The sequence below is a fragment of the Myxine glutinosa genome, chromosome 5 (assembly GCF_964187855.1).
Source record: "Myxine glutinosa chromosome 5, kmMyxGlut1.1, whole genome shotgun sequence".
In the NCBI taxonomy this organism is placed as follows: Eukaryota; Metazoa; Chordata; class Myxini; order Myxiniformes; family Myxinidae; genus Myxine; species Myxine glutinosa.
In genome coordinates, this window is record NC_136265.1 from 70648864 (window position 1) to 70936521 (window position 287658).

The 287658-nt window shown below is 45.8% G+C and overlaps 3 protein-coding genes across 3 annotated transcripts; all 3 read left to right on the forward strand.

The window, feature by feature from the left end:
- Positions 1-19738: 19738 nt before the first annotated feature.
- Positions 19739-21284, forward strand: LOC144892126 (uncharacterized). The gene is made up of 2 exons (XM_078777343.1): positions 19739-20705; positions 21277-21284. Exons 1-2 carry the CDS (start codon positions 19739-19741, stop codon positions 21282-21284), a joined length of 975 nt encoding a protein of 324 aa, XP_078633469.1.
- Positions 21285-56265: 34981 nt separating this feature from the next.
- Positions 56266-61027, forward strand: LOC144892127 (uncharacterized). Its single transcript, XM_078777344.1, has 3 exons — positions 56266-56372; positions 56912-57913; positions 61015-61027. Exons 1-3 carry the CDS (start codon positions 56266-56268, stop codon positions 61025-61027), a joined length of 1122 nt encoding a protein of 373 aa, XP_078633470.1.
- A 28416-nt stretch (positions 61028-89443) lies between these two features.
- Positions 89444-198291, forward strand: LOC137428526 (uncharacterized). The gene is made up of 8 exons (XM_078777345.1): positions 89444-89635; positions 93007-93066; positions 95086-95229; positions 113799-115571; positions 171798-171917; positions 177143-177202; positions 179986-180129; positions 197003-198291. Exons 1-8 carry the CDS (start codon positions 89506-89508, stop codon positions 198289-198291), a joined length of 3720 nt encoding a protein of 1239 aa, XP_078633471.1. The 5' UTR covers positions 89444-89505.
- The last annotated feature ends 89367 nt before the right edge of the window (positions 198292-287658 follow it).

The window sequence follows — 287658 nt, forward strand, 5'->3', positions numbered from 1 at the left end:
TGCAAATTCTTTAAATTTCAGGTCAATCAGATGAAAATCTGCGTTTTTATGCAACCTTGACTTTTTAATCTTAAAATAAAAACAATCGGCTTCTAACTTTTAAGTGGTGAACCATTTCAGTGATCCAAATTGCAAATTCTTAAATTTCATGTGAATTGCATGAAAATTGTTTACTGCCGGACACAAACCACACACACACATCTCGTTTTATTCATTTCTATTCCTCACAATTCTAACACACACACACACACACACACACACACTTTGTATGGCAGGAATTTGGCCAAGATGGCATGAGAGGAAGTGTTGGCTGTGCCATGACATGGGGGACCAAACCCCGACATAGAGCCGGAGCAAAGGAAGCAAAGAAAGAGTGTGGCAAAAAGAAAGAATGACGGTGTTCTCCTGAAAGAGGGGCAAGACCAGTTCAGAGAGAAAGACCAGGAGAATCAGGCACAAACGAAGGGGAAAAGAATGGAAAAGGCAGATGTTGATGGGCAGAAAGATGAGGGAGAGCAGCAGAATGAGGGAGAGAAGGATGGTGAAGATGATGAAGAGCAGCTTCGACTAGAAGAAGAGTGAGCCAACAAAATAGAAGAGATGAAATTGATAAAACTCAGTGAAAGACCAAAACTTTATCGCATAGAAAACAATAAATGGACAAAAATCTTAGTGAGATGAAACCAGCCATTCAATAAGAAAAACAAGTTCAAAAAGTTTTAATTAAAACAAAAGCCGCGTCGATGTTACACAATGCCTAGATGCAGCTGTGCCTATAACGTCGATGTTATAGGCACAGGACATTCCTTTTGATTCGATTACTTGATGTTATTTTTGTGCAAAGTGAAAATATATCTCGGCAATTTCCCGTGTGTGGCGACGAATTTTAAATATATCTCGGTATTTTCCCGTCTGTTATTTCAGGCGGTGTATGACTGACCATGCCGCGATTTAAAAAATATATATCTCGGCAATTTCCCGTGTGTGGCGACGAATTTTTAATATATCTCGGCATTTTCCCGTCTGTTATTTCAGGCGGTGTATGACTGACCATGCCGCGATTTAAAATATATATATCTCGGCAATTTCCCGTATGTGGCGACACGTGAACGAAGCTATGCTCCTCTCTCCACATTATTGTGACGACGTATAAATTAAATATTTCATCGTGACGATTGTCATCAAATGGACGAATTTTTAATATATCTCGGCATTTTCCCGTATGTTATTTCGGGCGGTGTATGACTGACCATGCCGCGATTTAAACAAAATATATATATCTCGGCATTTTCCCGTCTCTTATTTCGGGCGGTGTATGACTGACCATGCCGCGATTTAAAAAAAAAATATCTCAATGGACTTGAAGTTACAGGCCTTTGAGAATTCATTTCGTTCTATAAAGGGCAACTTTCATCGGATTTTCTTCCCGTTTTTTTTCAACCGAGTCTAAAACTATGTTAGCGACTGTGAAAAATGAAATGATATATCGAATTTGATTTGAAATAAAACTGTGTGAGAGAGGAAGACACCATGGGCCTACAAAACAGGCCTCAAAGCTATGCGAGTTAATAAAATGGTGGATATTTGTTTATATGAAGCCTCTCCCACAATGGGTGGAGCTATGGTTCCCAGAATGGGTGGAGCTTTGAGGTTTTGTCTTCTCTGCAAGAACAAGAAGAAGAACAAGAAGAAGAACAACAACAACAACAACAGCAGAGGGCACTCGATGACCAGCGTCTTGCGACGCGGCTAATAATGATTTCAATATCATCCACCTTGAAGGAAATCGATGTCTGTTTCGAGCGGAACTCTTTATTCAAGAAAAAGTAACGGGAGAACAACACCAGAAGAAGAAAAAAACCAGGTCCTTCAAATAGAAACCAAATTCAACCTTGGAGACAGATTCGAGACACAAAGAGAGCAACTGTGGAAGGAAGTGGAACAAATACAACAGTTCAGGAAAGGAAAGACACCCAAGACTAACAAAGAGAGAATGCAAAGAATAAAAAAACAAACACAAAATCGAAGACAAAGACATCGAGTGCTTGGGTGCTGAAAACAAACTCAAAATAGAAATGATAACGAGGAAGATAAAAAAAAACTATGAAGAAGGAAACAACAGGAGAAAACAAAACCACGTGTTTGAAAGTAAACAAAAGAGATTTTACTATGAATTGGGGAAAAAACAGGAGAATATATCAACTCCCCCTGAAAAAGAAAAACTGCAAATATTTTTTAAAGATCAAAAAGAACATAACAAGGAAGCAGAATGGATCCCAAACTTGGAAAAGAAGAAGCAACATCTCGAGGAAATGCCCCCATTGATTTATTGATGAAGAGGAAATTGGAAAACAACTTCAAAAAATGCCAAACTTCAAATGCCCAGGTTTGGATGGAATTCCAAATTTCTGGCGAAAACAACCTGATGCTCTTCACAATCACAACAACAGGACATTTAATGAACTGATCCAAGAGGAAAAGGGAGTGGATGAGTGGCTCATAGCTGGGAACACCTTTCTCTTCCCAAAATGGGAGCGAACCCACCTTCCCCACAAATACCGTCCGATAACATTCCTCCCAGCCCAAAACAAACTGCTTACAGGGATCATCAGAAACGATGTACCATCATCTAACACAGCAAGGAGGTTTAGAGGCAGAACAAAAGAGATGTAAGAGAGGTTGTTGTGGATCAATTTACTGAACATGACTCTACTGGAAAATTGCAAAATGTGAAGAACTAAATTGTCCACCTCCTGCATCGACGATAAGAAAGGTTTTGACATTGTCCCACATTCGTCCGAGGTCGTGTGCACAACTTTCACATGGACAGTTCATTTTTGTTTAAACTTTTAACGATAATCGTTTTGAACTATGGAAACTCCTGCTGTTTGACACTGTTTATGAACCTGACAACTCAGATTATGATCACTGTCAACGTGTTTTGATTTCTGCGACACAAAAACGGGATCAACATTTTAAGGATATAACATTCCGTGGAAGATGGTTGAAAATGGTTTGAATTCATCGTGATTTTGGTTTTGTAAAAATCTGTTTTTCACATTTTGATAATTGTGTCCATAAACGTCTTGCTGCAGTTTTCTGCCTCATTTCCCTTTTTCTGTGACTATTCGACAAAGTTCCCATCCAACGGCATGCTGTGAGTGTCCCCATCCTGGGCTTCTCGATGTGCGTCAGTGTGAAAAAGGCCACTGAAAGTCAGGAAAAAAAAGAAAGGAAAGAGTCAGACAGAACATGCAGAAAAGAAAGAAAGTCGCAAAGGTGAAGAAGAAGCATCAGAGAAAATTTTCTACTAAAGAGAAAAAACAATTTCTTCATCCAGCCGAAAATTCACGGACCGGTGTTTGTCACATGACTTCTCCGACAGTTCTCACCCGAGATTGCATCCAAACTTGGGATGGGAGTGTGGGTGCTTCGCAAATTCTCTATGTAAATGTGTATCGTACAGCGCCGACTCCAGGTGGGAGAGGGTATTGCAAGTCTACACCCTTTACAGTTTACAGTGCAGTATTCCTGTTCCCACGTTTTCTCGTCCTTCTTCTCCACTCCAATGACCTTTCTTTGTCTATTTCCAGTCTGTCCAATTCTCTTTATTCCTCTCTGCTCTTTCCTCGCTCTCTTGTTGTTCGTGGATATCTCGGGTATTTTCCCTGAACAAGCAGCTTGCTATTGTAGCGGCTACCGCTGGGTATACACAATCGCCTTGCACCTACCGAGGACGCGGAGCGATCACCATGCCGGGCTCGCCTTTCCAGGGCTCGTCCAGGACGCCCGGGCATGCCCGCTCTCGACTTGCCAGGCCTCGTCCAGGACGCCCGGGCATGTCCAGACTCGCCTTTCCAGGGTTCGCCCAGGACGCCCGGGCACGCCCGGTCTCGCCTTTCCCGGGCAAACGCTCCGGGATAATGTGTATATATATTGCTGCCCGATAAACGGGCTTTTCAGAGTACCCGAGTTGATTTGACACAATAAAGAAACTCGGACGAATTCCAGCTTTTTGTCGCGTCCATTCTTCCGATTTACGTTGGAGCCCAGCTCCTACACTATCACTTCCCAATCCATCTATTCCGCATCAACCTCTTTCCTCGCTCTCCCAGTTGTTCGTGTATATATCGGGTATTTTCCCTGAACAAGCAGCTTGCTATCCCTTACCAAGCCATCCGTTCCGCACCAACCTCTTTCCTCGCTCTCCCAGTTGTTCGTGTATATATCGGGTATTTTCCCTGAACAAGCAGCTTGCTATCCCTTACCAAGCCATCCGTTCCGCATGAACCTCTTTCCAGACGGTGCCTGACGGAACAAGCCGATGTTTCGTGTTAAGTTTCCAAAATGATCTTCATTATGATTTCTAGTTCGGTAAAATAACCAAGGATCGCTTTTAAAAGTTCTAATAACAAACGGTCCTTGTTTGGTTCGATCCAGAATTTCAGATATTTTATCATTTTTGACGAAGTTTTAGATTTGTGCCGAATCTGCGGATTGGAATTGATGAATCAACTCTTTTCAGAGATCGATTGAGAACACGGACTTTGTGTCACACTGTACCTCATGTACTGTATAACACTGTACCACACGAAATGTGCGCGATGAAGGGAGATGTGTCCATGGTGGAGCAAAGAACGAATCCCCCGGGATGGAGGAGCGGCTCAGATGGAGGAAACAGGGTCAGTCCGGGACGTTCACCTGGGAATGAGGAGTCTGGACCCAGTACGTACTGTTCGTTCCCGTGCGGAGTCCGTGCTGTGTCCTATTTAAATAAATAATCATTGATATAGAAAATCACACCATGTACGGATCGGGTTCCTTCGTAAAATATAATGTCTATGTCCTGATCTGGTTCCCTCGGACAATATCGTGTCTATGACCTGATCTGGTCCCCTCGCACAATATCGTGTCTATCTCCTGATCTGGTCCCCTCGTACAATATCGTGTCTATCTCCTGATCGGGTCCCCTCGTACAATATCGTGTCTACCTCCTGATCGGGTCCCCTCGTACAATATCGTGTCTATCTCCTGATCTGGTTCCCTCGGACAATATCGTGTATATGACCTGATCTGGTCCCCTCGCACAATATCGTGTCCATCTCCTGATCGGGTCCCCTCGTACAATATCGTGTCTATGTCCTGATTGGGTTCCTCGTACGAGATCGTGTCGATGTCCTGATCCGGTTCCCTCGTACATAATCACCTCCCCACCTTATTATAGGTGAGCCTCCCCTCACTTCCAGGTTTCATCATTACCCATGTTTTACTTCACTAACATAATATAACATCCAATCTGTGAGGATCACTGACGATGTAAAACGCGCGAAAAGGAATATTTTGCAACACGTTGTTGTTGTTGTTGTTGTTGTTGTTGTTTGTGTTCTCCTTCCATGCACATTTATCAAAACTATTAACAAATATTACGACAGAAATTTTCCGTCTCTTTCGAGAACGTTTACCTTTGGTAGAATAAACAGTGTTTACCTTCAGTGGAAAAAAACAACGTTTACCTTTGGTAGAATAAACAGCGTTTACCTTCAGTGGAAAAAAACAACGTTTACCTTTGGTAGAATAAACAGCGTTTACCTTTGGTAGAATAAACAACGTTTACCTTTGGTAGAATATACAACGTTTACCTTTGGTAGAATATACAACGTTTACCTTTGGTAGAATAAACAATGTTTACCTTTGGTAGAATAAACAATGTTTACCTTCAGTGTCAAAAAACAATGTTTACCTTTGGCAGAATAAACAACGTTTACCTTTGGTAGAATAAACAACGTTTACCTATGGTAGAATAAACAACGTTTACCTTTGGTAGAATAAACAGTGTTTACCTTCAGTGGAAAAAAAACAACGTTTACCTTTGGTAGAATAAACAATGTTTACCTTTGGTAGAATAAACAATGTTTACCTTTGGTAGAATAAGCAACGTTTACCTTTGGTAGAATAAGCAACGTTTACCTTTGGTAGAATAAACAACGTTTACCTTTGGTAGAATAAACGTTTACCTTTGGTAGAATAAACAACGTTTACCTTTGGTAGAATAAACAACGTTTACCTTTGGTAGAATAAACAACGTTTTGCTCTTGAATCTCCACGTGAAGAAATCAATATCGCATCTTCTTCTTTTTCAAAATCGGTGTTTTTTATTAAATTAATTATTATCTTTCGAACGGAACCGTTTTTTTTTACCTGAACCTGCAACTCGGAACTTCTTGTCTGAAACGACGCACAGGATTTGATGAAAAATTACCACAACCTTCATCACCTGTGATCTACTAAAGTGTGTTTGGAGGGAGTGTGGTGGGAGTCCGGTGGGAGTCCGAAGGGAGTGTGGTGGGAGTCCGGAGGGAGTGTGGTGGGAGTCCTGGAGGGAGTGTGGTTGGAGTCCGGAGGGAGTGTGGTTGGAGTCCGGAGGGAGTGTGGTGGAAGTCCGGAGGGAGTGTGGTGGGAGTCCGGAGGGCGTGTGGTGGGAGTCCGGAGGGAGTGTGGTGGGAGTCCGGAGGGAGTGTGGTGGGAGTCCGGAGGGAGTGTGGTGGGAGTCCGGAGGGAGTGTGGTGGGAGTCCGTTGGGAGTCTGTTGGGAGTGTGTGAGGAGTCTGGAGGGGGAAGGCAATGCCGGGTACCTTTGTTAGTTTGTCAATATTGACCAAGAGAGATTGTTGGGTTTGTTTCCTTCATTTTATGAAAGTAAAAACTCTTTGTTGTTTTACTTTTCCAAGTCGTTTCAAAAATATATTTTTCACGGGATTGAAAAGTTCGCTTCTTCTGAATATCTCTTGTGATGACGATTTTCTTTAGAAATGCTCCTTAAACTTGAGTTTGAATGTGATGTTTTTATTTTCAGATTTTATTGTGAAGGTGAAGGTGGAGACCGAGTTCATTGATGAGTTCTCGTTTATCAAAGGTTTGACCCACAATGTTCCTGTTATATGATGTTAAACACCAACAATGTTCCTGTTACATATCGAGTTTGTGAGTCGAGTTGTGCTAACCAAGATGGCCACACGGCGGCGACACTTCACTTGGGTTACAATCATTCTATATTTTCTCAGTTAAGCGGTTTCAACACGGGAAATTGTGGTCACGTGGTCCGTCTGCACCATCTTGTTCCAATTTACCATGAACAACAATATTCACACCCTGCATTATTTGTATATCGGACAACGCTGTAGACTTCTTGAGAATTATATGGTTGTGTTGTGTCAAAATGATGGCATATTTAATGATAATAGAAAATAATGATTGCATATGCATATGTGTTACATATATGTTTTCCGCACATGTGAAGGATTACATACACACACATGTTTTCAGTGGCACAGTACTTGTGTTAAAATAAATTAAGAGTTGGAAAGAAATATCCCCTTCACTTGTGGCTCATATACATTTTGATGTGGCCTTCTTTTATTCCTTCTTTATTCTTTCACAATTTCTTCTTTCTCATTTTAAACCAAGAGAGGTGAGTTATCACCTGCATCCTGCTCAAATGAACAATTCCTGCCCTGACTAACTGCTTGGAGGGCAATGCAACCACCTTTTCCCTTCCTCTTCCGGCCCAATATCACCCTTGGCAAGCAGCCTCGGACCTGGCTTCATGCAGAGCACACAATCGATCAATCGATATTCCCAAGCTATTTCTCTTTTTTTTCACTCACAATTGTTTTTTTTTCTATTCTGTAGTCTTTTTGGTGTCATTCCATTTCTGTTTTACACTTCTTTCAAATTTCTGCATTCAGTCACTACCTGTGTATCTCTTCCACGAACACACTCTGCACACCTCACATCAGGCACACATCAGTGACGAGTTGGAAGAATGACAAGAAAGCATTAAGGAATATAATCTCCATCTTGTGTGGTATAAAAGGAACACATTGCGCTTCAAGCACAATGAGCGCAGGTTCCATACGCTGTGCTCGATGGAAACAAAATAGCGTCAAACTCCAGGTTTCCGCAACCTTCTTCTACAGGAACTCCACAAACATATCCGCCCCGTCAGCAAAATCAACTGAAACAAGTATTAAAACAAGGCGGCTTTTGTTTTGATGTTTAACCAATGACCACCATATAAATCTCCATATGATCATGGATAACATACACACCATCAATATTTAACCAAATCCTCTCATGGATAAATTGATGAAGTGGTTGCAGGAAGTTTAGGGAGTTGTTTCCCCGATTGACATCAAGGGGGATCTTTCTCCAACTCAAGGGGAACCTTTTAACTGCTTGCATTGGTGGTGCAATGTTGTACGGCAGTGAAACCTGGGCGGTCAAAATGGAGGATGAACGGAGGTGTGAACGAAATGAAATGAGAATGGTGAGATGGATATGTAACGTGACACTGAAGGACAAGAAACCAAATGTGGAAATCAGAAATCGGTTAGGTATTGTGAGCATTCGTGAGGTGATGCATCGGGGTAAGTTGAGGTGGTTCAGACACATGGAAAGGATGGGGGAGGGCAGCTGTGTGAAGAAGTGCATAAATATGAATGTGAATGGAAGGAGAACTGGAGCCGTCCGAGGAAAACATGGGATGAGTTCCTGAGAGATGATGGGGGTATTTGGGGTCTTTAAACACTGAGGTGGGAATGAAAATACCCTGCGTACAATCCCCGAGTCGAACTTTGTCTGTGTCCCAAATTCTGTGGTGTTGGCCAAGCGGTCTTTGCAAAAAAAACCGTGAACAAAAAGATACATAGATATCCGATGAATTCTATTGATTTGATTTTCACTCCTTTTTCATTTGTCAATGTTAATAAATTAAGATGCCTTTTTGAGACGTTTATTTTTGTGACAATTATTTCTTTGGATTTGACCATATTGTCTTTCAAAATCCTTCGTTTTTATTTATTTCATTGGATTCAATCATTTATCCTTTTTGTTCGTGTAATATAATGATGTCACTTTTTTTTTTCTTCTTTTTTTTGTATACAAGATCGAGGCTCGTGAAAGAGCGAACATTAATCACACAGAAAGACAAACCGACACATAAAACATATAACATCGGGAGCGGTAGACAAGATGGGGAGAGAGGGGGAAGGACACAAATACAACATTTGAGAGCAGGGACCGAGAGACATGGAGACATTGAGAGATCTGTGGGAGGGAGAGGGCTTTGGGGTGGAGGCATGGGAAGGGGGGGGGGGGGGTGGGAGAGGTATAAAACATATGGACACTGCCAGGACTTCCAGGAAAGAAGTTGGAATTTCAAACAAGGTGGATCTGGGGTGAATTAGTGGGGGTAGAAAAGATCAAGGTTTTGGATGGGGGAAGATAAGAGATGGTGGTGAACAGCTGTTTTAAAGACCTGGAGGGAGGAGTGGGATTGAAGGGAGTGAGGGAGTTTGTTCCAGAGGCGGGAGAAAAGTGAAATGAAAGAGTGAAGGTGAGCAGAGAGCCGAGATTTCGGCAGTTTAACCATCAGAGGGTTGCTGGCAGATCTTGTGCGACCTGTGGGAATATTTGGGGGACAGAGCACAGCGAGAGCTGGGGGAGCAAGGCCAGAGAGGAGTCGGTAGAAGACAGAAAGACCACCTACCTGCCTGCGGTGAGTGAGTGAAAGGCCCTCAGAGATAGCTTCATCGCGGGAGATTCCAATGATTCTGAAAGCTTTGGTTTCAACAGCGTGAAGACGAGCTAGGTGTGAGGCAGGAGCACCAGCCCAGAGGGGAGAGCCGTATTCCATTGAGCTGCGGATGAAAGCCTTGTATGTGGTGAGGAGCTCAGGTGTGCCGAGGAAGGACTTCGCACGACAGAGGATGCCCAGTCGGCGACTGGCTTTGGAGGCCAGCTTGGAAATGTGGTTTCCCCAAGAAAGATCATGGCAGATAGTGAGACCCAAAAGCTTGAGCGACAGAACTTCTTGGAGAGGATTGTTGAGAAAGTAGATGGGAGGGCTGTCCAGTCGATCTTTTCGGAGAGACATTGTAATAGTGTGAGATTTGTCAGGATTGAAAGACATGTTCCACTTGTTTGACCAGTCTGTGATTTTGTCCAGGTCTTCAGAGAGTGAGGAGGCTGCAGACTGCCGATCTGAGGGAAGACGAATGGAGCGGCAGAGAGTGGTCATCAGCAAAGAGATAGAGAGGATTTTCCAGAGAGTCGGAGAGATCATTGATAAAGACCAGAAAAAGCACAGGGCCCAGAACACTGCCTTGGGGAACTCCAGCCTGAACAGGAAGGGGAGATGAGAGAAATCCATTCAGGGCCACACGTTGACTACGACCAGAGAGGAAGTCCGCAAGCCATGCATGGAGATTTCCATGGATACCATATGAGGAGAGTTTGGTGAGCAGAGCTGGGTGCCAGACTGTATCGAAGGCATGTGATATGTCAAGGGAGACAGCTCTGATTTCCTGTTTGGCATTGAGGACCTCCATCCATTGTTGAGGCAGCAGAAGCAGCATGTCCAGAGTAGAGTGACCTGGTCTGAAACCAAATTGATGATCAGAGATCAAGCCATTGGAGAAGAGGAAAGATTTCATATCCGAAGCAATGATGGATTCCATGACTTTGCTGATAACTGGGAGCAGGCTGATTGGTATGTAGTTGCAAGGATCTGTTTTTGCACCTTCATTGTGTAAAGCGGTAATGTTTGCTGATTTCCAGGATGCTGGCAGATGACCTTGAGCAAAAGATAGCGTGAAAAGAGCAGAGAGAGGGTGAGATAGAGTGGCAGAGCAGGATTTTAGGACCCGTGGGCTGATGCCGTCTGGTCCAGTTGCAGAATCAGAGTCGAGGTTAGACAAAAACTCCTCCACCTTGTCAGGAGAGAAGGACACAGAGTCCAGGAGCAGTTGGGTTCGACTGGGAAAGGTGGGAACAGAGAGAGATGGGTTTGGGACACAAGATTTTGAGGCAAACACAGAGTTGAGGCATTCGGCTTTGTCACGTGCGATGTCAACTGTGTGGCCATTTGAGGTAAGGGAGGGGATGGAGGGGGAACAAACACCAGAAACGGATTTGACCAGACGCCACCAGGATTTGGAGGAAGGAGACAGGTTTGAGAGTTCATTCTTGAGTGTGGAGAGATAGTGCTTCCTGGCACTCCTGAGGGTAGACACACACTTGTTCCGAGTTTGGTGGAAGGAACTGAGATTGTCTTCAGTTGGATTAGCCTTCCAAGAGGCAAAGGCAAGTTGTTTCAGGGCAACTGCCTCACCACAAGATTCAGTGTACCATGGATGGGAGGAAGGGTAAGACAACTGAAGACGAGATGGGATAAATCTGTGCATGAGAGAGAGCAGTTTGCTTTGGAAGAATTCGCAGGAAGAATTGATGTCAGAGGCAGTGGAGATGGGAGACCAATCCAGACGATTGATGGCTGCTTGAAGACCGTCCCAGTCGGCCTGAGTGAAATGCCAGACTCATCGACGCTGAGGAGGCTCTCTGAGAATGGCCAGAGAGATGTCCACTTTGACAAGCACATGATCAGAAGAACCGATTGGAGCAGAAGAAGAGCAGCAGACATTAGCAGTGAAGTTTGTCGTAACCAAGTCTAGAAGAGAAGATACTCCATTGGCTGAGATCCGGGTCGGGAAATTGACAGATTGTGTCAATCCCAGTGAGTCACAGAAGTCCTTTGCTGAGGTGCCATGACTGGTGAGGAACCCACACCCAACCAGCTGGCATGATGACAGTTGAAGTCACCACATATGAATTGAGATGTCTTTTTGAGACGTTTATTTTTGTGACAATTATTTCTTGGGATTTGACCAAATTGTCTTTGAAAATCCTTCGTTTTTATTTATTTCATTGGATTCAATCATTTATCCTTTTTGTTTGTGTAATATAATGATGTCACATGGTTTACAGATGAAGCTCCTCTGGTCAAGATGGAAACCTTCCAGAGTAACTCTCTTCAGACCTCCCAGGATGCTTTGAGCAATGTGGATGTAAAGCAGGAATCATGTGATTCTCCTCCCACGCAGCTGAGCAAAGCTGAGCAGCTACTCAAAGGTAAGCCGAGTTACGGAGAGCTCGCATCACACTTTCTTTACTTATTTTGTTTATTTTCCTGAATAAATTACTTATTTACAATCCTTGTTGAATTGTGGATGCGTTCAAAGTGTTTCCCCACTTCATCTGTTTTTATGTCGAGACAGGGATATTGGTTCAATTTGAAATTCCCCAGAGACCTTTGTGCACTTTACACAAGAATCTAAAGTTTAAAAGTCTTTCCTTCTCCAATTCACTCGGCGGAAATAAATTGTAAATAACAAACCAATTGAGATTACTGGGACTTGACAAGTTTGAAAGACAAGTTTATCATAATTATCTAATCACGTGATACAACATCTGCATTCAAGACCTCCACGAGAATGGAGTAAGTGTGGACCTCTTCCTTTTTTTTTTTTTTTTTTTTTTTTTTTGTATACTGAATCGAGGCTCGTGAAAGAGCTAACATTTATTTCACAAACAAATCAACCAGACAAACAAAATATACAAAAGAGGGAGCGGAAGCCAAGATGGGGAGAGAAGGGGAAGCACACAACCACAACATTTGAGAGCAGGGAGAAGTGTGGGAGGGAGAGGGCTTGGGGGCAGGAGGCGTGGGAAGGGGAGGGGGGGGGGGGGGGCGAGAGGTATAAAACACATGGGGACCGAAATTAGCGGGGGTAGAAAAGATCAAGGTTTTGGATGGGGGAGGATAAGAGATGGTGGTGAACAGCTGTTTTAAAGACCTGGAGGGTAGAGTGGGATTGAAGAGAGTGAGGGAGTTTGTTCCAGAGGCGGGAGAAAAGAGGAATGAAGGAGTGAACGTGAGCAGAAAGTCTTGATTTTGGCAGTTTAACCATAAGAGGGTTGCAGGCAGATCTTGTGCGACCTGTAGGAATATTTGGGGAACAGAGCCCAGAGAGGGCTGGGGGGGCAAGGCCAGAGAGGAGTCGGTAGAAGACGGAAAGACCACCAACCTGCCTGCGGTGAGTGAGTGAAAGGCCCTTGGAGTTAGCTTCATCGCGAGAGATTCCAATGATTCTGAACGCTTTGGTTTCAACAGCGTGAAGACGGGCTAGGTGTGAGGCAGGAGCACCAGACCAGAGGGGAGAGCAGTATTCCATAGAGAATGGAATTTTGTTGTGGAATGGAATCAACTTTAACATCTGAGATCGTTTGTTGTGGCATTTTCAGTGAAAATCCACATAATTTCCTGGATTGTGTCTGTGATTTTTTTTTTTCTACAGTCTGGCTTCTGGAAAAGCTTGAACAAAGAATGGAATTCGAATAGGACACAACATAACAAACCAACAACAACAAGAGTAGAGGAGGACAATATCAGGATTGATGGACAAATTGAGAGAGAGACTTTGAAGATAAGGGAAGTGAGGAAGAATGAGGAATGGGAGAAAACACAAGGGGGGGACAAGACAGATACAGAAAGCAAACCCTCAGGGAGGAAAAAAAAGAAAGTTGCAAAGAGGAAAGTTCAACTTTGCACATCTGGATTTGGGGAGTTTCTCCCGTTCTTCAAGTTGAATGGGGAGCGTCAGTGAACAGCAATGTTCAAGTCTTTCCACAGATTCTCAATGGGATTGACATCTGGGCTTTGGCTGGGCCACTCAAGGACTTTCACGTTCTTGTTCTGAATCCATTCCAGTGTTGCTTTGTCTGAATGCTTGGGGTCATTGTCCTGTTGGAACGTAAATCTTCACCACACACTCAGGGCTTTTGCACTCTCAAGCAGGTTATCCTCAAGAATTTGGCTCCATTCATTGTTCCATCTGTCGTTGCAAGTCTCCCAGTGCCTGACTTTCGTGCTCGTTGGTTTTCCGATTGGTAAAGCAGGAGCTTCATTTTCGGAGAACTTAACAAGAATGCACAGTAGATGCAGCGATTCCATGTGTAGGTCCAACTTGCGTTTCTCTTTCGCGACACTGATGTCTTCTATTATAATGTCTAGCTGCACCGGTAAAGTTACTCTGTTACTGCTTCTTGATATGAGGTGTGTTTGGTGAAACACTCGCGTGTCTCTTCGCACTCATTATGCACAACATGGGGTTTTACACCTAACACTCACAGCTTGGTTTATAATGAAATATGCAATGCCAATACCACACATATCGCTTTACACTCTGGCTGTGCTTTACACAATGGCCACTCATGTTCATTGACTGATCTTCTTACACCAAGCTGGTGCGGAGGGATACTGCACATGCACAGTGAAAACGCATCTCTGTGACTCAGCTGGAAGTAATTCAGACACGATGTTTTTCTTACCAACGCGTTTTGTAAAAATGGAATATTATGAATCGAAAATCTAAAAAAGTAAATCATGTCTTTTGACAATTTTCTAATTACACGGGTTTAATCTCTGCTCCAGTCACTTTGGTAGGTTTTTCAATGAAGGCAAAATCTATAGGGAGCGCACAGCGATTGTGAATATGACAGGTCAAAAGCGTCTTTAGCTTAGCATCGCAGTGAACACCAAAATGGCGGCCGTAAGATTATCAGGATGAAATTGTGGGTGGGTGGAGTGAGGCCAGATCTCTAATCAAGGGTGGGAAAGATTGTTCCAGGAATGTGGACACACGAACAAGGGTATTGTTATATACGCTATAAAGTGAATAAAAAAAATTCGTGCTAAATTAATAAGGCAATGTAGGGATGACAAATTAGTCTAAAAAAGGTCCGAAACAAGATAGGGATGATGTTGGTTGAGAGAGTAGCGAAGAGAATTGCCATCACATGGAGCAGCGAAGAGTAGCTAAGAGTATTGATCTTGGAGACGACGGCAGGGATTTTCGAAGCTGCACACTTTCTCCACGTTTCCAAAGCTGTCATTGTTCACAATTGTATTTTGTCGAAACTGTATTTATCTTTCGGTGTGTGAACCTTTAGTGTGTCCCTAGGAAGTTTCTCGGTGTTGATCTTTCATAAATTAATCGTTTCTGTTTGCCGCGCGTGATGCGGCCTTGCAGCCTCAGGCTTCCACTGTCCCCCGTCGAAGTTTGTTTCTTCCTTTGCTGTTTTTGCTAGGTTTTTAGATTTCCCTTTCTCCCCCAAACTTCATCGTACATTGTACATCTACTCTTTGTCTCACGTTTTAACCCCCCCCCCCGGCCCCCCAAACAAACAAACAAAAAAACATTTATTTCCCATTCTCCACGTGTGAAGTTGTCCCATCCTGTGCTTCTGCCCAGGTACGCCGTCTCGCCCCGCCCCCATTATCTCCTTGCATTCCACCTTTTCCCCTGTTCACATGACTCGTGGTTGTCCCTCTCGGCTCCCTCTCCCCGTTGGTATCTTTGTGAATATAAGATTGTTCTTCACGGTTCTGTTTCAATATGTTTAAACTTTCCCCTGCAGTGTTTTATTCAGTGATTTATTACAACACGCTGTTGTTCTTCCTATTTAAAAGGCTTTTTTCAATTTCCTCTCCAATCATTCCATTTCAAAAAAATATTCAATCTCTTCTACGTCTCCCTCACTACATGCTCTAAATTCACATTCATTCCACCCCTCCTCCATCGTTCTTAAACGGATCGCTAACTTGAAAATCACAATAAACCCAAATTGTTATAAATGTTCGTCTTTCATTAATCATCCACTTTCTAAACTCCCCCCTTGCCCCTCCCCTCCTAAACTCCCCCGTTGTCCCTCCCATTCAAAACTCCCCCCCAACCCCTCCCCTTCAAATCTCCCCCCCCAACCATCCCTCCCAAATTCTCCCCCCTCCCACCTCCTCCTCAAAGCTGCCTTCTCCCCACTTCGTCTCCCTTCTATCTCATACATCCACCTCCCCCATTCCCCCAACCTTCTACTTTCCTCTGCCCCCCCTCAAGCAACCCCTCACTGTGCCTCATCCCATCACCATCAAACCTTTCGTCCTCCTCATCCTTCCCTCTCTTGTAACTCTTCTGTAATCTCTGACACACTATCAACAGCTCTCCCTACCACTTCCTCCTCTTCCACATCTTACCCTACCCCTCCCTCCCCCCCCCCCCCCCGTTCTGTATCCGATGCTCCTCCTTCCTCTTCATTAACGGTATGGGCCTCAAACATCCGGGGCCTTCGCTCAAACCTGACTGATCTCTCCATACAGGTAGCTTCTGACAAACCAGACGTGATCTGCTTAACAGAAACTTTCCTCCTTCATGATGTCTCTGATTCATTAGTATCTCTTCCAGGTTACTCCCTCCTCCGGTATGATAGATCTGAGCCTCGTCCTGGAGGTGGGGTTGCTATCTTTATAAAAAACTCTCTTCCTCACTCGCCCTGCACTGCCCTCTCTCCACCTCACCCCCAGGAATACCTTTGGCTACGGCTTCCCCTTCGCTCCCACCTTTTGTTCATATGCGTGTTGTACCGTCTACCAAACAGTGATGACTCAATCTGCATCGCGCTGTCTGATAATATGGACCAACTTCTATCTACCCATCCCAACTCTCTCTTCCTCATATGTGGTGATTTCAATTGTCACCATGCCAGTTGGCTGGGTGTGGGTACCTCTCTCACCAGCCATGGCTCCTCAGCAAAGGACTTCTGCGACTCACTGGGACTGACACAATCTGTCAATTTCCCGACCCGGATCTCAGTCAACGGAGCATCTTCTCTTCTGGACTTGGTTATGACTAACTTCCCTGAAAATGTCTGCTGCTCTTCTTCTGCTCCAATCGGCTCATCTGATCATGTGCTTGTTAAAGTGGACATCTCTCTGACCATTCTCAGAGAGCCTTCTCAGCGTCGACGAGTCTGGCATTTCACTCAGGCCAACTGGCACGGTCTTCAAGCAGCCATCACTCATCTGGACTGCTCTCCCATCTGACATCAACTCATCCTGGGAATTCTTCCAAAGTAAGTTGCTCTCTCTCATGCACAGATTTATCCCATCTCGTCTTCAGTTGTCATACCCTTCCTCCCGTCCATGGTACACAGAATCTTGTGGTGAGGCTATTGCCCAGAAACAACTTGCCTTCGTCTCCTGGAAAGCAAATCCAACGGAAGGAAATCTCATTTCCTTTCACAAAGCCCGAAACAAGTGTGTGTCCACCTTCAGGAGAACCAGGAAACAATATCTCTCCGTTCTCAAGACCGAACTCTCTTATCTGTCTCCCTCTTCCAAATCCTGGTGGCATCTGGTTAAATCTGTTTCTGGTGTTTGTTCCCCCTCCAACCTCTCCCTCACCTCAAACGGCTACACGGCTGACTCCGCACGTGAAAAAGCTGAATGCCTCAACTCTGTGTTTGCCTCTAAATCTTGTCTCAAACCCATCCCTCTCTGTACCCACCGTACCCAGTCGCACCCAGCTGCTCCTGGACTCTCTGTCCTTTCCTCCTGACAAGGTGGAAAAGTTTCTGTCAACCCTCGACTCTGATTCTGCAACTGGACCTGACGGCATCAGCCCACGGATCCTAAAATCCTGTTCTTCCGCTTTTTCACTCCCTGTTTCTGTTCTCTTCACCCTCTCTTTTGCTCAAGGTCATCTGCCATCTGCTTGGAAATCAGCCAACATCACCGCTTTGCACAAAAAAGGTGCAAAACAGATCCTAGCAACTACAGACCAATCAGCCTTCTCCCAATTATCAGCAAAGTCATGGAATCCATCATTGCTTCGGATATGAAATCTTTCCTCTTCTCCAATGGCTTGATCTCTGATCATCAATTTGGTTTCAAACCTGGTCACTCTACTCTGGACATGCTGCTTCTGCTTTCTCAACAATGGATGGAGGTCCTCAATGCCAAACAGGAAATTCGAGCTGTCTCCCTTGACATATCACGTGCCTTCGATACGGTCTGGCACCCCGCTCTGCTCACCAAACCCTCCTCCTTTGGTATCCATGGAAATCTCCACGCATGGCTGGCGGACTTTCTCCCTAGTCAACGTGTGGCCCTGAATGGGTTTCTCTCATCTCCTCTTCCTGTTCAGGCTGGAGTTCCCCAAGGCAGTATTCTGGTCCCTGTGCTCTTTCTGGTCTTCATCAATGATCTCTCTGACTCTCTTGAAAATCCTCTCTATCTCTTTGCTGATGACTCTACTCTCTGTCGCTCCATTACTCATCCCTCAGATCGGCAGTCTGCAGCCTCCTCACTCTCTGCAGACCTGGACAAAATCACAGACTGGGCAAACAAGTGGAACATGTCTTTCAATCCTGACAAATCTCACACTCTTCCGATGTCTCTCCGAAAAGACCAACTGGACAACCCTCCCATCCACTTTCTGAATAATCCTCACCAAGAAGTTCTGTCACTCAAGCTTTTGGGTCTCACTATCTGCCATGATCTTTCCTGGGAAAACCACATTTCAAATCTGGCCTCCAAAGCCAGTCGCCGACTGGGCATCCTCCGTCGTGTGAAGTCCTTCCTTGGCACACCTGAGCTCCTCACCACATACAAGGCTTTCATCCGCAGCTCAATGGAATACTGCTCTCCCCTCTGGGCTGGTGCTCCTGCCTCACAACGAGCTCGTCTTCACGCTGTTGAAACCAAAGCGTTCAGAATCATTGGAATCTCCCGCGATGAAGCTAACTCCAAGGGCCTTTCACTCACTCACCGCAGGCAGGTTGGTGGTATTTCCGTCTTCTACCGACTCCTCTCTGGCCTTGCCCCCCCCCCCAGCTCTCTCTGGGCTCTGTCCCCCAAATATTCCTACAGGTCGCACAAGATCTGCCTGCAACCCTCTTATGGTTAAACTGCCAAAATCAAGACTCTCTGCTCACCTTCACTCCTTCATTTCTCTTTTCGCCCGCCTCTGGAACAAACTCCCTCACTCTCTTCAATCCCACTCCTCCCTCCAGGTCTTTAAAACAGCTGTTCACCACCATCTCTTATCGTCCCCCATCCAAAACCTTGATCTTTTCTACCCCCGCTAATTTCACCCCAAATCCCCTTTTTTGAAATGCCAACTTCTGTCCTGGAAGTCCTCGGTGTCCTTGTGTTTTATACTTCTCCCACCCGCCCCCCCCCCCCTTCCCACGCCTCCTCCGCCCAAGCCCTCTCCCTCCCACACATCTCCAGATGTCCCTGCTCTCAAATGTTGTGTTTGTGTGCTTCCCCTTCTCTCCCCATCTTGTCTTCCGCTCCCTCTTTTTATATATTTTGTTTGTGTGTTTGATTTGTTTGTGAAATAAATGTTAGCTCTTTCACGAGCCTCGATTCTGTATACAAAAAAGAAAAGAAAAAAAAAGTGAGTGAGTGAGTCAGTCTGTAAACACTTCAGTCATTGTCGCTTGAACCAAACACACTATGTTGATGAAACTTGGCCACAAGCTTCATATTTGATGCCTAACGAGGGTATATTGACCACATCAAAATCTGGGCTCATTGAGGTGGTCTATGGGGGGTAGGTGGGTAGGGTTGACCCCCCACCCCCACCCCAACATAGGTTTTACTCTCTTCTCCTAAACTGCACACACAATTTCGATTAAACTTGCCCACAACCTTAATCGCCCGTGATGTACCAAAGTTTGTTCATGGCATTAAAAATATCAGGGTTGAGGGAGTCTGTGGGGGGTATAAGTGACTGTTGCTCCTGATCCAGGTGAGCTTCAGGAGTCGTTTCAGGTGAGCCTATTTTTCAATCCTTGATATGGAGCTTCTCCATTGAGCGAAGTACAGAAATATGTCAAATGTTTAATCTAATCTGAGTGAAATACTTGTCAATTCTGCAACATTTTAATGTTTTGGTGAATTTTGAATGCTTTTTTTATTTGTATTTCCAGTGAAACAAATGGAACTGGTTTCTTGTTCCGACTGTTCCCAGTTGTTCTGCTCAGAAGTTTTAAATCATCACATGACACACACTAATTCTCAAAACAACGATGCATTTCACAGTGTGTCTTCCATCCGCAGTTGTAAAAGCTGTACAGACTCTCTCAAGAATATCCAAGGAATTAAGAGACCATTGAAGTTTTCTGTTTGCAATAAGGATTTTGCTTCTTCATCGCACTTGCATCAACATAAAAAAATGCACACTGGAGGAAACCCATACAAGTGTTCTGTTTGCAATAAGGATTTTGCTTCTTTATGGTATTTGTCTAAACATCGAAAAATACACACAGGAGAGAAGCCCTACAAGTGTTCTGTTTGCAATAAGGGTTTTGCTTCTTCATCGTACTTGCATCAACATCAAAAAATGCACACTGGAGGAAACCCATACAAGTGTTCTGTTTGCAATAAGGATTTTGCTTCTTTATGGTATTTGTCTAAACATCGAAAAATACACACAGGAGAGAAGCCCTACAAGTGTTCTGTTTGCAATGAGGATTTTGCTTCTTCATCGTATTTGCATAAACATCGAAAAATACACACAGGAGAGAAGCCCTACAAGTGTTCAGTTTGCAATAAGGGTTTTGCTTCTTCATCGTACTTGCATCAACATCAAAAAATGCACACTGGAGAAAACCCATTCAAGTGTTCTGTTTGTGAGAAGGATTTTGCTTCTTCATCGTATTTGCATCAACATCAAATAATACATCGAGGAGAGAATACACACAAGTGTTCTGTTTGCAAGAAGGATTTTGCTTCTTCATCAAATTTGCACCGACATCAAAAAATACACACAGGAGCGAAGCCCTACAAGTGTTCTGTTTGCAATAAGGGTTTTGCTTCTTCATCGTATTTGCATCAACATCAAAAAATGCACACTGGAGAAAACCCATTCAAGTGTTCTGTTTGTGAGAAGCATTTTGCTTCTTCATCGTATTTGCATCAACATCAAAGAATACATCGAGGAGAGAATCCACACAAGTGTTCTGTTTGCAAGAAGGATTTTGCTTCTTCATCAAATTTGCACCAACATCAAAAAATACACACAGGAGCGAAGCCCTACAAGTGTTCTGTTTGCAATAAGGATTTTGCTTCTTCATCGTATTTGCATCAACATCGAAAAATACACACAGGAGATAAGCCCAACAAGTGTTCTGTTTGCAAGAAGGGTTTTGTTCATCTCTCAGCAATGAAAAGACATGAAAGAATTCACGCAAGAGAGAATATATCAACCGCACTGTGAGACTGTTTTTTTACACAATAGCACAAACCTGAAGACAAAACGCCTGGCCCCAAAACTATGACAAAACTGAAGATGAACAGAATTTACTCTCCATGGTGTGTGTGTGTGTGTGTGTGTGTGTGTGTGTGTGTGTGTGTGTGTGTGTGTGTGTGTGTGTGTGTGTGTGTGTGTTTATTGGTTTTTGTAGTGTTCTACTGGACCTTTCTGATGTAGAATGTGATGTACCAAAATGATTATTATGATCTCATGAATTGATTCGTCCCATTAACTGCAAATAATTCAGAGCAATTCCCATGTTTCTAAGTGCACTCCACGTTCAGGTAGTTAAAGCAGTTTAATAAGTCCTTCCATTCCACGGTATTCCACTTCGAAAATAAATCGCAAATACAATGATAACATTGGAAGAAAGTACGTATGAATTAATACTGGACCATCCCAATGTGGAATGTGATTTACCTAAATGATCATCATGATTTTGGGTTGATTCGGCGAATTAACTACAAATAACGGGGATTAATTCCCATGTTTCTAAACGTGTGCGATGTGAAGGTGTATAGAGCAGTTTAATCGGTCCTTCCAGGGCATGGCATTCTCGTTACAAAATAAATTCCAGAAAAAACAATAATAACAGTTGTATCATTTGGCAATAATAATAACTTTCTCTTATCTTCCATATCTTATATAAAACACCATCGCTTATCTTCCCCCATCCAAAACCTTGATCTTTTCTACCCCCATTAATTCACCCCAGATCAACTTTTCTGAAATTATTTTCTGAATTTCTTTTTTCCTGGAAGTCCTAGCTGTGTCCATGTGTTTTTTACCTCTCCCACCTCCCACCCCCCTTCTCACGCCTCCTCCCCCCAAGCCCTCTCACTCCCACATATCTCCCGATATCCCTGCTCTCAAATGTGCTTGTGCACTTCCCCCTCTCGCCTCATGTTGTCTCCCGCTCCCTTTGTTTTGTCTTGTGTGTCCGTTTGTTTTTTTGTCATTCATGTTAGCCCTTACACGAGCCTCGATCTTGCATACAAAAAAAAAAAAAAAAAATATATATATATAACCCCTACCCCCCTTGCACTCTCCGTCCTGACCAAAGTACATCTGGGCTTCGGACAAGCTAATGCTCAAGCAGTACAGTAGGCAGGTACGCAACAAGGCCGTGAGGACTGAACAATGAGAATTTGATCTCATGTGCCAATGGGCACACTTATGGATTTAAAAGAAGCAAGCTGATCCACAGAGGAGCCCATCCTCTATTGTGAAGTATATTCCACGCATCATGGGTTGGTGACACGGAGAAAAAGACGTTTTCATGAGAATCTAAAGAGTCAAGAAGTACACGACATGGCCAAAAGTATGCTGACACCCTTTCTAATGAGTGGATTCGGCTGTTTCCGCCACACCCATTGCTGACAGGTATATATAATCAAGTAAACAGGCACACAATCTCCATAGACAAACATTGTTCGTCGAATGGGCCGTACTGAAGAGCTCAGTGACTTTAAACGTCGCACCGTCATGAGATGCCACCTTTCCAACAAGTCAGTTCGTCAATTTCTGCCCTGCGAGAGCTGCCCCAGTCAACTGGAAGTGCTGTTATTGTGAAATGGAAACGTCTCAGAGCAGCAACAGCTCAGCTGTGAAGTGGTAGGCCACACAAGCTCACAGAATGGGAGCGTCGAGTGCTGAAGTGCGTAAAAATCATCTGGCCTCGGTTGCAACACTCACTAACGAGTTCCAACCTGCCTCTGGAAGCAACATCAGCACAACAACTGTTTGTTGGGAGCTTCATGAAGTGGGTTTCCACGGCCGAGCAGCCGCACACAAGCCTAAGATCACCATGCACAATGCCAAGCTTCGGCTCGAGTGGTGTAAAGCTCGCCGCCATTGGACTCTGCAGCAGTGGAAATGCATTCTCTGGAGTGATGAATCACGCTTCACCACCTGGCAGTCCGACGGATGAATCTGGGTTTGGCAGATGCCTGGAGAACGCTACCTGCCTGAATGCACAGTGCCAACTGTGAAGTTTGGTGGAGGAGGAATAATGGTCTGGAGCTCTTTTTCATGCTTCGGGCTAGGCCCCTTAGTTCCAGTGAAGGGAAATCTTAGCACTGCAGCATACACTGATATTGTAGATGATTGTGTGCTTCCAACTTTGTGGCAACAGTTTGGTGAAGGCCCTTTTCTGTTTCAGTATGACAATGGCCCAGTGCACAAAGCGAGGTCCATACAGAAATGGTTTGTCAAGATCGGTGTGGAAGAACTTGACTGGCCTGCACAGATACCTGACCTCAACCCCATCGAACATCTTTGCGATGAATTTGAACGCCGACTGTGAGCCAGGCCTAATCGCCCAACATTAGTGCCCGACCTCACTAATGCTCTTGTGGCTGAATGGAAGCAAGTTCCCGCAGCAATGTTCCAACATCGAGTGGAAAGCCTTCCCAGAAGAGTGGAGGCTGTCATGGCAGCAATGGGGGGACCAACTCCATATTAATGCCCATGATTTTGGAATGAGATGTTCGACGAGCACATACGTATGTGATGTTCGGGTGTCCACATACTTTTTGCCCTGTCGTGTTGCTTCAAAAGATGATAAAGTTTCACTTAAAAAGATTATTGCAGTCACAAAAACCCATAAATGCCAATTCAACATCAGAATAAAGTAAATAACTGATGAAATCAGACAACAAACAACTGAAGAGGGAGGAGTGGGATTGAAGGGAGTGAGGGAGTTTGTTCCAGAGGCGGGAGAAAAGTGGAATGAAAGAGTGAAGGTGAGCAGAGAGCCGAGATTTCGGCAGTTTAACCATCAGAGGGTTGCTGGCAGATCTTGTGCGACCTGTAGGAATATTTGGGGGACAGAGCACAGAGAGAGCTGGGGGAGCAAAGCCGGAGAGGAGTCGGTAGAAGACAGAAAGACCACCTACCTGCCTACGGTGAGTGAGTGAAAGGCCCTCAGAGATAGCTTCATCGCGGGAGATTCCAATGATTCTGAAAGCTTTGGTTTCAACAGCGTGAAGACGAGCTATGTGTGAGGCAGCAGCACCAGCCCAGAGGGGAGAGCAGTATTCCATTGAGCTGCGGATGAAAGCCTTGTATGTGGTGAGGAGCTCAGGTGTGCCAAGGAAGGACTTCACACGACGGAGGATGCCCAGTCGGTGACTGGCTTTGGAGGCCAGCTTGGAAATGTGGTTTTCCCAAGAAAGATCATCGCAGATAGTGAGACCCAAAAGCTTGAGCGACAGAACTTCTTGGAGAGGATTGTTGAGAAAGTAGATTGGAGGGTTGTCCATTCGATCTTTTCGGAGAGACATTGTAAGAGTGTGAGATTTGTCAGGATTGAAAGCCATGTTCCACTTGTTTGACCAGTCTGTGATTTTGTCCAGGTCTTCAGAGAGTGAGGAGGCTGCAGACTGCCGATCTGAGGGAAGACGAATGGTGCGGCAGAGAGTGGAGTCATCAGCAAAGAGATAGAGAGGATTTTCCAGAGAGTCGGAGAGATCATTTATAAAGACCAGAAAAAGCACAGGGCCCAGAACACTGCCTTGGGGAACTCCAGCCTGAACAGGAAGGGGAGATGACAGAAATCCATTCAGGGCCACACGTTGACTACGACCAGAGAGGAAGTCCGCAAGCCATACATGGAGATTTCCATGGATACCATAGGAGGAGAGTTTGGTGAGCAGAGCTGGGTGCCAGACCGTATCGAAGGCATGTGATATGTCAAGGGAGACAGCTCTGATTTCCTGTTTGGCATTGAGGACCTCCATCCATTGTTGAGGCAGCAGAAGCAGCATGTCCAGAGTAGAGTGACCTGGTCTGAAACCAAATTGATGATCAGAGATCAAGCCATTGGAGAAGAGGAAAGATTTCATATCCGAAGCAATGATGGATTCCATGACTTTGCTGATAATTGGGAGCAGGCTGATTGGTATGTATTTGCAAGGATCTGTTTTTGCACCTTTATTGTGTAAAGCGGTAATGTTTGCTGATTTCCAGGATGCTGGCAGATGACCTTGAGCAAAAGATAGTGTGAAAAGAGCAGAGAGAGGGTGAGATAGAGTGGCAGAGCAGGATTTTAGGACCCGTGGGCTGATGCCGTCTGGTCCAGTTGCAGAATCAGAGTCGAGGTTAAACAAAAACTCCTCCACCTTGTCAGGAGAGAAGGACACAGAGTCCAGGAGCAGTTGGGTTCGACTGGGAAAGGTGGGAACAGAGAGAGATGGGTTTGGGACACAAGATTTTGAGGCAAACACAGAGTTGAGGCATTCGGCTTTGTCACGTGCGATGTCAACTGTGTGGCCATTTGAGGTAAGGGAGGGGATGGAGGGGGAATAAACACCAGAAACGGATTTGACCAGACGCCAGCAGGATTTGGAGGAAGGAGACAGGTTTGAGAGTTCATTCTTGAGTGTGGAGAGATAGTGCTTCCTGGCACTCCTGAGGGTAGACACACACTTGTTCCGAGTTTGGTGGAAGGAACTGAGATTGTCTTCAGTTGGATTAGCCTTCCAAGAGGCAAAGGCAAGTTGTTTCAGGGCAACTGCCTCACCACAAGATTCAGTGTACCATGGATGGGAGGAAGGGTTAGACAACTGAAGACGAGATGGGATAAATCTGTGCATGAGAGAGAGCAGTTTGCTTTGGAAGAATTCCCAGGAAGAATTGATGTCAGAGGCAGTGGAGATGGGAGACCAATCCAGACGATTGATAGTTGCTTGAAGACCGTCCCAGTCGGCCTGAGTGAAATGCCAGACTCGTCGACGCTGAGGAGGCTCTCTGAGAATGGCCAGAGAGATGTCCACTTTGACAAGCACATGATCAGAAGAACCGATTGGAGCAGAAGAAGAGCAGCAGACATTAGCAGTGAAGTTTGTCCTAATCAAGTCTAGAAGAGAAGATACTCCATTGGCTGAGATCTGGGTCGGGAAATTGACAGATTGTGTCAATCCCAGTGAGTCACAGAAGTCCTTTGCTGAGGTGCCATGACTGGTGAGAGAGGAACCCACACCCAACCAGCTGGCATGATGACAGTTGAAGTCACCACATATGAATTGAGATGTCTTTTTGAGACGTTTATTTTTGTGACAATTATTTCTTGGGATTTGACCAAATTGTCTTTGAAAATCCTTCGTTTTTATTTATTTCATTGGATTCAATCATTTATCCTTTTTGTTTGTGTAATATAATGATGTCACATGGTTTACAGATGAAGCTCCTCTGGTCAAGATGGAAACCTTCCAGAGTAACTCTCTTCAGACCTCCCAGGATGCTTTGAGCAATGTGGATGTAAAGCAGGAATCATGTGAGTCTCCTCCCACGGAGCCGAGCAAAGCTGAGCAGCTACTCAAAGGTAAGCCGAGTTACGGAGAGCTCCCATCACACTTTCTTTACTTATTTTGTTTATTTTCCTGAATAAATTACTTATTTGCAATCCTTGTTGAATTGTGGATGCGTTCAAAGTGTTTCCCCACTTCATCTGTTTTTATGTCGAGACAGGGATATTGGTTCAATTTGAAATTCCCCAGAGACCTTTGTGCACTTTACACAAGAAGCTAAAGTTTAAAAGTCTTTCCTTCTCCAATTCACTCAGCGGAAATAAATTGTAAATAACAAACCAATTGAGATTACTGGGACTTGACAAGTTTGAAAGACAAGTTTATCATAATTATCTAATCATGTGATACAACATCTGCATTCAAGACCTCCACGAGAATGGAGTAAGTGTGGACCTTTTCCTTTAACATCTGAGATCGTTTTTGTTTTTGTTTTGTTTTTGTTTTGTTTTTTTTTGTTTTTGTATACAAGATCGAGGCTCATGAAAGAGCGAACATTAATCACACAGAAAGACAAACACACACATAAAACAAATAACATCGGGAGCAGTAGACAAGATGGGGAGAGAGGGGGAAGGACACAAACACAACATTTGAGAGCAGGGACCGAGAGACATGGAGACATCGAGAGATCTGTGGGAGGGAGAGGGCTTTGGGGGGGAGGCATGTGAAGGGCGGGGGGGGGGGGGGGAGAGGTATAAACATATGGACACTGCCAGGACTTCCAGGAAAGAAGTTGGAATTTCAAACAAGGTGGATCTGGGGTGAATTAGTGTGGGTAGAAAAGATCAAGGTTTTGGATGGGGGTAGATAAGAGATGGTGGTGAACAGCTGTTTTAAAGACCTGGCGGGAGGAGTGGGATTTTTTTTTTTTTTTTTTTTTTTTGTATACAAGATCGAGGCTCGTGAAAGAGCGAACATTAATCACACAGAAAGACAAACCGACACATAAAACATATAACATCGGGAGCGGTAGACAAGATGGGGAGAGAGGGGGAAGGACACAAACACAACATTTGAGAGCAGGGACCGAGAGACATGGAGACATCGAGAGATCTGAGAGAGGGCGAGGGCTTTGTGGGGGGGGGGCATGGGAAGGGGGCGGTGGGAGAGGTATAAAACATATGGACACTGCCAGGACTTCCAGGAAAGAAGTTGGAATGTCAAACAAGGTGGATCTGGGGTGAATTAGCGGGGGTAGAAAAGATCAAGGTTTTGGATGGGGGAAGATAAGAGATGGTGGTGAACAGCTGTTTTAAAGACCTGGAGGGAGGAGTGGGATTGAAGGGAGTGAGGGAGTTTGTTCCAGAGGCGGGAGAAAAGAGGAATGAAAGAGTGAAGGTGAGCCGAGAGCCGAGATTTCGGCAGTTTAACCATCAGAGGGTTGCTGGCAGATCTTGTCCGACCTGTAGGAATATTTGGGGGACAGAGCACAGAGAGAGCTGGGGGTGCAAGGCCCGAGAGGAGTCGGTAGAAGACAGAAAGACCACCTACCTGCCTGCGGTGAGTGAGTGAAAGGTCCTCAGAGATGGCTTCATCGCGGGAGATTCCAATAATTCTGAAAGCTTTGGTTTCAACAGCGTGAAGCCGAGCTAGGTGTGAGGCAGGAGCACCGGCCCATAGGGGAGAACAGTATTCCATTGAGCTGCGGATGAAAGCCTTGTATGTGGTGAGGAGCTCAGGTGTGCCGAGGAAGGACTTCGCACGACGGAGGATGCCCAGTCGGCGACTGGCTTTGGAGGCCAGCTTGGAAATGTGGTTTTCCCAAGAAAGATCATGGCAGATAGTGAGACCCAAAATCTTGAGCGACAGAACTTCTTGGAGAGGATTGTTGAGAAAGTAGATGGGAGGGTTGTCCAGTCGATCTTTTCGGAGAGACATAGTAAGAGTGTGAGATTTGTCAGGATTGAAAGACATGTTCCACTTGTTTGACCAGTCTGTGATTTTGTCCAGGTCTTCAGAGTGAGGAGGCAGCAGATTGCCGATCTGAGGGAAGAGGAATGGAGCGGCAGAGAGTGGAGTCATCAGCAAAGAGATAGAGAGGATTTTCGAGAGAGTCAGAGAGATCATTGATGAAGACCAGAAAAAGCACGGGGCCCAGAACACTGCCTTGGGGAACTCCAGCCTGAAACAGGAAGAGGAGATGAGAGAAACCCATTCAGGGCCACACGTTGACGACGACTAGAGAGGAAGTCCGCCAGCCATGCGTGGAGATTTCCATGGATACCAAAGGAGGAGAGTTTGGTGAGCAGAGCGGGGTGCCAGACCGTGTCGAAGGCACGTGATATGTCGAGGGAGACAGTTCTAATTTCCTGTTTGGCATTGAGGATTGAAGGGAGTGTGGGAGTTTGTTCCAGAGGCGGGAGAAAAGAGGAATGAAAGAGTGAAGGTGAGCAGAGAGCCGAGATTTCGGCAGTTTAACCATCAGAGGGTTGCTGGCAGATCTTGTGCGACCTGTAGGAATATTTGGGGGACAGAGCACAGAGAGAGCTGGGGGAGCAAGGCCGGAGAGGAGTCGGTAGAAGACAGAAAGACCACCTACCTGCCTGCGGTGAGTGAGTGAAAGGCCCTCAGAGATAGCTTCATCGCGGGAGATTCCAATGATTTTGAAAGCTTTGGATTCAACAGCGTGAAGCCGAGCCAGGTGTGAGGCAGGAGCACCAGCCCATAGGGGAGAACAGTATTCCATTGAGCTGCGGATGAAAGCCTTGTATGTGGTGAGGAGCTCAGGTGTGCCGAGGAAGGACTTCGCACGATGGAGGATGCCCAGTCGGCGACTGGCTTTGGAGGCCAGCTTGGAAATGTGGTTTTCCCAGGAAAGATCATGGCAGATAGTGAGACCCAAAAGCTTGAGCGACAGAACTTCTTGGAGAGGATTGTTGAGAAAGTAGATGGGAGGGTTGTCCAGTCGATCTTTTCGGAGAGACATAGTAAGAGAGTGAGATTTGTCAGGAATGAAAGACATGTTCCACTTGTTTGACCAGTCTGTGATTTTGTCCAGGTCTTCAGAGATCCCTGGTGTTGGGCTAGTGGCTAGGGTGCCGGCTTAGGATCCTAGGATCCTGGGTTCGAATCCCGGTCGATTGCTGAATTAACGCCAGGGGGGTTGACTCAGCCTGTCATCCTTCCGAGGTCGGCTAATTGAGTACCAGTTCACTGGTAATTCCCTGTTTGTCGTTAAAAGGCGGCAAAAAGGGTTGGCGTCAGGAAGGGCATCCGGCCGTAAAACATTGCTTCAAAAAGGGGACCGAAAAACAACAACAACCACGGTTCCCGAAAAAGGCCAACCCCCGCTTTGCGGGGAAAAATGGCCTCTAAAGGTGGTTTTTTCTTCAGAGAGTGAGGAGGCTGCAGACTGCCGATCTGAGGGAAGAGGAATGGAGCGGCAGAGAGTGGAGTCATCAGCAAAGAGATAGAGAGGATTTTCCAGAGAGTCGGAGAGATCATTGATAAAGACCAGAAAAAGCACAGGGCCCAGCACACTGCCTTGGGGAACTCATTCCAGATGAGTGATGGAACTTTTCTTGGGGAAAGCACAGGGCCCAGAACAAATTGTTGTGGCATTTTCAGTGAAAATCCACATAATTTCCTGGATTGTGTCTGTTATATTTTTTTTTCTACAGTCGAGGCTTCTGGAAAAGCTTGAACAAGGAATGGAATTCGAATAGGACACAACATAACAAACCAACAACAACAAGAGTAGAGGAGGACAATATCAGGATTGATGGACAAATTGACAAACAAACTGATGGCAGTGTACAGAAGAGCATGCGCAGCTGTGGGGACGAAGGACGGGAACAGTGGTGAGTTTGAGGTGAGGGTGGGAGTGCATCAGGGGTCGGTGCTGAGTCCACTACTATTTGTGGCTGTGGTGGAGGTGCTGGCTCAGACCGTGGGGGAGGGTTTACCGTGGGAGTTGTTGTGTGCAGATGATCTGGTGTTGGTTGCGGAGGGTATGGATGGACTGAAGGAGAAGATGAACGAGTGGAAGGAATGTATGGAGACAAAAGGTCTGAAGGTGAATATCGGAGGGACGGGGGTGATGGCAAGTGGTGGAGCATGTGGTGAGGTGGAGGGAACTGGGAGGTGGCCGTGTGCTGTGTGTGGGAGGGGTGTCGGAGTGAACTCCATTCAATGTACAGTGTGTGCTGAGTGGGTTCATCGAGGGTGTGGTGGTCTGAGAGGGTCATTGACCGGTGTGGCAGCTGCATTCGGGTGTGGGGTGTGCACAGAGGGAGCTGCAGATGGGGGAAATGTTGAGTTGGATCTTGGAGACGGCGTGAAGCTGGAAGGTGTGAAAACGTTTTGCTGCCTCGGAGACATGCTGGGTGGGGAGGGTGGATCAGACTCGGCGGCGGTTGCTTGGGTGGGGTGTGCATGGAGGAAGTTTCGGGGGCTGAGTGGCGTGCTGGTGGGGGGGGGGGGGTGTCGCTGGGGCTGGGGGGAGGGGTGTGTGCTGCGTATGTGGGAGGTGTTGTGGTTTGTGGGAGCGAGACATGGGTAATGAACGTAGAGCAGCAACGCAGGCTGGAAAGGGTGGAAATGCGAATGGTTCGATGGATGTGCGGAGTATCATTGAGAGAGAGGAAGACAAATGATGAATTGCGAAAGATGATGGGAATATTGCCTGTGATCGATGCTGTGAAGAGGAACAGGTTGAGATGGTTTGGTCATGTATTGAGGAAGGATGAAAGTGACTGGATGAGAAGAGTGATGGAAGTTAATGTAGAAGGAAGTAGAGGACGGGGAAGACCGAGAAAGACTTGGCTAAAGATGGTGGAAGAAGAAATGCGGGCAAGGGGGTTAACAAGGAGAGATGCAGAAAATAGGGCAAAATGGAGAAGATTGTCATGGGGACCGCAAGGCTAACCCCTGCTCTAGCAGGGAACATGGCCTTAAAATGCATGTTGTTGTTGTATGGACAAATTGAGAGAGAGACTTTGAAGATAAGGGAAGTGAGGAAGAATGAGGAATGGGAGAAAACACAAGGGGGGACAAGACAGATACAGAAAGCAAACCCTCAGGGAGGAAAAAAAAGAAAGTTGCAAAGAGGAAAGTTCAACTTTGCACATCTGGATTTGGGGAGTTTCTCCCGTTCTTCAAGTTGAATGGGGAGCGTCAGTGAACAGCAATGTTCAAGTCTTTCCACAGATTCTCAATGGGATTGACATCTGGGCTTTGGCTGGGCCACTCAAGGACTTTCATGTTCTTGTTCTGAATCCATTCCAGTGTTGCTTTTTCTGAATGCTTGGGGTCATTGTCCTGTTGGAACGTAAATCTTCACCACACACTCATGGCTTTTGCACTCTCAAGCAGGTTATCCTCAAGCATTTGGCTCCATTCATTGTTCCATCTGTCGTTGCAAGTCTCCCAGTGCCTGACTTTCGTGCTCGTTGGTTTTCCGATTGGTAAAGCAGGAGCTTCATTTTCGGAGAACTTAACAAGAATGTACAGTAGATGCAGCGATTCCATGTGTAGGTCCAACTTGCGTTTCTCTTTCGCGACACTGATGTCTTCTATTATAATGTCTAGCTGCACCGCTAAAGTTACTCTGTCACTGCTTCTTGATATGAGGTGTGTTTCGTGAAACACTCGCGTGTCTCTTCGCACTCGTGCACAACATGGGGTTTTACACCTTACACTCACAGCTTGGTTTATAATGAAATATGCAATGCCAATACCACACATATCGCTTTACACTCTGGCTGTGCTTTACACAATGGCCACTCATGTTCATTGACTGATCTTCTTACACCAAGCTGGTGCGGAAGGATACTGCACATGCACAGTGAAAACGCATCTCTGTGGCTCAGCTGGAAGTAATTCAGACACGATGTTTTTCTTCCCAACGCGTTTTGTAAAAATGGAATATTATGAATCTAAAATCTAAAAAAGGAAATCATGTCTTTTGACAATTTTCTAATTACACGGGTTTAATCTCTGCTCCAGTCACTTTGGTAGGTTTTTCAATGAAGGCAAAATCTATAGGGAGTGCACAGCGATTGTGATTATGACAGCTCAAAAGCGTCTTTAGCTTAGCATCGCAGTGAACACCAAAATGGTGGCCGTAAGATTATCAGGATGAAATTGTGGGTGGGTGGAGTGAGGCCAGATCTCCAATCAAGGGTGGGAAAGATTGTTCCAGGAATGTGGACACACGAACAAGGGTATTGTTATATCCGCTATAAAGTGAATTTAAAAAATTCGTGCTAAATTAATAAGGCAATGTAGGGATGACAAACTAGTCTAAAAAAGGTCCGAAACAAGATGGGGATGATGTTGGTTCAGAGAGTAGCTAAGAGAATTGCCATCACATGGAGTAGCGAAGAGTAGCTAAGAGTATTGATCTTGGAGACGACGGCAGGGATTTTCGTAGCTGCACACTTTCTCCACGTTTTCAAAGTTGTCATTATTCACAATTGTATTTTGTCGAAACTGTATTTATCTTTCGGTGTGTGAACCTTTAGTGTGTCCCTTGGAAGTTTCTCGGTGTTGATCTTTCATAAATTAATCGTTTCTGTTTGCCGCGCGTGATGCGGCCTTGCAGCCTCAGGCTTCCACTGTCCCCCGTCGAAGTTTGTTTCTTCCTTCGCTGTTTTTGCTAGGTTTTTACATTTCCCTTTCTCCCCCAAACTTCATCGTACATCTACTCTTTGTCTCACGTTTTCACCCCCCCCCCCCCCCCCCAAAAAAAAAAAAAAAAAAAAAACATTTATTTCCCAATCTCCACGTGTGAAGTTGTCCCATCCTGTGCTTCTACCCAGGTACGCCGTCTCGCCCTGCCCCCATATCTCCTTGCATTCCACCTTTTCCCCTGTTCACGTGACTCGTGGTTGTCCCTCTCGGCTCCCTCTCCCCGTTGGTATCTTTGTGAATATAAGATTGTTCTTCACGGTTCTGTTTAAATATGTTTAAACTTTCCCCTGCAGTGTTTTATTCAGTGATTTATTACAACACGCTGTTTTTCTTCCTATTTAAAAGGCTTTTTTCAATTTCCTCTCCAATCATTCCATTTCAAAAAAATATTCAATCTCTTCTACGTCTCCCTCACTACATGCTCTAAATTCACATTCATTCCACCCCTCCTCCATCGTTCTTAAACGGATCGCTAACTTGAAAATCACAATAAACCCAAATTGTTAAAAATGTTCGTCTTTCATTAATCATCCACTTTTTAAACTCCCTCCTTGACCCTCCCCTCCTAAACTCCCCCGTTGCCCCTCCCATTCAAAACTCCCCCCCAACCCCTCCCCTTCAAATCTCCCCCCCCAACCATCTCTCCCAAAATTCTCCCCCCTCCCACCTCCTCCTCAAAGCTGCCTCCTCCCCACTTCGTCTCCCTTCTATCTCATACATCCACCTCCCCCATTCCCCCAACCTTCTACTTTCCTCTGCCCCCCCTCAAGCAACCCCTCACTGTGCCTCATCCCATCACCATCAAACCTTTCGTCCTCCTCATCCTTCCCTCTCTTGTAACTCTTCTGTAATCTCTGACACACTATCAACAGCTCTCCCTACCACTTCCTCCTCTTCCACATCTTACCCTACCCCTCCCCCCCCCCCCCCTGTTCTGTATCCGATGCTCCCCCTTCCTCTTCATTAACGGTATGGGCCTCAAACATCCGGGGCCTTCGCTCAAACTTGACTGATCTCTCCATACAGGTTGCTTCTGACAAACCAGACATGATCTACTGAACAGAAACTTTCCTCCTTCATGATGTCTCTGATTCATTAGTATCTCTCCCAGGTTACTCCCTCCTCCGGTATGATAGATCTGAGCCTCGTCCTGGAAGTGGGGTTGCTATCTTTATAAAAAAAACTCTCTTCCTCACTTGCCCTGCACTGCCCTCTCTCCACCTCACCCCGAGGAATACCTTTGGCTACGGCTTCCCCTTCGCTCCCACCTTTTGTTCATATGTGTGTTGCACCGTCCACCAAACAGTGATGACTCGATCTACATCTCGCTGTCTGATAATATGGACCAACTTCTATCTACCCATCCCAACTCTCTCTACCCATCCCAACTCTCTCTTCCTCATATGTGGTGATTTCAATTGTCACCATGCCAGTTGGCTGGGTGTGGGTACCTCTCTCACCAGCCATGGCTCCTCAGCAAAGGACTTCTGCGACTCACTGGGACTGACACAATCTGTCAATTTCCCGACCCAGATCTCAGTCAACGGAGCATCTTCTCTTCTGGACTTGGTTATGACTAACTTCCCTGAAAATGTCTGCTGCTCTTCTTCTGCTCCAATTAGCTCATCTGATCATGTGCTTGTTAAAGTGGATATCTCTCTGACCATTCTCAGAGAGCCTCCTCAGCGTCGACGAGTCTGGCATTTCACTCAGGCCAACTGGCACGGTCTTCAAGCAGCCATCACTCATCTGGACTGCTCTCCCATCTGACATCAACTAATCCTGGGAATTCTTCCAAAGTACGTTGCTCTCTCTCATGCACAGATTTATCCCATCTCGTCTTCAGTTGTCATACCCTTCCTCCCGTCCATGGTACACGGAATCTTGTGGTGAGGCTATTGCCCAGAAACAACTTGCCTTCGTCTCCTGGAAAGCAAATCCAACGGAAGGAAATCTCATTTCCTTTCACAAAGCCCGAAACAAGTGTGTGTCCACCCTCAGGAGATCCAGGAAACAATATCTCTCCGTTCTCAAGACCGAACTCTCTTATCTGTCTCCGTCTTCCAAATCCTGGTGGCATCTGGTCAAATCTGTTTCTGGTGTTTGTTCCCCCTCCATCTGCCCCCTCACCTCAAATGGCTACACGGCTGACTCCGCACGTGAAAAAGCTGAATGCCTCAACTCTGTGTTTGCCTCTAAATCTTGTGTCTCAAACCCATCCCTCTCTGTACCCACCGTACCCAGTCGCACCCAGCTGCTCCTGGACTCTCTGTACTTTCCTCCTGACAAGGTGGAAAAGTTTCTGTCAACCCTCGACTCTGATTCTGCAACTGGACCTGACGGCATCAGCCCACGGGTCCTAAAATCCGGTTCTTCCGCTCTTTCACTCCCTCTCTCTGTTCTCTTCACCCTCTCTTTTGCTCAAGCTAATCTGCCATCTGCTTGGAAATCAGCCAACATCACCGCTTTGCACAAAAAAGGTGCTAAACAGATCCTAGCAACTACAGACCAATCGGCCTTCTCCCAATTATCAGCAAAGTCATGGAATCCATCATTGCTTTGGATATGAAATCTTTCCTCTTCTCCAATGGCTTGATCTCTGATCATCAATTTGGTTTCAGACCTGGTCACTCTACTCTGGACATGCTGCTTCTGCTTTCTCAACAATGGATGGAGGTCCTCAATGCCAAACAGGAAATTAGAGCTGTCTGTCTTGACATGTCACGTGCCTTCGATACGGTCTGGCACCCCGCTCTGCTCACCAAACTCTCCTTCTTTGGTATCCATGGAAATCTCCACGCATGGCTGGCGGACTTCCTCCCTAGTCATAGTCAACGTGTGGCCCTGAATGGGTTTCTCTCATCTCCTCTTCCTTTTCAGGCTGGAGTTCCCCAAGGCAGTATTCTGGTCCCTGTGCTTTTTCTGGTCTTCATCAATGATCTCTCTGACTCTCTTGAAAATCCTCTCTATCTCTTTGCTGATGACTCTACTCTCTGTCGCTCCATTCCTCATCCCTCAGATTGGCAGTCTGCAGCCTCCTCACTCTCTCACTCTCACAAAAATATCAGGGTTGAGGGAGTCTATGGGGGGTTTAAGTGACTGTTGCTCCTGATCCATGTGAGCTTCAGGAGTCGTGGTCCTATTTTCAGGTGAGCCTATTTTTCAATCCTTCATATGGAGCTTCTCCATTGAGCATAGTACAGAAATATGTCAAATGTTTAATCTAATCTGAGTGAAATACTTGTCAATTCTGCAACATTTTAATGTTTAGGTGAATTTTGAATGCTTTTTTTATTTGTATTTCCAGTGAAACAAATGGAACTGGTTTCTTGTTCCGACTGTTCCCAGTTGTTCTGCTCAGAAGTTTTAAATCATCACATGACACACACTGATTCTCAAAACAACGATGCATTTCACAGTGTGTCTTCCATCCGCAGTTGTAAAAGCTGTACAGACTCTCTCAAGAATATCCAAGGAATTAAGAGACCATTGAAGTTTTCTGTTTGCAATAAGGATTTTGCTTCTTCATCGCACTTGCATCAACATAAAAAAATGCACACTGGAGGAAACCCATACAAGTGTTCTGTTTGCAATAAGGATTTTGCTTCTTCATGGTATTTGTATAAACATCGAAAAATACACACAGGAGAGAAGCCCTACAAGTGTTCTGTTTGCAATAAGGATTTTGCTTCTTCATGGTATTTGCAAAAACATTGAAAAATACACACAGGAGAGGAGTCCTACAAGTGTTCTGTTTGCAATAACGATTTTGCTTCTTCATGGTATTTGTATAAACATCGAAAAATACACACAGGAGAGAAGCCCTACAAGTGTTCTGTTTGCAATGAGGATTTTGCTTCTTCATCGTATTTGCATAAACATCGAAAATTACACACAGGAGAGAAGCCCTACAAGTGTTCTTTTTGCAAGAAGGATTTTGATTCTTCATCGTATTTGCATAAACATCGAAAAATACACACGGGAGAGAAGCCCTACAAGTGTTCAGTTTGCAATAAGGATTTTGCTTCTTCATCGTATTTGCATCAACATCAAAGAATACATCGAGGAGAGAATCCACACAAGTGTTCTGTTTGCAAGAAGGATTTTGCTTCTTCATCAAATTTGCACCGACATCAAAAAATACACACAGGAGCGAAGCCCTACAAGTGTTCTGTTTGCAATAAGGATTTTGCTTCTTCATCGTATTTGCATCAACATCGAAAAATACACACAGGAGATAAGCCCAACAAGTGTTCTGTTTGCAAGAAGGCTTTTGTTCATCTCTCAGCAATGAAAAGACATGAAAGAATTCACGCAAGAGAGAATATATCAACCTCACTATGAGACTGTTTTTTTTACACAATAGCACAAACCTGAAGACAAAACGCCTGGCCCCAAAACTATGACAAAACTGAAGATGAACAGAATTTACTCTCCATGGAGTGTGTGTGTGTGTGTGTGTGTGTGTGTGTGTGTGTGTGTGTAGGTTTTCGTAGTGTTCTACTGGTCCTTTCTGATGTAGAATGTGATGTACCAAAATGATTATTGTGATCTCATGAGGTGATTCGTCCCATTAACTGCAAATAATTCAGAGCAATTCCCATGTTTCTAAGTGCACTCCACGTTCAGGTAGTTAAAGCAGTTTAATAAGTCCTTCCATTCCACGGCAATCCACTTCGAAAATAAATCGCAAATACAATGATAACATTGGAAGAAAGTACGTATGAATTAATACTGGACCATCCCAATGTGGAATGTGATTTACCAAAATGATCATCATGATTTTGGGTTGATTCGGCGAATTAACTACAAATAACGGGGATGAATTCCCATGTTTCTAAACGCGTGCGATATGAAGGTGTATAGAGCAGTTTAATCGGTCCTACCAGGGCATGGCATTCTTGTTACAAAATAAATTCCAGAAAAAACAATAATAACAGTTGTATCATTTGGCAATAATAATAACTTTCTCTTATCTTCCATATCTTATATAAAACACCATCGCTTATCTTCCCCCATCCGAAACCTTGATCTTTTCTACCCCCATTAATTCACCCCAGATCAACTTTTCTGAAATTATTTTCTGAATTTCTTTTTTCCTGGAAGTCCGAGCTGTGTCCATGTGTTTTTTTACCTCTTCTACCTCCCACCCCCCATCTCACGCCTCCTCCCCCCAAGCCTTCTCACTCCCACCTGTCTCCCGATATCCCTGCTCTCAAATGTGCTTGTGCACTTCCCCCTCTCGCCTCATGTTGTCTCCCGCTCCCTTTGTTTTGTCTTGTGTGTCCGTTTGGTTTTTTGTCATTAATGTTAGCCCTTACACGAGCCTCGATCTTGTATACCAAAAATATATATATATATATATATATATATATAACCCCTACCCCCTTGCACTCTCCGTCCTGACCAAAGTCCATCTGGGCTTTGGACAAGCTAATGCTCAAGCAGTACAGTAGGCAGGTACGCAACAAGGCCATGAGGACTGAACAATGAGAATTTGATCTAATGTGCCAATGGGCACACTTATGGATTTAAAAGAAGCAAGCTGATCCACAGAGGAGCCCATCCTCTATTGTGAAGTATATTCCATGCAACATGGGTTGGGGACAAGCAGAAAAAGACGTTTTCATGAGAATCTAAGGAGTCAAGAAGTATACGACACGGCCAAAAGTATGCTGACACCCTTTCTAATTAGTGGATTCGGCTGTTTCCGCCACACCCATTGCTGACAGGTATATATAATCAAGTAAACAGCCACGCAATCTCCATAGACAAACATTGTTCGTCGAATGGGCCGTACTGAAGAGCTCAGTGACTTTAAACGTCGCACCGTCATGGGATGCCACCTTTCCAACAAGTCAGTTCGTCCATTTCTGCCCTGCGAGAGCTGCCCCAGTCAACTATAAGTGCTGTTATTGTGAAATGGAAACGTCTCAGAGCAGCAACAGCTCAGCTGTGAAGTAGTAGGCCACACAAGCTCACAGAATGGGAGCGCCGAGTGCTGAAGCATGTAAAAATCGTCTGTCCTCGGTTTCAACACTCACTAACGAGTGCCAAACTGCCTCTGGAAGCAACATCAGCACAACAACTGTTTGTTGGGAGCTTCATGAAGTGGGTTTCCACGGCCGAGCAGCCGCACACAAGCCTAAGATCACCATGCACAATGCCAAGCTTCGGCTCGAGTGGTGTAAAGCTCACCGCCATTGGACTCTGGAGCAGTGGAAACGCATTCTCTGGAGTGATGAATCACGCTTCACCACCTGGCAGTCCGACGGATGAATCTGGGTTTGGCAGATGCCTGGAGAACGCTACCTGCCTGAATGCACAGTGCCATCTGTGAAGTTTGGTGGAGGAGGAATAATGGTCTGGGGCTGTTTTTCATGCTTCGGGCTAGGCCCCTTAGTTCCAGTGAAGGGAAATCTTAACACTGCAGCATACACTGATATTGTAGACGTTTGTGTGGTTCCAACTTTGTGGCAACAGTTTGGTGAAGGCCCTTTTCTGTTTCAGTATGACAATGGCCCAGTGGACAAAGCGAGGTCCATACAGAAATGGTTTGTCAAGATCGGTGTGGAAGAACTTGACTGGCCTGCACAGATACCTGACCTCAACCCCATCGAACATCTTTGCGATAAAATTGAACGCCGACTGTGAGCCAGGCCTAATCGCCCAACATTAGTGCCCGACCTCACTAATGCTCTTGTGGCTGAATGGAAGCAAGTCCCCGCAGCAATGTTCCAACATCGAGTGGAAAGCCTTCCCAGAAGAGTGGAGGCTGTCATGGCAGCAATGGGGGGACCAACTCCATATTAATGCCCATGATTTTGGAATGAGATGTTCGACGAGCACATACGTATGTGATGTTCGGGTGTCCACATACTTTTTGCCCTGTAGTGTTGCTTCAAAAGATGATAAAGTTTCACTTAAAAAGATTATTGCAGTCACAAAAACCCATAAATGCCAATTCAACATCAGAATAAAGTAAATAACTGATGAAATCAGACAAACAACTGAAGACCAAAGAAAAAGGACCCACAAACATAATTGTACTACAACACGCAACTTGGTGATCTGTATGTCTGTCTGACCGCTATACATTCGGCGGTTACTTTTACAATCCCAACCAAATGTGATCAGGGGACAAAGCGCCAGGCGATGGAGCACCTTCATTTTATCCCTTCCCCATGGGGATTTTCCACTTTGGGCGAAATCCATGTTGAGGTGATTAAATAGCTTACTGTGGTGTTTTCCCAAAGTTGCTTTTATGCACCCTTGACCTTTCACCTTTTGATAAAAAAAACTAAAAACAATCAGCTTTTAGCTTTTGATTGGAGAACCAGTTATGTGACCCAACACGCAAATGCTTTAAGTTTCAGGTCAATCGGATGAAAATTAGCATTTTTATGCAACCTTGACTTTTTGATAAATAAATTTAAAAAATCGGATTCTAGCATTTAATTGGTGAACTATGATGCAAAATGCGATTTCTTAAAATTTCATGTCAATTGCATGAAAATTGACAATTTTGTGTGATGCTGACCTTTGACCCTTTGACCAAACTATTAATTATCTTCTCCATATCCTCATATTAATAAAGCTTTGTTGAAAGTTTGATGACAAAACTCAAATGGCAAATTTAAATTTCAGGTAAATTGCATGAAAACTAGAACGCCACTCAGTAGAGCGCATACTCCCGCCGTGGGTCAAGTTGGAATAGTACGATTTCACCAAAGTTTGAGGGAGTAGTTCAGTGACAACACAAGACAAGACAACACAAGACAGACACTGCACAGAAATATATTTTTAGAAAATATAGAAGATAATGTTAAAAAAACAGGCAATTTCACTTACATTTTCGGATTCAGCGTTCAATTCTATATAAGTGAGTGTATTTTGAGGCATGCGTGACTTCAAATAAAATTGTAAGCCAGGCAAAACAATCGTTTCATTCCTTCGGGATACAACATATAAAACTGGCCCAAACGTCAAAACAAAACTCGCTCATTTTAAATCGTACAAGCTAATGCGACCAGTCATTCTTCTGGGAAGAATCCCGTGCACATGCTGGTCACACTTATAGCTCACCTAAGTCTTTATAAGTTCATCAAATACTGACACCGCGATTAACATTCGCTGAGTTTCTTGTCTTTTCTGAGGTTGACGTCTTTTCTGAGGTAAAATAAAAACTAAAACAAAAACAGTTTTAAAGCATTATACGTATCAAACGATACATTTCATGAAACGAGGAAACCTAATACACACTTTGGTGGTTTTAAAATGACAGAATATGTCTTTATTATAAAAAAGTTTTAAAGAACCTTGAAGACGACGCTGCGAACAAAATACACCACTCTAACGCATAACCACGACTTTAAACTACATTTACAACAAATATGAAAACTATTTTCATATAACAATGTTAAATATAGAATATATAGAAGATAATGTTAAAAAAAAATGAGCCCTATCTTCCAATGGTTAAAAAAATCCTTCAAAGAATTCCTGGATCGGGAATAATATCCTGAGCTTCACCAAAAACTAACCAATTCTTCCTTATCCCAAGGGAAATCATCCCACCAACTTTCATCCAAATCCGTTTCGAACTTTTCCAGATATATTGTTCACAAACACACGAACACACACACACGGACACGATCGAATGCATTACTCCCTGGTGGGAGTAATGACGATTTTAAGTAATGCTGACTTTTGACCCTTTTACTAAACTATTAATTTGTCTTCATGTTCCAATAATGAAATTTTGTTGAAAATTTGATGAAAATAGCTGAGATGGTAAAAAATATATATATACTGCCAGACACACACCACACACACGTCTTGTTTTGTTCATTTTTATTCCTGACAATTCTATCACGCACATTCTCTGTCACACACACACACACAGAGAGACACACACACACACACAGAGACACACACACACACACACACACACACACACACACACACACACACACACACTTTGTATGGCAGGAATTTGGCCAAGATGGCACGAGAGGAAGTGTTGGCTGTGCAAGGAGATAGGGGACCAAACCCTGACATAGAGCCTGAGCAAAGGCGGCAAAGAAAGAGTGTGGCAAAAAGAAAGAATGGCGGTATCCCCCTGAAAGAGGGGCAAGACCGGTTCAGAGACAAAGACCAGGAGAATCAGACACAGACAAAGGGGAGAAGAATGGAAATGGGCAGAAAGACGAGGGAGAGCAGCAGAATGAGGGAGAGGAGGATGGTGAAGATGAGGAAGAGCAGCATAGACTGGAAGAAGAGTGAACCAACAAAATAGGAGAGATGAAATTGATAAAACTCAGACAAAGACCAAAACTTTATCGCATAGAAAAAAATAAATGGTAATTTTAATGATTAATCATTTAAAGCTCTTCTGGCTGAATGACAAAAAATTGACAGAACAACTGAAACTAGTAAAACGGTTTTCCGAGGACATTCAAATGGAATTTGGACTAGACAAGTGTGCCAAGTGCACATTTGTACAAGGTAAACCAACAAAAACAGACAACATAAAAATTGACCTTGAAACAACAATACAGCAGTTAGAAAACAAAGCATCACATAAATACCTCGGAGTAGAAGAGGGCCACCACATATGCCACAAACAAATGTGTAAAACAATCGCCAAGGAATACCCACGTAGAACTAAGCTGATCCTGAAAACATACCTCTCCCCAAGAAACAAAATCAAGACCATAAACCAGCTCCAGTACCAGTGTTACAATATAGCTGCAGAACAATAGACCTGCCCCAATCAGAAATCAACAAGTTAGATATCAAACAAGAAAACTGCTTACCATCCACAAAATGTTTTACAAATACAAGTGCATCCCGAGAATGTACCTGCCGAGACGAGAGGAGGGAGCGGTCTGATGGAACTCAACCAGGTGCACAGAGCGGCGAGTGTAGGACCAGCTGAGTATGTGAAATGATCACCAGATTATTGGATGCAATTTGTAAACAAACATGAACACGTGACGTGAACCGTGATGGTCTCTACTTTCTAAGCTTGACATTCGCGGATCGCCATATGCAGATTCGCCATTGACTGGGAATGGAACCATTAAAACGGGACGTTTTTCTTGGAAGTCTTTCACGAACCTGCTGTCCATGTCTGACGTGCGACTGAAGGTGCTACAGGAAAGTGGAATTTATTGGTTTCATGCTTTAGCATTCACCCTTTCTGCATTGGCTGTTTGCTTACGGCCTCCCACCCATGCGTAGCACGGGTACCTCACTAGCAGGTCCATAACTTAAGAACAGGTGAAGTGATCTAATTCAAACTTTGTACAGGTATGTGTTGGATTCTGCAAAACCCTTTGGTATTACACATGACGTGGTATGTAAACCTGTTTCCGTTTCCGGGTGCGAGGAGTCAGTTGCTCCACGAGGCCCTGCAGCCGAATGCTTCCATGTTCGGTCACGGTGTTGTTTGAATAAACTCGGATGTTCATCTCTGCCTCCTTGAACTTATAACAGTATGTATAATGCTTTAAAGATTAACTGATTACATTTTGGGATCAAAAGGGCAAAGGTCAAAGTCTAATAGGTCTATAACTTGAGAATGGCTAAAGGGATCTAATTCAAACTTCATGCAGGTATGTATAATGATTTAAAGATTAACTGATTACATTTTGGGATCCCGAGGTCCAAGGTCACATGTCATGTCAGATAAAGATGTGATAACTTGAGAACAGCTGAATGGATTTCAATCAAACTCGGTACAAGTATTATAATGATGTTGAAGGAGCTGTGCTCCAACTCGAATCGAAAGAATGGACGCGACAAAAAGCTGGAATTCGTCCGAGTTTCTTTATTGCATCAAATCAACTCGGGTAAACTGAAAAGCCCGTTTATCGGGCAGCATTATATACAAGCACTCGAATATCTCATGCCGAAGCGTTTGCCCTTAAAAGGCGCGACTGGGCGTGTCCGGGAGACCTGGGCGAGTCTGGACATGCCCGGGAACGGCGAGACTGGGTGTCGCCGGACGGGCCGGGCGTGCCTGGACATGCCCGGGAACGGCGAGACTGGGTGTCGCCAGGACGGGCCGGGCGAGCCCGGGAAAGGCGAGTCCGGGCATGCCCGGGAAAGGCGAGACTGAGCATCTCCGAGCGGTCTGGGCGAGCCCGGCACAGCGATCGCTCCGTGGTTGCGTCCTCGGCAGGTGTAAGGCGATTGTGTATGTTCAGCGGCAACCGCTACAATGTGATAATTTGGGCGGAGGCATATCGGTCGACGTCATGACGTCGAAGAGTGTTGTTCTAGTTCTTTATTTCTCTCTTCCTTATTTATCTGCCAAAGGAGAAGTGAATTCTTGCAGATTTTTTTTTAATGTAAGGCTGACCTGGCTGCGTCTGGATGAGTTTGAGGGTGGTGGAGTTGCGGGTGAAACCCAAATCCTATCCAGGTTCCTCCAAATGACTTCATCTTTGCTTTTTACGTTATGTAAACAGCCGTAAAATGATGATGATGATGTTATGGAGTGGCCTGGCTGAAGCCTCCGGGTTGGAGGTGACGTCATGGTCTGAGCTGCGCAGCATCTATTGTCTGCACATGCATGGAGATCGGGAGGAGCGCTCGTCATGCTCCATACATCTCATCTATTTGGCCCGATTGTACGGTACTTGCTAGTTTCTGAGGTTTGCATTGGTGGGAACTAATATGTGCATGGCAGGCAGGTGTTTGTTTCTTGTGGGTTATGTGGCAACTGCTGAGTGAGACCGCGTGTGACATCATCCGTGGCTGATGTTCTGTTCTCCCTTCAGGTCAGGAAGTACCATTTTCATATATCTATACATATAACATAGCTACTTGAGGAGATGCTGGATTGTGTTTTTATAAAATGGTGAGTTGTGGCGATACCGGTGGCTAAAGGGGCCTTCGAGGTCTTGATGGGTATTTAGGGTCTTAAGGTTCTTCGGGGTATGTGAGGTGTTGAAGACTATTTAGGATCTTGAGGGTCGTTTGGGTCTCATAGGCCTTATCGGGTCTTTGAGATATGTAGGGTCTTAACGGTCTTGAGGGTCCAAATTATCTTTGGGATATTTGGGGTTTTAAAGGGTCTTGAGGCTGTTTAGGGTCTTAAGGGGTCTTTTCTGTCAAGCATGTAAAGAGTGTTCGTTCAAGCATCTAATCAACTCAATCATGTGAAAAGCATGAAAAACGGTCTTCGGCTTTTTTGGAGTCTTTAAAAGCTGAGGTGGTGGATGAAAATACCCTGAAGACAATCCCCAGGTCGGACTTTGTCTGTGTCCCAAATTCAGTGGTTGTTGGCCCAGCGGTCTTCGCAAAAAAAACCCACGAAGAAACAGATACACAGATATCCGATGAATTTTATTTATTCGATTTTCACTCCTTTTTCCTGTTTGTCAATGTTAAATTGAGATGTAAAAGCCGTGAGTGAAAAAATATAATATATTGTTGCGGATCTCAACGTCGGCCTTCACCTTACCAAGGGTGGATGAATCACCTTGTCTTTTATCTAGCCGACGTGATCCGGGGCTATGACGTTCCTTCCGGTCAGCGCTGAATAGGGTGGTAGGCCGAATTATTCCTATTACCTAATTACCAGCGCCTCCCAGGAAGCAAGGAAATAACCCCGCCTGAACCACGGTTTTAGGTGGACACGCCAAGCGATAGCGAGCCGTGGTCTGGGCCGTTAACAGGTACTAAACCCGATTTGAGCGGTGCTGAATCGTGCCACACTTACCCAATGGAAGAAATCACTCATACGGTCGGATTAAGAAGAAAGGGAGAACAGATTGGTTTATTACAATTTTGTACAATGTTGCGAAGAAGAAGAAACACAGTGCAGCCTTATTACAATCTTATACTTATCCCAAGACAAACGGGCCCGCACACACACACACTCACACAGAGATGTTGATGGTCCAGGGATGATGTCCACAGCTCGTTCTCCGGGTCCCCGACTCGCCGTGAAGAAGATGGAAACACTGCAGGCGTTCCCCGCGTGTCGTTGGCGCGGGTCGGACAATTATCGGGGGAAAGGTACGCTTGGCTGGCGGTTACTTCGCGGCTCAGCTGCGTATGTAATAAATGAACCGGTGCTATATTCGCTCCAACAGTTCAAATGGCGAAGCGCCTCTCCCAATCGTCCTCTTTGGTAAAGCGCATATCAGTCCTCTCGAGTCCTTTTGCAAAGCGCGTATATCCTCCAGCCCTCTTGATAAAGCGCAATAGTCCTGTTACAAAGCCCCTCGCTCATCAGTCCTCTCAATAATCCTTTTACAATGCCCGAATCGTGCCAGTCCTCTTAAAACGAGTGCAGTTGCGTCAGTCCTCATGCAATTCTTCTGCACGAGAGTCCTTTTCACCTCTTGATACCAGCGCTTTTGCGTAAGTCCTCCACACAACAATTCCAAGGCTTGGCTTCCCTCACGAGTCCTCAATAATCCTTTTACAAAGCCCCTCGCTTATCAGTCTGGTGGAAGGGCTTTGCGTGTGCGTTTATATAGCGCCGCCCAGCGAACCCTCTGGAATTTGCCAGATGCGCACTTACCACGCCCCTTAAGCCATGCCCACCGAGCCCTGGTTGGTTTGTTGGCTCTTACCGGCTCCGCCTTTGACGTCTGCTTGACGTGGCCAAACCCCCGACCTCGCGCTCCTCTCCCTTTTCCAGGCCTACCTCGTGGCATTTGGCTGGTTTGAGCATCCTAATCCGAGGGGCAATAGGGCGCAGACTGGATGGGGCGCAATGGGGAATGGGGCGCAGACTGGATGGTGCCCAACGAGGTCGATTGGAGGGTGGGCTGCAAAATGAACGGGACCTACTCTTATTTATTTCTTTACACAACGCAGGTATCACTATTGGGAATGTCCTTATCTCACATATACTATGACATAACTAATGTTCTCAGGTGGCCTACGTGTTGCTTGTGGACTAACTATGGGGGCAAAACCTTTAACCTTTATTAATCAATATGTACACTTTCTCAGAATCGCAACACTGCACCCCTCCTTCGCCAGGCTCATCCCCGAGCCGAACCCACACACCAGTGAGCCCGACCGGTTCTGATGCAAGTCACCCACCCGACCGGTCAGGACTACTTTTTAACTTAGTGTGACACTTAGGTGTGGTTACCCTCTACATTTAACCGAACACCCTGTGTGCGACAGTTTTAAACACTAGATATGTCCCACCTGCTGTGTTGTGTACTAACTAACAGACTCACGCCCACAATTAACCGAATTACGGAAAGAATCCTCAAACTATACATAAAGCCGGTGGGGAGCATGTTATTTACAAGACTACTACTTTTTTTACAACACTACAACCCAGGACCTGTTCTTTTGTGGGAGAGAATATAAATTTTGAGAAGAAGAAAACACAGAATTGAGAATGCACTGCACCAATACACCATACACCCAGATGCACAAAAATAATAATAAAAAAATTGCACAAAAAGGCACCAAAATGCACCATTACATTTCAAAATTATTAATGATGTCTTGTGCTTGGCTGGCTGCTGGGCTGCGACGTCTTCTTACTTCATCTTCGGTGTGCCATCATAAAAGCTTACAGTCTTCTTTTCCTGACACACCAAATGAAATTAATAAAAAGGCACAAACCGTGTCCGTTTTTATTTTGGCCAGTAGGGCCAACTTAGGTGGTCCATCTGCTTGGCTTGATGCCACTTAAAACAGTGGTCCGCAGGGCAAGATAACGTTTGCCGCGATTGTCTGCCCCAGCAAAGGTGCCAGGCCACAGAACGTGTGGTCCATATGGTGTACCGGTGCAGGCAGCAGGGTGCAGTGCAAAGGTGCAGCCGCACAGCTCGGGGCACCTGCACACTCCCCTCAATTATCCTTTTGTCCTTTGATAATTATCCTTTTGGAGAGAGAGAGACAGAGACAGATGTGTGTGTCACCCAAGTTTGAATGCCATGTGTCTGGAAAGAGCCCCTTCCCAAGTTGACTCCAGAAGTTATACTAACTACTACATTACCAGTTACATTATTTTAAAAGGTCCCTGAAAGTTACGATTATAAAGAGATTTACAACAAGTTCGCAAATTGTCTATGAGTAACTACTATGCAAATGAATATCAAGAGAATTAGTTTGAGAGTATATATGGCCGACCTCGACACACACACACACATCCCCATCCCCACCCCCCCCCCCCCCCCCCACACACACACACACATCTCGTTTTTGTCCTCCGTCGCACCGCGGAGCGAAAGGGGGACTATGGTTTTCCCGTCCGTCCGTGCGGGCGGGTGGGCGTGCGTGCATGTGTGCGTAAGCGAAGGACCGCATTCGAATTTGGTGTGTGGGTGCAACCCACGTCAAAATCCAAGATGGCCACCGCCATGTATGTCTGATGCCATGTATGTCTGAACCTTGTGAGCTGAATATCTTGAAAAATATGCGAAGTACCAACTTCTAATCTGTTGTGTGGGTGTATCTAGGCACAAGGAAGAACGCTATTGAAAATTGGGTCGCCACGCCAAAATCCAAGATGGCCACCACCATGTATGTCTGAACCTTGAGATGAATATCTTGAAAAATAAGCGAAGCACCAACTTCTAATTTGGTGTGTGGGTGTATATCAGGCATAAGGAAGAACGCTATTGAAAATTGGGTCGCCACGTCAAAATCCAAGATGGCCGCCACCATATATATGTCTGAACCTTGTGAGCGAAATATCTTGAAAAATAAGCGAAGTACCAACTTCTAATCTGGTGTGTGGGTGTATCTAGGCACAAGGAAGAACGCTATTGAAAATTGGGTGGCCACGTCAAAATCCAAGATGGCCGCCGCCATGTATGTCTGAACCTTGTGAGATGAATATCTTGAAAAATAAGCGAAGTACCAACTTATAATCTGGTGTGTGGGTGTATCTAGGCATAAGGAAGAACCCCATTGAAAATTGGGTCGCCACGTCAAAATCCAAGATGGCCACCGCCATGTATGTCTGAACCTTGTAACCGGAATATCTTGAAAAATAAGGGAAGTACCAACTTCTAATCTGGTGTGTGGGTGTATCTACGCATAAGGGAGAACGCTATTGAAAATTGGGTCGCCACGTCAAAATCCAAGATGGCCGCCTTGCGTCTTCCACTTTGTCAACTCGCATCACTTCACCGACGGGGGACCTAGGCGTAACGCTTGTTTCATTTCTGTTCCTCACAATTCTATCTCTCTCTTTTATTCACACACACACACACACACACACACACACACACACACACACACACACACACACACACACACACAATTAATTGTACAGTATCATTGCAAACCTCAAACATAGTTTCTCCACCTAAAGCAAGAACCTTAACCCGTAAGCAATTGACTAGTTTCCCGATTGCATGGATCAGCTGGGAACCGTTCTTCCTCGAGGTTTCGATCCTTTCAGCCCAGGACCTCTCCAAACGGCGGATCCACAGCCTCAATCATGGATCCACATCAATAGATGGTACATCAGTGGATCCACAACCTCAGTTGCATCCAGGCAGTCAGTCAACCCATCAATGCACCAACATATTGCATCGCACATTTGCTACAGGTCAATAGGTAAACTATATTTGAGGTTTTACATGTAATTAATTACACACACACACACACACACACACACACACACACACACACACACACACACACACACACACACACACACACACACACACACACACACACACACACACACACATCCCCACACTTTATAACAACCCAGCTTTCACATTATTATTATTTTTCTCCACTAAATTATCCCGAGATGATGCTCAAAAAATTTCATCCTGATCAGATTAAGTTTTGTACTTGTCGAATTATGACGTCATAATGGAGGCACATATGACATCATCATTCACAAGCCTTATTCTCCATGGATAGTTCTTTACAATGAGATATGTCTCAATCTTTTCTACGCAGCGCTTTTGGAGATATAGAGATGTAAATGTTTTCGGTTTTCCCAAGATGGCGGCCGTACCGCGTGACCTGTTACGTCCTAATTATCCTTAAAAGATTCTTCATGCCAAGCTGCACCTGTGGTGAAAATTTCCTGTAAATCCGTGCAATGACTGCAGAAAACGCGATTTTTATAGATCCCCAGCAGAAGTACCCGGCGTTTCCGGGCCGGGGAGGGGGAGGAGGGGGAAGAGGGGGGAGGGGGATAGGGTAGGGGAGGGTGTGGGAGGGATAGGGGAGGAGGGAGGGGGATAGGGGAGGGGAGGAGGGGAGATAGGGGAAGGAAGGAGGGGGATACGGGAGGGGAGGGGGGAGGATGGGGAAAAGGTGAGGGGGAGGGGTGAGGGAGGCAGCACAGCACTCCGTTGTGAAATCCCAAAAAACGAACCTTTTTGTTTCAAAAATGTTTTTTTTTGGCCTAAAACACTCAAGCACTCGCTGATAAACCTCTGAAAGTTTGACGAAGATCCGTTCAGCCATCTCTGAGAAAAATGGCGACACACAGACAGACAGACAGACATCTCTCTTTAATATAGTAGAGAAGATAAACCTGAAAATCGCAGAGACAGAATGATTGATGTGGCCTGGGAAGGCCAAGCGAGTGTTTCTTCTTCTTCACCCAATGACACCTTGCAGCGTCTCTGTGTGAAATGCGATCGTGTCAAAAATAGTCAGAATTTTGCCAAATCTATTTTAGTCGTGTGTTAATATACCTCAGTGATTGACAAATCTGAAATTAGAATTTTATTTGATGTTCAAATTACCACGTGAGATTGATTCATATGTTGCCTGCACGTCTGTACAGAGTGTTAATTAATTTTTTGCCCACTCTCGAAGACTTATTCTTCACGCAATAACAACTTCTAGCTTCCAGACTGAACATCCAATCACCTTGAAATTGTGCACACTTGTTACTCTTCATGACTTCGACTATAGTTTGAAGTTTCACGTCGATCAATGAAGCAGTTCAAGAGATATATATATTTTAAATATTTTCGTTCAATTAACGATATCTGCCAAACCATGTGACCAATCACAAATTCCAAATGGTCATTTTAGTAGACTGATATGCTGAACACATCTGTGAAGTTTCCCCTCGATTGGATGAAAAAATGAAGGAGGAGCTAGGTTATAAAGGTTTATGTGTAAAAACGTCATAACTCTGAAACCATGTGACGTCATGCTCGCTGACTTTTTTGTTCGTCATGGGTAAATGGGCATTGTGCCTGCAAAGTTTGGCCTCGATCTGTTCATGGCGGTTTGGACAAAATGGGATTTTAGTGGTTTTTCAGGCTTGTCACTCAAAACAATATGGCGGCCGAACCATGTAATTTTATTTCTGCATCAATTTATACCAAGAAGATGCTCAAGAAATTTCATCCTTATCGGATAAAGTTTTTCACTTGTCAAATTATGACGTCATCACGGCACCTATGACGTCATCATTCACATATGTTATTCCGCACAGAGAGTTCTTTGCAATGAGACCTGTCTCAATTATTTATGTGCAGCGGCTTTTGAGACATATAGGTCGCTCCTATGGTGAAAATTTCCCGTCAATCGGTCCAATTATTGCAGAGAAAATTAGTTTTAATTATCGTAATGAATTTAAAATGTTAAAATTAATTTAATTTAATTAAAGAAAGTTTTCGGAGGGGAAAAAATAGGGTGGAAGAATGATAATAAGAAAAAACTCAAGGAATAATAATAGGTTACTCTACATTTCATGCAGAGGAAACCTAATAAGAAAACCTTTGGCAGAAACAAAAGGTATTCCCATACAATGTCATTGCATGGGAAACCTAATTAACAATATTCACATCAACCAACGTTTCTTTCAAATAGGCGAACTGGAACAGTAACGTGGAATTTTAATTGAGTGTTTGTCCAAAGATGTGTTTTGATCAGTGTTTAAAAATGTTTCGGTTGGCTATTTGACGGGTGTGTAGAGGGAGTCATTTTGCCTCAAAACATTGCCTCAAAAAGAGAACCATGACAATTACAACTACATATGGGCAGGTTGCAGCCCGAAGTGGAGATCGGTTTCTGAGGTTTGGGACATGGAATGTAGGGACAATGACAGGGAGATCAGGAGAAGTGGTGGAAGTATTGGTCAGAAGAAGAGTGGACATATGTTGTGTGCAAGAGACGAGATGGAAGGGAAGTGGTGTGAGAATGGTGAAGGGTAGGCAGGAACAGAAATACAAGTTTGTGTGGCAAGGGTGCCCGGAGGGCGTGAATGGTGTTGGTGTCCTGTTTTCTGAGGAGTTTGTAGACAGTGTGGTGAGTGTGACTAGAGTGAGTGATAGGTTGATGATGGTGAAAATGATGATTGGAAAGCTCTTGGTGAACGTCATCTCGGGATATGCTCCGCAGGTTGGTCGAAGCGATGAAGAGAAGGACAAGTTCTGGTGTGCGATAGAGAAGCTGATGGAAAACGTGAAAGATGAGGAAGTTGTTGGGGTGGGAGGAGACCTGAATGGACATGTGGGAAGGAGTATGGATGGTTTTGAGGGAGTTCATGGGGGTTACGGATATGGTGTGAGAAATGGAGAAGGTGAAAGGATTTTGGAGTTTGCTGATGGAGCTGATTTGTTGATTTGTAATACTCAGTTCCAGAAAGAGGATAATAAGCTTGTTACATACACGTCAGGTGGGTCGACGACAACCGTTGACTACCTGATGGTGCGTAGGCGAGATAGGGGGCACCTCCGGGACACAAAGGTGATCCCGGGGGAGGAGGCTGTTTCACAGCACCACTTGGTTGTCTGCGACATAAGGGTGAAAGGTGCGAGGAGACCTCGGCGGGTGAAGTACCAACCGAGAATGAAGGTGTGGAGGTTGAAAGAGGTGACAGTACGGGAGGCATTAAAAGAGAGGCTGAGTCGGGGAGAGGATGATGTGGTTGAGCTTGAAAGTGGTTGGATGTCAATAAAAGCTAGTCTGTTGGGAGCCGTTGGTGAGGTATGCGGATGGACAAAAGGACCACCGAGGCACTCGGAAAAATGGTGGTGGGATGATGAAGTTGGAAAGAGGATTGACGAGAAGAGGAAGAAGTTCAAGGAGTGGCAGAAGGCGAAGGGTACGGGAGCAGAAACAGCAGAGCATGAAAGTTATAAGGCAGCCAGGAAGGCTGCAAAGAAAGAGGTAGCAAAGGCGCAGGAGGCATGGAGGAAAATGTTCGGAGAACGCTTGGATTCGGAAGAGGGTCAGAAAGCAGTATTCAGGATTGCAAAGCACATAGCGAAAGAGAGGTGTGATGTGATGGGGGTGAGTTGCTTGAAGGATGAAGTGGGACAAATCGTTGTCGACCCAGATGGAATTAAAGGAAGATGGAAATAAAGGAAGATGGAAAAGATATATGGAAATGCTGTTGAATACAGAGAATGAATGGGATGGCAACATAGAGAGTAACCCAGTTTTAGGACCGGCAGAGAAGATAACTGAGAAGGAAGTTGAGGAAGCGATAAAAGCAATGAAGAGTGGAAAAGCGGGAGGGCCGACGGGAGTTGTGGGACATATGTTGAAGGCAGCAGGAAGTTGGGGTGTGAAGAGAATGACAGAGATCTGTAATCTGGTGGTGAAAGAAGGCCGCATTCCAGTGGCTTGGGAACTGAGTACCCTCGTCCCTCAATACAAGGGGAAAGGTGACCCTCTGGAGTGTGGCTCGTACCGAGCGATAAAGTTATTGGAGCATGGAATGAAGGTATTGGAAAGGGTGTTGGAGAGGAGGATAAGGAAGAAAGTGAAGATCGACGAAATGCAGTTTGGATTTATGCCAGGAAGAGGAACGACAGACGCGCTTTTCATTGTGAGGCAGTTGCAGGAGAAGTACATGGAGAAGAGGAAGAAGTTGTTTTTTGGGTTTGTTGATCTGGAGAAAGCATTCGATAGGGTTCCACGCAAAGTATTGACATGGGCATTGAGGAAGTTAGGAGTGGAGGAATGGTTGATCAGAGTAGTGATGGCAATGTAAAAAAGAGTGCGCACAGCTGTAAGGACGAAGGACGTGAACAGTGGTGAGTTTGAGGTGAAGGTGGGAGTGCATCAGGGGTCGGTACTAAGTCCACTACTATTTGTAGCTGTGATGGAGGTGCTGGCTCAGAACGTAAAGGAGGGTTTACCGTGGGAGTTGTTGTATGCAGATGATCTGGTATTGATTGCGAAAAGTATGGATGGACTGAAGGAAAAGATGAACAAGTGGAAGGAATGTATGGAGACAAAAGGTCTGAAGGTGAATATCGGAAAGACGAAGGTGATGGCAAGTGGTAAAGCATGTGGTGAGGTGGAAAGAACTGGGAAGTCGCCGTGTGCTGTGTGCAGGAAGGGTGTCGGAGTGAACTCCATTCAATGTATAATGTGCGCTGAGTGGGTTCATCAAAAATGTAGTGGTTTGAGAGGGTCATTTACCAGTGTGGCAGCTACATTCAAATGTAAGGTGTGCACAGAGGGAGCTGCAGATGGAGGAAATGTTGAGTTGGATCTTGGAGACGGCGTGAAGCTGGAAGGTGTGAAAACATTTTGCTACCTTGGAGACATGCTGAATGGAGAAGGTGGATCACACTCGGCAACGGTTGCTCGAGTGAGATGTGCATGGAAGAAGTTTCGGGAACTGAGTGGCGTGCTGATGAAGAGGAGAGTGTCGCTGAAGCTGAAGGGAAAGGTGTATGCTGCATGTGTGAGAAGTGTTATGATTTATGGGAGCGAGACATGGGTAATGAACATAGAGCAGCAACGAAGGCTGGAAAGGGTGGAAATGCGAATGGTTCGATGGATGTGCGGAGTATCGTTGAGAGGAAGACAAATGATGAATTGCGAAAGATGATGGGAATATTGCCTGTGATTGATGCTGTGAAGAGGAACAGGTTGAGATGGTTTGGTCATGTGTTGAGGAAGGATGTAAGTGACTGGTTGAGAAGAGTAATGGAAATTAATGTAGAAGGAAGTAGAGGACGGGGAAGACCGAGAAAGACTTGGCTAAAGATGGTGGAAGAAGAAATGCGGGCAAGGGGGTTAACAAGGAGAGATGCAGAAAATAGGGCAAAATGGAGAAGATTGTCATGGGGACCGCAAGGCTAACCCCCGCTCGAGCAGGGAAAATGGCCTTTAAAATGCATGTTGTTGTAGAGGGAGTGAATTCCAGAGAGTTGGAGCAGCCACTTAAAATGCTCGGTCACCCTAATGATGAGTTGAGACTTTTAGGATACTGAGGAGGGATTGGGCTGTTGATCTCAAGGTGCATGCTGCTACAGAAGGGGTGATCATGTTTATTAGGTAGGCCGTGCTCATGTTGTTTCGTACTTGATAACTGAGTAGAGGATCTTTAAAACGATTCTATTTTCAATGGAAAGCTAGTGGAGATTTTTTCGTGTTTGTGAGATTTGTTGCCTTCTTGGAACTTTATCAGTTATTCTGGCAGAAGTGTTTTGCACACGTTGTAGATAATGAACATCAGAATGTGGCAAACCATAAAAGTGGCTGTTCCCGGCATCAAATCAGCTGGCAACAAACGAGGGTACCAAAGCAACTGTAGCTTGGTTCATAATCAAATGGAAGACCAAATACTGCACTGGAGTTATCAGATTTTTAGCGTTGTTCGTAAGATCGTTCTGAATCTTCCCAGTGCATCTAATTGCTGCAATGACGGAGCAGCAAACATTCTTATTTTGAAGAGAAAAGAGGAACCCTGCAGAAACCTGGAGGGTTGTGGGAGGGGAGAACAGTAAGAGCAGTGGGTGCAAGACCAGAAAATAGATTGTGGAAGACAGAGACCACTGACTTGTCTGTGATGGGAAAGTGATAGGCCCATAGCCTCAGCTTCATCGCGCTCATTCCAATAATATTGGAGGTCTTGGTTTCCACGTCGTCAAGCTGAACAAGGTGTAATGCAGGAGTCTTAGCCCAGATGGGGATAACAGCACTCCATCAAGCTGTGCATGGAGGCTTTGTAGGTGGATGGGAGGTCAGGTGTGCCGAGGCATGTATTTGCATGACGGACGATGACCAGTCAGTCAGTGGATTTTCAGGCCAAATTAGATGTGTGGTTGACGAAGAAAGATCATGGCTGATGGTTAAGCCCAAACGTTTGAGTGACTGAACATCTTCAAGAGGATTGCAGAGAGACGGAGACGGTGAGTGTGTGAGATTCTCAAAATTGAAAGACATACTCCATGAGTTTGAACAGCTTGTCATTTTATCAATGTCTGCAGAGAGGGAAGAGGCTGCAGCGTGCCTAAGTCTAAGTTGGAAGAATTTTTGGCACAAAGGTGTCTTTACAAATAGTCAGAGAGATCATTGATGAAGATTGGCAATTGGATGGGACCCATAACACCTTGCCTTGACAAAAACAGGAGATGAAAGGATCCCGCTGAGAACCACATGGATACGAGAACAGAGTTGAAGTCACCAAGACTGGTGTGGGGTGCAGATTTTAAGCCTGAGGTGGAGAGTTTGGAGTGCAAGACGCTCTTGCTGAGGCTCAATTGGTGAAAGTTTGATCTTGTTCCTTCTCTCATCTTGTTCTGCATCTTCTTCCCTTTCAATATACGACTGTCCTTCATCTGATCTGACTGAAACATTTTGCATCTGGAATCACTTCGTGAAGAGGATAAAGGGAGCCCTTACGATAAAGGGCGCCCTTACGCTTTATTGTTCACAGCATTAAAAATGTCAGGGTTGAGTGAGTTTGTGTTGGGTTTATGTGACTGTTGCTTCTGATCCAGCTGCGCTTCAGGACTTGTGGTCCTATTTTTCAATCCTTGATATGGAGCTTCTCCATTGACTGGAGTACTTAAATATATGTATTGTTTAATCTAACCTGAGTGAAATACTTGTAAATTCTGCAACATTTTAATGTTTTGGTGAATTTTGAATGCTTTTTTAATTTGTCTTTCCAGTGAAACAAATGGAACTGGTTTCTTGTTCCTGCTGTTCCCAGTTGTTCTGCTCAGAAGTTTTAAATCGTCACATGACACACACTGCTTCTCAAAAAAAAGATGTTTCGCAACGTGTCTTCCATCCACAGTTGTAAAAGCTGTGCAGACTCTCTCAAGAATATCCAAGGAATTAAGAGACTATACAAGTGTTCTGTTTGCAGTAAAGATTTTCTTTGTTCATCACATTTGCGGCAACATCAACGGATACACACGGGAGAGAAGCTGTTCAAGTGTTCTGTTTGTGACAAAGATTTTGCTTATTTCTCATGGTTAGATCAACATGAACAAATACACACAGGAGAGAAGCCATTCAAGTGTTCTGTTTGCAATAAGGATTTTGCTTCTTCATCGTATTTGCATCAACATCAAAGAATGCACACAGGAGAGAAGCCCTACAAGTGTTCTGTTTGCAATAAGGATTTTGCTTCTTCATCGTATTTGCATCAACATCAAAGAATACATCGAGGAGAGAAGCCACACAAGTGTTCTGTTTGCAAGAAGGATTTTGCTTCTTCATCGTATTTGCATCAACATCAAAGAATACATCGAGGAGAGAAGCCACACAAGTGTTCTGTTTGCAAGAAGGATTTTGCTTCTTCATCAAATTTTCACAAGCATCAAAAAATACACACAGGAGAGAAGCCCCACACGTGTTCTGTATGTCTTAAGGCATTTGTTAAAAGAGGAGCATTAATAATTCATCAAAGAATACACACAGGAGAGAAGCCCTACAAGTGTTCTGTATGTCTTAAGGCATTTGTTAAAAGAGGAGCATTAATAATTCATCAAAGAATACACACAGGAGAGAAGCCTTTCAAGTGTTCTGTTTGCAATAAGGATTTTGCTTATTCATCGTATTTGCGTCATCATCAAAAAATGCACACAGGAGCGAAGCCTTACAAGTGTTATGTTTGCAATAAGGCTTTTGTTCGTTCCTCAGCAAGGAAAAAACATGAAAGAATTCACGCAAGAGAGAATATATCAACCTCACTGCGAGACTGTTTTTTTACACTGAAGCGCAAATCTGAAGCGATAACGCCTGGCCCCCAAACTATGACAAAACTGAAGATGAACAGAATGTACTCTTCAAGGTGTGTGTGTGTGTGTGTGTGTGTGTGTGTGTGTGTATTGGTTTTTGTAGTGTTCTACTGGACCTTTCTGATGTAGAATGTGATGTACCAAAATGATCATTATGATCTCATGAGTTGATTCGTCCCATTAACTGCAAATAATTCAGAGCAATTCCCATGTTTCTAAGTGCACTCCACGTTCAGGTAGTTAAAGCAGTTTAATAAGTCCTTCCATTCCACGGTATTCCACTTCGAAAATAAATCGCAAATACAATGATAACATTGGAAGAAAGTACGTGTGAAGTAATACTGGACCATCCCAATGTGGAATGTGATTTACCAAAATGATCATCATGATTTTGGGTTGATTAGGCGAATTAACTACAAATAATGCAGATCAATTCCCAGGTTTCTTAACGCGTGCTATGTGAAGGTGTATAGAGCAGTTTACGTGTGTCGAGCAGTCCTTCCAGGGCATGGCATTCTTTTTGCAAAATAAATGCAAAAAACCCAATAATAACATTTCTATCATTTGGCACCAATAATAACTAACATATATCCCCCCTCCTCTACCACCCCCGCCCCTCCCGCCTCCTCCTCCTCTGCACGCTCCGTCCTGACCCAAGTACATCTGGGCTTCGTGAAAGAAAAGCTAATGCTCAAGCAGTACAGTCGGCAGGTATGCTACAAGGACGAGAAGACTGAACAATAAGAATTTGATCCAAAGTGCCAACGAGCAAACTAGTGGAGTTAAAGGAAGTAAGCTGATCCACAGAGGAGATCATCCTCTATTGTGAAGTATATTCCACGCATGATGGGTCGGGGATATGCAGAAAAAGACAAAGTTTCCATGAGAATCTAAAAAGTCCAGAAGTATTGTCCAAAACCGATAAAGTTTCACTTAAAAAGATTATTGCAGTCACAAAAACCCATAAATACCAATTCAACGTCAGAATAAAGTAAACAAGCGTTACGGCTCGGTCCCCCATCGGTGAAGTGATGCGAGTTGACAAAGTGGAAGACGCAAGGCGGCCATCTTGGATTTTGACGTGGCGACACAATTTTCAATAGCGTTCTCCCTTATGCGAAGATACACCCACACACCAGATTAGAAGTTGGTACTTTTATTTATTTTTATTTTTTTGTATACTGAATCGAGGCTCGTGAAAGAGCTAACATTTACTTCACAAACAAATCAACCAGACAAAGAAAGTATATAAAAAGAGGGAGTGGAAGACAAGGTGGGGAGAGAAGGGGAAGCACACAAACACAACATTTGAGAGCAGGGAGATGTGTGGAAGGGAGAGGGCTTGGGGGGAGGAGGCGTGGAAAGGGGGGTGGGGGGGAGGGAGAAGTATAAAACACAAGGACACCACGGACTTCCAGGACAAAAGTTGGTATTTCAAAAAAGTGGAATTGGGGTGAAATTAGCGGGGGTAGAAAAGATCAAGGTTTTGGATGGGGGAAGATAAGAGATGGTGGTGAACAGCTGTTTTAAAGACCTGGAGGGTGGAGTGGGATTGAAGAGAGTGAGGGAGTTTGTTCCAGAGGCGGGAGAAAAGAGGAATGAAGGAGTGAAGGTGAGCAGAGAGTCTTGATTTTGGCAGTTTAACCATAAGAGGGTTGCAGGCAGATCTTGTACGACCTGTAGGAATATTTGCGGGACAGAGCCCAGAGAGAGCTGGGGGGGGGGGCACGGCCAGAGAGGAGTCGGTAGAAGACGGAAAGACCACCAACCTGCCTGCGGTGAGTGAGTGAGAGGCCCTTGGAGTTAGATTCATCGCGGGAGATTCCAATGATTCTGAATGCTTTGGTTTCAACAGCGTGAAGACGAGCTAGGTGTGAGGCAGGAGCACCAGCCCAGAGGGGAGAGCAGTATTCCATTGAGCTGCAGATGAAAGCCTTGTATGTGGTGAGGAGCTCAGGTGTGCCAAGGAAGGACTTTGCACCACGGAGGAAGAACAGATTTATTATACACACACAAGCAATGGATGGAAGAAGCAGTAACACAGCGAATCGTTAACTTACACTATTCATTTTTACTTAACCCCAAGACAACGAGCAGGACAGGACGTTCACACTTACACAGGGGATATTGCAGGCAGGTAGGGCTTGAGGTGGATTGCTTGAGAAGGAGGCAAAGTCGGGAGGCAGCAGCTCTCAAATTCCTCGCGGTTTTGGTGGGAAAACCCTCCGTCGCGTATCCGCTGCGGTAGACGTCACGCGCGGGTTCGGCACACCTGCTCCTCTTCTTGTGGTGGAACCGTCTCCCTCCTTTCAGCGCGTCTCTCCAAAGCTGGTTTCCTTGCCGAGTACCTCTCCTCTTTGGCTTGGAGCGTTTCGCATCTCACCGCTCCTCTTGGTGCCGCCTCTTTGCTCCTCCCAGGTCATCTCCCAAGGCCTCTGGTAAAGCAGTCCCTTACAGTCGCTTTTATCACCTCGGGCGAAATCAAGCCGCCGGCTCCGAGGGCACGCCTACCAGGTCGCTCACCGCGGTGCTGATTGGCTGTTAGGGCTGGATCACTCCTCCCCCCTTATGACGAGGTGGAGACACACCTTTCTTCCCCAACCCTACCTCGTGGCCAATGGTGGTTGAAGAAAACCGCCCAAAATGCGGAAGGCAATTGGAAGGGAGGTTTTGGGGAAATTGGAAGGGCCTACGCTTATTTTGTTTGATACAATGCAAAGTCAATCTAGTGGGAAACACATATGTAGCCTACATGGAATAAGGAAATACACTATTTAAAAGATATATCGTGACCTGCGTGTAAGTTTCATGGAATTAACTAGGAGGCCGGCTACGACCATTATTTACATTAACAGGGTGTTACCATACTTTTGTAACGTTCACATTGTAACGTTTCCACATTCGTTACAATATGGTCAACCAAATTCCCACTCCGAGCGTTCAATATTTAAAAATCGTCATTCAAATGTTAATTACGAGCATAAGTCTTCAAGGAACATCCAAATTCATCCGCAGCTGTTTTCAGCTGTCGTCGGTATCTCTTCGGTCATTCATATTCATGAATGAGCAACCATATTTTAAATAAGTACATTGAATTTAAAAGGTTAGTAAATACTTGCTCATAGCAAAATCACAACCATTCCATGTGCTTTAGGTACAGGACGTAAGTCTTGAACAAATTATACATCTAACCCGATAGCTCTGAGTCTATCGAGCTTATTTGAAAATGGCGGCAGGGCGTGCTCGATACAGGCCCATTTCGAATGAAGACAGGGGGAGACTGATTGACGCATTCGAAAGCGAAAACATGGACTATATGCAGTTGGCAGACAACCTTGGCATCAACCGAGCAACGGCCAGGTCCATCATCGCGACGTACCTGAGAGAAGGCAGGCGGGAAAAGCTACCACGAGGCGGGCCAAGGAGGGACAAAGTTGATGATGAAATGAGGGATCGTTTGCTCCGCACTATCCAGTTCAACCCTCTTGTGACCCTTGCCCAAATGAAAGCTGATCTTGAAGCTTCCCTGCCAGGGAAGCCCGTAGTGAGCACGACCACCATAGCCAGAGCCCTGGATGGAATGCTCATTACGGTGAAACTTGCCGAAGATGTTCCAGACGCAAGAAATTCAGCCCGCGTCCTGGAGCTGAGAGAAGAATACGGTCGATGGTTCATGGAGCACGGCGTCGTTTCGCACTGCGTCTACATCGACGAGACAGGGTACAATGTTTGGACTCGGCGATCCTTTGGGCGGGCACTTCGAGGTGTACCTGTGAGACGAGTCGTGCACAGGCAACGTGGAAGAAACTGTAACATGACGTTCGCAATCTCCGCCGACGTTGGGCTTGTCCATCACACAATCGCTGTGCAAACTGTCATCAGAGAGTCCTTCGAGGGATTCCTGGCAGAGACGGCTCATCAGTGCCAATCCCTCTTCCCTGCTGGTGAGGACGTATACCTGATATTCGACAACGCTCATCCTCACGTCGGAGCCCGACTTCCCCATGACGTTGACCCCCGCATCCGTCTTAAATTCTTGCCTCCCTACTCCCCGTTCCTGAATCCCACGGAGATGACACACTCGGCATTCAAGGCAGCAATCAAACGAATGCTCGCCAGACCGGAATGGCAACAGAGAGTTGGGGACCGAGGGGAGGCACAAGAGGCTGGAGTCACCATGCAGCAGTGGCACTGTGACCTCCTGTGTCAGGTTGCAAGACTGAACATCGACGTGATCACGCAAGAGAAGTGTACTCAATGGCATCGCCATTCGCAGGTGTACATGCCAAGGTGCCTGGCTCGTCAGGAAATCGAAGGTTAAATCTTATCTGATGATGACGCTAGCCTACTGATTGTACAGAACTGTTTTCTTTTTTTCATTACAGTGTAACTCATGATCTACTATGTTTAAGGAAGTGTACATGTTTTTGTGTGTGACTGGTACAAAAATGAAGAAAAAGGTGTAACATAAATTTGTTTTGTTATCAACGGTTGTTGAACTTATACATGCATGGGTATTAATGTATACATGATGCATGGAATAAATCCCCACACTTCTTTGACACAATGTAATGTCTCCACTTCTCTCTTTTGTATCCTTGCGGAAGTGAGGGAGAAGTGCTGTTTGTGTGTTTGAAGCGGTGCAAGGGTTACCAAGCGGGGAAGTGAAGCGGCAAAGTACAAAATACACACACACACACGCACACACACACACACACACACACACACACACACACACACACACACACACACACACACACACACCGCAAACGTTACTCTAAAAGTTACAGTAAACTCCATGTCAATAAATGCATCAAAAGATTATCAGAACATCTTGTGCTAGGGAATGAATGTCTGCAATCCTTGAAATTGATTGCACTTAACATGAAATTGTTTGCTTAAACATGAAATCGTTTGCACGAAACGCAGGTGTCAGAGAATCCATGTGAAATTGAACGCTCAAATATTCAATTGATGCTTTAATGAAAGCAATTGCATATCTTGTGAAGATGGTTGAATGCATTCTCAAGTTGATTGCTCCTTAACGAATTTGGATGCTCCGATTGTGTAATTGAATGCACACAATGTTCCGTTATCGGTTTCTGCGTGAACTTGATAGCTCGTAAACGAAATTGAGTGAAAAGAGTATGAAAATCAGCGGGAAAACCTATAGTATGCTCAAGTTCTTGTTCTTGCTGGATAAGTTCAACATAAGTGGGATTAATCTGATTGTATGTTGTTATAAAGTGTGTGCCTGTTCTCATGTAAGCTAAATCAGTGATGTTTTCACCAGTGAATGGACAATCTTTTGAGATTTTTATTTTAATACCCATATAGAACTTGATTGAATTCAATTCGAGAAGAGTCTTTTCAACGAAGGCTTTCATTGATGGTTCAATAATCTCTACAGCTTCAAGTATTGACTTTGGACCAGGAGGATTAAAGTTAAAGATTCGAATCCTGATATGTCTTTTGAAAGCAGCATCAGTATTTTTTATAGTAAACAATTTTGACAAGTGTTTTAGTCTAGTAGGAAGACTAGGTCCCCCTGCACCCCCCGGAGATATACTTCTAATCAGTGTTTCTAGATTGGAAAAAATGTGTAGAAAATGACTAGCTATGGCCCCAAGCTGAAAAAATGTCCCACATACCATTTTTATGCAAATTACTGCTGCCATTATCAAAAAAAGACTAGGTCCCCCTGCACCCCCCGGAGATATACTTCTAATCAGTGTTTCTAGATTGGAAAAAATGTGTAGAAAATGACTAGCTATGGCCCCAAGCTGAAAAAATGTCCCACATACCATTTTTATGCAAATTACTGCTGCCATTATCAAAAAAACGATTTTTGACATATCTCAGCCAATATTGCAGATAATTGAAAAATGAAGGTGTCTAGACCCATGTTTTGAAGGGCATAGATCATGATAGAACTATTCATAACATGATTACATGTGTCTATGGTATACTAGTATGCTAATTAGTGCTTTATTTACAAAATAATCACAGTTTTACGAAATAATAGACTCATATTAAGGTCCGTCTACACAGACGTTAACACAAAGTTTTATTTTTCTAAATATTACAACTGTCAAAATAGTCCTAGCACTCAATGTGACCACTCTTCTCTTGCTTGTTTTAGATAAACATCATTAGCATTAGTGATTCTACACTGAGTCAGTCATCATCATTTTCATCGAAATCGTCAGAGTCAAACTCTTCTTCTCCTTCCTCTTCCTCCTCCTCTTCGTGCTCTCCTGTGTTCAGAAGATCCACCAGTGAGGTTGGTAGGATGGGACCACTGGACCACATTGGTTTCAACAGTCCTTCATCAGTCCTTATCCATCCTTGCTCCTCATAAGGTTTTGGCTTTTCGATGATAGGTTGATCGGCTCTTTTGTACAATGCTACGCGGTGGTTCACACGCTGGATGTGCGGCTTCAGGGCAGACTGGCATGGAGGAAGGCGAGCCAGATCAACCTTGGACTTGGATGTGAGGGTCTTGTCCTCTCCCACCATTTTTCGTAGCAGCTTGGCACGGACAATGTCCACTGATGACTCGCGACTCTGGCCGTACATCACACAGGTGAATTTTTCTAACTGCCTCTCCACCTCAGGGTTGGCATCCCAGTTGTCACCCAGTTCACCGAATGCCCTGTGAAACCTGGGATTCTTCTCCAGCTTTTTCAAGGGCCCGACTTTTCCCTTCCCTTTGAAGGCACTGGTGCAGTCTTCTCCGCTGAACACATAGTACCCCAGGAGAGTGGCACAGTAGTCCTCTCCCAGGGATTCTGCCAGCTCAGAGACGTTGACAAGTTGGCGATGCTTCCCTGACCCTGTATCCAGGTACACCGTCAGCTTGATGTTGTGGGCATGGTGGAGCAGGATCAGGAGGATGTCTGTGTCCGGTGTTCTGACTACAGCGTTCTTGTATCCGATGGTAGCAGCATGATGGAGGTACAGAACCACCCTGGTATCAGTCTCTTCCTGGTTGCTGTAGATCGTGGGGAGTTCACGTACCTCGACCTGAAACACAAAAAGGCACCGCATTTCAATCACCAGTCACTGCCAGTTTCAGTATATCTCCGGGGGGTGCAGGGGGACCTAGTCTTTTTTTGATAATGGCAGCAGTAATTTGCATAAAAATGGTATGTGGGACATTTTTTCAGCTTGGGGCCATAGCTAGTCATTTTCTACACATTTTTTCCAATCTAGAAACACTGATTAGAAGTATATCTCCGGGGGGTGCAGGGGGACCTAGTCTTTTTTTGATAATGGCAGCAGTAATTTGCATAAAAATGGTATGTGGGACATTTTTTCAGCTTGGGGCCATAGCTAGTCATTTTCTACACATTTTTTCCAATCTAGAAACACTGATTAGAAGTATATCTCCGGGGGGTGCAGGGGGACCTAGTCTTCCTACTAGACTATTTGTTTGTTTTAAGATGGGCTTTGAAACCCTTCTTTAGGATATCTCTATTACAGAGACTACAATGTTTTTTGTTCTTAGGAAGTGGTGATAATTGATTTAGAATGTTGTAAGTGTGTTTTGCGGTGAGAATATGTCATTTATAATATTTTACTTCCTTCTCGCAAGTATCACAATAAACCATATTTATAGCGTGAAAAAACGTGCTGTTTTATATATGAAACTATACTTAAAGTAAAACACTTATAAAAGAAAGTGCCTTTTTACAGGCTTTTTATATACTAGGGCATGCCCGTACTATATCTATATCTAAAATTATATCCCCCCCCCTCTATTTACATGAAATAGTTTGGTCCAAAGCGAACGGCTTGCGAGTACGGTGACAATCCCCCCCCCCCCTCTATTTACATGAAATGGTTTGGTCCAAAGCGAACGGCTTGCGGAGTTTGGTAAAGAAATAGCCATGGCGTGCACAAACGCGCAGGAAAGCGAAAGAATCGCAAATTAGTTTTAATTAGTTTTAAAACATAGTTTAACGCCAACATAGCGGCAACATAGTTTGCCAACGTGAAATAAATGAATACGCTCTCAAATGTGCCGTCCGAGGCAGAGTCTGTTCGCCACGTTCGGCACACGTGATAACTCGCTGCTCTCTGATTGGTTGAATCGTTTTTTGGACATAGCTCGGTAACTACTTGTCCGATTAATATGAAACCTTGAAAAGGCACATCCTCGGGTCCCCAGCAATATACCTGGCAAGTTTCAAGTATATCGGACCCGTGGTTGTCGAGAAACAGCGGTCACAGACAAACACACAGACATACACACATACACACACACACACACAGAGATTACTGGAATTATAGATAGACTAGGGCATGCCCGTACTATATATATATCTAAAATTATATCCCCCCCCCTATTTACATGAAATGGTTTGGTCCAAAGCGAACGGCTTGCGAGTGGTGACAATCCCCCCCCTCTATTTACATGCAATGGTTCGGTCCAAAGCGAACGGCTTCCGGAGTTTGGTAAAGAAATCGCCATCGCGTACACAAACGCGCAGGAAAGCGAATGAATCGCAAATTCGTTTTTATTAGTTGTAAAACATAATGCCCAATTATTCAATTAGCGCCAACGTATTTTGGCTTTTTGCAATTTAATCGCAAGGAAAAGTAGAAAGAGAAGAGGGAAAAAAAGAAAAGCCTTGCCTTGCTGCAAACAGCTGCTGCAAACAACAACAACATGGAAGGCTGCACTGTCCGGAAGTTGGCATATCGCAGTTACGATTATTTTAGTGTTAATGGCCAATTATTCAATTAGCGCCAACGTATTTTGGCTGTTTGCAATTTAATCGCAAGGAAAAGTAGAAAGAGAAGAGGGGAAAAAAGAAAAGCCTTGCATTAACGCATTAACGCTTGCATTGCATTAACGGTTCGGCACACGTGATAGCTCGCTGCTCTCTGATTGGTTGAAGCGTTTTTTGGACATAGCTCGGTAGGTACTTGTCCGATTAATTTCAAACCTTGAAAAGGCACATCCTCGGGTCCCCAGCAATATACCTGGCAAGTTTCAAGTATATCGGACCCGTGGTTGTCGAGAAACAGCGGTCACAGACAAACACACAGACAGACACACAGAGATTACTGGCATTATAGATAGATGAAACTGTGCTTAAAGTAAAACACTTTTTAATCACAAAATACAACACTAAAATCATCATCATCACTATCATCAAAGTTCAATGAGAACACAGTATCATCTGTGTACACTGAATTATCATCACTAAAATTACTATCACTATCACTCATTGATTCACTATCATCATCAATAAAGCTACTCTCATAACTATCATTTGAGCACAAACTATTTGTATCATAATTATCATTAGATCCTAGACTCTCAGTATCACATTGAGATCCTGGACTCTCAGAGTATTGACTGTTAATATCACTCATTTACATACCATTAAACTTCCATCAATACCTATATATTTTCTTTCATTAGAACTAATAATTCCAGTAATATCTGTATGTCTGTATGTCTGTGTGTCTGTGACCGCTGTTTCTCGACAACCACGGGTCCGATATACTTGAAACTTGCCAGGTATATTGCTGGGGACCCGAGGATGTGCCTTTTCAAGGTTTCATATTAATCGGACAAGTAGTTACCGAGCTATGTCCAAAAAACGATTCAACCAATCAGAGAGCAGCGAGTTATCACGTGTGCCGAACGTGGCGAACAGACTCTGCCTCGGACGGCACATTTGAGAGCGTATTCATTTATTTCACGTTGGCAAACTATGTTGCCGCTATGTTGGCGTTAAACTATGTTTTAAAACTAATTAAAACTAATTTGCGATTCTTTCGCTTTCCTGCGCGTTTGTGCACGCTATGGCGATTTCTTTACCAAACTCCGCAAGCCGTTCGCTTTGGACCAAACCATTTCATGTAAATAGAGGGGGGGGATTGTCACCGTACTCGCAAGCCGTTCGCTTTGGACCAAACCATTTCATGTAAATAGAGGGGGGGGATTGTCACCGTACTCGCAAGCCGTTCGCTTTGGACCAAACCATTTCATGTAAATAGAGGGGGGGGGGGTTGTCACCGTACTCGCAAGCCGTTCGCTTTGGCTTTGCGAATGGACCAAACCATTTCATGTAAATAGAGGGGGGGGATATAATTTTAGATATATATATAGTACGGGCACGCCCTAGTTAGAACTAATAACCACAATATTTTTTACATTAAATGTTATTTTTAAATAATCTCTAATAATCAGGGTACGGAATGATAGTTCACCACTAATATTCATATTATTAATTTCACCCACATCTTTGGGTCTATTAAAGAATATACAAATGCTTCCTCTAGAATCGTTGATGGTCTTATCATTCATTTTCAAAGCTTCTTTATCAATTATCTTTTCACGCTTTGAGTAAATTGCCAGTAGTAGTGGAGAAACTTTTGTCAAATTTACTTTAATAGAGTTATTAATTAACATAGCTTGTCCCGTAAATTTAATAAAAGGACACATGTTATTCTCCATTATGGGTTTAATCCAAAAATTTCCATATTTATCTTTGTTCAATTTAACATCTTTGACATATTTTTCTATATCTTCCACTGAAGTAGAGATTGATTGAAATTTGTCTTTTGTGTTTTGAAACATTGTATTTATTAGCTCATAAACTTGCGTTTAGTTTAAGTAAAAATTTACTATATAAATATGACAGAAGGATATTTAGAATTTCCAGACTCTCCATATGATAAATTAGAGAATTGTCCGGCTTGTGATAGAGTGGGGCTTAATGATGAGGATTCATACAAACAATGTTTATTCTGTGATTATCTTCTAATTAATGATAATAAAAAATATATATATGTATATAACTCTTTTAAATGAGAACCAAAAATGAATTACTTTACAAGATTAATGAGAAATGAATGTTAAGTATTATGATGATAATACACCATTTCTTACAAGGGAAGAGACTATTTGTATTGAGGAAATGTATAAGGGTTTAATGATATTTATTATTCAAAATAATTTTAATGGAAATGTTAATACAAGATACTATATAAATAAAATAATGAATTATTTTGAAATTAAACCTGAACTCAGGATAAAATATAGAGTTTCTAAAATAGCTCAAAAAAAGTTAGATGACTTGTTTTCCAAATATATAAATGAATAATTTTTTACCCGTTTGGGAAAATAAGATAAAATTGAATAACCATAAAAATATTCCAAATTCATTGAGATGTCTAATAGTTGGTTCAAGCGGATGTGGAAAAACCTGTTTGCTTTTAAAGATGCTCCTTCGTCCTAATTTTTTAGATTATGATAATTTAATAATTTTTACAAAGTCAAGTTTTCAACCCGAGTATCAACTACTCTCACAAGGTTTTAATGCGGGTCTTAAAAAGGAAGACATTATCGGTTTATTTAAACTTCAAAACAAACTAAATGATTTTAACATTGAGGATATAATACAACTATTTTGTGAAACACAGAAACCGAAACCAAAACCCATAACTTGTATTCTCAGTGATAAGACGGATGATACGTAGTGTGTTCAAAAAGTATCCGACCTTTATTTTTCGTGCGTAAAAAAAAAGAAGCTAGGGAGGCGTTGATTGGTGCACGTATGTAGGCGATCCTAATGCGCTCGCGTGAATTTTTTCCCACCTGCAGAAGCTGTCATTCGACGGCAGACCGCCGATGAGTGAGGACATGTAAGCGAGCACCGTCGGATTTTCGTTTTTGACAAAATGCCGGAAAAACTTGAACAACGCTACTGCATCAAATTTTGTGTTTTTTCGCCTCGGGGATGTTGGATGCTTCCATTGTGATGACTGCAACTTGGTTTCTGGGTCGTACCCATAAACCCAGGACTCATTGCCAGTGATCACTGTGTTGAGGAAGCTGGGATCGCTGTTCACAGTCTCCAGCATGTCCTGTGCGATCTCCAAGCGGAGTTGCTTCTGCTCAATCGTTAGCAGCTTTGGTACGAACTTCGCTGAGATTCTCCTGAAGCCCAAATCCTCCTTCATAATGGAATGAACAGTGTTGAATCTTGCGGATCGTTTCCACTTGGGAATCGCCAAGCTTTACACAAAATTTGATGCAGTAGCGTTGTTCAAGCTTTTCCGTCATTTTGTCAAAAACGAAAATCCGATGGCGCTCACTTACATGTCCTCACTCATCGGCGGTCTGCCGTCGAATGACAGCTTCTGCAGGTGGGAAAAGATTTACGCGTGCGCATTAGGATTGCCTACATACGTGCACCAATCAACGCCTCCCTAGCTTCTTTTTTTTTTACGCACGAAAAATAAAGGTCGGATACTTTTTGAACACAGTAGTATACCTTCACCTCAAGATTTAGATAAATCAAAAAAGAACCTCGTTATCTTTGATGATTGTGTTAATGAGAGAAACCAAACAGTAATGGATAGCTACTATACAAGAGGGAGACATTCTTCTTGTAATTGTATTTATCTTAGTCAATAATATTTTCAACTCCCTCGATGCTCAATAAGAAACAATGCCAATACTTTTATTTTATTTAAGTTAAATTCAATAGATGTAAATAATTTTTGGAGAGATAATTGCTCTACGTTATGTAGTAAAAAAGAATTTGAAAATTATATGAAACACACGATTGAAAAATATAAATATATTGTTGTGAAACAAGATGAGATACTAACTGATATTTTACACACATAAATGATAACTATTATTATTAATCTTGTGGGTAAATCTGCTTCAGGAAAGAACTTTCATAAATCTAAACTCTTGAATAGTAAAAATGAAAAGATTGTAAGTTTTTTTTTTTAAACACCCTATGATTCGTTTTGTGAGTACTACAACCAGAGCAAAGCGACCAGGAGAAGTAGAAGGGAAAGATTATTACTACATTCAATGGAGGAACATATGCGATTGAGGAACGAAGGTCAAATATTTGAGGAGGTCTCTCTCGGTTCTACAAAATATTCACATTGTAAGAGTGAGTTAAATAAAGTAAAATCTAATGGTCTTGGGATTTTAGAAACTAATCCTGAAGGAATGAGACAAATTATTAAACAATTGTGTGGTGATGGAGTTAAGATTTTATCATTCGGTTTTGATATCGATGAGGAGACAACGCAAACGTATGAAAAGCAGAGATACAAGTATTAGTGAAGAAGAAATAACAACTCGTATTAATACCAATAAAGAATTTGATGAAATATTTAAAGAAAAGGATTTATTTCAACACATTTACTATAATGATGAAAAAAAGGAAAATTTTCCCATTGACCTTTACAATTCATTAAATGATATTTTTCAATAAATAAATACAGAAAATGAATACCGAAGAAAGAGCAAGAAAGTTTAAAGAACATCAAGAGTTGGTTTCAAAAGTTGTAAAACAACAGGAAGAGATAAAGAAGAAACGGAGACAAAAACTAACTAGTGAAGAAGCCTTTGAAAGAAAAGAAGAGAAATTTTTTAAATCACTTTAAAAAACTCAACAAACAATTTCACCTCCAGTTCCCACGTTAGAATTTACTCCGAAAAAACTTCAAATGCTCAAAGATTTTCGTCAAATGACAGAGCAAGAACTTGGAGAATTAGAATATGATGATGAAGGATTATTTCGGAAACTTGAGGAGGTAAATCAACCCCCTAATTATGTTGTGGAAGCTCTTCAAAACAATGAATATTCGGCGGGTTCAAAAACCAGAGCAGGTCTCATTCCAACAGAAGAACCAGCACAGTTCCATCTTGTGAAAGAAAAGTTATTGATATTTAATGATAAATTGGTGTTCTTAAGTTCTGCTCAACCAAATGTTGAATTAACTCCAAGATTAATGTTTCTTCTAACAAACTCCGGATTCAGCGGTTCAAAATATTTTGAGGAACCACTTGATATGGAAAGAGAGGAAGATAGGGTATATATTGATTTTCTAAACTCACTTGATTATGGAGTTTCTGTTGCTGGTAAAAGTAAGAAGAATGAGAAGGAGAAACATATTATTGATGCTTTAAGTAAGCTTGGTTCGGGTGTTAGCTTTCTTCCAAATGACCCATCACAATTAGTTAATAGACTATTATTGTTGTTAGGTAGTAAGAAGGCTGGAAACAACAATTGTTTTAATGAAACATCCGCCATTTTAGACCAGTTGATGAATATGAAAATTTTTAATAAATATCAATACAAAGATATTTTATTAGATATTAAATAAGATGAGAAGCACAATTCTTAGTTTTAATTTCACAACGAGTGATTACACAGCTTCATTCCCTTACCCACTACAACTTGACCCCACAAAAGAATATGAGGCTTCTTTATTGTCGATGGAAACTTATAATACACTTTTTAATATCACAGAGAAAAACAACAAGTTTAGTTATAATCCAGGAAGTGGATATAAAACTATAACCGTTTCACCCGGAGCTTACGAGATTTCTCAAATATCTTCTGAAGTCTCTCGACTTATGAAAGAACAAGGTGATGAACCAAAAAATATTGTAATAGATATTCAAAAACACACTTCAAAATCAAATATTAAACTTAAAAATAATTATAAAGTTGATTTCACGATTGAAAAATCGTTTAGAGAGCTATTGGGTTTCTCTTCAAAAAAGATTGAAACTAACGGGACATTTTACAGTGATAATGTCATTCAAATATCCCCTGGTATAAATTCAGTATTAATTCATTGTGATTTGATTGATGGTGCTTATAACGATGGAATAAGAACAAATACAATATTTTCATTCAGCGCATACTCAACCCCGATTGGTTATAAATTTAATATGGAACCAAAAAATCTTGTCTATTTACCTGTGTCAGGAAAAACCATATACAGAGTAAATTTTAGGATAACCGACCAAGATAATCGTATGATATCCTTTAATGATGAAATTATATCCATCAGAATTCACCAACGTGAAGTTTTTCAATAAATAAATAATGGTTATTGTTAGAAAACACGAGCTGGGAAAATATATAATAATTACAGGGGATGGGATGTTCCTTTCACCATACTATAAGGGTGAAGGTATGTTTCTTGGTAGAGGATACTATAAACCAAAGAGACAACGAGGTGTAGGACATCAATTTAGAAATAAAGGAGATGGGATAATTGATACTCTAATGGGTATTGGTTCAACCATCCTTAAACATAAAGACCTAATTGGTTCAACTGCTTCTGCCGTGGGCTCAGTTGCGGGTGCTATAAAGAGTATAAAAGATGCTCAAAAGGAGTCTCATAAATTACAAGCAATCAAAGAAATTAAAAAAGGTAAAACTCAACTATCTTCACAAGAACGACAAAAAATAATTAAAATACTTGGGTCAGGGTTTCAACAATTTTAATGCTATATAAATACAAGTATGGAAGCGATTGATAGTATCTATGATTTGGATGATACGATTATCATTTCAAACTGCACTAAAAAGGAAGACTATTTTAAGGTAAATGCTATAACAGGAACAGACTGGAATTCAAACGGAACAAAAAGTTTTGAAATAAATAATCAACAAACTTACTTGAATATAGCTGATTGTTTCTTGCTGTGTAAATTTAAATTCACTAAGGCTGCGAATAATACTAATGCTACACTCGTAAATGATTTCTTCTGGAAAATGTTTGATAGTGTCCGCCTGTATATTGGAACACAAGAGGTTGAAGCGGTTGATTATGTCTCTGCTACATCTGAAATGATGAAATTTACACTATATTCGTTTCGTGATAGAATGGGTAAGGGAGCTGTTGAAGGTTTTATTCCTGATATGTCAACGGGAACAAATGCTGACCCTGGTTATAGTCAAAGGAAGTCAATGTATAATGATGATACAAAAGCAGAGAATAGTTTTACCGTAGCAGTACCTCTGAAAGGTATATTTGGATTTTGTGATTATGATAAAGTTTTGTATGGTCTTAAAATTAGATTTCAACTACAAAGGAATGATAATGTAAATAGGTTGCTTTTTGGGGCTGAAAATGCTTTTGGAGAAAATAATAAATTTGTTATTAATGATTTGTGTTGGTATATCAGTGAATATACTCCTAATCTTAAAGTGGAAGAGATGTTAAATAGAAGACTTAACTCAAAGAAACCACTAAATGTATCATACCTTAAAAGAAGATGTCAACACGTTAAACTGAAACACACTACCTACACTTGGAATTTGGGTGTTTTGGCCGGAAAACCACGATACCTATGGCTCATTTTTTTAAAACCAGATGGAGATGAAGGTACTGATAAGAATAATGCGCTGAGTGATAATGCTAAGGTGAAACAACTTCGGGTTTCTCTTGATGGTACATTTTACCCGCGAGATAGATTGGAAATTGATTGGGAAAAAAATGATTATGCAGAAGCCTACAAGTCTTACCAAAAGGTGTGTGAAAGCAACGGTAATAATGATCCTATTTTGGATATGGTTGCGTTTCAAAAACTTTATACAATCCACACAATTGACCTGAGTTCTCAAAAGGAAACTATAAAGTCTAATAGAGTGGATACTTCTCTATACATTGAAAGAGGGGAGAGTGAAGAAGTTGATGCTTATTGTTTGCTTTTGGAAGAAACTGAATTACAGATTAATACAGATAATGGTGTTATGATTAATATCACATAGGTTTTTTCTCATAAATAAATGAGTAGGAAAGAACCAGTATATGTTAATCAAATCAATCTTAATAAATTAACATCTTGTATTCAAAATCAAAAGCCTTGTATTATTAATGTTAATTCAATTCAAAGAAAAGGAGCAGTAAGAATTGATGTTTTACTCACAAGAGAGCAGGTGAAAACACTAAATGATGTTGGATCACTTAAAATAAAAATGACAAAACCTATGTTGAAGAAATATTCAATACAAGAGGGAGGATTTCTCCCGTTTCTAATTCCTTTATTTGCTGGTTTAAGTACGACGGGAGCATTGACTGGTGGTATTTCAGCAGCGGTAAAAACTGCTAACGAAAGGAAGGCACAACTAAAAGCTCAAAAAGAATTGGAAAGACATAACAAGGAGTTGGAGAAACAAATTAGTGGAAGTGGTGTAATTGTAGATTTTGCTCAAAAACTTGAAAGTCTACCTGATAAAGCTAGATTGTTGGTTGGAGATATGCCCTCCTCTATCGCTCAAGCAGGTGTTAAACTAACTAAACGGGGTAATGGATTGTATCTTTCTCATAAATAAATGGATAAATGGTTTAAACAATTTGGAAAGAATAGAACATCAAATATAGAACTAGCTAAGTATTGTAAAACACTAAAAATTGATAATGTGGTTATTTGTATGAGAGATGAATTAATACATATAAATAAGAAAACAAAGAATATTATTATGAATTTAGACACACAGAATGGTTCTCATTGGGTTTGTATTCATAATAGTCAGGATAAATATTATTTTGATAGTTATGGTATGCCACCACCTGTTGAAGTAATACAATTCTTACAGAATGGTGTTTATCAAACATTTCAAGTTCAAGAAATTAATTCTAAATGTTGTGGTCAATTATGTTTATATGTATTATTTCAACTCAACAATAATGAAAATTTTTATGATATCATTTTAAATCTAATATAAATGACTTATGTTGGAAAAGATGGTTCTATCTTTGGAGAATCCTCTCAGGATATTGATTTATCAAATTATTATACAAAGGCACAGGCTGAACGACAAAAATATCGTATAAGTAAAAATATTAATATGAAGAATACTTATAAATTAATCAATTATCCAAACCCTACAGATGCGAATGACTTAATTAGATTCAGTGATTTATCACAATATAATAAAGAAAACAGCACGTTTTGTTAAACAAGTAAAATTTACAACCACAACACCTGGTTATACTGACCATACACCTTTCCTCATTGAATTTAACTACCTACTTACAATTGAATTTTATAAAGAAGGACATATAGTTAATATGCGAATTAATAAATGGGGGTATGATATGCCTGATTTAGGGTATAATTGGTATTTTTAAATAAACTTAGAAGACCTACATGATTTGAATCAGTCTCGTAAAGAAGAATATTATCCGCTTGGCGAGGATAAGGATTTATGTGGAAGTACAATTAGTAAACAACAAATACATGATTTTAAGAAAAGAAAAATATATGATAGTACAGCGATGGTTAGCATGACAAAGAAGGAAGGTAATGAGATAAGGATAGAAAGCCGAGGAATACAAACCGATTTGGTAGTGGGAAGATGGGGTGGTATTACCTGTCATAATGTTAATCTCACATATATTTCTGAGACATAAATGGCAGGAAGAAGACTACAAGAGAATTATAATTTTTGTATTCAAGGATACCTACAAGAAAAGGGTGCTCGGTATTACATACCTTATGATTTGGAGCATATACATGGGAATTTTGTCATAAAAAACTGGTCTTATACTGATATTGCTAAACCCACAAATAGAGACTTGTTTAAAATATTAAATAAAAATTAACTTCTCAAAGTTATGAAATATAAAACTCTTTTAGAAATCATCAACAAATCTTATTGGTATCCTATTATGAGAAAAATAATTATAGATACAAGAATATCTCAAAATCCAGATGAGTATATGTATAATATTATTTGGGGCTCAAACTCAAGGATAGCAAGGGATGAGGAAGGAGTTGAAGAAGAGAAGGAGGAAAGAGAGAAAAAGGAGAAGGAGGAAAGGGAGAAAAAGGAGAAGAAGGAAAGGGAGAAAAAGGAGAAGGAGGAGAGGGAGAAAAAGGAGAAGGAGGAGAGGGAGAAAAGGGAGAAGGAAGAAAGAGAGAAAAGGGAGAAGGAGGAAAGAGAGAAAAGGGAGAAGGAGGAAAGAGAGAAAAAGGAGAAGGAGGAGAGGGAGAAAAAGGAGAAGGAGGAGAGGGAGAAAGAGGAGAGGGAGGAAAGGGAGCAAAGAGAGAGGGAGGAAAAATATAAAAAGATGGAAATCAGTGAGATTCGTAAAAGATTGAGTGTATTACAGCAAATAAATAAATCTCAACGCACCGAAGAGGAAAATAAAGAATTAACGACTCTTACTAAGATAATGATTTTTAAAATGGTTGAGATGTGTTCAGCGAGGAGATTTACATGAAGAAGACAAAGGTCATATAGTTGATGATGTTGGTGTTATTGACTTTAGTTAGTTTTTATTTGTAAATACATAGAGGAGAGAGTGAAGGCATTCCGAAGGATTCTTTATGTTTTAAAAATTAAGATAGAAATGTATATGTTGAAAACCAAAAAGGTTTTGATACTCTGTCGGAATTTTTCTGATAAATAAATATGAGTTATTGTCTCAAATGTAAAAAGAAAACCAAATCTAAAAATATCTCTTATGTTAAAGCTAAAAATAATAGAGTTTATCAAAAAGGAATATGTCAAGTGTGTGGCTCTAAAAAGTGCCAATTAATCTCTCCTAAAAGTGGAGGAGACATACAAAAGTTTCTGTCAGGAAGTAAATTTACAACAACTGGAATTCCTGGGGAACTACATCTACCTGGATATTCTTTCTGTGGTCCTGGAACAAACCTGGATAAAAGATTAGATGAGGCTGACAATCCTAAACCTTGGTCCAAGCCTATAAATAGGGTTGATGAAGTGTGTATGAAGCATGATATTGCTTATGGGAATACCACTACATTGGATGAAAAACATGAAGCAGACAGAGAAATGTTGTATAATTTGTCCTTGATACGAAATCCTACATTGAGAGAGAAAGTTGATAGGTTTATTGTGAAAAAAATTATGTGTTAAATTGAAACTTGGTCTTGGTTATTCCCCAAAAAACTATTAAACTCCAATGATGCTATCAAGACTGAGGAGCTTTTGGCTAATGAATTACATAAACCCATAATCACAAAGTTTGAAAGAAGAGGTTTCTCCTCTCCGGCCTTGCTCCCCCAGCTCTCTCTGTGCTCTGTCCCCCCAATATTCCTTCAGGTCGCACAAGATCTGCCTGCAACCCTCTTATGGTTAAACTGCCAAAGTCTAGGCTCTCTGCTCACCTTCACTCTTTCATTCCCCTTTTCTCCCGCCTCTGGAACAAACTCCCCCACTCCCTTCAATCCCACTCCTCCCTCCAGGTCTTTAAAACAGCTGTTCACCACCATCTCTTATCTTCCCCCATCGAAAACCTTGATCTTTTCTACCCCCGGTAATTCACCCCAGAGTCCTTGCAGTGTTCATATGTTTTATTCCTCTCCCACCTCCCCCCAAGTCCTCCCGATGTCCCTGCTCTCAAATGTTGTGTTTGTGTCCTTCCCCCTCTCTCCCCATCTTGTCTGCCGCTCCCCTTGTTTTTTGTGTTTTGTGTGTCGGTTTGTCTTTTTGTGTGATTAATGTTAGCTCTTTCACGAGCCTCGATCTTGTATACAAAAAAAAACAAAAAAAAAAAAAGGAAAGTTTATTCTAAATACACCGACCACATATGGTCCGCTGATTTAATCGAATTAAATAATGATAAGGGATACAGGTATGCTTTAACCATTATTGATTTGAGGAGTAGATTTGCCTGGGTTGTTCCTTTGAAAAACAAGAGAGGTAATACTTTAATGTTAGCCTTTAAGCTAATATTTGATAGGGATAAAAGGAAACCAAAGAAGTTATGGACTGATGAGGGAACAGAGTTCTATAACAAAATATTTATGAAATTTCTTAAGGGGGAGGGTATTAAATTATACAGCACCTTTATTGAAGGAAAAGCAGTTGTTATTGAGCGTTTTAATCGTACTTTGAAAGAGAAATTATATAAAAAATTCACACAACTCGGTTCTCAACAATGGGTATATTTAATTCAGGATATTGTAGATAATTACAATAATACAGTTCATTCATCCACAGAATCAAAACCGTCAGAATCATTTACAAAATTAGAATATGAAAAGGAGATTAATTTGAGAAAGCCCAAGTTCAAAGTTGGTGATATTGTAAGAATATACAGATGGAAAAGCCATTTTGAGAAAGGTTATACAAAGAGATGGACTAATGAATTATTTAAAATTGTTGATGTAATGGATACAGTCCCTTGGACTTACAAATTATATGATATTGAATGGGGAAGAAATCTTGGGTTCATTTTACTCACAAGAATTACAAAAAACACAAGTAAGCAGATAATACCCTTGAAAATAATAAATAAATAAATAAAATGTAATGGGGATACGTTCTTGAGATCTGTGAACCCCAAACACAGAATCCCTCAACTTTTCAGTTGGGGCTTAACCTTTATGTGTGTGTACAATGGGGATACGTTTTTGAGATCTGTGAACCCCAAACACAGAATCCCTCAACTTTTCAGTTGGGGCTCAACTTTTGTGTGTACAATGGGGATTCGTTCTTGAGATCTGTGAACCCCAAACACAGAATCCCTCAACTTTTCAGTTGGGGCTTAACTTTTGTGTGTACAATGGGGATACGTTCTTGAGATCTGTGAACCCCAAACACAGAATCCCTCAACTTTTCAGTTGGGGCTTAACTTTTGTGTGTGTGTATGTGTGAGTGAGTCATCATAATATACAAACCCTAACCCAACCCCATCCCTAACCCAACCCCATCCCTAACCCAAACCCATCCCTAACCCAACCCCTTCCCTAACCCAACCCCTTCCCTAACCCAACCCATCCCTAACCCAACCCCATCCCTAACCCATCCCCATCCCTAACCCAACCCCATCCCTAACCCAACCCCATCCCTAACCCAACCCCATCCCTAACCCAACCCCATCCATAACCCAAACCCATCCATAACCCAACCCCATCCCTAACCCAACCCATCCCTAACCCAACCCCATCCCTAACCCAACCCATCCCTAACCCTCACATTCAAAATCCCAACCCAACCCCATCCCTAACCCAACCCCAACCCTAACCTCACATTCAAAATCCCACCCTGTGGGCGGGGGCTTAGCAAATAGTGGGCGGGGTTTAGTAAAAAGTGGGCGTGGCTTAACAAAAAAGTGGGCGGGGCTTAACAAAAAGTGTGTGGCACTGGAGGCGCTCAAACAAGAACATTGAGGGAGGTTTATCATTTTATCTTAACTCAGTTAAAATATCTTAATAAAGAACCAAACTCAAACATCTTTTTTGTTAATGTATTAGATGGTGATGGTCGTGGTAAGATAATTAAATTATTTCCCACACATAAACAAATATTTGTAGGATCATTGTTTGAGTGGTCTACTCGGGATCATTGATATTAAGAGAGTGAGAGGGAGCAAATATTTGTAGAATCATTGTTTGAGTGGTCTAATGAACAACATTGAGAATAAGAGTATGTCAAAAGGCTAAAAGGTTCGTAAAGAACAGGGTGGGAGAAATAGAGGTGTTAAGGGGAAATGAGGGTGAGAGAAAAATTAACATGTAAGTCAATGGGAAAATGAGGGTGGTCCAGGAACAACATTATTACCCTACTGAGGGGTAAGGTCACAAGGGTACACATCAATCAAGGTAATGCAGAGCGAGGTGCGCACGCAGAGCGAAGTGAAAAAGCTCGTTCGTAACGTACGCCACCCCCCCCCCCCCCCCCTGTCACCTATTCTACCCTTGCCATTACCCCATATTTACAAACAATTTACAATTCGTCTCTAGCGTCACGTCTTCCCATATCTCCCCTAATACCAAATTCGTCACAATCCCTCTAACCAAATTTACCATCACCCAAATTCCTCATCAATTTCTCATAAGGAGGAAGAGATGGAATATCCAGCACAATGTCTCACCCACGTCATGATGCGTCTCACCTTTCCAAAACATATGCACAAAAATAAAATAACAAAACATGGCATGGTGTGGAGCACCGTCGTCATCTCAGGTGAGTGGATGTAGATGGTGCGAGGAGATTCTTAATCCTAACTACTTCCTAAATGACATTAACACACTTTACACTACCTGGGGTCTTTCCCTGCCAAACCATTGGCCGTCTTACTCTATGTGGTTCTACAAACCAATCTCCCATTGACCATCTGTGGCGCTCACCAATTTGGGGTCTCACTCCCCCGGTTCAACTCCCTGTGCCTTCGCACAATTTCGGGGCTGAGTCGTGTGGCTCTCCTAACAGGTCTACCTACCTGTGCGCCTCCGCCACTGAAGTTGCCACCCAAGCTTACCTGCTCCTCGCTAACCTACCTGGGGAATGCCCTCCCTGGTGCTTACCCCCTCGGTGCCCTCTCTGGCACTGGGCTACCCGGGTCCTTCCTTTGGATCCTCGGGCCCCATTGAACTCTAACTGGCTCCCAGAGCCTACCTGCGGCCTCACCTGGCCGACATCCTAACAGTGGCGGAGCGCTCAACCAACCATCCATGTAACAGGCCACACGCCCAACCATTTCCACGTCACTAATACACCCATCCAAACACCATTCTTCCACAAGCACCACAGATGCCAATATCCACCACAATTTACCTATACCCTCTACCTACTTTTAAACTACCCTCCACGGGTATTCGTGATGGGAGTCCATCCTCCCCATCCACTGCCTTCGCACCAACCACTCCACTCCACAGTTTCCACCATACTCACTCCACACCATCCATTCCATACTCCATGTATCCCAGACCATTCATTTCATCCAACCATTCTCACTTGGATTTGCACACCTGTGCTCACATACCTGGTGCTTCCTGCACCCTCCTTCCTCCCAGGCTTCTTTATTCCATACAATACCATGCACAATCACAATTATTCACTCATACACTGCTCCACACACTTCCTTGACACACACGGCACCATTCACGAGCATTGCCTCATTTGCTCAACACAAAGATTCTCACACACACGGCATCATCTAACTACCTGGTGCCCTTCCAAAACTCGCACTTCCCAGTCGCCCCTTATATTATTGCGCTCCCTCGTCATTATAATCCACTAATCTACCTACGTCCCCCTACTACAGGTATCATGTCGCTACTTAACCTTACCGTTACCTATGGTCATTTCTAAGTCCCTATACATTATCCAAACCCTCCCTCGGCGAGCTTACACTGCCAAAACCCCATAACTAGTGCTCATGTGCCCGGGGGATGTGAGGGATGGTGGATTTGCCATCCTCTACATCGGGCATCTCCCACAACAACTTTGCCATCAAATTCCAATTCTGCCCATCAAATCTGCCAATCAAATTTTGCTCATCAATTTTGCCAATCACCAATTCCCTATCCCTACCAAATATCCATTAACTTTAGCCTCGGTGCGTCTTGCATGTGGGTGGTTGGTCTACCGCGGTTGGGTCCGTCCGGCATTCGGTTCAGGGGAGGAGGTTTGTTCGGGCCGAGATTCCACGCACCATCTCGGTGCGGAGGCTTTCGGTCTCCGGCCCGATGGCTCAATCTCGCCCGGCCGGAACGCCGCAACCACAAGGGGGCGCCGCTCCGGTCCCTCCTACCTTCCCTCGAACCAGACCGGTCGCCTTGCCCGGCAAGGCCCGGACTCGACCGCGCGGGGCGGGGCCAGGCCCGGATCGTGCACGACGCTCCGAAGAGAAGCGACGTAGCACCGATCCCCGCCGGCTGCCGCAATACCCACAGCCCGGCACGGACCGAGAACTTGCGTCGGTTAAACGTCGGTCTAACCGCTATCCCGGTCCACGTCGATGCTTCACGTGCAGGCTCACATGCATATGCGACCCATTTCACACTCTCCAAACCCGGCGTTCCAACGCCGCGCGTACATTCCACACACTCCATCCATTCTACCACCGCACTCCCTGTTACACACCACACCTCTCGCGCACCCTCTTGTGCACACTCGCCATTCACACACCTCCTCGCGCACCGCCTTGCGCACTCTCCCTAGGTACGTACTCCGTACCACTCATGGGGGTGCACTCTTGCATCCATCCACTCACGTGCTCCAATGTGCCCTCCCGCGCCACCACCAACTCAGGTGTGCGTTCTCGCACACTCTCTCCGTCCATCCCAAGCGTGCATCCTCGCACCTGCTCCTCATCCATCTCACTCTCCGTATCACTCTCATCACCGCACGTACACTCCATATCGCTCTCACTCTCTGTGTCGCATTCACTCTCCGATGCACATTTTTTTCTTACACGCGCGCCATTTCCACTCACACAGCGCCCAACGGACCTCCCACAAACGCCCGCGGTACGCTGGGATCCCAAGCGCGCGAAAATTCTTTTCACGCCAAACATCTTCCTGCAAAACCTCTTAGCACCATATACCACCTTACTCAGCTTTGGGATCCTCCTCTCCACACGCACCTGCAAATCTTTATAAGGATTAGCAAGTACGGCATCAGGATGTGAATTCAGACTTTGTACAATATCCACCTCTCCCTTCAATTCCTCGGCTACCTCCATCGTCTTTTCAATTTCAATTCCAGCTACTCTTCCTTTTTTCATCTCGACGACCGCTGGCTTTATTAAAATTCCCTCTTCTACCTCAGCGGTCGCCGGCTTCCCCAACCCCCGGGTCGCGATCTCTACCCCGGTCCAGTTACCTGTGCCTTGCTCCGACTCGCTCAACCTGCGCGCCTCAAGTCGCGTTACCTCCTCGAGTCGCCTGAAACCCCCGCTAACCGAATGCGTATTGCCTTCCTCCTCCCATTCCTCTCCGGGATCCTGGGTTGCCTCCAAGCCCTCTTCTAGCTCCCCTGCCGGCATCCGATCACCTTGATCATCCATGGCACGATTTAATTTGGAATATTAATACTAAATTTTGGCCGCTCGTAATTTTGACCAATTTTTTTTTTTCAGATATAAAAATTTGGTTCGGGCCTCAAATCCCACTCCCAGACACCAATTGTTACGGAAACGGGGACAGTGCTCCCCTGACCAAAGGGGGGGTTAATCCCCCTTGTATTTTGCACTGGCCGTCTCCGATCCTGAAGCTACCCCGCTCCCCTGTGGGGTGGGATTGGCCGAGGTGATTGGTCAAGGGATTCCCGTACACCTCCGCCAATCCCTCCACAAGGCAGGTGGGTAACTCCGCTCGAATCCCGGACAAGATGGAGTTTGCCGAGCGGTTTAGCAATCCGAAATCCGAGCCGTTAACAACACTAACCCGATTCTGAGCAGTTCTGCCAAATCGTGCCACGTATATTCAATAGGGGACAGGACGAAAGCGATCGGACGAGAAAGAAGGAACCAAAGGTAAGAAGGAACAGGTATTTATTACTATTATTTACACAACCAAAGAAACCAAAGGAGGAGGAAAGAAACGAAAGTAATTTACAGAAGAAGGAATTGCAGGTAGGATTGGCTGGAGGGAGAAGAAGGTGGGACCACAGGGCTGGAGGGATGAGGTTCAATTCCGTACAGGACGGCAGGGCTGGAGGCGAGCGGCCGCCGACTCTCCGCACTCGGGTCCACACGGCAAGGTTTGCTCGAAGCAGCCCATCAGAGCTGCACGCGGCTGGGGGCTGTTTGAAGCAGCGTCTCTCCTCTCGCTCATACCTCTCTCTCAAGCGCCTTCCACCCCAGAACTCAACTCAGTCAATGCACCTCCCTCCACAGAACTCTCAGTGCATGCTCCCTCACTCATCTGCATAAGCAGTCGCTCAGTCACCCTTTTATGGCCCTCCCCGAGATCAAGCCACGGGCTACGAGGGCACGCCTACCGGGTCGCTCTCCGCGGTGCCGATTGGTGGGCACGGGCTCTTCCTGGCTCCGCCCACGATGACGAGGGGCGGGCAACGCCCTTCTTCTCCGAGCTGACCACATGCATAATGGAGGCGAATGCTGCTGGCAATGGAGGCAAACGCTGCTGGCAATGGAATTTTGGGGCTATTGAAAAGGGGATCTATCTTATTTGATTTGGTGCAACGTAAGATCGACTAGTGGGAACATAGCCTTAACTGAAACACAGACTTATGAAATAACTATTGAGAAGGTCCTAAGGTGGCCTACGTGGTGTTCATGGACAAACGAAGGTGCACTCATTTCAATTAACAGCCAATTAAAGGGGAATGTACACAGGGGTTATTTATAAGGAATTTTAATACTAAATTTCATGTGAAGGTTCTAAAAACTGCAACAGAACGTTTTCTTAATTTTTTTATGCAAACTTCCGCATCCGGACGATGGCAGCCTCCATTGAGTGATTTGGTTTCTGAAATATTTTTTCAAATGCTCGCATCTCATTGGTTCCGGTGTTTGGTGACGATTTTCGTTGAAGATAACCAGGCCGTGTGGGCCGAGGTTGGTCCTAAAGTATTTTAATTACAAATTAGAGGTGCATAAGATTGTGAATCAAACAAAGACGGGTGAAACAAACTCCTATTGAACGTTTTTCAATTTGTTATGCATACTTCTGCATCCGCAAGATGGCGGCCTCCATTGAGCCATTTGGTGCGTCACAGCTTCGGAATTCTCAAGCCAAGGGATCCAGCATAATCTGGTTTTCAACATAATACGTACGCGTTTATTCACAACACCGGCTTCGCCGGCTATAAGTTGGTACTTCGCTTATTTTTCAAGATATTTCGCTCACAAGGTTCAGACATATATATGGTGGCGGCCATCTTGGATTTTGACCTGGCGACCCAATTTTCAATAGCGTTCTTCCTTATGCAGAGATACACCCACATACCAAATTAGAAGTTGGTACTTCGCTTATTTTTCAAGATATTCATCTCACAAGGTTCAGACATACATGGCGGCGGCCATCTTGGATTTTGACGTGTCGACCCAATTTTAAACAGCGTTCTTGCTTGTGCCTAGATACACCGACACACCAGATTAGAAGTTGGTACTTCGCTTATTTTTCAAGATATTTGGCTCACAATGTTCAGACATATATATGGTGGCGGCCATCTTGGATTTTGACGTGGCGACCCAATTTTCAATAGCGTTCTTCCTTATGCCGAGATACACCCACACACCAAATTAGAAGTTGGTACTTCCCTTATTTTTCAAGATATTCATCTCACAATGTTCAGACATACATGGCGGCGGCCATCTTGGATTTTGGCGTGGCGACCCAATTTTCAATGGCGTTCTTCCTTGTGCCTCGACACACCCACACACCAGATTAGAAGTTGGGACTTCGCATATTTTTCAAGATATTCAGCTCACAAGGTTCAGACATACATGGCATCAGACATACATGGCGGCGATTTTGACGTCTTGGATTTTGACGTGGGTTGCACCCACACACCAAATTCGAATGCGGTCCTTTGCTTACGCACGCCCGCACGCACGCACGGACGGACGGACGGACACACGGACGGAGGGGAAAACCATAGTCCCCCTTTCGCTCCGCGGTGCGACGGGGGACAATAACTGATGAAATCAGACAACAAACAACTGAAGACCAAAGAAAAAGCACCCACAAACATAATTGTACGACAACACGCAACTTGGTGTGTCTGTGTGTCTGTCTGTCTGACCATGATACATTCGGCCGTTACTCTTCCTATCCCAACCAAACATGACAAGAGGACAAAGCGTCACGCGATTGAGCATCTTCATTTTCTTCCTTCCCCATGGGATTTTCCACTTTGGGCGAAATCTTTGTTGAGGTGAACAGATAGCTTGTTGTGGCATTTCCCCAAGGCCGCTTTTACGCACCCTTGGTGTGCACCTTTGACCTTTTAATGAAAAAAAACAAACCAATCAGCTTAGAGCTTTTGATTGCAGAACCAATTGTGTGACCCAATATGCAAATTCTTTAAATTTTCGGTCAATCAGATGAAAATCTGCGTTTTTATGCAACCTTGACTTTTTAATCTTAAAATAAAAACAATCGGCTTCTAACTTTTAAGTGGTGAACCATTTCAGTGATCCAAAATGCAAATTCTTAAATTGCAGGTGAGTTGCATGAAAATTGTTTACTGCCGGACACAAACCACACACACATCTCGTTTTATTCATTTCTATTCCTCACAATTCTAACACACACACACACACACACACACACACACACACACACACACACACACACACACACACACACACACACACACTTTGAATGATAGGAATTTAGCCAAGATGGCACGAGAGGAAGTTTTGGCTGTGCAGTGAGACGGGGACCAAAACCCGCCATAGAGCCGGAGGAAAGGCAGCAAAGAAAGAATTACGGCATCCCTTCCGAAAGAGGGGCAAGACCAGTTCAGAGAGAAAGACCAGGAGAATCAGGCACAAACCAAGGGGAAAAGAATGGAAAAGGCAGATGTTGATGGGCAGAAAGACAAGGGAGAGCAGCAGAATGAGGGAGAGAAGGATGGTGAAGATGATGAAGAGCAGCTTAGACTAGAAGAAGAGTGCGCCAACAAAATAAAAGAGATGAAATTGATAAAACTCAGAGAAAGACCAAAACTTTATCGCATAGAAAACAATAAATGGACAAAATCTTCGTGAGACGAAACCAACCATTCAAAAAGAAAAATGATTTCAATGTCATCCACCTTGAAGGAAATCGATGTCTGTTTCGAGCGGAACTCTTTATTCAAGAAAAAGTAACGGGAGAACAACCCCAGAAGAAGAAAAAAAAACCAGGCCCAACAAATAGAAACCAAATTCCACCTTGGAGACAGATGCGAGACACAAAGAGAGCAACTGTGGAAGGAAGTGGAACAAATACAACAGTTCAGGAAAGGAAAGACACCCAAGACTAACAAAGAGAGAATCCAAAGAATAAAAAACAAACACAAAATCGAAGACAAAGACATCGAGTGCTTGGGTGCTGAAAACACTCGAAATAGAAATGATAACGAGGAAGATTTAAAAAACTATGAAGAAGGAAACAACAGGAGAAAACAAAACCACGTGTTTGAAAGTAAACAAAAGAGATTTTACTATGAATTGGGGAAAAAACAGGAGAATATATCGACTCCCCCTGAAAAAGAAAAACTGTAAATATTTTTAATGGATTTTTTTAAGATCAAAAAGAAAATAACAAGGAAGTAGAATGGATCCCAAACTTGGAAAAGAAGAAGCAACATCTCGAGGAAATGCTCCCATTGATTTATTGAAGAAGAGAAAATTGGAAAACAACTTCAAAAAATACCAAACTTCAAGCCCCCAGGTTTGGATGGAATTCCAAATTTCTGGCGAAAACAACTTGATGCTCTTCACAATCACAACAACAGGACATTTAATGAACTGATCCAAGAGGAAAAGGGAGTGGATGAGTGGCTCATAGAAGGGAACACCTTTCTCTTCCCAAAATGGGAGCGAACCCACCTTCCCCACAAATACCGTCCGATAACATTCCTCCCAGCCCCAAACAAACTGCTTACAGGAATCATCAGAAACGATGTACCATCATCTAACAGCAAGGAGGTTTAGAGGCAGAACAAAAGGGATATAAGAGAGGTTGTTGTGGACCAATTGTCTACCGATTACTGAACAAGGCCAAACTGGAAAATTGCAAAATGTGAAGAATTAAATTGTCCACCTCCTGCATCGACGACAAGAAAGCTTTTGACATTGTCCCACATTCGTCCGAGGTCGTGTGCACAACTTTCACATGGACAGTTCATTTTTGTTTAAACTTTCAACTACAATCGTTTTGAACTGTGGAAACTCCTGCTGTGTGGCACTGTTTATGAAACTGACAGCTCAGATTATGATCACTGATGTGTTTTGATTTCTGCGACACAAAAACGGGATCAACATTTTAAGGATATAACATTCCGTGGAAGATGGTTGAAAATGGTTTGAATTCATCATGATTTTGGTTTTGTAAAAATCTGTTTTTCACATTTTGATAATTGTGTCCATAAACGTCTTGCTCCAGTTTTCTGCCTCATTTGCCTTTTTCTGTGACTATTCGATAAAGTTCCCATCTGCAGGCGTCCTGTGAGTGTCCCCGTCCTGGGCTTCTCGATGTGCGTCGGTGTGAAAAAAGCCACTGAAAGTCAGAAAAAAAGAAAGGAAAGAGTCAGACAGAACATGCAGAAAATAAAGAAATTCGGAAAGGTGAAGAAGAAGCATCAGAGAAAATTTTCTACAAAAGAGAAAAAACACAATTTCTTCATCCAGACGAAAATTCACGGACCGGTGTTTGTCACACGACTTCTCCGACAGTTCTCACCCGAGATTGCATCCAAACTTGGGAGGGGAGTGTGGGTGCTGTGCAAATACTCTATGCAAATGTGTATCGTACAGCGCCGACTGCAGGTGGGAGAGGGTATTACAGGTCTCCACCCTTTACAGTTTACAGGGCAGTATTCCTGTTCCCACGTTTCCTCGTCCTTCTCCACTCCAATGGCCTTTCTTTGTCTATTTCCGGTCTGTCCAATTCTCTTTATTCCTCTCTGCTCTTTCCTCGCTCTCCCAGTTGTTCGTGGATATATCGGGTATTTTCCCTGAACAAGCAGCTTGCTATCCCTTACCAAGCCATCCGTTCCGCATCAACCTCTTTCCTCGCTCTCCCAGTTGTTCGTGGATATCTCGGGTATTTTCCCTGAACAAGCAGCTTGCTATCCCTTACCAAGCCATCCGTTCCGCATCTCCCTCTTTCCAGACGGTGCCTGACGGAACAAGCCGATGTTTCGTGTTAAGTTTCCAAAATGATCTTCATTATGATTTCTAGTTCGGTAAAATAACCAAGGATCGCTTTTAAAAGTTCTAATAACAAACGGTCCTTGTTTGGTTCGATCCAGAATTTCATATATTTTATCATTTTTAACCGAGTTTTGGATTTGTGACGAATCTGCGGATTGGAATGGATTAATCAACTATTTTCAGAGATCGATTGAGAACACGGACTTTGTGTCACACTGTACCTCATGTACTGTATAACACTGTACCACACGTAATGTGCGCGATGAAGGGAGATGTGTCCATGATGGAGCACAGAACGAATCCCCCGGGATGGAGGAGCGGCTCAGATGGAGGAAACGGGGTCAGTCCGGGACGTTCTTCCGGGAATGAGGAGTGTGGACCCGGTACGTACTGTTCGTTCCCGTGCGAAGTCCGTGCTGTGTACGATTTAAATAAATAATTTATTTGGAGAATCACACCATGTACGGATCAGGTTCCCTCGTACAATATCGTGTCGATCTCCTCATTCGGTTCCCCCTTATGAGATCGTGTCGATGTTGTGATCGGGTCCCCTCGTACAATATCGTGTCTATGTTCTGATCGGGTCCCCTCGTACAATATTGTGTCTATGTCCTGATCTGGTTCCCTCGTACAAGATCGTGTTGATATACTGATCGGGTTCCCTCGGACAATATCGTGTCGATCTCCTGAGCCTGTGAATCGATCCCGTTCGTTGTCATCCGAGCTCGAACGGACATTTTGATTCCGGAGAGCAGATTCGCTAATGCCGTAATGGACGATTTTGAGAAGTTCGGGATCGTTTCCTCTTCTCTCGGAATCGACAAAACTGTATTATAATCACTTATGACAGGTGAGCCTCCCCTCACATCCAGGCTTCATCATTACCCATGTTGTACTTCACTAACACAACATAATATAACATCCAATCTGTGAGGATCACTGACAATGTAAAACGCGCGAAAAGGCATATTTTGTCACACGTTGTTGTTGTTGTTGTTGTTTGTGTTCTCCTTCCACACACATTTATTAAAACTATTAACAAATATTACTACAGAAAATATCCGTCTTTTTCGAGAACGTTTACCTTTGGTATAATAAACAACGTTTACCTTTGGTAGAATAAACAACGTTTACCTTTGGTGGAATAAACAACGTTTACCTTTGGTAGAATAAACAACGTTTACCTTTGGTGGAATAAACAACCTTTACCTTTGGTGGAATAAACAACGTTTACCTTTGGTAGAATAAACAACGTTTACCTTTGGTGGAATAAACAACGTTTACCTTTGGTGGAATAAACAACGTTTACCTTTGGTGGAATAAACAACGTTTGCCTTTGGTGGAATAAAAAACCTTTACCTTTGGTGGAATAAACAACGTTTACCTTTGGTGGAATAAACAACGTTTACCTTTGGTGGAATAAACAACCTTTACCTTTGGTGGAATAAACAACGTTTACCTTTGGTAGAATAAACAACGTTTACCTTTGGTAGAATAAACAACGTTTACCTTTGGTAGAATAAACAACGTTTACCTTTGGTAGAAAAAACAACCTTTGCCTTTGGTCGAATAAACAACGTTTACCTTTGGTAGAATAAACAACGTTTACCTTTGGTAGAATAAACAACGTTTACCTTTGGTAGAATAAACAACCTTTGCCTTTGGTAGAATAAACAACGTTTACCTTTGGTAGAATAAACAACGTTTACCTTTGGTGGAATAAACAACGTTTACCTTTGGTAGAATAAACAACGTTTACCTTTGGTAGAATAAACAACGTCTTGCTATCGAATCTCCACGTGTAGAAATCAATATCGCTTCTTCTTCTTTATCAAAATCGGTATTTTTTAAATTAAATTAATCATTATCTTTCAAACGGAACCTTTTTTTACCTGAACCTGCAACTCGGAACTTCTTGTCTGAAACGACACACAGGATTTGATGAAAAATGACAACAACCTTCATCACCTGTGATCTACTAAAGTGTGTTTGGAGGGAGTGTGGTGGGTGTCCGGAGGGAGTGTGGTGGGAGTCCGGAGGGAGTGTGGTGGGAGTCCGGAGGGAGTGTGGTGGGAGTCCGGAGGGAGTGTGGTGGGAGTCCGGAGGGAGTGTGGTGGGAGTCCGGAGGGAGTGTGGTGGGAGTCCGGAGGGAGTGTGGTGGGAGTCCGGAGGGAGTGTGGTGGGAGTCCGGAGGGAGTGTGGTGGGAGTCCGGAGGGAGTGTGGTGGGAGTCCGGAGGGAGTGTGGTGGGAGTCCGGAGGGAGTGTGGTGGGAGTCCGGAGGGAGTGTGGTGGGAGTCCGGAGGGAGTGTGGTGGGAGTCCGGAGGGAGTGTGGTGGGAGTCCGGAGGGAGTGTGGTGGGAGTCCGGAGGGAGTGTGGTGGGAGTCCGGAGGGAGTCCGTTGGGAGTCCGGAGGGAGTACGGTGGGAGACCGTTGGGAGTCCGGAGGGACTGTGGTGGGAGTCCGGAGGGACTGTGATGGGAGTCCGGAGGGACTGTGGTGGGAGTCCGGAGGGACTGTGATGGGAGTCCGGAGGGACTGTGGTGGGAGTCCGGAGGGACTGTGGTGGGAGTCCGGAGGGAGTGCGGTGGGAGTCCGTTGGGGGTGTGGTGGGAGTCCGGAGGGAGTGTGGTGGGAGTCCGGAGGGAGTGTGGTGGGAGTCCGGAGGGAGTGTGGTGGGAGTCCGGAGGGAGTGTGGTGGGAGTCCGGAGGGAGTGTGGTGGGAGTCCGGAGGGAGTGTGGTGGGAGTCCGGAGGGAGTCCGGAGGGAGTACGGTGGGAGTCCGGAGGGAGTGTGGTGGGAGTCCGGAGGGACTGTGATGGGAGTCCGGAGGGACTGTGGTGGGAGTCCGGTGGGGGTGCGGTGGGAGACCGTTGGGAGTCCGTTGGGGGTGTGGTGGGAGTCCGGAGGGACTGTGGTGGGAGTGTGGTGGGAGTCCGGAGGGTGTGTGGTGGGAGTCCGGAGGGTGTGTGGTGGGAGTCCGGAGGGAGTGTGGTGGGAGTCCGGAGGGAGTGTGGTGGGAGTCCGGTGGGAGTCCGGTGGGAGTCCGGAGGGAGTGTGGTGGGAGTCCGGAGGGAGTCCGGGGGGAGTCCGGAGGGAGTGTGGTGGGAGTCCGGAGGGAGTGTGGTGGGAGTCTGGAGGGAGTGTGGTGGGAGTCCGGAGGGAGTGTGGTGGGAGTCCGGAGGGAGTGTGGTGGGAGTCCGGAGGGAGTGTGGTGGGAGTCCGGAGGGAGTGTGGTGGGAGTCCGGAGGGAGTGTGGTGGGAGTCCGGAGGGAGTGTGGTGGGAGTCCGGAGGGAGTGTGGTGGGAGTCCGGAGGGAGTGTGGTGGGAGTCCGGAGGGAGTCCGGTGGGAGTCCGGTGGGAGTGTGGTGGGAGTCCGGTGGGAGTCCGGTGGGAGTCCGGTGGGAGTCCGGAGGGAGTCCGGAGGGAGTGTGGTGGGAGTCCGGAGGGAGTCCGGTGGGAGTCCGGAGAGAGTGTGGAGGGAGTCAGTTGGGAGTGTGGGAGGAGTCTTGAGGGGAAGGCAATGCCGGGTACCTTTGTTAGTTTGTCAATATTGACCAAGAGAGATTGTTTGGTTTGTTTCCTTCATTTTATGAAAGTAAAAACTCTTTGTTGTTTTACTTTTCCAAGTCGTTTCAAAAATATATTTTTCACGGGATTGAAAAGTTCGCTTTTTCTAAATATCTCTTGTGATGACGATTTTCTTTAGAAATGCTCCTTAAACTTGAGTTTGAATGTGATGTTTTTCTTTTCAGATTTTATTGTGAAGGTGAAGGTGGAGACCGAGTTCATTGATGAGTTCTCGTTTATCAAAGGTTTGACCCACAATGTTCCTGTTATATGATGTTAAACATCAACAATGTTCCTGTTACATAACGAGTTTATGTGAGTCGAGTTGTGCTCCCCAAGATGGCCACACGGCGGCTTCACTTCTCTTGGGATACAATCATTCTATATTTTCTCAGTTCAGCGGTTTCAACACGGGAAATTGTGGTCACGTGGTCCGTCTACACCATCTTGTTCCAATTTACCGTGAACAACAATATTAATCCCCTGCATTATTTGTACATCGGACAACGCTGTAGACTTCTTGAGAATTATGTGGTCGTATTCTGTCAAAATGACGGCATATTTAATGACAATAGAAAAGAATAATTGCATATGCATATGTGTTACATATGTTTTTCGCACATGTGAATGATTACATGCACACGCATGTTTTCAGCGGCACAGTACTTGTGTTAAAATAAATTAAGAGTTGGAAAGAAATATCCCCTTCACTTGTGGCTCATCGACATTTTGATGTGGCCTTCTTTTATTCCTTCTTTATTCTTTCGCAATGTCTTCTTTCTCATTTTAAACCAAGAGAGGTGAGTTATCACCAGCATCCTCCTCAAATGAACACCTCCTGCCCTGACTAAATGCTTGGAAGGCAATGCAACCACCTTTTCCCTTCCTCTTCCGGCCCAATATCACCCTTGGCAAGCAGCCTCGGACCTGGCTTCAGGCAGAGCACACAATCAATCAATCGATATTCCCAAGCCATTTCTCTCTTTTTTTTCACTCACAATTGTAATCTTTTCTATTCTGTAGTCTTTTTGGTGTGACTCCATTTCTGTTTTACACTTCTTTCAAATTTCTGCATTCAGTCACTACCTGTGTATCTCTTCCACGAACACACTCTGCACACCTCACATCAGGCACACATCAGTGACGAGTTGGAAGAATGACAAGAAAGCATTAAGGAATATAATCTCCATCTTGTGTGGTATAAAAGGAACACATTGCGCTTCAAGCACAATGGGCGCATGTTCCATACGCTGTGCTCGATGGAAACAAAATAGCATCAAAATCCAGGTTGTCGCAGCCTTCTTATTCAGGAACAACACATACATATCCGCCCCATCAGCAAAATCAACTGAAACAAGTATTAAAACAAGGCGGCTTTTGTTTTGATGTTTAACCAATGACCACCATATAAATCTCCATATTATCATGGATAACATATACACCATCCATCAATATTTACCCAAATCTTCTCATGGATAAATTGATGAGGTGGTTGGAGGAAGTTTAGGAAGTTTAGGGAGTTGTTTCCCTGATTGACATCAAGGAGGATCTTTCTCCAACTCAAGGGGAACATCTTAACTGCTTGCATTCGTGGTACAATGTTGTACGGCAGTGAAACCTGGGCGATCAAAAAGGAGGATGAACGGAGGTGGAACGAAATGAAATGAGAATAGTGAGATGGACATGTAATGTGACACTGAAGGATAAGAAACCAAATGTGGAATTAAGAATCGTTAGGTATCGTGAGCATTCGTGAGGTGATGCATCGGGGTAGGTTGAGGTGGTTCAGACACATCAAAAGGATGGGGGAGGGCAGCTGTGTGAAGAGGTGTGTAAATATGAATGTGAATGGAAGGAGAACTAGAGCCGTCCGAGGAAAACATGGGATGAGTTCCTGAGAGATGATAGGGGTATTTGGGGTCTTTAAAGGCCGAGGTGGGAATGAAAATACCCTGAGTACAATCCTCGAGTCGAATTTTGTCTGTGTCCCAAATTCTGTGGTGTTGGCCAAGCTGTCTTTGCAAAAAAACCGTGAACAAAAAGATACATAGATATCCGATGAATTTTATTTATTTGATTTTCACTCCTTTTTCATTTGTCAACGTTAAATTGAGATGTCTTTTTGAGACGTTTATTTTTGTGACAATTATTTCTTGGGATTTGACCAAATTGTCTTTCAAAATCCTTCGTTTTTATTTATTTCATTGGATTCAATCATTTATCCTTTTTGTTTGTGTAATATAATGATGTCACATGATTTACAGATGAAGCTCCTCTGGTCAAGATGGAAACCTTCCAGAGTAACTCTCTTCAGACCTCCCAGGATGCTTTGAGCAATGTGGATGTAAAGCAGGAATCATGTGATTCTCCTCCCGCGGAGCCGAGCAAAGCTGAGCAGCTACTCGAAGGTAAGCCGAGTTACGGAGAGCTCCCATCACACCGTGTGTACTTATTTTGTTTAATTTCCTGAATAAATTACTTATTTGCAATCCTGGTAGAATTGTAGATGCGTTCAAAGTGTTTCCCCACTTCATCTGTTTTTATGTCGAGACAGGGATATTGGTTCAATTTGAAATTCCCCAGAGACCTTTGTGCCCTTTACACAAGAATCTAAAGTTTAAAAGTCTTTCCTGCTCCAATTCACTCGGCGGAAACAAATTGTAAATAACAAACCAATTGAGATTACTGGGACTTGACAAGTTTGAAAGACAAGTTTATCATAATTATCTAATCATGTGATACAACATCTGCATTCAAGACCTCCACGAGAATGGAGTAAGTGTGGACCTTTTCCTTTAACATCTGAGATCGTTTGTTGTGGCATTTTCAGTGAAAATCCACATAATTTCCTGGATTTTGTCTGATTTTTTTTTTCTGCAGTCGAGGCTTCTGGAAAAGCTTGAACAAAGAATGGAATTGGAATAGGACACAACATAACAAAACTAACAACAAGAGTGGAGGAGGACAATATCAGGATTGATGGACAAATTGAGAGAGAGACTTTGAAGACAAGGGAAGTGAGGATGAATGAGGAATGGGAGAAAACACAAGGGGGGGACAAGACAGATCAAACAGAAAGCAAACCCTCAGGGAGGAAAAAAAAGAAAGTTGCAAAGAGGAAAGTTCAACTTTGCACATTTGGATTTGGGGAGTTTCTCCCGTTCTTCAAGTTGAATGGGGAGCGTCAGTGAACAGCAATGTTCAAGTCTTTCCACAGATTCTCAATGGGATTGACATCTGGGCTTTGGCTGGGCCACTCAAGGACTTTCACGTTCTTGTTCTGAATCCATTCCAGTGTTGCTTTGTCTGAATGCTTGGGGTCATTGTCCTGTTGGAACGTAAATCTTCACCACACACTCAGTAGTGGGGGGGCCAATGTAGCAGATTGAAATGCCCGGTGAAATTGCTTGTTAATTTTTGGACACTGGTTGGGCTGTCTTTAGGGATGATATAAGTTCTAGAAAAAATATGTCTCCAATTGTTTCAAGTTCTTTATGGCGGCCATTTTGGATTTTCAAAATGGCGGATGTCGAAAACGTAAAATTCCATTATCTTGGCTTCTAAATGACCTAGAGTTTCGATTCTGGTGTCCAGTTGTACATTTTTGGGGATAGAGAATTGAATGAAACCTTCTTTAATAACCTACAAGGGATAAAAATAGGTTTTTATGGCACAGCCGAACCAGTGTCCAAAATCTAACTTCATGCACATCTATCTTAATTGTTATTTGTTATTTGTATGTTCCAGATTCGTGACCCTGAGCTATGATGGAGCCAAAAAGCAAGAAAACCAAGAAAGAAACTGATTTCACACTTTGCATTCAGTGCCAGGATCCCCAAGGTGCACTAGTGACTGAGCCAGCACTGGGCTCATATGCAAAGTTTCTCCAGTTCATCCAGGAGAGGGCACGATATGGTGATGCCGACTTCAAACAGATCAGCGAACGATTAAGCTGTTTCACTGCCACTGACTTGAGGAACAATAAAGCAAAGTGGCACCGGGCATGTTATGGATCTACATGCAACACTGCTCACCTGGAGCGTGCTAGAGTTCGCCACCAGAAAGCCTGCGAACATGGCGACACCCAGCATCTTCATAAGAGGTGTGGACGTCCTTCTTCTGCACCTGCCGCTGCAAGTACCTCAGGTTCTACGCAAGACGAGACTCTTCGCTTCACACGTTCATCATCAACTCCATTCAACAGAGACCTTTGTTTCTTCTGTCAAGAGGTCACTAAGGAAAGTGTACATGTTGTATGCACGTTCAACGCAGGTAAACAGCTGAAGAAAGCTGTTGAAGAAGGCAGCAACCACAAGTGGAAAGTTCAGCTGAGTGCTGCCATCAGTGCACATGATGCTCATGCGATCGACGTCAAGTATCATCTCCCATGCTGGGTGCAGAATGTCCAACGTGCTCCCAAGAGTGGGACATCAAGTGATGACAAAGAACACATACTGCAAGAAACTAATGTTATCAAAATAGCCGCAGACATTGAGTTTGTCAGCCTTGTTCGCTCTCTACTCCAAGCTGGTGAAATTCTCAACATGTCTGACCTGAAGTCGGTTTACTCCAGGATTCTTGACAATAATGGTGTGCACAATGTCCCATCACCTACTACCCAAGGCATGAAGGAGAAAATCAACTCTCACATTGATGATGTTCACTTCATGAAACCAAAACGTCGAAACGAGTCAGACTGTGTATTCTCCACTGCCGTGCGTGATGCAGCTGTCGAAGATGCAATGACGAAGACAAATGAAAAAAACATCGAACAACTGTTTGAGAGTGCCTCTGTTCTCCGCAGTGCCATTGCTTGTCAGAACAAGCACCCATGGCAATTTGAAGGAGAAATGAACACTGATGATGCTGAAAAGCATGTACCCAAAGTACTCTATGCTTTCCTCCGCTGGCTACTGGAAGGACCAGCCACGAGCATTGAGCCAGAGACTATGCGCTCAGCCACTATTCATCGAGATGTTATAACCATCAGTCAGAACATCATGTACGGCTACAAGTCAAAACGCCAAGTCACGTACAAGCCCAAAGAGCCAGATGCACCATTCCGCCATCGCTTAGAATGGCCACAGCAGCTTGCCGTTGCCATTGTAGTCCATCAGTCCACCAGAAACAAGAAGCTTCTGGATTTCCTGCATGGGCATTCGTCGACTGAAGAATGTGATCAGAGAGTCCATGAATCCCATGACGCATGAGGGTGAAGACCTGACGACTATCATCACCAAGGTGGTGATGCCAGCTGAAGTACAGAAGGATGTCTGCAACCAAGATGAGATTGGTCAGAAAGCGTATAACACGTTTGTTGCAGAGCGCATCAACACAAATGAAATCAACCTTTGGGCCAGAATGGGAAAGGTCAAACTGAAGATGTGGAAGAGTGCCAGGAAAGCTGTGAAGCACAAACTGGCAGACAAGGTTGTAGAGCTGAAAGACGACAGGTCACTGTTTGCGCGCATGCTGATCGTGGCCCGCTCACGACCAGAGATCAACTTGAAGGATGCCATAGGTCAATATGAATTCACCGCGCTTCCACGAACCCTCTTTGCAATGGCTGGGACACTACTACCATGCACAGACAAAAGCAAGCTCATGGGCATCCTAGAAGATCTACCCAAGAAGTCAACTGGCACTGGTCAGCAGCCAGACGACGACAATCCTGAACATACTCCACCCCCTCCCAAGAAGGTGACTGTCATAGACGGCATGGCATTAGTGCAAGCAATGGGTAAGCCACAATGGGTCAAAACATGTGCCCAGTGGGCTGGCCATTTCAATGCAACACTGGACTGCAAGACCAACGGGTGTGATGAAGTCCACCTCGTGTTTGACCGATATGATCTGCCAAATTCACTGAAAGAGGCCACACGGGAGAGGCGCCAAGGTGGCAAGCCGCCCACTGCTTACCACGTTCAAGACAGCACCCCGATTGGGAAACTGACAGCAAAACAGTTCCTGTCGCACACCAACACCAAAGATGAGCTAACTGTCTATCTGGCAAAGAAAGCTCTGTGTCACTTTGAGGGGACTACCAAGGTCTTCATCGTCACTTCAAGGCAGGATGTCTTCTCCAACTGCATGGATGTACAGCATCTCCGTAGCTCCCAGGAGGAGGCTGATACGAGGATCTTTCTTCACAGTCTAGATGCCGTCCGAAGAGGTGCAACACAGCTGTACATTCAGTCACCTGATACTGATGTATTCATCCTAGCACTCCACCGGTACCATGAACTATGCAAAGACACATACTTCATCACGGGTGTGGGGAACAAGAAGAGGCAAATCTCACTGGAACCAATAGTACATGAACTTGGTGTCAGGAAGGCTGCAGCCCTACCAGGATTCCATGCATTCACGGGAGCAGACCAGACTGGTCGGTTTGCCGGCAAGGGAAAGCTCACATGTTGGCAAGCCCTCAATAGGTGCTCTGTTGAGGTGGTATCTGCGTTTCATGACCTTGGGGCCTCTGAGGAGCTGAGAGCTGACACAGAAAGTGACATTGAGGCATTTGTATGCCAGCTGTATGAGCCTCGTACTACAGTTGTGGATGTGGGCAAGTTGAGGTGGAGACTGTTTACCAAGAAACAGCTAGAGGCACAGAAGCTGCCACCAACACGGGGAGCTTTACATGAAGCCATTGCTCGTGCACATTTCCAGGCCATGGTGTGGCATCAGGCTGATGTACCGGACCCCCAGCTTCCACAACCAACAGAACATGGATGGAGAGCAGAAGGAGATCAGCTGGTGCCCATCACAACCAAGGACCCTCCAGCCCCAGCTGCCATCACACATCTAATCAAATGTAACTGCAAGAAGACCCAATGCATGTCTCACTGCTCATGCAGGTCTCAGCATCTCAACTGTTCTGAGATGTGTATGTGTGGGGCAGATGAAGAGGTGTGTGGTAACACGGGTCAGGAGCGCCCCATGGGAATCGATAACACTGATGATGAGGAGGATGGAGATCCTTCAATGTAACAATGAACACTGCCAACTAAAAATATTGCACAAAGACATTATAAGTGTACATTTGAACACTAAAGTCCAGCCTTTATGTGATTTAGAAGTGAAAATGATGGAAAAAAATATATATATGTGTTGGCATAAGTGCGTGAAAATCCAAGATGGCTGCCATAAGAACCCTTTTGATCATATGTAGGTGTATAAATGTGTGTTTATTGGATTAAGTATCCGCAAATATGTACATTTGGACACCAAAATTAACACTCTAGGTCATTTAGAAGCCAAAATAATGACAATTTCGGTTTTCAACAAACGCCATTTTGATAATCCAAAATGGCCGCTATAAAGAACTTGAAAAAAATGGAGACATATTTTTTCTACAACTTCTATCATCCCTAAAGACAACCCAACCAGTGTCCACAAATTAACATTTGAATTCAACGGGAAAACATTGGCCCCCCCACTACAGGGCTTTTGCACTCTGAAGCAGGTGCTCCTCAAGAATTTGGCTCCATTCATTGTTCCATCTGTCGTTACAAGTCTCCCAGTGCCTGATTTTGGTGCTCGTTGGTTTTCCGATTGGTAAAGCAGGAGCTTCATTTTCGGAGAACTTAACAAGAATGCACAGTAGATGCAGCGATTCCATGTGTATGTCCAACTTGTGTTTCTCTTTCACGACACTGATGTCTTCTACTAATGTCTAGCTGCACCGCTAAAGTTACTCTGTCACTGCTTCTTGATATGAGGTGTGTTTGGTGAAACACTCTCGTGTCTCTTCGCACTCATTATGCACGACGTGGAGTTTTACACCTAACACTCACAGCTTGGTTTATAATGAAATATGCAATGCCAATACCGCACATATCGCTTTACACTCTGGCTGTGCTTTACACAATGGCCGCTCATGTTCATTGACTGATCTTCTCACACCAAGCTGGTGCGGAGGGATACTGCACATGCACAGTGAAAACGCATCTCTGTGGCTCAGCTGGAAATAATTCATGCACGATGTTTTTCTTACCAACGCGTTTTGTAAAAATGGAATATTATGAATTGAAAATCTAAAAAAGTGAATCATGTCTTTGGACAATTTTCTAATTACACGGGTTTAATCTCTGCTCCAGTCACTTTGGTAGGTTTTTCAATGAAGGTAAAATCTATGGGGCGTGCACAGCGATTGTGAATATGACAGCTCAAAAGCGTCTTTAGCTTAGCATGGCAGTGAACACCAAAATGGCGGCCGTATGATTATCGGGATGAAATTGTGGGTGGGTAGAGTGAGGCCAGATCTCCAATCAAGGGTGGGAAGGATTATTACAGGAATGTGGACACACGAACAAGGGTATTGTTATATACGCTATAAAGTGAATTAAAAAATTCATGCTAAATTAATAAGGCAATGTAGGGATGACAAACTACAGTCCAAAAAAGGTCCTAAACAAGATAGGGATGATGTTGGTTTAGAAAGTAGCTAATAGTCAGGTTCACTATGTTTTTTCGTTCAAAATCATGGTAGATTAGCAAACCTAGACATTTTTGGAAACGTTATTACATGGAAAATCTGAAAATCAATGTTTACATTTGCCAATTCCGACCAATTCGATTCGACCAATTCGACCAATCGACCAATTCCATTCGACCAATTCGACCATTCGACCAATCGCTTTGATCGACCATTCGACCAATTCGATCGATTCGATTCGATTCATCAAATTCGATTCGATCGACCATTCGACCAATTCGATTTGCCAATCAATTTGACCGACCTTTGCTTGTGTGGAACGGACTGTGAAAACGATGCGGACTATATTGTCGGATACGACACACAGGACAGTGATGACGAACTCTAAATGGCATATTCTGTAATCGTGTATGTTTGATGCCATTGACTGCCTGTGTATATTTTGTCATTTACTGCCTGTGTAGATGTGAAGTTATACTGACTGCATGTGTATATATGATTTTGCTGCCTGCCTGTGTATGTTTGGTGATATGAATTATTGTGACACATTTTGATGTTATTAACTGCCTGTACAAAATGATAACATGTATTTGATTATGCAACTTATCGCGAATATAAAGACAGTATTTTTTTTTTTTTTTTTTTTTTTTGTATACAAGATCGAGGCTCGTGAAAGAGCGAACATTAATCACACAGAAAGACAAACAGACACATAAAACAAATAACATCGGGAGCGGTAGACAAGATGGGGAGAGAGGGGGAAGGACACAAACACAACATTTGAGAGCAGGGACCGAGAGACATGGAGACATCGAGAGATCTGTGGAAGGGAGAGGGCTTTGGGGGGGAGGCATGTGAAGGGGGAGAGGCATGTGAAGGGGGGGGGGGGGTGGGAGAGGTATAAACATATGGACACTGCCAGGATTTCCAGGAAATAAGTTGGAATTTCAAACAAGGTGGATCTGGGGTGAATTAGTGTGGGTAGAAAAGATCAAGGTTATGGATGGGGGAAGATAAGAGATGGTGGTGAACAGCTGTTTTAAAGACCTGGAGGGAGGAGAGGGATTGAAGGGAGTGTGGGAGTTTGTTCCACAGGCGGGAGAAAAGAGGAATGAAAGAGTGAAGGTGAGCAGAGAGCCGAGATTTCGGCAGTTTAACCATCAGAGGGTTGCTGGCAGATCTTGTGCGACCTGTAGGAATATTTGGGGGACAGAGCACAGAGAGAGCTGGGGGAGCAAGGCCGGAGAGGAGTCGGTAGAAGACAGAAAGACCACCTACCTGCCTGCGGTGAGTGAGTGAAAGGCCCTCAGAGATAGCTTCATCGCGGGAGATTCCAATGATTTTGAAAGCTTTGGATTCAACAGCGTGAAGCCGAGCCAGGTGTGAGGCAGGAGCACCAGCCCATAGGGGAGAACAGTATTCCATTGAGCTGCGGATGAAAGCCTTGTATGTGGTGAGGAGCTCAGGTGTGCCGAGGAAGGACTTCGCACGACGGAGGATGCCCAGTCGGCGACTGGCTTTGGAGGCCAGCTTGGAAATGTGGTTTTCCCAAGAAAGATCATGGCAGATAGTGAGACCCAAAAGCTTGAGTGACAGAACTTCTTGGAGAGGATTGTTGAGAAAGTAGATGGGAGGGTTGTCCAGTCGAGCTTTTCGGAGAGACATAGTAAGAGAGTGAGATTTGGCAGGATTGAAAGACATGTTCCACTTGTTTGACCAGTCTGTGATTTTGTCCAGGTCTTCAGAGAGTGAGGAGGCTGCAGACTGCCGATCTGAGGGAAGAGGAATGGAGCGGCAGAGAGTGGAGTCATCAGCAAAGAGATAGAGAGGATTTTCCAGAGAGTCAGAGAGATCATTGATAAAGACCAGAAAAAGCACAGGGCCCAGCACACTTCCTTGGGGAACTCCAGCCTGAACAGGAAGGGGAGATGAGAGAAATCCATTCAGGGCCACACGTTGACTACGACCAGAGAGGAAGTCTGCAAGCCATGCATGGAGATTTCCATGGCCCATAGGGGAGAACAGTATTCCATTGAGCTGCGGATGGAAGCGGGACCGAGACCGAGAAATCAGTTTTGCAATTCAAAACCTTTGATTCGTGTCTTACCATTCCCCATAGCACTAATTTGATACTTTCATTGGATTCCTTGTCCATGAAAATATAGGTTTAGTATATTTTTAAAAGTTTTTAGGGTAATTAGAGGCAGAAATAGAACAAAATATGTATTTTACAGTGGCCATTTTGAAAATCCAAAATGGCCGCCATACAGGTATCTCTCCAAATGTAAACATTGATTTTTAGTTTCCTTATGCTATAACCTTTCCAAAAATGTATAGGTTTGCTAATCTACCATGATTTTGAACGAAATATAATTTATTGACATAGTGAACCTGACTATAAGAGTATTGCCATCAAATAACAATCCCGACATATTAATTATATAGGTGAAGTTGCACCTATTGTGAAAATTTCCTGTCAATCGGACCAACGGTTGCAGTGAAAATCATATTTATTCTGTGCGGACAAACAAACAAACAAACAAACAAACAGACAAACGGACTCAAATGCAATACCCTCTCCTCAGGCGAGTGTAATTATTGCTTCAAGCTTCTCCCAACATTTCACTGGTTACCACAGTACTTGATTACTCCTGGAGTGCAGCCACATACTGAGACTGCACAAATTAGCAGCCGAGTTCAATGTTATAATTTCAGAACATGATTATCAACTTCTTACAAACTGCATGAACATCTCCAATAACAGCATTCTATAATTATCTCCATTTGTGATTGGTTACACGAAGTTGATAAAAAATAAAAGTAGGAGAGACAACTAAAGCTGCAAGAAGTCCCTGAAATTATACAGGAGCTTCTTATACTTATGCAGAAATATAATATAGGAGCTTCTTATACTTATGCAGAAATTAAATATAGGAGCTTCTAATACTTATGCAGAAATATAATATAGGAGCTTCTAATACTTATGCAGAAATGAAATATTGGAGCTACTCGTACTTTTAGCTAGGCCAAGCCCTCGGGCTTAGACAATAGTCTGGAGGCAGTGATGTCGGGATTGTTATGTGATGGCAATACTCTTAGCTACTCTCTAAACCTCCTCATCCTTGTCTTGTTTAGGACCTTTTTTTAGACTGCAGTTTGTCATCCCGACATTGCCTTTTTAATTTGGCATAAATTTTTTTATTCACTTGTTTGTCATTTTTTACAATGTGGAATAACACAATGGTATATGGCACTCAGAGGATACCCAATCTTTGAGCAAAAGTGCCAAGATATATCTTGGTCAGCAAAGTCAAACACTGCACATGTGCTCCGATATTGTCCTACGTAACCCTGACTGTATCTTGCAGCTCTGTCTTAATGCTCGTTTCTCAGAGTGATGTCTTCATGAAGCCTCATGCCACACAAGGACCTGCACTTATAAATGCCAAAATAACTGGTGTGGTTTCCCTCTAACCAATAGGGTGGGGATAGAGGGGAGGGGCGGAACCTCTTGAAGGAATCTATTTATACACGGCCGGACGTGAAAGACACTTGTGGTTTTTACTGTTTTGTTTCCTTGAAGTGTCAATAAAACTTATTATACACTCGAACTGCAAGTGTCCTCAATAAACTACTATAAGAGTACGAAGAGATATTCCAACTTTTGTTTTGTATCAGTGGGTGTGGCCTGCATTTTTTATCCACGTCATCCCGACGTTCGTAGGTGGAGTCGACAGTGCCAGCACAATCTCTGATAATAGTTTTGTAAAATTAACTTCAATGAAGAACTTTATCAAAACAAGATATAAGTATTTATCTGAAGTGTCCAAATCCTGGTTCTGAGAAATCAGAAGGCCTCGGTAATACTTGAGTAGATTCTCACCAGACAAAAATAGTCACTATAAATCATCAGAAAGACCTCGGACAAGCACACTGTACAAGTAACACGCTTTCTTATCTGCGCATGCGCATATCAAGGTCCAGGGTTGATCGAGTAGGCGTGGGGAAGGGCGAGGCCTTGCCAAACTACGATGGCCTCGGTTGAGCACGAGAGAACACCCTCAGAGTATCTGTAAATATTCAACTGGAGAAATAAACTGGAGAAACAAATTATAACAAAGGATTCTGCACCAAGGAAAACTCCAGTCATTGCCATTGAGAGAGGCCCGGCAGAGAAATACACCGTCTTTTAAAAAATAACAATTTCACTCTCCCCTCCCCCCCCCCTCCCCACCCCCTTCACCCCCACCCCCTACTTCCATGTTCCTTTCCCAATTCCCCAATCCCAGTACCTCTAGGTAATAGGGCATAGACATAACGAAACTAGGATCTTCATATTTAAACATTAATTAATTGACCACTCCAGGCGATGCAGAATGCCAAAACAAAGATGAAAGGATCACTAAATGTCAGTTCAAAACTTCTTAAACTAGGGGGCCTGTTGGTCCAAATGGACCAAATTTTAATTGGGGACTTTTGGGTGATTTGGGTCCTTGGGGACTTTTGGGTCATCTGGGTCATCTGGGTTAAAGAGTCTTCCAAGGTCTAAGGGGTCTCAGCAGTCTAAAGGGTTAAAAGGTACATTTGAACAGAACTTAATTCATTGACATCAAAAAGTATGACACACACACACACACACACACACACACACACACACACACACACACACACACACACACACACACACACACCTCCATTTATAGCAGATGTTATTTTCGATGGCATCAGTGATACTCCGCCGGAGCGAATCTGCCGCCGAGAAACCGTGACTTGAGGTGGTTATTGATAACGTGGTTTGCTTTTACCTTGACCCGTGACTGGAGGGTTTGTGATCACGTGTCCCGTGTGCGGTGTATGGCACTGGTACCTCACTATTATTTTATTTTTATAAATGTAACGATGAAAAACAAGGCATTTCCTGAGATATGATATTTCTGCTGAGATTATTTGATCCCACATAACATTATCACACATAACGCCGACACGGAGGCAAATGTGTCTGGGGGCTCCGCCCCATCAAGCTGATTGACAGTCATAGCCACGCCTACCCCAGTCCCATTCTTCCCCAGTTCCCACATGGGAATGTCGTTTTCCGGACTTTTCGTGGAATCCTTTCAAGCTACGAGAATTATAATACCAAAGGATGTTGCAGGAAGTAAAACCCTGTCGAATGGGAGCAGAATCGTTGCCATTGATAGAGGCAGCTCGGAAATATGCCGTCTGAAGAAGATTATTAGGTTTACTCTCCAAGAAATGGAGAGTAAACCTTTCCTCTTGGTAAGTGTGACGTAACGCGCGCGTCATAATTCTGCTTCCGGGTCCAAACACAAAACCACTGGAGCCAAACACCAGCTGGACTCGGTGAGAAAAGTGCTCGGTCATGCCGCAGTGTTGCGTTCCTGAGTGTGTAAATAGATCAGAAACCAACCAAGAACTGTCTTTCTATCGATTTCCTGCTCATGAAAAACAAAGGCTGAAGTGGCAACATACTACTACTACATACTACATACTACTACTACCACAACATACTACTACTACAACATACTACATACTACTACTACCACAACATACTACTACTACTACAAACTACATACTACTACGACAACATACTACATACTACTACTACAACAAACTACATACTACTACTACAACATACTACTACTACAACAAACTACATACTACAACATCCTACTACTACGACTACAACATACTACATACAACTACTGCAACATACCACATACTACTACAACATACGAATACTACTACAACATACTACAACATACTAATACTACTACAACATACTACTACTACTACTACTACATACTACAACATACTAATACTGCAACATACTACTACTACTACTACTACTCCAACATACTACTACTGCAACATACCACATTCTACAACATACTACATACAACTACTGCAACATACCACTACAACATACTACTACTACTACAACATACTAATACTACAACATACTACTACTACAACATACTACTACTGCAACATACCACATACTACTACAACATACTACTACAACATACTACGACTACTACTACAACATACTACAACATACTACTACTGCAACATACCACATACTACTACAACATACTACTACAACATACTACGACTACTACTACAACATACTACAACATACTACTACTACTACAACATACTAATACTACTACAACATACTACTGCAACATACCACATACTATTACAACATACTACTACTACTACAACATACTACAATATACTAATACTACAACATACTACAACTGCAACATACCACATACTACTACAACATACTACTACTACTACGACCACAACATACTACAACATACGAATACAACAACACACTAATACTACTACAACATACTACAACTACATCATACTAATACTACCACAACATACTAATACTACTACAACATACTATTACTACTACAACATACTATTACTACTACAACATACTATTACTACTACAACATACTATTACTACAACATACTACATACTACTACTACAACATACTACATACTACTACTACAACATACTACTACTACAACAAACTGCATACTACTACTACAACATACTACATACTACCACAACATACTAATACTACCACAACATACTTATACTACTACAACATACTACTACTACGACTACATACTACTACTACAACATACTACGACTACAACAACAGACTACTACTACATACTACTACCACTACTACTACTACTACTACTATGACATACTACTATGACAACTTGGCACTACAACTACTACTACTTCCACTACATACTAATACATACATAACCACTACATAACATAACTACATAACATAACCACTTAATAAACAACAACAACAACAACATGCATTTTCAGGCCATTTTCCCTGCTAGAGCGGGGGTTAGCCACTACTACCACTTAATAATACTATGTACTTCATACTGAATTACGTAATAATACTTAATAATAATACTACTACTACTACCACTTAATAATACCACAAAATACTACTACTACCTACATACATACTACCTACATACTACTTACGCGCATACTACCTACATACATAATACCTACATACTTACTACCTCCATACATAATATCTACATACTTACTACCTCCATACATAATATCTACATACCACTAATACCACTACATAATACTACTTACATACTTGCTACACAATACTTACTACCTACATACATACTACCTACATATACTACCTACATAAATACTACCGACATACATACTTCTTACATTCTTGCTACCTACATTCTTACTACCTACATACATACTACCTACATACATATTACCTACATACATAATACCGACATACATAATACCGACATACATACTACCTACATACTACTACTACCACTACATGCATACTACCTACATACATACTACCTCCATACTACTACTACCATGACATACATACTACTACGACATACACACTACCAACATACGTACTACCGACATACATACTACCAAGATACATATTAGCTGCATGCAACTACTACAACTACATACTTACTACTTACATACTTCCTATCTACATACTTACTATCTACATACTTACTATCTACATACTTACTATCTACATACTTACTACCTTCATACGACATACTGCCTTCATACTACACACTACTTTTACACTATTAAACATATTATACATATTAGAAAAGCAGTTGGCCATAGTGAAAAGTGTCACAGGCTCCATTTTCGTGTTTGGACCCGGAAACAGAATTATGACGCGGTGCGTTACGTCACGGCTTACCAAGAGGATTATTACTGCGAGAGTTTTTCTTATTATTATTCTTCCACCCTATTTTGCACCTCCGAAAACTTCATAATTAATGTTCTCAGCAACCTTTGGTCGGATTGACAGGAAATTTTCATCAAACGATCGTCTCGGCTCGTATAATTTTTTAATGCTAATTTTGACGTCATAGGTCACGTGGTATGGGTGCCATCTTGTAAAACACCTTCAAATTTGCCCCTCTGTATCTCCGAAACGGCTCAATGGAAAAATTTGAGGAATGGCTCATTCTAAAGAACTCTGCAATGGGAACATAAAAATATGTGTATCGAGTATATTAAAAATGCTAACATTAAGAGGTTAGAATTCGTGAAACAACAAATTTTTTTCTCCCCCCGAAAATGAGATTTTTTCCCCAGATGCGTAGTTAAAAAAAACTCAGAATGCAAAAAATTTCGAAGTCATGCATCACATGGTTCGGCCGCCATCTTGTTTTTCGTGAAAAACCACGAAACCCCCTTTTTCTCCAACGGCTGAACGGATCGAGCCCAAAGTTGACATGCATATTCACATACCCATGAAGAAGTAAAAAAGCCTCGGAGCACGATGTCATCTGACACGTGGTATCAGAGTTATGACGTTTTTAAGCACAAACTAGAAATGGTATCACTTCCAAAATTTGTGAAGATATCGAGTGGAAACTTTACACAAATGTTCCTCATGGGGGGATGTTTCAACGTTACTTGAGACGTTTTGATAAGTCACATGGTTTGGCCGCAATAAATAATGGAAGGAAATTTTAAAAAAGCTTCTAACTCTTGAACCACTGCATTGATCGACTTGAATTTTCAATGCAATGTAGCTCTCATCAAGCGGAACAAGTGTGCACAATCTCAAAATGATTGGATGTACGGTCTCGAAGCTATAAGTCTTTATTGTTGAAAGAAGAAGCGCAACATTTTGTCCTTCCAGGACGTGATCACGATCACACGACCTCTTGCGGTCATTTTAACCTCAAATAACATTATAATTGAAGATTTGTCAACAGCTGAGGTATATTAACAAACGAATAAAACAGATTTGGTCAAATTCTGACTTTTTTAAACTCGATCGCATTTGACACAGAGTTGTGAGATGCTCAAGAAGAAGAAACCTCGTTTGGCTTCTCAGATAAAATAAATAATTCTGGCTCTGCAATTTCACGTCTATTTTATTTTAAAAATCGCTTTTTCTGCAAGCATTGCATGGATTGACGTGAAATTCTCACCACAGGTGCGTCATAGGATGTGCTTTTGTGTGTGTGTGGGTGTGGGGGGGGTGGATATGTGTGTGGGGGGGGGGGGTGTTGGGGTGTGCGTGTGGAGGGGGGGGGCAGATGTGTGTGTGTGTGTGTGTGTGTGGAGGTGGGGGTGTGTGTGTGTGTGTCTGTGAATAAAAGAGAGATAGAATTGTGAGGAACAGAAATGAAAAAACGAGATGTGTATGGGGGGTGGGGGGGGGAGGGATGTGTGTGTGTGTTAGGGGTGGGGGGGATGTGTGTATGTTTGTGTGTGTTGGGGTGGGGGTGTGGGGGGATGTGTGCGTGTGTTTGTGTGAAGGGGGGATGTGTGCGTGTGGGGATGTGTGTGTGTGTGGGAGGATGTGTGTGTGGGTGTGGGGGGTGGATTTGTGTGTGTGGGGGGAGGGGTTGGGGTGTGCATGTGCAGGAGGGAGGGTTGGATGTGTGTGTGTGTGTGTGTGTGGAGGGGTGTGCATGTGGGTGGAGGGGTGTGGGGGTGTTTGTGTGTGTGTGTGTGTGTGTGGGTGTGTGTGTGTGTGTGTGTGTATCGGGGTTGTATTCAAGGGGGTTGTGTCAAAGCATGTCCAATGAAAGTGGGGTTGTATCAAAAGTGGGGTTTTATCAAAAGTGGGTGCGAGTAGACCGGTCATCACTGCCAGCAGTTTTAAAGTGGCAGTTCTAGTTATTATTATTATTATTATTATTATTATTATTATTATTATTATTATTATGAACAAGTAGATGAAGTCCCGGGTTTGAGCGATCTGGTTTTTTTTGCTTTTTTTTGCTTTTTCCATGGTCTGGAGAACTGAAAAGTGATCCCCACCTCGACAATCAGTTGAACAGACCAGGTAGGCTCTCATATGTAGTCCAAGCGAGTTTTTAAAGAAGTTACTCCAACTTTAGTTTTGCATGTAGCAGATGGGACCGTCATTTTTTTCCGCGCCATCCCCACATGGAGAATACTAGCGTACTCTCTGATAATAATAATTATGCTTAGTTTATATATGTCATGATAATAGCTTGATATCCTAAACAGTCGACAAACTTTACAAATAAAATCAATTGAAATTAACAAAATTCACATAAACCAACGTTTCTTTCAAACAGGCAAACCAGAACAGTAACATGGAATTTTAATCTTGTGTTTGCTACAAAGATGTGTTTTGATCAGTGTTTTTAAAATGTTTTGGGTGGCTGTTTGATGGATGTGTAGAGGGAGTGAATTCCATAGAGTTGGAGCAGCCACTTCAAATGCTCGGTCGCATTTGTCATGAGTGGAGACTTTTGGGATGCTGAGGAGAGGTTGGGCTGTTGATCGCAAGGTGCATGCTGGCACATAAGGGGTGATCGTGTTTATTAGGTAGGCCGTTTTCATGTTGTTTCGTTCTTGATAACTGAGTGGAAGGATCTTCAAAACGATTCTATTTTCAATGGAAAGCTAGTGGAGATTTTTTCTTGTTTGTGTGATTTGTTACCTTCTTGGAACTTTATCAGTTATTCTAGCAGAAGTGTTTTGTGCACGTTGTAAATAATGAACATCAGATTGTGGCAAACCATGAAGCTAGCTGTTTCCTGTATCTAATCAGCTGGCAACAAGCGAGGGTACCCAAAGCAACTGTAGCTTGGTTCATAATCAAATGGAAGATCAAATACTGCATTGGAGTTATCAGAGTTTTAGCATTGTTCGTAAGATAGTTCTGAATCTTCCCAGTGCATATAATTGCTGCAGTGACGGAGCAGCAAACATTCTTATTTTGAAGGGAAAAGAGGAACCCTGCAGAAACCTGGAGGGTTGGGGGAGGGGAGAACAGCAAGAGCAGTGGCGGCAAGACCAGAAAAGAGATGGGAGAAGAAAGAGACCACCGACTTGTCTCTGATGGGTAAGTGATAGGCCCATGGCCTCAGCTTCATCACGCTCATTCCAATAATGTGGAGGTCTTGGTTTCCACGTCGTCAAGCTGAACAAGGTGTAATGGAGGAGTCCTAGTCCAGATCGGGATAGCAGTATTTCATCAATCTGTGGAAGAAGACTTTGTAGGTGGATTGGAGGTCACATGTGCCTTGGCATGAATTTGCATGACGGAGGATGACCAGTCAGTGACTGGATTGTCAGGCCAACTTAGATGTGTGGTTGACTACAAAAGATCATCACTGATAGTTAAGCCCAAACGTTTGAGTGACTGAACTTCTTCAAGTGGATTGCAGAGAAAGTATATGGGAAGGTTTGGGAGAGAGATGGTGAGTGTGTGAGATTCTCAAAACTGAAAGACACTGCAACAGTTTGAACAGCTTGTGATTTTATCAATGTCTACAGAGAGGGAAGAGGCTGCAGCGTGCCAAAGTCGAGGATGGAAGAATTTTTGGCAAACAAAAAAGGTGCCTTTACAAAGAGTCAGAGAGGTCGTTGGTGAAGATTAGCAATTGGATGGGACCCAGAACATACTGCCTTGTGGTACTCCATCCTTTACAGAGACAGGAGATGAAAGGATCCCGCTGAGAGCCACACGGATAGGAGAACGGAGTCGAAGTCAGCAAGCCAAGTGTGGGGTTTAGCTTTGAAGCCACAGGTACAGAGTTTGGATTGCAAGACGCTCTTGCTGAGGTTCAATTGGTGAAAGTTTGATCTTGTACCTTCTCTCATCTTGTTCTGCAGCTTCTTCCCTTTAAACTGACTATCCCTCCTTCCTCTGATCGGACTGAAACATTTTGCATCTTGAATCACTTTGTGAAGAGTATAAAGGGAAAACTTAGAAAATATAAATAAGGACCACACATCAAACATTGCCATCCGATGCCGAGAATAATCAAAGTAAGGGAGCTTGTGTTTACTCAGTCATAGTCACAGTCATTGTCAGTAGCATTTGGGTACATTGAATATTTCACCATTTTTAGCTCACCTGGACTTTAGTCCGATGAGCTCATGCGATCGAGCAGGGTCTGTGTAGATAAGTCAGTGAGTGAGTGAGTGAATAAGTCTGCAAACACTTCAGTCATTGTCGCTTGAACCAAACACACTATGTTGATGAAACCTGGCCACAAGCTTCATATTTAATGCCTAACGAGGGTATATTGACCACATCAAAATCTGGGCTCATTAAGGTGGTCTATGGGGGGTAGGTGGGTAGGGTTTGACCCCCCCCCACCCCCCCCCCCCCCCCCCCAAGATAGGTTTTGCTCTCTTCTCCGAAACTGCACACATAATTTCGATTAAACTTGCCCACAACCTTCATTGTCTGTGATGTACCAAAGTTTCTTCACGGCATGAAAAATATCAGGGTTGAGGGAGTCTGTGGGGGGTTTAAGTGACTGTTGCTCCTGATCCAGGTGACCCAAGGTCCTATTTTTCAATCCTTGATATGGAGCTTTTCCATTGAGCGAAGTACAGAAATATGTCAAATGTTTAATCTAATCTGAGAGAAATACTTGTCAATTCTGCAACATTTTAATGTTTTGGTGAATTTTGAATGCTTTTTTGATTTGTCTTTCCAGTGAAACAAATGGAACTGGTTTCCTGTTCCGACTGTTCCCAGTTTTTCTGCTCAGAAGTTTTAAAACATCACACGACATACACTGCTTCTGAAAACAATGATGTGTTTCACAGCGAGTCATCCATCCGCAGTTGTAAAAGCTGTGCAGACTCTCCAAAGAATATCCAAGGAATTCAGAGACCGTTCAAGTGTTCTGTTTGCAATAAGGATTTTGCTTCTTCATGGTATTTGCATCAACATCGAAAAATACACACAGGAAAGAAGCCTTACAAGTGTTCTGTTTGCAAGAAGGATTTTGCTACTTCATCGTATTTGCATAAACATCAAATAATCCACACAGGAAAGAAGCCATTCAAGTGTTCTGTTTGCAATAAGGATTTTGCTTCTTCATCGTATTTGCATAAACATCGAAAAATACACATGGGAGAGAAGCCCCACAAGTGTTCTGTTTGCAAGAAGGATTTTGCTACTTCATCGTATTTGCATAAACATCAAATAATCCACACAGGAAAGAAGCCCCACAAGTGTTCTGTTTGCAATAAGGATTTTGCTTCTTCATCGTATTTGCATCAACATCAAAGAATACATCGAGGAGAGAATCCACACAAGTGTTCTGTTTGCAAGAAGGATTTTGCTTCTTCATCAAATTTGCACCAACATCAAAAAATACACACAGGAGCGAAGCCCTACAAGTGTTCTGTTTGCAATAAGGATTTTGCTTCTTCATCGTGTTTGCATAAACATCAAAAAATACACACAGGAGAGAAGCCTTTCAAGTGTTCTGTTTGCAATAAGGGTTTTACTTCTTCATGGTATTTGCATCAACATCGAAAAATACACACAGGAAAGAAGCCTTACAAGTGTTCTGTTTGCAATAAGGATTTTGCTTCTTCATCGTGTTTGCATAAACATCAAAAAATACACACAGGAGAGAAGCCCTACAAGTGTTCTGTTTGCAATAAGGGTTTTACTTCTTCATGGTATTTGCATCAACATCGAAAAATACACACAGGAAAGAAGCCTTACAAGTGTTCTGTTTGCAATAAGGATTTTGCTTCTTCATCGTATTTGCATAAACATCGAAAAATACACATGGGAGAGAAGCCCCACAAGTGTTCTGTTTGCAAGAAGGATTTTGCTACTTTATCGTATTTGCATAAACATCAAATAATCCACACAGGAAAGAAGCCCCACAAGTGTTCTGTTTGCAATAAAGATTTTGCTTCTTCATCGTATTTGCATCAACATCAAAGAATACATCGAGGAGAGAATCCACACAAGTGTTCTGTTTGCAAGAAGAATTTTGCTTCTTCATCAAATTTGCACCAACATCAAAAAATACACACAGGAGCGAAGCCCTACAAGTGTTCTGTTTGCAATAAGGATTTTGCTTCTTCATCGTATTTGCATAAACATCAAAAAATACACATGGGAGAGAAGCCCTACAAGTGTTCTGTTTGCAAGAAGGATTTTGCTACTTCATCGTATTTGCATAAACATCAAATAATCCACACAGGAAAGAAGCCTTACAAGTGTTCTGTTTGCAATAAGGTTTTTACTTCTTCATCATATTTGCATCAACATAAAAACATGCACACAGGAGAGAAGCCTTACAAGTGTTCTGTGTGTCTCAAGGCATTTGTTAAAAGAGCAACATTAATAATTCATCAAACAATACACACAGGAGAGAAGCCCTACATGTGTTCTGTTTGCAACAAGGCTTTTGCTATTCCCTCACCAATGAAAATACATGAAAGAATTCACGCAAGAGAGAATATATCAACCTCACTATGAGACTGTTTTTTACACGAAAGCGCAAACCTGAAGAGATAACTCCTGGCCCCAAAACTATGACAAAACTGAAGATGAACAAAATCTACTCTTCACGGAGTGTGTGTGTGTGTGTGTGTGTGTGTGTGTGTGTGTGTGTGTCTGTGTGTGTGTGTGTGTGTGTGTGTGTGTGTGTGTGTGTGTGTGTTGGTTTTTGTGACATTCTACTGGAGTTTTCTGATGTACCAAAATGATCATTATGATCTCATGAGTTACTCTAATTAACTGCAAATAATCCGGAGCAATCCTCGTATTTCGAAACGCGTGCTTTTTTCGGTGTACAGAGCAGTTTAATAGGACCTCCCAGGGCATGGCATTCTTATTACAAAACAAATTGCAAAAAAAACCAACAATAACAGTTGTGTCATTTGGCAATAATAATAACTGACATATAACTCCCTGCCCCCGCACTCTCCGTCCTGACCAAAGCACATCTGGTCCTCGTGAAAGACAAGCTCATGCTCAAGCAGTGCAGCAGGCAGGTATACTACAAGGACGAGAAGACTGAACAATGAGAATTTGATCCAATGTGCCAACGAGCAAACTCGTGGATTAAAAGGAAGCAAGCTGAGCCACAGAGAAGACCATCCTCTATTGTAAAGTATATTCCACGCATGATAGGTAGGAGATACGCAGAAAAAGTTTCCATGAGAAACTAAAAAGTCAAGAAGTATCTTCAAAAGCCGATAAAGTTTCACTTAAAACGATTATTGCAATCAGAAAAACCCATAAATGCCAATTCAACGTCCGAATAAAGTAAATAAGTGATGAAATCAGACGACAAACAAATGGAGACCAAAGAAAAAGGACACACAAACATAATTGTACAACAACACGCAACTTGGTGTCTGTATGTCTGTCTGTCTGACCGTTATACAGTCAGCCGTTACTTTTCCAATCCCAACCAAAGGTGATAAGACGACAAAGCATCACGCGATGGAGCATCTTCATTTTCTATGTTTCCCATGGGATTTTCCACTTTGGGCGAAATCTGTGTTAAGGTGAACAGATAGCTTGTTGTGGCATTTCCCCAAGGCCGCTTTTATGCACCCTTGGTGTGCACCTTTGACCTTTTAATGAAAAAAACAAACCAATCAGCTTATAGCTTTGGATTGCAGAACCAATTGTGTGACCCAATATGCAAATTCTTTAAATTTCAGGTCAATCAGATGAAAATCTGCGTTTTTATGCAACCTTGACTTTTTAATCTTAAAATAAAAACAATCGGCTTCTAACTTTTAAGCGGTGAACCATTTCAGTGATCCAAATTGCAAATTCTTAAATTTCATGTGAATTGCACGAAAATTGTTTACTGCCGGATACAAACCACACACACACATCTCGTTTTATTCATTTCTATTCCTCACAATTCTAACACACACACACACACACACACACACACACACACACACACACACACACACACACACACACACACACACACACTTTGATGTATGACAGGAATTTGGCCAAGATGGCACGAGAGGAAGTTTTGGCTGTGCAATGAGATGGGGGACCAAACCCCGATATAGAGCCGGAGCAAAGGCAGCAAAGAAAGAGTGTGTCAAAAAGAAAGAATGATGGTGGCCTCCTGAAAGAGGGGCAAGACCAGTTCAGAGAGAAAGACCAGGAGAATCAGGCACAAACCAAGGGGAAAAGAATGGAAAAGGCAGATGTTGATGGGCAGAAAAACAAGGGAGAGCAGCAGAATGAGGGAGAGGAGGATGGTGAAGATGATGAAGAGCAGCTTAGACTAGAAGAAGTGAGCCAACAAAATATAAGAGATGAAATTGATAAAACTCAGTGAAAGACCAAATCTTTATCACATAGAAAACAATAAATGGACAAATATCTTAGTGAGACGAACCAACCATTCAATTAGAAAAATGATTTCAATGTCATCCACCTTGAAGGAAATCGATGTCGTCTGTTTCGAGCGGAACTCTTCATTCAAGAAAAAGTAACGGGAGAACAACCCCAGAAGAAGAAAAAAACCAGGTCCCACAAATAGAAACCAAATTCCACCTTGGAGACAGATTAGAGACACAAAGAGAGCAACTGTGGAAGGAAGTGGAACAAATACAACAGTTCAGGAAAGGAAAGACATCCAAGACTAACAAAGAGAGAATCCAAAGAATAAAAAACAAACAAAATCGAAGACAGACATCGAGTGCTTGGGTGCTGAAAACAAACTCAAAATAGAAATGATAACGAGCAAGATAAAAAAAACTATGAAGGAAACAACAGGAGAAAACAAAACCATGTGTTTGAAAGTAAACAAAAGAGATTTAACCATGAATTGGGGAAAAAACAGGAGAATATATCAATTCCCCCTGAAAAAGAAAAACTAAATATTTTTTAAAGGATTTTTTAAGATCAAAAAGAACATAACAAGGAAGCAGAATGGATCCCAAACTTGGAAAAGAAGAATCAACATCTCGAGGAAATGCCTCCATTGATTTATTGATGAAGAGGAAATTGGAAAACAACTTTAAAAAATACCACACTTCAAACGCCCAGGTTTGCATGGAATTCCAAATTTCTGGCTAAAACAACTTGATGCTCTTCACAATCACAACAACAGGACATTTAATGAACTGATCCAAGAGGAAAAGGTAGTGGATGAGTGGCTCATAGAAGGGAACACCTTTCTCTTCCCAAAATGGGAGCGCACCCAACTTCCCCACAAATACCGTCCGATAACATTCCTCCCAGCCCCAAACAAACCGATGACAGGAATCATCAGAAACGATGTACCATCATCCAACACAGCAAGGAGGTTTAGAGGCAGAACAAAAGGGATGTAAGAGAGGTTGTTGTGGACCAATTGTCCACCGATTACTGAACAAGACCATACTGGAAAATTGCAAAATGTGAAGAACTAAATTGTCCACCTCCTGCATCGACGACAAGAAAGCTTTTGACATTGTCCCACATTTGTCCGAGGTCGTGTGCACAACTTTCACATGGACAGTTCATTTTTGTTTAAACTCTTTACTGGAATCGTTTTGAACTGTGGAAATGACTGCTGTGTGACACTGTTTATGAAACTTGACAACTCAGATTATGATCACTGATGTGTTTTGATTTCTGCGACACAAAAACGGGATCAACATTTTAAGGATATAACATTCCGTGGAAGATGGTTGAAAATGGTTTGAATTCATCGTGATTTTTGTTTTGTAAATCACACCATGTTTTTCACATTTTGATAATTGTGTCCATAAACGTCTTGCTGCAGTTTTCTGCCTCATTTGCCTTTTTCTATGACTATTCGACAAAGTTCCCATCCAACGGCGCCCTGTGAGTGTCCCCGTCCTGGGCTTCTCGATGTGCGTCAGTGTGAAAAAAGCCACTGAAAGTCAGAAAAAAAAGAAAGGAAAGGGTCAGACAGAACATGAGGGAAAATAAAGAAAGTCGGAAAGGTGAAGAAGAAGCATCAGAGAAAATTTTCGACAAAAGAGAAAAAACACAATTTCGACATCCTTACTAAAATTCACGGACCCGTGTTTGTCACACGACTTCTCCGACAGTTCTCACCCGAGATTGCATCCAAACTTGAGATGGGAGTGTGGGTGCGTCGCCAATTCTCTATGTAAATGTGTATCGTACAGCGCCGACTCCAGGTGGGAGAGGGTATTACAAGTCTACACCCTTTACAGTTTACAGTGCAGTATGCCTGTTCCCACATTTTCTCGTGCTTCTTCTCCACTCCAATGGCCTTTCTTTGTCCATGTCCAGTCTGTCCAATTCTCTTTATTCCTCTCTGCTCTTTCCTCGCTCTACCAGTTGTTCGTGGATATATCGGGTATTTTCCCTGAACAAGCAGCTTGCCAACACTTCCCAATCCATCTATTCCGCATCAACCTCTTTCCAAGACGTTTTCTAACGGAACAAACATGTTTCGTATTAAGTTTCCAAAATGATCTTTATTATGATTTATAGTTCTGTAAAATAACCAAGGATCGCTTTTAAAAGTTCTAATAACAAACGGTCCTTGTTTGGTTCGATCCAGAATTTCAGATAAATTTATCAATTTTAACCGAGTTTTGGATTTGTGACGAATCTGCGGATTGGAATTGATGAATCAACTATTTTCAGAGATCGATTGAGAACACGGACTTTGTGTCACACTGGACCTCATGTACTGTATAACACTGTACCACACGTAATGTGCGCGATGAAGGGTGATGTGTCCATCGTGGAGCACAGAACGAACCCCCCGGGATGGAGCCGGAGGAGCGGCTCAGATGGAGGAAACGGGGTCAGTCCGGGACGTTCTCCCGGGGATGAGGAGTGTGGACCCGGTACGTACTGTTCGTTCACGTGCGGAGTCCGTGCTGTGTACTATTTAAATAAATAATTTATATGGAGAATCACACCATGTACGGATCGGGTTCCCTCGTACAATATCGTGTCGATGTTCTGATCGGATCCCCTCGTACAATATCGTGTCGATGTCCTGATCGGGTCCCCTCGTACAATATCGTGTCGATGTTCTGATCTGGTCCCCTTGTACAATATCGTGTCTATCTCCTGATCTGGTTCCCTCGTACAATACCGTGTCTATGTTCTGATCTGGTCCCCTCGTACAATATCGTGTCTATCTCCTGATCGGGTCCCCTAGTACAATATTGTGTCTATGTCCTGATCTGGTTTTGATTCTGGATAGCAGATTCGCTAATGCCGTAATGGACGATTTTGAGGAGAAGGTCGGGATCGTTTCCTCTTCTTCTCTCGGAATCTACAAAACTGTCTTTGTTATAATCACTTATGACAGGTGAGCCTTCCCTCACTTCCAGGTTTCATTATTACCCATGTTGTACTTCACTAACACAATATAATATAACATCCAATCTGTGAGGATCACCGACGATGGAAAACGCGCGAAAAGAAATATTGTCACGTTGTTGTTGTTGTTTGTGTTCTCCTTCCATACACATTTATTAAAACTAGAAACAAATATTACTACAGAAAATTTCCGTCTTTTCCGAGAATGTTTACCTTTGGTAGAATAAACAACGTTTACCTTTGGTAGAATAAACAATGTTTACCTTTGGTAGAATAAACAACGCGGCGTTACGCGCGCTGCTTGCGAGCAAGGAGGAAGCGGACAAGCGGTAACTTATAAGCGTCTTTATTTCAGGAGCTCACTGCAACACTAGCGCGCTCCGGGCTGCGCGCCCCGTGTATATCTTCAGGCCACGCCTACCCCTCGGGCGTGGCCGCCGCCCACTTGGTGCGCGGAATGACGTCACCACGCCAGTGGGCTTTCGTGTCCGCCACACGTGCCCCCCCAGAATTCCCACGCACCTGGAGGGCCAGTTTGCGGGGCAGACGGATGACCCGGCCGAAGCGCCCCCTGGTGATCGGCGGCGTCCGGGGTGCAGGGATGCCAGGTGGGATGCCCCTGGCTGCCCCTGGGATGGGTGCAGGACCGGGGGGCAGCGTGGCTGGGCGGTGCCGGGGGTCCGCCCGCAGGGGGGCGGCCCTGACACGGGGGTCGGGCCACTGGCGGTGGATGGTGTAGAATAATAAATTTAACTTCTTATCTACTTCAGAAACTTCCAGAAACTTCGTTATAGCAAAATCAATGTTTTATTCACTTTTGAGAATTTGTTGTATACTAAGCCGAGATCTTTAATGAGTCTTTGTTCCAGTCTTTGTTGAAGCTTGTTTGTAGGTCTTGGTTGAAGCTCGGTCTGTAGGTCTTTTGAAGCTCGTTCAGTTGTTGACCAGTCTCCAGTTGTTCACTCCTCTTCATTCACTCTCCCCGTCCACTCTGCTCTCTGCTCGCAACTTTCTCCTGGTTTTAAAGCCCCAAACTCCTTTGATGTTGCGGAGCATGCAGGGTGTTTCTGGTTCCCTTATCCAAAACCTTATTTGGCTCTCTCTTGGCCAGCTAGTACTTATTTCTGTTCAAGAGGTCAAATGCTCTGACCTGCTGAGGAAGAATTTGCAGCCTGTGTGCAGTGAACTGAACATAGGCTATTTTTGATAGACAGGTGGCGGTCCAAGAGCGTTACACATTTTGTCTGAAATTAACTCTCCTGACCACCTGTTAACTCTAGTTCTATGCTCTTTTGCTCATTCGTAAAGTAAAACATAATTCCACTTTAAACAAGATTACATTGATATATATTCTAGCAATATTGTCAATATGAATATTTATTCCCTGACAATCCCCAGTTTTTCTTTTATGTTTATATTAACCATTAATCTAAACATTACCACATTAAATATTCAAACCACTAATCTGGTAATTCAATTTCCTAAGGCATACACCGTCATTCTGGAAGAATTTTGATCACAATACATTTCCTTGTTCATTGACTCTTTCTATGTTGATAATTCAATTCAACTCATTTGCATAAAGATCACAAAACATTTCACCTTCACCAAAACGCAATAATTTCAGTTCATCATTAAAATAATAAAGCATCTGCAACATTTGGCAAAATATTTGCCTTTAATCAAATATTGACTTTCTTTGTTTGAAAAAAAGGGGCGGATCACTTGTGTTTGGAATTTCAGCATAAAACTTTTTTTTTTCTCCTGTTGTCTTCATCACACCTTCACTATTTGCATAGGATTTTCCGCTGTTGTGATAGCTGGGCAGAGTCAAAGACTGACCCTGCTCTCCATGCAGCATCCTTGCCACTCTTGCTGTGAGCCCTAGTAGATTTGAACAAGGCCTCCATCCAGTTGTAGTCGACTTGCCTCCTCACTCATCGTGAGCATGGAGCAAGTATTGATGTGATGTTGATTTGTCAACAAGATGTGGAGCAGGGATGCCGGATGCATCTGCAATGATGATGTTGGGACCATGGTACTCAGTTGTCCATGGTCCATACCAGGAGCACACAGCAGAATCGTGCACAGCTGTTGTGAAGGAAAAGGCAGTCGTTCGCTTGCAGCTCCATGCTGGCTCCCGGAAGTTGGTGAAGTAATGACACACGTCACCGTATCCCGTAAACGTTGCAGGTAAAATATCGTCGTCCTGCAATTGCTGATGTGATGAATGTTCGAGGTATTTGAACAAAAGTAAGTGATCGCCCTTTTCCATATGTTGCAGTGTGACCCAGACAAATGGTCACATAATTTTCCCTTGGTGAAGGTAAACATCCATCTTCCAAAGGAGCATTTCTTCATCATTCTTTGAGAAAGAGGGTGTATGCCAAGATTAACTTCATTTTCACAAATTTTCCTTTTTCAAACTTCTTCCCAGATGTCGTTATCACTCCATTTGGGATGTGGTCTTGTCTTTCCTTTACTTAGCCACATTTATATCTGCTCTCCACACAGATTGAATCAGATGGGGTACATTGTAACATGAAATCACTATATTTTATAACAACTTCACACGAATAATATTCAAATCAGACATGTGTTTTTCACTACTAAACTTAGAATAGCATCCACAATTGCTTTCAGGTTCATATAATTCAAAAATTAAACTCATGCAGGTATTGTAACCCAACTTCAAAGAAAATAAATGCATTAATAATGAGTATATATGATTGAAATCACAAACAGGAATATCTAATTCCCAACAAATCTTGCAAACAAGCAAACTATGCATAATGTATTATTAGCATAGTCCTCCCCGCTTTTTGTTTTTCTTTAACAGCGTAACTTGTGGTGATATGAGTTCATCGATCTTGTAAAACGGACATAGTTCACAACAAGTTGTTATGCCCTTATTTTAACTCTACTGTATTCATTTTCAACATTACTTGATTCAATCGTTGAATCTCAGTATTCATGTCGCCATAGAAGTCTTCCTCTTTTGTGGTTCCACATTCATTTCCTCATTTGTTGCTTTGTTTATTTCCTCTTTTGTGGCTGCTTGCACTATCATAGTGTTGTTTGTTATCTTATTCAAACCCACCGTCACTAAGGTTTTCAAGCAAGCCACTACTAAAACTATTGCCAATATAACCACTAATCGAATAAACAAATATTGGAGTATCTCAGCTGCTACTCCTTGTATATGTTCATACCTATAACATAATTATATGTCAATGACATTCAACATTATATACCAAACTAACAAACTTCTTAAAATGAGACTAAAGAAAAATCCCTTAATATATAACATAAATCTGATTATTTGCCTTATCCTGATGCCCCTATCTCCCGGGGTCCATATTTGTTTCTATTGTTATCAACTTCCTATGATCTGTGAATTCGTTCCAAAATACCACAACCATAGGTTTTAACAAAGCTCTACCAAACTATTTCCAATGTGAACTCAAAATACTAGTAAAACAATCAATTTCAAAGAATTAACTTCAAAGGTTCAGCAAATTCATTCTACTAGGGCATGCCCGTACTATATATATATCTAAAATTATATCCCCCCCCCCCCCCTCTATTTACATGAAATGGTTTGGTCCATTCGCAAAGCCAAAGCGAACGGCTTGCGAGTACGGTGACAATCCCCCCCCTCTATTTACATGAAATGGTTTGGTCCAAAGCGAATGGCTTGCGAGTACGGTGACAATCCCCCCCCTCTATTTACATGAAATGGTTTGGTCCAAAGCGAACGGCTTGCGAGTACGGTGACAATCCCCCCCCCCCTCTATTTACATGAAATGGTTTGGTCCAAAGCGAACGGCTTCCGGAGTTTGGTAAAGAAATCGCCATAGCGTGCACAAACGCGCAGGAAAGCGAAAGAATCGCAAATTAGTTTTAATTAGTTTTAAAACATAGTTTAACGCCAACATAGTTTGCCAACGTGAAATAAATGAATACGCTCTCAAATGTGCCGTCCGAAGCAGAGTCTGTTCGGCACGTTCGGCACACGTGATAGCTCGCTGCTCTCTGATTGGTTGAATCGTTTTTTGGACATAGCTCGGTAACTACTTGTCCGATTAATATGAAACCTTGAAAAGGCACATCCTCGGGTCCCCAGCAATATACCTGGCAAGTTTAAAGTATATCGGACCCGTGGTTGTCGAGAAACAGCGGTCACAGACAAACAAACAAACATACACACAGAGATTAGTGGAATTATAGATAGATAACCAGATCTAATTTTCCCATCCAATAGTTTGCCTTGACACATGTCATATTATAACACTTTAATAAACCTTCAGAAATGTTTCCCATCGCAACAACTTCCCTTTTACAAAGAGGCATGTGTAAATTACGTATTGAACGACAATTTTCTCTCAATGTGTTTGGCCTAAATGGCCGCAAAAGTGGCTGCCAACATGCAGTACCTTTTTATCTACCAAGTAAGTGCTCGTCGACATAAGACGTCTACCAAATGTTGTTTGTAAAAACAAATCTGGGATTTCTAATTACATGGATACACACTCTCAGGACATTGCAGGCTGCTGTTATCAATCCATTACGATAAAATAATTTCTTTACCCACAATCAAATAAGTAACACAAATTGAGGATATTATCTCTATCACATTCATTTATAGATTCATTTGGTTCTAATTCACTCTTTTCCCACTGCTATAAGGAAGAACAGTAGCTCTTATAAGTCTTTGTAATATCTCATTAAATTTACCCAGCATTGAAGAATTTATTTACTATCCATTTCCCTTCTGTTTACCAGTAACTTTGTTTAAACTGCATAACTTAATTTGATAAATCCCATGTGTACAGCTACCACTTATTGAAACCCCTACTTTTGTAGAAAATATCCAAATACGTGGTTGTATACTCCCTTAAAAGTTGCTCCTCCATTTCTATGCAACTTAGTGAATACTACTGACACCAGTATGCCAATATAGGTGTGGCAGATTAACAAAATATGTTGCAGGTACACGTAACATCGTGTTCTGAGTGTAAAAAAACATAACAGCGCGTTCACGTCTGCCCCTTGGTTTTAAGATTCACAATGCATTTCGTTTTAAAACTCACAATAGTTCAATTCAACAAAATTGTCTTTACTATCTGCCCATATCATCTATGCCTAAGACACATCCATACATACAGCACAATTTATATGCTGATAAAGGTCAAGTTTATATATGTAAAAATCCATGAGCAGAGTACTCTGGAAAGTCAGTGTAAGACCACTTCCAACTTTGGCTAATTTTGTACTTATTTTGTTTATGAAGCTCCTATCCATAAATAGCTGTTATTCTCATATAAATTCTATCAAAAATGGAATCCCAAAATTACTCACAATTTTACTATTAATTAATGGCTGCTCATAACCTAGCACATCAAATCTGTATATTCCATCTCCCTTGACAAAAGAGATAATGTACATAATCAAATTATATTCCTATTTTATTGTACGAATTTTCTGGATATTCTTGTAAGATTGACACACAAAACAAAAAACATTGACACACAAACACACAAACCCAAGCATTATGTATATTTGTTTGCATTTGAACCATCATTAACAGATCAAGATGGGTGTCAATTTTCATTTCAATTTCGTAAAATTTATCCTTTAATTTTAGAAACGCTAATACACAAATAGACAAAAAGTTTATTTTTAGAAAACCCCTATAATGTCACATTGAAATTACCCTTTTTGGTCCTACAATAATTTATCCAAATTGTACAAATTTACAAATTTTACAAATTTTACAACACCTCTATTTACATGTCAGTCGACCACTGACCTATCAGCATGCAAAAAAATAGTCCAAAATGCCCACCTGCTGATCATGTGATGCTCGTCACTTGGTTTCCAAAAAATTTTGCAAAGCAATGTTCCACACTTTGGTAATTGTTTTGTTGTAAAAAATTGTTTCGCCCAAAATACTCCCTAAAACGACATTTATAATTGGCAAATATGAGGCTTCCAGAATGAACTCTAATTCTGGATCTTTTAATTCATGTTCCAAAAAAAAATCCAATTTTGGCATTTAATCAATTAATTATTAATTCGCTAATAAGCAAAAGTAAAATTCATTCTTGCTCCGAAAAAAAAATTTTTTTGAGACAAGAAGCAGGAACAATTATTCATGTTGGTCTGTTGGCATTTGGGATCTGCAGCAATGAAGGCCTAATCGTTATCTGAGGTACCGGTAAGCACTGGTACCCTTGATCTTGGTTCGTCCTATGAACTCGTCTTCCTATTTGAATATGGACAACATCGTTTCCAGTGTCCAATATTTCCACAATTAAAACATCGATTTCTGTCATTGGCTGATCTGTTCACCTATTTACTTGTATTTCTAGGCTGCATCTCTTGGTTTCTGGGTTGCCACTCCACTCTCTGGTTATCTCCTACTGCATTGTTGCGTTGTTGCCCAGAAAATCTATTACGTTGATTCGTAGTCATCAGTGCTTGAGTCTGTAGTTGCATCAATTTCTCGGCATTTACAGCACTATTCCTGGCTTGAATCCGCTGATGATGCAAGGCGTAATTCAATATTTCTTGCATTGGCTTGCCTTCCCAAGCAATACATTGCCTTTCCACTTCACTCTTCAATTTGGGCAATAGACCATTAATAAAAAGGGGTTTTAAGGCATTGTCAATTTGTGCCCGGTCTATGCCTGAATATAGTCGGAAAACATCTCGCAATCTGTCCAAATAATCGCTAGCATCTTCGCCTGTTTTCTGCTTGCATGTAACCACTTTGTTCCAATCCGTCACTGCCTCTATCAATTTATTGATCTGTGCCGTTCTAGCCTCCGTGGGCATGTCTACCTGTCCATCTTCCGTATTTACCCAGTTGGCCTCACGCATTAAGTTCCTCAAAGTGGTGGTATTAGGAATTAACCACTTTAAAAGTATTTCCATGTCTCTTGCAGTGGGCAACTGAGTTTCCACAATTAACCGCAGTTCCTCCGCAAATTGAAGTGGATCTGTTTTGATTGATGGCATACTACTCTGCAATGCCTTCAATTGATGTACCTGCCATGGTCTATACATCAGATCTGGTTGTTGCTGATTTGCCCCTGGAAATTGCCGCTGAGGAAAATTCATAACACCACATTGCTCAAACCCTCCTTGTGAGAGAGTCAACTTTTGATCATTCATTAGCCAATCACATTGATCGTTAGATTGATTGGCATTGATCACACGACCCTTACTCCTTGTATGGTGAAATGGAGAGCATGATAAAGGTATAGCACCTGGTTGCATCGTTTGCCCACTTTGAGTCGGTTCCTGTGCCCCAATTGCACCCTCTTGGGTAGTTACCTCAAATGGGTCACGTCTTTCACCTGTCCTCTGTTGACTGGAACCAATCGCTGCACTCTGTTCTGGTCTTTCGGCAGGTACAGGTACAGGCACTACCTGTGGCTGATATACAATATTTCTCTGATAAGGTGGAGGAGTTTCGTCTTCCAGTTCATTTATCTCGTATGATCTGGCTTCTGGATACAATTTGGGTTGGGATTGCTCTCCATTGCTGACTCGAAGAGGCATCTGATTTGCTACCTTACACAACCTATGCTGTATCTGTTTCACCTCTTTCTTCAAGCCCCCCATCTTTGATTTGGTCTCCCTGTCCCTAGATTCAGCGTCCCAGTAATAGAATGGTTGCCAATCCACTTTGAACTTCTGTCGCCCTCTTGCTTCCAATTCTTTTCTGAGTGTTGCCAATACGTTTCTATCAAAAGTGCCCTCCTGTGGGAATCCACTTTTTCGACCTTTCGTCCATTCATACCAGGATTCCACATCTTTAAGTGATTCTGCCCCATATTTCTGATACATGGAGCTGATACAAGCACCTCTTTGACTCAAGTCCAATTGACCTTGTTTAATCTTGCAGAATCCACTTCCCATTTTGCCTGTGTGTGAGTACCTCTTTATACTCACTCAATATATATCAAATAACTACAAGGACTACACATCGGACTACACCTGTATCCACTATCAACTGTGTGTACTGCAAAAATCGCAGAAGTTTGTTCCACCTTATACAAAGTAGCGTTGAATGCGTTGTTGTCTAGCTTATTCCGATAAGCTCTACTCTGTGGTCTTCCAGGAAGTATCTCTCCACCTGTCCACTTGATGACTTCAGGTGATTTCCAGAGAGTCCCCCTGCCCTGTGGCTTTTCCCACACCCCAATCTCACTGATCAGTGTTGCAGATGAGTCTGGATCAGTAAGTCCTGTTAAGGGGGGGTCAAACAAAAATAACCACATAATATAACAAATAACCACTAGACTCACCACCTCGCTCATCATCCCAGGTTGTCTGCACATTGATGTTTTGCAAATGTCTCAAAGCTTCTTTCTTGAGACCGCACTTTTTATTCATCCATCAATTGACTTGATTAAATTAAATTTAAATAAAATCAGATCAGATTAAATTAATCAGATCAGAATCAATCAGATCAATCGGATCAGAATCAGAATCAATTCAATTATGCAATTTCAATCAATTTATCAATATTCATCAATAAAATTCTAATAATAATATATAATAAAATAATATAAATGATAATATCAAAATTCACATTGATTAGTCTGTTACTGAATTGAAACCAATGTCTGATACTGAACTATGATATGGGATCAACATTACTCTATACCTAAACCTTTTCCCAATGTTGCCAAAACAGTTCCATCCACTGACGGGGAAATATGATCATCGGTCGTCACCGTTTGACCCATATCTGCCGTCAGTTGACAAATCACCGTTCTGCCTCTGGATCATATCTGACATTTTTTTTTTTTTTTTTTTTTTTTTAATCTTGTCTGGTCATTATATCACAAATTCAAATACATTACTGTCTTACATGGGAAAAATGAATTGATGGTGCACCTCATCAAATCATTCCCCATCAGAACATCATAAGGTTACATCATAAGGTTACATCATAAGGTTACATCATAAGGAACATCATAAGGTTACAATTTCTTGTGTTCTTAAGAGTATGCTTAAGAGCACAAAAAACAACATGTTTCACTTTGAATGACACTCAAAGTTCTTGACAATTAAAATGTTGTAAGAGTCCTGAAATGCCGTACCAAGGAATGGCAATTAATCCATAATATTGACCAATGCAATTCAATCACATTAAATTGCACACCTCCTACAAACTTTGTGACCTGTAATACAGCATTAATCCTGCAGGGCTGTAAAACTATCCTTAACAGCCCATGCACTCAATTTACATCAAAACCCAATGATGACATGCCTGATATGATGACATGATGACATGCTGACATGCCTGACAATCATAGCAATTTCCATGATTGTAAAACCATTTTCATTATTAAGCATTGTAATTATAAATTGTAAATGAAAATTTACCATAATTGTAAATTGGCAATTATAAATTATAATTATAAAAAATTGTAAATTGTAATTTGTAATGCATTACCATAATCAGAGTCATACCATAATCAGTCATTTCAACAAACTTTGAAAATGAACATGAGCACTGATCATCAATGATGAAGGGTGGGGAAGGGAGGAGGAGAAGTGGCAGAATGCCAAGGGAGGGATGAGGCTGGGGGGGTGGGGCGGGGCTCCCTTAGGGGTATTAATACTATGCGAAATACGACACTCATTGTATTTTTCTAAAAATAACTGTGTATGATTGGCTGCACTTATTCTCCCTTACAAGGCTGTGAAAGGTTATATGATGGATACTATTGTCCCTCTCGAACTTCTGTGCAAATCATACACTCATCTGTGTATTATTTTAACGATGTAAACTGTGTCGTACCATTTCACAAATTATTGTAGCAGTATTGGGGCCATGGTTGGAGGAGGGGGGGGAAGAGGGGTGCAAAACACATACATACCCACATACCCATACACACAAAAACACAGCAAGACCACATAATGAGGTGATATGCTAAATCAATATGGGATCCATATGGGATATGCAATCCCATCCAATCCCATACAATCAACGATCCTATACATGCCTCATACAATGTGTAATATAACCTGACTTGGTGGGGAAGATGATGGCAGGATGGGGTTTAGGATTAGGGTAGAGGGGACAGGAAATAGAAGGGGGGGGGGGAAAGGACGTGATGTTAGTTCACCACTTGAAAGGGTCACCAAATCCATTTACCTGTAAATTCACCCATATATATACAGATCTAAGTTTTGTTTCATCAAACAGGTACAATTTTGTGTTTGGGTCCAGTTAATTGCCTTGCCACCAGGCATAGTATCTTATTTCACTAAATTACATTTTAAAAAATCGTTTCTGATCCCATATATAAGAAGTGTGGGCTAGGGCCCAGGACACAACACCAAACGGTTGCCATGGGTGACCTGCCTGCACGCATTCCAGTGGCAGGATACAATTACCGGCATCAGTGTCTTACTTGGAGATGACACGGAAAACCTTTATGACAATGCTAAACTCACTTTTGTAGCACTGGGAATTCATGTTTGAAAATCGAATCCAGCCGATTTTCCCTTAACACTGTATACTGTATAAAATGCAGTTTTTTTTTTTTTTTTGTCTTTTTTTACAAAAATCGCTAATTATTAAAAAATCCTCAGATAATCGTTTTTTTAAAATCGCTTTTTCGCTTTAAAATCGCTTTAAAAAATCGCTTTAAAAAATTTTTTTTTTTTAAATCGCTGTTCAGCTTGTGCGAGAGCATATCCACACGTCCCTTGTGACCACATCAAAGAAGAGGCTCACCACAGGAAAAATATTATATAAGTCTCAACCGTAGGAACCCAACAAATTTGAATCATCATACAAAAGGAATGGGCAGATATGTGACACAGACCATTGAACTGGAATCACGTATGAAATCAAATGAATACACAAAAGCATATTCATACACAAAATATTTGCATGACTGGACGAATGCAGCACCGTTTTCGCTAACGTCCCGGGATTCGTTAGTGGCTCTTTGCACTCGTAGAATGTACCGAAAAAAATTCAAATTACAGGGAAAAAACAAAAAAAACAATTTATTATTATTATTTAAAAAAAATGTTTTTATCGTCATGACTTCTGAAATTTTTTTTTAAAAATCGTACAATAATTATACAGTATATACCATATCAGTGGTTCTTCATGAAAGCACAGCACCTTTTCTAAAGACAAAAGGCTTTAGTGGATATTTGTGACGGTCCATGGCACCATTCCTGAAAAATGCGTATACATCAGTAGTACACTTAGTTAAATTTTGGAAGAAAAAGAGAAAAAAAATTGTCATGATTTCTGAAACCTGTTAAAGGCCTCGTGATTTTTTTTTCCCTTCCACATATCAACAAACATACACAAAACTCAAACACTGAACTATTTGCGCAGATTAACATCAGACTACACAGATAACAAACAAAAGCTTACCTTGTTCTGTGGAGTTGACTCCCTTACGGACCACCAATTGTAGAATAATAAATTTAACTTCTTTTCTACTTCAGAAACTTCCAGAAACTTCGTTATAGCAAAATCAATGTTTTATTCACTTTTGAGAATTTGTTGTATACTAAGCCGAGATCTTTAATGAGGCTTTGTTCCAGGCTTTGTTGAAGCTTGTTTGTAGGTCTTGGTTGAAGCTCGGTCTGGAGGTCTTTTGAAGCTCGTTCAGTTGTTGACCAGTCTCCAGTTGTTCACTCCTCTTCATTCACTCTCCCCGTCCACTCTGCTCTCTGCTCGCAACTTTCTCCTGGTTTTAAAGCCCCAAACTCCTTTGATGTTGCGGAGCATGCAGGGTGTTTCTGGTTCCCTTATCCAAAACCTTATTTGGCTCTCTCTTGGCCAGCTAGTACTTATTTCTGTTCAAGAGGTCAAATGCTCTGACCTGCTGAGGAAGAATTTGCAGCCTGTGTGCAGTGAACTGAACATAGGCTATTTTTGATAGACAGGTGGCGGTCCAAGAGCGTTACACATTTTGTCTGAAATTAACTCTCCTGACCACCTGTTAACTCTAGTTCTATGCTCTTTTGCTCATTCGTAAAGTAAAACATAATTCCACTTTAAACAAGATTACATTGATATATATTCTAGCAATATTGTCAATATGAATATTTATTCCCTGACAATGGTCCACGTCGAGGTGGGCCGGCTTGAGGCGGTCTACAGAAACGCGGTCAGGAGTACCGCCGATGTCCAGGGTGAAGTGCTTCGCCCCGGTCTCCAGCACGCGGAAAGGCCCGTCGTACAGGGGCCGCAGTGGTGTCCGGTGGGCATCGTGGCGGACGAAGACGTACTCCGCCATGCGAAGCTCCGGGGCGACGTGCGTCGGTGGGTGCCCGTGGCATGCTGTTGGCACCGGGGCGAACCTCTGGGCGGTCTCTTGCAGAGCGGAGCGCTGCTGTGCCGCGGACCATGGTGACGTGGAGTCGGGGAGGAACTCGCCCGGCACCCGCAGCGGTTGCCCGAAGACCAACTCCGCCGCGGATGCGTGCAGGTCCTCCTTGGGCGCCGTCCGGAGGCCCAGCAGGACCCAGGGGAGCCTGTCGACCCAGCCGCCGTCGCGGAGGGTGGCCCGGAGCGCGGCCTTCAATGAGCGGTGAAATCGCTCACACAGGCCGTTAGCCTGGGGGTGATAGGCCGTGGTTCGGTGCAGCCGGACCCCGAGCCCCTGCGCGACCGCCCCCCAGAGCTCCGAGGTGAACTGGGGGCCGCGGTCGGACGAGATGTCTGAGGGGGCGCCGAACCGGGTGACCCAGGTGGCGATGAAAGCCTGCGCGATGTCCGCCGCCGTCGTCGACACCAAGGGCACGGCCTCCGGCCACCGGGTGGTGCGGTCCACCATGGTGAGGACGTGGGTGAAACCCCGCGAGGGGGGCAGAGGTCCCACCAGGTCCACGTGGACGTGGTCAAACCGGCGTTCCGGCACCGTGAACGGGGCCAACGGGGCCTGGGTGTGCCGGTGCACCTTGGCGCGCTGGCACGCGAGGCACGTCCTGGCCCAGCCGCGGACGGCCTTCCGGAGGCCATGCCAGACGAACTTGTCGGCGATCAACCTTTGGGAGGCCCTCGCGCCCGGGTGGGACAGGCCGTGGATGGCGTCAAACACCTGGCGCTGCCAGCCCGCGGGCACGATGGGGCGAGGCCGCCCGAGGGAGACGTCGCACAAGAGGGCCGTGCCCGCGCCTTCGAACGGCACCTCGGCGACGCGGAGGCCCGTGACGGCGGTCCGCAAGGCCTGGACGTCGGGGTCAGCGGCCTGGTCCGCTGCCATCCGGGCATAGTCGATGCCGAGGTGGACTGCATGGGCGACGGCCCGGGAAAGGCAATCCGCCACCGGGTTGTCCTTCCCCGCGACGTGCCGGATGTCCGTCGTGTACTCGGACACGGCCGAGAGGTGACGCTGCTGCCGGGCCGACCACGGCTCGGTGACCTTGCCCATCGCGAAGATCAGCGGCTTGTGGTCGACGAAGGCCGTGAACGCACGGCCCTCGAGCAGATGGCGGAAGTGCCTGACCGCCAAGTGAAGCCCGAGCAACTCGCGGTCGAAGGTACTGTAACGGCGTTCGGGCGGGCGAAGCTGCCGGCTAAAGAACGCCAGCGGTTGCCAAGCTCCACGCACCCATTGCTCGTGCACCGCGCCCACCGCGTAGTCCGAGGCGTCGGTGGTGAGGGCGATTGGTGCATCGGGCGCCGGGTGCGCGAGCATGGTGGCGTTAGCCAAGGCGAGCTTCGCGGCCGTGAACGCCGTGTCCATCTGCTCGGTCCAGGTAACGTCGCCTTTGCCCGGCTTACCTCGGAGAGCTTCTTGCAGGGGGCGCAGGAGCTGGGCGATACGGGGCAGGAACTGATGGTAAAAGTTCACCATGCCCAGGAACTCCTGCAGCCCTCTGATCGTGCGGGGGCGCGGAAACCCCTTCACCGCCTCCACCTTGGCCGGCAGGGGGACGGCTCCGTGCCTGGTGACACGGTGCCCCAGGAAATTGATTACGGCGACGCCGAACCGGCACTTTGCGGGGTTCACAATCAGGCCATGCTGGCCCAGGCGTTCGAAGAGCGTGCAGAGGTGGCGTAGGTGCTCTTCGCGGGACGCGCTGGCGACGAGGATATCGTCCAGGTAGACGTAGACAAAATCCAAGTCGCGCAGGACGCTGTCCATCAGTCGCTGGAACGCCTGAGCCGCGTTCTTCAGACCGAAGGGCATCCGCAGGAACTCAAAGAGTCCGAATGGCGTGATGACCGCCGTCTTCGGGACGTCCTCCGGCCTGATGGGGACCTGATGGTAGCCGCATATGAGGTCCACCTTTGAGAAGAAGGACATGCCCGCAAAACGGGCGGAAAAGTCCTGAATGTGGGGGACGGGGTAGCGGTCGGGAGTGGTGGCGTCATTGAGACGGCGATAGTCCCCGCACGGTCGCCATCTCTCGCCGGGCTTCGGCACGATGTGCAGCGGCGACGCCCAAGCACTCTCCGAGCGCCGAACGATGCCGAGTCGCTCCAGGGTAGCGAACGCCGCTTTTGCCACCGCCAGCTTCGTCGGCTCGAGGCGGCGTGCCCGGGCGTAGACCGGTGGCCCGACGGTGGGGATGTGATGGGCCACCCCGTGCTTGATGGCCCCCGCCGAGAAGGTGGGCCGCATGAGGGCCGGGAAGCCGGCGAGGAGGCGGGTGAATGCGTCCGCTGCCGGAAGCGTACAGATCAACGTGGCCGGAACCGAACCGTTCGGCAAGCCGCTTGGCGAGCAGCTCGTTGAGCTGCTCGACGAGCTGGGCAGCGCACAAGCGAGCGAGCTGAACGTCTCGGCCTGGACAAGACGTCTGCGCTTTACGTCGACCAGGAGCCCATTAGTGCACAGGAAGTCCGCGCCAAGCAGTGCCATGGGCACGTCGGCGGTGACGAACGTCGATCGGAAAACCTGCCCTCCGAACCGCAGAGAGAGGCAGCGTTTTCCGTACGTACGGATGGGCATCCCGTTCGCGGCAAGCAGCACGGGGCCCCCGCCCGCGGCGTGCTTGTCTGATGTACCGGCGGTAACGACACTCACCTGCGCTCCCGTGTCGCACAGGTAACGGCGCCCGGATAAGGTGTCCGTTATGAACAGCAGGCTGCTTGAACGGCCGGCGCTCAACGCCACTATTGAGCGCCGGCCTGGGCGGGGCTTTTTTTTTTTCTTTTTTTTTGTTTACAAGATCAAGGCTCGTGAAAGAGCGAACATTAATCACACAGAAAGACAAACAGACACATAAAACAAATAACATCGGGAGCGGTAGACAAGATGGGGAGAGAGGGGGAAGGACACAAACACAACATTTGAGAGCAGGGACCGAGAGACATGGAGACATCGAGAGATCTGTGGGAGGGAGAGGGCTTTGGGGGGGAGGCATGTGAAGGGGGGGGGTGGGGTGGGAGAGGTATAAACATATGGACACTGCCAGGATTTCCAGGAAAGAAGTTGGAATTTCAAACAAGGTGGATCTGGGGTGAATTAGTGGGGGTAGAAAAGATCAAGGTTATGCATGGGGGAAGATAAGAGATGGTGGTGAACAGCTGTTTTAAAGACCTGGAGGGAGGAGAGGGATTTAAGGGAGTGTGGGAGTTTGTTCCACAGGCGGGAGAAAAGAGGAATGAAAGAGTGAAGGTGAGCAGAGAGCCGAGATTTCGGCAGTTTAACCATCAGAGGGTTGCTGGCAGATCTTGTGCGACCTGTAGGAATATTTGGGGGACAGAGCACAGAGAGAGCTGGGGGAGCAAGGCCGGAGAGGAGTCGGTAGAAGACAGAAAGACCACCTACCTGCCTGCGGTGAGTGAGTGAAAGGCCCTCAGAGATAGCTTCATCGCGGGAGATTCCAATGATTTTGAAAGCTTTGGATTCAACAGCGTGAAGCCGAGCCAGGTGTGAGGCAGGAGCACCAGCCCATAGGGGAGAACAGTATTCCATTGAGCTGCGGATGAAAGCCTTGTATGTGGTGAGGAGCTCAGGTGTGCCGAGGAAGGACTTCGCACGACGGAGGATGCCCAGTCGGCGACTGGCTTTGGAGGCCAGCTTGGAAATGTGGTTTTCCCAAGAAAGATCATGGCAGATAGTGAGACCCAAAAGCTTGAGCGACAGAACTTCTTGGAGAGGATTGTTGAGAAAGTAGATGGGAGGGTTGTCCAGTCGATCTTTTCGGAGAGACATAGTAAGAGAGTGAGATTTGTCAGGATTGAAAGACATGTTCCACTTGTTTGACCAGTCTGTGATTTTGTCCAGGTCTTCAGAGAGTGAGGAGGCTGCAGACTGCCGATCTGAGGGAAGAGGAATGGAGCGGCAGAGAGTGGAGTCATCAGCAAAGAGATAGAGAGGATTTCCCGACCTGTTGAAGGAGCATGGCGGATGACACTGCCGAGCCTCGTGGCCGAACTTGGCGTGGAACCAGCACCAGGTGGTGGAGCTGGGGGAGCGTGGCTGGCTCCGCCAGGCCGGTGGAGTTGGCGGTTTTCCCCGCGGTGGCGGTTTTCGCCGCGGCGGTGGGCGGGGCGTGGCGGCGGTCACGAGGTGCGTATCAGCATGCTGCGTATGCTGTGTAAGCTGATGCTGTGGATCAGCATCATCAGCAGCATCAGCCTCGAGGTCCGTGACGGCCGCACCGACTCTCGCCCGCGTGTCCGAAGCCGCGAAGTACCTGTCCGCCTCGGCTGCCAATGCTCGGGGTTCCGTTAGCACGGTCCCGGCCAACGTGAGGCGAACCTGCGCTGGAAGTTGGCGACGGAAAAGCGCCCGGAATAGAGAACCGGGGGCTTCGTCGCCCAACAGTGACAGCATATGGTCCATGCGGACCGACGGGCGCGTGTCGCCGAGCTCGGGGAGATCCAGGAGGCGGTCGGCCCGTGCGTCGTCCGTGAGGCCGAACGTGGCTAGGAGTAGCCGCTTGAGTGCCTCGTACTTGTGGCCATCTGGTGGGTGGCGAAGGACGGACACACCTCGAGCGGCCGTGCCGGGCCCGAGGGAGGCGACGACGTGGCAGTAGCACGTGTCGTCGCCGGTGAGGCGCCGAAGCTGAAATTGGGCTTCGGCTTGGACGAACCAGACTTCGGCCTGGGCCTCCCAAAATTCGGGAACTTTGATGAAGTTGGCCATGGCAATGGCGTCGTGTGTGGAAGGATCGCTCCGGCAGATCCAACGTCGAGGGTCACCAGTAAAGCGCGGCGTTACGCGCGCTGCTTGCGAGCAAGGAGGAAGCGGACAAGCGGTAACTTATAAGCGTCTTTATTTCAGGAGCTCACTGTAACACTAGCGCGCTCCGGGCTGCGCGCCCCGTGTATATACTCAGGCCACGCCTACCCCTCGGGCGTGGCCGCCGCCCACTTGGTGCGCGGAATGATGTCACCACGCCAGTGGGCTTTCGTGTCCGCCACAATAACATCCAATCTGTGAGGATCACTGACGATGGAAAACGCGCGAAAAGAAATATTGTCACGTTGTTGTTGTTATTGTTTGTGTTCTCCTTCCATACACATTTATTAAAACTATAAACAAATATTACTACAGAAAATTTCCGTCTTTTCCGAGAATGTTTACCTTTGGTAGAATAAACAACGTTTACCTTTGGTAGAATAAACAACGTTTACCTTTGGTAGAATAAACAACGTTTACCTTTGGTAGAATAAACAATGTTTACCTTTGGTAGAATAAACAACGTTTACCGTTGGTAGAATAAACAACGTTTACCTTTGGTAGAATAAACAACGTTTACCTTTGGTAGAATAAACAACGTTTATCTTTGGTCGAATAAACAACGTTTACCTTTGGTAGAATAAACAACGTTTACCTTTGGTAGAATATACAACGTTTACCTTTGGTCGAATAAACAACCTTTACCTTTGGTAGAATAAACAACGTTTACCTTTGGTAGAATAAACAACGTTTACCTTTGGTCGAATAAACAACGTTTACCTTTGGTCGAATAAACAACGTTTACCTTTGGTCGAATAAACAACGTTTACCTTTGGTAGAATAAACAACGTTTACCTTTGGTCGAATAAACAACATTTACCTTTGGTAGGATAAACAACCTTTACCTTTGGTAGAATAAACAACGTTTACCTTTGGTAGAATAAACAACGTTTACCTTTGGTCGAATAAACAACATTTACCTTTGGTAGAATAAACAACGTTTACCTTTGGTCGAATACAACACAACACAACATGCATTTTAAAAGGCCATTTTCCCTGCTAGAGCGGGGGTTAGCCTTGCGGTCCCCATGACAATCTTCTCCATTTTGCCCTATTTTCTGCATCTCTCCTTGTTAACCCCCTTGCCCGCATTTCTTCTTCCACCATCTTTAGCCAAGTCTTTCTCGGTCTTCCCCGTCTTCTACTTCCTTCTACATTCATTTCCATCACTCTTCTCAACCAGTCACTTTCATCCTTGCTCAACACATGACCAAACCATCTCAACCTGTTCCTCTTCACAGCATCAATCACAGGCTCTATTCCCATCATCTTTCGCAATTCATCATTTGTCTTCCTCTCTCTCAACGATACTCCGCACATCCGTCGAACCATTCGCATTTCCACCCTTTCCAACCTTCGTTGCTGCTCTTCGTTCATTACCCATGTCTCGCTCCCATAAATCATAACACTTCTCACACATGCAGCATACACCTTTCCCTTCAGCTTCAACGACACTCCCCTCATCATCAGCACGCCACTCAATTCCCGAAACTTCTTCCATGCACATCTCACTCAAGCAACCGTTGCCGAGTCTGATCCACCTTCTCCATTCAGCATGTCTCCGAGGTAGCAAAATGTTTTCACACCTTCCAGCTTCACACCGTCTCCAAGATCCAACTCAACATTTCCTCCATCTGCAGCTCCCTCTGTGCACACCTTACATTTGAATGTAGCTGCCACACTGGTTAATGACCCTCTCAGACCACTACATTTTTGATGAACCCACTCAGCGCACATTGTACACTGAATGGAGTTCACTCCGACACCCTTCCTACACACAGCACAGGGCCACTTCCCAGTTCTTTCCACCTCACCACATGCTTTACCACTTGCCATCACCTTCGTCTTTCCGATATTCACCTTCAGACCTTTTGTCTCCATACATTCCTTCCACGTGTTCATCTTTTCCTTCAGTCCATCCATACTTTCCGCAATCAACACCAGATCATCTGCATACAACAACTCCCACGGTAAACCCTCCTTTACGTTCTGAGCCAGCACCTCCATCACAGCTACAAATAGTAGTGGACTTAGTACCGACCCCTGATGCACTCCCACCTTCACCTCAAACTCACCACTGTTCCCGTCCTTCGTCCTTACAGCTGTGCGCGCTCTTTTGTACATTGCCATCACTACTCTGATCAACCATTCCTCCACTCCTAACTTCCTCAATGCCCATGTCAATACTTTGCGTGGAACCCGATTGAATGCTTTCTCCAGATAAACAAACCCAAGAAACAACTTCTTCCTCTTCTCCATGTACTTCTCCTGCAACTGCCTCACAATGAAAAGCGCGTCTGTCGTTCCTCTTCCTGGCATAAATCCAAACTGCATTTCGTCGATCTTCACTTTCTTCCTTATCCTCCTCTCCAACACCCTTTCCAATACCTTCATTCCATGCTCCAATAACTTTATCGCTCGGTACGAGCCACACTCCAGAGGGTCACCTTTCCCCTTGTATAGAGGGACGAGGGTACTCAGTTCCCAATCCACTGGAATGCGGCCTTCTTTCACCACCAGATTACAGATCTCTGTCATTCTCCCCACACCCCAACTTCCTGCTGCCTTCAACATATCTCCCACAACTCCCGTCGGCCCTCCCGCTTTTCTACCCTTCATTGCTTTTATCGCTTCCTCAACTTCCTTCTCAGTTATCTTCTCTGCCGGTCCTAAAACTGGGTTACTCTCTATGTTGCCATCCCATTCATTCTCTGTATTCAACAGCATTTCCATATATCTTTTCCATCTTCCTTTAATTCCATCTGGGTTGACAACGATTTGTCCCACTTCGTCCTTCAAGCAGCTCACCCCCATCACATCACACCTCTCTTTCGCTATCTGCTTTGCAATCCTGAATACCGCTCTCTGACCCTCTTCCGAATCCAAGCGCTCTCCGAACATTTTCCTACATGCCTCCTGCGCCTTTGCTACCTCTTTCTTTGCAGCCTTCCTGGCTGCCTTATAACTTTCATGCTCTGCTGTTTCTGCTCCCGTACCCTTCGCCTTCTGCCACTCCTTGAACTTCTTCCTCTTCTCGTCAATCCTCTTTCCAACTTCATCATCCCACCACCATGTTTCCGAGTGCCTCGGTGGTCCTTTTGTCCATCCACATACCTCACCAACGGCTCCCAACAGACTAGCTTTCATTGACATCCAACCACTTTCAAGCTCAACCACATCATCCTCGACCCTACTCAGCCTCTCTTTTAATGCCTCCCTTACTGTCACCTCTTTCAACCTCCACACCTTCATTCTCGGTTGGTACTTCACCCGCCGAGCTCTCCTCGCACCTTTCACCCTTACGTCGCAGACAACCAAGTGGTGCTGTGAAACAGCCTCCTCCCCCGGGATCACCTTTGTGTCTCGGAGGTGCCCCCTATCTCGCCTACGCACCATCAGGTAGTCAACGGTTGTCGTCGACCCACCTGACGTGTATGTAACAAGCTTATTATCCTCTTTCTGGAACTGAGTATTACAAATCAACAAATCAGCTCCATCAGCAAACTCCAAAATCCTTTCACCTTCTCCATTTCTCACTCCATATCCGTAACCCCCATGAACTCCGTCAAAACCATCCATACTCCTTCCCACATGTCCATTTAGGTCTCCTCCTACCACAACAACTTCATCTTTCACGTTTTCCATCAGCTTCTCTATCGCACACCAGAACTTGTCCTTCTCTTCATCGCTCCGACCAACCTACGGAGCATATCCCGAGATGACGTTCACCAAGAGCTTTCCAATCATCATTTTCACCATCATCAACCTATCACTCACTCTAGTCACACTCACCACACTGTCTACAAACTCCTCAGAAAACAGGACACCAACACCATTCACGCCCTCCAGGCACCCTTGCCACACAAACTTGTATTTCTGTCCCTGCCTACCCTTCACCATTCTCACACCACTTCCCTTCCATCTCGTATCTTGCACACAACATATGTCCACTCTTCTTCTGACCAATACTTCCACCACTTCTCCTGATCTCCCTGTCATTGTCCCTACATTCCATGTCCCAAACCTCAGAAACCGATCTCCACTTCGGGCTGTACCCTGCCCACATGTAGTTGTAATTGTCATGGTTCTCTTTTTGAGGCAATGTTTTTTTTTATGGCCGGATGCCCTTCCTGACGCCAACCCTCTTAGTCGCCTCCTACGACACGCAGGGATACGGCGTACCTATTCTTATCCAGGGTACACACTGGGAAACGTTTAAAACATGGAAATCCTGGGGGGGGGGCGGGGGGTGGGGGATCACCGCTGCGGTTTAAACATATTGTTACGCAACTGTGATTAACACCACAGTTACGGATGGCCGATTTGCGAGACTTTAACTCCCGAGGCGAACACTCAATGGCGGACTCAAGTTCAACACAAACGCGCGGAATGGCGGGACACAGCGAAGGCTCCGCAACCTTACCTATTAAAATCAAACACCCAGGAAAACTGCGTTCAGATATATATACAGAAAATAATATAAGGATTTATTATCGAATAGTAATACAGTGAAAAAGCCGCGCCGGTAAATCTAATAACTCTAAATCGGGACGTCCCCACACGACTGACAGCAAACACGATACGAGGGAGATTATGAATACAAAAATAACACGTCACGTCGTTCAAATGTACGCGGATGCGGCTTATCTGTCTTTCGTCGTCTGGCGTGGCGGCCGTCCAACACCGCTCCTTTTGGCCCGATCGCACACCACCAGGTCCTTCGCTCCAAGCTCCACGAGGCCCCGCTCCAAGCACCACGCGTCCGACGCGTGGCCAGCAGCTTCACACGAGGACGATCTCCACAAGGCCCGTGCACCAATGGTTCAACGGAGGGCTCGACTTGCAACGAACTGCTGCGAACTGCCGCGTGCTCTGTGGGCTTGGTGTGCTCGGTGTGTGAACGAACTCTCCACCAACTGCCTTCGGGGAGCTTTTCCACCAACTGCCTTCGGGGAGCTTTTCCACCAACTGTGTCTCTGCGTCGACTGTGTGCTCCAACCAACTCCTACGAACTCTCTGGTGTCTGCCTGCGTCTGCCACGAACTCAACTCCTGAAATGGCGTCCGACCGTCGCATATATTGGTGGCCGATGACGTCACATGGGCGCACTCCTCAGCCAATCATAGCCTCCCAACTCGCCCAGGTCACGCCCTCTGCGGCATGCGACTCCTGACATCTCCCGTCCGCGACCCCCCCGCGGTCGTTTTGTAACACGTGCCAGCGAGGTTGGTAGGCCTTTGAGGTGCGAACGGCGGCGGCCAACCGTGGCGGTGTTTTTGGCCTGGTTTCCTGTCTATTTATTACGAAGTCAATGTCAGGGAAAGGGAATTATTTAATGTTGCGCTAAGGACCTAACTAATGTTTATGTGGTTTGCAGTGCCATAATGGACAAAGGTTTGACTACCAGGTGAGACTCACAGGGGCGTTACCTTTAATCCCTCACTATTTAACACTCGGACCTCCAGGTAGATCCACAATCATACATCTTACCCCGACAAACGCCTAAACATCAAGAACTTATTACATGTAGAGTCCCTGTCACGACAGCCAAATACCTACCTATTCAGATCTACCTAGCTCTAGATATTGCTCTACCAAATTCATAACACAGCCCCCCCCCCTGGAACCGTAGCTCCTGCAAGGTTCACCGCAGGCGCTACCATTCCAGCCTTAACACTTACTGTCACACACTTAATTAACCTATTAAATAAATCAGGAAGGGCTGTGGGAAGTGAGTCGGACTACCTACCTACACTTCCTTAACATGCTGAACCCCTTAACCATCATGCAAGTATGTACATTTTCTTCGTTGTTCCTGTGGAGGGAGGAAACAACAACACACAACACTAACTTAACCACAAAACTTAACCATCTTTCCAAACTCAAAACTCTAACCTTTGTACATACCCCGGTCTACAGACCGCGTCCCCCGGTGGATGCCACAAGACACAACCTTACCTGCGGGGCCATCCCCAATGCATCCCCCTAAATTTTCCACGGCCCTGTCCAGATGTTACAGGTGAGTGACACGGCTCGGTGCATTTCGCCCACATTCATGCAACACAGACCCCTTAACCACTCATTCTCATTCCATAGGTCATCAAGGCATTTCAAAAATCAACAAGGTTCTTCTTCAATACACCCCCCCTGCAGGACCATGGCATTGATGTCATTCACGTGTGTGTGCATTCCTCAACTAGGCAGCGGGGAGATACCGCACAAAAAGATGGTGGGGGCGCATCAGGCTGTGGTGCCCGCAGTCCCAAAAACAAGTCAACCGACTTACAAGTTCATTGCCCCCCCCCCCCTTTACCTCTTGGCCCCATGACAGCCCAACAGCCCCTTTCCGCCGTTACCTCGCCGGTGAGGGTCTCCACACACACCAGGCTCCTTTGCCTCCTGCTTTCGCGCAGCAACACGGGTCACCGGGGGACTTCCTCACCCCGCGGCGCCCAACCAGACCCTCCACCGACGAGCTCCAATTTCCAGTTACCACCGGCTGCCAGGGGTAATTGCCGCAGAGGGGGGCCCGCAGGCATCGCTCCTCAGAGCTTGCTCTGTACCTGCGGACACACACACCTTCCCCACCCACAAGACCCCAAAACACACTTCCTCCCCCGCTGCCATTCAATTCTCCACACAACTCAGCACAATTCAGTACAATTCATAGATGGTGTAAAAGGTGTTACAAGGCTTGCCATGGCCTGCCAATGTGAAATCCCATTCACAGTTCGAATCATTGAATCCTTACACATTTCCATTAGCACATTTCCAAAAAGCACAATTATCGCCCCTCATTATCTCCAATAATCGTCACTCACTCTCCAGGTTCCACTCTCACGACCACATCAAAACACCTAACCACAACACAAAAACATACGCCACCCACTAGACACTGTGGCTCCCATTCCATCCCCTCACCGGCCATGTCATCACTCGCTCTCACCTCCCAACTCCAAATTACATGTCCCCAATTTCCCAAAGCAAATCCTGAAGCCTGGGACAGTACTCCTTAAAACACTCACCTCAAGTGCAGGTAGTTGCAGGTTGGTCAGGTTCAAGAGTGTCATCCACCACTACAATTCCCAAAATTTCACATTGGGCCTACCAAATCCTTCCAAATTTCTCTTTTGTCCCCACTACACTGGCAGGTATGTGGATCCGCAACCAACGGTGATCATCACTACACAACTACCTATGGCCACGACAGCTCTGCACCTCTACCGTGCAAGGGTCACCGGGACAAGGTGAGCAGTCAAAACGCCAACATGGCCCATGAGTGTCCATAAGGGTGCGACCCACCATCCATCCTTCGGCCCCCCTGCGAGGAACACAGCTGCAGCAGCCCCAGCTGGCCAATGTGGTGAGCACTTGCTGCCACAACACACACACAACCTCGGCCCTGGGGGCACGGTCGCAGTGCGTGGCATCCCTACAGCCACGTCCCCTGCACCTCCCCATCATCCCCCAGTCCGACTACAGAACTGCAGCCCCCCAGTGCTCACCCACACTTGACCACACCAAGGTCCAGTCAACAGCCATGCTCCACCAGGAGACTCACCCAGAAGACATGGTCCACACACCTCGGACATGCACAGCACCACGTTGACCCTCAGGCTACACAACTGCATCCCCAGGATCCCGCGTCCCAAATATCAGCACAGTTGCCCCCGCAACCAGTTGAAAGCTGTGTCTTACTACCCTATTAATTTCATCACAGCCTCCAACACTTTGGTCTACACACCTGGATCAATAATGGCGTCACTGTACAGTGTCCACCATGGCATTTCAAAATCCACCCTTAAATTTCCATCTAACCCACAGATTACCCATGCCAACCATTTGTCACATTTTACTAACCTCACCAAAGAAAGATGCTTTGCCATACACATGCCAGCCGAGCATGGCCCATATGCTCGGCTCGTTCTAGTTTCCTGCACACTCTACCTCTATTGGCCCAGGCGGAGGTGGTGGTCCTCTGTCTGGCATCTGTGGACCTACTGGGGGCCCCCTCCTTTCTGGACTGCGAAGCCTGTCAGGAGGTGGGGGCCCATATGGTTGCCGACAATTCCTCTGACTGTGCCCTCTTCTCCCACATCTAAAACAAGTCCCCAAGAACGGACCCCTCTGGTAGCCAGGTGGAGCCCCCCTTTCTCCCGGCCCAGCCCGATAAAAATCAGGCCGTCCTGATGGCCAACCTGGACCACCCTGTCGTGACTCGCTCCCTGCAAATTGTCCCCCCATCAAATTTGTCAGCTGGCGGCTGATTCCCCTTAACATTCGCCCGATGTCATCCTCTGGCTTTTCCTGATCCCGCACCTCGGCCTGCCGTACCGTCACAGGTGCCCTCTCCGATGCGCGGTTCGACCTCCTCAAAAAGGTCAGTCTCGCCGCGCATTCCGCTGCCCGGTGCACCGTGGGTGGGTCCTGTAACTCCACCAACGTCCGGACCTCAGGATCAGGGAGAGCCGCCATAAATTTTTCTATCGCCAGCTTGTCCCACGCCTGTGCTGGTAGGTCCCTGTATGCTATCCTCACAGATTGGTATATATCCTGGGCCAGCTCCTGCAACGTCTCATTAGGCTTTTGCCTGCGATGCAGCAGCTGTGCCCTGACCAGGTCGCACCTTGCGCCTGTCCCGTACCTGTTATTCAAGGCCTCACAAATGGCCTTGCTGGTCAATATTCCCTCTGGGACTACGTTCAACACGTCGGCGGCTGACCCATGCAGTGTCGCCACCAGATTCCCCATGCGCTCCCGCTCTCCCCAACCATTGAGCTGAGACACGCACTCAAATTGTGTCAGGAAAGCCTCGAGGCTCCCTGATCCGTCAAAATGTACGAGGGGGATTGTTTTTCCAGAGACTCTATTCCCCGATTCCTCTCTGTCCAAATCCAGTCCGGGGCCAAAACACCCCCCCAACTGGGTATTCCGTTTCGGAGCCTCTGGTGTCCAAATGTGGCTCGTGGTGAGGGTCTCCTGGGTCACCTTAATCTGGTCCTGAAGATGTTTAACCGACCTACTCACCTCTTCCTTCAGGCTCTCTTGAACCCGACCAACCTCCTTCTTGATGGTATTGTCCCAGATCTCCAGTCGCTCCTGCATAAAATCACTCACCCTTTCATTATCCATTAGTGGCCCCCACAGGCCTTTCTCAATTAACCCTTGCTCCTGCTCTTTTATGCGGGTTTCCAACCCCCTCACCTCCTCGGCCAATTTGCCCCCCTGTCGGTTGAGCAGTCCCCATTCCTCACTCTGCTGTAGCATTCTGGCATCCACCCGGCCCCGATAGCCTTCCAGGTCCCCATTTGCTTTATCAATTCGAGCATTTGTGGCACCAATCTGACCCTCCAACTTTTCCCCCATTTGGACAGCCTGCGTCACGCCCTCCTCTATTTTTGACATTAATTCTTCCCGTTTCAATTCAATTTCCACCCCTATGGCTTTTTCCATCTCCCCCATTTGAGTTTCTACTTTACCCTCAAATTTCCCCAGTCTGTCCGTAATTTGGTTTTGCACTCTCCCTTCTATGCCATCAATTCGTTCCCCCAGCTGCTGTGCCATTTCCCCAATTTTTCCTTCCAATTGTTCATTCCTTTCCTTTATTTCATTCCTCCATTCCTTCCCCTGGGACTCCATTTTATTTTCCAACCCACTTTTCATTTGTCCCATTTGTTCCTCCAATCGATCACTCATTCCCTTCATTCCTTCCCTACATTCCTTCCCCTGGGACTCCATTTTATTTTCCATCCCACTTTTCATTTCTCCCATTAATTCCTTAAAAAATTTCATTAAAGCCTGGTCGTCTCTCGGGGCCGTCCCATTTGTTCCCGACTCCCCGGTAGGGGAGGGGGATAAGTTGGTGCTCGGGACGAGGGAGGTTCCAAGGCTCACCTCTGCATCAAATTCCCCTATTTCCGGCTCACTCCCGACGCTGACGGAGGCCTCGCTGCGTACTTCCATCTCGTCGACCTCCGACATCCGCTTTTCGGAAGGTCGTTCCCCGCGCGCGTATTTATCTATCTATAATTCCAGTAATCTCTGTTTGTACGTTTGTACGTTTGTACGTTTGTTTGTCTGTGACCGCTGTTTCTAGACAACCACGGGTCCGATATACTTTTAACTTGCCAGGTATATTGCTGGGGACCCGAGGATGTGCCTTTTCAAGGTTTCATATTAATCGGACAAGTACTTACCGAGCTATGTCCAAAAAACGATTCAACCAATCAGCGAGCAGCGAGTTATCGCGTGTGCCGAACGTGCCGAACACACGCTGCCTCGGACGGCACATTTGAGAGCGTATTCATTTATTTCACGTTTGCAAACTATGTTGGCGCTATGTTGGCGTTAAACTATGTTTTAAAACTAATAAAAACGAATTTGCGATTCATTTGCTTTCCTGCGCGTTTGTGCACGCGATGGCGATTTCTTTACCAAACTCCGGAAGCCGTTTGCTTTGGACCAAACCATTTCATGTAAATAGAGGGGGGGGATATAATTTTAGATATAGATATAGTACGGGCAATGCCCTAGTTTTAATAATTCCTGAAACAATTTAAATTTGACGGACGCGATATCGCGCTCCGTTTGCCCAATTGATTATCAAATTTCTCCGCCTCAACTATAAAAAAATTTGCGTTCGAACGTCGGGCGCAATGTACGCCCGACCGTGTCGATTTCTCCCCGCGGACAAAAAAATTTGTCCGACCGTGTCGATGTCTCGCCGCGGACAAAAAATTTGTCCGACGGGTTCAAATCCTACACTCCTGACACCACTTGTTACGCAACTGTGATTAACACCACAGTTACGGATGGCCGATTTGCGAGACTTTAACTCCCGAGGCGAACACTCAATGGCGGACTCAAGTTCAACACAAACGCGCGGAATGGCGGGACACAGCGAAGGCTCCGCAACCTTACCTATTAAAATCAAACACCCAGGAAAACTGCGTTCAGATATATATACAGAAAATAATATAAGGATTTATTATCGAATAGTAATACAGTGAAAAAGCCGCGCCGGTAAATCTAATAACTCTAAATCGGGACGTCCCCACACGACTGACAGCAAACACGATACGAGGGAGATTATGAATACAAAAATAACACGTCACGTCGTTCAAATGTACGCGGATGCGGCTTATCTGTCTTTCGTCGTCTGGCGTGGCGGCCGTCCAACACCGCTCCTTTTGGCCCGATCGCACACCACCAGGTCCTTCGCTCCAAGCTCCACGAGGCCCCGCTCCAAGCACCACGCGTCCGACGCGTGGCCAGCAGCTTCACACGAGGACGATCTCCACAAGGCCCGTGCACCAATGGTTCAACGGAGGGCTCGACTTGCAACGAACTGCTGCGAACTGCCGCGTGCTCTGTGGGCTTGGAGTGCTCGGTGTGTGAACGAACTCTCCACCAACTGCCTTCGGGGAGCTTTTCCACCAACTGCCTTCGGGGAGCTTTTCCACCAACTGTGTCTCTGCGTCGACTGTGTGCTCCAACCAACTCCTACGAACTCTCTGGTGTCTGCCTGCGTCTGCCACGAACTCAACTCCTGAAATGGCGTCCGACCGTCGCATATATTGGTGGCCGATGACGTCACATGGGCGCACTCCTCAGCCAATCATAGCCTCCCAACTCGCCCAGGTCACGCCCTCTGCGGCATGCGACTCCTGACATCTCCCGTCCGCGACCCCCCCACGGTCGTTTTGTAACACGTGCCAGCGAGGTTGGTAGGCCTTTGAGGTGCGAACGGCGGCGGCCAACCGTGGCGGTGTTTTTGGCCTGGTTTCCTGTCTATTTATTACGAAGTCAATGTCAGGGAAAGGGAATTATTTAATGTTGCGCTAAGGACCTAACTAATGTTTATGTGGTTTGCAGTGCCATAATGGACAAAGGTTTGACTACCAGGTGAGACTCACAGGGGCGTTACCTTTAATCCCTCACTATTTAACACTCGGACCTCCAGGTAGATCCACAATCATACATCTTACCCCGACAAACGCCTAAACATCAAGAACTTATTACATGTAGAGTCCCTGTCACGACAGCCGAATACCTACCTATTCAGATCTACCTAGCTCTAGATATTGCTCTACCAAATTCATAACAATATTTAAATAAATATTTAAACAAAACCATGAAAACAATCTGGGAAAAGTCTCTAAGTGAGAACGTGGATTTGAGAAAGCAGGAGCAGAGGTGAAAGAACAAACGTGAATATAGGGGGCGGGGCACAAGTCGAGACGAGGAGGCCGCACGAGCCACCAGGCCGCACTTGGCGCGGACAAAGAAACGACTAATTACACACAAATTTGCAACAACTACAAAACCAAATAGAAACACACAATAACACATACACAACAAAATACGCAGCGGAAATTTGACAAAGAAACGAACGGGAAAACACTCAAACTTTGATGCCGTGGAGAGATCAAAGCCACTGAACTATAACACTACGTGGAACGGACAGTCTGCGAACACACACACAAAAGGCCCATAGGCAGTGAGTTTTACATGAAGCCACGGGATCGCAATGCATTATGGGATTTAGTCACGCAAAAAGCGTATTGCTTTTGTATCGCTGTGATTGAACGACGTACACATCTTGCAAGATTTATATAGAGATTTCTTTCATAATTGCACATTTGTTCTTAGTTGTTTCACTTCGGTGACATGATACTAGAGTAAAACAGAATGCCATCCTGTTCTGCAATCAACTGCACGAATCGAGATGTTCGTGAAAATCGCGAGAAAGGGTTGACATTTCACAGGTAAGGAAACGCCAATTTTTTTCCATTTTTTTCCCTTGTCACCCTTTTGTCACTTACATGTAATCACTTTTTTTTTCAGGTTTCCACGATGCAACCCAGATCGGTTGAGGCAATGGCTGATAAACATGCGGAGGGACAGATGGATGCCAACAGCCAGGTCTGTGCTATGCTCCAAGCACTTCACAGCACAAAGCTTCCACACGTTTGGACTGCGTGTAAAGCTCCGTGATTCTGCTGTGCCAACAATATTTGACCTCCCTCGTCATCTCCAAAAGGTATGTTGTATTCACATCTGTACATTTAAATCCAAGTTGCTCTGAGTGTACACTGTTCTATTATTAATAATTATATCAAACTTAGACTAAGAAATACAGGTAGAGTACATTGTGACATGTACAGTATATATGTCACATGTGATTCCATCTTTGATATTGTGTGTCTTGATCAGGTTTTGAGGTACTAAGACAATCCTTCACATCAGAAATAATTGATGCAATTGGTGAGGTGTAAAACAAAATTAAATTTCATAATGAATTTTAGTAACACTTTGGAATAAAGCCATTGTTTAAGGGATGACAATTTTCACCAAAAGAGGCACCTGTCATTAGACGGCTGCAATAAAATAGTTTTAAAGAATTTATCTTTATATCTGATGACATTGTCTATTTGATTGTCTTAGTCTCTTAGACAACTAATGTATTGAAAGAGATCACATTTTGGGAACATTTATGTTACCTGCTAATGCACACTGGCAGAAATTCTGATTTTGTTTGTGTGCACACAAATGGGCAACCAATGTAAGACCTTCTGGTACTTTGTGATTAAAATACTAATTTATGAAATTTACTAGTTCCTATAGTGATTACAGCAATTTTAATTATTAGCTTCTGCAATGTACATCACTGTTTGCATGGAATTACCCTTTGAAATTTTGTTTTTTGTTTTTTGTTTCAGAAAGTGAACAACCGGAAATGCCCAGCAGTCCGCATTTCTACACCACCTTTAAGGGAACCAGATCTTCATTCTTGCCCATTGCCACAGCAAAATGCCCCTGTTGACCCGCTGGCTGAGCACAATTATGCTACAATGGACTCTCCGAGGAAATTGAAGCACAAGTTAGATAAGTCCATAGAGAGACTGGAAATATGTCAAAAGAAAATGAAAGTAGTGCATCAACGAACACGCCGTTTTAAGCGGAAGGTAGAGACCCTGAGAGGTGTCATCAATGAGCTACGGAATGAAAACCTGATTTCCACCAATTGCGCGGACTTGCTTGATGGCACCATTGATGGCATACCTAAAGATTTGATGACAAGAATCGTTGAATGCAAAAAGGGAAAGGGATCATCTGCTTATCCTGAGGAGCTGAAGTCCTTTGCACTCACACTACAATTCTACTCGGCAAAGGCTTATGAATATGTCAGAAAAACTTTTGACTTGAGCATACCCCACCCACGCCAACTTCGGAGATGGTACAGTAGGATTGATGGTGATCCAGGTTTCACGAAACAGGCATTCTCCTCACTAGCAGGAAAAGTGACCAGAAACAGAGAAACTGGAAAGGAGACTATCATCGCCTTGATGTTGGACGAGATGTCTATTCACAAGCATGTGGAATTTGCTGAAGGCAAATATCATGGCTATGTAGATGTTGGAAATGGTGCAACAGATGATGCCACCCCATTAGCTAAAGATGCCCTTGTTCTCATGGCAGTCTCAGTGAATGAATCTTGGAAAATACCATTAGCATATTTCCTCATAGATGGAATGACGGGAGCAGAAAGGGCAAATTTGGTTCTGGAATGTCTGTTGCGACTGAATAACATTGGTGTACGTGCTGTGTCATTAACGTGCGATGGGCCATCCTGCCATATTGCAATGATGAAGGTACTAGGAGCAAACGTGAACATCAATGGAATGGATCCTTCATTTCCACACCCAGCTGACCCTTCCGTGCGCGTATATGTGATACTTGACGTCTGCCATATGCTGAAACTACTTCGCAATTCATTTGCAGATGGTGGGATTTTTAGAACGCAGGATGGTCAAAGTGTGAAATGGACATACATTGAAGAGCTTCACAAACTTCAAGGATCTGAAGGACTCCGACTTGGGAACAAGGTAAAAAATGCCCACATTCAGTGGAGAACGCAGAAAATGAAAGTGAACCTGGCAGCACAAATATTCAGTGCCAGTGTTGCTGATGCTCTGCAATATTGCGAAGAAAAACTTCAACTTCCACAATTCCAGGGCTGCAGTGCAACTATAGAGTTTCTTCGGCATGTTGATTCAGCCTTCGATGCTTTAAACAGCAGAAATCCGTTTGGAAGGGGGCTGAAAGCACCATTGAAAGGGGACAACCATGCATCCATTCAACAACGATTGCATGATGCTGAAGTCTTCCTTCTCGGTCTCAAAGATGGATCTGGTAGGAAAATGTGTGAAGGACCAAGAAAGACTGGTTTTGTTGGCTTCGTTGTTAGCATCAGAAGCATTTTAAACATGTATCAAGAACTTGTCGCACCAACCGATGCCCCACTCAAATACCTACTAACGTATAAATTCTCTCAGGATCACATTGAATTGTTCTTTTCCGCCCTCAGAGCACGTGGAGGATTCAACAACAACCCCACTGCAAGACAGTTCAAAGCTGCATACAAACGCCTGTTGATGAGACATCACATAAAAAATGGCACTGGGAACTGTATTCTTCGTGATGACACAGCCATTCTTCACACTGAGAGCGTCAATGATGTCACAACTATGAACATTACTCGAAAGTATGATCTCATTCCCAGACAACCCAGCAAGACAGATCATGACTACAGTGACATGCCACATATTGAGCCCTTATCAGAATATAAGGATGCGGCTGTCAACTACATCAGTGGATACATTGTGAAATCTCTTAGGCTGCATATGGACTGTATGGAATGTGCCAATGCAATGTCATCTTCTGATGGCAATGCTCATGACTTTGTCACCATGAAAGATCGCGGGAGGCTGCAGAGGCCATCAGCTAGCGTAGTATCTGTATGTAGAGAAACAGAGAAATGTTTCCAGCGACTTCTAAGAATAACTCAAGGAAAGCTTCCTCAAGGCCGTGGAGTGACATCTGCTATCTCTTCCTCAGTTCTGGAGAACACAAGCCACATGAACTTATTTCCTCAGTTGCACCGTCACCAGTTTGATACTACAATTGACAACAACCACATTCACAGCCTGATCAAGAAAATTGCATCACGGTATGGACAGATCAAGCTCTACCACTTAGGAAGGGTAAAAACAGATGCTGCTACCGGGCCCAAAGTAAGGAAGCTCCTAGCCAAAACAATTTTGTTTCGTCATCAGTAGACATGGACTTTATATTATGTAGAAAATGATAATAAATTGGATTTTTTTTTTTATTAGCATACAACATCCAGATATTTCAAAGACATGTATGATCTTAATGATAGTGAAAATTATTGTCACTGGTAATTTTTTTAATAGTATGAAGCTTTGACACTTGACTGTGTACAGTAATTTGCCTTGTTATTTGTATAACTACAGTTGAAAGTTCTTGCCTCACTCTCATCAGCTCATTTCTGAAATGCAACATATTTGTTACTGTATACACTGTACAGAAAATGTTCATGTACCTATCATGGACATTTATGCATGTTTACTCACTATTATATCTATGTATGTGTACATGTATGAAGTATATGATGCAATTTAAGCGCTTTGTTGTGCTACACTTCCTTTAATTTTTTTTGACATGTTTATTGTAATTTGCTTTGTGTGTGAATTATGGACAGTATGCCACAAAATTACCTAAACTCGACCTTGATAGCCATGTTTTGCCTTGTATTTTGTGCAAGTACAGTGTACATTACAGTATTAGTCATGTGTGTAACATTGATAATCATGGATTCAATATTTTTAGTACGTTCTTGCGATGAAAATAATGGCAAAATTTATCTTGGAAAACTTACACCTACCCACAAAGGCTATGGGGGCATTCATTTTTCTGGGTGCATACGATAGGGGGCGCCATACATGTCGGTGGCTTCAGCGGATCACGGGCACCGTCCGTTCCACGTAGTGTTATAGTTCAGTGATCAAAGCAAGCCCCGTCGCTCGAGGGACCGGAAGCGGAACCCTTTTACCGGATAAACCCACTGAACTTCCTTTCCTGGAAGACCGAGCTGTGTCCATGTGTTTTTTTTACCTCTCCCACCTCCCCACCCCCCCCTTCCCACGCCTCCTCCCCCCAAGCCCTTTCACCCCCACCGATCTCCCGATATCCCTGCTCTCAAATGTACTTGTGCTCTTCCCCCTCTCGCCCCATGTTGTCTCCCGCTCCCTTTATTTTGTCTTGTGTGTCCGTTTGTTTTTTTGTCATTAATGTTAGCCCTTGCACGAGCCTCGATCTTGTATACAACAAAAAAAACAAAAAAAAAAACATATAATCCCCACCCCCTTGCACTCTCCGTCCTGACCAAAGTACATCTGGGCTTCGTGAAGGACAAGCTAATGCTCAAGCAGCACAGTCAGCAGGTACGCTACAAGGATGAACATTGAACAATGAAGATTGAACAATGAGAATTTGATCCAATGTGCCAATGGGCACACTTGTGGATTTAAACGAAGCAAGCTGATCCACAGAGGAGACCATCCTCTATTGTGAAGTATATTCCACCCATGATGGGTTGGGGATACGCAGAAAAAGACAACGTTTCCATGAGAATCTAAAGAGTCAAGAAGTACACGACATGGCCAAAAGTATGCTGACACCCTTTCTAATAAGTGGATTCGGCTGTTTCCGCCACACCCATTGCTGACAGGTATATATAATCAAGCACACAGCCACGCAATCTCCATAGACAAACATTGTTAGTCGAATGGGCCATACTGAAGAGCTCAGTGACTTTCAACAAGGCACCGTCATAGGATGCCACCTTTCCAACAAGTCAGTTCGTCAATTTCTGCCCTGCTAGAGCTGCCCCAGTCAACTGTAAGTGCTGTTATTGTGAAGAGGAAACATCTCGGAGCAGCAACAGCTCAGCTGTGAAGTGGTAGGCAACACAAGCTGACAGAATGGGGGCGCAGAGTGCTGAAGCGCGTAAAAATCGTCTCCTCGGTTGCAACACTCACTAACGAGTTCCAAACTGCCTCTGGAAGCAACGTCAGCACAACAACTGTTTGTTGGGAGCTTCATGAAGTGGGTTTCCATGACCGAGCAGCCGCACACAAGCCTAATATCACCATGTGCAATGTCAAGCTTTGGCTCGAGTGGTGTAAAGCTCGCCGCCATTGGACTCTAGAGCAGTGGAAACGCGTTCTCTGGAGTGATGAATCACGCTTAACCACCTGGCAGTCCGACGGATGAATCTGGGTTTGGCAGATGCCTGGAGAACGCTACCTGCCTAAATGCACAGTGCCAACTGTGAAGTTTTGTGGAGCAGGAATAATGGTCTGGGGTTGTTTTTCATGGTTCGTGCTAGGCCCCTTAGTTCCAGTGAAGGGAAATCTTAACGCTGCAGCATACACTGATATTGTAGACGATTATGTGCTTCCAACTTTGTGGCAACAGTTTGGGGAAGGCCCTTTCCTGTTTCAGCATGACAATGGCCCAGTGCACAAAGCGAGGTCCATACAGAAATGGTTTGTCAAGATTGGTGTCGAAGAACTTGACTGGCCTGCACAGATACCTGACCTCAACCCCATCGAACATCTTTGGGATGAATTGGAACGCCGACTGTGAGCCAGGCCAAATCGCCCAACATTAGTGCCCGACCTCACTAATGCTCTTGTGGCTGAATGGAAGCAAGTCCCCGCAGCAATGTTCCAACATCGAGTGGAAAGCCTTCCCAGAAGAATGGAGGCTGTTATGGCAGCAAAGGGGGGACCAACTCCATATTAATGCCCATGATTTTGGAATGAGATGTTCGACGAGCACATACGTATGTGATGTTCGGGTGTACACATACTTTTTACCCTGTAGTGTATCATCAAAAGATGATAAAGCTTCACTTAAAAAGATTATTGCAGTCACAAAAACCCATAAATGCCAATTCAACATCAGAATAAAGTAAATAACTGATGAAATCAGACAACAAACAACTGAAGACCAAAGAAAAATGACCCATAAACATAATTGTACTTCAACACGCAACTTGGTAATCTGTATGTCTGTCTGACCGCTATACATTCGGCGGTTACTTTTACAATCCCAACCAAATGTGATCAGGGGCAAAGCGCCACGTGATGGAGCACCTTCATTTTATCCCTTCCTGATGGGGATTTTCCACTTTGGGCGAAATCCATGTTGAGGTGATTAAATAGCTTACTGTGGTGTTTTCCCAAAGTTGCTTTTATGCACCCTTGACCTTTCACCTTTTGATCAAAAAAACAAAAAACAATCAGCTTTTAGCTTTTGATTGGAGAACCAGTTATGTGACCCAACACGCAAATGCTTTAAATTTCAGGTCAATCGGACAAAAATTAGTATTTTTATGCAACCTTGACTTTTTGATTTAAAAAAAAAAAAAATCGGCTTCTAGCGTTTAATTGGTGAACAATATCAGTGATGCAAAATGCGATTTCTTAAAATTTCATGTCAATTGCATGAAAATTGACAATTTTGTGTGATTTTGACCCTTTGACCAAACGATTAATTATCTTCTCCATATTCTCATAATAAAGCTTTGTTGAAAATTTGATGACAAAACTCAAATGGCAAATTTAAATTTCAGGTAAATTGCATGAAAAATGACTATTTTAAGTAATGCTGGCTTTTGACCCTTTTACTAAACTATTAATTTGTCTTCATGTTCAAATAATGAAGTTTTGTTGAAAATTTGATGAAAATAGCTGAGATGGTAAAAAAAAAAAAAGACTGCCAGACACAAAGCACACACACGTCTTGTTTTGTTCATTTTTATTCCTGACAATTCTATCACGCACATTCTCACACACACACACACACACACACACACACACACACACACACACACACACACACACACACACACACACACACACACACACACACACACACACACACGGCATGGGTTAAGATAACGGAGGCCATGAATAGAAGAAATCCTACCACGGTAAGGAGTGACGAGGACTACCAGAAAAAATGGCAGAACATGTGCTCAGTTATGAAGGATGAATACCGCACGTACAGAAAAGAACTTGTACAGAAAAGAACTTGTACAGAAAAGAACTTGTACAGAAAAGAACTTGTACAGAAAAGAACTTGCCAAAACCTTAAGTTCCCTTGGCAATGCGTGGTTTCACAATGTCAATGGATCAAGATTATCACCAATAACATCAATAACATCCAAAATCGTTTGCCGGTCAAGGCGGTATCGTTGGTGAAGTTCGACATCATCGTACTCATCTGGCGATGAAGTCAGTCACGAAATACTCGTTCTCGACGAATTGCACGCCGTCGAACCAGCCGTTCTTGTGCTATCAGAAGCAATGCAGCCATTCCTCTTCGCTGTCTGGTCGAAAGTGGACAGAATATACAGTGTGTGGCCAACTTACGTTCACTTAAGACCCCTGGAGGTCTCTCAAATATAAGCATTGAGTTCAGTGTAATACATTAGGTGAGCAGCATATTGAATACCACTTGTTCGTAAAACCTAAGTTAGGAGGTACTTAAGTGTTGTACTTAGACTTAAGTACGTTTATGAATACGGGCCCAGGCTCATATATGCTGCCTCCTTGTACTTCCTGCATTGCTCATTGTTTATGGTGTGCTGGAAGGCCTACGGACTCGACTAGCATGTCCAACTGGCCTTAGGCGTGGATCAAAGTTGTTGAACATTTCCATCACATTTTTGCATTTAAATTAATCATAAGTTGATATTTCCACTTGAATGTGCAGTCTGCTGGAGTTAGATCTACTGCAATCCATATTGTATATTCCAAGGTGTTAAAAAGTCCATCACACAAACACACTTTGAACTTTGCACAGCAATGGAATAGCACAAGAAAATTCGCATTTTTAATAAAATTCCGAATTATAAAATTGCATTTTAGTCTAATGTGCATTTCGAATCTGAAAAATGCCAAGTGATCACCTGGACCAAATTATTTCAGAACCACCATCCCCAATGATTGGCTATTAATTTCTCCCGAGCCCTACATACATATATGTTATATAAAGAGTATATTTATTTGTTATGCAGACATTTAATTGAAAGCAAATTATTCGTTCGGTTTTGTCACTCTAATTGCGAATGTAATAGTCAAAGCCGATAAAGAAACTCACGACTCGTGCAGGCAGGTTGCCAAAGGAAACCTGCACACGAGTTTGCCTGCAGCTGAGAAAGATTTATGACGTTTCTGAACTCCCAGTTACTAAAGAGAATAGTTATAACTGGTAGCTTGTATAGAACATGATTTAAACAGAACTACATATATTAATGAAGCTCAATCAAGCAGTTGAGGCTCAAGAAAATCACTCGGTTCACAAATTAAGTACGCAAATAATTAATTTTCCACTTCCACACACCTCTACCTATCCACTTGTCTGGGAAAGCTTCCTTCAAGAACTATCGCACATTTCAAGCGTCATGGCAGGGAGCACCGTCTTGCTGGTAAAAGATGATATGTGAAAGATTCAATCTCCGTAGTTGAGTAACAAAGGTATTCTGCAACATCACAAAGTAACTTTCACCATTGACCATTGCTCCTTCAAAAATGATTGTGAAACTTTTCCTTTCAGAGCGGTGTGTACCACCAACCAGCCATTATTAAGTTGTTTTTGTGGTCCAACTGTCCAACTGTCCAACTGTGGTCCAACCACAGTACTGAAACTGCTCTCCTCAAAATCACCAACGACCTTCTCCTCTCCTCTGACGCTGGCAACCTCAACATTCTCGTCCTCGACCTCAGCGCTGCCTTTGACACCATCGATCACACTATCCTCCTCACCCGACTTGAATCCACCTTTAACGTTACCGGCACTGCCCTCTCTTGGATTAAATCATACCTCTATGACAGATGCCAGTTCATCTCCATCAATAACTGCAAATCCCCCACTGCTCCCCTCCCCCAAGGTGTCCCCCAAGGTTCAGTTCTTGGCCCCCTCCTCTTCATCCTTTACCTGTCCCCGCTCGGTCACTTAATCCGCCGTCATGGTCTCCAATTCCACTGCTTCGCCGATGACATCCAGCTTTTCATCTCCACCAAGTTCGTCTCCACCGACACCCACTCTATCCTGACAAACTGCATCACTGAAATAAAATCCTGGCTTCAAATCAACTTCCTCAAGCTTAACTGTGATAAATCTGAAATAATCATCATTGGCCCAAAAACGCTCACAAAATCCACCCATAACTTTGCCCTCAACATCGACGGTATCCCAGTATCCACCTCCCCTCACATCCGGAATCTTGGCGTCATCTTTGACCAAACCCTTTCCTTCGACAAATACACTAAACAGATCACAAAGTCAGCCTTCTTTCACCTGAAAAACATTGCCCGTCTCCGCTCATCCCTCTCCTCCACGGCTGCAGAAACCCTCATCCACGCCTTCATCACCTCCCGTCTGGACTACTGCAATAGCCTCCTCTATGGTTCACCCTCAAAAATCACCAATAAACTCCAATACATTCAGAACTCCGCTGCCCGTCTACTCACCCATTCCCGGACCCGTGACCACATCACCCCCGTCCTTTACAAGCTTCACTGGCTCCCCATCCCCCAGAGAATCCAGTACAAAATCCTCCTCTTGACATACAAAGCCCTCCATAACCTGGCCCCATCCTACCTGGCTGACCTCCTCTCCAGACACACTCCCACCCGCAACCTCCGCTCTGCTGGTACAAACCTCCTGACCCCCTCCATCCGGACCAAATTCAGATCCTGGGGGGACAGTGCCTTCTCCATCGCTGCGCCCACCCTCTGGAACTCACTACCTCACACCATCAGAGACTCCTCCTCACTCACCACATTCAAAACATCACTAAAGACCCACCTGTTCAACACTGCATTCAACATTCAACCCACAGCATTTAACCCCTGACTATCTCTTCTCCTTCTCCCTCCTTTTGCTTTAAATATTTCCCTATTGATTCTTGTCTTTTTTGCAATTGTTGTTTTCATGTATTGTTATGCATTATGTTTGCCACTCTGCCAAAGCGCCTTTGGGCTTCTGGAAAAGCGCTATACAAAATAAATGAATTATTATTATTAATTATTATTGTTTTCCACAGTAACAAAAGTGATTTTCTATGGTGCGACTGACACGTCTCCATCTTTCCCTTCATGCAGGACTACCTAACAATTGGATTAGTGTTCATCTTGATTTTGGCGGGATTTTATTTCTTCTTCTACTACATCTTCTCCACCTCCATCGTGTTGAAAGACCTTTGGGAAGATGATCTTTGAAGCATATACTCGCCAGCTTGTGTTGGAAGAAGCTTTTCACTTATTGTTTGTACCCTGAGGCATAACTTTACCATTGGGTCAGAAATTTTAAATACAATATAGTGATTGTAAAATAGTGTCATTCACTCATGACTGGTTAGATACATTTACCTGTGAAAAATAACTAAATAAATCAGGAATGCACCTCAGAATAGGTCGCACCTCACTCAGGTCATAGATTGTCCTTCTGGATATGTTGTGACTTTGTCCAATGCTGAGTGCACAAATTGATATTGGAGGAACATTCAAGGTGTATATTTGTGTTCTACCATTGCTTTTGCTAAGTCAGTCGCCTTTTTGTGCTCACACATGTCGGGAGGCAAATGTTTGGTACTTCTCTTCAATGTACCCCTTATTTTGCGGATATGCCACTCTTTCACCTCCAGCGCAAATGTACCACTGCAGTACAGCAGCATCTTTGGAGGAAAAATTTATTATAAAAAAATGTATCGTTTTTTTTCTTTGCGATATTGTATCGTAGTACTTGTGATATTTGCATCTCTGCCACCTCTCACCCCACTCATTTGCAAGATTATATAGTCTCTCGAGATTGATATTGCATTGTTTAATTTAAAGTACCAAGGAGATGTTACACGAATGCTGTTCAACCTGACATCTTCAAAAAGGAAAGCTCATGTTCTACTTATTGGACCACTGGATGACCATTTTGTTATTGATGCAAGCAAGATATTCACAAACGGTCAGGAATAAGAATTGTGAGCATTAAATCTTTCCTTGATTCCTTGAAGTTTTACAGATTCTGTGTTGATTGCACAATAATGCACTTGTAAAAAAATGTTTTTTCAGCTTCAACATCAGTACCCACCAAGTTTATGTTTATTCCCCTCCGTATGTAGTGTGTATTGGAAGTTTATATGGTCTAAAAATGAAAGCGAAATGATACAAATCTATATGTGTAGGCATACCCGATACATGAAATAATGTGAAAGAGAAATGGTATGGCAGTCCTCTATATGGAGGGGATGGCATGTAAAGAAAAAATGGCCACCCCATCAAATGCGTACAAAATGATGCCATGAAAAGTCTGCTCCAGAGTAAAGTCATACGCATTTAAAAGTCATACTTTTTATTCTCAAGCCTTTTCATGACGACAAGACTGATAATGATGCCAGAAAACATCGCTAAAGTACCAAGTCGGGAGATCGCAAAACAGCCAAATTGGACTTTTATTTTTCTTTCTTCAGGCAGTCTCGCACAATGATGGCTGAAGCGATTCCAATGACTTCAACGTGAGGAAGCGACATTGTCTCTGGGGTATTGCACTGGTAACAACGTTTTTCAAAGAAAGCAAACTTGTTTGGCAATCGGCATTTACGCATGAGCAGACTAGGAAACTCTGCCGCAATAATCTTTGGGTTGCAAGGTAACGGCAGTGTGCGTAATTTACGAAGGAAATAACTATTGGGCCGCAACTTACGGATTGCAATCACAACATATTTTGTAGTTTGTAACAATTGTCTGAAGATGTCTATGTGGGAGGGAGTTGTAGATTTGTAGTGTGGGTTGGTGTAATTGTGTATTATATTTTGTTGTGGGATTGAGACGCACAAATGTCAAAAGATGTGATGATGGGTTTTTTCTTCTTCAGCATTAGATATTTCATTGTTTTCCCAGAGAAATTAAATATGACATTGTGCTCTGGTGGTACATGGTCTTTATTTTATTTTTGTACTTGCTGCACTTGGACGTACCTCGTACTTGTGGTCCACCCCGATTGTGTCGCTAGTTGATTTTACAGGACTGGCAGCAGGTTCAAAGGATCCATTGCGGAGGATATAACATACAAAATTTTGTCAAAATTTGATTGGAGGCACAAGGGTCTTTGCATCTGCACATTGGTCCATCAGTACCCAGGTGCACTATGATAAATGACGTTTGGAGTGAAAATGAGTTGGGAAATCTTTTAAAGTTGTTTTGTATGCAGCCTCTGGCTGCTGGTTGCATCATTTGTCTGCAAGTGTGGCTGTTCTGCTGATGCAGTGCCCCCTGTTACCAGTAAGCTGGATACTCATTTTTGCCTACCTCGGAAGGATGACAGGGCTGAGTCAACCCACCTGGTGTTATTTAAACGACACGACAGGGGCTCAAACTTAAAACCCCAATGACTCAGGCCCTCTTAAATGTCTGAGAAATAGCCATCCTGAGATTCCCTTATACAGTATGTTGATGAAGAACCCAACATCTTAATGCAGAAAAGTGAATACACAGGTTTTCTTAATGGTCCAAACATGCATTGGGGTGGGAATGGGGGATATCCATGAGGAAATATGCAGCATGGGAGCCATGCAAAAAAAACGTTGAAAACAAGTGGTGTATACCAAGTTACAAATGTTTATAAATAAAAAGTTTCAATTGTCTGTATTCCATTTTCTTGTGATTAAATCAGTGGTTCTACATGTACTGACAGTCCCCTCTGCAAAGGAGCAAAGCAGACAATGAAATTCGCTTCCAAGAAAGACCAGCTTGTGTTTGCCAAAGTCTGACAAAGAAGGACCTTCCGGGATCTCCACCCCCAGGGTTCCGTGCTCCGCCCCTCGATCGCCCTGGCAACCAAAGCACCCCCAGAGACCAGACCCCCAGGGACCAGATATTGTGCTTTGGATAGTTTTTTTTTCAGTGCTACTGATGCAATTCCCCACTCCCACCCCCCCAATACAAATCATGTGATGCTCATTTTGTCAACTTCTCAAGTATGATACGCTGAGTCAACCCACCTCGTTGTCGGGGAGCCAAAGTGCAAAAATGTGCCTATTTAAGGTTTTAGGTGGTCAAACATGGTATACTTTTTTCTTATGTGTTTTTGGGTAGGTACTGTATATACATTCCGCATATGAAATGACTTCCTAACTCGGCCGATCTTCTTGCGAACTCACGGTATGGGCTCGAATCTGAACTTGCGTCCCAATTTGATTATAGCCAAAAATTAGGGGTAGGTAAAATAAAAATGCCTTTATTATATATTTTTAGTTAATAAAACCACTTGTGTTGGGTATCATTGGAAAGGCCTTGCATCAGGCTAAAAATTGTTGGTATGCAAATTTTGATGACGTCATCGATGACATCATCAGAGGTCAAAAGGTCACGAAGTTGAAGGGGAAGTAAAAATCTGGGATACCTGTGCAATAAAAGGGTTAAAATCAAAAAATGCAAAGAGTTTGTAAAAAGAAAACCGACTCGTATTTTAGAGAACCCATATAGGAAGTTTTTATTATCAAGAAACTTTACAAATATATTAGCATTACAGTGTTAACCCCTTCTGTTTCAGGGACAAAATGTGCGAAAATGGTTTTAAAAAATTGGAATTTTCAGAATAATGAAACAAAGATTCTTTTGAAGCAGGGAAGGACATCCAATCAGGGTATCTTGATGCTTTAATCACTTTCTGAGTTCGGAATGTCTCTTTTAACCCTTTGGCATTTAACCATTATTGACTGATAACATGAACCTGATTTTTAATACGTTAATTGTTAAATGATGGTCACTGGTATTTGCTCTGAATGCTAACTGCAGCCTATAAAGGCAAACATATCCTCACAAATAAACCAGCCATGCATATGTAGATGTTACTGACAGGAAAATAGTGATAATAGAACACTGAGAAAGGCAAAAATGGTCAAAACAAAAGTCCTAACCAAAACCAGACGATACGCCAATGAAGCAATTGTGATGACCAGCAGCAACTAAGTATGGAAGCATTTGCTCAACTGTTGTGATGTGGAGATTCCACTTCCCAGTTCTTTCGGCATGTACATATTTTCTCAGGATGTTGACCATTTCAAGGTACATCAGCCACAGTTTGGTGGTTGGGGTAGTATCAGTCCTGAGAAATTCCAGCATCTTTGCTTTCACCAAGCTCATACCGTCCTCAGCTTCTTTGCATGCCCTTTGAACCTGCTCTGGACTAGTGTGGACCTTGAAATTGTTGATAGCATCGCAGAAGACACCCAGTTTTCCAGAGAAAGAAGAAAGGTCCTCGACGTCATGGCCCTCCAGCAACATCCAGTCCTCAGAGGCTTCTCAAAGGAGTAGGTGAATGGCATTTTCGGCTAGAGTATGTGCCCGCAACATTTGATAATAGTCTTTACCATCCATAAGTTTGTTGACAGTCCCTTGTAAACAAACATCTGCTTCCACAAGGATGTCTTCCAATCCTGTTCCCTTCATCAAGTGCCCAATCGCTCCCAGAAAATTCTGAGCAATATGAAAGCCGCCCATCCGAATGATGAGTTTATTAACGCACAGGTTGTAAACCTGGTGCGTTATAGCGTTTGCCTGGGAATTTCGGGCGCTCAAAAGTGAAGCTAGTTTCTGTCACCCATTTCTGTCGCTCAGATGTGTAAACATGACGTCATCAAATCTATATTTATAGGATAGGTTATAGGAGATATATATGTTATAGGATAGGAATATAGGACCCAAATGACCCAGAGGACCCAAATGACCCAGAGGACCCAAATGACCCAGAGGACCCAAATGACCCAGAGGACCCAAATGACCCAGAGGACCAAAATGACCCAGAGGACCCAAATGACCCAGAGGACCCAAATGACCCAGAGGACCCAAATGACCCAGAGGACCCAAATGACCCAGAGGACCCAAATGACCCAGAGGACCCAAATGACCCAGAGGACCCAAATGACCCAGAGGACCCAAATGACCCAGAGGACCCAAATGACCCAGAGGACCCAGAGGACCCAGAGGACCCAAATGACCCAGAGGACCCAAATGATCCAAATGACCCAGAGGACCCAAATGACCCAGAGGACCCAAATGACCCAGAGGACCCAAATGACCCAGAGGACCCAAATGACCCAGAGGACCCAGAGGACCCAGAGGACCCAAATGACCCAGAGGACCCAGAGGACCCAGAGGACCCAGAGGACCCAAATGACCCAGAGGACCCAGAGGACCCAAATGACCCAGAGGACCCAAATGACCCAGAGGACCCAAATGACCCAGAGGACCCAAATGACCCAGAGGACCCAAATGACCCAGAGGACCCAAATGACCCAGAGGACCCAAATGACCCAGAGGACCCAAATGACCCAGAGGACCCAAATGACCCAGAGGACCCAAATGACCCAGAGGACCCAGAGGACCCAAATGACCCAGAGGACCCAAATGACCCAGAGGACCCAAATGACCCAGAGGACCCAAATGACCCAGAGGACCCAAATGACCCAGAGGACCCAAATGACCCAGAGGACCCAGAGGACCCAAATGACCCATAGGACCCAAATGACCCAAATGACCCAGAGGACCCAGAGGACCCAAATGACCCAGAGGACCCAGAGGACCCAAATGACCCAGCGGACCCAGAGGACCCAAATGACCCAGAGGACCCAGAGGACCCAGAGGACCCAGAGGACCCAAATGACCCAGAGGACCCAGAGGACCCAGAGGACCCAGAGGACCCAAATGACCCAGAGGACCCAAATGACCCAGAGGACCCAAATGACCCAGAGGACCCAGAGGACCCAAATGACCCAGAGGACCCAAATGACCCAAATGACCCAAATGACCCAGAGGACCCAAATGACCCAGAGGACCCAAATGACCCAGAGGACCCAAATGACCCAGAGGACCCAAATGACCCAGAGGACCCAAATGACCCAAATGACCCAGAGGACCCAAATGACCCAGAGGACCCAAATGACCCAGAGGACCCAAATGACCCAGAGGACCCAAATGACCCAGAGGACCCAAATTCTATGTATGTTTCTATGATGATGTATGTTTTGGTGATAGTACATAATGTGAATACGAGTAGCAATTTTACAAAAACCATGGCATAATTTCAAATCTTGACCCGAGATGATAATTATGCTACATCATAATTTCCATGTGCCAACCTGGGCGGAATCCAAGTGGATTCACTTGACTTGTTGTATTTTACAGGATGCTTATTCTTTAAAGCAAGTACTATCTCATAGATTGCCTGATCACACGTGAGTATACAATAATCCTGTCCGAGGTGTTCTAAAACATTCAGGCAATAATCAAGAGACTCCTGTACAACATCAGGATTAGTGGGTGAGAGGGGAATGAATGGTCCATAGCCAATTACTTTGGCATTTTCCCTTTCACCAATGAGGGCCTCATTCAAAGTTTGCCATGAAATCGGACTCATTTCAGGTGTCAGTTCCACCAATTTGGTTGATCCTGCTTGGCAAAGTTTGAAAATGTCTCTGAGGTTTTCAGTCCCTTCAAACGCTTTGTCGTTTTCTTCATCATGACCAGGAACAAGTCTCATACCAGTAAGGGAGCGACTTCCTTGACGATCTTTAAGGCTAACACCACTCTTCCTTGATTTTAAGCTAGCTGATCTCTTCACAGATGTAGACCGACTCCTGCGGCGTGGGATACAAGACTTCACTGGTTCGGTGGAACGATTTGGATATTGAAAGATGATGTGAGTTGTCCCATGGGTGGTTTTTCCATCAACAGTATTTTCATGAAAATCAAGGTTATCGATGGCAAATTGGGTAAAAAGCCCCTTCGCAATGTTGTAAGGAATGAAGTGACCTTGCAAATCGACCTGGTCATCTGTTTCCGAAGCAAAATGTGAAATATATCTCTGGGCGTCAGTATAGCTTACACAATGACCGAATCTATTTAGCAAAGTAACTGTGTCCTTACTTCTCGTCTTTTTCATTATGTGTAAAGCAATGCCTACTTGTTTCGGAGTTTTCACATTTGCAGAGGCAGCACAAATATCCTGGGCAAGGTTCAAAACCCGTTCATGCTGCTTCTTTTCAAGAACAACACGCCCATCAGCATCCAATTCGTCACTTGCCTCAAACATAACCCAAGCCATAAAATTGTACAGGTCAAGGGGGACACGTTGCTCAGCACTTTCATACGAGATATCCAAGTTTGATTCTTCAGGATTCATTTCCACTGAAGATAGCTTTGATTGCTTTCTTTCATCAAGACCTAACATTTTCACCTGCTTTCGAATAGATTTTGCGGCATGGAATGCCTCGGTCAAAGTTGCGAGGTCAAAACCCCCATAGTGGCCCGGTGGTGGGTACAGGGGCCGAGTTTCCTGTCCCAAGTCCACAATAGGTGACCATCCTATGGTTGGTTCCGGGGCCTGAGGCCCCCTTGGGGTACTAGTGGGCCCGGTTGGTGACAGGGGGTCAAAGACAGACCATTTGGCCCCTGGGTGGTGCTGCACCCTGGGAGCGGGGACAGGGGTGAGCATGGAGGCCGAGGGGACAACGGAGGCATGTGGGGACTGTAGAGGCGGTTGTTGAAAGGGGGGTTATAGGGGTGGGGGCTGTTGGGGCTGCAGAAGGGGTTGAGGCTGTTGGAAGTGTTGGGGTGGTTGGAGGTGTTGGGGTGGTTGGGGCTGTGGAGGGGTTTGGGGCTGTTGAAGTGTTTGGGGCTGTTGGAGGGGTTGGGGCTGTCGGAGGGGTTGGGGCTGTCGGAGGGGTTGGGGTGGTTGGAGGTGTTGGGGTGGTTGGGGCTGTGGAGGGTGTTGGGGCTGTTGAAGGGGTTGGGGCTGTTGGAGGGGTTGGGGCTGTAGGAGGGGTTGGGGCTGTGGGAGAGGTGGGGGTTGTCAGGGCTGTTGGGGTTGTAGAAGGGGTTGGGGCTGTGGGAGGGGTGGGGGCTGTTGGGGTTGTGGGAGAGGTGGGAGCTGTTGGCACTGTTGGGGATGTAGAAGGGGTTGGGGCTGTGGAAGGGGTGATGCACCAAGAGGGGGTGGAGAGGGGTGAGGAGGAGGTGGCAGGGTATGGGTGAGTTGGGAGGGCAGCGGCTGGTATTCGGGGAGATAGTCCAGGAGGTCCAGGGGTGGGGGGGGGGGGTGTGGGTATGGGAAGGTGGGAGCAGAGGGAGAGGTGGGGGGGGGAAGAGGTATGGGGGTGGTATGATATGTGGGGGGTTGGAAGAGGAGGTGTGGTGGCAGGAATGTTGTGGAGGAAGGTATCCTACTCTGTCCTGCCCTTCATTTCCCACCTGTTGGTCTACCTGGCCCCCAACTGTGGGGGCGCCCTTTCCCTTTGTGATCGCCTGTCCTATTTCTGCGCAACGGACCATCGCCATCATTTTCTGAGTTATTTGCCTGTTCAGCTCCTGCATCGTGTTCTCCGGGCCGCTTCTTCCTTCTCTCCCTTGAGTTTCAACACGACGCCCGCTAAACTCGCCTGTTTTGTGATGTTCTGCCGTTTTACTGCTTCATCCTTCCACCATCCGAAAGCCTTCCAATCGACTTTGATCTTTCTCTCTTTCTCTGCTTCATCCTGACGATCTCTGATGGCATCAGCCCACGGGTCCTAAAATCCTGTTCTTCCGCTCTTTCACTCCCTCTCTCTGTTCTCTTCACCCTCTCCTTTGCTCAAGGTCATCTGCCATCTGCTTGGAAATCTGCCACATCACCGCCTTGCACAAAAAAGGTGCAAAAACAGATTCTAGCAACTACAGACCAATGAGCCTTCTCCCAATTATCAGCAAAGTCATGGAATCTATCATTGCTTCAGATATGAAATCTTTCCTCTTCTCCAATGGCTTGATCTCTGATCATCAATTTGGTTTCAGACCAGGTCACTCCACTCTGGACATGCTGCTTCTGCTTTCTCAACAATGGATGGAGGTACTCAATGCCAAACAGGAAATTAGAGCTGTCTCCCTTGACATATCACGTGCCTTCGATACAGTCTGGCACCCCGCTCTGCTCACCAAACTCTCCTCCTTTGGTATCCATGGAAATCTCCACGCATGGCTGGCGGACTTCCTCTCGAGTCGTAGTCAACATGTGGCCCTGAATGGGTTTCTCTCATCTCCCATCCCTGTTCAGGCTGGAGTTCCCCAAGGCAGTGTTCTGGGCCCTGTGCCTTTTCTGGTCTTCATCAATGATCTCTCTGACTCGCTTGAAAATCCTCTCTATCTCTTTGCTGATGACTACTCTTTGTCGCTCCATTCCTCATCCCTCAGATCGGCAGTCTGCAGCCTCCTCACTCTCTGCAGACCTGGACAAAATCACAGACTGGGCAAACAAGAGGAACATGTCTTTCAATCCTGACAAATCTCACACTCTTACGATGTCTCTCCGAAAAGACCGACTGGACAACCCTCCCATCCACTTTCTGTATAATCCTCTCCAAGAAGTTCTGTCACTCTAGCTTTTGGGTCTCACTATCTGCCATGATCTTTCCAGGGAAAACCACATTTCAAATCTGGCCTCCAAAGCTAGTCGCCGACTGGGCATCCTCCGTCGTGCGAAGTCCTTCCTTGGCACACCTGAGCTCCTCACCACATACAAGGCTTTCCTCCGGAGCTCAATGGAATACTGCTCTCCCCTCTTGGCTTGTGCTCCTGCCTCACACCTAGCTCATCTTCACGCTGTTGAAACCAAAGCGTTCAGAATCATTGGAATCTCCCGCGATGAAGCTAACTCCGAGGGCCTTTCACTCACTCACCGCAGGCACGGTGGTGGTCTTTCTGTCTTTTACCGACTCCTCTCTGGCCTTGCCCCCCCAGCTCTCTCTGGGCTCTGTCCCCCAAATATTCCTCCAGGTCGCACAAGATCTGCCTGCAACCCTCTTACGGTTAAACTGCCAAAATCAAAACTCTCTGCTCACCTTCACTCCTTCATTCCTCTTCCTCTGGAACAAACTCCCTCACTCTCTTCAATCCCACTCCTCCCTCCAGGTCTTCAAAACAGCTGTTCACCACCATCTCTTATCTTCCCCCATCCAAAACCTTGATCTTTTCTACCCCCACTAATTTCACCCCAACTCCACTTTTTTGAAATACCAACTTCATTCCTGGAAGTCCTCGGTGTCCTTGTGTTTTATACTTCTCCCACCCCCCCTCCCCCTTCCCACGCCGCTCCCCCCAAGCCCGCTCCCTCCCACACATCTTCCGATGTCCCTGGTCTCAAATGTTGTGTTTGTGTGCTTCCCCTTCTATCCCCATCTTTTCTACTGCTCCCTCTTTTTACATATTTTAGTTTGTCTGTTTGATTTGTTTGTGTGATAAATGTTAGCTCTTTCATGAGCCTCGATTCTGTATTCAAAAAAAAATAAAAAAAATCCAGAGCCACGAACAGCGCTTCGATTACGTAGAGCGCAAATGACCCTTCCTGAGGCCAAGGTATTCTTCGGTTCTTCGTCGATTTAGCCCAACTCTTCCTTGATTGAATTGCTTCCTTTCCATGTTTCCCGAGCATGAAAAACGCTGGAGTCTTTTGAAGACGTATCGCTTCTTTACTCTGGGCTCTCCCCAAACCTCTAAGCGAGTTAGGCTAATTTCCTTCCTGGGATAGTCTCAGTTCTACCGGCGGCCTTTTGGCACGCTGAACTTCAGATCCCTCCTTTTGAGGAAAAGGTAGTGGCTGAGTGGCTCATAGAAGGGAACACCTTTCTCTTCCCAAAATGGGAGCCAACCCAACTTCCCCACAAATACCGTCCGATAACATTCCTCCCAACCCCAAACAAACTGCTGACAGGAATCATCAGAAACGATGTACCATCATCTGACACAGCAAGGAGGTTCAGTGGCAGAACAAAAGAGATGTAAGAGAGGTTGTTGTGGACCAATTGTCCACCGACTACTGAGCAAGGCCATAATGGAAAATTGCACAATGTGAAGAACTACGTTGTCCATCTCCTGCATCGACAACAAGAAAGCTTTTGTCATTGTCCCACATTTGTCCGAGGTCATGTGCACAACTTTCACATGGACAGTTCATTTTTGTTTAAACTTTCAACTACAATCGTTTTGAACAGTGGAAACTCCTGCTGTGTGACACTGTTTATAAAACTGACAGCTCAGATTATGATCACTGATGTGTTTTGATTTCTGCGATACAAAAACGGGATCAACATTTTAAGGATATAACATTCCGTGGAAGATGGTTGAAAATGGTTTGAATTCATCGTGATTTTTGTTTTGTAAAAATCTGTTTTTCACATTTTGATAATTGTGTCCATAAACGTCTTGCTGCAGTTTTCTGCCTCATTTCCCTTTTTCTACGACTATTCGATAAAGTTCCCATCTGCAGGCGTCCTGTGAATGTCCCCATCCTGGGCTTCTCGATGTGCGTCAGTGTGAAAAAAGCCACTGAAAGTCAGAAAAAGAAAGAAAGGAAAGAGTCAGACAGAACATAAGGAAAAGAAAGAAAGTCGGAAAGGTGAAGAAGAAGTATCAGATAATTTTTTCTACAAAAGAGAAAAAACACAATTTCTTCATCCAGACGAAAATTCACGGACCGGTGTTTGTCACACGACTTCTCCGACAGTTCTCACCCGAGATTGCATCCAAACTTGGGATGGAAGTGTGGGTGCTGTGCAAATTCTCTATGCAAATGTGTATCGTACAGCGCCGACTCCAGGTGGGAGAGGGTATTACAAGTCTACACCCTTTACAGTTTACAGGGCAGTATTCCTGTTCCCACGTTTTCTCGTCCTTCTCCACTCCAATGGCCTTTCTTTGTCTATTTCCAGTCTGTCCAATTCTTTTTATTCCTCTCTGCTCTTTCCTCGCTCTCCCAGTTGTTCGTGGATATCTCGGGTATTTTCCCTGAACAAGCAGCTTGCTATCCCTTACCAAGCCATCCGTTCCGCATCAACCTCTTTCCTCGCTCTCCCAGTTCATGGATATCTCGGGTATTTTCCCTGAACAAGCAGCTTGCTATCCCTTACCAAGCCATCCGTTCCGCATCAACCTATTTCCTCGCTCTCCCAGTTCATGGATATCTCAGGTATTTTCCCTGAACAAGCAGCTTGCTCTCGCTTACGAATCCCTCTTTCCGAGACACTGACTGACGGAACAAACCGATGTTTAGTGTTAAGTTTCCAAAATGATCTTTATTATGATTTCTAGATCGGTAAAATAACCAAAGATCGCTTTTAAAAGTTCTAATAACAAACGGTCCTTGTTTGGTTCGATCCAGAGTTTCATATATTTTATCATTTTAAACCGAGTTTTGGATTTGTGACGAATCTGCGGCTTGGAATTGATGAATCAACTATTTTCAGAGATCGATTGAGAACACGGACTTCGTGTCACACTGTACCTCATGTACTGTATTACACTGTACCACACGTAATGTGCAAGATGAAGGGAGATGTGTCCATGGTGGAGCACAGAACGAATCCCCCGAGATGGAGGAGCGGCTCAGATGGAGGAAACGGGGTCAGTCCGGGATGTTCTCCCGGGGATGAGGAGTCTGGACCCGGTACGTACTGTTCGTTCCCGTGCGGGGTCCGTGCTGTGATATTTAAATAGATAATTTATATGCAGAATCACATCATGCACGGATCTGGTTCCCCCCAACAATATCGGGTCGATCTCATCGGGTCCCCTCGGACAATATCGTATCGATCTCCTGAGCCGGTGAATCGATCCCGTTCGTTGTAATCGGACCTCGAACGGACATTTTGATTCCTGAGAGCAGATTCGTTCATGGAGGATTTTGATGAGAAGTTCGGGATCGTTTCCTCTTCTTCTCTCGGAATCGACAAAACTGTCTTTGTTATCATCACTTATTATAGGTGAGCCTCCCCTCACTTCCAGGTTTCATCATTACCCATGTTGTATTTCACTAACATAACATAATATAACATCCAATCTGTGACGATCACTGACGATGTAAAACGCGCGAAAAGGAATATTTTGTCACACGTTGTTGTTGTTGTTGTTGTTGTTGTTGTTGTTGTTGTTGTTTGTGTTCTCCTTCCATGCACATTTATTGAAACTATTAACAAATATTACCACAGAAAATTTCCGCCTCTTTCGAGAACGTTTACCTTTGGTAGAATAAACGACGTTTACCTTTGGTGGAATAAACAACGTTTACCTTTGGAAGAATAAACAATGTTTACCTTTGATAGAATAAACAACGTTTACCTTTGGGAGAATAAACAACGTTTACCTTTGGTAGAATAAACAACGTTTACCTTTGGTAGAATAAACAACGTTTACCTTTGATAGAATAAACAACGTTTACCTTTGGTAGAATAAACAACGTTTACCTTTGGGAGAATAACCAACGTTTCCCTTTGGTAGAATAACCAACGTTTACCTTTGGTAGAATAAACAACCTTTACCTTTGGTAGAATAAACAACGTTTACCTTTGGTAGAATAACCAACGTTTACCTTTGGTAGAATAACCAACGTTTACCTTTGGTAGAATAAACAACCTTTACCTTTGGGAGAATAAACAACGTTTACCTTTGATAGAATAAACAACGTTTACCTTTGATAGAATAAACAACGTTTACCTTTGGGAGAATAAACAACGTTTACCTTTGGTAGAATAAACAACGTTTACCTTTGGTAGAATAAACAACGTTTACCTTTGATAGAATAAACAACGTTTTCCTTTGGTAGCATAAACAACGTTTACCTTTGGTAGAATAAACAACGTTTACCTTTGATAGAATAAACAACGTTTACCTTTGATAGAATAAACAACGTTTACCTTTGGTAGAATAAACAACGTTTACCTTTGGGAGAATAACCAACGTTTCCCTTTGGTAGAATAAACAACCTTTACCTTTGGTAGAATAAACAACGTTTACCTTTGGGAGAATAAACAACGTTTACCTTTGATAGAATAAACAACGTTTACCTTTGATAGAATAACCAACGTTTACCTTTGGGAGAACAACCAACGTTTACCTTTTGTAGAATAAACAATGTTTATCTTTGATAGAATAAACAACGTTTTCCTTTGGTAGCATAAACAACGTTTACCTTTGGTAGAATAAACAACGTTTACCTTTGGTAGAATAAACAACGTTTACCTTTGATAAAATAAACAACGTTTACCTTTGGTAGAATAAACAACGTTTACCTTTGATAGAATAACCAACGTTTCCCTTTGGTAGAATAACCAACGTTTACCTTTGGTAGAATAAACAACCTTTACCTTTGGTAGAATAAACAACGTTTACCTTTGGGAGAATAAACAACGTTTACCTTTGATAGAATAAACAACGTTTACCTTTGATAGAATAACCAACGTTTACCTTTGGTAGAACAACCAACGTTTACCTTTCGTAGAATAAACAATGTTTATCTTTGATAGAATAAACAACGTTTTCCTTTGGTAGCATAAACAACGTTTACCTTTGGTAGAATAAACAACGTTTACCTTTGGTAGAATAAACAACGTTTACCTTTGATAAAATAAACAACGTTTACCTTTGGTAGAATAAACAACGTTTACCTTTGATAGAATAAACAACGTTTTCCTTTGGTAGAATAAACAACGTTTACCTTTGATAGAATAAACAACGTTTTCCTTTGGTAGAATAAACAACGTTTACCTTTGGTAGAATAAACAACCTTTACCTTTGGTAGAATAAACAACATTTACCTTTGGTAGAATAAACAACGTTTACCTTTGGAAGAATAAACAACGTTTACCTTTAGTCGAATAAACAACGTTTACCTTTAGTCGAATAAACAACGTTTACCTTTGGTAGAATAAACAACGTTTACCTTTGGTAGAATAAACAACGTTTACCTTTGATAGAATAAACAACGTTTACCTTTGGTAGAATAAACAACGTTTACCTTTGGTAGAATAAACAACGTTTACCTTTGGTAGAATAAACAACCTTTACCTTTGGTAGAATAAACAACGTTTACCTTTGGTAGAATAAACAACGTTTACCTTTGATCGAATAAACAACGTTTACCTTTGGTAGAATAAACAACGTTTACCTTTGGTAGAATAAACAACGTTTACCTTTGGTAGAATAAACAACGTTTACCTTTAGTAGAATAAATAACGTTTACCTTTGGTAGAATAAACAACGTTTACCTTTGGTAGAATAAACAACCTTTACCTTTGGTAGAATAAACAACGTTTACCTTTGGTAGAATAAACAACCTTTACCTTTGGTAGAATAAACAACGTTTACCTTTGGTAGAATAACCAACGTTTACCATTGGTAGAATAACCAACGTTTACCTTTGGTAGAATAAACAACGTTTACCTTTTGTCGAATAAACAACGTTTACCTTTAGTCGAATAAACAACGTTTACCTTTGGTAGAATAAACAACGTTTACCTTTTGTGGAATAACCAACGTTTACGTTTGGTAGAATAAACAACGTTTTGCCATCGAATCTCCACGTGAAGAAATCAACATCCCTTCTTCTTTTTTTTCAAAATCGGTATTTTTTAAATTAAATTAATTAATCTTTCAGGCGGACCCTTTTTTTACCTGAACCTGCAACTCCGAAATTCTTGTCTGAAACTACGCACAGGATTTGATGAAAAACGACCACAACCTTCGTCACCTGTGATCTTATAAAGTGTGTTTGGAGGGAGTGTGGCGGGAGTCCGGAGGGAGTGTGGCGGGAGTCCGGGGGGAGTGTGGCGGAGGTCCGGAGGGAGTGTGGCGGGAGTCCGGAAGGAGTGTGGCGGGAGTCCGGAGGGAGTGTGGCGGGAGTCCGGAGGGAGTGTGGCGTGAGTCCGGAGGGAGTGTGGCGGGAGTCCGGAGGTAGTGTGGCGGGAGTCCGGAGGGAGTGTGGCGGGAGTCCGGAGGGAGTGTGGCGGGAGTGTGGCGGGAGTCCGGAGGGAGTGGCGGGAGTCCGGAGGGCGTGTGGCGGGAGTCCGGAGGGCGTGTGGCGGGAGTCCGGAGGGCGTGTGGCGGGAGTCCGGAGGGCGTGTGGCGGGAGTCCGGAGGGCGTGTGGCGGGAGTCCGGAGGGCGTGTGGCGGGAGTCCGGAGGGCGTGTGTCGGGAGTCCGGAGGGCGTGTGTCGGGAGTCCGGAGGGCGTGTGGCGGGAGTCCGGAGGGCGTGTGGCGGGAGTCCGGAGGGCGTGTGGCGGGAGTCCGGAGGGCGTGTGGCGGGAGTCCGGAGGGCGTGTGGCGGGAGTCCGGAGGGCGTGTGGCGGGAGTCCGGAGGGCGTGTGGCGGGAGTCCGGAGGGCGTGTGGCGGGAGTCCGGAGGGCGTGTGGCGGGAGTCCGGAGGGCGTGTGGCGGGAGTCCGGAGGGCGTGTGGCGGGAGTCCGGAGGGCGTGTGGCGGGAGTCCAGAGGGCGTGTGGCGGGAGTCCGGAGGGAGTCTGTTGGGAGTGTGGGAGGAGTCTGGAGGGGAAGGCAATGCCGGGTACCTTTGTTACTTTGTCAATATTGACCAAGAGAGATTGTTGGGTTTGTTTCCTTCATTTTATGAAAGTAAAAACTCTTTGTTGTTTTACTTTTCCAAGTCGTTTCAAAAACATATTTTTCATGGGATTGAAAAGTTCGCTTCTTCTGAATATCTCTTGTGATGACGATTTTCTTTCGAAATGCTCCTTAAACTTGAGTTTGAATGTGATGTTTTTATTTTCAGATTTTATTGTGAAGGTGAAGGTGGAGACCGAGTTCATTGATGAGTTCTCGTTTATCAAAGGTTTGACCCACAATGTTCCTGTTATATGATGTTAAACACCAACAATGTTCCTGTTACATAACGAGTTTATGTGAGTCGAGTTGTGCTCCCCAAGATGGCCACACGGCGGCTTCACTTCTCTTGGGTTACAATCATTCTATATTTTCTCAGTTAAGCGGTTTCAACACGGAAAATTCTCACGTGGTCCGTCTACACCATCTTGTTCCAATTTACCGTGAACAACAATATTCATCCCCTGCATTATTTGTACAACGGACAACGCTGTAGACTTCTTGAGAATTATATGGTTGTGTTCTGTCAAAATAACGGCATATTTAATGACAATAGAAAAGAATGATTGCATATGCATATGTGTTACATATATGTTTTCCGCACATGTGAAGGATTACATGCACACGCATGTTTTCAGTGGCACAGTACTTGTGTTAAAATAAATTAAGAGTTGGAAAGAAATATCCCCTTCACTTGTGGCTCATCGACATTTTGATGTGGCCTTCTTTTATTCCTTCTTTGTTCTTTCGCAATTTCTTCTTTCTCATTTTAAACCAAGAGAGGTGAGTTATCACCAGCATCCTGCTCAAATGAACAATTCCTGCCCTGACTAACTGCTTGGAAGGCAATGCAACCACCTTTTCCCTTCCTCTTCCGGCCCAATATCACCCTTGGCAAGCAGCCTCGGACCTGGCTTCAGGCAGAGCACACAATCAATCAATCGATATTCCCAAGCTATTTCTCTTTTTTTTCACTCACAATTGTTATCTTTTCTATTCTGTAGTCTTTTTGGTGTGACTCCATTTCTGTTTTACACTTCTTTCAAATTTCTGCATTCAGTCACTACCTGTGTATCTCTTCCACGAACACACTCTGCACACCTCACATCAGGCACACATCAGTGACGAGTTGGAAGAATGACAAGAAAGGATTAAGGAATATAATCTCCATCTTGTGTGGTATAAAAGGAACACATTGCGCTTCAAGTACAATGGGCGCAGGTTCCGTACGCTGTGCTCGATGGAAACAAAATAGCGTCAAAATCCAGGTTGTCGCAACCTTCTTATACAGGAACTCCATATACATATCCGCCCCATCAGCAAAATCAACTGAAACAAGTATTAAAACAAGGCGGCTTTTGTTTTGATGTTTAACCAATGACCACCATATAAATCTCCATATTATCATGGATAACATACACACCATCAATATTTACCCAAATCTTCTCATGGATAAATTGATGAAGTGGTTGGAGGAAGTTTAGGAAGTTTAGGGAGTTGTTTCCCTGATTGACATCAAGGGGGATCTCTCTCCAACTCAAGGGGAACCTTTTAACTGCTTGCGTTCGTAGTGCAATGTTGTACGGCAGTGAAACCTGGGCGATCAAAAAGGAGGATGAACAGAGGTGTGAACGAAATGAAATGAGAATAGTGAGATGGACATGTAACGTCCCACGATGAAGCCAACTCCAAGGGCCTTTCACTCACTCACCGCAGGCAGGTTGGTGGTCTTTCCGTCTTCTACCGACTCCTCTCCGGCCTTGCCCCCCCAGCTCTCTCTGGGCTCTGTCCCGCAAATATTCCTACAGGTCGCACAAGATCTGCCTGCAACCCTCTTATGGTTAAACTGCCAAAATCAAGACTCTCTGCTCACCTTCGCTCCTTCATTCCTCTTTTCTCCCGCCTCTGGAACAAACTCCCTCACTCTCTTCAATCCCACTCCACCCTCCAGGTCTTTAAAACAGCTGTTCACCACCATCTCTTATCTTACCCCATCCAAAACCTTGATCTTTTCTATCCCCGATAATTTCACCCCAATTCCACTTTTTGAAATACCAACTTCTGACCTGGAAGTCCTTGGTGTCCTTGTGTTTTATACTTCTCCCACCCCCCACCCCTTCCCACGCCTCCTCCCCCCGAGCACTCTCCCTCCCTCTCCCTGCTCTCAAATGTTGTGCGCTCTCAAGTGTTTGTGTGCTTCCCATTCTCTTGTCTGCTGCTCCCTCTTTTTATATATTTTGTTTGTCTCCCTCGAGCCCTCTCCCTGCTCTCAAATGTTGTGTGCTCTCAAGTGTTTGTGTGCTTCCCATTCTCTTGTCTTCCGCTCCCTCTTTTTATATATTTTGTTTGTCTGGTTGATTTGTTTGTGAAGTAAATGTCAGCTCTTTCACGAGCCTCGATTCAGTATACAAAAAAAAACAAAACAAAAAAAAAACGTGACACTGAAGGATAAGAAACCAAATGTGGAATTAAGAAATCGGTTAGGTATAGTGAGCATTCGTGAGGTGATGCATAGGGGTAAGTTGAGGTGGTTCAGACACATGGAAAGGATGGGGGAGGGCAGCTGTGTGAAGAGGTGTATAAATATGAATGTGAATGGAAGGAGAACTGGAGCCGTCCGAGGAAAACATGGGATGAGGTGCTGAGAGATGATGGGGGTATTTGGGGTCTTTAAACACTGAGGTGGGAATGAAAATACCCTGAGTACAATCCTCGAGTCGAATTTTGTCTGTGTCCCAAATTCTGTGGTGTTGGCCAAGCGGTCTTTGCAAAAAAACCGTGAACAAAAAGATATAGATATCCGATGAATTTTATTTATTTGATTTTCACTTCTTTTTCATTTGTCAATGTTAATAAATTGAGATGTCTTTTTGAGACGTTTATTTTTGTGACAATTATTTCTTGGGATTTGACCAAATTGTCTTTCAAAATCCTTCGTTTTTATTTATTTCATTGGATTCAATTATTTATCCTTTTTGTTCGTGTAATATAATGATGTCACATTGTTTGCAGATGAAGCTCTTCTGGTCAAGATGGAAACCTTCCAGAGTAACTCTCTTCAGACCTCCCAGGATGCTTTGAGCAATGTGGATGTAAAGCAGGAATCATGTGATTCTCCTCCCACGGAGCCGAGCAAAGCTGAGCAGCTACTCGAAGGTAAGCCGAGTTACGGAGAGCTCCCATCACACTTTCTTTACTTATTTTGTTTATTTTCCTGAATAAATTACTTATTTGCAATCCTTGGAGAATTGTCGATGCGTTCAAAGTGTTTCTCCCCACTTCATCTGTTTTTATGTCGAGACAGGGATATTGGTTCAATTTGAAATTCCCCAGAGACCTTTGTGCACTTTAGACAAGAAGCTAAAGTTTGAAATTCTTTCCTTCTCCAATTCACTCGGCGGAAATAAATTGTAAATAACAAACCAATTGAGATTACTGGGACTTGACAAGTTTGAAAGACAAGTTTATCATAATTATCTAATCACGTGATGCAACATCTGCATTCAAGACCTCCACGAGAATGGAGTAAGTGTGGACCTCTTCCTTTAACATCTGAGATCGTTTGTTGTGGCATTTTCAGTGAAAATCCACATCATTTCCTGGATTGTCTGATTTATTTTTTTTCTACAGTCGAGGCTTCTGGAAAAGCTTGAACAAAGAATGGAATTGGAATAGGACACAACATAACAAAACCAACAACAACAAGAGTAGAGGAGGACAATATCAGGATTGATGGACAAATTGAGAGAGAGACTTTGAAGATAAGGGAAGTGAGGAAGAATGAGGAATGGGAGAAAACACAAGGGGGGGACAAGACAGACAAAGAAAGCAAACCCTCAGGGAGGAAAAAAAGAAAGTTGCAAAGAGGAAAGTTCAACTTTGCACATCTGGATTTGGGGAGTTTCTCCCGTTCTTCAAGTTGAATGGGGAGCGTCGGTGAACAGCAATGTTCAAGCCTTTCCACAGATTCTCAATGGGATTGACATCTGGGCTTTGGCTGGGCCACTCAAGGACTTTCACGTTCTTGTTCTGAATCCATTCCAGTGTTGCTTTGTCTGAATGCTTGTGGTCATTGTCCTGTTGGAACGTAAATCTTCACCACACACTCAGGGCTTTTGCACTCTGAAGCAGGTTGTCCTCAAGAATTTGGCTCCATTCATTGTTCCATCTGTCGTTGCAAGTCTCCCAGTGCCTGACTTTCGTGCTCGTTGGTTTTCCGATTGGTAAAGCAGGAGCTTCGTTTTCGGAGAACTTAACAAGAATGCACAGTAGATGCAGCGATTCCATGTTTATGTCCAACTTGTGTTTCTATTTCACTGCACTGATGTCTTCTACTAATGTCTAGCTGCACCGCGAAAGTTACTCTGTCACTGCTTCTTGATATGAGGTGTGTTTGGTGAAACACTCGCGTGTCTCTTCGCACTCATTATGCACAACATGGGGTTTTACACCTTACACTCACAGCTTGGTTTATAATGAAATATGCAATGCCAATACCACACATATCGCTTTACACTCTGGCTGTGCTTTCCACAATGGCCACTCATGTTCATTGACTGATCTTCTTACACCAAGCTGGTGCGGAGGGATACTGCACATGCACATTGAAAACGCATCTCTGACTCGGCTGGAAGTAATTCATACACTATGTTTTTCTTACCAACGCGTTTTGTAAAAATGGAATATTATGAATTGAAAATCTAAAAAAGTAAATGATGTCTTTGGACAATTTTCTAATTACACGGGTTTAATCTCTGCTCCATTCACTTTGGTAGGTTTTTCAATGAAGGCAAAATCTATAGGGAGCGCACAGCGATTGTGAATATGACAGCTCAAAAGCGTCTTTAGCTTAGCATAGCAGTGAACACCAAAATGGCGGCCGTAAGATTATCTGGATGAAATTGTGGGTGGGTGGAGTGAGGCCAGATCTCCAATCAAGGGTGGGAAAGATTGTTCCAGGAATGTGGACACACGAACAAGGGTATTGTTATATATGCTATAAAGTGAATTTAAAAAATTCATGCTAAATTAATAAGGCAATGTAGGGATGACAAACTGCAGTCTAAAAAAGGTCTGAAACAAGATCGGGATAATGTTGGTTTAGAAAGTCGCTAAGAGTATTGCCATCACATGGAGTAGCGAAGAGTAGCTAAGAGTATTGATCTTGGAGACGACGGCAGGGATTTTCGAAGCTGCACACTTTCTCCACGTTTCCAAAGCTGTCATTGTCAGATCGGCAGTCTGCAGCCTCCTCACTCTCTGCAGACCTGGACAAAATCACAGACTGGTCAAACAAGTGGAACATGTCTTTCAATCCTGACAAATCTCACACTCTTACAATGTCTCTCCGAAAGGACCGACTGGACAACCCTCCTATCTACTTTCTCAACAATCCTCTCCAAGAAGTTCTGTCGCTCAAGCTTTTGGGTCTCACTATCTGCCATGATCTTTCTTGGGAAAACCACATTTCCAAGCTGGCCTCCAAAGCCAGTCGCCGACTGGGCATCCTCCGTCGTGCGAAGTCCTTCCTTGGCACACCTGAGCTCCTCACCACATACAAGGCTTTCATCCGCAGCTCAATGGAATACTGTTCCCCCCTCTGGGCTGGTGCTCCTGCCTCACACCTTGCTCGGCTTCATGCTGTTGAGGCCAAAGCTTTCAGAATCATTGGAATCTCCTGCGATGTAGTCAACGCCGAGGGCCTTTCACTCACTCACCGCAGGCAGGTTGGTGGTCTTTCTGTCTTCTACCGACTCCTCTCCGGCCTTGCTCCCCCAGCTCTCTCTGTGCTCTGTCCCCCCAATATTCCTTCAGGTCGCACAAGATCTGCCTGCAACCCTCTTATGGTTAAACTGCCAAAGTCTAGGCTCTCTGCTCACCTTCACTCTTTCATTCCCCTTTTCTCCCGCCTCTGGAACAAACTCCCCCACTCCCTTCAATCCCACTCCTCCCTCCAGGTCTTTAAAACAGCTGTTCACCACCATCTCTTATCTTCCCCCATCGAAAACCTTGATCTTTTCTACCCCCGGTAATTCACCCCAGAGTCCTTGCAGTGTTCATATGTTTTAATCCTCTCCCACCTCCCCCCAAGTCCTCCCGATGTCCCTGCTCTCAAATGTTGTGTTTGTGTCCTTCCCCTTCTTCCCCCTCTCTTTTGTGTCCTCCCCCCTCTCTCCCCATCTTGTCTGCCGCTCCCCTTGTTTTTTGTGTTTTGTGTGTCGGTTTGTCTTTTTGTGTGATTAATGTTTGCTCTTTCACGAGCCTCGATCTTGTATACAAAACAAAAAAAAAAAAAAAAAAAATGTTCGTAATTGTATTTTGTCGAAACTGTATTTATCTTTCGGTGTGTGAACCTTTAGTGTGTCCCTAGGAAGTGTCTCGGTGTTGATCTTTCATAAATTAATCGTTTCTGTTTGCTGCGCGTGATGCAGCCTTGCAGCCTCAGGCTTCCATTGTCCCCCATCGAAGTTTGTTTCTTCCTTCGCTGTTTTTACTAGGTTTTTAGATTTCCCTTTCTCCCCCAAACTTCCTCGTACATCTACTCTTTGTCTCACGTTTTAACCCCCCCACCCCCCCAAAAAAACCCCAAAAAACAACATTTATTTCCCATTCTCCACGTGTGAAGTTGTCCCATCCTGTGCTTCTGCCCAGGTGCGCCGTCTCGCCCCACCCCCATTATCTCCTTGCCTTCCACCTTTTCCCCTGTTCACGTGACTCGTGGTTGTCCCTCTCGGCTCCCTCTCCCCGTTGGTATCTTTGTGAATATAAGATTGTTCTTCACGGTTCTGTTTAAATATGTTTAAACTTTCCCCTGCAGTGTTTTATTCAGTGATTTATTACAACATGCTGTTTTTCTTCCTATTTAAAAGGCGTTTTTCAATTTCCTCTCAAACTCATTCCATTTCAAAAAAATATTCAATCTCTTATACGTCTCCCTCACTACATGCTCTAAATTCACATTCATTCCACCCCTCCTCCATCGTTCTTAAACGGATCGCTAACTTGAAAATCACAATAAACCCAAATTGTTATAAATGTTCGTCTTTCATTAATCATCCACTTTCTAAACTCCCCCCTTGCCCCTCCCCTCCTAAACTCCCCTGTTGCCCCTCCCATTCAAAACTCCCCCCCAACCATTCCCCTTCAAATCTCCCCCCCAACCATCTCTCCCAAAATTCTCCCCCCTCCCACCTCCTCCTCAAAGCTGCCTCCTCCCCACTTCGTCTCCCTTCTATCTCATACATCCACCTCCCCCATCCCCCCAACCTTCTACTTTCCTCTGCCCCCCCCCCCAAGCAACCCCTCACTGTGCCTCATTCCATCACCATCAAACCTTTCGTCCTCCTCGTCCTTCCCTCTCTTGTAACTCTTCTGTAATCTCTGACACACTATCAACTGCTCTCCCTCCATCCCCCTCTCATCCTTCCTCTGACCCTACCCCTCCCCTCCCCTGTCCTGCACCCGATGCTCCCCCTCTCTCCTCATTAACGGTATGGACCTCAATCATCCGGGGCCTTCGCTCAAACCTGATTGATCTCTCCATTCAGGTTGCTTCTGACAATCCAGACTTGATCTGCTTAACAGAAACCCTCCTTCTTCAAGATGTCTCTGATTCCTTAATATCTCTTCCTGGTTACTCCCTCCTCCGGTATGATAGACCTGAGCCTCGTCCTGGTGGTGGGGTGGCTATCTTTATCAAAAACCCTCTTCCTCACTCTCCTTGCACTGCCCTCTCTCCACCCCACCCCCAGGAGTACATCTGGCTGCGGCTTCCTCTCCGCTCCCACCTTTTGTTCATATGTGTTCTGTACCGTCCTCCAAACAGTGATGACTCCATTTACATTTCGATGTCTGACAACATGACCAACTTCTATCAACTCATCCAAACTCTCTCTTCCTCATATGTGGCGAATTCAACTGTCATCATGCCAGCTGGCTGGGTGTGGGTTCCACTCTCACCAGCCATGGCACCTCAGCAAAGGACTTCTGCGACTCATTGGGACTGACCCAATCTGTCAATTTCCCGACCCGGATCTCAGTCAATGGAGTATCTTCTCTTCTAGACTTGGTTATGACAAACTTCCCTGCAAATGTCTGCTGCTCTTCTTCTGCTCCAATCGGTTCTTCTGATCATGTGCTTGTTAAAGTGGACATCTCTCTGGCCATTCTCAGAGAGCCTCCTCAGCGCTGACGAGTCTGGCATTTCACTCAGACTGACTGGCACGGTCTTCAAGCAGCCATCAATCATCTGGACTGGTCTCCCATCTCCACTGCCTCTGACATCAATTATTCCTGGCAATTCTTCCAAGGCAAACTGCTCTCTCTCATGCACAGATTTATCCCATCTCGTCTTCAGTTGTCGTACCCTTCATCTCGTCCATGGTACACTGAATCTTGTGGTGAGGCAGTTGCCCTGAAACAACTTGCTTTTGCCTCTTGGAAGGCAAATCCAACTGAAGGCAATCTCAGTTCCTTCCACCAAGCTCGGAACAAGTGTGTTGTTACGGATTCGTCACTTCCGTTGTTGTGGTTCTCATCCACTGCAAACATTTTTGGTTCCATGTACTCTTATTGTTATCGTTTAAGTGAAATGGAGATAACTGTTTTGAAAAGGTGAAAAAGTTAGTGTTTTAAAAGAAACCGGAAACCGGATCGGGAACCGGACGAAGAAGAAGAAGCGAGGCGGAGCAAGAGAGGTGGAGAAGAAGCTGAGCTGCTTTGAGGTCTTGAGCAAACGCTGGCGAACGGGGGTCACGAGTGTTGGGTTTCCTGGGAAAGGGATTCCTGCGACAGAGTTGTTATCGCTGTGACAGATAAACCTGCGTGGCAGGTTTTGCAGTTGATTCCGAAGAGAATCGTTGGAGTGCAGTTATGCCTCGAGTACGGGCCCGACGGCCATTTTGCCTCGCTCCCGATTTCGCATCGCTCCAGGTTTTGCACCTCGCTCCAACCATTTCACCGCATCCAGACGTCAACCTGGTTTGCGTGTGTAAAGTGGATTTTGAGTGGGAATTTGCCGTTCGCTGTTTGGGAGCCGTTGAACGTCCATACCCGAAGGTGTGATTTCCCAGTCGCCTCTTGAGGACACCTTTGCCCATCTTTGGCAGTGTGACTGTCAACTGAACGGGATTCTGGTCTCGATACGACATCGTTCTGACGATCACCGGAGCGTGGATCGACTTTGGCTTGAAGCCGGGACAGAGACATTGGGAATGTTCTTTTCGCTCACTTGGAGCACAGTGAGTTATGTTGTACAAAACTGATCGTACCATCATAGGAATGATACATTGGTTGTACAATTGATTAATATTGTTATTGTGCTGTTATTCTTGTGTGACCTTAATACAATACTTGTTTGTTGGTAACAATTGGTGTGGTTTCACCATTGATCTTTGACACACAGAATAACACATCTTTCTGCCGTGACTCTTCTCGGGGCTCGGAGGTACACCGTAACCGGGGTTTGGGGAGGAGCACGTAACAGAAATTGGGGGCTCATCCGGGATAGAATTTCTTAACATTCCCAAAATTCCCAAATTTGGAATTTTTTAACATTCCCAAATTTTTCTTTTAAAAAATTGGAATTTTTTTGTGTGAAGGCTAACAGGTGCTAGCTAATAGTCACCATGGAGGTTAATGCAGAAAAGTTTGCGGCGTCCCCTAATGAGGCACAGTTCCAGGCGTTAAAAAGATCGGAACTCATGATATTGGCCAAATATTCTAACTTGGAGGTCCGAGTTAATATGAAGAAAGCAGAGATGCAGACATTGGTGGTAGAGTCTCTAGTAGGACAAGGAACATGGGAAGAGGTAGCCTTGGATTGGTTACCAGAGGAAAAAGGAAATGTGGAGCTCCGGAAAATGGAGATGCAACTGCAGAGCCAGGAAAGGTTAAAAGAGTTGGAATGGAAAGCGGAAAAGGAAAGAGCAGAACAGGAACTAGAACTCGATGAAAGAAGAGCAGAGGAAAGAGCAGAGAAAAGGAGAGCTGAAAAGGAACTCGAGAAGAGCAGAGGAAAGGAGAGCTGAAAAGGAACTCGAGGAGAGAAGAGCAGAGGAAAGGAGAGCTGAAAAAGAAAGAAGAGCAGAGGAAAGGAGAGCCGAAAGGGAGTTAAAGGAATGGGACATGGAGTATCAGAAGGAACTTAAACTCAAGGAGCTGGAATTACTGGGAGAACAGAGAGAAGTAGTATCCATGCCGGCTAGTTCGACAACTAGTCAGAACTCTTGGGATGTTGGTAGGCATGTGAGGCTGGTTCCACCCTTCAATGAGAAGGAGGTATCCAAGTTTTTTTTACACTTTGAGAAGGTGGCTCAAATGCTAAAATTGCCTGTGGGGTCCTGGACTATGTTAGTGCAAAGTGTTCTGGTGGGTAAAGCTCAAGATATTTATTCGGCTTTACCGATTGACCAATGTGCAGATTATGATATGGTGAATAAAGGATTTTTTTATATTTTTTTTTGTATACAGAGTCGAGGCTCGTGAAAGAGCTAACATTTATCAAACAAACAAGCAAACAAAGTATATAAAATGGGGAGCGGTCAACAAGATGGGGAGAGAAGGGGAGGAAGCACACAAACACAACATTTGAGAGCAGGGACATCGGGCGATGTGTGGGAGGGAGAGGGCCTGGGGGGAGGCAGGATAGGTATAAAACGCAAGGACACCAAGGAAAGAAGACAAAAGTCACCTCAAAAGTGGATTTGGGGTGAAATTAGCGGGGGTAGAAAAGATCAAGGTTTTGGATTGGGGAAGATAAGAGATCGTGGTGAACAGCCGTTTTAAAGACCTGGAGGGAGGAGTGGGATTGAAGAGAGTGAGGGAGTTTGTTCCAGAGGTGGGAGAAAAGAGGAATGAAGGAGTGAAGGTGAGCAGAGAGTCTTGATTTTGGCAGTTTAACCATAAGAGGGTTGCAGGCAGATCTTGTGCGACCTCAGCTCCTGATCCTCTGCAGATCTTGTAGGAATATTTGGGGGACAGAGCCCAGAGAGAGCTGGGGGAGCAAGGCCGGAGAGGAGTCGGTAGAAGACGGAAAGACCACCAACCTGCCTGCGGTGAGTAAGTGAAAGGCCCTCGGAGATAGCGTCATCGCGGGAGATTCCAATGATTCTGAACGCTTTGGTTTCAACAGCGTGAAGACGAGCTAGGTGTGAGGCAGGAGCACCAGCCCAGAGGGGAGAGCAGTATTCCATTGAGCTGCGGATGAAAGCCTTGTATGTGGTGAGGAGCTCAGGTGTGCCAAGGTGTGCCATTCTCAAAGCCTATGAATTGGTCCCTGAAGCTTACCGACAAAAATTCAGGAATGCCAGGAAGAGGGAGAGTGAGACCCATGTGGAGTTTGCCAGAATGAAGGAAACCATGTTTGATAGGTGGTGTGACTCGAAGGAGATTGGGAAAGACTTCAACCTTTTACGACAATTGATATTGGTGGAGGAATTCAAACAGTATGTCCACGTGGACATTAGAGTACATCTGGATGAAAAGAAAGTACCAGAGTTGTATGAGGCAGCAACCGTGGCAGATGACTATGCCTTGACACACAGGATGGGGTTCCACAAACCTAACTTCCCATCTAGAGTTAGGCAGGGGAGTTATGGTAAATCAGGTTCGGAGAACAAATTTTCATGGAGGCGGCCTAGAGAGGACTAAGGGGACAAATCTGATACCGCGACTTTTAGGGATCAGAAGACTACAGTTCCAAGACAGACTTATCTTCCGGGGGGGGGGGGCCGAGGCAGACCACGAGTTTTTCCTCTGGGCCGACTTGCGCTTTTTGCAAGAAACCTGGGCATTTGATGTCCCAATGTTACGCCCTGAAAAGGAAAAATCAGGAGCAGAGTCAAACCAGTGCAACTCCAAATACATTGGCCAATTGCGAGAAATCTTCTTTGGAGGACAGTGCCTTGTGAAGGTTCCCATGCCAAAGTTACGGCATCACAGAACGACCTTGTCCAAGAGGGTTACAAACCTTTTATTTCCGAGGGGTTTGTGTCACTGGATGGGGACTTAACTAACCAGAGACCTGTTAGGGTGTTGAGGGACACAGGAGCACATCAATCTTTGATGCTTGAGGGCATTTTGCCATTGTCAGAGAAGACGGCAACTGGTGTTTGTGTTCTTTTACAGGGGGTTGGTGGCTATGTTAAAGCTCCTGTTCATGTCATCCATTTAGAGTCTGATTTGGTGTCAGGACCGGTCACTGTGGGGTTACAAGCCACTCTTCCTGTTGAGAGAATCTCTTTTATTATCGGGAATGATTTGGCCGGTGGTCGAGTTTCTGGTAATCCAATGTTGGTTGAAAAGCCCAGTATGGAAAATAACACCGCACAGTTAGAGCAGGAGATTCCTGGTATCTTTCCATCCTGTGCAGTGACTCGTGCTATGGGTAGGAAGCGCTCTGACGAGAAGGAGAAGGAAGGCGATGTGGATTTGGGTTCCTTAGAGGTATTGGAGGAAAATTCTGAAAGAGATAATAGGAAAGAGAGTGACATCAAGGAACCTAAGGAAAAGGTGGCATCTGGACCAAAAGAGGAAATGGAGTGTCCGTCGGAGACGTCTGGGAACGAGGTTGAACAAAAGGTGCTGGACCGAAAGAGACTTGTTGAAGAACAACACGGAGATTCGGAGCTCCGGAGTTTAATTGATAAAGCCGTTACAGAGGAAGAGGCTATGAAGATACCGGTTGGTTACTTCATGAAAGGGGAAATACTCATGAGAAAATGGAGACCACCGGAGGTGCCAGCAAATGATGAGTGGAAAGTTCATCACCAAATTGTGGTGCCACCGCCGTACCGGAAGGAGATATTGAGTTTGGCACATGAGACACCTTTGGCTGGGCACCTTGGAGTGAACAAGACATGTGACAGAATATTGGTACATTTTTTCTGGCCAGGATTGCGACGTGATGTGGCGGAGTTCTGTAAATCTTGCCATTCTTGCCAACTGGTGGGAAAACCGAATCGGAAAGTCCTATCCGCACCTTTAAAACCAATTCCAGCTTTTGAAGAGCCATTCAGCCGAGTCATTGTTGACTGTGTAGGCCCTTTACCTCAAACTAAGGCTGCACATCAGTATTTGCTGACCATCATGTGTGCTTCCACAAGGTTCCCAGGGGCAGTGCCTCTTAGAAAAATTACTGCGGCAGTTATTGCAAAGGCCTTGATTAAATTTTTCACTTTGATTGGCCTACCTAAGGTCATCCAGTCTGATCAGGGTTCCAATTTCATGTCAACACTTTTTCAGCAAGTGGTACACCTGTTGGGAGTGGAACAAGTAAGATCAAGTACTTACCATTCCGAGAGCCAAGGGGCCTTGGAAAGGTTTCACCAGACATTTAAGAATATGATCAGAACGTATTGTTTTGAATGTGACAAGGATTGGGATGAAGGAATACCCTTATTGTTGTTTGCTACGAGGGAATCTGTTCAGGAGTCATTGGGATTCAGTCCTTTTGAACTTGTGTTTGGACACGCAGTTCAAGGACCATTGAAATTGGTGAAAGAACAGTGGCTATGGGAGGAGGCACAGTCAACAGTGGTAGAGTATGTGTCAACGGTTAGGCACAGATTGGCAGAGGCTTGTGAAGTTGCGACAAGAAACTTGAAAGTGACACAGGATAAAATGTAAGTGAGACATGACAAGAAATCTCAGATAAGAAATTTCAGTCCTGAGGACCGAGTGTTAGTGTTGCTTCCTGTTCCAGGTCAGCCACAACGGTCTAGGTATTTTGGTCCCTATGCAATCGAAAGGAGGGTTAATGAAACAGATTACGTGGTGACAACTCCCGACCGACGGAAAAAGCGGCAGCTGTGTCATGTCAACCGACTGAAGAAATATTATGAGAGGAAGCCTGTGGAAAAAATGGTTCCTGTCTCACCTATCGTGCCTGTAGTCGGGGTGCAAGAGAATCCAGAGGTTGAGGCCGGTGTGAAGTTTGATAACTTTGATGACCAGGCTTGTCCCAGATTGACGAACACAGAAGTGTTGAGTCATTTAGATGAGAAAATTGGTCATTTGACGAGGGAACAACAAGGACAACTATCCAGCCTAATTTTTTAGTTTGCACATTTGTTCACAGATGTACCTGGTCATACTGACCTGGTATATCATGATATTGAGGTGGGGGAAGCCACTCCTGTGAAGCAACACCCCTATCGGATGAACCCTGTGAAGATGGAGTATCATTGGAAGGAGGTTCAGTTTATGTTGGAGAATGACATCATCGAACCAAGCAGCAGTGAATGGAGCTCACCATGTGTGTTGGTTCCAAAACCCAATGGCAGTTTTCGCTGTTGTACGGATTTAAAACGGGTTAATGCAGTGACCAAGACCGACTAATATCCCATCCCGAGGATTGATGACTGTATTGATAGAATAGGCCCACCTAAATTTGTAACTAAATTTGACTTGCTGAAAGGGTATTGGCAGATTCCTCTTTCTGATAGAGGCAAGGAAATCTCGGCTTTAGTCACACCAAATGGGTTGTATCAGTACAAGGTTCTTCCCTTTGGATTGAAAAACGGGCCTGCTACATTTCAACGGCTGATTAATCAGCTCATTGCAGACCTTGAGGGGGTGGAGGCTTATCTGGATGATATCATCATCCACACCATGACCATGGAAGATCATATTGAACAAATTCATGCATTTTTCAAGAAACTGACCGAGGCAGGGTTGACCATCAACTTATCTAGTTGACCATCAACTTATCAACTTATCTGCACCTCTGCTCTGGAATGACTTGCCTTCCTCTGTTCGACATGTTGACTCTCTTCCTGCCTTTGAAACCTCCCTCAAAACCTATCTGTTTCACAAGTCTTTCAAAGTCTAAGTCCTGTTTTCCCTTTGGTTTGAGGTGGGACAGAGATCGAGAGTATGTCTGTGTACATGTGCGGGGGAGGGAGGGGAGGGGGAGGGGGAGTACACATCTGTGGGTTTTGAATGGGGAGGGAGAGGAATAGGGCAAGAGTGAAGGTGTGTCTGTGTGTGTGTATGTTTGTGTATGTGTGTGCGGTGTGTGTGCGTTCGCATGATAATGTAAAGCGCCATGAGGGTCGTTTACTCTGCTTGATGGGGCTATATCAGACTCCTTTATAATTATTATTATTATTATTATCTAAGAGTGAGTTTGTAAAAGCACAGGTGGTGTTCCTAGGCCATGTAGTAGGTCAGGGTCAGGTGCAACCGGTGACAGCCAAGATAGAAGCCATTGATCGCTTCCAAGTTCCAAAAGGGAAGAAGGAGCTTATGAGATTCTTGGGTATGGCTGGTTGGTACCGGCGGTTCTGCAGGAATTTTTCTGATGTGGTAGCCCCTTTAACGAATTTGCTGAGGAAAGAGACCAAGTTTGTTTGGGATGACAAATGTCAGGCTGCCTTTGCCCACGTCAAAGCGATATTAATGAGCTCTCCTGTCCTCGCAGCCCCGGATTTTCAAGAACCATTCAAGTTGGCCATTGATGCAAGTGATGTGGGGGTTGGGGCAGTTCTATTACAGGAAGATTGTGATGGCGTGGATCACCCGGTGTGCTACTATTCGAAAAGGTTTAACAAACAGCAGGCAAATTATGCCACCGTGGAAAAAGAGACCCTTGCTCTCCTGCTAGCGCTTCAGCATTTTGAGGTGTATCTGAGAACTACCACCTTTCCTATAAAAGTCTTCACTGATCACAACCCCTTAATCTTCATTCAAAAAATGAAAAATAAAAATCAGAGGTTGATGAGATGGAGTTTGGCTTTGCAGGAGTTCAACTTGGAAATGGAGCATGTAAAGGGCAGAGACAATGTCGTTGCTGATGCTTTATCCACAGTGAACTAACTTTGGAAATTCCTGTAGGTTGTTTGGATGTTTTGTTGCTTTATTCTGGGGAATATTAATTATTCTTGCTCACGTGAATTGATCATTTGGGTGTGTTTTACTTTTGCTTGTTAAAAGGGTTTTTGCATGAAAATAATGTTTTCACGATGTTCAAACTTTCTTTCTTGAGGGTGGGGAGTGTTCCGGATTCGTCACTTCCGTTGTTGTGATTCTCATCCACTGTAAACATTTTTGGATCCATGTACTATTATTGTTATCGTTTAAGTGAAATGGAGATAACTGTTTTCAAAAGGTGAAAAAGTTAGTGTTTTAAAAGAAACCGGATCAGGAACCGGACGAAGAAGAAGAAGAAGCGAGGCAGAGCAAGAGAGGTGGGGAAGAAGCCGAGCTGCTTTGAGGTCTTGAGCAAACGCTGGTGAACGGGGGTCACGAGTGAACTTTTGGGTTTCCTGGGAAAGGGATTCTTGCGACAGAGTTGTTATCGCTGTGACAGATAAACCTGTGTCAGGTTTTGCGGTTGATTCCGAAGAGAATCGTTGGAGTGCAGTTACGCCTCGAGTACGGGCCCATAGGCCATTTTGCCTCGCTCCCGATTTCGCATCGCTCCAGGTTTTGCACCTCGCTCCAACCATTTCACCGCATCCAGACGTTAGCCTGGTTTGCGTGTGTAACGTGGATTTTGAGTGGGAATTTGCGGTTCGCCGTTTGGGAGCCGTTGAACGTCCATACCCGAAGGTGTGATTTCCCAGTTGCCTCTTGAGGACACCTTTGCCCATCTTTGGCAGTGTGACTGTCAACCGAACGGGATTCTGGTCTCGATACGACATCGTTCTGACGATCACCGGAGCGAGGATCGACTTTGGCTTGAAGCCGGGACAGAGACATTGGGAATGTTCTTTTCGCTCACTTGGAGCACAGTGAGTTATATTGTACGAAACTGATGGTACCATCATAGGAATGATATATTGGTTGTACAATTGATTAATATTGTTATTGTGCTGTTATTCTTGTGTGACCTTAATGCAATACTTGTTTGTTGGTAACAATTGGTGTGGTTTCACCATTGATCTTTGACACACAGAATAACGCATCTTTCTGCCGTGACTCCTCTCGGGGCTCGGAGGTACACCGTAACCGGGGTTTGGGGAGGAGCACGTAACAGTGTCTACCCTCAGGAGTGCCAGGAAGCACTATCTCTCCACACTCAAGATTGAACTCTCTTATCTGTCTCCCTCTTCCAAATCCTGGTGGCGTCTGGTCAAATCTGTTTCTGGTGTTGTTCCCCCTCCATCCTCTCCCTCACCTCAAACGGCTACACGGCTGACTCCGCACGTGAAAAAGCTGAATGCCTCAACTCTGTGTTTGCCTCTAAATCTTGTGTCCCAAACCCATCCCTCTCTGTACCCACCATACCCAGTCGTACCCAGCTGCTCCTGGACTCTGTGTCCTTTCCCCCTGACAAGGTGGAAAAGTTTCTGTCAACCCTCGACTCTGATTCTGCAACTGGACCTGATGGCATCAGCCCACGGGTCCTAAAATCCTGTTCTTCTGCTCTTTCACTCCCTCTCTCTGTTCTCTTCACCCTCTCTTTTGCTCAAGGTCATCTGCCATGTGCTTGGAAATCAGCCAACATCACCGCTTTGCACAAAAAAGGTGCAAAAACAGATCGTAGCAACGACAGACCAATCAGCCTTCTCCCAATTATCAGCAAAGTCATGGAATCCATCATTGATTCGGATATGAAATCTTTCCTCTTCTCCAATGGCTTGATCTCTGATCATCAATTTGGTTTCAGACCTGGTCACTCTACTCTGGACATGCTGCTTCTGCTTTCTCAACAATGGATGGAGGTCCTCAATGCCAAACAGGAAATTAGAGCTGTCTCCCTTGACATATCACGTGCCTTCGATACGGTCTGGCACCCCGCTCTGCTCACCAAACTCTCCTCCTTTGGTATCCATGGAAATCTCCATGCATGGCTGGTGGACATCCTCCCTAGTCATCGTCAACGTGTGGCCCTGAATGGGTTTCTCTCATCTCCTCTTCCTGTTCAGGCTGGAGTTCCCCAAGGCAGTGTTCTGGGCCCTGTGCTTTTTCTGGTCTTCATGAATGATCTCTCTGACTCTCTTAAAAATCCTCTCGATCTCTTTGCTGATGACTCTACTCTCTGTCGTTCCATTCCTCATCCCTCAGATCGGCAGTCTGCAGCCTCCTCACTTTCTGCAGACCTGGACAAAATCACAGACTGGGCAAACAAGTGGAACATGTCTTTCAATCCTGACAATTTTTTTGTTTGTTTGTTTTTTGTTTTTTTGTGTACTGAATCGAGGCTCGTGAAAGAGCTGACATTTACTTCACAAACAAATCAACCAGACAAACAAAATATATAAAAAGAGGGAGCGGAAGACAAGATGGGGAGAGAAGGGGAAGCACACAAACACTTGAGAGCACACAACATTTGAGAGCAGGGAGATGTATGGGAGGGAGAGGGCTTGGGGGGAGGAGGCCTGGGAAGGGGGGGGGGGGGGTGGGAGAAGTATAAAACATAAGGACACCAAGGACTTCCAGGACAGAAGTTGGTATTTCAAAAAAGTGGAATTGGGGTGAAATTAGCGGGGGTAGAAAAGATCAAGGTTTTCGATGTGGGAAGATAAGAGATGGTGGTGAACAGCTGTTTTAAAGACCTGGAGGGTGGAGTGGGATTGAAGAGAGTGAGGGAGTTTGTTCCAGAGACGGGAGAAAAGAGGAATGAAGGAGTGAAGGTGAGCAGAGAGTCTTGATTTTGGCAGTTTAACCATAAGAGGGTTGCAGGCAGATCTTGTGCGACCTGTAGGAATATTTGCTGGACAGAGCCCAGAGAGAGCTGGGGGGGCAAGGCCAGAGAGGAGTCGGTAGAAGACGGAAAGACCACCAACCTGCTTGCGGTGAGTGAGTGAGAGGCCCTTGGAGTTAGCTTCATCGCGGGAGATTCCAATGATTCTGAATGCTTTGGTTTCAACAGTGTGAAGACGAGCTAGGTGTGAGGCAGGAGCACCAGCCCAGAGGGGAGAGCAGTATTCCATTGAGCTGCGGATGAAAGCCTTGTATGTGGTGAGGAGCTCAGGTGTGCCAAGGAAGGACTTCGCACGATGGAGGATGCCCAGTCGGCGACTGGCTTTGGAGGCCAGATTTGAAATGTGGTTTTCCCAGGAAAGATCATGGCAGATAGTGAGACCCAAAAGCTTGAGTGACAGAACTTCTTTGAGAGGATTATTCAGAAAGTGGATGGGAGGGTTGTCCAGTCGGTCTTTTCGGAGAGACATCGTAAGAGTGTGAGATTTGTCGTCTCTTCAAATTATTGGAGATTATTGGATGCGCAAGATTGGAGGTCACGTCTCTTCAAAGCTGAACTTCTGTGCATGCTTTCGAAGTTAAGAAACTTTTCACAATTGTGTTTTTGTCGAAACTGTATCTTTCCTTCGGTGTGTGTAACTATTGGTGTGTCTTTAATAGTATTATTGGTGTTGGTTTTTCATACCTGTGTACAGAATCGTCGGTTAGTTCGTGTCGCGTATTCTGAGGCCTAGTGTAGTACTAGTAGGCTACCGTGTCTGACCTTGGCTTGAGGCTTTGTTTCTGTCTCAGCGGTTTCTTCGATTGCGCTCGCAATTACTTTCGGTCTCTATTTTTCACGTTTCACGTTTCACATCTGCAAACACTTCAGTCATTGTCGCTTGAACCAAACACACTATGTTGATGAAACTTGGCCACAAGCTTCATATTTAATGCCTAACGAGGGTATATTGACCACATCAAAATCTGGGCTCATTAAGGTGGTCTATGGGGGGTAGGTGGGTAGGGTTTGACCCCCCCCCCACCCCCCCACCCCCCAACATAGGTTTTGCTCTCTTCTCCGAAACTGCACACAAAATTTCGATTAAACTTGCCCACAACCTTAATTGCCCGTGATGTACCAAAGTTTGTTCATGGCATTAAAAATATCAGGGTTGAGGGAGTCTGTGGGGGGTTTAAGTTACTGTTGCTCCTGATCCAGGTGAGCTTCAGGAGTCGTTTCAGGTGAGCCGATATTTCAATCCTTGATATGGACCTTCTCCATTGAGCGAAGTACAGAAATATGTCAAATGTTTAATCTCATCTGAGTGAAATACTTGTCAATTCTGCAACATTTTAATGTTTTGGTGAATTTTGAATGCTTTTTTATTTGTCTTTCCAGTGAAACAAATGGAACTGGTTTCTTGTTCCGACTGTTCCCAGTTGTTCTGCTCAGAAGTTTTAAATCATCACATGACACACACTGATTCTCAAAACAACGATGCATTTCACAGTGTGTCTTCCATCCGCAGTTGTAAAAGCTGTACAGACTCTCTCAAGAATATCCAAGGAATTAAGAGACCATTGAAGTGTTCTGTTTGCAGTAAGGATTTTGCTTCTTCATGGTATTTGCATAAACATCGAAAAATACACACAGGAGAGAAGCCCCACAAGTGTTCTGTTTGCAATAAGGATTTTGCTTCTTCATGGTATTTGCATAAACATCGAAAAATACACACAGGAGAGAAGCCCCACAAGTGTTCTGTTTGCAATAAGGATTTTTCTTCTTCATGGTATTTGCATAGACATCGAAAAAAACACACAGGAGAGAAGCCCCACAAGTGTTCAGTTTGCAATAAGGGTTTTGCTTCTTCATCGTACTTGCATCAACATCGAAAAATACACACAGGAGAGAAGCCCCACAAGTGTTCTGTTTGCAATAAGGGTTTTGCTTCTTCATCGTACTTGCATCAACATCAAAAAATGCACACTGGAGAAAACCCATACAAGTGTTCTGTTTGTAAGAAGGATTTTGCTTCTTCATCGTATTTGCATACACATCGAAAAATACACACAGGAGAGAAGCCCCACAAGTGTTCTGTTTGCAATAAGGATTTTGCTTCTTCATCGTATTTGCATCAACATGAAAAAATGCACACAGGAGAGAAGCCCTACAAGTGTTCTGTTTGCATGAAGGATTTTGCTTTTTCATCGTATTTGCATCAACATCAAAGAATACATAGAGGAGAGAAGCCCCACAAGTGTTCTGTTTGCAATAAGGATTTTGCTTGTTCATCGTATTTGCATAAACATCGAAAAATACACACCAGAGGGAAGCCCCACAAGTGTTCAGTTTGCAATAAGGATTTTGCTTCTTCATCGTACTTGCATCAACATCAAAAAATGCACACAGGAGAGAAGCCCTACAAGTGTTCTGTTTGCAAGAAGGATTTTGCTTGTTCATCAAATTGGCACCGACATCAAAAAATACACACAGGAGCGAAGCCCTACAAGTGTTCTGTTTGCAATAAGGATTTTGCTTCTTCATCGTATTTGCATCAACATCGAAAAATACACACAGGAGACAAGCCCTACAAGTGTTCTGTTTGCAAGAAGGCTTTTGTTCATCTCTCAGCAATGAAAAGACATGAAACAATTCACGCAAGAGAGAATATATCAACCTCACTGTGAGACTGTTTTTTTTTACACAAAAGCACAAACCTGAAAACAAAACGCCTGGCCCCAAAACTATGATAAAACTGAAGATGAACAGAATTTACTCTTCATGGAGAGAGAGAGTGTGTGTGTGTGTGTGTGTGTGTGTGTGTGTGTGTGTGTGTGTGTGTGTGTGTGTGTGTGTGTGTGTGTGTGTGTGTGTGTGTGTGTGTGTGTTGGTTTTTGTAGTGTTCTACTGGACCTTTCTGATGTAGAATGTGATGTACCAAAATGATTATTATGATCTGATGAGTTGATTCGTCCGATTAACTGCAAATAATTCAGAGCAATTCCCATGTTTCTAAGTGCACTCCACGTTCAGGTAGTTAAAGCAGTTTAATAAGTCCTTCCATTCCACGGCATTCCTCTTCGAAAATAAATCGCAAATACAATGATAACATTGGAAGAAAGTACGTATGAATTAATACTGGACCATCCCAATGTGGAATGTGATTTACCAAAATGATCATCATGATTTTGGGTTGATTAGGCGAATTAACTACAAATAACGGGGATGAATTCCCATGTTTTGAAACGCGTGCGATGTGAAGGTGTACAGAGCAGTTTGATGGGTTCTTCCAGGGCATGGCATTCTAATTACAAAATAAATGCCCAAAAAACCAATAATAACAGTTGTATCATTTGGCAATAATAATAACTTTCTCTTATCTTACATCTCTTATATAAAACACCATCTCTTATCTTCCCCCATCCAAAACCTTGATCTTTTCTACCCCCGTTAATTCACCCCAGATCAACTTTTCAGAAATTCTTTTCTGAATTTCTTTTTTCCTGGAAGTCCTAGCTGTGTCCGTGTTTTTTTTACCTCTCCCACCTCCCACCCCCCTTCTCACGCCTCCTCACCCCAAGCCCCCTCACTCCCACAGATCTCCCGATATCCCTGCTCTCAAATGTGCTTGTGCGCTTCCCCCTCTCGCTTCATGTTGTCTCCCGCTCTCTTTATTCTGTCTTGTGTGTCCGTTTGTTTTTTTGTCATTAATGTTAGCTCTCACACGAGCCTCGATCTTGTATACAAAAAAAAACAAAAACAAAAAAACATATGACCCCCACCCCCCTTGCACTCTCCGTCCTGACCAAAGTACATCTGGGCTTCGTGAAGGACAAGCTAATGCTCAAGCAGTACAGTAGGCAGGTACGCAACAAGGCCATGAAGACTGAACAATGAGAATTTGATCCAATATGCCAATGGGCACACTTATGGATTTAAAAGAAGCAAGCTGACCCACAGAGGAGCCCATCCTCTATTGTGAAGTATATTCCACACATCATGTGTTGGGGACACGGAGAAAAAGACGTTTTCATGAGAATCTAAAGAGTCAAGAAGTACACGTGTCGGGCATGGGGGGGGGGGGGGGGGCACCACGTGACCCAGGGCACCTGAAATATATATATAATTGTGTCTTTCTTTTGCTTGCTTCAAAACATGTTGTTTCATGGCTCGGTCAGATCCAGCCTTGGAGACGTTTTTCAACATTTGCCAAAGTAAGAAGAGTTATGGGAATAGTTGCCATTTAATTCTTGTTTGCCTTCAAGTTAACCTCGAGCAGAGTATGATTTAATATGTATCCTTTGATTTGTTCATGCCCTGGCCCAATATGTTTTACTGCCAAGTGTAACACGATTGAACTCCCTTGTGAGATCACATCCCTTGGCCTCGTGGGTTGTATAGATAAGGGCTTGGGGAACATCACTGTATCTTACTCCCACAGCCTTGGCTTTTAACTTTGGCTCCATCACTGGATGGGACCATGGTGGGAGTTTTATGAAGCCCACTTTTTTCCTTCGTCTTCAGCGCAGCGTTTTTTCTGTTATTCCATCTATATAACAACTTGTGTTTTGCTGAGTTTTTAGTGTGTGGCTCGGACTTGTACTGCCTTGTGTGACAAAGCTCTGCATTTCCGGACGCGCTCCACAATTGTGTTGTTCGTTTTTATTAAACCATTCGTGCTCCAAATCTTGCCTCTTTGAGTTTAAAGAGGAATACCGTCATATCTGGTGTCAGGAGTGGGATACATCCAGCTGCAGGTCGATGAGGGCTCCTCAGGTCGGGAAGAGAGGGAAGGCCAGCGCTGGCAATAATAGGCTGAGGTAAGCATTTTTTGCACACCTAAATTGGAAAGCCTCTTCCTTTCCCCTTGGAACCTCTATCGGCTGTGCCTGAGCGTGTATCTCAAACCAAATTTAAGCAGAGCACCAGTGGGTTAACGAATCGAGCAAGGAGGGCGCCCAAGGTTAGGAGGGATACCCCTCAGGTTAAGGCATACCCCGGCGTGGAAGTAGGCTAGACCCCGGCGTGGGTGAATAAGTAATAGGTATAAAGGATACCCCGGCGTGGGCATTGATAAGAATAAGTTAAGCTAGGAAAAGAAGGGAGAACCCCTTTAAGGAATCCCCGCCCCTCCCAAGGCCTTCGTCCAGTCCCAGGATTGGGGGCATGCACATCCAGTGCGTTTTAAGGTGGGCATTTGGGAGAAAATGCATACCCGCAGGAGGGACCAGAGATGAGGTCAGATCTGGAGAAGTAAGAGGGAGGATTATGATGCACAAAGCGCGTGAATCCAGCTGTGAACGCGCTAGCCCGACGTGCAGGCAGGTCGCTATGGCGACGTGGTAACGGCCCTCGCGGGGAACTGCGAGGCGGAGGCGAGACGGGAATGCTTATGTCCCATGCTGTGCACGGCCTGACCGCATTCGGGTGGCCGAGGCAGGCATGGGAGGATTATAACGAGCCAGGTACAATGATTAAAACAGTGAGATATGAAAAGAAAATGATGCAGCCAGGCGTTGTGGTTGTACCTTTGTGAACAACGTGAGTGATGAGATGGCTTGGAAGGATGTGTTGAGTGAGCACATGTACGTTGTGCGCTGAGTGGAAGTGGAGCTGCATTGTAGAGCATGCCTCTAAGGAGGGCTGTGGGATGCCAGAGTTGGAAGCGTTTTGTTTTGCATTTCGAGGGAGATATCGGTGATTTTAATATTTGGAAATATGAACCTTATGTGATTTTTGGAGAAGGATAAATTAAATTGGAAGAAGAACAGTAACAGTGCCAAACCCTAACCCCCCCCCCCCCCCCCCCATGCACCCCTCTTACCAGAGGGTGCACGAAATGTTGATTGCTCATAGTGTGGGAGAAGCTTGGTAGGCAGGAGAAGTGCTGAGGCTTCAAGAGCGGAGGAAGAGGCAGGTGGAGCGCAGGAAACAGGACAGGTGAGCCTGAAGAGGGGATGGATAGGCTCACAGCAAGGGGCCAGGTATTCACAGGTAAGAAGGATTGGAGTGGTTCTTGAAATATTGAGAACAAGATTGTACAAAGTGATGCGTGTGCATGAATTTATGCTGTATGGTATGAAGAATGTATACAAGTTGGTTGGATAGGCGTTGTACACGACCCACTCAGGTCGTTGTGCTGTGAATTTTACGACTGTCAACAATGCTGGGTGTGCGCAGTGGTTTGAAATGCGAGCCGGTATGAAGTGTCAGTCACGTGGTATGTGTGTATCAGGGAACGGATGAGTCGCAATACGTTGCATCGGTGGGAATGGGAGTGACGGTGAAAGTGCGCACCGAATCAAAAAACGGCATGATGGTCTCATATCTGAATTTAAATCGAATTTTCTGTCTTTGTGTTTATTGTGTGTATTTGGCCGACTTATGGACGTGTGAATAATTGACAAAGGGCTTCTTGTATTGCCTGCATAAATTAGGCAATGTGGATGAGTACTGGCCACTTGTGTATTGTATATGTGTATTGGATGAGGGGTCTCACTAAAATCCGAAATGGAGCGAAATGGACCTCAAAATCCGAAATGGAGCGAAATGGACCTCAAAATCCGAAATGGAGCGAAATGGACCTCAAAATAACCAATAACTTCCCCATAGCCTACACTTTTCATTTCATTTCATATACAACATATTAAACCAACCTCAATAACATCCGAAATGGATGGTGATTCAGTAGTAAAATTAAATGTTAAAATACTGATCTAAAACAGGTGAGGAATGAATAAAATGTAATGTTAATTAAGTACCCCTAACCCTAACCCTAACAACCCTAACCCTAACCCTAACCCTAACAACCCTAACCCTAACCCTAACCCTAACCCTAACCCTAACAACCCTAACAACCCTAACCCTAAGGCTAACCCTAATCCATTTCGGATGATTTTGAAGGTCCATTTCGCTCCATTTCGGATTTTGAGTCCATTTCGGATGATTTTGAAGGTCCATTTCGCTCCATTTCGGATTTTGAGTCTATTTCGGATGATTTTGAAGGTCCATTTCGCTCCATTTCGGATTTCGAGTCCATTTCGGATTTTAGTGAGACCGTTGGATGAGAATATCCCTGAGGCAGCTCACCCTAGTGATGAGGTTGTCACGTGGGATGTCATTGATTGCATTTTTGGGTCAGAGGTCAAGGGTCAGATATCCTGTTGTTGCATTCTGACCAAAGTGGGTATGATGGAATGATATTATATGTAAAAGTAAAAATTAAATTGAGTAAATTTGGGGTTAAGAAATAGATGGTGTCAGTTTGGATTTTTATTGAGATTCAATGTGGAATTCAGTCTGCTTGTGGAAAATGGCAGGCAAAAATGAGCCTGTATGAAGAGCGTGTGTAGACAGGGTTTTAAAACGTATTTAATTCCATCCCCACATTACCAGCTCTCCAGATTTAGCATGGGAGTAAAAGTCAAAGATGATAGGCTGAGTCAACTGACTGGGTGTTAATTCAACGGCATGGCAGGGACTTGAACTGGGCCGACTTGGGATTGCGGAATGCGTTGAATAAAGGGAGATACTCACTTAAGGACGGGAGCTCTGAGCTCTCTTGGCCGTCCTCCAGGTTGGAGGAAACGGTTTATTGGGAACGGTTACACTTGATGGGCTGCCGTTGCTGTTTGCAACAGAAATTAGGGCAGGAATGGGGAATTTGTTCAGAATGCCGGCGATAACCCACCTGTCTGTCCCTGTGTGTGTGTGTCCCTCTGTCTGTCTGGCTTTCTGGCCGTCCATGGAGTCATGTTTCTGAACACTGATTTCGGGGGAGGGGGGAGGGGAGGTTGCGGGTGTGCCACGGAGCTCAGGTGCACCTGCGGTGGTTGGAAGGTGGTGTGAACGGTGTCGTTCCTGACGGTGTTGTTCATGGTGGAGGCCTTGTGTTAAAGTTAGGGTGTGTTGCTCGGGATCTGGGTGGCTGCACGCGTGGTTGAGGTGTGGCTGGCGCCTCGTGTGGTTGAAGGTTACAGTTTCACAGAAGGAGAGCGAACAATGACGGTGGCTGGGCTGTTGATAAACTGCCTGGTTTTATGTTGATTTACGTTGTTGTCTGTCTGTCTGTCCGATTGTAAGTCGGTGGTGCGATTCCATGGAGGGCCAATTGAGTGCTTTGAAGTGATTTACATCGGAATGCATCTCTCGGAGGACCACCAGCTGTTCCAGGGAGGAAAGGTGTGAAATATAGTGACATCTTCGCTGGAAATGTGGTTGGGAATGGGATGGCAGTGGGGAAGGAATCGTTGTTGTGGTACTGTGTACAATGTCATTGTAAGTCTGAAGAACGTCGGGTGGCGAGTGCGGACATGTTAATTGGCCAGAATGTTGCGGAACTCTGTTTTATGTTGTGGCCTAGTTGTTGACAACATCATTGCACCAACAGAGGAAGGAGTAAAACAGGACACTAATATTGAGCTATTGGGCTATTGGGCCAGAGGCTAAAACAGGTGCCTACAACAGGTGCATGTGATGCTGAGAGGTATTAGAGGACATTGGATTGACTTTAAATTGAAATGAAAATTGAAAAGGTGGATTAGGAAAATTGGTTTGTTAAAAATAATCATGGGAATAATGGCATCTGTGGGATGCAATAATTTTATGCAATTGATTGACCCAAGAGATTATGCCCGAGCCACAGAAACATGCACCAGCGTTGACAGATCATTCATTAGTACCGCCAAAAGGGGGAAGACAGGAAAAATTGCTGCCACCACAATAGCGCTGCACCAGGAAATATCTCTACCATGTTTTCGTGGAAAATCTAGATGGGGCCATAATAGTGTATGGGAACCATCATTTGGGTATTGAAAAGGTTCGTGCAATGTCATTTTGGGGGGTAACCTTGCTCCAGGTGGAGGGGCAGCCGGGATACAAATGGGGGTCGCCCAATTTAAGGATGTGGATGCGCACACACCTAGGACAAGGCGTGATCCTGAAGCTAGGTGTAAAGGTATTGGTAGGATAAGGGAGAGGTTATGAAAGGGAGAATACCAGTTAATTGTTGATATTTAACTACAAGCTGCTAATAATGTGAATGAATAATATTAGATGCAGGCAAATGTATAGGAAAATTGTGCTTCAGATTTAATTTGCAGGAATGAGACGCTTCTGGGATGGAAGCAATGCAGGATCATGTTTACAAATATTTGTGTTTACAAAAAATGATGGTTGTGTTACGTGGTCCCCTCGGTGACTACCTGGTCTCGGTGACCCCCGGACCGTGAGAGGACCTTCGCCAGAAAGTAGTATTATATATGCGCTTTCGCAACGCAATCCCTGTGAATTCCACCCAAGAGAAACTGATGTTCAATGATATATTTCCAGGGTAAGGATATCATACAATTTCAAGGATACAATCACGGATATATTCCCTGAGCAATCAACAACAAACAACCATCAACAATTCCCAATCCACAATCAATTCCCTATATGATTAAGATGGCCATCTTATATATGTGTGTCCCCTTTGGGTACTCACGACCCCCTTTTGGTCTCTGCCCCTCACAATGTCTCTGGGCCCCTCCTGACCAAGATGATGGTCGGCGTCGCCGCACTCGGGCGGTTGAACGAACCCCGGGTGGACGTGTTTCCACCGGGCAGGTATCGTATCAGGCACCCCGGCTGCAGCCCCTCGTGGCCACGCGAAGCGGGTACGGTAAAGCAAGCCCAAAAGCCCCACGCCGCTTGCAACGCGTGTTAGGCCCCAACGTGCGACCCGTACGCGTCTTTTTAGACGGTGCCGCGAACGGTGCCAGACGCGGGGTCGATGCACGGCCCCACGTCTACTTGACGTCTCCACCGGGTAAGTACACGTCCCAGTAACTCCTCTCGCCAGACGGGCTTCGGAACGCCGCTTTTCCACGCGGCGCAAGGTCGATCCCACCTTTCGTCGGAGCGGGGCGAGGAAGAAAAATACTCGTCGCTTTTCTTCCTCGTGTCTTTTTCTCTTCCGTTTCCGGTCACTTCCGTTTCCGGACACTTTTCAGAAGGGCTCCTGACCCTCCAACCACAACAACCCTTAATCTATTACACATGGATAAGCAAAGACCTGAATGGTAATTCACATACATTCACATAAATATGTAACAGTTGCAATATAGGAAGACAACAAAGCAGGATGGAGAAAATGTGGTGAGTTTCTCCATTGACTGATCATAATTGGGGGGGGGGGGGGGCGGGGGGGGGGGAAATGGTTGGTAAATCATGTATTTTTAGATGCAGGGAAGATGATTAAGGGGAGGTATTTTCGGAAATTGGTGAAAGTAAATATAGCATTTGAATTTCGAGACACGACGCAGGGAATGCGGCTATGAATAGCCAACCATCTGAGAGATGAGGGAACTAAATGCCAATTGGCGGGGCGGGGGGGCTAGGAATTTGATCATGGTGTGTGTGAGAAAATGTTTCACAGGATGGACCACACCAACTGCTGCTACCGAGATGGTCCTCTCGCTACGTGGAAAGGACCCAAAGGCCTCCGGCGAACTGGCCAATTCTGTCACTTCGTGGCAAGATTCGAACACCTACGACTGGATTGACGGCCTGGACATTTCATGGCAAGAGGATATGGCTATGGAGGTCTACGATTCCTGGCATGGCACCCATGAACATGCCGACGTGTGGGATTCCGATGACGATGATGACTTTAGTTCTCTCCATTGGGATTCCTTTGATTTTAGTAGTGTAGGTTCCTTTAAGAGCTATTGCTATTATGCAAGTAGTGAGGAGCGATTGGCAAACACATATCTGGGATATCCGGGAGAACCACCTTCACCACCACCTTCACCACCTGTAGCAAGCAATTTGGGGTCACCTCAGCGCAAGGCACCCGACACCACGGATACTGACGCTGATTCAGACAATGAGGAGAAGGAGATTTGTGATAATGAATATGCCACCCTCTCTCCCACAGAACAATCACATGTACAAGGCTTGATGGCATTGGACGTCGATTGTTTGCCCTGATTCGCGAGGACCGCACCTGCATAAGGAGCGCCCCTCATCAGGCCGGCGACTGAGTTGCACCTACGCTGGGGAAAGGGTGGGCTCGGAACCCGGCCGGGCCTCAGCTATCTCCGAACCAGGCGTCTTCGTCACGAATTACGGCTAACAATATGCGTTGAATGTTGGACAGCCACAACCAGGGGCCGGTATCCCTCCCAGAGCATGCGTGACGCATTGTGCGCCTGGCATGTGACTGGGGGGCACTGGCCTGCTGGGGCTTATATATTGTCTCTTTCGATGTGTTGTCTCAGAGACAAAAGGGAGATAATTGTCGGGCATGGGGGGGGGGGGGGGGGGCACCACGTGACCCAGGGCACCTGAAATATATATATAATTGTGTCTTTCTTTTGCTTGCTTCAAAACATGTTGTTTCACGGCTCGGTCAGATCCAGCCTTGGAGACGTTTTTCAACATTTGCCAAAGGGAGAAGAGTTATGGGAATAGTTGCCATTTAATTCTTGTTTGCCTTCAAGTTAACCTCGAGCAGAGTATGATTTAATATGTATCCTTTGATTTGTTCATGCCCTGGCCCAATATGTTTTACTGCCAAGTGTAACACGATTGAACTCCTTTGTGAGATCACATCCCTTGGCCTCGCGGGTTGTATAGATAAGGGCTTGGGGAACATCACTGTATCTTACTCCCACACCCTTGGCTTTTAACTTTGGCTCCACCACCGGATGGGACCATGGTGGGAGTTTTATGGAGCCCACTTTTTTCCTTTGTCTTCAGCGCAGCGTTTTTTCTGTTATTCCATCTATATAACAACTTGTGTTTTGCTGAGTTTTTAGTGTGTGGCTCGGACTTGTACTGCCTTGTGTGACAAAGCTCTGCATTTCCAGACGCGCTCCACAATTGTGTTGTTCGTTTTTATTAAACCATTCGTGCTCCAAATCTTGCCCCTTCTTTGAGTTTAAAGAGGAATACCATCACACGACATGGCCAAATGTATGCTGACACCCTTTCTAATTAGTGGATTCGGCTGTTTCCGCCACACCCATTGCTGACAGGTATATATAATCAAGCAAACAGCCACGCAATCTCCATAGACAAACATTGTTAGTCGAATGGGCCATACTGAAGAGCTCAGTGACTTTAAACGTGGCACCGTCATAGGATGCCACCTTTCCAACAAGTCAGTTCGTCAATTTCTGCCCTGCTAGAGATGCCCCAGTCAACTGTAAGTGCTGTTATTGTGAAGTGGAAACGTCTCAGAGCAGCAACAGCTCAGCTGTGAAGTGGTAGGCCACACAAGCTCACAGAATGGGAGCGCCGAGTGCTAAAGCGCGTAAAAACTGTCTGTCCTCGGTTGCAACACTCACTAACGAGTTCCAAACTGCCTCTGGAAGCAACATCAGCACAACAACTGCTTGCTGGGAGCTTCATGAAGTGGGTTTCCACGGCCGAGCAGCCGCACACAAGCCTAAGATCACAATGCGCAATGCCAAGCTTCGGCTCGAGTGGTGTAAAGCTCGCTGCCATTGGACTCTGGAGCAGTGGAAACGCATTCTCTGGAGTGATGAATCACGCTTCACCACCTGGCAGTCCAACGGATGAATCTGGGTTTGGCAGATGCCTGGAGAATGCTACCTGCCTGAATGCACAGTGCCAACTGTGAAGTTTGGTGGAGGAGGAATAATGGTCTGGGACTGTTTTTCATGCTTTGGGCTAGGCCCCTTAGTTCCAGTGAAGGGAAATCTTAACACTGCAGCATACACTGATATTGTAGACGATTGTGTGCTTCCAATTTTGTGGCAACAGTTTGGGGAAGGCCCTTTCCTGTTTCAGCATGACAATGGCCCAGTGCACAAAGCGAGGTCCATACAGAAATGGTTTGTCAAGATCGGTGTGGAAGAACTTGACTGGCCTGCACAGATACCTGACCTCAACCCCATCGAACATCTTTGCGATAAATTGCAACGCCGACTGTGAGCCAGGCCTAATCGCCCAACATGAGTGCCCGACCTCACTAATGCTCTTGTGGCTGAATGGAAGCAAGTCCCCGCAGCAATGTTCCAACATCGAGTGCAAAGCCTTCCCAGAAGAGTGGAGGCTGTTATGGCAGCAATGGGGGGGACCAACTCCATATTAATGCCCATGATTTTGGAATGAGATGTTCAACGAGCACATATGTATGTGATGTTCGGGTGTACACATACTTTTTGTCCTGTAGTGTTTCTTCAAAAGATGATAAAGTTTCACTTTAAAAGATTATTGCAGTCACAAAAACCCATAAATGCCAATTCAACATCAGAATAAACTAAATAACTGATGAAATCAGACAACAAGCAACTGAAGACCAAAGAAAAAGGACCCATAAACATAATTGTACTACAACACGCAACTTGGTGATCTGTATGTCTGTCTGACCGCTATACATTCGGCCGTTACTTTTACAATCCCAACCAATAGTCAGGTTCACTATGTTTTTTCGTTCAAAATCATGGTAGATTAGCAAACCTATACATTTTTGGAAACGTTATTACATGGAAAATCTGAAAATCAATGTTTACATTTGCCAATTCCGACCAATTCGATTCGACCAATCGACCAATTCCATTTGACCATTCGACCAATCGCTTCGATCGACCATTCGACCAATTCGACCAATTCGATTCGATTCATCGAATTCGATTCGATCGACCATTCGACCAATTCGATTTGCCAATCCATTTGACCGACCTTTGCTTGTGTGGAACGGACTGTGAAAACGATGCGGACTATATTGTCGGATACGACACACAGGACAGTGATGACCAACTCTAAATGGCATATTCTGTAATCGTGTATGTTTGATGCCATTGACTGCCTGTGTATATTTTGTCATTGACTGCCTGTGTAGATGTGAAGTTATACTGACTGCATGTGTATATATGATTTTGCTGACTGCCTGTGTATGTTTGGTGATATGAATTATTGTGACACATTTTGATGTTATTAACTGCCTGTACAAAATGATAACATGTATTTGATTATGCAACTTATCGCGAATATAAAGACAGTATTTTGCAATTCAAAACCTTTGATTCGTGTCTTACCATTCCCCATAGCACTAATTTGATACTTTCATTGGATTCCTTGTCCCTGAAAATATAGGTTCAGTATATTTTAAAAAGTTTTTAGGGTAATTAGAGGCAGAATAGAACAAAATATGTATTTTACAGTGGCCATTTTGAAAATCCAAAATGGCCGCCATACAGGTATCTCTCCAAATGTAAACATTGATTTTTAGTTTCCTTATGCTATAACCTTTCCAAAAATGTATAGGTTTGCTAATCTACCATGATTTTGAACGAAATATAATTTATTGACAAAGTGAACCTGACGACAAATGTGATCAGGGGACAAAGTGCCACGCGATGGAGCACCTTCATTTTATCCCTTCCCCATGGGGATTTTCCACTTTGGGCGAAATGCATGTTGAGGTGATTAAATAGCTTCCTGTGGTGTGTTCCCAAAGTTGCTTTTATACACCCTTGACCTTTCACCTTTTGATCAAAAAAAAATCAGCTTTTAGCTTTTGATTGGAGAACCAGTTATGTGACCCAACACGCAAATTCTTTAAATTTCAGGTCAATCGGACGAAAATTAGCATTTTTATGCAACCTTGACTTTTTGATTTAAAAAAAAAAAATCGGATTCTAGCGTTTTATTGGTGAACTATGATGCAAAATGCTATTTCTTAAAATTTCATGTCAATTGCATGAAAATTGACAATTTTGTGTGATGCTGACCTTAGATATTTTGACCAAACTATTAATTATCTTCTCCATATTCTCATAATAAAGCTTTGTTGAAAATTTGATGACAAAACTCAAATGGAAAATTTAAATTTCAGGTAAATTGCATGAAAAACTAGAACGCCACTCAGTAGAGCGCATACTCCCGCCGTGGGTCAAGTTGGAATAGTACGATTTCACCAAAGTTTGAGGGAGTAGTTCAGTGACAACACAAGACAAGACAACACAAGACAGACACTGCACAGAAATATATTTTTAGAAAATATAGAAGATAATGTTTAAAAAAAAACAGGCAATTTCACTTACATTTTCGGATTCAGCGTTTAATTCTATATAAGTGAGTGTATTTTGAGGCGTGTGTGACTTCAAATAAAATTGTAAGCCGGGCAAAACGTTCGTTTCATTCCTTAGGGATGCAACATGTAAAACTGGCCCAAACGTCAAAACAAAACTCGCTCATTTTAAGTCGTACAAGCTAATGCGACCACTCGTTCTTCTGGGAAGAATCCCGTGCACATGCTGGTCACACTTATAGCTCACCTAAGTCTTTATAAGTTCATCAAATACTGACACCGCGATTGACATTCGCTGAGGTAAATGTTGATGTCTCTTCTGAGAAAAAGAAAAAAAAACAGTTTTAAAGCATTATACGTATCAAACGATACATTTTATGAAACGGGGAAACCTAATACACACTTTGGTGGTTTTAAAATGACAGAATATGTCTTTATTAGAAAGAAGAAAAAAAAGAACCTTGAAGACGACGCTGCTAACAAAATACACCGCTCTAACGCATAACCACGACTTTAAACTACATTTACAACAAATATGAAAACTATTTTCATATCACAATGTTAAATATAGAATATATCGAAGATAATGTCAAAAATAAATAAGCCCTATCTTCCAATGGTAAACAATCCTTCAAAAAATTCCTGGATCTGGAATAATATCCTGAGATTCACCAAAAACTAATCAATTCTTCCTTATCCCAAGGGCAATCATCCCACCAACTTTCATCCAAATCCGTTTAGAACTTTTCCAGATATATTGTTCACAAACACACGAACACACACACACACGGAACACGATCGAATGCATTACTCCCTGGTGGGAGTAATGACGATTTTCAGTAATGCTGACTTTTGACCCTTTTACTAAACTATTAATTTGACTTCATGTTCCAATAATGAAGTTTTGTTGAAAATTTGATGAAAATAGCTGAGATGGTAAAAAAAATAAAAAATACTGCCGGACACACACCTCTTTCGTCTTGACACACACGTCTTGTTTTGTTCATTTTTATTCCTGACAATTCTATCATGCACATTCTCTGTCACACACACACACACACACACACACACACACACACACACACACACACACACACACACACACACACACACACACACACACACTTTGTATGGCAGGAATTTGGCCAAGATGGCAAGAGAGGAAGTGTTGGCTGTGCAACGAGATGGGGGACCAAACCCCGACATAGAGCCGGAGCAAAGGCGGCAAAGAAAGAGTGTGGAAAAAAGAAAGAATGACGGTATCCCCCTGAAAGAGGGGCAAGACCGGTTCAGAGACAAAGACCAGGAGAATCAGACACAAACGAAGGGGAAAAGAATGGAAATGGGCAGAAAGACGAGGGAGAGCAGCAGAATGAGGGAGAGGAGGATGGTGAAGATGAGGAAGAGCAGCATAGACTGGAAGAAGAGTGAACCAACAAAATAGGAGAGATGAAATTGATAAAACTCGGAGAAATCCAAAACTTTATCGCATAGAAAAAAATAAATGGTAAATTTAATGATTAATGATTTAAAGCTCTTCTCGCTAAATGACAAAAAATTGACAGAACAACTGAAACTAGTAAAACGGTTTTCCGAGGACATTCAAATGGAATTTGGACTAGACAAGTGTGCCAAGTGCATATTTGCACAAGGTAAACCAACAAAAACAGACAACATAAAAATTGACCTTGAAACAACAACACAGCAGTTAGAAAACAAAGCATCACATAAATACCTCGGAGTAGAAGAGGGCCACCACATATGCCACAAACAAATGTGCAAAACAATCGCCAAGGAATACCCACGTAGAACTAAGCTGATCCTGAAAACATACCTCTCCCCAAGAAACAAAATCAAGACCATAAACCAGCTCCAGTACCAGTGTTACAATCTAGCTGCAAAACAATAGACCTGCCCCAATCAGAAATCAACAAGTTAGATATCAAACAAGAAAACTGCTTACCATCCACAAAATGTTTTACAAATACCAGTGCATCCCGAGAATGTACCTGCCGAGACGAGAGGAGGGAGCGGCCTGATGGAACTCAACCAGGTGCACAGAGCGGCGAGTGTAGGACCAGCTGAGCATGTGAAATGATCACCAGATTATTGGATGCAATTTGTGAACACGTGTCGTGATGGTCTCTACTTTCTAAGCTTGACATTCGCCGATCGCCATATGCAGATTCGCCATTTACTGGGTATGGAACCATTAAAACGGGTACGTTTTTCTTGGAAGTGCTTCACGAACCTGCTGTCCATGGTTTATGTTCGACTACAGGTGGCACAGGAATGTGGAATTTATTGGTTGCATGGTCTCCCATTCGTCGTTTTTAGCCACGTCGCAAGACGCTGGTCATAGAGTGCCCTCTGCTGTTGTTGTTCTTCTTCTTCTTGTTCTTCTTCTTGTTCTTGCAGAGAAGACAAAACCTCAAAGCTCCACCCATTCTGGGAACCATAGCTCCACCCATTGTGGGAGAGGCTTCATATAAACAAATATCCACCATTTTATTAACTCGCATAGCTTTGAGGCCTGTTTTGTAGGCCCGTGGTGTCTTCCTTTCTCACACAGTTTTATTTCAAATCAAATTCGATATATCATTTCATTTTTCACAGTCGCTAACATAGTTTTAGACTCGGTTGAAAAAAAACGGGAAGAAAATCCGATGAAAGTTGCCCTTTATAGAACGAAATGAATTCTCAAAGGCCTGTAACTTCAAGTCCATTGAGATTTTTTTTTTTAAATCGCGGCATGGTCAGTCATACACCGCCTGAAATAACAGACGGGAAAATGCCAAGATATATTAAAAATTCGTCCATTTGATGACAATCGTCACGATGAAATATTTAATTCATACGTCGTCACAATAATGTGGCGAGAGGAGCATAGCTTCGTTCACGTGTCGCCACATACGGGAAATTGCCGAGATATATACTTTTTAAATCGCGGCATGGTCAGTCATACACTGCCTGAAATAACAGACGGGAAAATGCCGAGATATATTAAAAATTCGTCGCCACACACGGGAAATTGCCGAGATATATTTTCACTTTGCACAAAAATAACATCAAGTAATCAAATCAATAGGAATGTCCTGTGCCTATAACATCGACGTTATAGGCACAGCTGCATCTAGGCATTGTGTAACATCGACGCGGCTTTTGTTTTAATTAAAACTTTTTGTACTTGTTTTACCTAAGTCTTTCACGAACCTGCTGTCCATGTCTGACATGCGACTGAAGGTGCTACAGGAAAGTGGCATTTATTGGTTTCATGCTTTAGCATTCACCCTTTCTGCAATGGCTGTTTGCTTACGGCCTCCCATCCTCCCACCCTCCTCACTAGCACTCCTCACTAGCAGGTCCATAACTTAAGAACAGGTGAAGTGATCTAATTCAAACTTTGTACTGGTATGTGTTGGATACTGCAAAACCCTTTGGTATTACACATGACGTGGTATGTAAACCTGTTTCCGTTTCCGGGTGGGAGGAGTCAGTTGCTCCACGAGGCCCTGCAGCCGAACGCTTGCGTGTTCGGTCACGGTGTTGTTTGAATAAACTTGGATGTTCATCTCTGCCTCCTTGCACTTATCACGTGGCGTAGTCGGCAAAAGGAACATTCTGCGCAGCTCTGGGTGTGATCATCGGTTCCAATCCAAGCTGACAACGGTGGATGGCAGCGGATTGACTTTCGATTTCCGTCCGTCGTCATCGTTTGTGGGAAGGGGATTTCTCACGTTCGTGCCTGTTTCACTTCTCCGTGAGTAAGTTTAACATACAGACATGCCTCCCAAAGGGAAACCCACGGAGCACTATCAAGATGTGACCTCGGTGGTTATTATGAAGGACATGATGGCGATGCAGCAACGTGCTATGTTGAACCAACAACAGGCCGCGGCCGATCAACAGCAGGCACACATGCAGGAAATGAAACTGCTACATGAGGCCATAGCAGGCCGACCGCTCACTGGTTCTGGTGACGATGGTGTTCCAGATGTCAAAACACCACCTGAGACATCAACTTTATCTGCTCCAAAATTATCGGTTAAACAACCACCAGTGTTATCCGAGTCTACGACCTTGCGGGATTTCAAGGCATGGAGAGAACAATGGGATGATCACTACCTCATCACACGTCTCGATCGTATGCAAGCTCGTGAGCAGTTAGCAACTCTTCGGAACTGTCTGACATTGGGCATGAGATCAGTCCTCAAGAATGCCATCGATATCGATTTCACATCGGACATACTTTCTGTCAGAGATGTTCTCGCCAGCATCGAAGCACATCTATGAGGACAGCGGCACATCATCCACGATGTGGTTGATTTTCATGAGCAGCACCAAGGTGATGGAGAGACCTTCGACTCATTTTATTGTGCACTAAAGGAGATTGCCGCCAATTGTGATCTCTCAACCATGACTGTTGAACAACAGTTTGTTATTCGGATCATCACTGGCATACCTGATTCAGAGGTGTGTCGCAAGCTTATGGCTGAGAGATCTCACACTACAACGTACTCTGAGCATGTGCCGTAGCGAGGAAGCCAGCAGGAAGGCTGATGATATAATGGCCGTACGTCAGTCCCGGGCTGTCATTGCTAAAAACTCGTCGACCATTTTATCATCGCAGTCAGTCGTGACCCAAGACCGCCAATTGTGGAAACTGCGGGGGCGATACCCACAAGAACTCAAAGAGCTGCCCGGCTCGTGATAGCAAGACCCTGAAGTGCGGCACTATGGGCCACTTTGCACATGTATGTCGAAAATCGAAGGGGGACAAGCCTGCATGGAGAGCGAGACAGCACAATGACAACAAGCAACCACCAGCTGTTCGGCGGCTTGTCTTGGTCGCTGATGTGTTTTGCACATTGCAGAGGAAGCAACATTCACCGCGGATTTGTGTCGACATCGACGACTTTGAGGATGATTATATTGGTACCCTGGAGGTGCTCCCGGACACAGGATCTGAGGCAACTATCATTGGTCCTGGACACATGCAGCAACTTGACATGCATCCAGATAACTTGGATGATGGTGACGACCTCCGAGTGGTGAACGCTGATGGTGCTTCAATGAAGTGCATGGGCACTCTTCACGTTGGTATCCGTCATGGAGGTAAAACTGTTTGTGAGACTGTATGTGTATACGTGTGTGATGGGGTCCGAACACCTTGTCTGGCATTTTATTTGTTGAACGACTTGGCGTGGTGCAATTGTGGCAGACCATTCGAACAGTCGAACAGTAAAACACAGCCTGCACAACATAACACGGTCAGTCGATCCGAGGATGACTCGCATTCCGTGTCTTCAACGAACTCCAGCACAGGGGATTTCGGCGATGAACCTAATCAGCAACAACGATCACAGGTTCGTGATCATCGGATAGCCGAATTTGCAGACGTTTTCACCACAGACGATAGCATTCAACCTATGGAGGGCAGGGCCATGTGTATTAACCTGAAGGATGACGCTGTACCTTTCCCGCTGAGGAAGGCACGTCCACCACCAGTGGCTTGGCGGGATCAGGTTAAGTCAGAACTTGACGACATGGTGAACAAGGGTGTCATTTCTCCGATGGGAAGCGAGCCTTCAGATTAATTGGTGTCATCCACTTGTGGTTACTCCGAAACCTAATGGTCGCATTCGCATGTGCGTGGATTTTCGTATGTTGAACCACCACGTCAAATGCCCTGTATACCCTCTCATCACACCTGCTGAGGCAGTCTCGCGTGTGAAGAACGCTTGCTTCTCTACTGTATATGATGCGACAAAGGGCACCTGGCAAATTCCTCTGGACTTGGCCAGCCAATCCCTCACGGTATTCATGACACCGTGGGGTCGGTTCAAATACTTGCGAGCTCCAATGGGCCTCAACGCGAGTGGAGATGAATATTGTTACAGAGGTGACATCGCTCTTGAGGGAATCCAAAATACGGTCAGGGTCGTCGATGATATGCTAACCTATGGACCGACATTCAATGAGCATGTTCAACAGGTGTGGAATGTACTTCTCCGATGTCGGGAACATGGCATCACATTGAACCCACAGAAATTTCACTTCGCTCAGGACAGTCAAATTTTGCGGCTACATCATCAATCGCGATGGCGTTGCATCGGATCCGGGCAAACTAAGTGCTATTGCAGACTTTCCTACATCTACTAAGTGCTATTGCGGACTTTCCTACACCTACCAACATCACCGACTTATGGTCGTTCCTTGGTTTGGTTCATCAGTTGGATAGCTTTTCCACTGAGATTTTGACAGCTTCGGAACCTCTCCGGAGTTTACTGAAGAAGGGATCAGTCTTTGATTGGACTGCCGATCATGACAGCGCATTTCTTGCTACCAAGCGTGTTCTGACATCACCACCTGTCCTTGCGCACTTCGACCCTTCGTTACCTACGATGATACAGACCGATGCGTCTCGTCTCAGTGGACTAGGGTTTGCATTGCTCCAGCAACACGGCGATCTGTGGAAACTTGTTCAGTGTGGGTCTTGTTATCTCAGTGATGTCGAGTCTCGTTATGCGATGATTGAGCTTGAAGCCCTGGCTGTAGTTTGGGGCATGAAGAAATGCCGTCATTACCTCCTGGGCCTACCCATATTTCAGCTTGTCATTGACCACAAACCGCTTGAACCTATATTGAACACCTACACTTTGCACGCGATTGAAAACCCACGTCTGCAACGACTCGTGGAGAAATTGTCTCTCTCCACGTTTACAGCAACGTGGAGGAAGGGATGTGAGCATGCCATCCCAGACGCTCTATCACGCCACCCAGTGGACAGCCCATTGCCAGATGATGAGGAGGCGGAGATACACGTTCAACATCACGAAAACCAAGTCATCTTGGCGGCAGTAGTGAACGTCGATGATGGAAGTCAAGATCATCTCCGTGATGTGATCCTATACTCGATAAACTCTGTGCGGAAGCACGACGCGATTAGGTATTCTGCTTACTGGCTCAGGCAGTAAATACCGGCTTTTCAGCAAACCGTAGTGAGTGGGACCATCGCCTCAAGGCTTACTTTGGGATACGTGATCAGCTATCTATTGACGATGACACCGCACTCTACGGTCAACGCATTGTCATACCTCATGCAGCACATGCGGATGTATTGAATCGACTGCACGACTCACATCAGGGCATGGAACGTACAAATCGCCGAGCTCGACAGACTGTGTATTGGCCAAATATCAACAACGATATTGCCAACGTGACTCGCTCGTGTCCTGTGTGTCAGGAGCGAATGGCCAACCTTCAGAAGGAACCATTAATAAGCGATACACTACCACGGCGTGTGTTCGAGGAGGTATCTGCCGATTTGTTTTCCCACGCGGGAAAATCGTATCTGGTCTACGTCGACCAACTCTCTGGGTGGCCATGCATCTATTTTTTCACACGTGACCCCACATCACGTGACCTCATCTGAGCTCTACGGTTATTCTTTGTGGATCTGGGTGTCCCAGTTCGTCTTCGAACCGATGGCGGCCCACAATTTGCATCCTATGAATTCCGAAAATTCATGGACCGTTGGGGAGTTAACCATGCCTTCTCCACACCACACCTTCCATGCTCGAATGGACATGCAGAAGCAGCGGTCATAGCCATTAAGACACCGGACGCTAAGGCTACACACAACGGCAATCTCGACGATAATACATTTTGCCGCGGCTCGCTCGAATGGCGCAACACGCCATGCACATCTGGAAGTTCACCAGCTCAAATTCTCTTCGGGCATCCAACACATATGCTGTTCCTGGACATCAGCGCACTTTCGCACCCGAGTGGCAGATGGCTGCTCCCGAGTGTGATGCTAAAGCCGCCGAGATACTGGCGAAAACCAGCACGCATTACGACCGATCGTCCAAAAAAAGAGAACCATGAATGTATGGAGACAAAAGGTCTGAAGGTGAATATCGGAAAGACGAAGGTGATGGCAAGTGGTAAAGCATGTGGTGAGGTGGAAAGAACTGGGAAGTGGCCCTGTGCTGTGTGTAGGAAGGGTGTCGGAGTGAACTCCATTCAGTGTACAATGTGCGCTGAGTGGGTTCATCAAAATGTAGTGGTCTGAGAGGGTCATTAACCAGTGTGGCAGCTACATTCAAATGTAAGGTGTGCACAGAGGGAGCTGCAGATGGAGGAAATGTTGAGTTGGATCTTGGAGACGGCGTGAAGCTGGAAGGTGTGAAAACATTTTGCTACCTCGGAGACATGCTGAATGGAGGAGGTGGATCAGACTCGGCAACGGTTGCTCGAGTGAGATGTGCATGGAAGAAGTTTCGGGAATTGAGTGGCGTGCTGATGATGAGGGGAGTGTCGTTGAAGCTGAAGGGAAAGGTGTATGCTGCATGTGTGAGAAGTGTTATGATTTATGGGAGCGAGACATGGGTAATGAACGTAGAGCAGCAACGAAGGTTGGAAAGGGTGGAAATGCGAATGGTTCGACGGATGTGCGGAGTATCGTTGAGAGAGAGGAAGACAAATGATGAATTGCGAAAGATGATGGGAATAGAGCCTGTGATTGATGCTGTGAAGAGGAACAGGTTGAGATGGTTTGGTCATGTGTTGAGGAAGGATGAAAGTGACTGGTTGAGAAGAGTGATGGAAATGAATGTAGAAGGAAGTAGAAGACGGGGAAGACCGAGAAAGACTTGGCTAAAGATGGTGGAAGAAGAAATGCGGGCAAGGGGGTTAACAAGGAGAGATGCAGAAAATAGGGCAAAATGGAGAAGATTGTCATGGGGACCGCAAGGCTAACCCCCGCTCTAGCAGGGAAAATGGCCTTTTAAAATGCATCTTGTGTGTGTGTTGTTGTCCAAACCTCTCACGCCACTTTGTGTCGGCACCGAGGTGTTGGTACAAGATCCACAGACGAGGCGTTGGGATAAGACCGGTGTGGTCATCGGTATTGGACATCACCGGGACTATCATGTGAAACTGCCATCGGGCAGAGTTTATTGGAGGAACCGGTGTTTCCTTCGTCAGTATGTTCCTTGATGCTCCGCTATGGATGGTGATGGTCAAAAGCCATCTCCTGTTTGAACCAAGGACAAACCAGCTTCCTACCCACCGAAGCAAGTGAGATTTGACTTACCACTCCGCCGCAGCCCACGTGATCACCGGGCACCTACGCGACTTGATTTGTAAATTGTTATGCATGAACTGTTGCCCTATATTGCTTTGTGTTCTTGTTACCACACATATGGTTATGGGCAGGGATGGTAGTATGTACTCATGCTGATTGATTTTATTGATGGTCGTATGTACTCGTATGTACTACGCATGTTGATCGATTTGGGGGACTGTCAATTCTTGAAAACCTCCTCCATATGTCGTCGGTTTGAAGGGAGGGGGGGATGTTGGATACTCCAAAATCCTTTGGCATGACACATGACCGGCATACGGGCCATTCCTGCTCTTCAGGGCTAAATAAACTTACAATTCTTCTCGTCCCTAGCACACAATAATAAAAATACACAAAAAACGTGTTCCTTTTATTCTGCCAGCAGGGCCAACCCTATGTGGTTCGACTGCGTGACATTGATGCCACTCAAAACAAGTGGTCCAAAGATGCAAGGGGAATTTTCAGCAAAGTGCTACACAGGTGAGGTGTAAGGCCACAAAACCTGTGGTCCATAAGTGCAATGTGCAGCAAAGTGTTTGTGTCAAAGTGCTGCACAGGTGCAGCAAAGTTACAACAAAGGATATGGCAGCAAAGTGCCACACAGTTCGGCTGCACAGATGTAGCAAAGTGCAGCAGCACAGGAATGCTGCACAGGTCGATGGTGCTGCACAGTTCCACCTCCAAAATTGTCCTGGGGTGGGGGGAGAGACAAAGCACGACCAGCAAAGCAGAAAGGGCACAAAGGTACACCAAAACACAAGGTGATGCAATACGAGGGGCACGGAAGAGCGAGCAGAGCAGGCTCGTCCCTAGCCGTCTGTACCCCCCAATGTCAGCTTACACTACCCTAGCCCTTTTTTGTATTTACAAATTCGTCTCTACGTCTTGTCTCCCATATCCCCCTCTAAACCAAATTCGTCTCCCAATCCCTCCCAGGAAGGAAGGAATGGAACAACCACAAAGTCTCATTACGTCATGATGCGTCTTACTCACTCAACAGTTTACAAAGAGTCCTGGTGTGGAGCTTCGTCCTCCTTGGTGAATGGATGTGGATGGCGCGAAGGGAATTCTCTCATCCTAACTACACTACTGACACTTACTTTTACACTACCCGGGGTCATACCCTGCCAATCGGCCATCTTTAAACGATGTTCTAAAAACCGAATTCCCATTGCCCACCTGTGATGCCATCCAAATTTGGGTCTCACTCCCCAATTTTTCATACTGTGCCTTTGCACAATTTCGGGGCTGGGTTGTGTGGCTCCACTAGCTGGTCCAACTACCTGCGCACCTCCGCCACTGAAGTCGCCACCCGAGCTTACCTGCTCCTGCGACTACCTAAACTGGGGAAGGCCCCTCCTGGCACTTTACCCCTCTGATGCCCACCTTGGCATTAGGCTACCCGGGTCCTTCCCTTGGATCCTCAGGCCCCACTGAACAAGTCACAACTACCCTATCTGGCTCCCAGAGCCTACCTGCGGCTTCACCTGGCCGACAAACTACCAGTGGCAGAGTGCCCCAATAACCATACGCACCAATTAAACACACGCCCAGCCATTTCACGGACTCATGCACCCTCCAAAGCACGACATTGCCACTACCTGCACCACAGGTGTCAATATCCAAACAATTTACCTAAGCCCTCTACCTGGGTTTAAACTACCCACCACGGGTATTCGTGAATGGGTCCATCTCCCCCCATTCAGTCCTTCGCACCATGCTTCCAACCCTTTTATTCCACACCAAGCATTCCACACCCTTTTACTTTCACACACCATTTATCTCCCACACTACGTTCCTCGCACACCAAATTCGCACACACCTTTTATTCCGCACACCTTTTGTGCTTGCACGCCTTTTTATCTCGCACACCTCAACACAACTCCATTTGTCGCAATACACATTTTCTCACTCACACAGCATCACCTATCTACCTGCTTTTCCCCTAATACTCGTGCTGCCCCGTCACCCCATGAAACTATGCACTCCCTCGTCATTAACATCCTCCTTACATCGCCACTACAGTACAAATGTCACTACTTAAATCTCATGTCCTCTACTGTCATCTAATTCCCTATCAATTATCCTAGCCCTCCCTCGGCTAGCTTCGGTGTCCCATGGAGGTAACCATCGCTGGCCCCCCATGTGCCTGTCACTGCCATCCCCCTAATCTAATACTCATGGGCCCGGATGAGGAATGGTAAAGCTGCCATTCCTCCATGTCGGGTCCACTATCCTCAACACTATTTCCATTCGTTCACTACACTCGAGCCTCTCCGTGCGGAAGTACGTCGTCATGGCTCGACCTCGAAAGGCCGAGCGATCCATGCGGGTGGTTGGTCTACTTTAGGCAGGGTCCGTCCGGCATTTTCGATCCAGGGGAGGAGGCATGGATGGGCCGAGGTTCAGAGCTCCATCTCTGCACGGGGCCTCGCGGTCCCATGCACGATGGCCCCAACCGCCCACGGTCAGAGCACCGCACCCGCCAGGGGGCGCGGCTCCGAACTCTCCTACCTCCCCTTGAACCTCGCCGATCGCCTTTACCGCCACTGCGCGGCACCAACCATACAGGGCGGGGGCCGGCACAAATCGTGCACGTCGGTCCTTGTGAGAACGCCGCGGCATCGATCCCCGTCGGTCCCTGCCGCACACAACTCACCGAGGGCTCACGTCGGCTATCCGTCGCGCTAAACGCTACCCCGGTCTATGTCGATGCTTGAGCCGCGTTCTCACCACACGCGACCCATTCCACACTCGCACACCGCGGCGCCCCCATACACTCCATGCATTCTGTTACAGCACACTCTCTTTCCACATCCTCTGGTGTGCATTCTCCCTCGCACACCGTACTCGCACCTGCACACCTAGGTGCACTCACACCTTCCACACAATCTGTTACACACTCTCCTGTTACACACTCTGTAACACTCACGGGTGTGCACTCTCCTGTTGCACACCCATTCGCACACCCTCGCGCACACCCTGGCGCACACTCTTCCGTTACACACTGTCTCGTTACGTACTCTGTAACGCCCATGGGTGTGCACTCTCCTGGTACACACCCAATCATCGTACACTTTTCCTCCACGCACTCTTCTCGTGCACACTCTCTAACACACTCTTCTCCAACACACTCTTCCCGCACACATTCAGGTGTGCATTCTCCTTCACACTCTGTAACACACTTTTCTCGCACACACTCACGCTCCGGTGCACACTTTTCTCTCACACGCGCGCCATTCGCCCTCGTACACCCCACAACGGACCTTCCACGACCACCCGGGTTTCGTCCATGTCCCAAGCGCGCCAAAATCCTTTTCGCGCCAAACACATTCCTACTCACCTTGGGGACCTTCTTCTCCGCCAGCAGCACCTGCAAACTTTTCATTTTGTTAGCAAGCCCGACATCACGATGCGAACACGAACTTTGTGTGTATTCCATTTCTTCCCTCGATTTAATTTCTGATGCTGCCATCTCTTCGGCCCCAATTGTTTCTTCTATTTCAATTATTTCCTCGACGACCGCCGGCGCGCATAAAATTTTTCTGTCCAATTCGGCGGCCGTCGGCTCTTTTACACCCCGAGTCGCGATTTATATACCTTCGGTCAACTTAGCTGCACTCTTCTCTACCTCGCTCTCTACGCGCTCCTCACACCGCGTCACCTCGTCGTGTCCCATTGCGACCTCCTCGCTCAACCTGCGCCTTATGTCCTTCCCCATTTCTTTTATTTCCTTTCTCGACGCCACCCTCATTTTTTCCAATTGATTATTTTGGGCCTCCATTTTGTTTTCCAACCCCTTTTTCACCTCTTCCAATTCCCGGGTGGACTTGTCCCCCAATTCTTTCCTTTCCCGGGTGGATTTGGCACTTTGGGCGTCATATTTTTCTCTTGGATGTCCATCTTTGCCATTATTTGGTCCATAAATAATCGCATGTACCCTGGTATCGCAGGCTCGGCTTCCGCCGCCACGTGCGAGGCGCCGCCATCTTCTACCACTGCTGCTGGCCCCTCATCACTTTCCTCCTCTTCTCCCAACTCTTCCTGTGGGTCCTGGGTCATCAATTTCTCCTCCTCATCTACCCCCACCGGTATTCGACCGCCTTGACCAGCCACGGTACGAATATAAATTTTGCTTTTAAAAAATAAATTTCGGGCGCTCGCAATTTTGGGGCCAATTCGTCCAAAAAAAATTGGTCAGGGTTCCAAATCCCACTCCCGGACACCAAATGTTACGGCCAATATGTAAATTTGGTGTCCAAAATTTTGTCCAAAAATTTTGTCCAGGGTTCCAAATCCCACTCCTGACTACCAAATGTTGCGGTTCTCCACCGCCCTTCTTCCCCTTACCAAGGGGGGATTAATCCCCTTGTCCTTTCTGGGCTTGACGGAACCAAGAGACTTGAAACGCCTCTTCCGGGCAAAACGCAAGGTAGGGTTTCGGGACCAAGTCTCGCTCGTACCTAAATCCCTGCGCCACCACAGAAGCGAGGAAGCAAGCCTCGCACGAGCTACGTGTGATTTGGGTATGCCGAGCGGATTGAGTACCACATGGTCCGTGCAGTCTTAGTAGCGGAACCCGATTCAAGCGGTTTTATTCGAACCACGCTTAGTCAATGAGGAAATCACGAGGACGATCGAATGGAAAAGGAAGAACACAGGTTTAATTATTATTCCCACACGTATGTACAATGATCGGGACGCAGAGACACAGAGCAGCACTTAGTCAGTCTTATCTTACTGCCCAGACTCGGGCCCGTCACACTCACACAGGGAATTGCAGATGGGTAGATGTTCCAGCCAAACGCTTCGATGTGGTCCTCCAGGAACGGCCCCGTCCGGCTCTCCACGTTCCCAGCACGTCCCGCGAAGATAGCAAGCAGGCAGTTGAAGGAACCTCGTAGCTTGTCTCCCGAACAAAGGCAGCCGATGAGGTGGAATGGAAAATGCGCGTCTCAGCGCGACTGGCGATTACACAGCCATCATCACTCGCGTGACTTAATGCACTGTACGCGGCTCGGCCTCCAGCTCAACCGAGCGTCACTTTATAATAGCGCGTATTCCGGTTCATGCGCGTCTTTCTTCACCCACGTATCTCTCAAAGTTCTTTGACGCTCTCAACTCCTGCTCGTCAACGATTCCTCCTGGTTGGTCAGTGTGCGCGAGTCCTCTCTCTCATCAGCGAGTCCTCCAGCGCTAGTCGTCTGATGCTCAGTCCTCTTGCGCTAGTCCTCTGGGGTGCCAACTGCTGGTGGCTTTGCGCAACGGGTGATATAGATACGCCCCGAACCTTCTTGAACCCCCTCGAACCTTCCAACCACGCCCTGTGATGCAGTGCTGCTGCCACACCCTCTGAGCCCTGGTTGGCGGCCCGTGCTTACCGTCAGCTCCTATGCCGCCCCTCATTCGGCTCCGCCCCGACCCTCCTCGGCCTGCCTCGTGTTAATTCGCCCAAAATGAACCAAAGTCAGCGCAAAGGGGCATGAGGCTAGGGAGGCTGGAGAGTCATTAGAAGTAGGACCTATTCTCCTGACTCTACTCAATGCAGAACTAACATAGGAAAAGGACTAAGCTCACAAATACGAAGAGGTAACTACACCATCGCGAGGCTACATGTTGCTTGTGTGACTAACTATGAGGGGGAAATTTTAACCTTTATTATACTGACTGAACAAAACTCAAAACCGCAACAATATCTTACCTGCTCCATCACCCCCCTTTTGCACACATGGTCATTTTGATGTGCCATGCGTGCAAGCCAGGGTAGCAGTTCCATAGTTGCTTTCGGTTTACCTCCGAGGGTCCAGATCTCACCGTGCTTGGGCCGTTCAGCCCCCCTTATTACCCAATCGGCTTGTTCCTCTGGCGGTGCTGTTTCCTGTAACCTCAGAACGTCATTTTTGTCTGGTTTGGGGTCCGTTGGTTTGGCGTCCGGCTCTAAGGCCGGTGGTTTAGCGGTCTGTGTGAGCTTCCCTTTGGCTCGCATAACTACCGGCATGTTCCTCCCTGGGTGTTGTTCGGCAGCCTTTCCTGCCGCCGCGTCCGCCCATGCGTTACTGCGGGTGACGTCCGAGTCCAGCCTCTGGTGACCACGGCATTTTACCACTGCAATAGCACGGGGAAGTGAAATGCTCTGGAGTAGCTTCTTGACCAAGTCGCCATTCTTTATTGTCGAGCCGGCAGATGTGAGGAACCCTCGCATTTTCCAAATTGCCCCTTTGTCATGAACCACTCCATGTGCGTAAGCTGAATCCGTGTAAATGGTAACTGCAAGGTCCGCGGCCAAGGTGCATGCTCTAGTTAGGGCCCACAGCTCCGCCTGCTGGGCCGAAAAGGTAGGCGGAAGGCGTCCACTCTCCATTGTGTCGTTATCGGTGCACACCGCGTACCCGGAAAACAAGGAGCCGTCCCATGCTCGCTTAGCCGACCCGTCCACAAAGAACACGCAGTCGGGGTTGTCGAGGGGAGTGTCCCTCAGGTCTGGGCATACCGTGGATACCTGCTGCACCACGTCATTACGCACGTGGGGCTCACCCTCCTCTGGTGTTGGTAATAGCGAGGCAAGGTTAAGGGTGGTGCAACGCTCGATGGTGATGTTGGCTGCGGTGATCAGTGCGGTCTCGTATTGCATCAGTCCGGTGGAGGAAAGGTGTTGTGTTTTATGTTGTAGCAACAATGAAGTGACGCAATGCGGCAAAGGATGACCCATCACGATGTCCCCCGTTCTTTCCACCGTGTAATTAGCTGTGGCGACCGCCTGAAGGCAGATCGGCAAGCCTCGTTCGACTGAGTCTCGCTTTTTACTAAAGTAGGCTACCGGGCGCTCCCTTTCCCCGTGAGTTTGTGCCAGTATGGATTGTGCAAAACCCCCTCCTGCGTGAATATAAAGGGTAAATGGCTTTGCATAGTTGGGGAGCCCCAAAGTTGGTGCTGTAGCCAACACCCGTTTCATGCCCTCGAAACAGCGTATCCTTTCGTCTGTCCAAACTATCGTGTTCGGGGCTTCTAGTTTGGTGGCCTCGTACAGTGGCTTCGCGAGCAGCGCATAGTCAATTATCCAAGTGTGACAGTCGCCTGTCATACACAGGAAGCGCAGCATTTCTCTTTGAGTGCGCGGCCATGGCACTTCCGTAATCGCGGCTACACGCTGTGCGTCCAGTTCTCGTTTTCCGTGCGAAATGGCGTGTCCTAAATATGTCACTATGGTTTGTACGAGTTGGAGTTTGTCCCGACCCACTTTGTGTCCCTTGTCCGCCAGCGCTTTGAGCAAAGTCACCGAGTCCTTCTCGCACGCTTCCTTCGTTGGGGAACACACAAGTAAATCATTGATGTATTGCAACAGCACCGAACCCCCCTCCAATTTCACATCTTCGAGGTCTCGATGTAACGATCGTGAAAATAAGGTGGGGCTGTCTGCGAACCCTTGAGGCAACACTGTCCATGTGTACTGACGTCCCCTGTCGGTAACTGTGAACAGGTGTTGCGATTCACGTGCAATCGGCACAGAGAAAAAGGCAGAACACAAATCAATGACAGTGAAATAGGTGGCTTCGGGAGGGATGGAGGTCATTAGTGATCCAGCATTGGGAACCACTGGATGAATTCCTTGGATTACTTTATTCACCTGCCACAAATCCTGCACAAATCTCCATTTGTTCTTTTTGGGTTTCTTGACTGGCAAAATAGGGGTGTTGCAGTTGCTGTCAGTCTCAACATTATGTTCTGCTTGACCAAAGATTGTATTACTGGTGCAATACCGGCATCGGCCTCCGGTCGCAATTTGTATTGTCTTACGTTCGGAAGGGGCACTCCAGGTTTTACTGGTATCACCAGGGGTTTAGCGTTCAGAATTCGACCGACATTGTTGTCGTGTTTAGTCCATACATCGGCTGGTACGTCCTTCAATATTTCATCAGATTCCCCTGGGGTCTTGGGCACATCCCTTATAAAGTGGGACCCCTTAGGGGGTAAGTCTACTTCTTCGAATACCCCGTTTGTTACTTGGGGTGGCATCCTAATGATGAACCCTTCCTCATTGTTCAGTGTTCCCACCTCCCAATGTCCCACCAATTCGGTGGAGATCACCGGGGTCTGTTTCAGTCGTCCCATCATCCACCCGACACTCTCCGGAGGCCAACCTTGAGCCATTGTCACTGTGACATGCGCGGTGACCCCTCTAGGGTGTCGGGTTTTAGCCCGTTGTTCTTCTGTGAGACCCACGTCAATGCGTATTCCCTCCCGGCCCACCCATACCTGCAAAAGATGCAGGTTGGAGTTCTGTCCGAGCACGGTTTTGACGTCTGCTCGGTAATCCTCATCATCCCCTCCCGCATTGTCGTACGTAGTACAGTGGGGTGGGTCGAATCTAACATTCATCGTAATCCGATTCACCTGTAACCAATTTCGCAGTCTCTTTCCCTCGGAACATACCATGTCTACTGTTTGTATCAAATTTGTCAGAACCCCTTCGCCCAGCCTCCACCAGTATATAGTAGGGCTGGCACAGGACAGTGCTGCCATAAATAGGTCACGTTTAGACTCAGCAACATCTACAAAAACTCCTTGTTCTGTGCATGATATTCGACAGCCCAATCGACAAAGCAAAACCCGTCCTAACAAATTAATTGGGGAGGTGGTGGTCATCAAGAAGGCATGCTTGGCCTCTCGCAGGCCGCACACCACTCTTCTTCAGAAATTGGGAGCGCTTGGGGTAAGCCCGAGAGGCCTATTATTTGAACATTTCTATGTGTGGCGCGCAATGATGGTAATTGCCCCTCATTAATGGTACTATGGGTCGCACCGGTGTCCACAAGGAATTCTATCTGCCGTCCGTCCACATCCAGAGTTAAGGTCGGCTCCTCTGTAGGTGACATGGTCACAAGGGGGAAATCTCTGGGCGACCCGCTCTCGTCCCGTCAATAGGACGCCTGCTTTTCCCGTTGGGGCCGTTTCTGGGCCTTCGGGCATTCGCGTCACCAGTGGCCCACCTTTCCGCAACGGAAACATGCCCCTGGGGTCACCTGAGGTGCCAAGGGTGTCAATCCCTGTTTCCCCTGGTGGTGGTGCTGCTGCCTGTCTGGTTGCTGGCGCTGGTGTGGGGCCGCTTGGTCCCGTCATCCTTGTCTCTGTGTTCCCACTTGTCCGTCATAGTCTGAGTCAGAGTCGTCGTCCCCTTCGTCCCTTTGGCCCCCTGGCGAGTCGTGCCTACGTGTTCGGGGTCCGTGATTGTATTGCCCCTGGGGGGCCTGATTTCGCTCCCGGATCAACATTTGTAGCATTTCGTCTTTCATGTCTTTCTTTTTCTTAACCCCCTGGCCGCAACTACACGTTGCATCGCAGAGTGCCATGGGTGGTTTTGTCTTCCAGTCCAAGCAAACCGTCTTTAATTGTTCCTTTATTGAAGGCAGAAATCCCTCCATCCATAGACGAGTCAGTAAAGATCTTGGCAACTCCGCTAGTACTGTGTATCCCCCGTGATTTAACATAACCTGGGTCAGTCGGTCCAATAAGTCATGGGGGTTTTCATTGGGTCTTTGACATGTTCGAACCACCTTATCCCAGTCTAGCCCCCCTGGGGTGAGCTCCCGTCTGATCGTCTCGAGTAATCCCACGACCCGTTGCTTAAAGTTATCCCCTGCCAACCCTGGTGGTGGCACATCCGCCCATTGAGCCAACGTTTTTACTCGGTTCCACACCGTTCGGGGAAGGACATACTGGCACAGGCAGGACACGTCATCATAGGTGGCTTCATGTTGTTCTAGCCAGGTGTGCAGCAGCTCCTGCACCCTGCGGGGGTCCTCCTTTAAGTAGGGTCTTATTTTCTCTTCCATCGCGGCGAAGTCCGGGGCCGACCGTGGGACATGAATCACCCGGGGGACTGCCCGCCCGTGTGCCGTCCATCCTGTGGAAACCTCTCGCATCGGGAACATCCCATAATTGGTGGCGTCGAGGTCACCCCGTCTTGTTAAATGGGAGTCGTTCAGGGGGTGGTCCCTCCTTAAATAAGGGACCTGTGGCTCCAGAGGTTCTGCGTACCCCCCTGACATGGGGTATTCCATCGGGTGCGACCTCGTACCCCTCCCATTTGCCTGATCCCCATTGTGGCCCGGTGGTGGGTACAGGGGCCGAGTTTCCTGTCCCAAGTCCACAATAGGTGACCATCCTCGGGTTGGGTCCGGGGCCTGAGGCCCCCTTGGGGTACTCGTGGGGCCGGTTGGTGACAGGGGGTCAAAGACAGACCATTTGGCCCTGGGTGGTGCTGGACCCTGGGAGCGGGGACATGGGTGAGCATGGAGGCCGAGGGGACAAGGGAGGCATGTGGGGACTGCAGAGGTGGTTGTTGAAAGGGGGGTTTTAGGGGTTGTAGGGACCATAGGGGCTGTTGTAGGGGTGGGGGCTGTTGGGGCTGCAGAAGGGGTTGAGGCTGTTGGAAGTGTTGGGGTGGTTGGAGGTGTTGGGGTGGTTGGGGCTGTGGATGGGGTTGGGGCTGTTGAAGGGGTTGGGGCTGTTGGAGGGGGTTGGGGCTGTTGGAGGGGTTGAGGCTGTCGGAGGGGTTGGGGCTGTCCGAGGGGTTGGGGCTGTTGGAGGTCTTGGGGTGTTTGGAGGTGTTGGGGTGGTTGGGGCTGTGGAGGGTGTTGGGGCTGTGGAGGGTTTTTTTGGGGGTTTTTTTTGTATACTGAATCGAGGCTCGTGAAAGAGCTGACATTTACTTCACAAATAAATAAACCAGACAAACAAAATATATAAAAAGAGGGAGCGGAAGACAAGATGGGGAGAGTAGGGGAAGCACACAAACACTTGAGAGACACAACATTTGAGAGCAGGGAGATGTGTGGGAGGGAGAGGGCTTGGGGGGAGGAGGCGTGGGAAGGGGGGGGGGGGGTGGGAGAAGTATAAAACACAAGGACACCAAGGACTTCCAGGACAGAAGTTGGTATTTCAAAAAAGTGGATTTGGGGTGAAATTAGCGGGGGTAGAAAAGATCAAGGTTTTGGAAGGGGGAAGATAAGAGATGGTGGTGAACAGCTGTTTTAAAGACCTGGAGGGTGGAGTGGGATTGAAGAGAGTGAGGGAGTTTGTTCCAGAGGCGGGAGAAAAGAGGAATGAAGGAGTGAAGGTGAGCAGAGAGTCTTGATTTTGGCAGTTTAACCATAAGAGGGTTGTAGGCAGATCTTGTGCGACCTGTAGGAATATTTGCGGGACAGAGCCCAGTGAGAGCTGGGGGGGCAAGGCCAGAGAGGAGTCGGTAGAAGACGGAAAGACCACCAACCTGCCTGTGATGAGTGAGTGAGAGGCCCTTGGAGTTAGCTTTATCGCGGGAGATTCCATTGATTCTGAATGCTTTGGTTTCAACAGCGTGAAGACGAGCTAGGTGTGAGGCAGGAGCACCAGCCCAGAGGGGAGAGCAGTATTCCATTGAGCTGCGGATGAAAGCCTTGTATGTGTTGAGGAGCTCAGGTGTGCCAAGGAAGGAATTCGCACGACGGAGGATGCCCAGTCGGCGACTTGCTTTGGAGGCCAGATTTGAAATGTGGTTTTCCCAGGAAAGATCATGGCAGATAGTGAGACCCAAAAGCTTGAGTGACAGAACTTCTTGGAGAGGATTATTCAGAAAGTGGATGGGAGGGTTGTCCAGTCGGTCTTTTCGGAGAGACATCGGAAGAGTGAGATTTGTCAGGATTGAAAGACATGTTCCACTTGTTTGCCTAGTCTGTGATTTTGTCCAGGTCTACAGAGAGTGAGGAGGCTGCAGACTGCCGATCTGAGGGATGAAGAATGGAGCGACAGAGAGTAGAGCCATCAGCAAAGAGATAGAGAGGATTTTCAAGAGAGTCAGAGAGATCATTGATGAAGACCAGAAAAAGCACAGGGCCCAGAACACTGCCTTGGGGAACTACAGCCTGAACAGGAAGGGGAGATGAGAGAAACCCATTCAGGGCCACACGTTGACTACGACTAGAGAGGAAGTCCGCCAGCCATGCGTGGAGATTTCCGTGGATACCAAAAGAGGAGAGCTTGGTGAGCAGACCGGGGTGCCAGACCATATCGAAGGCACGTGATATGTCAAGGGAGACAGCTCTAATTTCCTGTTTGGCATTGAGGACCTCCATCCATTGTTGGATGGAGGGTGTTGGGGCTGTTGAAGGGGTTGGGGCTGTTGGAGGGGTTGGGGCTGTAGGAGCGGTTGGGGTGGTTGGAGGTGTTGAAGGGGTTGAGGCTGTTGGAGGGGTTGGGGCTGTAGGAGGGGTTGGGGCTGCAGGTGGGTATGGGAAGGTGGGAGCAGTGGGATCAGAGGGAGAGGTGGGCAGGAAGAGGTATGGGGGTGGTATGATAGGTGGGGGGTTGGGAGGGGAGGTGTGGTGGCAGGAATGGTGTGGAGAAAGGAATCCTACTCTGTCCTGCCCTTCATTTCCCACCTGTTTGTCTACCTGGCCCCCTACTGTGGGGGTGCCCTTTGTCTTTGTGATCGCCTGTCCTGTTTCTGCGCAACGGACCATCGGCATCATTTTCTGAGATAGTTGCCTGTTCAGCTCCTGCATCGTGTTCTCTTGGATCCGGTCCACTTCTTCCCTCTCTCCCTTGAGTTTCAACACGACGCCCGCTAAACTCGCCTGTTTTGTGATGTTCTGCCATTTTACTGCTTCGTCCTTCCACCATCCGAAAGCCTTCCAATCGACTTTGATCTTTCTCTCTTTCTCTGCTTCATCCAGAGCCGCGTACAGCGCTTCGATTACGTCGAGCGCAAATGACCCTTCCTGAGGCCAAGGTGTTCTTAGCTTCTTCGTCAATTTAGCCCAACTCTTCCTTGATTGAATTGCTTCCTTTCCATGTTTCCCTGGCATGAAAAACGCTGGAGTCTTTTGAAGAGGTATCGCTTCTTTACTCTGGGCTCTCCCCATACCTCTGAGCGAGTTAGGCTAATGTCCTTCCTGGGATAGTCTCAGTTCTACCGGCGGCCTTTTGGCACGCTGAACTTCAGATCCCTCCTCTTGACGAAAAACCTACCCCTGACCTGATTGTCAAACGATTCCACTGAGCAAAAGCCCGCGTTTACAATTTCGTAAATTTCGTTCGAGTCGAGCACAGACGACTCCCAACTGGCACAATGCTAAACTTCAAGGAACGAGTCGGGGTAAAAAATTTCTAGATTATCCCAGCCCAAGTGGCTCACCTTATTCCGATCAGCGGCTGCGCAGCCTTTTCCTCCCGACTCGTATTTCCTTGAAGGCTCGTCTCCTGCTGAGAGTCTTGATGTTCGCCCTACTCGCTGCGCCAAATGTCGAATTGGAATCCTTTCAAACCGTTGGTCCGCTCGCCCGGAGTCGGAAGATAGGAGTCCAGGAAAAAATGCAGTTCTCAGGAAACGTAGTTTATTTGACAATCAGGTCAGCACGGCGCCGTGGAGCAGTGCTCACGGACAAGGTGGACAACCCGTGGCCTTGCCGAGAAAACTCTAAAGCAGAATCATGCTGTGCACGTATTTGTACATTTCAACATCAGATAACACATTCGTAAAACCTTACATGTGCCAGATGGGAGAGTGAAGCAGAGAGAAAGACAAAGGGAGTTCTAGCTGTTTATGACCTTGCGAGATTTGATATCCGGCTGTTTGCCCGAGAGAAGGGCTCCCACGAGCTTATCCCAACAAATGCTCGAGTGAATCCAAGTCTGCCTTGAGATAACGCGGAGCCCGGCCGGAATTAATTGTCCTTTTCCCAGCGGGCGGTTCTGCACTAGTCAGGCCTGGTGAGAAATCAAAGAGATTTATCCTTTTGTCAAGAGAGAGAGAGAGAGATGTGTGTCACCCAAGTTTGAATGCCATGTGTCTGGAAAGAGCCCCTTCCCAAGTTGACTACAGAAGTTATACGAACTACTACATTACCAGTTACATTATTTTAAAAGGTCCCTGAAAGTTACGATTATAAAGAGATTTACATCAAGTTAGCAAATTGTCTACGAGTAACTACTATGCAAATGAATATCAAGAGAATTAGTTTGAGAGTAAATATGGCCGACCTCGACACACACCCCCCCCCCCCCCCCACACACACACACACACACACACACACACATCCCCCCCCCACCCCACGCACACACACATCCCCCCTCCCCACCCCCCACCGCCACACACACACACACACACACACACACACACACATTCCCACAGACACACACACACACACACACACATCCCCACACTTTATAACAACCCCGCTGTCACATTATTATTATTTTTCTCCACTAAATTATCCCCAGATGGTGCTCAAAAAATTTCATCCTGATCGGATTAAGTTTTGTACTTGTCGAATTATGACGTCATAATGGAGGCACATATGACATCATCATACACAAGGCTTATTCTCCATGGATAGTTCTTTACAATGAGATATGTCTCAATCTTTTCTACGCAGCACTTTTGGAGACATAGAGATGTAAATTTTTTCGGTTTTCCCAAGATGCCGGCCGTACCGCGTGACCTGTTACGTCCTAATTATCCTTAAAAGATTCTTCATGCCCAGCCGCACCTGTGGTGAAAATTTCCTGTAAATCTGTGCAATGACTGCAGAAAACGCGATTTTTATAGAACACGAGCAGAAGTACCCGGCGTTGCCGGGCCGGGGGAGGAGGAGGAGGGGGAAGGGGGGATAGGGGAGGGGAGGGGGGTGGGAGGGATACGGGAGGGAAGGGGAGGCGGAGGAGGGAGGGGGATAGGGGAGGGGAGGAGGGGGAAGTGGGGATATGGGAGGGGAAGGGGAGGAGGGGGAAAGGTGGGGAGGAAGGGGAGGGGGAGGGGTGAGGGAGGCAGCACAGCACTCTGTTGCGAAATCCCAAAATACGAACCTTTTTGTTTCAAAAATGTTGTTTTTTTTTGCTGAAAACACTCCCAGGCATTCGGTGATGAACCTCTGAAAGTTTGACAAAGATCCGTTCAGCCATCTCTGAGAAAAATGGCGACACACAGACAGACAGACAGACAGACCTCTCTTATATAGTAGAGAAGATAAACCTGAAAATCACAGAGACAGAATGATTGATGTGGCCTGGGAAGGCCAAGCGAGTGTTTCTTCTTCTTCACCCAATGACACCTTGCAGCTTCTCTGTGTGAAATGCGATCGTGTCAAAAATAGTTGGAATTTTGCCAAATCTGTTTTAGTCGTGTGTTAACATACCTCAGTGATTGACAAATCTGAAATTGGAATTTTATTTGAGGTTCAAATTACCACGTGAGATTGTTTCGTATGTTGCCTGCACGTCTGTACAGAGTGTTAATTAATTTTTTGCCCACACGAAGATTTATTCTTCACGCAATAACAACTTCCAGCTTCCAGACCGTACATCCAATCATCTTGAAATTTTGCACACTTGTTACTCTTCATGACTTCCACTGTAGTATGAAGTTATACGTCGATCAATGAAGCGGTTCAAGAGATATAAATTTTTAAAAATATTTTCGTTTAATTAACGATATCTGCCAAACCACGTCACCAATCACAAATTCCAAAAGGTCATTTTAGTAGACTGATATGCTGAACACATCTGTGAAGTTTCCCCTCGATTGGATGAAAAAATGAGGGTGGAGCTAAGTTATAAAGGTTTATGCTTAAAAACGTCATAACTCTGAAACCATGTGATGCATGACGTCACACTCGCTGACTTTTTTGTTCGTCATGGGTATGCGATTGTGCCTGCAAAGTTTGGCCTCGATCTGTTCAGGCGTTTTGGACAAAATGGGATTTTAGTGGTTTTTCAGGCTTGTCACTCAAAACAATATGACGGCCGAACCACATAATTTTATTTCTGCATCAATTTATACCGAGAAGATACTCAAGAAATTTCATCCTGATCGGATAAAGTTTTTTACTTATCAAATTATGACGTCATCACGGCACCTATGACGTCATCATTCACATATGTTATTCTGCATGGAGAGTTCTTTGCAATGAGACCTGTCTCAATTATTTATGTGTAGCGGCTTTTGAGATACATAGGTCACTCCTTTGGTGAAAATTTCCCGTCAATCGGTCCAATTAATTGCAGAGAAAATTAGTTTAAAATAAATTTAATTAAATTAAAATAAGTTTTCGGAGGGGATAAAATAGGGTGGAAGAATAATAATAAGAAAAATCTCAAGGAATAATAATAGGTTACTCTACATTTCATGTCGAGGAAACCTAATAAGAAAACCTTCAGCAGAAACAAAAGGTATTCCCATACAATGTCATTGTATGGGAAACCTAATTAACAATATTCACATCAACCAACGTTTCTTTCAAATCGGCGAACTAGAACAGCAACGTGGAATTTTAATTGAGTGTTTGTCCAAAGATGTGTTTTGATCAGTGTTTAAAAATGTTTCGGTTGGCTATTTGACGGGTGTGTATAGGGAGTGAATTCCAGAGAGTTGAAGCAGCCACTTAAAATGCTCGGTCACCCTGATGATGAGTTGAGACTTTTAGGATACTGAGGAGGGATTGGGCTGTTGATCTCAAGGTGCATTCTGCTACAGAAGGGGTGATCATGTTTATTAGGTAGGCCGTGCTCATGTTGTTTCGTACTTGATAACTGAGTGGAAGGATCTTTAAAGCGATTCTATTTTCAATTGAAAGCTCGTGGAGATTTTTTTGTGTTTGTGAGATTTGTTGCCTTCTTGGAACTTTATCAGTTATTCTAGCAGAAGTGTTTTGCACACGTTGTCGATAATGAACATCAGATTGTGGCAAATCATAAAAGTGGCTGTTCCCGGCATCAAATCAGCTGGCAACAAACGAGGGCACCAAAGCAACTGTAGCTTGGTTCATAATCAAAAGGAAGACCAAATACTGCACTGGAGTTATCAGATTTTTAGCGTTTTTCGTAAGATCGTTCTGAATCTTCCCAGTGCATCTAATTTCTGCAATGACGGAGCAGCAAACAGTCTTATTTTGAAGAGAAAAGAGGAACCTTGCAGAAACCTGGAGGGTTGTGGGAGGGGAGAACAGTAAGAGCAGTGGGTGCAAGACCAGAAAGGAGATGGTAGAAGACAGAGACCACCGACTTGTCTGTGATGGGAAAGTGATAGGCCCATAGCCTCAGCTTCATCGCGCTCATTCCAATAATCTAGGAGGTCTTGGTTTCCACGTCGTCAAGCTGAACAAGGTGTAATGCAGGAGTCTTAGCCCAGATGGGGATAACAGCACTCCATCAAGCTGTGCAAGGAGGCTTGTAGGTGGATAGGAGGTCAGGTGTGCCGAGGCATGAATTTGCATGACGGACGATGACCAGTCAGTAAGTGGATTTTCAGGCCAAATCAGATGTGTGGTTGATGAAGAAAGATCATGGCTGATGGTTAAGCCCAAACGTTTGAGGGACTGAACTTCTTCAAGAGGATTGTGGAGAAAGTAGACGTGAGGGTTTGGGAGAGAGATGGTGAGTATGTGAGATTCTCAAAATTGAAGACAATGCAAGAGTTTGAACAGCTTGTGATTTTATCAATGTCTGCAGAGAGGGAAGAAGCTGCAGCGTGCCAAAGTCGAGGATGGAAGAATTTTTGGCAAACAAAAAAGGTGCCTTTACAAATAGTCAGAGGTCGTTGATGAAGATTAGCAATTGGATGGGTCCCAGAACATACTGCCTTGTGGTACTCCATCCTTTACAGAGACAGGAGATGAAAGGATCCCACTGAGAGCCACACGGATAGGAGAACGGAGTCGAAGTCAGCAAGCCAAGTGTGGGGTTTAGCTTTGAAGCCACAGGTACAGAGTTTGGATTGCAAGACGCTCTTGCTGAGGTTCAATTGGTGAAAGTTTGATCTTGTACCTTCTCTCATCTTGTTCTGCATCTTCTTCCCTTTAAACCGACTATCCCTCCTTCATCTGATCGGACTGAAACATTTTGCATCTTGAATCACTTTGTGAAGAGTATTGTTGCGAATATGGAATTTGGCCTCCATATCCGCTTGTAAATATTCCCCTATTTCCCCAATACTCCCCAACTATCCCCAATCCCCCATTCCCTAGTCCCATTGTCTGTAAACAACACTCTGTAGAACCGACCTTCCCCTTTTTCCCCCATTAAATGTCGTGCCCAGGTCCACCGCATCACACGTAGACAACTTTCAGACATCTTGCTAGTTATTCTTAGTCTATGTCAGTTAAGGACTCGTTTCCATTAATTCCGACTCTTCGTTGCACCAGAATGTGATTATATGGCACCAGTAGTGAGTTTAGGACCTTCCCATACCTCCTTCCATCTTCTTCCCCAAACAACAACAACAACAACAACTACAGCTACAACAACAACTACAACCACGGCGCGCGGGGGGAGTGTGCGTCCTCCCACCAGCTCGGTTAGCCGCCATGACCATGCGCTCCACGGGGTTACCACGAAGGGGCTGGCTGTCAGCTCCTCGTCAAGGGCGGAGCCTGGTAAACCCCCCGCACGCACCCAATGAGAAGCAACGTGCCGATTCCACGAGGCGGAGCTAACGAGCCGAGGGCGTGTCACTCCCCACCGGATATACGCGGCCACGTACCGGACGTGACGTGAGATGCGCCCCCAGCTTGAGACGACAAGACGCCACCTCGAGCGCTGTGACCTCCCTGCATCTCTGGACCGGACCGAGTCGATCCTGTCCCTGAGCACAAGGTGCACCTTGTGCTGGCCATCGAATACCCGCTTTCCTTGCCATCAATCCCCGTGTGAGTCAGTTTTGTCCTGTTTATCTGTGGTCTGTCGGGTTAATATAATATTGTGTCTAAGTGCCTATCTTCCTTTGCTGTCCCTCTTGTAGTTGTGATCTAACCTTCCGAACGAATATAATCTCCTCCGGAGGTCTTGAGAACCGTATCCCTGGTGTCGTGTCATTTTAATCCCAGCCGTGTGTCCTTTTCCTTCATTGATCTAGCGTAGCGCGATTAGTCAACGTTCGGGTATAATCGGGTAACTTGTGCAGACGTGGTCATACCAAACCGCTCGGTAAATAACATCTAAGCCGCGTCTGTAACAGTATAAAGGGAAAACTTAGAAAATATAAATAAGGACCACACATCAAACATTGCCATCCGATGCCGAGAATAATCAAAGTAAGGGAGCTTGTGTTTACTCAGTCATAGTCACAGTGATTGTCAGTAGCATTTGGATACATTGAATATTTCACCATTTTTAGCTCACCTGGACTTTAGTCCGATGAGCTCATGCGATCGAGCAGAGTCTGTGTAGATAAGTCAGTCAGTGAGTGAGTGAGTAAGTCTGTAAACACTTCAGTCATTGTCGTTTGAACCAAACACACAACAGCTACGTGAAAAGTAAGTCTACCCCATGTAAAGTTTTGACTTTTTCAACATATTCAACAAACAGCTATTTGATCTTCATTTCAACAATATTGATAGATATAGTAAGGCAGTTATGTGATATGATTGTGGCTTTTGTGGTAAAAGCACCAAAATTTGGACAGTTGATGATCATGACATACTAAATGATTTCAGATATAGGGCCAAGCACATTTTTTCCTTTTACACCCATAAAGTGGGAAAATCCAAGATGGCCGCCATCTGAATCATGAAAATCTATTTTACGTCATATCTTTCTGAATATATATCACATAGACATGAATAACATATCGTTTTATATGTTTTCACACATAAGGAAGCCAATGGCACCACTCATTTGTCGCTAAAAGGCATTAAAATCCCGATTAAGCTGATATTCATGATAAATATGTCGTGGCCAATGCATAAATATGACAATTTATCATGTTGTACGACTTGTTGTACATGCTTTCAGATAGAATATACATTATATATTATAATATATATATATAATATATATTAATAATATATATATAATATATATAACATATATATATATAATATAATATATTGAAGGAGCTGTGGCTCCCACGTCGATCGAAAGAATGGACGCGACAAAAAGCTTGAATTCATCTGAGCTGCTTTATTAGAATCAAACACTCAGGCACTCTGGGAAAAACGTTTTACGGTCGGCAATATATATCTATTCCGCCAGGGGGTTTGCCCAGGCCTGGCGCCAGGGGGCGTGGCCCCGCGGGCCGGCTGCGGCCTGGCAAGCCGAGGGCGAGCCTGCCCGGGCGTCCCGACCGAGGCCTGGCAAGTCGAGCGCGGGCCTGCCCGGGCGTCCTGGACGAGCCCGGCCTGGTGATCGCTCCGCGTCCTTGATAGGTGCAAGGCGATTGTGTAACCCCAGCGGCAGCCGCTACACACGTCCCCCCAGAATCGACTTGCACCGGCAGGGTCAACTTGAGGGGGGTCCTGATGACCCGGCCGAAGCGACCCCTGGTGGGTCGTGGGAGGGGGTCCGGTGAGGTGGTGGGCGGTCGAGTGGGGGGCACCGTGGACGGGGGGCGGCCTCGCCGCGGCGGGAGGGCCACCCGTGGTGGGTGGTCGACGTCCACGTGCGCCGGCTTGAGGCGGTCCACTGCAATCCGGTCCGACCTGCCGCCGATGTCGATGACGAACGACTTGTCGTCCCGTCGCAGCACCCGGAAGGGCCCGTCGTACGGCGGCTGGAGTGGCCGCCGATGTGCGTCGTGACGCACAAAAACATACTCCGCGGTGCGGAGTGCTGGGGGGACGTAGGACTGGGGGTCACCGTGGTGGGATGTCGGCACGGGGGCAAACCGTCGGGCGGCCTCCTGGAGGTCCGAGCGCTGGCGAGCTGCGGACCAGGGGCTGGTAGCGTCGGGCACGAATTCGCCCGGGACGCGTAGCACCTGGCCATAGACCAGCTCGGCGGTGGATGCCTGGAGGTCCTCCTTGGGGGCCGTGCGAAGGCCCAAAAGGACCCACGGCAGCCGGTCGGCCCAACCGCCGTCTTGAAGGCCGGCCATGAGCGCGGCCTTCATGGAGCGGTGGAATCGCTCGCACAACCCGTTTGCTTGGGGGTGGTAGGCCGTAGTACGGTGGAGCTTGACCCCCAGGTTGCGGGCGACCGCGCCCCACAGCTCGGAGGTGAACTGTGGTCCGCGGTCTGACGAGATGTCCGCCGGTGCGCCGAAGCGGGCGACCCAGGTGGCGATGAAGGCCTGCGCCACGTCGGCGGTGGTGGTGGAGACGAGGGGAACGGCCTCCGGCCACCTGGTGGTCCTGTCCACCATGGTGAGCAGGTGTGTGAACCCTCGTGATGGGGGAAGGGGGCCCACCAGATCCACGTTGACGTGGTCGAAACGTCGTTCGGGCACGGTGAAAGGTGCCAGCGGGGCCTGGGTGTGTCGGTGGACCTTGGCCCGTTGGCAGGCGGTGCAGGCGCTGGTCCAATCGCGGACGTCCCGACGAAGGCCGTGCCAGACGAAACGCGCCGACACCAGCTTCTGGGAAGCTTTCCGGCCCGGGTGGGAAAGGCCGTGGAGGGAGGCGAAGATGCGGCGTTGCCAGGTGACGGGCACGATGGGGCGAGGCCGGCCTTGGGAGACGTCGCAGAGCAGGACAGTGTCCGCGCAGGGGATGTCGGCCAGGCGGAGGCCCGTGTCCGCCGCCCGGAGGGCTTGCACCGTGGTGTCGGTGGTTTGGTCCGCCGCCATGAGCGCAAAATCCACGCCCAGGTGGACCGCGTTCGCGCTGGCCCGGGAAAGACAGTCGGCCACGGCGTTGTTTTTGCCGGCGACGTGCCGGATGTCCGTGGTAAACTCCGACACGGCGGAGAGGTGGCGCTGTTGGCGGGCCGACCATGGCTCCGTGACCTTGGCCATGGCGTAAACCAACGGCTTGTGGTCGACGAACGCCGTGAAAGGTCGGCCCTCCAGGAGGTGGCGGAAATGGCGGACGGCCAGGTGTAGACCGAGGAGCTCCCGGTCAAACGTGCTGTATTTGAGCTCGTTCGGCCGGAGCTGCCGGCTGAAAAAAGCGAGTGGCTGCCAAACCCCGTTCACCCATTGCTCATGTACGGCGCCCACCGCGTAGTCGGAGGCATCCGTGGTGAGGGCGATGGGAGCGTTGAGCACCGGGTGAGCGAGCAGTGTTGCGTCGGCGAGGGCCCGCTTTGAGCTTTGGAAGGCCGCATCCATTGCTGCGGACCAGGCGATGTCGTGCTTGGCCGGCTTGCCCCGGAGGGCTTCGTAGAGGGGCCGCATGAGTTGAGCAGCGCGGGGCACGAAGCGGTGATAAAAATTCACCATTCCCAGGAATTCCTGCAGGGCCTTTATGGTGCGGGGACGCGGGAAAGTGGTGATGGCCTCGACCTTGGTTGGCAGCGGCACAGCCCCGTTCTTGGTGATGTGGTGGCCCAAAAAATCAACGGCCGTCGTGCCGAAGTGGCATTTGGCCGGGTTGACGATGAGGCCGTGCTCGCTGAGGCGCCCGAACAGTGTTCGGAGGTGGAGGAGGTGCTCGGCCCGGGACGTGCTGGCGACGAGGATGTCGTCCAGGTAAACGAAAAGGAACGGCAGGTCACGCAGCACGCCGTCCATCAAGCGCTGGAACGCCTGAGCCGCGTTCTTGAGACCAAACGGCATCCGCAAGAACTCGAATAAGCCGAACGGCGTGATGACTGCCGTTTTAGGGACGTCGGCCGCCCTGACAGGTACCTGGTGATATCCCCGTATGAGATCAATTTTTGAAAAAATGACCCGTCCCGCCAGACGGGCGGAGAAGTCTTGGATATGCGGGATCGGGTACCTGTCGGGTGTTGTAGCGTCATTAAGACGGCGGTAGTCGCCACACGGGCGCCATCCACCCCCCGGCTTTGGCACGATGTGCAGTGGCGAGGCCCACGCGCTATCGGAGCGCCGCACGATGCCGAGGTGCTCCAACGCGTCGAATTCGGCCTTCGCAACGGCAAGCTTGGCTGGGTCGAGGCGGCGGGCCCTGGCGTAGACCGGCGGGCCCGTGGTTGGTATGTGGTGCTCGATCCCATGCCGTACTGCGACGGCCGAAAACGTCGGCCGCGTGAGGGCCGGGAACTCCGCGAGCAGGCGAGCAAACTCGTTCGCCGCCGGGACGGTGCATGCCAGCTCGGTCGGCGCGGAGCTGCTCAATGTGCATACCAGGGAGCTGAAGGTTTCAGCGTTGATTAAACGACGCCGTTGGACGTCCACCAGCAGTCCGTGTGCGCAGAGGAAGTCGGCGCCGAGCAGAGCCATGGGCACGTTGGCGGTTACAAACGTCCAAGCGAAGCGTTGGCCGCCGAAGCAGAGGGTGACGTTGCGCGGGCCGAAGGTGCGGATAGTCGATCCGTTGGCCGCAACCAAGGAGGGGCCGCAAACCGCGGATTGCCTGTCCTGGTCAGAGGCGGGCATGACGCTCACTTGGGCGCCGGTGTCGCACAGGAAGCGCCGTCCGGACGCTTTATCCGTGATGAACAGTAAGTTGCCCGTGTGACTGTGGCCGGCGCTCATGGCAGGTAATGAACGCCGGCCTGGCCGTTTCCCGACCCGCCGAAGGTGCACGGGGGTCGGCATGTCCGGGCCTTCTGTCCGAACCTGGCATGATAGGAACACCACGCTTGGTCGGGTGGAGGCTTCGGACGTCGTGCTGAACGTGGTCGGCTCGGTATAGCGGCCGCCAATTGCGTCGGCAGTTCGGCCGTCGAACGCGCCGGGTGCTCGGGCGCCATGGATGGTGCATCAGGCGGCGGCGGGTCCCATGTCGCCGCTGCGATGCGCTGTCCCGCGGCGGAGATTTTGTCGGCTTCTCTGGCAAGGGCCCGGGGATCTGTGATCGTCGTGCTTGCCAGGGCGAGGCGTACCGGGTTAGGCAGCTGACGGAGGAACAGCTCCCGGAACAGGAATGCCGGAGAGTGCTCGCCGAGCAGCGAAAGCATGTAGTCCATTCGCTCGGAAGGGCGCGTGTCGCCGAGCTCCGGCAAATCGAGCAGGCGCCGTGCGCGTTCCGCCGCTGGGAGGGCGAAAGCATCGAGGAGAAGCTTCTTAATCGCGCCGTATTTGTCCGCGGCTGGCGGGCTCTCGAGGAGGCTCAGGGCGCGGGCTGCGGTGGCTGAACCGAGCGCAGCGACCACGTGGTGGAAGCGGGTGTCGTCCGCCGTGATGCCCCGCAGGGCGAACAGGGACTCCGCTTGTGCGAACCAAACCGCCGCGTGAGCCTCCCAGAAGGTAGGCAGTTTAAGGGCGACTGCCGTGTCCATGTCGGTAGGTCACCAATGAAGGAGCTGTGGCTCCCACGTCGATCGAAAGAATGGACGCGACAAAAAGCTTGAATTCATCTGAGCTGCTTTATTAGAATCAAACACTCAGGCACTCTGGGAAAAACGTTTTACGGTCGGCAATATATATCTATTCCGCCAGGGGGTTTGCCCAGGCCTGGCGCCAGGGGGCGTGGCCCCGCGGGCCGGCTGCGGCCTGGCAAGCCGAGGGCGAGCCTGCCCGGGCGTCCCGACCGAGGCCTGGCAAGTCGAGCGCGGGCCTGCCCGGGCGTCCTGGACGAGCCCGGCCTGGTGATCGCTCCGCGTCCTTGATAGGTGCAAGGCGATTGTGTAACCCCAGCGGCAGCCGCTACAATATATTAATATAATACTTCTCTTATTTCAGGTGACTGATCAGAAGTAGAATCCATCATGCCGGCGAAGAAGCGATGTAGTAAGATCGTACAAGATGTCAGTCTGCAACCATCTACATCGGCAGTTGGCTATCCTCCCATCGATTGGAGTCGTTGTGCCCTTTGCCAAGAACATTCTTCAGAGCCTCTCCAGTGCCCAGCAAAATCGAAGAGGACAGATGTTGGGGCTGGGTATGACCGTGTGGGTGACAATTTAACAACGTTTCGAGAATTAGGTGAACAGCCAGTTGGCGTGGACATAGCACAATTAGATGATGGCGATGGTATCCCTCAGACACTTGCCAAACATAGCGCTCAGTGGCACTCATCTTGCCGTTTGAAGTGTTCTTCAAGTCGTCTAGCACGACTTCAGACAGCTGCAATACCTCCATGTGAAAGTGACACCCAAGATCGCCCTTACACGCGGCGACAGTTTTCACGAAAAGACCTACCTTCTCAAGGTGATGTATGTTTCTTCTGTGATGAAGTTGCAACGGAACGTGCCTCTCTGCATGATGCCATGATGCCCAAACTGACCTATCGAGTTCAGCAATGCGCCCTGAAGCTTCAAGATCAAGAACTCATTGCAAAACTTAGCTCCGGCGACTTGGTGGCACAGGATGCCAAATATCATGCACCATGCCTTGTGAAATTGTACAACGCAGCCAGTAGGAAAACAGCCGTAGATCGACAAAGGAACACAGATGGAGTATCTCATGGCATAGCATTGGCGGAACTCTTAGGCTACATAGAAGACACAAAGATGGTAGAGCAATCGGTTGCCCCAATGTTCAAGTTGTCAGATCTTCTCAAGTTATACACTGATCGACTGAGACACCTGGGGGTTGAGGTAACTGGCCGTATCCACTCTTCAGACTTAAAAGATCGAATACTTGCTAATGTCCCTGGAATCCGGGCCTACAAGCAAGGCCGAGACGTTCTACTCAGTTTTGATGATGATGTCGGATTTGCACTGATGAATTAGAGTGTGGATAACTGCGACGACGAAGCTATATGTTTAGCTAAGGCAGCACAACTCATTCGTCGAGATATGTTGGAAATGCAAGCAACATTTGATGGGTCCTTTAGCAAAGGCTGCCAAGAACAGGCTGTTCCCAAGTCACTGGTGGCACTAGTTAGCATGATAATGGACGGCCCAAACATTATGAATAAAGAAACTGAGAAGGTGAGACAAGCAACGCTCAGTATGGCACAATTGCTGCAGTACAACAGCTACATGAAAAGACGCCGAGGTTCCACTGGTACTCATCACAATAAGAACAGAGAGACGCCACTGCCAATATACCTCGGTATGATGATTCATGCACACACACGAAAACGTGAACTTGTTGATACATTGTTCCATCTCGGACTATCAATATCATATGACAGGGTTATGGATATATCCATGGATATGGCCAACGAAGCAGCCAGCCAATATGAAAATGATGGTGTTGTATGCCCCCTCATTCTTCGAGATGGTCTCTTCACGACTGCGGCGGTGGATAACATTGACCACAATCCCAGCTCGAACACTGCTCGTGATTCCTTACATGGCACTGGCATATCGCTGTTCCAAAATCGTAAAAAAGAGACTGATGGCACCAAGCGAGAAAGAGCTAACTTACAACCAGGGACAACAAACAAGAAGATACCACAACTTCCGGAAACCTACACGATCCTGACTCCAGTGGCAGTTAGAAAGAAAGATCCAGAAATCCCAGAGACGACAGGTCCACTCACAAGTAACACTGCTCCTCTGGAGGCTGCTCTTGAAGACGAGACGAAATGGCAGAAAAACACACAGCGACTCATAAATCAACAGGTCCAAAATATTGATGATCCGATTGCTGGGGCTGCATTCCACTCGAATAAAAACCAATCACGTAACTTCGATGTCACCATCACATCACTTCTGCCATTGTTCCCAGATGACTCAAAGTCAGTGGCCATGATTCGTCATTCGATGGATGTTATCAAACAAGCTGTCGAACATCTGAACCCTGGGCAGATTCCTGTGCTCACAGTAGATCAGCCTTTGTTCGCGATCGCAAAGCTCATCCAATGGAACTGGCCAGAAGTGTACGGCGAAGAGAACTTTGTCATCCTACTTGGAGGGTTGCATATAGAAATGGCTGCTTTGACCACTCTCGGGGATTTGCTGGATGGCAGTGGCTGGACAAATGTTCTTACCCAAGCAGGTATTGCGACAGCAGGAACGGCTGACTCCTTTCTCAAAGGTGCCCATGTCATGCGCACTAGACATGCACACCAAGTCACCTCCAGTGCATTATCAATTTTGCTCCACACAGCTTATGATGTGTATAGCATGGAAACAAGTGCACCACTGTCGTTTGACGATTGGTGTGTGAAGCAAGCTGAGGTTTCTCCACAGTTCCACGACTGGTATATGGTCATGCACCTGGAATGTCTCCTCCTGGTCTATGTCTGGTCACTTCGTGATGGTAACTTTTCACTCTACGTTCCTGTGCTGAAGGCATTAGCTCCTTGGTTCTTTGCCTTGGACCACACTCACTATGCTCGATGGGTTCCCGTGCACATACGTGATATGACAACACTACACCAACGACTTCCCCAAGTAGCAAAGGAGTTCGATCAAGGCAGCTTCATTGTTCATAAGACGACTCGCCCCTTCTCAGCCATGGCTATCGACCAGGCACATGAACAAAACAACAAAATCGTCAAGGGAGATGGTGGGGCAATCGGGTTGATGCAAAATCCGAGAGCACTACTGAGGTGGATGGTAGCTGGACCAGAAATCGCGAGGGCTATAGACAGTTTCGAAACAGTTTGCTCGGGTAACAACACTGGGAAAGACCAAGTCAGGCATCATGAGCATACACCATCCGCACAAGTCTCCTTTGCCAGCGAGATCAGGGCTCTTGTGCAAGTAATCAAATACCTCGGTAATCCATTCATGGAAGACAGTGGCGACCTTCTGGTTCTAGATACCAGAGACATCCCAGATCAAGCTGTAGCTAAAACTTTTCGTGGGATAGAGAAGCTGGGTCAGGACCAATATGACAGCTATGTCACTCAGCGGTTAATTGAGCGAACAACACCTGTATCGGATACGATTCCCAAAAACAGATTGGCCTTGTTCAGCCGGCCACCCACAAGGACTCCATCCAAAGCGACACAGATGGTAGCATCGCTCAAGAGTGACTGTGCACTGTTCTCCAGGCTTTACATCGCATGCCAAACACGTGACGGTGATTTGGAAAACTTTTTCAAGCATGAAAACCATGCATACCCGCCAGCCTTGTCTCAGTTGGGAAAACTACGGCTTGGTACCAAAGCGGATCTAACCGAATGTCGAGAGAAGCTTTGTACATCTGAAGGCGAGGCGCCAACAGTCGACGTCATCATACTGGATGGAGCTGCTATCGTCAATATGCTGAGGCCAGTGGGAGCGAAAACCTTCCAAGACTACGCCACACTAATGTTCCTGCCGTACATCAAGGCACAGTTGGCAAAATCCAACAGAGTTGACATTATTTGGGATGTGTATCGCCAAGATAGTCTAAAGTATTGTTGCGGATATGGGATTTGGATCCATCCATATCCGCTTGTAAATATTCCCCTATTTCCTCAATACTTCCCAACTATCCCCAATCCCCCATTCCCTAGTCCCATTTTCTGTAAACAACACTCTGTAGACCCGACCTTCCCCTATTTCCCCCATTAAATGTCGCATCCAGGTCCACCGCATCTCACGTAGACAACTATAGGACATCTTGCTAGTTATTCTTAGTCTATGTCAGTTAAGGAATCGTTTCCATTAATTCTGACTCTTCGTTGCACCAGAATGTGATTGTATGGCACCGTTAGGAAGTTTAGGACCTCCCAATACCTCCCCGCAGCTCTTTCTCACGGTTCAACAACAACAACAACAACAACAACGGCGGCGGCGTGGGGAGTGCGCGTCCTCACTCCGGCTTGGTTGGTAGGGGGTGTTGGGAGCAACACCAGGCCTTTCCAACGAGCCGCCATTGAACATGTGCTCGACGGGGTTACCACGTAGGGGCTCGCTGTCAGCTCCTCGTCAAGGGCGGAGCCCGGTAACCCCCGCATCCAATGGGAGCGGCGGACCGGTCCCATCTGGAGCGGAGCCAAGCAGCCGAGGGCGTGTCACTCCCCGTTGAGCATGCGCAGGAAGAGGGAGGTGACGTCAGATGCGCGCTGAGCTTGAAGCGAGAAGGACGCCACCTCCGAGCGCTGTGACACCTCCCTGCAAATTTTGGGCCGTGCTTTATCCTGTCCCTGAGCCAAGGTGCACCTCGTGCTATCAACCGACCTGTCCTTCCCTGCCATCAATCCCTGTGTAAGTCAGTCTTGTTCCGTTTGTCTGTGGTCTGTCGGGGATAAGATAAGACTGTGTCTAAGTGCCTATCTCTTCTGTGTCTTTCCCTCATTACCTTGTAATCTACCCCTTTTTCTCCCCCACCAATTATATCCTCCTCCGGAGGTCTTGAGAACTGTACCCCTTGTGTCGTTTCATTTACCCCAGTCGTTGTGTCCTTTCCAAATCATTGATTTAGCATAGCGCGACTTGGTCAACGTCGGGTGGAATCGGGTGAGTTGGGGAAGAATCGGGGGAATTGTTAGGTCGCGGCAATACCACCGCTCGGTAAATAACATCTAATCCGCGATCCGTAACAACTGGTGTCGAGGAGTGAGATCGGACCCGAAGCGCGCTTAACGCGCTCAAAATTACAAGTAACCGAAATTTGTTTTGTTTTATAATAAAAACCCGAATTTTGAAAGTCGCGCTATGGCGGATCAAGACGGCTGGGTTCCGGTAGAGGAGAGTGAGGCAGGGTCGATCCAGGACCAAATTGAGGGACAAGAGGAGAGCGAAGCAGTGAGGGCAGCAGGTTCGCAAAATGGCGTCCTCGCGCACGAGGTTGCGGGCGCGCAAAATGGTGCCTCGCACATGGCTACGGCGGCCGCACCCGCTGCACAAGTGGGAGGGATGGCCCAAATGCAGGATCTCATGGAGCAATTTATGGTACAAATGCAGGCGTCCCTCAACCTGCAGAAGGACGATATGAGGGCTAATAGTGAGCAAATGAGGGCTGATAGTGAGCGATTGGGTGAGCGATTGGAGGGCCAAATGGGGGTAATGGGGAACCGGATGGATGCTCAGGGTGAGCGATTGGAGGGCCAAATGGGGGTAATGGGGAACCGGATGGATGCTCAGGGTGAGTGATTGGAGGACCAAATGGGGGTAATGAGGGACGAAGCGAGGGGTACCGGTGAGAGGTTAGACAAGAAATTTGGGAAATTAGACAATAGATTAGGGGAAATACAGGAGGGGTTAACGGGGGTAGAAAATAGAATGGCTGCCCAGGAGAATCAGATAGAGGGAGTGAAAAATGGGTTAGAGGGGTTAGAAAACAGTATGGAAGGCAAATTGAGGGACATGAGGGACCAAGCGGAAAGGGAAGTTAAAAAAATGGGGCAGCAGATAGAGGGGGTCAGAATGGGGGTAGAAACTAAATTGGATGCTCACAGGGAGGAAATGGAGCAGATGAGGGTGGCATCTGGGCAGGAGATGCAGGTGATGGGAGAAGAGATCAGAAGAGGTGTGAGTGAGGAGGTCGGAGGAGTGCGCGAGGAGGTGAGGCACTGTAAGGAGCGCATGGAGAAGGAGGTGAGAAAGGGGACTGTAAAATTGCAAGGTGGTATAGAGGAGTTGACGCTGGGAGTAGAACAACTGACAGTGGGACAAAAGGAGTTGGGGGACCAGGTAAAGAAGAACACAGCGGTAATAGAGGGTTTAAAATCGACACAGAAGGAGATGAAAAAGGACGTAGGGGTAATTAAAAAAGAGTGTCAGACGGTACATGAGGACCTGACGAGGAAAATGAACAAGGTGGTAGAGGTGATGGAGGTTAAAGAGCGGGAGGTGCGGGAGCACATAGAAAAAAATAAGGTGGAGTTAGAGGAAGAACTTAAGGGGGCGCACGAGGAGATGAAGGAGGTGAAGCAGAAATTAGAAGAAGTGGAAGAAGGGGTGAGCGAAATTAAGAAGCGACGGAGAGAGGATAAGAAAGAGATAAAGGAGGAAGTAAAATAATTGGTCCAAAGTCTGTGTTCGGATCGTGATGAGGTGCTCATTAACCGGATGAGGGATTCGCAGGTGATGGAGGAGAAGCGAAGAGAAAGAGGACCCGGTGTAAGTGGTGACCAATATGGTCGTGCGTATGATGCGCCAGGTGATTTAATAAGCTTGGGGGTCGAGATGGACCCGGGTGTTCGTGAGAGGCCGTTGGTGAAGTGTGCGACAGGTCTGGTGTGCGAAAAGGGAGGTGTGCGAGAAAGTCCGACTCTGGGGTGTGTGAGGAAAAAGTGTGCGCCGACCAGTGAGTGTGCTGTCGAGAGTGAGTCGGTCGTAGCGCGTGTGCGAGGGAGCACATGGAAGCGCGGTGTGGCGAGTGTTACGGAGGAAGTAACGAAAGAGTGTGCGCAAGAGGATGCGTGAAAAAGGTGTGTAACGGACAGGTGCATGGGGAAAGAGTGCGCTGTCGAGCGTGAGGGTGAGTGCGTTGTCCAGAGTGGTGGTGAAAGTAGTGAGAGTGACACGGAGCGTGAGTTGGTTGTGACAGGTGAGAAAGGAAGCACACCTGGAATGGTAGAGCGTGTGTGGGAATGCACGCTGGAATTGGTAGTGAGGCACATGGTTGGGTGTGCGAGTGAGGGCACACCTGTGATTGTCACAGAGGAGGTGACCGAGGAAGGGGCGCGAAGAGGTGTGTTGGTGAGGTGTGCGAACAACGAATGTGTGCCAAAGTGTTCGGTGGTCAGGTGTGTGACCAAGGCTGTGAGTGGAATGAGTGTACCTGGGTGTGTTAGAGAAGGTACGACGAGGAGCATGGAAACGGCTGGATGTATGAGCAAGAAAGGGGTAGCGTATGCGTATAAGCATGCAGGTGAGGCATCGACGGTAACCGGGTTAGCGGTTAGAGCGACTTATAGCCGAATCGGGCCCTCGGTGCGTGCCGGGCTTCGCGTGCCGCGAGAACCAGCGGGGATCCGAGCCACGGCGGGTTCGAAAGGACCGCCGTACGCGATCCACGCTGGGCCTCGCTTTGAACGGCCGCGTCCGTGCTCCACTAGGCGGAGCTGGCAGCCCGATAGGAAGGGTCGTCATGGCGACCACTTTTTGTTGAGGCATTCCGGTAGGTCGAGATCGGGCCATGGGATGGCTCCGTGCCGAGATGGTGCGTGGGACCTCGGCCCGGGTAAACCTCCTTCCCTGCACCGAATGCGGGACGTATCCAGCCGCTGGCACAAAACAACCCGCATTCATTGCTCGGCTGTACGAAGCCGAGCTTTAGAAGGGAATTGGCGCACCGAGAGGATCTAATAAGTAGACGGGTGATGAGGTTAGTGTTTTGGACCCAAAATTAGAAAAAAACAAAATTTGATGATTGGCAAAGGATTGGCAGTAATGATTGGCAGATGATGGGTAGTGATTGGCAAATTTTTGATTTGTTGAAATTTGATGTGCAAAATTGGTAGTGGGAGATGCCCGATGTGGTGGGATGGCAACTCTGTCATCCCTCACAAAGGGGGGGCAAATGCGCTATAGATTATGGGGTGTATGGCAGTGAAAACTAGCCCGGGTGGGTTAGGTTATATTGTTAGGGATCTAGCGAAGATGACATTAGGTAACGTTAAGGTTTAGATAGTGACTGATACCTGTAGTGGGGACGCAGGTAGATTAGAGTGGATGATAATGACGAGGGAGCGCAATAGTTTAAAGGGACGACTGGGAAGCGCAAGTTTCAGAGGGGAGTAGTTAGATGAGATGATGCTGTGTGAGAACTGGACAGGTGTGTGGAGCAGTGAGTGTTGTGGATCAGCACGAATGCGCTTGGGGGAGAGAAGGCTGCAGGCGGCACCAAGTATGAGAGCACAGGTGTGCAAGTACAGGTGTGTGGAATACATGGAGTATTGGAATGAGTGGTGTGGAGAGAGTTGGAGTAAGTGGTACGGAGTGGTGTGCATGGTGCGAAGGTGTGGATGGGGGAAGAGTGGACCCCTTTTCACGAGTACCCGGGGAGGGTAGTTTAAAGAATAGGTAGAGGGTATAGGTAAATTGTGGTTGGATATTGGCATTTGTGGTGCGGTTGCAGAATGGTATTGTGGATGGGTGCATTGGTGTGGTGAAATTGGCTGGTCGTGTGGCCTGTTAGTATGAGTGTGAATGGTTGGGCACTCCGCCACTGTTAGATGTCGGCCAGGTGAGGCCGCAGGTGGGCTCTGGGAGCCGTTAGTGTCAGTGGGTGCCTGAGGATCCCGGGTGTGGATCGGGCAGCCCGTGCCAGAGAGGGCACTGAGGGGGTGAGAGTGCGAGAGGGCCTTCCCCAGTTAGTTAGGTTAGGGTGAGGAGCAGGTAAGCTCGGGTGGCAACTACAGTGGTGGAGGTGTGCAGGTGGGTAGACCTGCTGGGAGAGCTACACGTCAGAGCCCAGAAATTGTGCGAGGGCACCGGGAGATGAATCGGGGGAGTGAGACCCCAAATTGAGAAGCACCACAGTTTGGGCAATGGGAATTGGTTTTTAGAACCCATAGTGTAAGTTGGCCAATGGATTGGCAGGGAAAGACCCCGGGTAATGTAAAGTTGTTAAAGTCATTTAGGAAATAGTTAGGATTGATGAACCTGTCGCACCATACGCAGCCACTTACCTGTGGTGATGATGACTCCACACCTGTGTTCCTTTGTTCTGTGTTGCAGGAAGGGAGAATTGCTGTGTGGATTTGTGAGACGCATCACGACGTGGATGAGACATTGGGGTGATTCCATCTCTCCCTCCCTAGGAGGGACTGATGATGAATTGGTGATGGCAAATTTTGATGAGAGTTGGAAATGGCAAATTTGATTGGTTAGGAGGGAGAGAAGACGAATTTGGTTTATGGGAGGAACGGGGGAAGACAGTAGGGACGTTTGTTGATGTGTAAAGTAGATGTTTATGGGTAGTGTTGTGTTTTGTGGATACAGTAAGGGGTAAGGGAGGGGCAATGTAGGTTACCTGGTGGGGGGGGGGGCGTACGGTAGGAACGTACCTGTCTCACCTGGTTCCCATGTGCCCCCAGTGTGCATTACCTTATATTGCGTGCACTTTTGCGCCCTTACCACCTTACTCACTTGTTTTCTTTTGTCTCCCACCTCCGAGGATCTGGCTTTGGGGCAGAGAGAGAGGAGAGAGAGAGGTGCTGGCTCCGCAGTTGTGGGCCTGTACTTTCGCTGCTTGCTGCCTGGATCGATACACCATATGGACCGCAATTTTTGTGGCCGCCCACCATGGACCGCAGTTCTTTTGCGGGCAAGCACCACCCGTGGATGGACCTCTGGGTCAACGTGGCACCTATGCCATACAGGTGAACCACTTTTAGTTGGCCCCCCTGACGGCCACAATTTAGAAATGGACGCGGTCGGCGCCTTTCTTTATTTTTAAAGAAGCCAGAAGGCCAAGTGCACTCCAGGAAGGCAAGACCAGCGGCAGAACATCGGCCGGCTGCGACACCACCGGTGACCATGGACACCTGATTGTGCATTTTGATTGAACACTTTATTGGTGCACCGGATGGTGCTGACTGTGTGTATGGGGTGGTGCTTTTGGTGCTTGGATGGGGTGCTCTGCACATTATTAAAGGCCGTAGGGCCACAGGGCACTCGTGGGTTGGTGTATCGATGCTGGCATGCGTGCTCTCTCTATGCATAACATCTGCATGTGTTCCTCAAAGAACAGGTCCTGGATCGTAGTGTAAATATCAGTGTAGTCTTGTATAAATGATGCTCCCTACCGGCTGTATGTTTAGTTTGAGGATTCTTTCCGCGATTCGGTTATCCTGTGGGTGTGTTTCTGTGAGGAGAAGGGTGCAACGTCGCAGGGGGACATATTTACTCATTTGTGAACATCTGTAAAACTGTCGCACTCAGGGTTGAGTTAATAGTAGAGGGAACTACATCTGAGTGCCACACTAAAGTAGGTAAAAATTTATCGGGTCGGGACGCCCCGAGGTAGAGAAGGGTGCAATGTTGCGGATATGGGATTTGGATCCATCCATATCCGCTTGTAAATATTCCCCTATTTCCTCAATACTTCCCAACTATCCCCAATCCCCCATTCCCTAGTCCCATTTTCTGTAAACAACACTCTGTAGACCCGACCTTCCCCTATTTCCCCCATTAAATGTCGCATCCAGGTCCTCCGCATCTCACGTAGACAACTATAGGACATCTTGCTAGTTATTCTTAGTCTATGTCAGTTAAGGACTCGTTTCCATTAATTTTGACTCTTCGTTGCACCAGAATGTGATTGTATGGCACCGTTAGGAAGTTTAGGACCTCCCAATACCTCCCCGCAGCTCTTTCTCACGGTTCAACAACAACAACAACAACAACAACGGCGGCGGCGCGGGGAGTGCGCGTCCTCACTCCGGCTTGGTTGGTAGGGGGTGTTGGGAGCAACACCAGGCCTTTCCAACGAGCCGCCATTGAACATGTGCTCGACGGGGTTACCACGTAGGGGCTCGCTGTCAGCTCCTCGTCAAGGGCGGAGCCCGGTAACCCCCGCACCCAATGGGAGCGGCGGACCGGTCCCATCTGGGGCGGAGCCAAGCAGCCGAGGGCGTGTCACTCCCCGTTGAGCATGCGCAGGAAGAGGGAGGTGACGTCAGATGCGCGCTGAGCTTGAAGCGAGAAGGACGCCACCTCCGAGCGCTGTGACACCTCCCTGCATCTTTTGGGCCGTGCTTTATCCTGTCCCTGAGCCAAGGTGCACCTTGTGCTATCAACCGACCTGTCCTTCCCTGCCATCAATCCCTGTGTAAGTCAGTCTTGTTCCGTTTGTCTGTGGTCTGTCGGGGATAAGATAAGACTGTGTCTAAGTGCCTATCTCTTCTGTGTCTTTCCCTCATTACCTTGTAATCTACCCCTTTTTCTCCCCCACCAATTATATCCTCCTCCGGAGGTCTTGAGAACTGTACCCCTTGTGTCGTTTCATTTACCCCAGTCGTTGTGTCCTTTCCAAATCATTGATTTAGCATAGATCCACGTCGGGTGGAATCGGGTGAGTTGGGGAAGAATCGGGGGAATTGTTAGGTCGCGGCAATACCACCGCTCGGTAAATAACATCTAATCCGCGATCCGTAACAGTATACAACAAGAGAGAAACGAGGAAAGGGCGTCAGAAGGCGCGTCACAACAGCCAACTCAATCCCAGGAAACTGGCAGGAGTTTCTGCGAATAGATGACAACAAGACTGAGCTCTTTGATTTCTTGGCACATCAAATGGTGGAAAATCTTTCGACAGAGAAGGAAGTGTTCTCAACATGCGGCGAGATTGTGCTTTGTTCTCGTGTTCATCAGGATGTCTCATAGTTGGCACCTTGTACCCACGAAGAGGACGACACCAGAATGTTTCTGCACGTCATGGAGGCAGCAGAGAAAGGTTATCGCAGGCTGATGCTGCGTACAGTGGACACGGATGTCGTCATCCTGGCTGTCTCGACTGTTGTGCAACTCGAGAACACGCAACTTTGGATAGCGTTTGGTTCTGGCAAACACCTTCGATACAGCCCAGCTCATCAAATCGCCACATCTTTGGGTGCAGAAAAGGCACGAGCTCTTCCCATGTTCCACGCATTCACCGGTTGTGACACGGTCTCTTCCTTTGCTGGAAGGGGCAAGACAACTGCCTTTGACACATGGAAATCATTCAATGCAGTTACTGCAGTATTTGCGAAACTTGTTGCAATGCCAGCAAGCTTCAATGATGATTGTATGTCAGTACTAGAGTCGTACGTAGTGCTGCTATATGACAGAACGAGTTTTGAAGCTATTGCTGACTCAGCCAGGAGACATCTATTCACTACCAAAGCAAGATCCATCGATGCCATCCCACCAACTAGCGCAGCGCTTTTGCAGCACGCAAAACGTGCCATTTACCAGGGAGGACATGTTTGGGGGCAGGCACACATACGAGCTCCAGATGTTCCTTCGCCAGAGTCATGGGGATGGAAAAAGAATACTTCACGAGGATGGGAGCCATTGTGGACATTGTTGCCAGAAGCAGCAGTGTCCTGTTCAGAGTTGCTACGGTGTGGCTGTAAGAAGGGATGCAGGGGACTCTGCAAATGTGTCAAAGCTGATCTGAAGTGCACGTCACTCTGCAACTGCGCTGGTAATTGTGATCATAATGATAGCCATTAAGTTGTGTTGTTTAGTTGTTCCGTTGCTAACTATTCTTGATTTGTGTGGACACGTAGATCTACACGTATGTAATTACCAAATGATTCGTAGTGTAGGTTTTGTCCAGTTATTGGTATCAGTTATAATTATATACAAAAATTACGTTCTTTTATACAGTAAATGTGTCAATAAGTGTGCCACTCAGTGCTAGATTTTTTCTTTGATATATATGGTCTATTCAACATTTTGTTTTGCTTATTTTGTTGATATGCTGTTTTGTTCCTCGTCTGGTCACATTAAAAAAATATTGTTCATTTCTATGTTAGTGTTTTGAATAACGATATACATGTATGTGATAAGGTATACACACATGGTTATATATTATGGTGTCATATTCTTTGACAATAAAGTATGTGATTGTTTGTACATGTGTGTTAAATTATTTTCTAAACCTTGAAAAATTGCTGCATTTCCCATTTTTTCGCGAACTAATTTACATATTTTGTCTGACATATTGATTTGTGTACATGTTATCATCAAAACGATGATTCCATTGAATTCATCATAGCTGAAAACATATAAATAGATACTATATTCGTCTTGTTATGTCATTTATTGGCGAAGATATTAGACTTCATAATTTCTCACAATTTGAACGGCGGCCATATTGGATTTTGCCATTTCTGGGCATCCAGGGAAACATTGAGCTTGGCCCTATATCTGAAATCGTTTAGTATATAATAACCTTCAAATCTGCCAATTTTGGTGCTTTTACCTCCAAAGTCACAATCCTCCTATATTTGGCCACATATCCGCCTAACTAATAAAGGTGATATAAAATAACAAATATCATGAAACATTTACATTTTGTCGTCCACATTTTCCACATTACATTTTGTGATCTACATGGGAGGTGTGCCAGGAGGAAACCGTTGCTGTCCAGAAAGAACATCAGGGCAAGACTAAAGTTTGCCAATGAACACCGAGGCAAAGACCAGCATTTCTGGAACAATGTGCTCTGGACAGATGAATCAAAGGTAGAGCACAATGTGCTCTGGACAGATGAATCAAAGGTAGAGCTATTTGGCCACAGTACCAGAAGACATGTTTGGCGAAAACCAAAGACAGCATTTGACCACAAGAAGCTGATACCAACTGTAAAGCATGGTGGTGGAAATATTATGGTTTGGGGCAGCTTTGCTGCATCAGGGCCTGGGCAGCTCAAGATCATCGAATCCACTATGAATTCTTCATTGTACCAGAGGGTGCTTGAGGATAATGTGAGGCCATCTGTCAGAAAGTTGAACCTCAACCGAAGGTTGACCTTTCAACATAAAAATGACCCTACACATACCAGTAAATCCACCAAGGAATGGCTGAAAAGAAAGAAATGGAGGGTTCTGGAATGGCCAAGTCAAAGCCCGGATCTAAATCCCATCGTGATGTTGTGGGGGGATTTGAAACGAGCTGTGCATGCAAGAAGCCCCTCAAACATCGCACAGCTGAAAGAATTCTGCATGGAGGAGTGGGCAAAAATTTCTCCCAGTTGATGTCAGAGACTGGAAGACAGTTATAAGAAACGTCTACTTGAGGTTGTTTCTGCCAAAGGGGGCACTACCACCTGTTAGAGCCAAGGATGGACTTACTTTTTCCACATGCGAAATTTGCATTTATGTTTATTTAAATTATACAATGGACTACAAAATGTAAATGTTTCATGATATTTGTTATGTTATATCACCTTTATCTATCAATATTGTTGAAATGAAGATCAAATAGCTGTATGTTGAAATATGTTGAAAAAGTCAAAACTTTACATGGGGTGCACTTACTTTTTCACGTGACTGCTATGTTGATGAAACTTGGCCACAAGCTTCATATTTGATGCCTGATGAGGGTATATTGACCACATCAAAATCTGGGCGCATTAAGGTGGTCTACGGGAGTCAGGTGGGTAGGGTTTGACCCCCTCCCCCCCCCCCCCCCCCCCCCAAGACAGGTTTTACTCTCTTCTCCAAAACTACACACACAATTTCGATTAAACTTGCCGACAACCTTAATCGCCCGTGATGTTCTAAAGTTTGTTCACGGCATTAAAAATATCAGGGTTGAGGGAGTCTGTGGGGGGTTTAAGTGACTGTTGCTCCTGATCCAGGTGAGCTTCAGGAGTCGTGGTCCTATTTTTCAATCCTTGATGTGGAGCTTTTCCATTGAGCGAAGAACAGAAATATGTCAAATGTTTAATCTAATCTGAGTGAAATACTTGTGAATTCTGCAACATTTTAATGTTTTGGTGAATTTTGAATGCTTTTGTGATTTGTCTTTCCAGTGAAACAAATGGAACTGGTTTCTTGTTCCGACTGTTCCCAGTTTTTCTGCTCAGAGGTTTTAAATCGTCACATGACACACAATGATTCTCAAAACAACGATGCATTTCACAGTGTGTCTTCCATCCGCAGTTGCAAAAGCTGTACAGACTCTCTCAAGAATATCCAAGGAATTAAGAGACCATTCAAGTGTTCTGTATGCAACAAGGATTTTGCTTCTTCATCGTATTTGCATCAACATCGAAAAATACACACAAGAGCCTCCAAGTGTTCAGTTTGTAAGAAGGATTTTGCTTCTTCATCGGATTTGCGTCAACATCAAAAATTACACACGGGAGAGTAGCCCTACAAGTGTTCCGCTTGTAATAAGGATTTTGTTCATAAAATAACATTAAGAAATCATCAAATAATCCACACAGGAGAGAAGCCCGACATGTGTTCTGTTTGCAATAAGGATTTTGCTTCTTCATCTTATTTGCATCAACATCGAAAAACACACACAGGAGAAACCCCTTCAAGTGTTCTGTTTGCAATAAGGATTTTGCTTCTTCATCGTATTTGTATCAACATCGAAAAATACAAACAGGAGACAAGCCCTACAAGTGTTCTGCTTGTAATAAGGATTTTGCTTATCCATCCCATTTGCACCGACATCAAAAAATACATTCAGGAGAGAAGCCCTACAAGTATTCTGCTTGCAACAAGGCTTTTGCTTATCCATCCCATTTGCACCGACATCAAAAAATACATTCAGGAGAGAAGCCCTACAAGTATTCTGCTTGCAACAAGGCTTTTGCTCATCCCTCAGCAATGAAAAGACATGAAAGAATTCACGCAAGAGAGAATATATCAACCTCACTGTGAGACTGTTTTTTTTTTACACAAAAGCACAAACCTGAAGAGATAACGCCTGGCCCCCAAACTATGACAAAACTGAAGATGAACAGAATCTACTCTTCATGGATTGCGTTTGTGTGTTTGTGTGTGTGTGTGTGTGTGTATGTGTGTGTGTGTGTGTGTGTGTGTGTGTGTGTGTGTGTGTGTGTGTGTGTGTGTGAGTGCATGTATATGTGTTGGTTTTTGTGGCATTCTACTGGAGTTTTCTGATGTACCAAAATGATCGTCATGATCTCATGAGTTACTCTAATTAACTACAAATAATCCGGAGCAATCCCCATATTTCGAATCGCTTGCTATGTTACGGTGTACAGAGCAGTTTAATAGGACCTCCCAGGGCATGGCATTCTTATTACAAAATAAATTCCCAAAAAACCAACAATAACAGTTGTATCATTAGGCAATAATAATAACTGACATATAACTCCCCGCCCCCGCACTCTCCGTCCTGAGCAAAGCACATCTTGTCCTCGTGAAAGACAATCTAATGCTCAAGCAGTGCAGCAGGCAGGTATACTACAAGGACGAGAAGACTGAACAATGAGAATTTGATCCAACGTGCCAACGAGCAAACTCGTGGATTAAAAGGAAGCAAGCTGATCCACAGAGGAGACCATCCTCTATTGTAAAGTGTATTCCACGCATGATAGGTTGGAGATACGCAGACAAAGTTTCCATGAGAAACTAAAAAGTCAAGAAGTATCTTCAAAAGCCGATAAAGTTTCACTTAAAAAGATTATTGCAATCAGAAAAACCCATAAATGCCAATTCAACGTCCGAATAAAGTAAATAAGTGATGAAATCAGACGACAAACAAATGGAGACCAAAGAAAAAGGACACACAAACATAATTGTACAACAACACGCAACTTGGTATCTGTATGTCTGTCTGTCTGACCGTCATACAGTCGGTCGTTACTTTTCCAATCCCAACCAAACGCGATAAGAGGACAAAGCGTCACGTGATGGAGCATCTTCATTTTCTATGTTTCCCATGGGATTTTCCACTTTGGGCGAAATCTTTGTTAAGGTGAACAGATAGCTTGTTGTGGCATTTCCCCAAGGCCGCTTTTACGCACCCTTGGTGTGCACCTTTGACCTTTTAATGAAAAAAAACAAACCAATCAGCTTAGAGCTTTTGATTGCAGAACCAATTGTGTGACCCAACATGCAAATTCTTTAAATTTTCGGTCAATCAGATGAAAATCTGCGTTTTTATGCAACCTTGACTTTTTAATCTTAAAATAAAAACAATCGGCTTCTAACTTTTAAGTGGTGAACCATTTCAGTGATCCAAAATGCAAATTCTTAAATTTCATGTGAATTGCATGAAAATTGTTTACTGCCGGACACAAACCACACACACACATCTCGTTTTATTCATTTCTATTCCTCACAATTCTAACACACACACACACACTTTGTATGATAGGAATTTGGCCAAGATTCCATGAGAGGAAGATTTGGCTGTGCAATGAGACGGGGGTCCAAACCCCGACATAGAGCCGGAGCAAAGGCAGCAAAGAAAAAGTGTGGCAAAAAGAAAGAATGACGGTGGCCTCCTGAAAGAGGGGCAAGACCAGTTCAGAGAGAAAGACCAGGAGAATCAGGCACAAACCAAGGGGAAAAGAATGGAAAAGGCAGATGTTGATGGGCAGAAAGACAAGGGAGAGCAGCAGAATGAGGGAGAGGAGGATGGTGAAGATGATGAAGAGCAGCTTAGACTGGAAGAAGAGTGATCCAACAAAATAGAAGAGATGAAATTGATAAAACTCAGTGAAAGACCAAAACTTTATCGCATAGAAAACAATAAATGGACAAAAATCATAGTGAGGCGAACCAACCATTCAATTCGAAAAATGATTTCAATATCATCCACCTTGAAGGAAATCGACGTCGTCTGTTTCTCGCGGAACTCTTTATTCAAGAAAAAGTAACGGGAGAACAACACCAGAAGAAGAAAAAAACCAGGGCCAACAAATAGAAACCAAATTCCACCTTGGAGACAGATTAGAGACACAAAGAGAGCAACTGTGGAAGGAAGTGGAACAAATACAACAGTTCAGGAAAGGAAAGACACCCAAGACTAACAAAGAGAGAATCCAAAGAATAAAAAACAAACACAAAATCGAAGACAAAGACATCGAGTGCTTGGGTGCTGAAAACACTCAAAATAGAAATGATAACGAGGAAGATAAAAAAAACTATGAAGAAGGAAACAACAGGAGAAAACAAAACCACGTGTTTGAAAGTAAACAAAAGAGATTTAACCATGAATTGGGGGAAAAAAAGGAGAATATATCAATTCCCCCTGAAAAAGAAAAATGGAAATATTTTTTAAAGGATTTTTTTAAGATCAAAAATAACATAACAAGGAAGCAGAATGGATCCCAAACTTGGAAAAGAGGAAGCAACATCTCGAGGAAATGCCCCCATTGATTTATTGATGAAGAGGAAATTGGAAAACAACTTCAAAAAATGCCAAACTTGGAAACGAAGAATCAACATCTCGAGGAAATGCTCCCATTGATTTATTGATGAAGAGAAAATTGGAAAACAACTTCAAAAAATACCAAACTTCAAACGCCCAGGTTTGGATGGAATTCCAAATTTCTGGCTAAAACAACTTGATGCTCTTCACAATCACAACAACAGGACATTTAATGAACTGATCCAAGAGGAAAAGGGAGTGGATGAGTGGCTCATAGAAGGGAACACCTTTCTCTTCCCAAAATGGGAGCCAACCCAACTTCCCCACAAATACCGTCCGATAACATTCCGACCAGCCCCAAACAAACTGCTTACAGGAATCATCAGAAACGATGTACCATCATCTAACACAGCAAGGAGGTTTAGAGGCAGAACAAAAGGGATGTAAGAGAGGTTGTTGTGGACCAATTGTCCACCGATTACTGAACAAGGCCATACTGGAAAATTGCAAAATGTGAAGAACTAAATTGTCCACCTCCTGCATCGACGGTAAGAAAGCTTTTGACATTGTCCCACATTTGTCCGAGGTCGTGTGCACAACTTTCACATGGACAGTTCATTTTTGTTTAAACTTTCAACTACAATCGTTTTGAACTGTGGAAACTCCTGCTGTGTGACACTGTTTATGAAACTTGACAGCTCAGATTATGATCACTGATGTGTTTTGATTTCTGCGACACAAAAACGGGATCAACATTTTAAGGATATAACATTCCGTGGAAGATGGTTGAAAATGGTTTGAATTCATCGTGATTTTTGTTTTGTAAAAATCAGTTTTTCACATTTTGATAATTGTGTCCATAAACGTCTTGCTCCAGTTTTCTGCCTCATTTCCCTTTTTCTACGACTATTAGATAAAGTTCCCATCTGCAGGCGCCCTGTGAGTGTCCCCGTCCTGGGCTTCTCGATGTGCGTCAGTGTGAAAAAAGCCACTGAAAGTCAGAAAAAGAAAGAAAGGAAAGTCAGACAGAACATGAAGTAAAGAAAGAAAGTCGGAAAGGTGAAGAAGAAGCATCAGAGAAATTTTTCTACAAAAGAGAAAAAACACAATTTCGACATCCTTATGAAAATTCATGGACCGGTGTTTGTCGCACGACTTCTCCGACAGTTCTCACCCGAGATTGCATCCAAACTTGGGATGGGAGTGTGGGTGCGTCGCACTGATCTCTATACTAACTGGATTGGAGGCTCGACGCCAAATCAACGCTCTTCGGTCCATTCGCTGTGAAGTCACCGGAAGTAGATTCGTCGCCATATTGGTTTCCCCAGAAAATCTGCGTCCGTTCATTGTCTTTATCAAAAGAGAATGCCTGCTATATTTTATGAAATAATTTAATCGAAATTTCAACAAAACATTCGATTCAAATTGACTTTAGACAGCAAGTTGCTGTGAGGAAAGATGCCGTCCTGTACACATGTTGCTATTTTATATTCTGTAATTATAATTTATCATAATTTGGCAATATCCTGACATGTCTTGGAGGAGAATAACAAAAATATTTTCGATGGCCATCATGATTCTCTGCCCAGAAGTATAACTCAGAAGTTTGTTTTCACTATGCTCTTCTGATTCTGATTCTTTGATAAATGGATGCAATTTATTTTCAATGGTACTCACTTCAGTAAGAATATTGTGCCATGTGGAATGAAAAAACAAAACAAAACAAAACCAACACTTGACCACAAATATGGTACGTGTCCAAGTATTGACATACCAATTTATATTGCAGATCCATGTTGTATAATTATCAGCCATGAAAAAGTAAACGCAGTCCTATTTTCCTATTCTTTAAATTTTTGAAGAATATTTAATTACTATTAATATTTAATATTAATATTAATATTATTTAATATTTAATTTCTTTAATTATATTTAATTAATTAATTATTTAATATTTTTTATTATTATTTATTATTAGAATATTTAATTTATTTAATATTTAATTAGAGGGAATTAAAAGAATTTAATATTTAATTATCAGCATATTTCCTACCAAAATTCCACCTTCCCACTTTATTTTATTCCATTCCGAATTAATTTTAACCCGTTCCAGCGTTGAAAAAGCATTATTACAGGATTGATGAAATGCCATCGTACGCTGCTTACGGTTATAAAAACCGCAGCGGTCGATTTTAATGAGGAAGAGGATTCACATTACATCGGTAAATGACATTCGTTTTGGGGAATCGTGGGGGAGCAAAGATGGCGGACAAATGGCTTCAAAAAATGAGCTTCCCTTCCTATCCAGTTAGTATAGAGATCAGTGGTGCGTCGCCAATTCTCTATGTAAATGTGTATTGTACAGCACCGACTCCAGGTGGGAGAGCGTATTACAAGTCTCCACCCTTTACAGTTTCCAGGGCAGTATTCCTGTTCCCATGTTTTCTCGTGCTTCTTCTCCACTGCAATGACCTTTCTTTGTCTATTTCCACTGTCCAATTCTTTTTATTCCTCTCTGCTGTTTCCTCGCTCTCCCAGTTGTTCGTGGATGTCTCGGGTATTTTCCCTGAACAAGCAGCTTGCTCTCACTTATCAAGCCATCCGTTCCGCATCAACCTCTTTCCTCGCTCTCCCAGTTGTTTGTGGATATCTCGGGTATTTTCCCTGTACAAGCAGCTTGCTAACACTTCCCAATCCATCTATTCCGTACAACCTCTTTCCTCGCTCTCCCAGTTGTTTGTGGATATCTCGGGTATTTTCCTTGTACAAGCAGCTTGCTAACACTTCCCAATCCATCTATTCCGTACAACCTCTTTCCTCGCTCTCCCAGTTGTTTGTGGATATCTCGGGTATTTTCCTTGTACAAGCAGCTTGCTAACACTTCCCAATCCATCTATTCCGTACAACCTCTTTCCTCACTCTCCCAGCTGTTTGTGGATATCTCGGGTATTTTCCTTGTACAAGCAGCTTGCTTTCAATTATCAAGCCATCCGTTCCGCATCAACCTCTTTCCTCGCTCCCAGTTGTTCGTGGATATCTCAGGTATTTCCCCTGAACAAGCAGCTTGCTAACACTTCCCAATCCATCTATTCCGTACAACCTCTTTCCTCGTTCTCCCAGCTGTTTGTGGATATCTCGGGTATTTTCCCTGTACAAGCAGCTTGCTAACACTTCCCAGTCCATCTATTCCGTTTGTCATGTATGAAGCTGCTAATATTCACTGTTGTATCCCTACACTGAGACCAGGGGTTTATTTCGGTTTTTCCGGAAGTTACGGCCCAGCTCGGATGGCGCTGCGGTAAATGGGGCCTGTATCGGGAGAGTCAATGCCTGTCGGTATGCAGTGGGGAGTGTATTATCACACGTGATGCCTGATTGTACGGAAAGACCTGTTGCATTTGCATCCAGAATGAATGGATAGCTATTCAGACTCTGGTAGAGAGAGTAGAGAGGGCTCTTGGTCAAATCCAGACTCTAGTAGACGACGTTGAAGATCAAAGAACTCCACTTGTCCAGAAAATGAAAGTGTTCTACTGTTCAAAGATTCCCCCAAAGTGGAAAATTAAGAAAGAGCTAGCTCAGCTATTCTTCGAACTTGGCTGCTCCGCTTCGGCTTTGCAGTCATTTCAGAGCTTGGAAATGTGAGAAGATGTCATCATCTGCTATGCCAGCATCGGCCAGTCCGATAAGGCTGAGGAGCTGGTGCGCAGGTAGCTGGAGCGCGACGAGACCCCAACGCTGTACTGCCTGCTCGGGGACGTTGGCGAGGATCCGGAGTACTATGACCGTGCTTGGGAGCTCTCCGGAGGCCACAGTGCACATGCCCAGCGTTCAAAAGGCCTCCTGCTGCTCTGCAAGAAGCAGTATGCACAGTGTGTGGAGTGCTTTGACAAGGCTCTGTCCATCAATCCGATGCCGTTGGCGGTGTGGTTCTCACTTGGCTGCACTCATTTGGCAACAGAGGACTATGAGGGAGCCGCACGGGCTTTCCAACTCTTTACATCTCTCGAGCCCAATAATGCAGGAGCCTGGAACAACCTATCTCCGGCCTACGTTTGCGTCAAGACAAGTGCAAGTTTATGGTGCCATCAGTCACGTACCTGGGTCATACGATTGATGCCGAGGGTCTACACCCGACAGATGAGAAAGTCCGAGCTATCAAGTATGCTCCTGCTCCACGAGACGTAACCCAATTGAAGTCATACCTCGGTTTGCTTCAGTTCTATGGTCGTTATACCCCGAATGTGGCCGATGTTTTGGGCCCCCTTTATTGGCTTTTGAGGAAAGGAGTCTCCTGGAGCTGGGGATCCACTGAACAATCAGCATTCCAGACCTCTAAGGATCTGCTCAAATCGTCCAATGTTCTCCTTCATTTTGATCCAGAGAAGGATCTTGTGCTGACATGCGATGCCTCTCTGTATGGAGTGGGGAGTGTATTATCACACGTGATGCCTGATGGTACGGAAAGTCCTGTTGCATTTGCATCCAGAACGTTGTCCCCGGCAGAGAAGAACTATTCCCAACTTGACAAGGAAGGATTGGGAATCGTTTTCGGCATCAGCAAATTTCGCCAGTACCTTCTTGGACATCATTTCACGATTCACACTGATCACAAGCCGCTGATCTGTCTGTTTGGTCCTACTAAGGCGACGTCTGACACACTACCACCCAGGATCATCTGCTGGTCCCTGTTTCTCGCTGCTTATGACTACACCATATGTTATAAGCCTGGCTCATCTATCACAAATGCAGATGCCATGAGTCGGTTACCCCTTCCAGAATCCGTTGATGATTCTCCTATACCAGGATCCATTTTCGCACTGATGGATCATCTGGAAGATTGTGCTGTCAATTCCGGCCAGATCCGCACTCATACTCGACGAGACCCCGTTCTGTCCAGAACTGTCCAGGCTGTACAGCTTGGATGGCATTTGCTACCTGAGGGTGACCAAGTTTTTGCGGCTTTTAAAGCACGTAAAAACGAACAGCGTGGAAAATGGTTGCCTACTCTGGGGATGCCGTGTCGTGATCCCGGAAAATCTGCATTCCGGGGTCATGAATGAAATCCATGACTGTCACCCCGGGATTGTGAAGATGAAGTCACTCGCTAGAAACTATGTGTGGTGGCCGAATCTTGATGCTGATATTGAACATCTTTTTTGACATTGTTACGCCTGCCAGAGCACCCGGAACACACATCGTGGGTTGTACAGGTACCACCGACTCAGTTTTGGAGTGAAATCTGCACCTGGAATTTATCAGCGTGTCATGGACAGTTTGTTTGCCGCCGAATGCAACGTCGTTTGTCACCAGGGTGATATTCTGGTTACTGGTCGTACGGACGCGGAACATCGACAAAACCTGGATGGAGTTCTGAAGAAGATTTCGGACTCCCAACGGTACACCGCGACCCAAAGGAATCAGCTCGGACTCTGTATCCACTGGTACACCGCGACCCAAAGGAATCACCTCGGACTCTGTATCCACTGGTCCACCGCGACCCAAAGGAATGACCTCGGACTCTGTATCCACTGGTACACCGCGACCCAAAGGAATCACCTCGGACTCTGTATCCACTGGTCCACCGCGACCCAAAGGAATCACCTCGGACTCTGTATCCACTGGTACGCTCAATGCGTGAGAGAAAAGCACCCGACCGGTTGAATCTTTGAACATGTTCTATTTTCACATTGACACATGTTCTATTTTCACGTTGACACATGTTCTATTTTCACGATGACACATGTTCTATTTTCAGGATGATACATGTTCTATTTTCACGTTGACATATGTTCTATTTTCACGTCGACATATGTTCTATTTTCACGTTGACACATGTTCTATTTTCAGGATGATACATGTTCTATTTTCACGTTGACACATGTTCTATTTTCACGTTGACATATGTTCTATTTTCATGTTGACACGTGTTCTATTTTCACGTTGACACGTGTTCTATTTTCACATTTACACATTTTCTATTTCATGATGACACACGTTCTATTTTCACGGTGACACATGTTCTATTTTCACGTATTTTCATTGATCTCATAATCGTTTGCACACATATTTTCACATGTTTTGGAAATGTCAATTTTGGAAATCCAGCATGTATTGCTCATGGTAATTTTGGACTTAAAGGGGAGGATGTCATGTATGAAGCTGCTAATATTCACCGTTGTAGCCCTACACCGTGACCGCGGGTTTATTTCGGTTTTCCGGAAGTTACGGCCCAGCTCGGATGGCACTGCGGTGAATGGGACATGTATCGGGAGAGTCAATAAACGTGTGCTTCAATCGATCGTAGTCTGTCGAGATACCTTACACTGTACAACCTCTTTCCTCGCTCTCCCAGTTGTTCGTGGATATCTCGGGTATTTTCCCTGAACAAGCAGCTTGCTATCCCTTACCAAGCCATCCGTTCCGCATCAACCTCTTTCCTTGCTCTCCCAGTTGTTCGTGGATATCTCGGGTATTTACCCTGAACAAGCAGCTTGCTATCCCTTACCAAGCCATCCGTTCCGCATCAACCTCTTTCCTCGCTCTCCCAGTTGTTCGTGGATATATCGGGTATTTTCCCTGAACAAGCAGCTTGCTATCCCTCACCAAGCCATCCGTTCCGCATCTACCTCTTTCCTCGCTCTCCCAGTTGTTTGTGGATATCTCGGGTATTTTCCCTGAACAAGCAGCTTGCTATCGCTTACCAAGCCATCCGCTCCGCATCAACCTCTTTCCTCGCTCTCCCAGTTGTTCGTGGATATATCGGGTATTTTCCCTGAACAAGCAGCTTGCTATCCCTTACCAAGCCATCCGTTCCGCATCAACCTCTTTCCTCGCTCTCCCAGTTGTTCGTGGATATCTCGGGTATTTTCCCTGAACAAGCAGCTTGCTATCCCTTACCAAGCCATCCGTCCGCATCAACCTCTTTCCTCGCTCTCCCAGTTGTTCGTGGATATCTCGGGTATTTACCCTGAACAAGCAGCTTGCTAACCCTTACCAAGCCATCCGTTCCGCATCAACCTCTTTCCTCACTCTCCCAGTTGTTCGTGGATATCTCGGGTATTTTCCCTGAACAAGCAGCTTGCTATCCCTTACCAAGCCATCCGTTCCGCATCAACCTCTTTCCTCACTCTCCCAGTTGTTAGTAGATATCTCGTGTATTTTCCATGAACAAGCAGCTTGCTAACCCTTACCAAGCCATCCGTTCCGCATCAACCTCTTTCCCCACTCTCCCAGTTGTTCGTGGATATCTCGGGTATTTACCCTGAACAAGCAGCTTGCTATCCCTTACCAAGCCATCCGTTCCGCATCAACCTCTTTCCTCGCTCTCCCAGTTGTTCGTGAATATCTCGGGTATTTACCCTGAACAAGCAGCTTGCTATCCCTTACCAAGCCATCCGTTCCGCATCAACCTCTTTCCTCACTCTCCCAGTTGTTCGTGAATATCTCGGGTATTTTCCATGAACAAGCAGCTTGCTAACCCTTACCAAGCCATCCATTCCGCATTAACCTCTTTCCTCACTCTCCCAGTTGTTCGTGGCTATCTCGGGTATTTACCCTGAACAAGCAGCTTGCTATCTCTTACCAAGCCATTCGTTCCGCATCAACCTCTTTCCTCACTCTCCCAGTTGTTCGTGAATATCTCGGGTATGTTCCCTGAACAAGCAGCTTGCTATCCCTTACCAAGCCATCCGTTCCGCATCAACCTCTTTCCTCGCTCTCCCAGTTGTTCGTGGATATCTCGGGTATTTTCCCTGAACATGCAGCTTGCTATCGCTTACCAAGCCATCCGTTCCGCATCAACCTCTTTCCTCGCTCTCGCAGTTGTTCATGGATATATCGGGTATTTACCCAGAACAAGCAGCTTGCTATCCCTTACCAAGCCATCCGTTCCGCATCAACCTTTTCCTCGCTCTCCCAGTTGTTCATGGATATCTCGGGTATGTTCCCTGAACAAGCAGCTTGCTATCTCTTACCAATCAATCTATTCCGCATCAACCTCTTTCCAAGACGTTTTCTAACGGAACAAACCGATGTTTCGTGTTAAGTTTCCAAAATGATCTTTATTATGATTTCTAGTTCGGTAAAATAACCAAAGATCGTTTTTAAAAGTTCGAATAACAAACGGTCCTTGTTTGGTTCGATCCAGAATTTCATATATTTTATCATTTTTAACCGAGTTTTGGATTTGTGACGAATCTGCGGTTTGGAATTGATGAATCAACTATTTTCAGATATCGATTGAGAACACGGACTTTGTGTCACACTGTACGTCATGTACTGTATAACACTGTACCACACGTAATGTGCGCGATGAAGGGAGATGTGGCCATGGTGGAGCACAGAACGAATCCCCCGGGATGAAGGAGCGGCTCAGATGGAGGAAACGGGGTCAGTCCGGGACGTTCTTCCGGGAATGAGGAGGCTGGACCCAGTACGTACTGTTCGTTCCTGTGCGGAATCCGTGCTGTGTACTATTTAAATAAACAATTGTAGCGGCTACCGCTGGGTTTACACAATCGCCTTGCACCTACCAAGGACGCGGAGCGATCACCATGCCGGGCTCGTCCAGGACGCTCGGGCAGGCCCGCGCTCAACTTGCCAGGCCGCGGCCAGGACGCCCGGCCACGTCCCCTCTCGCCTTTCCCGGGCAAACGCTCCGGGATAATGTGTGTATATATATTGCTGCCCGATAAACGGGCTTTTCAGAGTACCCGAGTTGTTTTGTGACAATAAAGAAACTCGGACGAATTCCAGCTTTTTGTCGCATCCATTCTTCCGATTGACGTGGGAGCACAGCCCCTACATTGGTGACCTACCGACATGGACACGGCAGTTGCCCTTAAACTGCCTACCTTCTGGGAGGCTCACGCGGCGGTTTGGTTCGCGCAGGCGGACTCCCTGTTCGCCCTGCGAGGCATCATGGCCGACGACACCCACTTCCACCATGTGATAGCAGCGCTCGGTTCAGCCACCGCGGCCCGCGCCCTGAGCCTCCTCGAGAGCCCGCCAGCCGCTGACAAATACGGCGCGATTAAAAAGCTCCTCCTCGACGCTTTCGCCCTCCCATCGGCGGAACGCGCACGGCGCCTGCCCGACCTGCCCGAGCTCGGCGACACGCGCCCGTCCGAGCGAATGGACTACATGCTTTCGCTGCTCGGCGAGCACTCTCCGGCATTCCTGTTCCGGGAGCTGTTCCTCCGTCAGCTGCCTAGCCCGGTACGCCTCGCCCTGGCGAGCACGACGATCACGGATCCCCGCGCCCTCGCCAGGGAAGCCGACAAGATCTCCGCGGCAGGCCAACGCATTGCAGCAGCGACCTGGGGCCCACCGCCGTCCGACGCAACGCCCATGGCGCCCAAGCACCCGGCACGGTCGACGACCGAACGGCCGACGCAATTGGCGGCCGCGACGCCGAGCCGACCACCTCCAGCACGACGACCGGGGCCTCCACCTGACCAAGCGTGGTGTTACTATCATGCCAGGTTCGGACAGAAGGCCCGGACATGCCGACCCCCGTGCACCTTCGGCAGGCCGGGAAACGGCCGGGCCGGCGTTCATTACCAGCCATGAGCGCCGGCCACACGGGCAACTTACTTTTCATCACGGACAAAGCGTCCGGACGGCGCTTCCTGTGTGACACCGGCGCCCAACTGAGCGTCATACCCGCCTCTGATCAGGACAGGCAGTCCGCGGTTTGCGGCCCCTCCTTGGTTGCGGCCAACGGATCGGCCATCCGCACCTTCGGCCCGCACAACATCACCCTCTGCTTCGGCGGCCAACGCTTTACTTGGACGTTTGTAACCGCAAACGTGCCCATGGCTCTGCTAGGCGCCGACTTCCTCTGCGCACACGGACTGCTGGTGGACGTCCAACGGCGTCGCCTCATCAACGCCGAGACCTTCAGCTCCCTGGTATGCACATTGAGCAGCTCCGCTCCGACCGAGCTGGCATGCGCCCTCCCGGCGGCGAACGAGTTTGCTCGCCTGCTCACGGAGTTCCAGCCCTCACGCGGCCGACGTTTTCGGCCGTCAAAGTACGACATGGGATCGAGCACCACATACCAACCACGGGCCCGTCGGTCTACGCCAGAGCCCGCCGCCTCGACCCAGCCAAGCTCGCCGTGGCCAAAGCCGAGTTCGACGCTTTGGAACATCTCGGCATCGTGCGGCGCTCCGATAGCGCGTGGGCTTCGCCACTACACATCGTCCCAAAGCCAGGGGGCGGCTGGCGCCCATGTGGCGACTACCGCCGCCTTAACGACGCTACCACCCCCGACAGGTATCTGATCCCGCACATCCAAGACTTCTCCACCCGTCTGGCAGGACGGGTCATTTTTTCAAAAATCGATCTCATACGGGGATATCACCAGGTACCTGTCAGGGCGGCCGATGTCCCTAAAACGGCCGCCATCACGCCGTTCGGCTTATTCGAATTCCTACGGATGCCGTTTAGCCTCAAGAACGCGGATCAGGCGTTCCAGCGCTTGATGGACGGCGTGCTGCGTGACCTGCCGTTCCTCTTCGTTTACATGGACGACATCGTCGTCGCCAGCATGTCCCGGGCCGAGCACCTCCTCCACCTCCGAACACTGTTTGGGCGCTTCAGCAAGCACGGCCTCATCGTCAACCCGGCCAAATGCCACTTCGGCACAACGGCCGTTGATTTTTTGGGCCACCACATCACCAAGAACGGGGCCGTGCCGCTGCCAACCAAGGTCGAGGCCATCACCACGTTTCCGCGTCCCCGCTCCATAAAGGCCCTGCAGGAATTCCTGGGAATGGTGAATTTCTATCACCGCTTCGTTCCCCGCGCTGCTCAACTCATGCGGCCCCTCTACGAAGCCCTCCGGGGCAAGCCGGCCAAGCACGACATCGTCTGGTCCGCAGAAATGGACGCGGCCTTCCAAAGCTCAAAGCAGGCCCTCACCGACGCAACACTGCTCGCTCACCCGGTGCTCAACGCTCCCATCGCCCTCACCACGGATGCCTCCGACTATGCGGTGGGCGCCGTACATGAGCAATGGGTGAACGGGGTTTGGCAGCCACTCGCTTTTTTCAGCCGGCAGCTCTGGCCGAACGAGCTCAAATACAGCACGTTTGACCGTGAGCTCCTCGGTCGACACCTGGCCGTTCGCCATTTCCGCCACCTCCTGGAGGGCCGACCCTTCACGGCGTTCGTCGACCACAAGCCGTTGGTTTACGCAATGGCCAAGGTCACGGAACCGTGGTCGGCCCGCCAACAGTGCCACCTCTCCGCCGTGTCGGAGTTTACCACGGACATCCGGCACGTCGCCGGCAAAAACAACGCCATGGCCGACTGTCTTTCTCGGGCCAGCGCGAACGCGGTCCACCTCGGCGTGGACTTCGCGCTTATGGCGGCGGACCAAACCACCGACACCACGGTGCAAGCCCTCCGGGCGGCGGACACTGGCCTCCGCCTGGCCGACATCCCCTTCGCGGACACTGTCCTGCTCTGCGACCACTCCCAAGGCCAGCCTCGCCCCATCGTGCCCGTTACCTGGCAACGCCGCATCTTCGCCTCCCTCCACGGCCTTTCACACCCGGGCCGGAAAGCTTCCCAGAAGCTGGTGTCGGCGCGATTCGTCTGGCACAGCCTTCGACAGGACGTCTGCGATTGGACCAGCACCTGCACAGCCTGCCAACAGGCCAAGGTCCACCGACACACCCAGGCCCCGCTGGCACCTTTCACCGTGCCCGAACGACGTTTCGACCACGTCAACGTGTATCTGGTGGGCCCCCTCCCCCCATCACGGGGGTTCACACACCTGCTCACCATGGTGGACAGGACCACCAGGTGTCCGGAGGCTGTTCCCCTCGTCTCCACCACCACCGCCGACGTGGCGCAGGCTTTCATCGCCACCTGGGTCGCCCGCTTCGGTGCACCGGCGGACATCTCGTCGGACCGCGGACCGCAGTTCACATCCGAGCTGTGGGGCGCGGTCGCCCGCAACCTGGGGGTCAAGCTCCACCGTACTACGGCCTACCACCCCCAAGCCAACGGGTTGTGCGAGCGATTCCACCGCTCCATGAAGGCCGCGCTCATGGCCGGCCTTCAAGACGGCGGTTGGACCGACCGGCTGCCGTGGGTCCTTTCGGGCCTCCGCACGGCCCCCAAGGAGGACCTCCGTGCATCCACCACCAAGCTTGTCTACGGCCAGGCGCTACGCGTCCCGGGCGAATTTGTGCCCGACGCTACCAGTCCCTGGTCCGCAGCTCACCAGCGCTCGGACCTCCAGGAGGCCGCCCGACGGTTTGCCCCCGTGCCAACATCCCACCACGGTGACCCCCAGTCCTACTTCCCCCCAGCGCTTCGCACAGCGGAGTACGTTTTTGTGCGTCATGACGCACATCGGGGGCCACTCCGGCCGCCGTACGACGGGCCCTTCTGGGTCCTGCGACGGGACGACAAGTCGTTCGTCATCGACATCGGCGGCAGGTAGGACCGGATTGCGGTGGACCGCCTCAAGCCGGCGCACGTGGACATCGACCAACCGCCACGGTTGGCCCTTCCGCCGCGGCGAGGCCGCCCCCCGTCCACGGTTCCCCCCACTCGACCGCCCACCACCACACCGGACCCCCCCCCCCCCCCCACGACCCGCCAGGGGTCGCTTCGACCGGGTCATCAGGACCCCCCTCAAATTGACCCTGCCAGTGCAAGTCGATTCTGGGGGGACGTGTGTAGCGGCTACCGCTGGGTTTACACAATCGCCTTGCACCTACCAAGGACGCGGAGCGATCACCATGCCGGGCTCGTCCAGGACGCCCGGGCAGGCCCGCGCTCGACTTGCCAGGCCTCGGCCAGGATGCCTGGCCACGCCCCCTCTCGCCTTTCCCGGGCAAACGCTCCGGGATAATGTGTGTATATATATTGGTGCCCGATAAACGGGCTTTTCAGAGTACCCGAGTTGTTTTGTGACAATAAAGAAACTCGGACGAATTCCAGCTTTTTGTCGCGTCCATTCTTCCGATTGACGTGGGAGCACAGCCCCTACACAATCATTTATATGGAGAATCACACCATGCACGGATCGGGTTCCCTCGTACAATATCGTGTCTATCTGATCGGGTCCCCTCGTACAATATCGTGTCCATCTGATCGGGTCCCCTCGTACAATATCGTGTCCATGTGATCGGGTCCCCTCGTACAATATCGTGTCCATCTGATCGGATCCCCTCGTACAATATCGTGTCGATCTCCTGATCTGGTTCCCACGTATAAGATCGTGTCGATGTTCTGATCGGGTTCCCTCGGACAATATCGTGTCTATGTCCTGATCTGGTTCCCTCGTACAAGATCGGGTCGATGTTCTGATCGGGTTCCCTTGGACAATATCGTGTCGATGTTCTGATCGGGTTCCCTCCGACAATATCGTGTCTATGTCCTGATCTGGTTCCTTCGTACAAGATCGTGTCGATGTTCTGATCGGGTTCCCTCCGACAATATCGTGTCGATCTCCTGAGCAGGTGAATCGATCCCGTTCGTTGTAATCGGACCTCGGACGGACATTTTGATTCCTGAGAGCAGATTCGGTGATTTTGAGAAGTTCGGGATCGTTTCCTCTTCTTCTCTCGGAATCGACAAAACTGTGTTTGTTATCATCACTTATGACAGGTGAGCCTCCCCTCACTTCCAGGTTTCGTCATTACCCATGTTGTACTTCACTAACACAACATAATATAACATCCAATCTGTGAGGATCACTGACGATGTAAAACGCGCGCGAAAAGGAATTTTTTGTAACACGTTGTTGTTGTTGTTGTTGTTGTTGTTGTTTGTGTTCTCCTTCCATACACATTTATTAAAACGATTAACAAATATTACTACAGAAAATTTTCGTCTTTTTCGAGAACGTTTATCTTTGGTAGAATAAACAACGTTTACTTTTGATAGAATAAACAACGTTTACCTTTGGTAGAATAAACAACGTTTACCTTTGGCAGAACAAACAACGTTTACCTTTGGTCACATAAACAACGTTTACCTTTAGTAGATTTAACAACGTTTACCTTTGGCAGAATAAACAACGTTTACCTTTGGCAGAATAAACAACGTTTACCTTTGGTCAAATAAACAACGTTTTGCCTTTGGTCAAATAAACAACGTTTACCTTTGGTGGAATAAACAACGTTTACCTTTGGTCGAATAAACAACGGTTACCTTTGATAGACAAAAACAACGTTTACCTTTGGTAGAATAAACAACGTTTACCTTTGGTAGAATAAACAACGTTTACCTTTGGTAGAATAAACAACGTTTACCTTTGGTAGAATAAACAACGTTTACATTTGGTGGAATAAACAACGTTTACCTTTGGTAGAATAAACAACGTTTACCTTTTCTAGAATAAACAACGTTTCCCTTTGGTCGAATAAACAACGTTTACCTTTGGTGGAATAAACAACGTTTACCTTTGGTAGAATAAACAACCTTTACCTTTGGTAGAATAAACAACGTTTACCTTTTCTAGAACAAACAACGTTTCCCTTTGGTCGAATAAACAACGTTTACCTTTGGTCGAATAAACAACGTTTACCTTTGGTGGAATAAACAACGTTTACCTTTGGTAGAATAAACAACGTTTACCTTTTCTAGAATAAACAACGTTTCGCTTTGGTCGAATAAACAACGTTTACCTTTGGTCGAATAAACAACGTTTACCTTTGGTAGAATAACAACGTTTGCCTTTGGTAGAATATACAACGTTTACCTTTGGTAGAATAAACAACGTTTACCTTTGGTAGAACAAACAACGTTTACCTTTGGTAGATTAAACACGTTTACCTTTGGTGGAATAAACAACGTTTTGCTCTCGAATCTCCACGTGAAGAAATCAATGTCGCGTCTTCTTCTTTTTCAAAATCGGTATTTTTTATATTAAATTAATCATTATCTTTCAAACGGAACCTTTTTTTACCTCAACCTGCAACTCGGAACTTCTTGTCTGAAACTACACACAGAATTTGATGAAATATGACCACAACCTTCATCACCTGTGATCTACTAAAGTGTGTTTGGAGGGAGTGTGGTGGGAGTCTGGAGGGAGTGTGGTGGGAGTCCGGAGGGTGTGTGGTGGGAGTCCGGAGGGAGTGTGGTGGGAGTCCGGAGGGTGTGTGGTGGGAGTGTGGTGGGAGTCCGGAGGGTGTTTGGAGGGAGTGTGGTGGGAGTCTGGAGGGAGTGTGGTGGGAGTCCGGAGGGTGTGTGGTGGGAGTCCGGAGGGAGTGTGGTGGGAGTCCGGAGGGAGTGTGGTGGGAGTCCGGAGGGAGTGTGGTGGGAGTCCGGAGGGTGGGTGGTGGGAGTCCGGAGGGTGGGTGGTGGGTGTCCGGAGGGTGGGTGGTGGGAGTCCGGAGGGTGGGTGGTGGGAGTCCGGAGGGTGTGTGGTGGGAGTCCGGAGGGTGTGTGGTGGGAGTCCGGAGGGTGGGTGGTGGGAGTCCGGAGGGTGTGTGGTGGGAGTCCGGAGGGAGTGTGGTCGGAGTCCGGAGGGAGTGTGGTGGGAGTCCGGAGGGAGTGTGGTGGGAGTCCGGAGGGAATGTGGTGGGAGTCCGGAGGGAGTCTGTTGGGAGTGTGGGAGGAGTCTGAAGGGGAAGGCAATGCCGGGTACCTTTGTTAGTTTGTCATTATTGACCAAGAGAGATTGTTGGGTTTGTTTACTTTGGGGTGAAACGAAACGAGGCGGTTCACCAAAACTCCAAGCTTTGAGCTTTTATTCACTTGAATGCGACTGATCTACAAAGAAAACATAAAAGCGATTAAGCAAGCATCTCTGGCCACTTCCATGACCATTATGCCATTGTAGAGATATTAGCAAATATAGCACAGATCTTGTGACAATCTTACCAACTCGAAGGCACAAGAGAGCGGAATGTCCCATTGTTACTCATAGCTCTTATATAAATCCTCCCCACGCGGTCGGCGTCGGAATAGCATCATGAGTAAACGGAGGGCATCCCTCGGATGGAACCATCTTACTTCACGACATCCTTCATTTTATGAAAGTAAAAACTCTTTATTGTTTTACTTTTCCAATTTTCCGTGAACAACAATATTAATCCCCTGCATTATTTGTTCATCGGACAACGCTGTAGACTTCTTGAGAATTATATGGTTGTGTTGTGTCAAAATGATGGCATATTTAATGACAATAGAAAAGAATGATTGCACATGCATATATGTTACATATATGTTTTCCGCACATGTGAAGGATTACATGCACACGCATGTTTTCAGTGGCACAGTACTTGTGTTAAAATAAATTAAGAGTTGGAAAGAAATGTCCCCTTCACTTGTGGCTCATCGACATTTTGATGTGGCCTTCTTTTATTCCTTCTTTGTTCTTTTGCAATTTCTTCGTTCTCATTTTAAACCAAGAGAGGTGAGTTATCACCAGCATCCTCCTCAAATGAACACCTCCTGCCCTGACTAAATGCTTGGAATGCAATGCAACCACCTTTTCCCTTCCTCTTCCGGCCCAATATCACCCTTGGCAAGCAGCCTCGGACCTGGCTTCAGGCAGAGCACACAATCAATCAATCGATATTCCCAAGCCATTTCTCTTTTTTTTCACTCACAATTGTTATCTTTTCTATTCTGGAGTCTTTTTGGTGTGATTCCATTTCTGTTTTACACTTCTTTCAAATTTCTGCATTCAGTCACTACCTGTGTATCTCTTCCACGAACACACTCTGCACACCTCACATCAGGCACACATCAGTGTGAACCTTTACTCACACATTACACTAATTTTTCACCTTTTGAAAACATTTATCTCCATTTCACTCAAACTATACCAAGAATAGTACATGGAACCAAAAATGCTTACAGTGGATGAAAACCACAACGACGGAAGTGACGAATCCGTAACACTTGGGATGGGAAAGTCAAGTCCGTAGTTATTCTGAGGGATACTGGGGCAGCCCAGTCGTTGATGTTGTCTAACATTTTACCATTGACTTTGAGTAGTTCGGGGAAAGCGAGTGCCTTAATCCAGGGCATTGCAGGTCGTTATGTCCCAGTCCCCTTACATGGGGTGAACTTGAAGTCTGATTTGGTCACAGGACCCGTGATGGTAGGAATAGTCCCCACTCTCCCCATAGAGGGTATTAGTTTCGTATTGGGAAATGCTTTGGCTGGCAATAGGTTTTGTGTTTCCCCAGTAGTGAAGAGACGGAGACGGAGACCCTAACCTTCGGGACTATGTAGGTACTTTCTGGGAAAGATTTACCACCGCCTGCAATGTCGCCAAGGAATAGTTGAAAGTATCTCAGCGAGTAATGAAGGCCCGTTTTGACCTGAATACGACAGCTCGTAATTTTAGGCCTGGAGACAAAGTGCTAGTTTCACTACCTCTGCCTGTGGAGCCACTATTGGCGATGTTTATCGGTCCCTACTTGGTCGAAAAAAAGCTGAGTGAGGTGAACTACGTGGTGCGGACCCATGACAGATGGAAACTCCGCCGGGTGTGCCACATTAATATTGTTGCAGATATGAGGACTGTATTTTTTTTATTGTGTGTATTGGATTGTGGTAAACTGCTGTGTACCATTGGTTGGATATGGCCCCTCTTGCCTCCAGAGTTGTATAAAGGTAAAAAGGGCGTCTCGGTAATTAGTCCATAAAGCATACACGTCAGCCAATAATAGAATACCCCTGTTCGATAGCTTATATCTTATTATGTGTCTTAGGGTAAGGCTGTTTCTCCCATTAACTTAAATACTCCATTGTACCAAGTGAAATATGAGTAGATCCCCTTTCAGTTCATTTCAATGGCCAACTGCATTTTGGGCGGTTTTCTTCAACCACCATTGGCCACGAGGCAGGGTTGGGGAAGAAAGGCGTGTCTCCACCTCGTCATAGAGGGGAGGAGTGAGCCAGCCCCGAACAACCAACTAAGCACGAGGGGTTTGGTTTGAGAGGGCGGAGGAAGAGCGTTTGGGGGAGGTTCGCAAAGGTTGAGGGGCGGGGCCTATATAACCCGCCGGCGGGGCGTTCCCCAAGAGTTGAGACAAGGAGGGAGGAGACAAGAGCTGGGTCGTCAGAGAGTTGCGCTTTTACTGAGTCCAAAGAAAGAGCTGGGTCGTCAGAGAGTTGCGCTTTTACTGAGTCCAAAGAAAGAGCTGGGTCGTCAGAGAGTTGCGCTTTTACTGAGTCCAAAGAAAGAGCTGGGTCGCCAGAGCAGATGCGTTTTTACTGAGACAAGCAGCTCCGACCCGTGACTCCGCGCACACGACAGGCTCAGTGGCATCAGCGGCCGTCGAGGTCCAGCCCGACGTCCCGTGCGGGATCAAGCTCCAGCCAGCTCCGTGCCGTCCTCCCCCCTCCAGCCACACACCTCCTTCCAGCAATCCACTCTGCAATTCCCCACGTGAGTCAGTGTCTTTGTTTGTTCTGTCCTGGGTAGTAAGTAAGCCTGTTAGATAAGCTAGTATTTTCCCTGTGTTTCTAAAAGCTTCTGTATATTATTTTATTATCTTTCCTTCTCCTTGGTTATTTTGACCCTGTAAATAGTAAATAAATTTAGTAGTGTTTTCAACCCTTTTCTCGTCTTATTCCTTTTCCGCTTTGCATTTGTCGTCTTAGTCTTTTCCCGATTGAATAGCGGTGGCGCGATACGGCCAACGTTTGGGTTGAATCGGGTTTTAGTCGGGGAATAACTGTTCGGCCGCGGTTACACCACCGCTCGGTCAAAATAACATCTAATCCGCGGACCGTAAAAATTGGTAGTCAGGAGTTGGGATTCGAACCTGGGACTAAATTTATTTAGCCCAAATTTTGGACACCAATTGTGTTATTACCGTAACAAATTGGTGTCGGGGAGTGAGATACGAGGCCCGAAGCGCGCTTAACGCGCTCAAAATTACGAGCTGCTGAAAATTTGTGTTTTAAAGCAAAACCCGAATTTTGAAATCGCGCCATGGCTGGTCAAGGCGACGGGATGCCGGTGGGAGAGATAGACGGGGTGGAATCGACCCAGGACCTCGGGGAAATGTATGTGGAGGAAAGGGAGGAGGAGAAAAATGGCAATGTGGTTGCGGAGGTTTCAGACGCACAAAATGGCGCTCTCGTGCACGTGGTTGAGGGGGCCACGGCCGCGGAACCAATGAGCGCGGCCCAAATGCAAGCCTTCATGACCCAATTCATGGTGGAAATGCAGAAAAAAAACGACAGTATAGAGCGAATGAGGGACGAAGCAAGGGCTGATAGTGAGCGAATGAGGGACGAAGCAAGGGCTGATAGTGAGCGAATGAGGGATGAAGTGAGGGCTGATAGTGAGCGATTGGGGGGCGAGATGGGGGGCAAAATGGGAGAAATGGGGGGCAAAATGGGAGAAATGGGGGAACGGCTAGAAGCTAAATTTGAGGGATTAGACAAGAAATTTGAGGGGTTAGACAATGGGATAGAAGGGGTGAAACATGGGTTAACGGGGTGGAAAATAGAATGGCTGCCCAGGAGAATCAGATAGAGGGGGTGAAAAATGGGTTAATGGGGTTAGAAAATGGGATGGAAGACAAATTGCGGGAAATAGGGGAGCAATCCGCCCGGGAAATCGAACAGATGGGGAACCAGATAGAGGAGGTGAAAATCGGGTTAGAAAGTAAATTGGATGCTCAGAGGGATGAATTGGGACAGATGAGGGTGGCATCTACAAAAGAGATGGAGGAGATGAAAGAGGAGATACGACGAGGTGTAGGTGAGGAGGTCTCGGGGGTACGCGAGGAGGTAAAGCGAGGTGAAAAGCGTATAGAGAAAGAGGTGAGAAATGGGACGGCAAAGTTACAAGGGGGCATAGAGGACCTGACGGAGGAGGTGGAGCAGCTGACGGTGGGACAGACGGAGTTAGTGGAGCAGGTTCAAAGGAACACTGCGGTATTAGGAGGGTTAAAAGCGACACAAAACGACATTAAAAATGACTTGATAGCGACACAGAGGCAATGTCAGATGGTACGTGAGGGACTGACAACGAGGTTGGACGAGGTGACAGAAGTAATGGAGACAAAGGACCGAGAGGTGAGGACGCACATAGAGACGGTCAAAATAGCCTTAGAGGACGAACTTGAGGAGACGCACCGGGAAATAAAAGAGGTGAAGCAAAAATTAGAGGAAGTGGAAGAAGAGGTGAGTGAAATTAAGAAGAGACGGACAGAAACTAAAAAGGAGATAAAGGAGGAAGTGATGGAATATGTACAAGGTCGGTGTTCGAATCGTGATGTTGTGCTCGCTAACCAAATAAAGAGTTTTCAGGTGGCGAAGGAGGTGCGGAGACGAGGTGCCAAGGTGAGTGGCGATATAAGAGGAAATGTACATGATGTGAGGGGAGCTTCAGTCGGCTTGGGAGTTGATTTGGACCCGGGTGTTCGTGAGAGGCCGTTGGTGAAGTGTGCGACAGGTCTGGTGTGCGAAAGAGGAGGTGTGCGAGAATGTCCGACTCTGGGGTGTGTGAGGAAAAAGTGCGCGCCGAGGAGTGAGTGTGCTGTCGAGAGTGAGTTGGTTGTAGCGCGTGTGCGAGGGAGCACATGGAAGCGCGTAGTGAGGAGTGTTACAGAGGATGTAACGAGAGAGTGTACACCTGTGGTGAGTGTTACAGAGGATGTAACGGGAGAGTGTGCGCAAGAGGGTGCGCGAGAAAGGTGTGTAACGGACAGGTGCGTGATGAAAGGGTGCGCTGTCGAAAGTAAGGAAGAATGCACACCTGTGGTGAGTGTTACAGAGGATGTAACAGGAGAGTGTGCGCAAGAGTGTGCACAAGAAAGGTGTGTAACGGACAGGGGCATGAGGAAAGAGTGCGCTGTCGAGAGTAAGGGTGAGTGCGCTGTCAAGAGTGGTGGTGAAAGTAGTGAGAGTGACACGGAGCGTGAGTTGGTTGTGACAGGTGAGAGAGGATGTACACCTGGAATGGAAGGAAGCACACTTGGAATGGTAGAGCGTGTGTGGGAATGCACGCTGGAATTAGTAGTGAGGCACGTGGTTGGGTGTGCGAGTGAGAGCACACCTGTGATTGTCACAGAGGATGTGACCGAGAAGGGGGCGCGAAGAGGTGTGTTGGTGAGGTGTGCGAGCGACGAATGTGTGCCAAGGTGTTCGGTGGTCAGGTGTGTGACCAAGTCTGTGAGCGGAATGAGTGTACCTGGGTGTGTTAGAGAAGGTACGACGAGGAGCATGGGGACAGCTGGATGTATGAGCAAGGAACGGGCTGCTGGGTGTAAGCATGCAGGTGAGGCATCGACGGTAACCGGGTTAGAGGTTAGAGCGACTTATAGCCGAATCGGGCCCCCGGTGCGTGCCGGGTTTCGCGTGCCGCGAGGACCAGCGGGGATCCGAACCACGGCGGGTTCGAAAGGACCGCCGTACGGGATCCACGCTGGGCCGCGCTTGGAACGGCCGCGTCCGTGCTCCGCTAGGCGGAACGGGCAGCCCGATAGGAAGGGTCGTCATGGCGACCCCTTTTTGTTGACGCGTTCCAGCAGGTCGAGATCGGGCCATGGGATGGCTCCGTGCCGAGGGGGTGCGTGGGATCTCGGCCCGGGTAAGCTCCCGTCCCTGCACCGAATGCGGACGTATCCAGCCGCTGGCACCAAAGAACCCGCATTCATCGCTCGGCTTTACGAAGCCGGGCTGTAGAAGTGAATTGCCGCACCGAGAGGCACTAGAGTATAGACTGTAATGATGAGGATAGTGGTCTGGACCCGAAATTAGGAAAACGAAATTTGATGATTGGCAAAGAATTGGCAGAGTGATGATTGGCAGAGGATTGGGTAGTGATTGGCAAATTTTTGATTTGTTGAAATTTGATGTGCAAAATTGGTAGTGGAACGTCCCCGATGTGGTGGGATGGCAACTCTGTCATCCCTCACAAAGGGGGGGCAAAGGAGCACTAGATTTATGGGGTTGATGGCAGTGAAAACTAGCCCGGGTGGGTTAGGATATATCGTGTGTAGGGATCTAGCGAAGATGACATTAGGTAACGTTAAGATTAGGTAGTGACAAGGATACCTGTAGTGGGGACGCAGGTAGATTAGTGTGGATGATAATGACGTGGGAGCGCAATAGTTTAAAGGGACGACTGGGAAGCGCAAGTTCCAGAGGGGAGTAGTTAGATGAGATGATGCCGTGTGTGTTTGAGGATTGGAAGTGTATCGTGAAAAGTGTGTGAGGAACAGGTGTGATTGCACAGGTGTGCAACTGAACAGGTGGATGGAGCAGTGTTTGAGTGATGGTGATGGTGATGTGTGTTGTGTTGACCAACTGGTCCAGGAAGAGGAGGAGGGTGCAGGTGGCACCAGGTATGATTGCACAGGTGTGCAACAACAGGTATGAGGAACAGGTGTATGGAATAAATGGTAGTGTGGAGTATATGGAGTATTGGAATGGATGGTCGTGGAGTGAGTATGGTGGAAGTTGTGGAGTGGAGTGGATGGTGCGAAGGTGTGAATGGGGGAAGAGTGGGCCCCCATCACGAATACCCGGGGCGGGTAGTGTAAGTGTTAGGTAGAGGGTACAGGTAAATTGTGGTTGGATATTGGCATCTGTGGTGCGAGGTGAAAGAATGGTATTTGGATGGGTGCATTAGTGTTGTGGAAATGGCTGGGCGTGTAGCCTGTTAGTGTGTGTAGTTGGTTTGGGCACTCCACCACTGTGAGGATGTCGGCCAGGTGAGGCCGCAGGTGGGCTCTGGGAGCCGGTAGAGTTGTTGTGGATGGGGCCCGAGGATCCGGAGGACGGACCCGGGTAGCCCAGTGCCAGAGGGCACCAAGGGGTGACAGAGCCAGGAGGGGCCTTCCCCAGTTAGTTAGGTTAGGGTGAGGAGCTAGGTAAGCTCGGGTGGCAACTGCAGTGGTGGAGGTGTGCAGGTGGGTAGACCTGCTGGGAGAGCTACATGACCCAGCCCAGAAATTGTGCAAGGGCACCGGGAGATGAATTGGGGGAGTGAGACCCCAAATTGAGCAGCACCACAGTTTGGTCAATGGGAATTGGTTTTTAGAACCCATAGTGTAAGTTGGCCAATGGATTTGCAGGGAGAGACCCCGGGTAGTGTAAAGTGTGTTAAAATCATTTAGAGGATAGTTAGGATTGGAGTCTCCTCGCACCATCTGCATCCACTCACCTGAGGTGACAGGTACTCCACACCATGCCATGTTTAATTATTTTTATGATGCAGATGTTTGGATTGTGAGACGCATCATGACGTGGGTGTGACATTGTGCTTTGTTGTTCCATCTCTTCCTCCTTATGAGGATTGATGACGAATTGGGTGATGGCAAATTTTGGATAGAGGGATTGTGGAGACGAATTTGGTATTGGGGAAATATGGGAAGACGTGACGGTAGCGACAGATTGGTAATGTGTAGATTTTGTACATATGGGGTAAGGGCAAGGGTAGTGTAGGTGACAGGGGGGTGACGTACGGTAGGGACGAGCTTTCTCACTTCGCCCTCCGTACGCATTTCACCTTGCATTGCCTTATTGATGTGTACCCATGTGACCTTACCCCTCGCTCATTTGTCTTTCCCCTTTTGTCTCCCACATGACCTGTGCGCCATTGGGCGCCAAGGGGAGCGTGCGTGAGTCGGCCATTGTGCGCCCGGAACTCTCAGAACCAGCTGTCTGCATCGATGCACCACATGATGGACCACATGTCTGTGGCCGAGCACCACTTATGGACCCCATGGGTTGGGGCATGGCCCCTCTGCTGGAACCGGCCATGAGGGCCCGAAATCTTGCTGGCAGACCTTGGCCACAGGGCACCGATGCCCCACAGGTGAACCACACGTAGTCGGCCTGGTGGGCCATAAATAAATAAAAAGGACACATTGGGTGCATTTTTCAGTTCAAATAGGCCGCCAGTAAGAAAAGCAAAGAAAATGACAACTGGAAGAAAATAATAATAGCCAGCAGAGGGAGCCGAAGAGCAAGAGATCACCTGCAGGGTTAGGGGTTGTTGATTTATTTTTATTGTTGAACATTCATGAACACTGATGAACTGTGGTGACTGCACCGATTGGTGCTTGGGGGTGTATTGGTGCATTTTTAGGTGCTTTCATGGTGCATTGATGCAGAGCAGACTGTCTCCCCCCCAGAAAGAACAATCACAGGTCCTGGGTTAGTCTTGTAAATAAAAGTAGTGTCAATTGTAAATAATGCTCCCCACCGTCAATGTATAGTTTGAAGACCATTCCGCAATTCGGTTAACTGTGGGCGTAAGTCTGTTAGGCAGGGTGCAATGGAGCAGCGGGACACATTTATTTATGTTTTAAAACTGTCACACTCAGGGTCAGGTTAAGAGTAGAGGGAACTACACCTACGTGTCACGCTAAATAAAAGTTGTAGGCCCGGGCCGTGCCTAAGAGGAGGAGGGTGCAGTGTTGCGGATATGAGGACTGTATTTTTTTTATTGTGTGTATTGGATTGTGGTAAACTGCTGTGTACCATTGGTTGGATATGGCCCCTCTTGCCTCCAGAGTTGTATAAAGGTAAAAAGGGCGTCTCGGTAATTAGTCCATAAAGCATACACGTCAGCCAATAATAGAATACCCCTGTTCGATAGCTTATATCTTATTATGTGTCTTAGGGTAAGGCTGTGTCTCCCATTAACTTAAATACTCCATTGTACCAAGTGAAATAAGAGTAGATCCCCTTTCAGTTCATTTCAATGGCCAACTGCATTTTGGACGGTTTTCTTCAACCACCATTGGCCACGAGGCAGGGTTGGGGAAGAAAGGCATGTCTCCACCTCGTCATAGAGGGGAGGAGTGAGCCAGCCCCGAACAACCAACTAAGCATGAGGGGTTTGGTTTGAGAGGGCGGAGGAAGAGCGTTTGGGGGAGGTTCGCAAAGGTTGAGGGGCGGGGCCTATATAACCCGCCGGCGGGGCGTTCCCCAAGAGTTGAGACAAGGAGGGAGGAGACAAGAGCTGGGTCGTCAGAGAGTTGCGCTTTTACTGAGTCCAAAGAAAGAGCTGGGTCATCAGAGAGTTGCGCTTTTACTGAGTCCAAAGAAAGAGCTGGGTCGTCAGAGAGTTGCGCTTTTACTGAGTCCAAAGAAAGAGCTGGGTCGCCAGAGCAGATGCGTTTTTACTGAGACAAGCAGCTCCGACCCGTGACTCCGTGCACACGACAGGCTCGGTGGCATCAGCGGCCGTCGAGGTCCAGCCCGACGTCCCGTGCGGGATCAAGCTCCAGCCAGCTCCGTGCCGTCCTCCCCCCTCCAGCCACACACCTCCTTCCAGCAATCCACTCTGCAATTCCCCGCGTGAGTCAGTGTCCTTGTTTGTTCTGTCCTGGGTAGTAAGTAAGCCTGTTAGATAAGCTCGTATTTTCCCTGTGTCTCTAAAAGCTTCTGTATATTATTTTATTATCTTTCCTTCTCCTTGGTTATTTTGAGCCTGTAAATAGTAAATAAATTTAGTAGTGTTTTCAACCCTTTTCTCGTCTTATTCCTTTTCCTCTTTGCATTTGTCGTCTGAGTCTTTTCCCGATTGAATAGCGG

Coding starts and splice junctions, on each gene's coding strand:
- LOC144892127 (XM_078777344.1), top strand. CDS start 56,266: ATGGATACGAGAACAGAGTTGAAGTCACCAAGACTGGTGTGGGGTGCA. Junction 56,373..56,911: donor CTCTTGCTGAGGCTCAATTG/GTGAAAGTTTGA, acceptor TTCCATCCACAG/TTGTAAAAGCTGTGCAGACT.
- LOC137428526 (XM_078777345.1), top strand. CDS start 89,506: ATGTGCGCGATGAAGGGAGATGTGTCCATGATGGAGCACAGAACGAAT. Junction 89,636..93,006: donor GAATGAGGAGTGTGGACCCG/GTACGTACTGTT, acceptor TTTTCTTTTCAG/ATTTTATTGTGAAGGTGAAG. Junction 180,130..197,002: donor AGCTGAGCAGCTACTCGAAG/GTAAGCCGAGTT, acceptor TTGTCTTTCCAG/TGAAACAAATGGAACTGGTT.
- LOC144892126 (XM_078777343.1), top strand. CDS start 19,739: ATGACACACACTAATTCTCAAAACAACGATGCATTTCACAGTGTGTCT.